The sequence below is a fragment of the Mesoplodon densirostris genome, chromosome 1, assembly GCF_025265405.1.
Source record: "Mesoplodon densirostris isolate mMesDen1 chromosome 1, mMesDen1 primary haplotype, whole genome shotgun sequence".
NCBI classification, from domain to species: domain Eukaryota; kingdom Metazoa; phylum Chordata; class Mammalia; order Artiodactyla; family Ziphiidae; genus Mesoplodon; species Mesoplodon densirostris.
Window position 1 is genome coordinate 105,173,731 of NC_082661.1, and position 227,972 is coordinate 105,401,702.

Below are 227,972 nucleotides of genomic sequence, written 5' to 3' on the forward strand. Positions count from 1 at the left end.
GGTCAGGGAACTAGGTCCCACACGCCACGGGGCAACTAAGAGCTTGCATGCCACAACTAAGGAGCCCGCCTGCTGCAACTAAGACCTGGTGCAACCAAATAAATAAATAATTAAAAAATAATAATAATAAAAATAACAAAAATTTTTTAATGATACAAATGAACTTATTTACAAAACAGAAATAGACTCACAGACATGGAAAATGAACTTATGGTTACCAATGGGGAAAGAGGGGGGAGGGATAAACTGGGAGTATGGGATTAACAGTTATACACTACTATATATAAAATACATAAACAACAAAGACCTACTGTATAGCACAGGGAACTATAGTCAATATCTTGTAATAACCTATAATGGAAAAGAATCTGAAAAAGAATATATATATATATGTATATAAAACTAAAGCACTTTGCTGTACACTTGAAACTAACACAACGTTATAAATCAACTATACTTCAATTTTTAAAAAAGTAACTAAATATCAATTCCTGGGACTCCCTGGCTGTCCAAGGGTTAAGACTCCACACTTCCACTGTAGGGGGCACAGGTTCAATCCTGGGTCAGGAAACTAAGATCTAAGATCCCGCAAGCTGGCGCCCTCATCGACCCTCCACTTGGAATGCTCTCCTGTTACCTAAAAACTGGGTTTGGCTCTTAATGGGTGTCAAGCCAAAACACACAATCAAGTCAAGAAGTGGGAGAAGGATTTATTACTTGCAGTAAGTAAGGAGAACATCGAGGCTACTTCCCAAAGCAGTGTCGCCCTGAACAGCAAAATTGGGGAAGCTTTAAGCTAAGGGAACATGCATTTTCATGAGGGGGCTTGTGCAGGAGGAATTTAGCATAGAACTGGGGCAAGAGTCATCCTAGGTTGACAGTCCAGGTCTTAGTTGATTGAAGCCGGCAAAGATCAGTATCGTCCATTCTCTGGCTCCAGTTAGTCTGGTGGCCAATTGTCCGAGGAGGTTCGGACCCTGTAAAACAGCTCGAGAATATGTATCAGAATAATCTTTACCTTTGAAACAGAACTGGGAGTCTTTATGACTGATTTAGTATCTCCGATATGGTTAAATTATTTTCCTGGCCTGGTAATAGCTGTTTGCTCTTACATTCTTTTGTTTCCTTAAAATCATTAACTCCTGAGACCTGTTCTTCCGCAAAGGCAAGCATTGTGGCCAGGCTTAGATTACAACATGGCCTACACCTAAAGTGGCTTCTCTTATGTCAAGAAGCTATGCCTGGGGACTTCCCTGGTGGCGCAGTGGTTGAGAGTCCGCCTGCCGATGCAGGGGACATGGGTTCGTGCCCCGGTTCGGGAGGATCCCACATGCTTCGGAGCGGCTGGGCCCGTGAGCCATGGCCGCTGAGCCTGCGCGTCCGGAGCCTGTGCTCCGCAACGGGAGAGGCCACAACAGTGAGAGGCCCGCGTACCGCAAAAAAAAAAAAAAAAAAGAAGCTATGCCTGGTTCTCTTTCTTTGGGGTCTCCCTTGTCCCCCATCTGCCTGCACTCCCTCCCAGGCACAGTCCAGCGTCCTTACCAGATGGATTCACCCTCTCCCTTCTCAAACCATCAAAGTACCTAGGGGGTGCCTCTACCCGACCCTATAAGCTACTTGAGGGCCGCAATCTGCTTCTCACTTTTTCCCTGTTTCCTGCTCTTCCCCCAGGGCACTGACCGGCTCAGTCCCCATCAAATTTGCTGCGTTCAATTTTGCTCGATTTACAAAACAACAGCAGGTGGGAAGAAAGGAAACAGGTACACAAGTATCTCTAATATAGAACAAGTGCATAGAAGATAAGCGGGATGCAGTTCAAAGACAAGTGTTGGGGTGCCAGCGCTTCCTGGGTCATGGGGAAAGCTTCGGGGAGACGGGAGCCAGAAGGCCCAGGACCCCTGGGGCTCCCTGGGCTTCCGCTGTTTTCCTCTGACAAGTGAAGGAGTGCGCTGGGTGGGTCTAGGTTCCTGACAGAGACACTGACGCTGGAGTGCCGAGCAGAGGCCACCTTCCAGAGACCATAATGACAAGGAAGGCTCAAGACCAAGGCAGATGACACAGAAACAATCTAAGGTGCAGCAGACACTCTGCCGATTTCTGAACTGTTTACTCTTTCTACGGAGTCGAAGGGAAAGGGCGCTCCGATCAATCTGAGCTGCGGGGTCGAGGCTCCGTCATGAGGCCGCGGCGTGGTTGCCTAAGAAACGCCTCCGTGCCTCCGCAGGGCTCCCCGGGCCTTGTAGTCCGCCGGCCGCCTCTCTTGGACCAGCCACGCGGGGGAGAGACTACAACTCCCAGGAGGCGGTGCGGCGGGTCCTGGGGGCGGGTCATGGTGGGCGGGTCCGGGCTAGGGCCTTTTCCCTCCCGCAGCTCCCAGGGTCTCCGCGTCTGGAGGAGGAAGATGGCGTCTCGGAGGGCTCGAACCTGGCTGCGTGAGCTCCGGCCGCCGCCGCTGCTACTGCTGCTGCTGCTCCTCGGGCCGTGGCCGGCGGCAGGCCACGGCGGCAAGTACTCGCGGGAGAAGAATGAGCCCGAGCCTTCTTCGAAGCGCGAGCCCTGGGGGGAGTTCCGCATGGAGAAGCTGAACCAGCTGTGGGAGAAGGCCCAGCGGGTGAGCGGCGACCGGGTCCCTCTACCTCGGGGGTCCGCGGGGCCGGGGCTTCCTCTACCTCGGGGGTCCGCGGGGCCGGGGCTTCCTCTACCTCGGGGGTCCGCAGGGCCGGGGCTTTCTCTAGTTTCGGGGGTCCGTGGGGCAGGGGCTTCCTTTAATCCTGGGATCGGCGGAGCCCAGGCCGGGGTCTCTTCTAATCCTGGGGTCCCCGGTGCCTGGTTCTCCTCTAACTTTGGGGGTCTACGGGGCCGGGGCCTTCAGCCTTTGACAGCCTCACACCCGCCCGCAGATGTAGGTGTGGGTACCCCTTGCCTTTCGCCTACGGGAAGAGGGACCCTGGCCTGGTGATGACAGGCGAAGACTTGGGAGGCCTTGGTGCCTGGGCAGAAGGGCTGCCCCGCCAGTTTGAACTGGCAGCTTTGCAGCTGAGGCCGAGATCCCTCCCTGTAGGCAGACCCAGGTCTCCTGCCTTGCACGTTTTTGCCTTTTCTCCTACGTTGTATTTCTCTGTATGGAGAAACAAGAAAAACAGGTGATGCTGAGCCTGAAGACAAGCCCAAGGACAGCAGAAGTCCTAGAAGCAAGCCAGTTCTTGTTAAATCGGGTGAGGGGATATGGTGAGGTGAGCGGAGAACACCTGAAACTTAAGACGCTAGTGAACTAAATCTAAATCCTACCGTACTCATTTTAGAGGAGAAAGCAACAAAGCCCAGAGGGCAAAGGGCGCCTCCAAGGCCACTCCGCCTGGGGGTAGAATTGGGACTACAGCTTGCTGCTTGGGGTGTGACCTGGACCAGCGGCCTCCTCATTAACATAACGGCCCCTCCTTTGTTAGGTGGGGTTTGTTTTTAGTGAAATGGGTATTTACGAACTTCCCCCAACCCTCTGGGCCTCAGCGTCTTCATTAGATCCAGTCTTCCAGTTTTAAGCATTCCTGAGTCCTTGAGAAGGAGAGTAAAACAAAGTAAGGACTACGTTTTGGAAGAGAGGAGAAACCGATGGGAAAGAAAGGCGGGGGGAGGGGTAAAGGCTGGGGAAGGGATGTGGCAGGGAGACTGCAGGGCAGGCAGGGGCGGGTGGATGCCCCCAGGCCCAGCACTGTTCCCAGACCAGTGGCCCTGAGGATTCTGCTGGGGGCCCAGCTGTCAGGGCCCAATGTGTGTGCAGCCTGCCCGGGTGAGAGAGAGCACTCTGGGCTGGAGAAGCAGGGGGGCTTCCTGGAGGAAGGGGATCTTGTGTCCAGGAACCTGCCCTGAGCCCTTCTGCTTGCAGGGCTGTCCTGGTCAGCCCCACCTTGTCCGTCCAGATGCCGCTTTGCATCTGCCAGCCTCGGCAGCCTCTTCACACCCCCTGGCCGTCACCTGCCCTCGAGCTGCACCTGCCTGAACCCGGCACCCCCCCATGCTCAGTCCACTGATGACCTGGGCAGCCTCAGGTCACATCTGTCCGAGAGAGTCTGACTTGGTTCTCCAGGAACCCCAACCCTGCCCCAGCCTTGGACGGACGGGCCTTGGACTAGATGACCTTTCCGGGCCCCTTGGCCCTGAATTCTACAATTGCACGTACAAGTCTTTTCTGCTGAACGAAATGTGCAGACCTTCCAGGGTGGGGTCCATGCCTGATGGCATTTTCCGGGTCCCTCCTCACATCTGGACGCCTCGTGCGGGTAGGCAGACCCACGGAATACAAGCTGGCCTGTCCCGGGTCTAGGCTGAGAAGCTTCAAGGGCGGCGGCGGAGCTGGTCCCGGGTGGCGAGCTGTGCAGTCCTCAAGCGGTGCCGGGCCAGGGTGGGCACTGCCGGTGCCCAGGGTGGTGTGGGGTGCCTGGCACACCTGTGCCAGTGTTCTCAGCTTTGGATAATTTGCTCTCTGAAAACATCAAGTGTGTTTCTTTGTTTTCTAAACATGAAACGATCTCATAGCATGTCATGCCTAGCGTGTACCCAGGGTGAGGGAGAGGAGTCTGATGAAGGCACCCACCTCGCCCTCTCTTTCCAGCCCACCTTCTACGGGGGTGGGGGGCAAATCCCGCCTTGGTCCACAGATGCCATGGTAGGGGGCCTCCACACCGTGAGACCAGACCAGGGAACTACTGGTGTTGCTTCATCACAGCCCAGCATCTCCAGTCTTGACTTGCTGTGAAATTGTGCAGTTCCTTTGGATCCAAGCGCTTTAGAAGAGCTGTGGGCCAGACGGCAGGCACAGGGTTACTTCCAGAGCCTCGTGAGTCTTGTGACCTCTCCTGGGGTGTTGCAAGTCTCCTGAGCAAGGGTGGGCCGGAGCTGTCCTTGGAGCTTTGGGGGTGGGTGAAGCCATGGGAAGTCGTCCCGAGGGGTGCCCCTGTGGAGATGTCTGGTTGGCGTCTCCCTCCCGGGGTTGCTGCATGCGTGCGTGCGTGCGTGCGTGTGTGTGTGTATTATGTCTTAACCCCTCTGTCCCTGTGTGCCGCCTTGTTCTCTGCACCCAGGCACCACATCCTCTGCTCCAGGGAGGACTCAGGGAGGGCAGGCCGAGCGACCAGGAGTCACCTGTACACCAGGCACTCCTGTCCCTACAGCAGCTCAGAGGCAGGCAGGGCTGTGTTCTGTCCTCGGGGCTCCTTTGCGGACTTTGGGGACACTGTGAGCAAGAGGGCTCTCAGGTCAGAGTGCAGAGCTGTGGCTGGAGGCTGAGGCTTGCATGGACGCTGGTTCCCAGAGACTTGTTTTGGTTTTTCTGTTTTGGTTTGGTTTGGGTTTTACCGGTTTTTGAGGTGTGGTTGACCTCCAAAAAGCTGTGTGTATTTAATGAGTTTGGAGGTAAGTGTACATCCCTGAAACCATCACCACCATCTGTGCTATAAACACCCATCCCCACCCAGAGTATCCTCCCGCCCTCTAGTTACTGTGTGTGTGTGTGTGTGTGTGTGAATGATAAGGACTTAAGGTAGATCTACCCTCTTAGCGAATTTTTAAAGAATAAGTATGCAGTGTAAATAGTGGAGGCTGTTGGGCTGTGCACTGAGCCTCGGGACTTGCATAACTGACTTTGTGCCCTTTGACCCGCACCTTACATCCCCTCTTGGCTGTTGTGAATAGTGCTGCAGTGAGCATGGGACCACAGATCTTTCTTCAAGGTCCTGATGTCAGTTCCTTCAGATAAATACCCAGAAGTGGGCTTGCTGGATCACAGTGTATTGATAGTTCTCGCCTTCATTTTTGAGGAACCTCCGTACTGTTCTCCACAGTGACTGCACCAATTTGCATTCCTACCAGCAGTGCCTGAGGGTTCCCTTTTCTTATCCTCACCAACAGTTGTTTTCTGTTTGTTTCCCATAGTAACCATCCTAATGGGTGTGAGGCGGTACCTCATTGGGGTTGGATTTGCATTTCCCTGATGATTCGTGATGTGGAGCATCTTTCCATGTACCTGTTGGCCATTTGTATGTTGTGTTTGGAGCAATATTTATTCAAGGTCTTCACCTATTTTTTTAAAAAATCAGGTCATTACTTCTATTCAATGTAGTAGTGGAAGTTCTAGTCAGAACAGCTAGGGAAGAAAAAAGAAGTAAAAGTCATCCAAATCAGAAAGGAAGAGGTAAAAGTATCTGTTTGCAGATGATGTGATCTTATATGCAGAAAACCCTAAAGACTTCACGAAATAACTTAGATCTAGTTAACAAAATCACCGTGGTTACAGGATACGGAATCAACATACAAGCCTCGGTTGCATTTCTGTGCACCAACATCAAACTCTCTGAAAAGGAAATTAACGAAACAATCCCATTTACGGTAGCCGCAGAAAGGATAAAGTACCCAGTGACATTTCACCACGTGTCCTGGGCCAGTTCTTAACCTCCCTGGGCCTCAGTTTACCCGAGCAGCCTGCAGGGTGACTGTGAAAGTTGCAGAGCAGAGGAGAAGGTGCCGGGCTTGTGAGGCCCCTGGCTGAGAGCAGCTCCACGGAGAGCGCTGTGCTCACCCTGAGCCTTGGGCCGAGGGTGTCCAGGATGCAGGCCCAGCGGCGACCACCGCTGATGAGCGGCTTCCTCCTGCCCAGCTGCTTGTCTCATGGTTGTAGGTGATTTACTCTGCTTTAATATTTGACAGAGCCTGCTTTGCATTTGGTGTCTATTAACTGGTTCTTTTCATGTGAGCCATTAACATTTAACTTCAAGTTAAGGAGGTTAGAAGGGTCCGGAGAGTGGCCTTTTTTGCCTGGGCTCCGTGCCTGCCGTTGGGGGCACCACTGTCGCCCAGGGCATCTCCAGCCCTGAGCCCGCGGGCCTCCACGTTTCAAAGGAAGGCTGGCACCAGATCATGACTCACCCTTGTGAGATGCAGAGCCTCGGACGCTGCTGGGCACCAGTCTGCAGCTCAGGACTCCGGCCCGGACATTGGCGCCTGGGGAGGTGGACAGCCAGGAAGGTGTGCAAGGGTCAGGTCCCAGCGCCCCCACCCACTGTCCTGTCATCTGCGGGGAGCACCTGCCTGGGGTGGCACAGCTATCCGGGGAGCCGATGCGCCCAAGGGCTACCTGGGGGGAGCCCCGCACTCGCAGCCTCCCCAGGGCCCCGTCTGGGAAGGTGAGGCGTCATGCAACAGGAGCCCCTGGGCCACCAGCACATGCACACTCAGGCCACTGGTGGCGGGCGGCTCCCTGGGGACCAGGGATCTGACGAGGCTGGAGAGCGGCCTCGGGGTGTAAGGGCTGGTGGTCTTCGCACTGCGGTCAGAGGCCCCTTTGAGGTTCTCGTGCGGGAGCACATGCAGGATTTTGGCCACCTGGGACCCTGGCCCATCTCTGGCGTCTGCTCTCCGAGGTCAGTGTCTCCCGGGCTGTCGCTGGTCATCGTTCAGCTGGGGGTCACGTGTCCTCTTTTCTCCTCCCGCAGCTTGATCTTCCTCCTTTGAAGTTGTCCGAGCTCCATGCTGATCTGAAGATACAAGAACGGGACGAGTTCAAGTGGAAGAAGTTGAAGGCTGAAGGCCTGGTTGAAGACGGAGAGACAGAGGCAAAGCTTGCCCGCAGTCTCAACGGTATGTTTCTTCTCAGTCCAAGGGCAGCGGTCGCCCAGGCTCGGGCCCCAGCTTCTTACTCTGACTTGGTTTGTGGGCAAGACGAGAGCCGGGGCTGTCCTCGTGAGCCTGGCCCTGGCAAGGTGACCCTCAGCTGTGGGCAGGCACAGCTGCCAGACTGGCCTGTGCGGGCCCTTGGCACGTGGGAGGGAGGGCCAGGGCGAGGACGTCTGGCCGCATTAGTGCACAAGCAACCAGGGCTGCTTGGTCCAGGGAGGCGGCTGGGATGGCCAGATGTCCACGGTCACCTGGACGAGGAAGCGGGGATGTTCCCAGGGTCTGGCCGTGTGAAGAGCATGGCCCCCGCTGGTCCGAGCCTTGTGGCCCCTGTGGCCCACCCTGCATCTAGGGCTCCCGGTGCATCCAGGTGGCCCGGGGCTGGGAGATGGAGGAGGGTGGGGGGCAGGGAGAGGTGGCCGGTGGTCAGCCCCCTGCCCATGATACCTGCACCACAGGCTGGACACCAGGAACACACACTCTTCACAGCTCACTCTCAAGGCTTCCAGTGGGCTGAGCTTCAGTGTAGACAGGGAAGTGAAGCCCCAGGAGGCGAGGTCAGGCTGAGCGGGGCGCTCCCTGGGCTGGCTCAGCTGAGGGTGGGCCCCAGGGCCCCTGTGGGGACCACTTGTGCCCAATGCTTGTCAGAGGAGGTGCTGGGGGTCAGGGGTCAGGTGGGCCACTGCTCAGATGAGGACCTCAGGGATGGAGCACAGGGGAAAGGGAAGCCCGGATCCAGAGAGGCCCGGGTGAGGCCTGGAGGGGACAGTGGGGACTGTCTGCAGATGGGAGGAAGGACGCCCAGTCCTTCAGAGCAGGGCGGGTGGGGCAGGCCCACTCCCAACTCAGGAGGTAGGTGTGGGGCGGAGGAGATGCTGTGAGGGGCGTCCTCCAGGGCAGACCTGGCAGACCCAGCAGCCCGGCCCCGCTGAGGAGCGCTGCTTCCGGGTCCACTAGGCACCCCCGGCATCGTGTTGGTGACGATGGTGCTGAGACACAGGCCCCTGTCTGGCACAGAGGCTATGGGCGGTGCTGTGTCCTGGGCGCTACAGACAGACGACACCTGGTCGCTGTCCCACAGTGACCGGCCAGCAGCAGGCTGGAGTCAGTGTCCCCTCCTGGCTACCGCTGTTAACTTTTCACTGGAAGCTGCCGAAGCTGAGGTTTCTCCTTGTAGAAAATCTTTCCTGCAAATAAAAATATGACTTGGCCCGTGGAAGAGCCTCCCCTGGCCACCGCCCCATCCATTCGGTGGACTGTCGTCCTCTCCCGCCCTCGCTGGAGTTCACCCCATGACACAAACGGGCTGCGGGTTTTGGTTTTGCAAACCCTTGAAGCTGGTCCTAAAGGCAGTCCCGGGGATGCTGAGCCCGTCCTGCCGCACCGCGCTCTCCCCTGCGGGTCAGGGGACGGAGGCATCGGCCGGAAGCGCACGGCGGGAGCCCCGAGGCCGCCAGTGTGTGCGGGGGGGCGTTGCTGGAGCGGGATCCCCGGGTTTGTTCACGCTCCTTCCGCTGGGTCCCGAGTGGGCAGGAGAGCTGGGCGGGCGGTGGAGGGGCGGCCCCCAGACCGCGGCCTTGACCCCCTCCTATGCCCTCCTAGTCATCCTGGCCAAGTACGGTCTGGACGGGAGGAAGGACGCCCGGGCAGTGAGCAGCAACTTCATCAGCCACGGCCCTGACGACCACAGCCTGGAGGACCCCCGGCTGGAAAAGCTGTGGCACAAGGTACCCTCGGCGCTGCCGGCCGCCTTGGAGGCGTCGGGCCTTGACTTTTGGTTTCCTGCCCCTGCGTCCCCTAGTGAAGGGGGGTAAAGGCCGAGACCTGAGCCTGAGTACTCCACCCGGGAGCAAGGGTCCTGCCTGACGTGCGGGAGTGATCCACAGGGTCACCCGTGTAACTAACCCCAGGTGGGCATGGCGGGCAGGGTGCACCCCGAGGTGTGGACAGGTGGGCTCAGCCTACAGGGGGACCCCGAGGTGTGGACAGGTGGGCGCGGCCTGTTGGGAGCCCCGAGGTGTGGACAGGTGAGGACAGCCCACGGGGGTGTTCACTGGAGGTGGTTTTCCTTCCAGGCGAAGACCTCTGGGAAGTTCTCCAGTGAAGAACTGGACAAGCTGTGGCGGGAGCTCCAGCATCACAAAGAGAAGGTCCAGGAGTACAACGTCCTGCTGGAGACCCTGAGCAGGACCGAAGGTGCCCCCGCAGGCGGCCCTGGCTCCAGAGCATTCCAGACAGAGCTGCTGGGGGGTTGGGGGCAGTGCCGTGCTGTCAGGCCTCCCTGCTATCTCAGCGTTTAGAGCCCGTCGGGGTGCCCACGCTCGTCTGTGAGCGTGGGTTCAGATGAACCCGTTCTGCGGTGACACGGGCCACCTCTCCTGTCACCGCCGGCGTGACTTCAGGGGGACTTGTGGGGGGCTCGGGACCCACCCTGAGAGGGTCAGCGGGGGTGGGCCTGCGGCTGCGGCGGCTCCACGACATCTAGACGGAGCTCCGCAGGCGGCTCAGGGCCGGGTCCTCACGGCCTCCTGCCTCTGGCTCCCGCAGAAATCCACGAAAACCTCATCAGCCCCGTGGACGTGAGCCGCGTCAAGGAGGACGCGCTACAGGTGGGCCACGCCGAGCTGAAGGACAAGCTGCGGGACATCAGCCAGGGCTTCGACCGCCTGCGGAGAGTCAGCCATCAGGGCTACGGCGACCAGGCCGGTGAGCCCTGCACCCCACTGCCTGGCGGCCCGGGTGACGGCAGCAGAGCCCCTCCAGCCCCTCCGCTCCCAGGGCCACACCTGGGCTGCTTTCTCTCTCCTGGAAGGTGCACGCACCTTTATTTCTAGCCTCACAGCGTCCTTTGACCCTCACGGTGGCCCGCTGCCCCGCGCATTGGGATGGCTGTTCTGCTCCCACGCAGACGGCTCGCTGCTCAGGGGCCGAGGCCGGAGCTCCTCGCTGGGTGCCGCCCCCTGGAGGATGGCCTGGGCCTCTGTGCGCCTCTCCCGCGGGAGTCCACAGCTCAAGCCTGGTGCGGGCTTGCAGGAAGTCGGCCAGGCGCTCTTTGCACCGTCTTCTGTCACCCGTCAGTTCCTTCTCCGGCCTGTTCCCTGAGCACTGGCCACATGGCGGGTGCTGCTGTCGACGCAGGGGTGCAACAGGGACGCGAGGTGGGCTCCCTGCTCCTCCGCATGGCCCGGGTGCCCCAGGGCACGACTCTGCCCTGCTGGGCTCGCCCACCTGCCATGGTGAGGGGACCAGACCACCGTGTGGACCCGCCGTGCTGATCTGCTGAACTGCCATGGAACAGGGACCCCAAGGGCCTGGCCATGCAGAGGAGCAGGGCAACTGGTGCTGTGCCTCGGCCCCTCTCTTCCCAGGGCTGCATCTAGCCGGCCCCCGTTGCTGGCCTGCCGAGTCCTTCCAGCAGCGCCCCAGGGCCCCAGGCAGCAGGGACGGTCCGCCGGTGGGGAGGTGGGACAGCTGGTGAGATGACTGCTGGGCAGGCCACCGTGGCCCCTTGCTCCCACCCGCCTCCAGCCGTGGGAGGGAGGTGGGTGACAAGCCCACACCCTTGGCGCGTGCTCTCGGGAGTGGTGCCTGAAGTCACGGGGTCCCTTCCATTTGGTTTACTTCACTTCAGAGCTACAGGGACAGGCAGCGCCTGAGCCTCGGCCTGGAACTGTGGGTAGGGGGACCCACAGTCTGAACCTCACCCCCTCCCCCGCCCCCTGAGCACTCCTGCTTGCTCGCGCAAGGGCTCCTGCACCCCCGGGCAGCAGCGCTTGACCAGGGGCCGGTGAGGGCATCGCCGAGGCCCCACTCAGCGGGTCCCAGGAACCGCAGACTGAACGAGTGTGGAAGGCGTGCTCGGTCTGCTTCCAGAGGACGGCTGCGCACAGCACCGTGCACTGTGCAGGTGGCCTGTGTGGCCCCGGGCATCCCGGGCTGCCGCCGTGCAGGTCACCGAGCCTGCCTTTGCTCCTTTGCAGGGTTCGAGGAGCCTCGGGTGCTGGACCTGTGGGACATGGCCCAGTCAGCCAACTTCACCGAGAAGGAGCTGGAGGCCTTCCGGGTAGGGACGGCCTCTCAGCCACGGGCTGTGGCGGCATCTCTCCCAGTGAACTTTCTGATGATGTGGGGAAGGTCCTCTTCTTTAGTCCTAGCAGATCAGCGTTTTCACGGGAACATTCTCTCTCCTTGCCCTCTGTGTCCCTCCACTGCCCCGGTTGGCAGGCCGTGTGGGACAAAGCTGGCCTTCAGTGAACAGACAGTGTGGCTTCAGGCCATCTGCTCAGCTTTGGGTGCACTGGGCACGAGCCAGGGCTTGTGGGACGAGCGCATTGACAGGGATTTGGAGGGGGAGCCAGTAGGACCCTACAGGGCCACGGTGCTCGGCCCAGAGGGAGGAAGGGTCTTTGGGTCACCTGGGCATTGCCTCCACGTGGGTTCTGCCGTGGCAAAGCTGTCACAGGGCAGGGGGTCAGGGATCAAGGAAGGGCACAGGCCCGTGGGCGTGAAGCTTCTGTCTCCTTGGACAGGAGTGCAGGGCGAGGGGAACCTGCCTGGGGCCTGGGGACTTAAGATCACCGACACGTTCAGCAGGCATCTTCATGTGGGCCTGGAGGAACCCCTGGGGGGTCTGGGGGAGTCTAGGGGTCGGGCCTGGAGGCCCACCTGCGCTGGGGTTGGGGGAGCCTAGAGGCCTGGGGGATGGAGAGGATGGGGGACAGTGCAGGGCTCAAGCGCCACATGTCAGGCTGGATATGGGGTCAGGGCCAGAGGGGACCAGATGCCTGGCAGGTGCCATTTACCTAGAGGGTGAGGGGTCACTGGGAGTGGGGAGGGAGCGCATAGGGTTGCGACCCTTGTCCCCTGAAGGCCGTCAGGTTCTGGTGGGTCCCTTTAGAGAGGAGGGCTGCTCACCTGATTTCCATGTGTGCTGCTTCATGATCGCACGGCAGCTGGGAGGGCAGAGTCTGCCGTCCTCGGCCCCCGGAGCTGCCCTGGGCGGGCTGCATGGGAATGGGCGCAGGGTGTGCAGCCTTCAGAGCGGGGGAGCCCCGGCCCTGGCCTGCCTCCTTTGTGCCTTTTGCGCAGGGATGTGTTATCTGTTCAAAAATAAACAAAACTTAAGCGTGCAGCCACCTTCCCTGGGTGTTCTCCTGAAGCAGCCGTGAAATTCCTTCAGGAACCCTAGGGTGGTAGTAAGAGCATGTTGGGGTAATTCAGTTGTTTAAACATTATTCTAGGAAGAGCTTAAGCACTTTGAAGCCAAAATTGAAAAGCATAACCACTACCAGAAGCAGCTGGAAATTTCTCATCAAAAACTGAAACATGTGGAAAGCTTTGGGGACCAGGAGCACGTCAGCCGGAACAAGGAACGGTACGCCATGTTGGAGGAGAAGACCAAGGAGCTGGGCTACAAGGTGGGTGTGCGGCTGCCAGCCCGGCCTCCGCGGGAACGGGCACGTGACTGTTCCGTCAGCGCCAGCGTGCCGGCCTCCGGGCCCCCCGGCCTCCCCTCCCTGGGTCTCGGCTTCCCCTCTGCAGAGGGGAGGGGATTGTCTCGCCCTCGCGGAGCTTGGTGGGAGCAGCCATGCAGCTGCTCCTGCTGGGGGGCTGCGTAGCCCTGAAGGGGGTCAGCTGCAGGGGGCGGGGGGACGGGTTGCCCAGGCCTCCCCACCCCCACCTGCCTCTGGGTCTGTTTAGGGCCGGGCTCTGAACCAGGTGAGTAGGGAAGAGGCGCACACGTGCGAGTGGGCAGGCGGGCAGGCAGCCAGGGCTGGAGCTGGGCTCTTCCAGCCTCACCACTGGCATCCTGGCCTCCCAGATATGTGGCCTGTCACTGGTTCTGAAGGTCTTGGGAGCTGCCCATGTGGCTTTGGAGGCTCCTGAGTGGACGCGGGAGCCAGCGGTTTCCCAAGCGTTTGGCCTGGGGTGCGAGGAGACCATACTTGGCTCCAGAGCAGCGGCAGGGGTCCCGTGTGGGGCGCTCCTCACGTGCGGCTCAGTGGGGCTTGCCAATACCCTAAATGGGGGCGCTGGCTCCATTATGGGGTGACGTGTGAACTCCAGACAGTGCTCAGGTGTGCAGGACATCGAGACTGAAGCACCAGCAGGGCTGCTGCCCACCCTCCCCTGGTCATTCATGGTGAACCCACAAATCCAGGCACTTTCCAGGCACTAAGACGTGAGGGCCCGTCTGCAGCAGAGCCTCTGGTCAAGTTAAGTGAGAAAAGGAGGGGCAGGCGGTGTGGACCCTCCATAGAGCCAGCAGCACGAGCATGGTACGTCGCCACAGACGCCCAGGAAATACAAAACAGAGGAGCTGGGCCCTGGAGGGAGCCTCCTTTGTGCCTTTTGCGCAGGGATGTGTTATCTATTCAAAAATAAACGAAACTTAAAAAGTGAAAGAAGACCAAAGTACCGAGAAGGAAGGGAGCGTGTGGATTCTTTCCTGTGTGTGGCAGAGCCGAGCAGGGGGAAGCCAGGCACCCCTCGTGGGGCGTCCACCTGCAGATGACACCGTGACGGACTGCACAGCGGGGATGAAGAGGAAGCCGGTGCTCCTGGCTTCCCCGACCGTGGAGAAGGGACTCTGATGCGCCGTGAGCACCGGAGCTGCCGGAGGAGACCTCCCCAGTTCCCCGCCTGGCCCAGGCTCCTGTGCGGAAGGCCGGCAGCACCAGCCTGTGGGGCTCTGTGTGAACTAGGAACAGAAAGAGCAGAGCCCAGGTCCTCGGGCTGCTGCGGCAGCACCCACCATCGTGTGACAAGGACAAGCTGGCAGGAGCCGTGGACGAGTCAGGGTCTCCATTTGCTGCTTTTGAAATGACGTACCGTAGGCAGCCCGCCACAACACACAGGCCCCCTGCAGCCCATGGGGTCACCCCCCAGATCATGAAGCTCTGGTGACAGGAGGGGACCGTGGTGCTGGGCCCCATAGGACATCTACGTGAGCCCCATACGTGTGCTGCCGGCAGGAGCCTCACCTCAGACCTAGAGGCGTGCAGACTGAAAGTGAGCGGGTGGAAAAAGGTATTCCACACAAATGGAAATCAAAGCCAGGACAGCAGTACTCACACCAGACAAAATAGACTTGAAAACGAAGATTGTAACAGGAGACAAAGGTAGACATTACACAAAGGGATCAATCCAAGAAGACGACGTAACAATTGTTTAAATGTAAATGCACCCAACATAGGAGTAACTAAACACATAAAGCAAATATGAACAGACATAAAGGGAGAAGTTGACAGTAGCAATAATAGTGGGGGACTTTACCACCCCCCCTTACATCAATGGACAGATCATCCAGACAGAAGATCAGGAAGGAAACACAGGCCTTAAGTGACGCATTAGACCAGATGAACGCTATAGATATTTATAGAGCATTCCATCCAAAAGCAGAATGCACATCCTTCTCAAGTGCACACAGAACATTCTCCAGGACAGATCACATGCTGGACCACAGAACAAGCCTCGGTGAATAGAAGAAAATCATATCAAGCATCTTTTCCAACACAAGAGATTGAGACTAGAAATAAACTACAAGAAAAAAAAAAACTCCAAAAAACACAAACACATAGAGGCTAAACAGTACACTACTCAACAATCAGTGAGTCGCTGAAGAAATGAAGAAAGAAATTTAAAAATACCTGAAGGCAAGCAAAAAGACAACTTTCCCAAACCTAGAGGACACAGCAAAAAAAAGAGGGAAGTTTATTGCAATGCAGATCTACCTCAGGAAGTAAGAATCTCGAATAAACAACTTAACCTTACAGTTGAATAAGAAAAAGAACAGACAAAACCCAAAGTTAGTAGAAGGAAAGGAATCAGGAGGATCAGAACAGAAATAAAGACTTAAAAAAAAAAATAGAAAAGATCAATGAAATTAAGAGCTGGTTCTTTGGAAAGACAAACAAAACTGATAAACCTTTATCCAGACTCATCAAGAAGCAAACGAGTGGCTTCCCTGGTGGCTCAGTGGTTGGGAGTCCGCCTGCCTATGCAGGGGACACGGGTTCATGCCCCGGTCCGGGAAGATCCCACATGCCGCGGAGCGGCTGGGCCCATGAGCTATGGCCGCTGAGCCTGCGCGTCCAGAGCCTGTGCTCCGCAACGGGAGAAGCCACAGCAGTGAGAGGCCCATGTACCGCAAAAAACAAACAAACAAAAGAAGCAAATGAAAATGGGCCCAAATCAATGAAAGCAGAAATGAGGATGAGGGGGTGGAGAGCAGAAGCAGCGCTATTCCTCGCTCTTCTGCTTCTAGCTGTTCTTGATGTTCCTTGGGGGCAGTTTGTGGTTAACGGGCTGCCTTTATGATTTACTTATGATCAGCTCTCGATGGGTAGGTACTTGGACAGCAGGATCACCGAGCTGAGAGTTCTCAGCAACAGGCTGCGTGTCTCGGGTCATGAGCAGATCTGCTAACTTGTTCACCGTGCTGTCCCCGCAGGTAAAGAAGCATCTGCAGGACCTGTCCAGCCGCATCTCCAGGGCTCGCCACAACGAGCTCTGAGGCCCCAGAGCCTGGCCGGCGGCACGGAGGAGGCGCCAGCTGCCTGAGGCTCCTGAAGACGGGCCTGGGTGCTCAGGGGTGGCTTGTCACCAGCAGAACCTCAGGGAGGGCGCGAGGGGGACTGGCCACGAGGGGCCTGAGCAGGAAGGATAATGCCGCGGGCCGGGAGGAGGAGCCCCATGATCCCGCCCCGCCCACCCCCTGCTGGCGGCCCCGTGCCCTCGGCACAGCCAGCCGTCACCTCTGTTGAGAATGCAGTTCCCCGCTGCCCGTGGAGTGGTTGTCCCCTATGCTACAAGGTCACAGTTTGCATCAAAATCTTAAAAATCTGCCACTGGAAATGCTATGTACAGAAGTCCTTACAAATACATTGCAGTATTTAATTAAACCTTGAGGTCATTGAGGCGTCACTGGGTCCCATCTCACTGTGTCTGCTGGGCCAGGGGACTTCAGTCTCAGGTGAGGTGAGCGGCTCCAGGCTGCTGTGCCAGCTCCAAGGCCCTTCTTCCACCCCCTACCCCCCACAACCTCTGTGGCGTGAGATGGAGGAGGGGCTGGTGGGCTTGGCTGGGCCCTCTCTGGTGCTGTAGTTACGGGGTAGAGATGGCAGGGCAGAGGGGACGGTGCCCTGGCCTCTGACCTGAGCTCCTGGCCATGCAGGTCAGGGTTGGCAAGAGGCCGACAGCCCACGGGGCTCCATGTCTAGCGAGAGGGACCAGCTCACGGTTGGGTCCACAGCATGCGTGGTTCCAAGAGGATCCACCTGGAGCTGTGTTCCCATCTTGGCAATGTCTGATCTCAGCTTCAGCACTGGGACCTGCCAAGTGCAGATACCCGTTAGCTGTTCTTACAAGAAAAGCCAAGGGTAACATGCCAGGCCTATGGCAGGGCACCATGAACACGAGTGGGGAGGTGGCCCCATGACAGGCAGCTTGGGTGCAGCCTCGTTCCTCTGTGGGTCGCTTGGCCCGGCGCCAGGCCTGTCCAGCACAGGAGGTAACCCTAACCTGGGCCTTCATGTTATGTCTGCTACCAGCCTGACTGGCTGTTGTGTGCCTCACAGCCCTGGCCAGGCTTCAGGCAGGGCTGGGGCAACTGCACTGAGACACCTGTCGGGCCCAAGGGAGGACTCAGTGCCTGGCTTCCAGGCTGCTCCTGCGAGCTCAGAGCTCTCAGCCACATGCTCAGGCACTGGGTCCCCCATGTGCACGCACGGCCCAGCCAGGCTCACACTGTGGGGCAGTGCAAAGTTGGCCCAGGACGTGGAGTCGAAAGGGGTGACCATCGACTCGGTTTACCCTCGGAGGAGCCGACTGCCTAGAGGCAACTCCTGGCTTCAGACGTGTGCAAGGGAAACGGAGGGGCCTTTACTGTGGATTGTCATTGCTCTGGCCCTGGAGGAGATGGGTGAGGCGGAAGCCACTTGATTCAGGGGCAGTGGCTGCACTGTTCGATTGTAGCTTCTAAACAATCACTTCGAAGTAAAGGGGTGTTCGTGTGAGCGCACAGACATACGCCTGTGGCTCAGTGAGCTCTCCCACAAGTGCTGGGGCCCCACCCCTGCTCAAGAAGCGCAGGGCCCCAGACTCCCCAGGACCCCCTTCCCCAGCACTCTTTCCTAGAGCTAACCACTTGCGCATGTTCCCAAATCTGTATATTGGAACCTAATCCCCAAGGTGATGGTACCAGGAGGTGGGATCTTTGGGAGGTGATTAGGTCATGCGATTGGGGTCCTCGTGAACAGGGTCAGTGCCCTTATAAGAGAGACCCCAGAACTCCCTCACCACCTTCCACTGTGAGGACACAGAACCAGGAAGCTGGCCCTACCAGACACCAAGCCTCCACAGCATGATCCTGGACTTCGGAGCTCCAGAACTGAAAGTAAACGTATGCTGTTTAAGCCCCCAGTCTATGGTTTTCTGTTACAGTGGTCCAGGTGGACTAAGAAACCACTCTCTTTTAGTAAGGTTGGATTTCCCTGTTCAAACTTCATAAATATGCAGTTATAGTGGGGAGATGTGTCTGTGTTGGTGTGTCTTTTGAGTGTGTGTGTGTGTGTGTGTGTGTATGTTTGGCTTCCAGTAGATGTGCTGGTGAGATCCAACAATGTCTAGCGGGAATTTGTTCCTTTTCATTGCTACGTAGTATTCCGTTATGGGGGTGTATCACACTTTGTTTTTACTCCATTCTGTTGATGGACACTTGAGTTTTCAGTTTTGTATGTAACATCAGTTAGAAATGACTGTGGTGAACATTCGTTGTGGGGGTGGAGCTGCTGCCTCCCAAGCACCTCACTTTCCTCCCCTGGGTTTCTCTCAGGTGCTTTAACGAGGTCCCTGTTGATGGGCAGTTATTTCTAATGTGTTTTTTCAAGATAAGGTGTCCTCAACATAATAAAGCCCACAGCTAACATCATACTCAGCAGTGAAAAGCTGAAAGCTTTTGCTCTAAAATCAGGAACAAGACAAGGATACCCACTCTCACTTCTATTCAACATAGTATTGGCAGTCCTAGCCACAGCAATTCGGCAAGAAAAAGAAAAGGCATCCAAATTGGAAAGGAAGAAGTAAAACTCACTTCTTGCAGATGACATGAAATTATACATAGAAAAAACTAAAGACTACATCCAAACACTTAGAACTGATAAAGGAATTTAGTAAAGTTGTAGGGTACAAAATTAATATACAGAAATCTGTTGTGTTTCTATATACAGTGAAAGTAAACTATCAGAAAGAGAAATGAAGAAAATAGTCCCATTTATAATTGCATCAAAGAGAATAAAATACCTAGGAATAAGTTTAACCAAGGAGGTGAAAGTCCTGTACACTGAAAACTGTAAGACATTGATGAAGGAAACTGAGGAAGACACAAATAAATGGAAAAATATTCCATGCTCATGGATTGGAAGAATTAATATTGTTTAAATGCCCATACTACCCAAAGCAATCTATAGATTCAGTGCAATCCTCTAAAAATTCCAATGACGTTTTTCACAGAAACAGAACAAACAATCCTAAACTCTATGGAAACACAAAAGACCCCAAATTGCCAAGTCACTCTTGAGAAAGAAAGACAAAGCTCGAGGCTTCATGCTCTGTGATTTCAAACTATATTACAAACCTATAGTAATCAAAACAATATGGTATTGGCATAAAACAGACACATAGATCAATGGAACAGAATAGACCAGAAATAAACCCACACTTATGTGGTCAGTTCATTTACAACAGAGAAGCCAAGAATATACAATGGGGAAAGGACAGTCTCTTCAATAAATGGTGTTGGGAAAACTGGACCACTATCTTACACCATGTACAAAATTTAACTCAAAATGGATTAAAAAACGTAAGACTTGAACCCATAAAACTCCTAGAAGAAAACAGTAAGCTCCCTGACATTGGTCTTGGTGATGATTTTTTGGATCTGACACCAAAAGCAAAGGCAACAAAAGCAAAAATAAATAAGTGGAACTACATCAAACTAAAAAGCTTCTGCACAGCAAAGGAAACCATCAACAAAATGAAAAGGGAACCTACGGAATGGGAGAAAATATTGTGAACCACATATCCGATACTGAGTTAATATCCAAAATATATAAAGAACTCATATAACTCAGTAGTAAAAAAACAAACAATCCAGTTACAAGTGGGCAGAGGACCTGAATAGACATTTTCCCAAAAAAGACATACAAAGGCCCACAGATACATGAAAAGGTGCTCAACATCACTAATCATTAAGTTTTGTTTTTTGATTTTTGTTGGTTTTCCTATTTTTGGTCACGCCTCGAGGCATGCGGGATCTTAGTTCCCTGACCAGGGATTGAACCCATGCCCCCTGCAGTGGAAGCGCAGAGTCCTAACCACTGGACCACCAGGGAATTCCATCATGACTAATCATTAGGGAAATGCAAATCTAGACCACAGAGAGACATCACCTCACACATATTAGAATGACTATTATCAAAAAGACAACAGATAACGAATGTTGACTAGGCAGTTCCACTTCTGGGTATTTATCTGAAGGAAATGAAAACACTAACTCAAAAAGATATCTGCACCCCTGTGTTCGTCCCAGCATTATTTACGATTGCCAAGATACAGAAGCAACTGAAGCGCCCATCGATGGATGAATGGATAGAAGATGTGGTACATACATACAATGGAATGTTACTCAGCCATTAAAAAAATGGAACCCTGCCATTTGTGACAACATAGATGTACCTAGAGGGCATTGTGCTAAGTGAAATAAGACAGACAGAAAGACGAATATATGATCTCACATGTATGTGGAATCTTAAAAAAAAAAAAAAACAACTGATACAGAGAACAGATGTGTGGTTGCCAGAGGCAGAAGGTAGGGAGTGGACAATGCGATGAAGGGGGTCAAAAGGCACAAACTTCCAATTATAAACTAAGTCACAGGATGTAATGTACAACATGGCAACTCTAGTTAACAATACTGTAGTGTGTATTGACAGCTGATGGAAAGTTGGTCTTCAGAGTTCTCATCACAGTCCGTAACTCTGTGAGGTGGTGGGTGTTAACTAGACTTACTGTGGTGGTCATTTCACAATATATACGAATATAGAATCGTTACGCTGTACACCAAAAACTGATATAATTTGTCAATTAAACCTCAATAAAACAATAATAAGGTGTTCTGTCTGACACTGATATTCCAGAATTAAGACGCTAAGCCCAGCACAGCACTGGAGGCCCCCCAGCCTCCAGGGCACCTCTCTGCCGGATCTGTGTCCAGTGCCCTGCACAGTCTCCCTTAGGCCAGCTCTGGCCTGAGGAGGGTCCAGCCTGGGGATCTGAGGGCACAGGGCATGACAGGACATGAGGGGAGTGGGAAGGGCAGTGATGGGGGTGTCACTGCAGGGGTGCTGGGCCAGGGATGCCCCTTCCCTCTCAGCAAAGGTGGGGAGCCCTTCCCAGACTTGAGTTGGGGTCCAGGGTCCCTGAGACCTCCTTCCACGACCACACAGTGGCCCATGGGCCTCACCCCTGGTGGATGCAACAGCTTTGCCGAGGTGACCCCCGTGGACTTGGCCACCAAGTGCTGGCTAGCCGCCCCTCACAGCTCTGGATGAAGGGCAGGCAGTTGTCTGGTCCCCACTTGGCCCTGTGTGGCCGCCCTAGCTGGCTTAGCCCTAGTACCCCTGAACCTCGCTGGCCAGAGGGCAGCCATTATATGTCAGGACAAACCCCTGCCCTTGGCATTTGTGCTCCATAGCCCCTCCACAGACTCCCGGCTCCCCGACTGCCCCTCTTGTGGTGCCCTTGGCCAGGCCTGGCTGACCCCGCTGGGAACTGCTCTGCTTCCCATGACCATGTTGCTGCAGGTGGATGCTGCCCAGGAGACCCCTCGGCCACCCACAGGGCCGGAGCAGGGCATGGAGACCCTTCCTGGATGCCCCACACATCCATGGCCCTGTGTTAGCTTCATGAAAACTCAGCAGGCTCATCTTATTTGGAAAATAGGAGACCCCAGATGCCAGCCACTCAAGGTCACTGGTAAGGCCCGGGACCCCTAGTTGCCTGTCCCCAAGCAGGTGCATGCAGCCTGCCCAGGGCATGGAGGTCGGCCCCCCTCCCACCCGAGGGAACCCTGACACAGCTGAAGCCCCAAACTGGGGTGCACTGGCCACGCTTTGCCCCCACTTGTGCCTTAAAAGGGAAGCCTGCTACCCTGGAGTCCCATCCAGGGCGTGTGAAAACTGGACTTGTTTGTTGAGCAGGCCCGGGGCCTTTGCATCCCACTAGGCACTTTGCCGCCACAGGCGTGGCAGGGGAGGGGGACTGAAGTTCTAGCCCCACCAGCCTGAGGGACCCACCGCCAGGAGGAGGAGGTGTGGGGTGCAGCCACTTGGGCTCCCCACGGGCAGGCTAACCACGGCTCGCTGGGTCCGGGCTGGGATCACGGCAGGAGGCAGGGAGGGATGGGTCTGCGTGAGCCCTGGTCGGGATCCCCACCAGGCAGAGCAGGGCCCCATCTCATCTCTGAGACCCGGGTGGGACAGCCCAGCTTGGCGAGGACAGGAAGCCCACCGCCAACTCCAGGAACTTCCCAGCATCCAGACTCCCATTGGCCAGTGGAGCGGGAACCAGCCCACCGGCCCGCTGAGCCTTGGAAATGCCTTACGACTCACCAAGGCCACAGGGAGAGCCCCACCCAGCCACCAGGAGTCCCTCCGTGTGTCCAGAGGCACGTGGCACGAGCCCTCACCCTCAGGAAATAACTGGCCAGGTCGACAGTGGAACACGAGTGATTTTAAACCATTTACATAACTAACTAAATGGGTCCCAAGAAGCGGGCAGTCAGCTGAGCACGCGAGGGCCACGCCATCCAGGCGCAGGGCAGCAGTGACCCAGAGGGGACAGCAAGGGCCCTGCAGAGGGCGCCACGTGGTGGGGCCTGGCCGGGTCCCCCGTGGTTGGGGACATGCGTTTGGTTGGGACACATCGTCGTCACCGGGCCGCCGCCTCCAGGGAAGGTGCGGGCAGGTCGCATCCCAGGACCAGAGACTGCTCGCCAGACGCCGCCTCAGGGCCACCTGGAGCCGCCCGACACCTGTCCAGGCGGCATCTCCCGCCGGCCTGGGGACCAGAGCAGGTGTCAGAGGAGCGTCCCGGAGCCGTCCACCCTCCCCCACCCCCGCCCCGGGCCCGGGCAGCGCGCCCACCCTCGGCTCGGAGCCTGACCGCCGGGACGCAGCAGAGGTGCTGCGGGGCCGCTCCCTCGAGCCGACGGGTCGCGTCGTAGTCCGGCCGCCTCACCGCGGGGTCCCCTTCCGCCTCTGCTCCAGCGCCGGCAGCCGCTCCTCCCGGGCCTGCGCGTGCCGGGCCCCCGCCCTGTGTGCCGCCTCTGTGGCCAGGATGTCGATCTGCGCATAGCGGGAAGCACCGGCCCCTGCGAGCAGCCCCAGGTGAGTCGGCGGGGGCGCACCCACCCCGCCTGAGCGGGCTTCGGGGCTGTGAGGGGGTGCCCGCGAGCCCCTGGTCCAGGGCCGATGCGCCCAGTGCTCAAGGCCCCTGCGGACCCACCTCGGATGCCTGCGCCGGCCTCCTGGAGCTGCAGGCCCAAGTAGTGCAGCTGCCTTGTGGGGGAAGGGCTGGCGGGGACGTTCACATATGTGGGCGCCTCACTGCACGACCTCTCGGGTCCTGCGGGGAGAGGGGCTGTGAGTCCCCAGGCAGTGGCCGAGGCTGAGCTGACCCCCTAGACAGTTTGGGAAAGAGCTCCCCACTGCCCACCCCTCACGCGTCCCGCCCTCCTCCTCTCCAGGGCCTGGGGAGCCTCCCCAACTCCCCCGTTTTCCTGGCCATCTTTTCCCACCCCACCCACGTCCCTCCCTGACCGGGGTGCCCCTGCCCCCCACAGCGGGCTAACCAGGGATGCCCCCTATGGCCCGCTGGACACATGTCTATCTTCAGCCCCTGGCCGCCCACCCTCAAACATCCCTCCCGGCCACTTCCTCCTTGTCTCCCGGGTGCCCTGCCCCTCCCAGGCAGGATGCCCCTGCCCTGTCCACGCCCCGTCCCTCCCCGTCAGCTGTCCTCCCGGCTCACCCCATCTGCTTCAAGGACCCTCTTTGGACCGGTGAGTCCCCACAGGGCATCGTTCCCTGAGCGCAGGCCCACACTTCCATCCGCTGTGACACCTCCTCAAGAGTGGCCCCAGGCACTTCAAGTCCCCTCCCCCATCCAAGAAACTGCCCCCTGCCTCCCCCATTTCCTAGAAGTCGATGGTTTCACTCAGCAAACACCAACGGGGCTCCGGGCAGGTGTGACAGGAGCAGGGGTGGGGACCCAGAGTGCCTGGATGCACACCCGATCCGCCTTTCCCCACCTGCCCAAGAGCTCTGCCTGTTGGGCCCTGGTGTCCCACAGGGAAGGACCTCGGCTGCAGGAGACCGGGGTCAAGACCCTGCCTGGCCATTCGCCGGTAGCCGAACCACATGGGATGGGGAGCCAGAGCCACAACAGAGGGCAAGAGGCCAGTTCCTCCCTCCTCCCTGAGGGCCCATCTCGCGACACAGCCAGGCCTAAGGACTCACACAAATCCACCTGGCCAGCTCCCGGCCCCAAGGGATTCAGGGGCTGGGATTCTGGTGGGGGTGGGATTTGGGGGGAGTGGGATTTCGGGAGGGAGGATTCAGGAGGGGGGGTGGGATCAGGTGGGGGGTTGAAGCTCCCACAGGACAGCCTGTCTCTGGCCACCTGCCCACAGGTCCGGGGGAGCTGAGCCCGGGAGGGTCCTGGCTCTGCCGGCACCGGGCACTAGAGAGCCAACCAGCCCGAGGGTCCTCAGTGGGCAGACCCTACCCCACTCGCTGCCATGTCCTGGCACAGGGCACCACTGCGGGCACCACCTTCTGGAGGCCCGCACCTGCACAGAAGCCTGTCACCTCATCCCTTTACCGCCCCAGCAAGGCCAGAGGGGGTCCTCCTTGCTCAGTGGGGAGACTGAGGCCAGAGAGACCCTGTGTTCCCAAGTCAGCCAGCCTGGTGGGAATGGCCAAAGCTGGGGGTGGGGACAGCAGCCAGAGCGGGCTGTACCCGGGGCTGACCTGCGGCGACAGGGATGGAAGGAGGAAGGCTTCTGCTGGACACAGACCCGCTCCCATGTAACCCGAGATGACAGGCAGAGGTGCTCGGGGAGGCACCTAGACCGGGGGTCCAGGGGAAATCTGGGCAGGCTGCCTGGAGAAGGGGGCACACGCTGAGGGGTGAAGCTGGGGAGCGGGGGGCAGGAAGGCCTGGTTGAAGCTGGGAGAGCCCAACTGAGGGCTGAGACGGGGTCTGAGGGGAGTCTAGGAAGGAGGCCCGGCCTCCTGAAAGCTGAAAGGAGGGCTGTGGCTTGACCTGAGGTCACGTGGACAAGCTCCCCGTGGCTCAACAGCTAGTGTTAGGGCTGGATCCGCATTTTCCACAGTGGAAGCAGGAGAGGGGGTGGAGGGTTCTGGGCAGCCCAGCATCTCCAGGGTCACACCAGGCAGCACAGGAAGGCTGCTCCGTCCCGCCTTGGCCTCTAGCAGCATCTGCGGGGGCAGGGGCTCCCCTCTGGTGGCTGCTCCCCAGCCCTGGCTCCCCCAGGCTCTCCTTTACCTCCCATCTCCCTCCCTGATCCTTCAGACTGAGCCTCCTGCCAGCATCTCGGGAGCTGTCTCGAATACCCTCTGGGCCAAGCAGAGATCGGGTGGGTCTGTCCTGACCTCTCCCTGGCCACACGGCAGACCCGGCCCGACCACACTGGCTGTCTCACCCATCACCTCTCTCTGGCCACGCTGTCCTGGGTCTGATTCATCTCTGCTCCCACCGGACCCAGGACCCCTCCTCCCCCAGGGCCCCCACCCCAGAGGAAAGGTTCCTCATCCTCCAGTAGATCCTGACGCCTGTCCCCTGCCTGTTCCCTGGAACATGCACCCTGCCTGGGTAAAAGGGGGAGGGGTGGGTGGACAGCAGGCAGGAGGCATCCAGGACCATCTGGGCAGGCTGCCCGCTGCCCAGTGTCATCAGGGAGTGGTCCTCAGGGCCCCATCCTGACCAAGGGAACCCTAGGCTGGCCGGCATGGGGCTTTCCTGTGGCCCCTGTCTGACCCTGCATGCCCATGGCCTTGCCCTTTCCTTCCTGCGCCCTCCACTCTGAACGGGCCTGGGCTTTGCTTGGCCCACGGGGTCTAGCCCCAAACAGGCACCATGCGCCTCTGAAGAGGAAATAAAAAGATCCCGCCCCAGGCTGGAGGAGGCCTGTACTCCGCCGAGAAAATGAGGCCCAGAGCACACCCCCGACCTCCAGCCACGCCACCCGAGGCCAACCTCCCCCGACTTGCAGCCTCTCCCAGATTCCCAGGCCTTCCCCTGGGTCAGAGCCAGCATCTGCCAGCCGTCACCTCTTAACGGGGCTTCTCCAAGGGGACCCCGCGTCTCCCCCTGGCTCCCTGCCTGGGCTTCCTCCCACCAAGGTCACCGATGCCCCTGCCCACTCCTGGGTCCCCAGAGCATCATCACCTCTGTTCTCTGTCACCTGCAGGACGAGCCTCCCTCTTAAAGGCTGCAGCTCCAGGCCAGTGCTGACCCTGCCCGCTCTGACCACGCACTGTCCCTGGCAGGCTGGCCACACTTGGCCACCTTGTCCTCAACTCGCTGCCTGGCCCCATCGCACCCCAGCCAGGGCTCAGCCCGGCTGCACACTGCCGCCCTGCTGTCCACTGTCACCCCTCCCCGCTGCACCCTCCTCCCACTGATCCCCTGCTGTCTTATCTGGCACAGACTTTCTGGCTGGGCTGTGACTGCAGCCACTGTGACCCCACGTCCCTTGTCCCGAGGCTGTGCCAAAGCCAAGGCCTACCTGAGTGCATCGCCGGGGGCCCAGGTGCTGAGGCAGCAGCTCCCTAGACCAAGGAGAACACACGTCAGTCTGTCCACCCAGCTCCCGCTCACCCTGCACCCAGCCCAAGAGCCAGGGTGCTACCCAAGAGTCACAAAGGGCCACCTGCCAGGGAGACCAGCCAGGGGCCCAACTCCTCTCCAGGGGTCCCTGCCCACCCTGACACCCACAAACGCATTTGGGATGAGGCGTCAGCAGCTCGGGCCTCCAGGCCACATCTGGCCTGGCTGCTCTTGTCAGTGTTGGTGGCCGTGTGTCACACGCTGCCAGCTGTGCGGCAGGGTTTGTAGCCATGAGATGCACGAGGGCTGTCATGTCACCCCGGGCTCCGGGCACTGCCGGCCTGCTCTAAGCAGGGCACCCTGGTTGAGCCACTCCTGGGGGCCCCGTGAGATGGGTCAAGGCCCCCAGACCGCAGGGTGGCCACTTCGAGGTGCCTGATTGGAGGTGCAGAAAGACTCCGAGAAGGAAGGGGGCTCGGGGGCTTCAGAGCTGGGGGCAGTGTCTGCCGGCGGACTGGGAGGGAGGGACGGTGGCCCACTGCCAGCACATTCACTGCTGCCTGAGCCTCCATCTCCCAAACCCAGTAGGAGATGGGCCAGCCAGGGCCAGGGCACCAGACGGGAAAGGGTCCGGCATCCCCGGCGCTTCTGAGGAGGGCAGCCTGGCAGTGGGGTCTCGTGGGGGGCTGCGGGCTGGCATAGGGGTGCAGAAGCCTGACCCGCTCTCTGGGAGGTCAAAAGGGCTGCCCAAACTCAGGACACAGCACCTCGACCCTGGTCCCGGCCAGGCTGCTGGGCACCTGGGCTGGCCTAACCCATCACCTTGTGTAAAGGTGCCCGGGCAGGCTTGGGGACTTGGGGAGGGCGTGTCTGACCTCCAACACCTGGGACAAGAGCCGGCTGCCCTCAGAAGCCCCTATCACTAACTGTTCAGAGCCCCACCCACAGACGGCACCTGCTTTGCCGGCGGCGAGTCCTGCAGGCACAGCGTCAGACCCAAAGGACGAAACCGCATGCCGTGGGAGATGAGCAAACGCGGCGCCTCCTGTCCCCTCCCCCTGGGCGCCAGGGCCAGGTGGGGGCAGGTGGGTGCACGGGGCCTGGAGAGGCGATGACAACTCTCTGGTTGCCCCCAGCCCTGCCATTCCTGGCACCTGAGAAGCCCACCCCACCCCAGGGAGGGGGAGTGAAGCTGGTGGCCCCAGGAGTGCAGAAGCAGGTGTTCCCAGCCAGGGGTGCAAGGCCCACCCCGTGAGCTCCGGAAAGATAGGGGATGAGACCAAAAGCTTCCTGCGGGGCTACCCTGGCGGCCCACCTGGCCTCACCCGGTGAGAGGCTCCGTGCCCCTGGGCTGCCCTGGGCTGCAGGGGAAACTGAGGCACACCCTCCTGGGGGCTAGGTCCTCCTCCTGAGCCACCCCATCGCCTCCCCAAAGGGCCGTGGTGGTCAGTGGCCACTCTCATGGAGGGCCCCTCCCTCCTCTGGGCCCAGGCCCTGGCCACGCCCCTCCAGCCCAGGACCTGTCCCCTCCACAAACTTGCTCCGACCGCTCCCGAGCCCTCACCTGGGCGGCCCACGGTCCACCCCTCCCGCCTCGCCCCTCCGATGGCTCTTCCCTGAAGTCCTGGCCATCGACCTCGGTCCAGGAGACCAGAGTTCACAGGGCGCCCGCACGGGCCAGGGGCAGGCCAAACGCCCAGCTCCAGCCCTCCCTGGCTTCACATGGAGGGCAAGTCCCTCGGCCACCGGGGCCACCACCTGCTCTGGTGGAGGGAGGGCCATCTGCGGGCAGGGCCCGTGGGAGCGCAGCGGGGCTGGGCCTGGAAGATGAGGGCTCTGGCCGGAGCGGGCCGCCCAGGCCTCCAGGGCCGCTCCCCACAGCCCGCAACACCAGCACCTCCCGGCCTCTTTCTTTTGCAACAAGGCTGGTGGGTCCCTCTGGGGAGGCGACAGTAGCAGTGCGTCGAGCCCCACTGACAGGCAGCCACCGAACACGTACATACAACATCTCACCAGGCCCCTCGGGGCCCAGGCAGGCAGGACTGTTGTCCTATCTAAGGAGGAGGCTCAGACGGGTAATGAGTTGCCTGGGGCCACCCAGCCGGCGGGCAGGGCCCCAGCTTGCCTTTCCCTCCACTGCAGTGTTGCAGGAACCTGGCCAGAACCCTGATCCTCAGCGTCCGCAGGGACCTGGGCCCCCCTGCTCTCTAACACGGTGGTGAACAGGGTGAAATGGGTGTGACAGGGTGGGATGTGGCTTCCCGGGATGTGCAGGGGGACCCTGATGGGGTCCCTGGAGCTCTGCTGCCCACGTAGGGGAGACTAGGGGTGGGGAGGGTGCTCTAGGCTCAGAGCCAGGACCCTTACTGGCCCAGGAGGTAGGGTGTCCACCCTCACTGGACACAGGGAGCCACCTGCCTGAGCCTAAGGGACCACTGAGGACCGCATTGTGGTCTCCAGTGAACGTGTGCACACACATCACACAGGCTACACACGTGCGTGGGCACACGCATACACCTGGCACCCAAGCACAGATCAAACCACACATGTAACACACGTGCACACAGGATGTGCACACGCCACACACGTGCATGCAAATGCACACACGCACATGCACACCATGGCACACATGCACATTGCATGTCACATGTGTGCACGTCTCACACACAGTACACATGCATGCAAGTGAAAGCGCTCACATGCACACATCACACGCTGGCACACACACCACACACACATGCACACGTGCACGAGGCCTGTGTGCTGAGGCTGCTCTCCTTGTTCATGCCTCCGGCGTGTTCAGGCTTAAGGCTGAACAGACAGGCGAGGCCTCTCCCTGCTCTGTGACCCATGGGCCAAAGGAGGCCGAGCCCCTGGATTTCAGAGACAGTTAAAGGCCCCACTGGGAGGGCCAGGGTGGGAGGTGGACAGAGCTGGCCACATGGAAAAGGACAAGACGATAAGAAAAAACAATTTTATTTCCAGGCTAAGAATGTATTACAAACAGTGTCAGGTTTTAAAAATGTGAAGAGCAACAAACGGCTTCAGCCAACAGTGAAGGTACAAAGCGAAACAGTTACAGGTGAGCTGTGTGCGGGACGCAGCCGGCCGGAGCCCAGATTGGACGGACACGGGCCTCGCCTTCCACGGGGGCGTCTGGAATCGTAGCGCAAATGGACAAACCAGGCCACGCAGCCAAAATCCATGCAGGCGAGCAGGCTGAGCCGACCACGGAGGGCGTGGAAGAAGCACGATGCCCGGAGGCAACCCACCGGCAGCGCCTGGGGCCCCTGAATGCCAACGGACAGCCCGAGCCCTGCATCCTCTGGTCCTGACCACCAGCCCTTGGCTCAGCCAGGAGGGCGGAGGGGGGCGCCCGCTGCCCGCACTGTCCCGGGGGCTCCTGGCAAGTGACCCCGACCCTGCCCTTCCCTGCCCGCCCCTCCCCCTGGAGCGCGCAGGTTCAGGAAGCGGCGGCTGTGAGTGAGCCGTCGGGGTCCTGGGGTCTGGACAGCCAGACCCCCAGCAGTCCCCGGGGCCTCCTGAGCCTCAGCGTTCCCCCCAAAGGACAGACCACCTGTGCACGCAAGCAGGTGAAGCCCCTCGGACACACAACGCAACGCGTAGGGAGGTTAGTCTCAGGCTCCTGTTTGACTTAGGCACCTGGTCCTTGGGTTCTGCTGCCCCCGACCCGGCCCCCCACCAGCCTCCCACCTTCCAGAACGCACTTCCAGCTGCGTCCGCAGCCCTCCCTGCAGGCTGGATCCCCAGGCCCCCAGGCCGCCCCACCGAGCCCAGCCCCACGAGGGCACCACCCACCACGCAGCCACCGCCCTCAGGGAGGGGCATTTACCTTCAGTCCTCCGCAGACGGGACACGCGGAAAAGAGAGCCGGAGGGGGCCCTGCGTGGGGGGCGCCCGCTTCCCAGGGCTCGCCTGGCCCCGACGGGGCCTCTGTCGCCTGTCCCCGCCGTCGCTCGCCCAGCCAGCCGGAGGGAAACCCCGCCGACGGACGGCCGCCAGAGTCCCCGGCGGCTCCGTCGCTGGCACTGCCCTGTGTGGCAGGGGGCTGGTCCCGGGCCACCTGGCGCAGGCTGCGGGGCGTGTCGTAGTGGGGCCGAGGCGCAGTGGGCACCTGGTACTCGGCCGCCCCGGGGGCACAGGCGCACAGGCTGGGCTCGGGCACCCCGCCTCCCGGCAGGCTGAGCAGGGAGCCCAGCTCGTCAGCCCCGCGCCACACGTCCAGGCTGCTGCCTGCGAAGGACGAGAAGCTGCCCGAGTAGGAGGAGTGGCTGCCCGTGGCGATGCCGCTGTCCGAGGAGCTCTGGCGGCCGACCTCCTGCAGCTGCCGTGGCCGCAGCGGCCTGGGGGGTGGCCTCGAGGCACCCGCTACGGCCTCCCCGGGGGCCTGGGCAGCCACCAGCCCAAGACCCTCCGGCGACACGCCCGCCGAGGACAGGGACGGCTCTGGCCACGGTGCGAGCCGGCTGCTGGCGCTGACGTCTGAGTGGCTGGCCTCTGACGATGAGCTGGACAGGCTGCGGTCGTCCCCTGAGCGGAGAGTCGGGGGCTGAGACTCCTGTGGGGCTCGGGCTGCCCGGGGTGGGCTGGGGAGCCTCGGTGGGAGCTGATGTCTAGCCCCACCACGCCTCTGCCCTGCTGAGGGCCTGCGCTCTCTGGTCTCCAGTCGCCACCCTGGGATGGCTGACCCACACCCTGCCTGGACCTCCACACCCAGCGTCACCCAAGATGGCCCCTTCGCCCACACCAGTCCCCTCCTTGCCGTCCCCCTGGGAACCAGACGTGAGCCCCTTCTCCAGGAAGGTGGCAGCCCGTGCACACCTGAGCCCCCAGCTCTAGGGGCCTGCACGGAGGCCACCATCCCCACTCTGCACCCGTGGGACTGGCGACAATCACACAGGACAGAGGGCCCGCAGAGCTCCCCCGCCTCTGGCCCAGGAGACCCCAGTGTAGCCCCCCATCCACCACCCCCGGGAGCTGCAGCGTCCCCTCGAGGGCTGCCGGCCCTTTCTGTCCATCTCCCCGCGGAGCGCAGCAGCTGAGGGGCCTCGCTCCTGGCAGCCAGCACCCCTGAGCCTTCTGTGTGGGCACAGACGGTGAAGCCACAGCCTCACCAGGCCACACCCCGGTGGCTGGGAAGGAATTCAAACCCAACCCACCAGCCAGCACCCATGGCGGCACCATGCTTACGATCAGCATCCAGGCTGGAGCTTAGTGAGTGTGGCATCATGAGTGAGAGAACGAATGGACGAACAGAGGGAGGGGCATGAATGAACGAACAGGAGCTGGGAGGTTGCCTTAAAGGGGCAGCCCCAGCCCCAGGGCCACTGGCCCTCCCTCACGGCCCAGGCCATGGCCCTACCTGCACTGCCCGGCCAGCCGGAGTGGGAGAGGAGGCTGAGCCGCTTCTCCAGCTGCAGGGCTTCCAGGGCCTCCTGGGCCACTCGCTCCTCCACGGCAGGGCCCCCGGGGCTCAGGTCTGCAGCAGAGAGGACAGTCAGCGAAGAGGTGGCCCCAGCCCTGTCCCCGCAGCCCGCCCACTGCTCAGGACATCACAGTTACCCCAGCCAGGGCCGTGTGGACCTCGGTCCAGTCGCAACACCACGACAGAGCCCCTGGGAGCCCCAGCTCCTCCCCACGCCAGCACCCCAGCTGCCAGACACCAAGCTCAGGGTACTCAAACCACCCCCGTCCAGGTCCCCGGTAATCCTGTGTCCTGGGCCCAAGGACAGCCCCCCCTCGCCACCAGCAGATGTTCCCCGAAGCGGACAGTCCTGCAGTGGGTCAGGACACTGGCACACCCTCCTGCTGCTGGTGAGGCAGCAGGACGCTGGCGCTGGACAAACTCACAGCCCCACCACTTGCCCTCCCTGAACCTCACAGCCAAGGCTGCAAAACGTGGGAGCAGAGACAGTGCACGCCACGCGCAATGGGACCAAGATGGGAATGCACGGGACATGCCTGGGGCAGGGTGGACCCCGGAACTCTATCTTCTCCCCTTCCCCCTCCCCACTGTATGTGAGGCAGGTCCTGCCTCTGGGCCTTGGTGCCCAAGTGGGTCTGACCGAGCAGTGGTCAGCTTGAGAAGACACCCCCAAATCTCAGAGTGTTAAGGCTGCTGACCCAGTGGAGGCCACATCTCAAGGGTCCTCAAAGATCACAGTCTTTCAACACGACACCGGCCAGGCTCAGCGAGCAGGGACCCACCAGCCCCATCCACACCTCAGCTGTCCACACCTGCCCCATCCACGCCAGCCCCCGGTCTGATCCCGGCCACCCACACCACTACCTGCGGCTGCAATGCGGGAAGCCGCCAGCAGAGGGCGATGCCGCACCACCCAGCAGAGCCCGGGCGGCGAGGCTCTGGTCACATGAACTGCCTCCTTCCTCCCCAGCCCGCCCCCCACCCCGCCCCCCGGGCCCGCCTGGGGGATTGCGGGGCTGAGGGGCCCACGCTGGGAGAAAGGGGACCTGGCACGTCGCCAGCCACTGTCTCCCTAGGAGGTCCACCTGCCCCCGACCTGGCTATGGTGCCCATGCAAGGAGGCCACGGATGTGAGCTCACTGACCACCTGCTGCCCGGCCACAGGCCTTGGTCTCCCACCTGGACAAGGGGACAAGCACTGCCTCACTGGGGCGAGGGGAGTATCGGTGACCCTGGGAACCACCCACCCAGAGGGCCTCGTCAAAGGAAGCTGCGATGACAAGGACCAGCCTTTGTCCCTCCCATGGGCTTGGGCCTCCTCGCCCTCCCCGAGGGGAGGGCAGACCTCACCCTGTGGGAGGAAGTGCCTAGGTAGCGTGGCCCTCCGCGGTCCAGCGCATCCCTGGTCCAGGACTCCTGAAGAGCAGTGTCCCAGCCACAGCCAGGGAAGTGGGAGAGAAGACCAGGCCAGCTCACGCAGCCCTGGCACCTACCAACCCGATGCGCTGAGACCCCAGCTCACAAGGTGACTTCCAGCCCGAACTCTGGCTCCCATGGAGCCAGTCCTGACCCCAGCGACCTCAGGTGAGGACCCAGCCCAGGTCTGGGAGACGGGCCGGCTTGGAAGGTCTTCGGGGTCTCGGGCTCGGGCCTCTTGCTGGCCCACCTGGTGCAGCTGCAGTAATTGTCCCAACCGGAAGCCTCGGCCTCTGAGCGTCCCAGCAGCTCAGACCCCATGGAGGAGGGGCTGTGCCGGTGTGAATGCCCCCGGGAGCCCTAGATCAAGCAGCCCACCTGACCCTCCCGCCAGGCCAGGCTCCCCAACTCCGGCACCCACCTGGGAGAACAGGCCGCAGCCCAAAGGAGCCCTTGGTCGGGGAGATGCCGCGGACAATGCAGTCGAACAGGAAACTGATCTGCTCTCCCTCAGCCGAGGACAGGAAGAAGACCCCAGCCCCTGCAGAGGGAGGACAGACCCCGGTGTCAGCCTGGCCAGAGCTCGGGTTGGTGGGGCCCCTGCAGGGTGGGCTCAGGGCCGCTGGGCGGGGACTGCCCACAAAAGCCTGAGCCAACCCGTGAGACCTCCCCCCGAGCACCACAGCGATGTCCCCACGGCACTGTGGTGACGTGAGCCATGCAGGCGGCTCAGGCCACAGGCTGGCTCTCCCAGGCCTGAGGGCACCATCCCAGCCCGAGTCCGGGCTGCACAGCATCAGCAAGGTGGGAGAGGGCGTCCTGCCCGCTGGCCCTGAGCCGTCAGCCATCTCTCGTCTCCCGGGCCGGTGAGAGGAGCTGGGGCGACTTCTGGAGGTTGGGGGTCACGGAGGAGGCCGGGGAGGGCGCCCTGGCTGCATGGAGAGCCCAGCAGCCCCTCCCTCTGGCCCACGTTCCTTTGAGGGGTGGGCAGGGGGTGCACGTCCAGGAGGGCGGCTGCGAGAGCTGGTTTCCTCACCCGGGCTGTGGCGAGGGGAAGCTGGCAAAACACAGGCGGTGGCACCTGCCCTGCAGACGAAGAAGCCTGGCCCACCTCAAAGCCCCTCCCCTCTTCCCGGGCTCGTTTTCTGGGTGGGGGGCACTGGAGCCCCTGGTACGCAGTTGCAGGGCTGAGATCCAGCCTCGGGGCTCGCACCCACAGAGGTGATAAAAGACACGTTTACATACTGAGATACGGGAAAGTCATCGTGGCTTATACACGAGTTCACTTGAATTTGATGCTAACTAAAATAGCCTATTTGTGGTCTATCAAATTGTACATCTGCTTTAATTATTAGAGAAAAGGGCACATCGACCAGCAGTAAAGACTGTCCATGTTAAACATAAAGATTAAATAAATGTCCCTCCTCCTGGGGCACCAGCGCCCTCCTCCTTCAATGGTAAGCCTCCCTCCCAGGTGCCAAGGCCACGCTGACTCTCTGTGTACGCGCTGGTCTGTTTTTTTATTTTTATTATTTTTTGAAACCTTGAAGAAATGTCACCCTGCCTTCTTTGATGTTCTTTGTTCTAACAAGATATAAAACTGTGCTGAAAACCCTGCTTTTCCAGAGTCATCTGGGAAGCAGGTTTCCAGGCTAGTCCTCAGTTTGGCTCAAATAAAACTCTTTTCTATTCTTATTATTGATGGTTTATTGATTATTTCCATTGACAGAGGGGAGGCCCGGCTGGGATCCCAGCCCAGGGGGCTCGGGTGGAGGGGGCACGTGGGCCTGCAAGATGCCAGGGCGGAGCGGCCGCAGGGCCCTGCGCTGGGCCGGAGCCCCGCCAGCGTGAATGAAGTCCCATGGCGGAGTGAATGGGGACACCGGGTCATGGGGGCTGGACGCCCGGCGTGGTGTCACCACACAGGAACCCCTCGGTGCCTCGCCCTCCTCCCTCTGCCCAAAGAAAGGCCTGCTCCCTCTGGAAGGAGGGTGCCCGGGGGAGACGGGGAAGCGGCACACTAAAACTGTCCCGGTTACGCTCGCCGGCACTGAATCCCAGGGACCCGGGGCAGTCTCACACGTGGTGAGGCCGCCGTGCCCCTCGGCAGCCACCAGGGCCCAAACCAGTGACGCGCCTGCTCGAGAGGTGAGGAAATGGACGCCCAGAGAGGGGCCACGTCCTGGCACCACGGAGAGTCTGACCAGACGCAGAGCCAGGCCCACCCTGGGGGCCCCCAGGGGCACCCACAAGGCTCGCTGCCCAGAGGGGCTGGGTTGGGGGATGGTCCCTCCCAACCTAGAACTCGAGCCCGGGACCTTGGCCGATGGCGGGCGGGTAGGGCGGAGGCCCCGTCCCGGCCACCCCCGCTCCCCGGGGCCAGGCCTCTAATCCGGAGCTTACGGTCAGCTGGCAGAGGCCTCGGCACAGTCAGTCCCCCGACTATAAAAAACCACATTACGGGGGGAGCGGAGCCGGTGGCATTCCACGGGCGTCTGTGAGCTCCCGAGCCTGAGCCGGCCGCCACCCGGCCTCCGCGGCGGCTCCAGGGGCTCCTGTGGGGGGCCGTGCGTCTCTGAGGGCCCGCCTGAGCCTCACAACCAAGGGACAAGGCCTCCGGACCCAGCGGCGACCTCTTGCTGCCCCATGGCTCCCCTCCCCACCCCAGGCTTTGGGGGCAACAAGCTCCCTAGGTGTGCCCAGCCTGCCTGACACACCTCCCCCGGGGCGGCCGTCCCCCTCCACGACTCCCCTCAGCCACCCGTAACACCCCTTCGCCTGTTGAGATTCTTCTCGGGTAACATGGCCTTTCCTGACGGTTCACCCGGTGATGCTTTCAGGGGACACCTCCTCTGGGGCAGACCCCCCGACCCTTTACCTCCCGGGTCTGATGCCGTCCCGGCCGCCAGGCCCAGCACCTTGAGGCAGGACCACTACTGAGTCGTTCGCAGTCCCCTGTGTCTAACCCAGGGCCAGGCGCCCAGGAGACCCCCACGCTCAGTGTGGATGGAAAGCAGGGCGTGGAGGCAGCCAGGCCCCCTCCCATCCCCAGGGAAGGGCTCTCCTCATTTCTTGTTTGCTCGTCTGTTTTGGGGGAGGGGAGGCAAGCTAGGGCCTGGACCCATTTTGCCACGTTGTACCGGTGTGGTCACTGCCACGACGCCCCCCGTGCCTCCTCTCATCCACGTCCGTGAATCCTCCACCCCGAGGCGGGGCCACTCCCCTCTCCCGGGGTCTGCGCCACAGGAAGTAACCGAGGGACGCTCCTTAGGGTTTGGGGCCGAGGCCTTAGGGGCTGGAGACCCCCACGTTTGCTCTCTTGGAACCAGCTACCCTGTGAGAAACCTGGCTGTCCTGCTGGAGGGCAAGGGCCCGGAGGAGAACTGAGGTGTCCCGGCCAACAGCCAGCACCAGGGCCCCAGGCCGTGCCTGAGGCCACCCACCAAACGCCACTGCCCGAGTGACCCCAGTGCACCATGCGGAGCAGAGAGAGCCCCGAGAGCCCTGCCCAGACCACTGACCCACGGAATCGCAAGACAGGAAACAGCACTAAGTTTGGGGTGTCTGTCCCGCAGCAATAAATAACACGGGAAATTAAAGACGGAGGAGACAGTCCTGCGGAGCAGGAAACAGCCGCCTGCGGGTTCACGGACACAGACGCTGTGGATCCTCAGGGGTGCAGCAAAACTCGCCCGCGTTATAAATATCTCCAGTGGAAAAGCATCGTGTTCAACTCAAAGATTCACCAGCCGTGAGAAAGAAAGGCCTTCCTTCAAACGTTCAATGAGCCCAGTTAGATCCCGGCCGATTCCCATCTGAAGTTAGTCTTTAATCTCCAGTGTCCAGACCTTTGTCACTGGACCCTATTAAGAGCTCAGTCCCCAGCTCCTCAGAGAACAAGCATTCCACCCTTTGCTGACAAAGACCCCACGGTGAAGTCCAGTCAAGGACAGAGTCTGAAGGCATTGGAGGACTTTCCTGCCAAGAAGGTTCTAGAGAGCTCAAGTCCAGACAGCACTGATTATCAGTCAGAAAGTTGGCACAGCTAACTGAGCCCCTTGGGATATTATTTTGCACAGGGTTTCCTAATAGAGTAAAACATCTAGTAATTAACGTTTCATTTGTCTCTGCCCTTATTTGGGGAGAAAGAAGCAAAGTTCAATGAAATCAGTTCTTTCGAAATGAAGTTTTAAATTTCACCTGATCATTTCATACCCACTCGGAGGACTACTATTTAAACAGCAAAGAAAAAGAAAAATAAAACGAAACCGAAAACAAGTGCTAGTGAGGATGTCAAGAAACTGGGCCCTTCGTACACTGTTGGTGGGAATGTAAAATGGGGCAGTCGTGGGGAAAACAGTGTGGCAGATCCTCAAAAAATTAAACAGAGAACCACCATCTGATCCAGCAATTCTACTTCTGGGCACACACCCAAAAGAATTAAAAGTAAGGTCTTGATGAGATATATGCATACCCACGTTCATAGCAGCATCATTCACAATAGCTAAAATGCGGAAGCAATCCAAGTGTCCATCGACAGATGGATGGAGAAACAAAATGTGGTCCATCCATACGGTGGAACCTGATCCAGCCTTAAAAAGGAAGGGAATTCTGACACCTGCTACAACGTGGATGAACCCTGAGGACACTACACTGAGTGAAACAAGCCGGTCACAAAAGGACAAATCCTGCATGATGCCATTTATATGAGGTCCCTAGAGTCATCAAACTCAGAGACAGAAAGTAGAATAAAGGGTGCAGGGTTGGGCCGGGAGAGGGGATGGGGAGAGAGTGTTTAATGGGGACAGGGTTCGGGAAGATGAAAAGATTCTGGGGATGGTGGTGGTGATGGGGGCAGAATCATGTGCATGAATGTGCTCACTGCCACTGAACTACATGCTACAAGTGGTTTAAATAGTACATTTTGTGTTATGTGTATTTTGCCACAGTAAAACTAAAACAAGCAAGACAAAAAAACAAACAACTCCTCCAGGAAGCAGGCTCTGTCCCATCCTCAAGCAAGCCATCTCCCCACCCTCTTCAGCCCATCCCATCCCCATCCGGGCAGGAGGCAGCCACACAGTGCAGGCACCTCACATCCTCACGGCCGCTGCTAAATGCCAGCCGCCTGCCCTGACAACACCGCCTGCCCACAGTGGGCATCTCCCATTTGGAGATGTGGGATGAGGCTCGCACGCCATCACATCCAGATGGTCCCAAGAGGCCACCCTGCAGGTCCCCAAGGACAGGAGGACACAGGGCCTGCTTTTCTGCCTAGGAGGAAACAGACTGAAGCAAAACACCCCAAAAAGGAATCCCCGAGTCTGCTGAGAGCTGAAAAGTGTCTGGTCCCGCCCCACTTAACCCCAGTGCCAGGCAGGCGCTGGGCTGGATAACAGCAAAGCAGGGCACACAGTGTGGGGTCAGGTCCCCCCAGGGCCAGACCTCGTCTCCACCACGCGCAGAGGGACAGGCCAGGGCAACTCATGGACAGCTCTGTGCCTCAGTTTCCCTGTCTGTAAAATGGGGATGTGCACACACCACATAGGGTTGGTGTGAGGACCTAGAACCCCATGAAGTATGGGGCCCTGCAGGGGGGTCTCTTGGGGTGACTATCACCCCAGCCCCATCTCTCCCTGGCCCTGTGCAATTGAGGCCTCCCTGGACACCCAGACTGTCACCTCCCTGGACATGCAGAGCGCCCAGAACCATCCCTGTGTGCAAATGCCATAGTGGACTACAAAAGGGTGACAGATTCTGGGCCCAACTTCCACCCCCAGAGCAGAGACTTCAGGGCAGAGGGCTGAAATCAACCACAAGCCTGTCAGAAATGTGACAGGGGCCCTAGATCCCAAGGGGAGACTCAACCTCCAAGTATAAACCTGAACAGGTTCTTGACGGGGCCTCTGCACGGGCTGCAACCCAGCCTGGGATGCCTGCCCTACCCCCATGGGCAAAGCAATGGACCGCTCAGCCCAGGCCCACCCTGCTGGGACCCTCGCCTCGCCTTGCCCTCCTCCCCGCCCACCCCAGGCTGGCCCACCCTCCCTCCCCCTCTCACTCACCGCCTTAACATTCCTGAACCCACAGGCCCTGCCCACCCACCCAGCTGCTGCCCACAGCAGGACCCTGCCTCAGCGGATCCACATCTCGTGCCCACTCACAGCCCCTGCCTCCATCCCGTCTGCACCCTGGGGCCACAGTTGTCGCCCTCAACACAGATCTGTGGGTGGCACTGTCCTGCTCTAGCACCTTTGATGGCTCCCTGCTACCCTGGGAACACAGTGCAAACTCTGGTCCAGATTCCTCCTCTTACCTCACTTCTGCCACCCCGCACACACTGTTCCCGTCACTCAGCAGAGCTTAATGTATGGCTGGAGCACCTTTTCTCTTCCCCCCAGCCCTCCCTACCTTCGGCGGCTGGGCCAACTCCTATTCACCCTTCAGAGGCCCCAGTCAGGTTCACCTCCAGAGGGCCTCCCCAATGCTCCCGGGCTGGGGTCTGTGGCCCTCCCCAGCTCCCCTTGTGCCCCCGAGGATTCTAAACGCCTTGTGTCCTCCCACATAGGCTGAGTCTTCCCAGCCGTGTGCTCCCAGCTCCAACCCCTCACCCAGTGCAGGCCACAGAGAAGCCCCTGAATGCATTCCCTCCTCCCCAAGATTCCTGGGTTTCAAGACCAGGGCTCCAGCAGTTCCAGCGAGACCAGCATTTGGACCACGAAGGCCCAAAAGAGGCACTTAAGGGCTTCTCAGAGCTGGGCAGGCGTAGCAAGACGGTCTCTCCCTAGTTCAGAGCTTCATCTTTTACGCACATATAAAAATCATTTAAAAATGCTCACTGCACCCCAAGGGACTGGCAGGATGGCCTGGACCCCGAGGAGCTAGGGAGAAGGAGAGGGGGAGCAGCCTGCACAGACTCAGGGGCCAGCCTTGGACCCCCGCCCACCACCACCTGCTGAATTCCTCAGCATCCGAGGACCCCGATCCTGTCCGCAGCCGGCTCATATGGATGTGGAAATGCCCTTGAAGTGCCCTTGACAGGAACTGCCAATGTAAAGGACGGGGACTTCCTCTGGGGCCCCTCATCCTAGAAACTTCCATTCATGCTTAGGCCCTGTTCAAATGCCCCCTGGCCCTCTCCAAAGCCCTCCCTGGGCTCCAGACCCCAGACAGACCCTACTCTCCCGGGCCCACCATTCTCCCTGCCTGCTGAGCCTGTTGGTGGGGAAGGGCCCCCAAATCTCTGTGCCACCCTCACCAGCATGCCCTGCCCCTGCCCTGCAGCCCTAAACACACACAGCGGGCCATGACCACCCCAGAGAGAGAGAATCGGGCCACGCTGGGGGACCTCAAGCTCCCGGCCACCAAGCCCAACCCCCATCCGAATAATCTGAACAGGCTGTCGTCCATGTGGAGGCCACAGAGAGGACACGTCCACCCACGCGGTACCCAGAGCCACACAGAGCCCCCCGCACACCTGCCAGGTCCTGGTCACACCTGCCCAACCCCTCCTCCACACTCTACAGGGCCCTCTCCTGACATCCAGTCACTGATGCCTCAGGATGGGTGAAGGGGGCCAGGGTCGAGTTACTGCTCTCTGGAGTGGTCTGAGGCTGAGGGCCCAGGGGGTGTGGGCTGGGGGGCCCAGAGTCCAGGCTGGGACCTGCCCCAGGGGAGAAGATGTTGATTCCTTACATCCAAAACCCTCCAGGGCCTTCTGGGGACTTTAACCCACTCTCTGTCCCGGTGCCCAGAGTCATCGAGATCTGGATGCTGGCACCTTCACAGTTCAGGTGACCCCTGTCGAGGGCTGAACAGTGGCCCCAAAGGACAGGTTCACATCCTGGAGCCTATGGCTGTGGCCTTATTTGGAAAAGGGTCTCTGCAGGTGTGCTCAAGTGAAGGCTCTCAGACAGACCATCCCGGAGTGTGGGGTGGCCTTAAATCCAACGACTGGTGTCCTACAGAGACGCCCCATGATGCCGGAGCAGAGACGGGAGTGATGCGGCCACAAGCCCGGGCACACCTGGCCCCCCCGGGAGCTGGAATAGGCAGGGAAGACCCTCCCCTGGAGCCCCCAAGGGAGCCCGGCCCTCCCCCAACTTTGACTTTGAACGAAACGGTGAAGGAACAGATTTGTGTTGTTCTAAGGCCCCGGTTTGTGGTCATTTGCTACGTGGCCCCAGGACCCTAACTCACACCCCTTCCTGGACCTGAACTAGCTGCCCTCCTCCCAGGACGGCCCGGGTCCTGAGTGGCCTGGTGCTCTGACCACACGCACAGGGGTGCACCGCCCCTTCCCACCCAGCCCTGCATCGAGTCCGGTAACAGCCTAAAAACTGGCTTAAACCAGCAGAGCAGCGGCAAGCTTGTCCCTGGAAGAGAACGGAGCCCGGTGGGACCTGCCGGGGGCAGAGGGTCGGGACAGGCTGGCCTAGCCACCCACCACCGTGTTCGGCCACTGTTGACTGGGTGGGTTTGGCCAGGGGCCTCCAGACAGCCTGGAGGGGAGATGAGGATGCCCAAGGGGGACTCTCGCGGTCCAGGGTCCCTCAGCGGGAGGGAGAATGTCCGGCCTGCAGCCTGCGGTCAAGGCAGATCCGCTGGGCCAGCCCGCGTTGGTGGACAGAGTTAACTCAAGGCCTCGGGCAGAAGCACCAGGGCAGCCCTGTCACAGTTCACGCTGGGGACCCAGGGAAGGCACAGCGGCTCGTGGTTCAGCTTCTGCCCTCGCAGGAAGCGCTGCTCCGACGCCTGGAATTGTTGACGATCGCAGAAGGAGCCCACCCACACCAAGAGTCAGAATTTTCAACCCTGAGGCCTCAGGGGAAAAATATCCAGAGGGCTCTATTACATTATGTTGGGGCAAATAAAACGGTCTCCAAGGAACCGGTCCTCCTGGCCTGCCCCTGCTCGAGGGCACACACCAGCACCAACCCCAGGTCTGAACCCCAGTCCTCAAAGCAGCCACAAGCCATCCTGTCTGAGCCTCAGCGCGCAGGGATTCCACAGTTCCAGCCAGGACGCTGGTCTCTCCCTCCGACCCTGCCCGGCGTGCCCCCAGCAGCTCCAGGGCTCCACATGGAGGAGATCTCGGAAGGGAAGGGCCTCCATGTGCCAAGTATGCTGTGACCTGCGACTCCCGGCCAGCCACGCAAGGGAGGGAAACAAAGCTGGGCCAGGGTCCCCTGCACCACCCGCTGCTGTCACCTCTGATGTACCAAAGATGAGGTGGCCCAGGGCTTGCCCAGCAGAAAGGACTCTGGCCAGTGTCCCGTGCGTCCTTCCACAACAGCCCAGGCAGGCAGGCCAACAGCTGTGCTCACCCCTCGCTCATGCTCAAAAACTCCAGGTGGGAAATGCACAGGCCCAGCCACGGTCAAGGCCCTTCGGGCGCTGTCTGCAGCTGCCCCACCCACTCCAGGGCCACTGCACCAAACTGCCCGCCCCAGAGGTCCACCCACGCCTCTGCTACATCACCCCTCCCTGCCTCTCTTTGCCTCTCCAAGCTTTTAACCTCCCCCAAGCCCAGGACCAGGGAGCATCATACAATTCAGTGGCTATAGACATCTTGCTGCCTTGAGCAGGAACTTGGCCCTCACCTGCTTGTTCACCTGTTTGCTAAGCGCCTTTGAAGCTTACATCTTGTCCCCTCAAAGGCAGGGCCCTTCGGGCTGCCCGGCTGGGCCAGATCAGCCTGTCCCACCTCACACACCCCTTGCGGAATGAGGGAGCCAGATGCCCAGCACACAGCACAACCGTGTCCTCTGTCCAGAGAAATCCAGGCATGACCGAGGCCCCAGAGCCAGGTGGACCCCCATCCTGGCCATACCGAGAGTGTGCCAGACCCTGCAGTAGGCCCTTGCCATCTTCGTCCTCTCATGAGGCTGCGGGTGGTAGAGAGGGGGGCGGTTAATGCCCCTTTACGGGGGTGGGGAGGTGGAGAGAGGTCGCCCCTGGCTTAGAGCCTCCATCCACCCTGCACACGAAGGAGGGGCCTATGATCCCCCTGACCAGGGTCCCAGGCTGAACGGAGGTGGGGATGCACAGCCCACAGCCCAGCACACTGACCGTGGCCCTCGAGGCCGCCCAGCTGGTCAGCAGGAGGCACTCAGCTGGCCGCAAGCCCGGGGAGGCCACGCAGATAGGCTCGGCCCCTCTGGGGAGGAGGGAAGGGACTTCTCGCTCCCTGCAGTGACAGCAGGTCCACAGTGGCCCCCAACTCAGAGACCAGCAGGCTGGGGGCACTGGAACATCCCCCACTCCCACCATGCCCTTCCCGGCCTGGAGGACAGCTTGCTGGAGCTCGGACACCACCTCGGCCCTCGGGACCCCTGCCTCACTGCTGGGCCCTCGCATTCGGCCCCCACTTGTGACGTCCAGCCTGGGAGGGCCAAGGGAGCTGGCGGGTCCACTACGGAGTTTCTCAGCACATCCTCAATAAATGCATCTATTCTTCTTCCCCCCCCCCCCCTTTTTTTTAAAGCCAACCTGAGCTGCTCTGATGCTCTGTGACCTGGGACGTAGGCCCATGAGCTGCCTCCGGGTGGCCCATGCACGGGCTTCCTGCGGGAGGGGCCCTCCTCTCAGCCTCCAAGCACCCACCCTCCAACAGCAAGAACAGAGACAGCTGAGGGTCTGGGTTCGACGTTAAAAGACATAACCCTGCCGTGTCCCTGAGAGGCCAGCTGCAAGCAGGAGGGTCGGCTCTGAACCACGGTCGGGCCGGGAAGCCGGGAGGTCTGGGGCTGCCCATGGCCCAGGGTCCCCACGGCCCACATACTTACAGTACCCACACCTGGTCCCTCCTTCAAAGATGAACCCGCTGGGCACGGCCCCATAGCGCCGGAGGTCCGACAGCTTCCACTGCCCCGTGACGGCCGGAGGGACGTCCCTGGCCACGACGAGGATGTCATTGCAGAGGTGCAGGGTGGCGGGTCCGCTCTCCAGCTTGGTGCCTGGAGCCACGGTCACGTGGAACCTGTGCACTGAGGGCGGGGCAGGGGCGAGAGGGCTTCGCTGGGGCAGAGGCGGGGGAGGGGGGCGCAGCATCCCAGGGTCAGCTCAGAGGGCAGGTCTGCCCCGCCCCGCCTCCCAGCACAGCGTCCAGCCCCGAGGTGGCTACACTCACCTCTCCCATCCTCAGGGGGCCCCCTCCCCATCCTAACTCGGCCCCGGCGAGCTCCAGTAAAAGCTCACATGCGACTCCTGGTAGGTCCGCGGCCTCAGGACTCCTGTTCACAGCACGTCCTCTGAGAACCCCCGCTAAGGGTAGCTGCTGTGGTCCCATTTCAAAGATGGGGAAACGGAGGCCCAGGAGGCCCAGCCTCCCGTTGGTCCATGTAGAGTCTAAGGTCTGCCTCACAGCCCAGCCTGACCGCAGGGACGCTCGGGAAACCGTGGACCCCCTTCCCTCTCCAGTTAGGGGCTCTCCCTGGCGCCGAGCAGGACAACTTGCTCCCCGAGATCTCATCCGCTACCTCGGCTCGGCGCTTTGCCCCTGAAGCCCCTCAGCAGGATGGTCTTCTCTCCCCAGATGCCTCCCACCTCGGAAAGGGTGCACCCCGGAGCAGCCGGGCCCAGGAGTGGACAGTGGCCTACCCGCCCATGCCCACCAGCCTCATCTCCAACCCAGAAGGGCCCAGTCCCAGCCCCACCTCCTCCTCCCTGAGCCCCACCCAAGCCCCTGCAGTGGGGCGCCGAGGGGCTCCTAGGCAAGGAAGCCCTGAGGGCCTGCCATGCCCGGCCCAAGGAGGCCAGCGACCCCATCAGTGTCCTGGTGATTTCTGTCAAGGTGCCAAGACAGGGTGCCAGCTGCCTCTGTGCAAGGGCCCTGCCTGCCCCGTAGCAGAAAAGGAGCCGTGCCCTGAGCCAGGCTGAACTGGCGGGAACCCCCAACCGCAGAACTTTCTGGAAAGGTGCGGCTCTTCCCTTCTGCCACTGCATCCCCTCACTGAGCCGTCCACACATCCCCAGACTAGGGGACTGCTCTGGGGGTGCCCGGAGGTTGGAGGGGCCGCAGCCCCCTAGCGGGGCTGGGCTGGCTTGAGGTGAGCAAGGCTCTTACCTGGGCACAAAACAGTGGCCAAGATCACTGACATTTTAATGATTATTTAAACAACAAAAATTAATGCAAAAAGCCCACGGTGAGCGAAACAGCAAATGTGTGAATCGAGACCAGGCTGGCTGTGGTGCTGGGGCAGCTGAGGACGGGAATGGCTGAGGGTGGCTCGGAGCCCAGCTTCACTCTAAATTCTGACACTTTATTCGTCACGGGCTTTTGGCTTTAATTTTGAATTTTTTAAATATGGTGTTAAAATATCACAGGTTTCGAGATAAATTAGGACGTGGGGGTTAAAATATACACACTACTATATATAGAATGGGTAAACAACAAGAACCTACTGTATAGCACAGAGAACTATACTCATTATCTGTAATAAATTATAATGGAAAAGAACATGAAAAAGAATATACGTATATGTGTGTAACTGAACCACTTTGATGGACACCTGAAACTAACACATTGTAAATTAACTCTACTTCAATTTAAAAAAAATTTTTTTTTAAATATCATGGGTTCTGATGGCTCAGCTGGGGGCCCGCCCGCCTCTGCTCACACAGCCGGGTGGGCAGCGGGGCTGAGAGGTGGGCTGGGTCCCCACATCTCCCGAGAGCACTCCCTGCACCCCACTACTCCCCTTGAGGGACACCGCTCCTCCTGCTCCGGCTCTGGGCTCAGGCGGCCCGGTGAGAAGCAAAGGGCAGCACTTGCAGATCACTCTGCTTAGCCAGCCGCCCGCTGGGGCTAAAAGCTCTAGTTCAGATGAATGGGGTCAAGTTAGGGAGCTCAAGAGGGGCCAGCCCCCAGCCCCCCGCCCCAATTGCGGCCGAGCAGAGGGCGCTCAGCAAGCACTGGGCTCCGTGGCCTGGAGTCGCGTCCTGGCCTCTGCAGCCCATCAGTGAGGCCTGCGGGACACTGCAGGACAGAGGCTGGGCCCCCGGAGCCCTGCACCGGTGTCACTCACCCTCACCCAGCGCGTGGCGGATCCGGGCGTCCCAGGCGCACATGGCCTCCCGGCTGTCGAAGCCCAGCATGACGGCCTGCGACAGGCAGACGATGGCCAGTGTGTGGGCCAGGCCCTCGTAGGGCAGGCCGGGCTCCAGGCCGCAGATGTCCTCCAGCGCGAGGCTGCTGCGTTCCCGCATCCCTCTGGCTCGCTCTGACCTGTCCTTGTAGGCCAGCATCAGCAGGCAGTCTGCGGAGGGCGCGGGAGGATGGCGTCAGGCACGTAGGCCCAGTGCAGCTACCGCCCCGTCCCCAGCATCCCCTCGCCCGAGAGTCTGGGCCCCAGGCACACCCCGGGCAATTCCCCGGCCACCCTGCGCCTCCACCTCCTCGTGTGCAAGAGGGTGACCCCACCCACACGGCCCCGGGCCACACAGCGGAAGTGGGCTCAGAACCCCCCCTGGCTGGCCCGCCCACCTGACTCTGGCCCCCAGCCAGGGCCTCCAGCCTGCCCCAGACCCTGGGGCCACGGGGGCCACACTCAGGCTGCTGGCAGGACAGCACAGAGCCTGCCCAGGGACTCAGGCCTCCCGCCTCGGCCCTGCAAGGGTGGCTTCCTGCCACACCCAGACCCACTTCACCTCCTGGATTTCTCCGTTTCCAGGGTGTGACCCGGACTCCAGAGCCGGGGAGGGGCAGGAGGACCACTGGGCTTGGGTCCCTCTGCCAGACCCGATACGAGCCGCCCCCGAGAGCCTGCAGGGGACGCGCCAGAGTCTGTCTCAAGTTCCCATTTCCCTCAACACCCTAATCGCTGTGCTGGTATCCCCGGCGCTCCTGGCCGCCTGTGTGGCCCTGGCGAACCGCCCTAGATCAGAGCACGAGCGACCCTCCTAAGCGCACCCACCACGGCCGCCGCCCCGTCTCTGATGAAGGTGAGGAGTCCAGGGCCTAATGTGAACACTGAAGTGTCAGACAGCCCTGAGCCCCGCACGGACGCTCGACGATCAAGCCCCCTCGTCCGGGCAGGAGAGGACAGAGGAGCGGGCGCAGGAGGACGGCAGGGGATGGAGTGATGAACTGCCTCCTCCGACCCAACCCCCGCACCCTGGAAAAGCAGCCCCACAGACCCAAGTGACAACCAGATCACAACGAGCTTGACTCAAGACTCATCTTTGCCACCAGATGGAGAACAAGGGTGGTGCTTCCTGCCTGTTTGCCATCAAACCACAGTCACAGCCCCTTCCTTATGAAGGCAGAGGGTGGACAGTCTGTCCCGGCCACCCACCTCTGCCGTCGTCGGGCGTGAAAGCAGCCCCAGGCAGTACATAGATCAGCCTGGGTGACTGGGCTCCAACACGCCTGTATTTACAAAATCTGGGGATTGTGATGGGGGAGCTCCACTTCCTATCTGAGACCCTGTTTGTAGTGTTTGCAATGCTTATGTCAGAGGAAAGCAAAGATGTTCTCATTTTGAGGGAAACAAACAAAATCCCAGAACCCACAAAAACCCATCTGCCCACCCAAGGGTTCCAGCGTGTTCTCTCCCGAGCATGGCTCCCTTAGGAAACTCGTGGCCCGGCCCGGAGAGAAATTAGTCACACACGTGGCACGCAGGGCATGTGTTGTTATGGAAGTGTTCCCTGATGTGTCACCAGAGGCCCAAGAGGTAAAAGCTTGGGGAGGCGGTGAGCACAGAAAGACTCCCAGTAAAAATGTGTGTGGACAAAGGGAAGCCACCGAGGCAGCTAGGGAAGGGACCACGGGCCTGAGGACAGCCCTGCCAGCCACACGGGCTGCCCCACCCCCAGACACGCCGACCCCTCCTGCCACTCCTCTCCCCAGGGAAGGCCGGCATCTCTCGGTGGCTTTTCTAGGTAGCTGTCTGTCCCCTGTCTATTTCCAGTCTCCCCACTCCCCACCCTGGAAGGTGAGCTCTTGAAGGCAGGCCCTCTTCTGCTGGAGCAGTGACAGCCCCATCCCCTGGCACAGATGAGGGTGAGGGCCTTCTGTCACAGGAAAGACCATTCGCTTTAGTTGTGGCCTTAACAGCAAGGCAGGGCCAGACTGTCACCCCTTTGTTCTAGGAGTTATGCTCCCAGTGATATAGCCAAGAGCAAGGTCCATAACCCTTTCTGTGAAGAGTCAGACAGTAACTGTTTTTGGCTACGTGGACCACGCAGTCTCTGTCACAACTACTGAACTGCGAAAGTAGCCACAGACCACACATAAGTGAATGGCTGTGTTCCAATAAAACTTTATAACAGAAACAAGCAGCGGGCCGGATTTGGCTCAGGGCCCTGGTTTGCCGACTCGTAGTCTAGAGCCTAGTTTGCTACAAGCCCCTGTGTCGCCCCATACGTCACGCTCCTCAGATGCCTCCTGCTGCCAAGCAGGTCTTGCCACCCTGGACGCCTGCACTTGCAAGGCTGGCTTGGGGACCTACATGGAAGAGCCAACATGTGTCCCCAAGACCCTTTTCCCTGGGCTGGTGCAATCTTTCTGGATCCTGGCTCTGTCTGAAATGCAGCTCACATCCTACTCCTTACAGAGATCTGAGAATCAATGCGTACCCTCGCCCGCTTGCAGTGGGGTGAATGGGGGCTCCCCAAAAGACATGTCCATGTCCTGACCCCCCAAATCTGCAAACATGACCTTTTTTGGAGAAAGGGTCTTTGCAGATGTGAACAAGGTAAGGATCTCAAAATGAGTCACCCAGGATTATCCGCGTGGCCCTAAATCTAAAAACGAGTGTCTTGGTACTTCCTTGGTGGTGCAGTGGTTAAGAATCCGCCTGCCAATGCAGGGGACACAGGTTCGAGCCCTGGTTCAGGAGGATCCCACATGCCACGGAGCAACTAAGCCCGTGCGCCACAACTACTGAGCCTGCGCTCTAGAACCCGCGAGCCACAACTACTGAAGCCCACGCACCTAGAGCCCGTGCTCCGCAACAAGAGAAGCCACCGCAATGAGAAGCCCGCGCACCGCAACGAAGAGTAGCCCCCGCTCACCACCATTAGAGAGAAGCCCGCGCGCAGCAACGAAGACCCAATGCAGCCAAAAATAAATAAATAAATTTATTTTAAAAAAAGACGAGTGTCTTTATAAGAGACAAAAAAGGAAACATGGATGCACAGAGGAGAGGCCACGAGAAGACAAGTCACAGGGTGATGTGCCCACAAGCCCAGGAGGCCTGGAGTTGCCCGAGCCGGAGGAGGTGGGAAGGGTGCTCCCCAGCGCCTTCAGCGGGAGAATGCTGCTGGATTTTGGACTTCCAGCCTCCAGGACTGTGATACAGCACATTTCTGTTGTTTCAAGCCCCCCAGTTTGTGGCAATTCATTACTGCAGCCCCAGGAAGCCAACACACCCTCAGCGTCACTGATTTCATTTTACATATGAACAGAACAGGGTGAGGGTCGAGGCTGTGTGACAGCCCCATCTTCTGCCTGGTGGAAGCTGCCCAGAGTCACAGTCGGGCTACAGCTGGCGCAGCTACTGTCCAGCCACTCAGCCGGCACCCTCCAGCCCCCCCAGCACCCTCCAGCCCCCCGGCACCCTCCAGCACCCCCGCAGTGGGCACCTTTAGCTGAGGCAGAACTCCGCTCCTGGGAGGGGCGTGGGTGGGGCCCTTTGATGGGCAGCTGCTCCACCCCCTCTCCCTCCTGATCACTTCGGGCCATGAATTGATCCTATTTTGAAAACCTATTCTGTGAGGAGCGCTGTTTAGTGGAAAGCTGTTCAGTACCAGGCACCGGAGGAACAGAAATTCTCAGGTCTAGGCCTGAGACAAAGCAGCAGGGAGCAGTGACATCACCAGCCCTTCCTGCAGACGCGCCAAAGGGACCCGGGAGCCTGCACCGACTGGCCAGCTCCACAGGGGACCCTCGCTGGGAGCACCCAGGGCTGCGCCCCTCGCAAGAAGCCCAGCGAGGCTGGTCACTCGGTGAGGTCTCCCGGTCAGCTGCCAAGGGAACATCACTGGCCTCCCCACCCCGCGCTCCGGGCCACCCACTCACGTGGCCACTTTCTCTCCACGCGGGCCGCGAGGGCCTGAGGACCCCGCTCACGGCAGCACCCATCCAGCTGAAGTGTGGAGCTGCAGGGGCACAGCCAGGCTGCAACCTGGCCCTGGGCGTCCGGACTCCAGGGGCAAGAGATGAAGCCGCCTCAGGGCCTGGGTGGCTCGCTGCCGGGGTAGCTCTCGGCCAGGGGTGGAGGGGACTGGGGTCATCGTAGTGAAAGGAGGCACGGATGGGGCAATGACAAAAGTGCCAAAGATTAAACCAAGGGTGTGCACGCAGAGGCACAAACACACACTCCTGTGCATGTGCACAAACAGCCACACACTTGATCACGCGTGCGTGCGTGCTCACACACGTGTGCTTACACATGCATACCTGCACGCTTGCACATACACACGCACACACTCCACCACTGTGCACAGGCGCCGCCGTGGGGACCAGCTGACTCGGTTCACGTCCCACATCCGTGTCTGGGAACCCGTCCCTCAGCTCTTAGAGCCTCTATTTTCCATCTGAGAAACGGACCCTGCGGAGTCAAGGCAACAGCACAGCCCCAGCCTGGCACACAGAGGCCCTCAGTGACTGCCACGCACCAGCAAGCACAGCGTGGGATGAGCAGGGACCTCGGCCTGGGGCCGGGGACATTCCCCGTCACCATGAAACCCAGGGGAGCGTACCCGCCTCTGGGGTCAGCCCACCCCTGCCCTCTTCTGCCCGTAGTGGGCCACTGAAAGACCCCCAATGGGGCTCCTCGGAACCCACCCCACCTCCTTTTCCGTCCCTCAGCGGGGCGGCCTCCCCCATAGCCCTCAGCCCAGTTCATTCCACTCACAAACAATCCGGGGACCCAGGGGACACAGCCCAGCTTCTGCGGAGCTGAAACCCAAGAGGAGAAACGCTGAAAAAGGTCGATAAAGAAGAAAACTCTGAGGAAGAGCTGTTCAGGGGACCGGCATTTGATGGCAGGGGTAGACGGCATTTGGGGGTGGATGGCATTTGATGACAGCGGCTGTCATGGGGCCTGAGCACAGGGGTCAGAGTCTCTTCCAAAGGGACAACGGACTCCCAAGGGATATAAGGCGCCAGCCCGGCAGCACCTCAGGGAACAGTATTGTGCTAGAGGGAACAGCCAGTGCAGAAGCCCAGAGGCAGGGACCCAATGGGCAGGGCTGGCATGAAGGGAGGGGAAGAGTGGTCCGAGGTGTAGGCGGGCTCCAGCCAGGTGGGCCTGCTGAGCCAGGCCAAGGCTGCATCCCAGCACACCAGGGGCCCCGAGAGCTGTGAGCAAAGAGGGCCCAGCCTGGCTGCGTGTGTCAAAGGGACACAGGGTGACAGCAAAGCTCCAGGCCCCTGCAGCTGTCCAGGCCAGAGGAGCTGCTGGCCTAGGCCGAGCAGAAGAAAGGGGGCCCAAAGCTAGGCTCTGCGGTAACCATGGTGACAGCGGGAGGGGCCTTCCCTCTGCGGAGGCAGCGCTAACTCATGGGACCTCTTGGTGGGTGGATGATGGGGTGAGGGAAAGGAAGAGGAGGGTGATGCTGGATTGGGGAGGGGGGCACCGGGGGAGGGGGTGCGGGGCCGGGGGCAGGGGGCAGGGTTGGGGTTCTGTCCCGGACACGTGAGCCTGAGAGGCCCATCAGACACCAGGCGGCGTGCACACAGGCAGCTGGACACACGCGTCTGAAGATGTAAAAATAACCATGGAGTCAGTCATGGGCACTCAGAGCGTTTACAGCCCAGGGCCGAGAGCCTGGGGAGGGTGGGTGGCCGGGAAGACGCAAACCTCCGGGCCTTGTTGGGGGCAGGGGGAGCTGGGAGAGGAGACGGAGGTTGACGCCCACCCACGGGACACAGCCGGAGGAGCGGCTGTTGGATTTAGCCCTCGGAGGTCACAGTGACCTTGGGCAGTGCCTTCAGCAGAGCAGCTGGGCAGCGGCCTGCGGGCAGCCGAGCACTGGGGATGGGGGCTGCTGACTGGGCCTGCCAGCCGGTGCCTCAGGCTGAAGCCCAGAGGGACCCCCCTCTGACCCACCGGTCCAGGCCTGTTCCCGATCCAATTCAGGGGGAAGCGCGTGCACTATGTATGCAGGGCACAAGGGGGCTTCACGGGCACCCACAGGCAGGCTACCCCAACCTCACCGGCAGCAGCGGGAGTGCACGGTGCCCCAAGCCCAATGCACACCCACCACCCATCCACCCTCCGCAGGGACCAGCTAGGACTCGTCCAGGGCACACAGTTGGTCCGAGCAGAGGCAAGACCTGAGCTCAGGTGCTCCGATTCCCAGTCCGGAACCAGGGGCTGCAGGAAGCCCTGGCCCCCTTGTCGAGGTCTCCATGGGGATGGAATGGCTAGCCACCACCCACACCGTCCTTGAGTGCCTGCCCAGCCCAGGACTGAGAAGTCACGCCCATTCTGGGGGACACGGCTGATCCAAGGCCAGAAGGTGGGACCGGAGAAGGCACCCTCCCCACCATCACCACCTGGGACCCCCAACCTCTCGGAATGCACCCACCTCAGTTAGCAGAGCTGCCACTGCACAGGAGAGGCACGGGCACAGGCCAGTGGGACAGCTCAGGCGGCTTAAAGGGCAGGTGTCCCGAGGCCCCGGTTCCCGGGCAAGTTTGCAGGGCCAGATGTTGCCGAGAGTGGCTGGGCTCACAGCACCTCACCTGGCAGGTCCCAGCCCCTGCCAGCCTGCCTGTGAGGGGTGATGCTAAGTCAGGGACCTGCCCTCCAGGAATTCAGCACCTGTCTGAGGACAGGGATAGGAAGAGGATACTGAACTAATACCTCACCTTCAGTGAAAGGAGCAGGTGCTGAGCCCCCAGCCGGCCAAGGGGCTGTGGGCAGGAGGCAGCACCCAATCATTTGTGGGCCAGACCCCTTGGGTCAGCAAGTCTCAGCCCCTGTGCCTATAATGACCCCCCAAAGGCCCTGCCAGCTTCAGGAGTCAGGGTCCCTCCAGGTGGCTTTTCTGGGCTGAATAAAGCCCCAGCAGCTTGCACAGGAATTGGTGAAGCAGGGCCCTCGGAGCGGAGGGCCGGGGAGTCGCCCTGGCTGCTCAGGACCCCTCTGGGTGCCTCACCCGTGGGTGGGCCGCCCCTGCCACAGGGCAGCCACGCGAGAGACACCCCTCCCACCATCCTAAGCCTCAACCCGGGGAGGAAGAGAGAGGCTGCCCAGGGTCACCAGGGGTGGGCCCAGACCACCCTCCTCTCAAGGGAAAGGATCCAGGCATGAATTCTCTGGCCAGGACAGAGGTCGAGACCCCAAGGAGCACAATCCCACCGAAGTATTACTGCCTTTTATAAAGATTGTTACTTTTTTCAATAAGAGGTTTTCCCTTTCATCACTTTAAGTGAGGACATGGGGGCGGGGGGAGGGGGAAGCTGGGGCGAAGTGAGAGTGGCATGGACATATATACACTACCGAATGTAAAATACATAGCTAGTGGGACGCAGCCCCACAGCACAGGGAGACCAGCTCGGTGCTCTGTGACCACCTAGAGGTGTGGGATAGGGAGGGTGCGAGGGAAACGCAAGAGGGAGGGGATATGGGAATATACGTATAGGTATAGCTGATTCACTTTGCTATACAACGGAAACTAACCCAGTATTGTGAGGCAATTATATTCCAAAAAAGATCTATTAAAAAAAAAAATCAGGGCTTCCCTGGTGGCGCAGTGGTTGAGAGTCCGCCTGCCGATGTAGGGGACACGGGTTCGTGCCCCGGTCTGGGAAGATCCCACATGCCGCGGAGCAGCTGGGCCTGTGAGCCATGGCCGCTGAGCCTGCGCGTCCGGAGGCTGTGCTCCGCAACGGGAGACGCCACAGCAGTGAGAGGCCCGCGTACCGCCAAAAAAAAAAAAAAAAAAAAAAAAATCAGAGCTTTTCCTTCCTTCCACTAACTAAACTTTATTGTAAGAAGAATAAGTGGTCCTGGTTAAGAAAAGCAAAAACAGGAGAAAAGACCCAAAGCGGAGAGGGGCCCTCCTACCCCCCACCCGCCTGCAGCCCCTGATTCCCTCCCAACCTCTCCTTGTGGGCCCTCCTGGGAAGGAAACGCTTTTCAAAAACAAGAGTCCTGGGTTTTCATGATGAGAAGGCAGGGCGGCCCCTCCTCTCTCCTTCCCAGGCTCCCCCTTGGCTGCAGCCAGGATCTGGGGAGTCTTAGCTGTGGGGACCCCAAGTACGAGGACCTCCCCCCAAGGCCACCTGAGGGATCTGGTCTTCAGGATAAGGGGGGCCAGGCGGCTGCAACCCTCCCAGCCAGGCCCCCCAACACACTAGAGAGGGGCCAGCTCATCAGCCAAGGGCCAGGGAGGGGAGAGCAAGGAGGGTCCAGAGCCTCTGACCCATCGGGGAATCACGGCCACTGGCACCGGCCGGGAGGGAGAAAGAGGGAGGGCTGGCGAGAGCCGGGCAGTGGCCCGGCGGGGTCAGCTTGCCAACTCCGCCTCAGGCCAAGCACCCATAAGAGGATGACCGCGGCCCTCGTGCAGTGTGAAGATAAAGGGGGCGCTGCTAAGATAACCGGGAGTGACAGCAGGGGTTCTGAGACCCTGGGGACCAGGACGTGAGATGCAGGGCTCAGAGGACAGCAGCCCAGAGGGGCCGCGTGTACTTTCCACTACCCCTAATCCCCTCCCCGCCCCAGTCCCCGGCCGAGTCCTGCCCGAGTGCCTTCCCCCTCTTCTCCGCGACTTCCCCTCCAGTCCAGCCCTGGCGCCCGCCAGGGCAGAGGAGGCTCTTCCCCGACGCCCCCGGCTCTCTACCGCTGGGCTGCACGTGGTAAGACCCAGGAAAGGCCCAATGACCACAAGGCCACTTACAGACTCAGAGTCTACGGTGTTGAGGACCCACTGCAAACTCCCCTGCAGTGCATGAGGGCCCCCTTCACAGGTGACCTCCAGGGCCGGCCAGAGTTCACCTCTCAACTAGCGCTCTCGGATACTGGCATAAAATCCACCACCAGGGGCTGCAAATCACTACCCCCCTACCAAGAGAGACAAGGCCTACCCCGGGACTGCTCTTCAGGTGGGCCACCTGTCCCAGAGGCCCGCACAGGCCCTGGCTCACCACTGTCCCGGCAAGCAACCCCCAACCAACAGCCAGCCCCCTGCCTCGGGCCATAGCCTCTTGGATCAGCACGGCCTTCACCCCCGCCTCTGCCACCCTCAGCTGGCCGGTGTCTCCATTCCCTGCCGGCTGGGGCCCCCCTCTCTCCAGCTCTGACCCTCCCACCCCCACCAGGCGCCCCTGAGCTCCCCAGGACTAGGACCCCACAGCTCCTGACGCAGGGGCTGCGCATGAAAGACTGATCGGCTGAACAAAGGGTGCACGGAGCCCAGGCCCCCTTGGAGGGGAAGCTGAGGCCCAGGCAGGAGGTGAAGTGTGTCCGCGGCCAAAAGCAGACCCTTCTATCGCAACCACGAGGCTCCCAGAGCCGGCTCAGCAGAAGGGATGGAGGAGGGGAGCCGGGAGGGGCACAGGGAGGGCGCCTCCACACCCTGCCTGGGAAATGGCAGACACCCCAGGCGTCCCGGAAGACTCTCGGGCAGCCGGGCACGTGTGAGGGAGCGTGCGCTCACACCCCCAGCATCCCACACAGACCCCCGGGGGCCTGGGCCGGCTCCAAGGCACCTGTCTCCGGAAACAGCTGCAGCTGCACAGCTCAGAGCCTCCGGCCGCTGAGCTGGAGATGCCCGGCTTCGGGGCTCCCAGCTGGCTCCTCCGGGCTGGGGGGCCGGCTCCGCTCAGGGGGCTGGGAGGGGGCCGTCCTCTCCTCCCGGGACGGAGCCCACACACAAGGTAGATTTCACTCTTCTCGTTCCTACCTGGCGGCCCAGCCTCGGCTAGACCTGGGGAGGGTGGAAGGGCCGCCTGGGGTCAGCGCTGCCCGGAACACCCATCGGCGTTTGGATTCAAAGACACGACTCAATCCCCAACTGGGGCAGAACTTTCTGGGATGCTCCCTGCTGCGTGATGGGGGAGGGGGCCAGAACAGGCTCCTGCCCTTTCGCCCCTCGGGACTCCACCGGCTCCCGCAGGCCCCTCCGAGCCTCAATCCGCCCTTCTGCCAAGGTGGTCCCCGCCCCGGGCCTGGAGTCTGAGATGACGGCTCCCGGGCCCGGTGCGGTCGCGAGAGGGTCCCGCGTCCCGACGTCCGCGGCAGGCGCAGGCCGAGGTGAGGCCGGAGCGCTCTCCGGTTACAGCCCTCGGCCCCGGCGCCGCCGGCTATTTCGGGCGAGCTGGCCGCGCTCCGGGCCGGCCAGGCGCAGGAGGCCGCCGCCGGCCGCCCCGCGCCCCGCGTCCCGTGCCCGCGCCCCGCGCCCGCTCACCTGCCACCGGCGACGGCTTGCGCAGCACCAGCCACCTACTCTTCCACTGCGGGGACAGAGGGAGCGTGAGCGGCCGCCCGCGCCCCACGCCCGCCCCGCGCCCGCCGCGCGCCCCGACCTTCTTGCCGTCCCGCAGCTTGACCTGGCCCTCCACCAGCGCCGCCTCGGTCATCTTCTGTCATGGTTCCCGCGCGCCCGCCGCGCCTCTCCCCGCCGCCCCGCGGCCGCCCAGCCCAGGGTCACTTTCAAAATAGCTCCGGGAGGGCCCTGCGCCGGCCGGCGGGGCGGGCGGGGCGGCGCGCGGGCGGGGCGAGGTGCGCGCCCAGCCGGCCCTGCCCTACCCGCGCCCCGCCCCGGCGCTGTGCCCCGCGGCACCTGAGGCCACCTGAGCGCCCTCCGGAGCCAGGCACACTGCGGGGCTCGGCCGCTGGCGCTCCGGCACTGCTCACCCCGGTGCGGGGCTGGGGGGGAGCGGGCTCCCCTCCAAAAGCAAAGGAAACGCCCGACGGGAAGGGGGCGTCTGCGCGTCCAAGCGCTTGGCCCAATTTTAAAGTGAGCCTCAACCGAGCTGGCTTCGCCCTCTGGCACCTGTCCCTCCCACCACCCCGAGCTGTCACCAGACACCGCTGACCACATAATGACCGTGGGTCGACCCTGGCCGAGACATTGCCCCGCCCCCCAGCCCTCCAAGCCCCCTCTCTGCTACCCCCAGACCACCCCCACTCCCCAGGCAGGGTGATGGAGGGGGGTTCATTCACGTTCCCTGGCAGCAGGAATCCCAGGGCAGGTTGCTGCCCAGTAGTGAGTGGGACCACAATGCCGCGGTCTCCATGTCTGGTTCCCCCTTCCCCCCAGGGCTGAGAGCTATCCCTCCGGGCAAGGATGGCACAGAGGTTCTCTGCTGCTCTATAAAGGCCCCCTGAGAGTCCCCTTTGCAGCGGGGGAGCTCTGACCTTCTGGATTTCCCCTCCTCCACCCTGTAGCTCCAGTCCATCTGCCCGGGTTCTTTGGGAACCCAGGTGGTTGGGGGACCCGTCAGGTCTACATCTCAGACTTCAGCCTCCATCTCTAAGACAACCTCTGACATTCATGCCTTCAGGAACATCCAACAAGACGAGGGGCCAGTGGCAGAGATGGGGCAGCACCCTAGAAAAGCGAGGAGAAGCAATGTACCCTACTCGAGGTCCCACCCTAAGGGAGCTGATGCCCCGCCGGGAGGAGAGGGGAGGGGAGGGCTCAGTGGTGTCCTGTTACCCTGAAATCCGCATGGGCAGGAACAAGTGTGTGCATCTTCATCCCATCCAGGTCTTGCCTCTCACGGAGGAGGAACTAACGCTCAGAGCTGCGGGCGCCTCCAGGACTGACCCACGTTGGCTGAGCCCCAAGCAGGGCACAGGATCCGTGGGGGCAGGCAGAGCCCTGGGCTGGAATCCCAGCTCAGCAGCCACCATGCTGGGCACAGAGAGGGCCAGGTCCATCCTCTCTGGGCACCCACTCCCCCTCCTCACTGTCCCTGGGGAGCTGAGAAGGCAGGTCCCTGGTGGGCACCAGCCTGATTCAGATGCCCTGGGGATGTGTTGCCAAGGCGTAATGCAGAGCAGCGTCACACCAGGCCCAGGAAGTAGCTCTGTGTCTCCTGTGTCCCCTCCTCCAGCACCACCTCCAGCGGCACCTGTGCAGCCACCAGCCACCTTCTGCAGAGCAGTTGCCCGACTACAGAGCCTCATTCATGCTTCCCACACATCTCAGGCCCCCAGGGGCTGGCCCAGGACAGCCGGCGTGGAGCCGGGTGGCGCTGGGGGCTGTGGCCACCAACACATCCGCCGCCCCAGGCGCCTGGCACTTGGTCATCCCTGCAGGGAGGGTCAGTGCCCTGCTGCATTCCCGAGCGCTGGACCCAACCCAGGCTCCTGCCACGCCTGGCAGCTGCACCTGCTCTGACACTGGCCCGAGAGAATGCGGGCCGCCATGGGGACAGACAGCTCCCCCCGCCCCACGCCGGCTACTTAGAGGTGGGATGATCTTCCTGCCTGGCTCCTACTCCCAGACCCTGGGTGGGCTCCTGGCCTCTCTCTCCTAAGTTCCTGCTGTGGACCGAATGTTTGTGTCCCCACCCCCCAAATTCACATTGAAGCCCAACCCCCAAGGGGATGGTATGAAGAGGTGAGGCCTTTGGGAGGTGATGAAGTCACAAGGGTGGGGTCCCCAGGACTGGATTACTGTCCTTATAAGAGGAGGCATGAGGGACAAGTTCTTTCTCCTCACCCACCACTGAGGACACAGCCAGAAAGCAGACATCTGAACGCCTGGAAGAGGGCTCTCACCCGACCCCAGCCTGGCATCCTGATCTCTGACTTCCGGCCTCCAGTGGCATCCTGATCTCTGACTTCTGGCCTCCAGCCCTCCAGTGTTTTTGTTACAGCAGCCTGAGCAGACTAAGACACTTTCCCCAGCTGTTGCAGCCAGAGTTGCTGGTTGCAAGTGGCAGAAATTGACTCTGGCCACTGAAGCAGGAAGGAATTTGCTGGAAGAATGTCAGGCGTTGAGTAGAGCCCAGGCGAGGTGGGGATCCAGCAGGAGCCGCATGAGATAGGGTGCCAGGGGGGCACAGCCACGCTCCTGAGACCGGACGCCACGCCCGCCCTGCGCCACTGCCCTGCCGGACTCCACAGCCGCCTTCTAAGAAGCCCCCGACGATGGGTCAGAGCTGTACCACCGGCTGGCCACACAGCCACGGGCACTGCTGCTGGACATCACTGCCAAGGACACTGCCACCACTGCCAGGCTCCACAACCCCAGGGCAGTGTCACCCCATCAGTGGCTCTGCAGCCCAGGGACCTGCCATCAGACACTGCACCTGCCACTCACCACCCAAATGAACTTTAACCATCACACAACTTTTCTGGCCTGTTTCCTCTTCCAGCCTGACGTTATTATGAGAGTCCCTCAATGAGATGATGTATGTGAGGTTCTTTCAAAATGATCACGGGTTTTACAAACACAAGGGAATGATGGGGACCAGGGACAGGCCGCCTTGTCTTGTATCTCCAGGTGCTCAGTGAGGCTGGAGAAGAACACACACCAGCTGATCGTGGCAAACACTATGCCTGTGTCCACCCGAGCGATACCCTGTGTCACTCCTTTCACAATTCCCAGCTCCCCTCAGTTAGGTGGGGCCATATGAAGGGGCTCTGGCCAGCAGAGTGGGAGGAGGTGATGACTGCCACCTCCCAGCCCTGCACGTCTGCCACCCTCCTCATCCACTGCATGGCGAGATGGAGTGTTATGGACCCAACTGTGTCCCTGCTAATCCATCTGTCGAAGCCCTAACCCCCAATATGACTGTATTTGGAGATGAGATCTTTTTTTTGTAATATTTAAATATCTACTTATTTATTTACTTGGCTGCACCAGGTCTTAGTTGTGGCACGCAGGATCTTTTAATTGTGACATGCGGCATCTAGTTGCCTGACCAGGGGTCGAAGTGCAGAGTCTTAACCACTGGACCACCAGGGAAGTCCCTGGAGATGGGATCTTTAAGGAGGTAATTAAGGTTAAATGAGGTCATAAGGGTGGGCCCCTAATCCCATAGGACTGTGGCCTTAAAATACAGGGAGAAACACCAGAGCTCTCTCTCTCTCTCAGCGCACACACAGGGCAAGGCCACGTGAGGACACAGCAGGACAGCGGCCGTCTGCAAGCCTGGAGGAGAGGTCTCCCCAGAAATCAACTTACTGGATCTTGATCTTGAACTTCAGCCTCCAGAACCATGAGAAATTTCTGTTGTGTGAGCCCAGCAGTCTGTGGCCTTCTGTTAAGGCAGCCCGTGCAGACTGGTACAGAGAGTGTGGAAGATTGAATAAATGGCTGCAAATGCCCCTCACCTGCACCCACACCCCTTGAAATGTAGCCTCCTCCCACTGAGAGGTGGAGCCTGCCTCTCTACCCCGGAATCCGGCTCTACCCCGGAATCCACTTTGAGCAGCTCATGTCCACTCTTTCTTTGGAACCCAGCCACCACCATGTGAACGGGCCCAGGCTAGCCTGTCGGATGACAGAAGACGTGTGGCCCGGTCACCCCACGGCCCCAGCCAAGAGCCAGTCAGCCTGCGGGGGCAGAACCGCCTAGACCCACTGATGACCCAGGTACGTGGCGGAGCCAGCCCAGGCAGCGAGAAGCACGCCGCCAAGCAAGGCCACATTACCAACCCACCCAGCGTCGTGAGCTCAGTACGTGGCTGCTCGTACGTCACTGCGTTCGGATGTCATCTGTGTCATCGCAGCAGCATTCTGATACACAATGTCTGGAAGCTGTGCAGAGAAGGAGCCTGGACCCCGCCGAGTCGCCACGGCCAAGGGCACCAGCAAACGTCCAAGCTGAACAGGAGTTCGCACACAGCAGGCAGGATGAGCCGGGGAGAGGCCCCCGCCCGCACGTGTTGTGGTGAGGCCGCAGCACAGCAAAGACAAAGGCACGAAGGCTGCCGGGCGGGCTGGGGGGAGGCAGAGTTATGTCACGAGAACACCAGTTGGACTTCAAGCAGATTTCTCAGCAGGAGTGACAGCAGACAGCGGAACACCACCCAAGTGCTGACAGAGAGTAACTACTGACGCGTGAGGTGCAATGCCAAGCGAACAGCACAAACAGCTTTACGGCAATAGATGTGGAAATGGAGACAGATACACTCACGAAAGTGTGACTTCCTAAAACTAGCTCAAGGAGAAACAGCGTTCTCAACAAGTCCCAAAGTATTAAAAAATGACTCAGTAGTTAAAGTACATCCTGTAAAGAAAACACTGGGCCCAGGAAATTTTATAGGAGATTCTACCAAACTTTCAAAACACAGATCATTCCAGCTTGCTGCAGTCCTCCAGTGGATCAGGAAAGAAGGGACATTCTTGAACTCATTCTAGGAGATCAGTGTAGCCATTCAAAGAGTATAAGACAGTCATTCCAAGAGTATACGAGAGGAAAATTACAGGCCAATGTCACTCAGAAACGTAAATGTAAAATCCTAAACAAAATTTAAGTCGATCCAAAAAAAGCTTGTAACAAGTATGACAGAGTGTGTCAGCCAGGGTCCCAGCAGCTGACACTACATTAGGACAATCCAAGGAGAGATTATTCACAAAGGTGTGCTCATGGAAGGAACCACACTTTTGTACATAAGGGGCACAGTACGTGACTGTGTGGCCCCGGGCCAGTTAGAGAGCCGTGGAACCACCTCTAGACCTGAGGTGGGGGGTTCCCTGAACCATGAAGGGGGCGTCATTTACATCTTGGGAGGATCATGGCCTTCAGTTAAGGGATCTGGGTGTATCCCTTGCTGGGGTACCGTCACAAAGCACCACAGACTGGGTGGGGGCTTAACCAACAGAAATTGTCTCACCATTCTGGAGGACAGAAGTCCAAGATCAAGAGGTCAGCAGGGCTGGGTCCTTCTGACAGTTGTGAGAACCTGCTCCAGGCTCTGTCCTTGATGGCCATCTCCCCTCTGTGTCTCTTCACATCATCTTCCTTCTATGCATGTCTCTGTGTCCAAATTTCCCCTTCTTAGGGGAACGCGGTCATATTGGATCAGGCCCCACGCTAATGATCCCCTCTCTAAAGATCCTCTTTCCACATCAGGTCACATTCTGAGGTCCTAGGGGTTAGGACTCCAATATATGAACTTGGGGAGGACACAATCCAACCTATAACACTGAGGTGACCCCAAAAGAGGGAGGCAGGGAAATCAACACCCCAATCTCACACTCCTCCCTCCTCTGACCTCCCACTGGGGCTCCCCAAAGGGCACAGGAGCCCATTGACACAGCCCATCAAGATCAGCCTATGGGGCACAGGGCAAGGTGGGGAATAAATCTGGAGGAGCCGACGGAAGGTAGCTGGCTCCCACCCTGACTCAGCACGGCTCACTGCAGGAATGCAAGGTTGGCTTGACGTTAGTCCATCTATAAATGCACGTCACCTCTTTAACAGATCCACACTCAACACTCACAGGGGAGGAGGTCAGGGAGAGCTCACATCAGGCAAAGGTGTGGTGGGACCGAAGCAACACGCTTCCTGGAGGCCGAGAACAGGCGGTCGGAGGTCCCAGATTCACGAATGGGAGCTGCTCCACCCTCCATGCTCCTGGGGCACCAGCACCAGCCTCTGCTGCCCTGTCTGCGGTCCACGTGGTGGGGCTTCAGCAGCAAGTCCCGGTCCACCTAAGGGCTCTGAGCCCCACCCCTGGCCTTTGGGGTGATGGGCACACATACTGCTGTCCTCCCACTGCCCATCTCTCTTCCTCCGGCTTTGCTGGGGGCAGTGCATGTCCCTGGTGATTTGTCTGGTCCCGTCATGACAATCCTGTTCCCTGCCCTCCCGGCTTCCTCTGCAGCTGGGTGTGGCCATGGGACCCCATTCAGGCAACGGTCAGGCCTCTCAGGGGTCCAAAGGCTGAGTGAGGGGGAAGGGGCGGTACAGGAAGGAATGTTCTAGGCAGCAGTGGAAGCAGCGTCAGCAAGGGCCCTGGTCAGTTTCACGAACACAAGGCGGCCCGAGTGGTCAGAGTGCAGCTGGGGGGGCAGAAGAGGGGCTGGAGGCAGGTGGAATCAGACCACACAGAGACTGGGGGTAGGCTCCCAGATTGGGGGGGTGACATGGAGGAAGCCCTGGCGTGTCACCCGGGACAGGCGGTGAGACCCGGTCCAGGTGGGGCTGTGGAGATGACAGCAGAGGGGAGTAGGGACTGTGGGGAGAAGGACCCCACCCTCTGGGCTGCTCTGGGCAGGGGCCCCATGCCCAGAGCAGGATGGGTGGGGCTGGGGCTGGATGCGCTGAATGCCACCCTCTTCCTGACTCTCCCTGAGACCAGGGGTCCCAGCGCCGGGCACCGCTCTGACCCACCCCCATACACCCAGGCCTCTTCTCCTGACCACAGATGTCATCACATCCCCACCCTGCTGTCCCATCAGGGACACTTGGGACACCCCCAGCACCTTACTACAGCCCCCCCCACACACACAATCCCACCCTCTTTGGCCTCAGCCATACTTCCTTACTTTGATTCAAATAAGCCACTTCCAGGTGCTTCCCTGGTGGCGCAGTGGTTAAGAGTCCACCTGCCAATGGAGGGGACATGCATTCGAGCCCTGGTCTGGGAAGATCCCACATGCTGCGGAGCAACTAAGCCCGTGCACCACAACTACTGAGCCTGCACTCTAGAGCCCGTGCGCCGCAACTACTGAAGCCTGCACACCTAGAGCCCGTGCTCCCCAACGAAGAGCAGCCCCCACTCGCTGCAACCAGAGGAAGCCCACGCACAGCAACAGAGACCCAACACAGCCAATAAATACATAAATAAACAAATTTATAAAAAATGAATAAATAAGCCACTATCAGCCTCCTGTCTCAGGACCTTTGCATGTGCTGCTTCCTCTGGCCCAGGATTCTGGGCCCTTCGGGCATCTCAGATTCCGTGCCCACAGTGTCTTGCCTGGCTGGCGCAACCCACTACCCTCCACTCACCCTGGCATTTGGGCTCCTCCCTTTCCCTGGTTTCCTTCAGAGGAAGTCTCCAGTTTTCCCCGCCTAGAAGACACGGCTGAGGGAGAGCTGTAGTCAGGCAGGCTGCCTTCTTGAAGCAAAATGACAGCCAGGGGTTTTCCCAAATAACCTCTTAAGTTCTAGCATCCCCTGCCATGGGACAGCCCAAGGTGCCCGGACCCAAGCCCCACTTGCCTGGGGGAGGGTCTGAGAGGGGTCTGGCTGGGGACAGCTCTTGCTCTGGAGAAAGTCTAGTCTGGATCCCCTGTCCTGACCGCCCAGGCCATGGGGCCAGACCCTCCCTGTGGGGTCACAGGCTCCCTTCTCCTCTGAGCAGCTGGGGTGCTGGCTTGGGGCCCCCAGCCCTGAAGCCACAGCATCCACAAAGCTGGTTCGGGGGTCATAGCCTGGGGGCAGGGAAGGCTGAGCTGGTGGCAGCGGGACAGGCAGTGTGGGCCGGGGTCTTTTTGGAAACGTGTTTATTGCCAATGAGGAGGGAACGGCAGGAGGCACGATGTCCCCAGGGGTGGTCTCAGGAGGGATTCACAGGCCGCTTGGGGGGCCGAATCCGGTCGCTGATCCAGTCCACGTAACTGGCCACGCGGGTGTAGACGCCGGGCTTGTTGAGCTGCCCGCAGCCGTCACCCCAGCTGATGAGGCCGTACAGGTAGGCCACGCCATTCTTCTCGCAGGCCAGGGGCCCGCCTGAGTCACCCTGTGCAGAGTGGCCGGTCAGAGCCTGGGGCCCGGCTCAGGAGACTCATGGCTCAGCTCCTCGACACCCATGAAACAGTCCACCACCCCCTCACCCCAAGCTCCCTCGCCCCAACCCGGAACATGACTCCAGAGGGGTCAGCCCTCGAGGTGGGCTTCCTGAGACCTTGAGCACAGATGACATGGGTGTTCCAAGTAAGGGAGCTGCCCCCCTTCCCCCAACCGCACAGGCAGGGCGCCCTCCCAGTAGGGGGCTGCTGCGGCCCCCTCTCGTCTCCACAACCAGCAGAGTCCTCCTCCATCTGGGTCCCCCCTCCGCCCACCAGCACGCACCCCACGTGCACCAGGCGGCCCCACGCTCCAGCAGAGGATATTCCCCCCTGGAAACACCCTCTTTGCCACCTGGCAAACCCCTAATCACCCCCTGGGACAAGTGCCAGTGCCCCTTCCTCCATGAAGCCACCCTTGACTTCCCCCAGGGCGCTTGCTGTACCACGTGATTGAGTGCCAAGCCCCCACCCTTTGCCACCTTTGAGTTGTGTGACCTGGGAAGAGTGAGCAGACCTCTCTGGGCCTCAGTCTCCCCACCTATAAAAATGGGGAGTAGGGCTTCCCTGGTGGCGCAGTGGTTGAGAGTCCGCCTGCCAATGCAGGGGACACGGGTTCGTGCCCCGGTCCAGGAAGATCCCACATGCCGCGGAGCGGCTGGGCCCGTGAGCCATGGCTGCTGAGCCTGCGCGTCCGGAGCCTGTGCTCCACAACGGGAGAGGCCACAACAGTGAGAGGCCTGCGTACCGCAAAAAAAAAAAAAAAAAAAAAAAATGGGGAGTAAAGCAGCTTCTCCAACTCTGCACTGATGTGCAGCCCCTAGGAGCCCTTGATAAACGGGACACTGGGTTCTGCCAATCGCTTGAGCCCATTTGGGAGAACTCTGGGTGAAAAGGGGTTTGGCCTTTGACGTCACGTGGACAACCCTGCCCTTGGCTGGAGAGCTGGCACGAGCCTGGGCTTTGGGACCCGGCCCCTCCCGGGCCTCAATCCCCACCCGCTGTGAGCAGGGACCCCACTCCTGGCCCCTGGGCCTCCAGCAATAGTGAGCGCCTATCCTGGGGGTGCCACCGACCGGGAGGTGGGCCTTCTGTCCGGGCTACTGGCTGGCCCTGCGGGTCGGCCCCTCTCGGCTCTGAGCTCCCGGGGCGGCCGTCCCAGCTCACCTGGCAGGCGTCAGACCTGCAGTCAAAGTAGCCGGCGCACAGCATGTTGGGGCTGATGTCTGCCCCGTACACCTCCGGGCTGCTGCACTTGCGGTCGGCAACCAAGGGGACCAGGGCCTCCCGCAGCAAGCTGGAGTAGCCACTCACATCTGACAGCAGACAGGGGGCACTCAGCCTGGGCGAGGCTTGCAGGGCCGGGCCACTGCTCCCGGGGGCACGACGCTAGCCCCTTGCGCCCACCCCACTCACTCTCATCCTGGTGGCCCCAGCCCGCAATCTGGCACTTGTGCCCAGCAGGGAAGGTGCTGCCGGGCTCAGGCAGGCAGATGGGCTGGACGAACTGGGAGCGGACAGCACAGCGCTCCCCCTTCTTCTCCAGCCGGATCAGGACTGGATGGGAGAGAGGCCGGGGGTCAGCCTGCGGCGTGGGGGCCCACAATGGGCCAAAGGTGGCTGCTGAGTCACACGGGGTACAGCCCCGCCGGGCAGAGGGGCTGTGGCCTGGGAGGCCCAGGAGGCCACAGGAGGGCCAGCAAGGCTGGCCAGCCAGGGTTTCCTCCAGCCAGGCCAAGGCCACTCAGCCACACCAGGTGCTCTTGCTGCCCTCCCCCTGCCCTTCCCCGCTCTGTCTCTCCTTCCCCTCCCCCTCCCTCCCACCCATCCCCTGAGCGTCTGAGGACCCTCCCCTGCCTGGCACCCACTCCCAGCCTCTCCCCTGGTTCTGGCCCTGGGTGTGCACAGAGCACACAGCACCGTCCCGGGCCTCACCGAGGTCATGGTCAGTGGGGTTGAACACTGAGTACAGGGGGTACGGGATGTACTTCTCTATGCGGAACGTCTGCGTCACGGCCGTCGTGCGGTTGAAGAAGTGTTGGCCGAGGACCACAGAGACACTTTCCCTGGGGGGGCTGTGCAGTGGGAGCTGGTGGCAGCATGACTCTCGGGCCCCTGAGGTCAGCTCGCCCTCTACCCACGGGGACAGAGCATCCGGTAGACGACCCCAGGAGGGTGACGCTGTGCAGGGCCCCCCCCCACCAGGCCCTGGGAGAGACCTGAGCAGGAGCTGGGGTGTGGGCCGTAGTGCGGTAGGGAGTGGGGAGCTAGGGCCACAGCACCCGTCCTGGCAGCACCGCCTCTAAGGCAGCGGCACGAGTGACCCTAGGGGGCCTTGTGCAGGTCCAGGTGGGGTCTGCGCGAAATGCGCCCGCGTTGGTGCGGATCCCAGCTCTGGGCACCGGTTCTGCCCCACGCCCCTGCTACAGGGGCAGGCCTCCTGTGAAGTCACCCGTGGGGCCAGGAGCCTGAGCACTCCCCTCACCGCCCGCACCTGCACACGAATGCCCTGTCCCACCCACCTCCACCAGCCCTGCTTGGCCCAGGCCAGGGACCAGGGTGCTGGGGTCCAGCCCACAGGGGACAGGCACCTCCATCCAGCTTGGCCCTCCCCAGCCCCTCCCTGGACGTGAGCAGAGGATGCCTGCTCCCCTTCTCCAGCCTCTTAACCACCCCCATCCCATCCATACTGGGGAGGCCTCAGGGGTCCTGTTTCACAGGCCACACAGCGGTCAGCACAGGGCAGGACTTATGCCCACTGCCCCCCACCCCTACACTGTAGTCCCTGGGGTGACTGATAGGGACTCACCGTCGGAGTCTCACGCTGCCAAGCCCCCAGCCCCCGCTCACGTCCCACTCCCTGGGATGCCACTGTCAGGCCCGTTCCCTCCCACTGAACCCGCCCCAGAGACAGCCCCACACTCCCCACGGCAGAGCCCTGTTCCCATCACAGCCATGAGGAGCGGGGGATGGGCTGGCCTTTCTTGCTCTGAGCTCGCTGCCCCCTACCCAAGGGTGTGGTAGTGGGCCCCGCACCCCTGACCCTTCCCCCGGCCGCCAGCCCCAGCCGGCCCTCCGCTCCGAGAGCCCGCCGAGTGGGCGGGGCCTAGGCTCCCTGTGCCCCACGGTGCCGCCAGCTCGGTCTGGGCCAGGGGGCGGGGCCGGAAGGGGCGGGCCCTGCGAGGCACGGGTCACACCCACCACCCTGCTGCGCACGCGCTGGCCGCCCCGCCCCGCCCCTCCCTGAGCGGGGAGACCTGGAGCTCCCGGGGCGAGGAGCAGGGGTGCGCGGCCACAGGGGCAGGGACAGGGACAGCACCCCGGGGCAGGAGTGGGGCGGGTCTCGGCAGTCTCCATGCCCAGCACTGGGCTGAGCGCTGAGTCCCACCTGAGTCAGAGGGGCAACGGGGAACGGAGGGACCAAAGGACGGGGTTTACACGGGTAGGTGGCGGAACGTGGGGACACATGGGTGATGGTTAGGACAGGCGGGTGGGTGCGTAGATGGGTGGCGGGTGGAGAGTGGATGATGGGTGTATGGCCGGGTGGGGGGGCGGAGGCTTAGATAGCGGTGGGTGGAGAGGTGGATGGCTTGAGGGACGGCGCAGGGGTCGTGAACACTGGGGCCAGAGCCGCTTACCTGTTGGAGAAGCAGTGGGCGGCAGACACCACCCAGCAGGTATGGACAAGGCTCCCGGCACAGAAGCTGTTCCCGATGTAGATGGCGGCCAGCCAGGGGTGAGAGCCGGGCAGCGAGGACGAGCCGCCGATGATGCGTGGCCGTAGAAAGCTCCTCTTCTTGTGCCTCTTGCCACAGGTCTGGCGTCCGGCTGGTCCAGCTGCCGCGGGCCCAGGCAGGCTCAGCAGGGCCTCGATGGGCGGGGGCTGAATTCTGGCAAGGGATTCTGAGAACACAGGTCACACACCCCGGGTCCCTTCTGCACACCCCAGGCCAGAGAGGATCCTGGCTGCGTCCACCATCCTCAGGCCCCCCACGGTTCACCTGCCTCCTGACCCAGGCTAGGCAGCTCATCTGAAAGAGGGTCCCCAGCTCTGCCCCTGTGGGCACATGACTTACTCTGAGCCTCAGTTTCCTCATCTGCAGGATGGGGAGAACCGTACCCAGTCACAAGGCTTTGTGGGAACCAGGGTGGCCTGGCACACCTGGCAGGTATTCATGTCCTTCCCAGCAGCCTGGGACCCCAGAGCCAACTCGGGATGGTCAGAGAGGCCTGGAGCACGGGGCCGGGGGCGGGCTGGCCTCATGGAGCAGCCCACTCCCAGGGTCTGACTCCAGGGTACTCACATTATCCACATGCACCCACACTTCCCTGTCTCTGGGGACCGTCCTGGCACAGTGCAGCCCGGCTGGACCACCCAGAGGACCCGGTGACCAACTCGCCTGCTCTGACCTCTGGTGTCAACCCACTGCGTGGCCTTGGACCAGCCCTGCTGTGGTGAGCCTCAGTTTCCCCATCTCTCCGATGGGGCCGTGGTCCTCCGGAGAGAGGAGGCCTGGCATGCGGCTGGAGTGGGTTGGGCCACGGGGAAACCGCGGAGATCTCATAGGGGGCGGGGCCCGCGCTGCCCCCACCCTGCTGCTTCCGACCCCGCCACTAGCTGCGCGCACCACAGGCGGCCAGGCGGCAGTACTCCCAGGAGAGCGCGCTGTCCTTCACTACGTAGCACCAGGGCCTCTCGTCCTTGTCCGGGTTCCTGGGATGCAGGGAGAAGCGGGTGGGCAGGGGAGTCAGTCACGGCTCCTCAGTGACGGGTGGGAGGAGGGAGCCGGGGACCCCTAGCTGGGTGCGGCTCCTGGCATTCCACCCACCCCCACCCCACAGCCCCTGGGCTCCTCTCGCCACGCAGCCTCCCAAGCCGAGGGGTCAGGACCCAGGGACAGGCCCTGCCCGCCCAGTGCTGACCGGCAGTAGGCGTGGGGCCCCAAGCCGAGGAGGGCCGCGGCGCCCACGGAGTCCACGTGCAGCTCCTGGTAGAGCAGGTCGGAGTTCCAGGCCAGGCAGCTGAGGCCCGAGGCCGCCGTGCTGGCCACGCCTCGGTACTCGGTGCCGCTCCCCACAAAGCAAGGCTGGGCCGGCACTGCGGGCGGCACGGTGCGCTGTGAGCCTGGGCCCCAGCACGCAGGGCCACGCAGCTCCGAAGCCAAGCGACTCACCAATGTTGCAGAGCCGCCCAGCGTGGTCTGGGGGGCAGGCGCATACGGTGGTCCCGGTGGCCACGATCAGGTGACAGGTACCCCCGTTCAAGCAGGGGCTGCTCAGACAAACTGGGGGGAGGGCTCAGAAGCTGGGCCTCGAGGGGCAGGGGCAGGGCCTGGTTCCCACCCGGTGCCCGTCTCTGGGTGGCCCTGGATGAGCCCCTTCCCAGGGTGGGAGGCCCAACGATACGGCCCGCCCCCCCGTACCTGTGTGGCGAGTGCCCTGGCACCGGACCTGGCCCCCCGCACACTCGCACTGTTCCACTCGGCCCTGGTGCACGCGGGCCCAGCGATCGCCCACCTCCAGGTACTCGTAGCGGCTCTCGTCAAAGCATTTCTCTGGGGGCGGCACAGTGAGCTGCTGCTCCCCGCGCGTGCGGCAGGCGCCCCCCTGCCCTGCAGCCCCCTACCCTGCTCCCCCCCACCCTGCTCACCCGTGCCGCAGTCCTTGCCAGTGAAGGCCACGGGGCAGGTGCAGTGGTATGATTCGGGGTCCTGGGTGCTGGAGCACGAGCCCCCATTGAGGCAGGGGCCGGAGGCACAGGGATCCAGGGTAGCTGGGCACACGCAGCAGAGAGGGGTGTGTCTGAGAGCCCGGCCAGGCCTCGTGACCCCCTCCCCACGCCGTGACTCTCCCTGATTGCCGAGGGCCCGCCACCTTAAAGATGCCCCTCCCGAGTTCCGTGGTGTGTACGTGCCCTGGGAGCGAGCGCAGGCCTTTCCCCTCCTCACCACATCCTCTGCCCAGCTCTCAGACCCTGGGAAAATGGGCCTCTGGCTCTGCATCCAGCACCCTGAAAGCCCGACCCCCATCAGGCAGCGCAGTCTTCTTCCGTGTGCCCTGGGACCCTTGTAAGTGGGGCTGCCAGCACCACACCCTGCGGACCCCTTGGGCCCTCTCCATGTCCAGGGCTGTTCCTGTGCAGCCGCAGGGCCCAGCCTGACCACCAGGGGGCGCTTTGACCCCCCCACCCCCACCCCCGGCAATGGCCAAAGCAGTTATGTGGCCCCCTGAGAGGGCAGGACCCGCGGGGCAGGGTGTTCCCCACTCCCCACTCCTGCAGGCCCCGAGGTCTGCAGTGGGATGAACCCCGACGCCTCCTGCACACCAGGCAGGACCCCAGCCCCAGCTCAGCTCTGACGCCCCTCAAGCTCACCGCCACCCCTGGCCCAGCCCCCTCCTAGCTTGTGCTCAGGCCCAGACCCCCGGCACCCACCTGGGCCCTCCCGGGGAGTGGAAGCCTGCACACAGTAGCCCCAGGCCCTGTCCCGGTCATAGTTGTGAGTCGTGGCACACCTGGGGGTGATGCATACGGTGACATGGGGGTCCCAGGCCAGAGACCCGCCCACCCTAATCCCGACTCACGCAGGGACCCACGCTGACCACTCTGGGGCTCTCTCCCATTCACTCCCTCATTCATTCATTCACTACATCTGCTGTGTGCCAGGCTCAGTGTGGAGTACGGAGGGCAGGGAGCAGAAGCATCTCCAGGGCGGGCACGGGGCACGGGGACTGGGACCCACCACTTCCTGTGGGCACTTCCCTCTGTAGTGCAGGAGTGGACCATGCGGCCGCCATAGCGGAAGGGGAACCTGCAGGGCTGCCCGGCCTCGGTGAGCACTGCTAGAGGAGACACAGGGGTCAAGGGTTCCCGCGCTGGTCACCTCCCAACCCCCATCACATACCGCACTCCGTAAGTGCTGCTGTGTTCCTCCAGACCCCCCATCTAGGTGTAGCCTGCCACCTCCAAGAAGCCTTCCTGACCCACCTGTGCCCCCAGGGCTGCTATTGGAGGGGGCTGCCCTGGGCAGGTGGGTAGGCCCTCCACCATGGGGTCCCTCTGCCTTGGGTGCTGTCGCTGTGGCTGGGGTCCTGGGGGTCACCGAGGTTACAGGGATCGCGGGAGTCCCAGGGGTCACTGTGGCGTTACATTCTGGGGGTTCCGTTGGGTTCTAGGAAGAGCCGAGAGGCCTGTGATGGGGTCGGTGTGGGATGGACCCCGCTCACACTCAGGCCCTGACTCTGTTTCCATATTGGGGCCCTGAGGTCTTGGAGTAGGGACCAGGGGACACTGGCTCTCCCACAGCCTCAGCTGGACCCTGTCCCCTCCCCTCCCACCGAGTCCAAGGAGTCAGGCTGAGCTGGCTCAGGGTCTGCCAGGCTGGAACCACGGCCCTCCAGGCTCGAACCCTGGGGGTCCGTTCTGGGGGACAGACGAGAGCAGCTGCGAGGCCTTCAGAGGCACCCCCCCCCCCGCCCCCACCTCAAACACGTGGACCCAGCAGAGGCCCAGAGTGGCGAACAGTCTCCATGCCCCTGGGTGGGGGCCAGCAGGTTGGATCCCCAGGCCCCCCGTCCCCCAGGCCAGCCCAGCACGCCCACCTCACCCCCGGAAGGCTGACTGTCGCCACGCTGGGCCCTTCACCCACCCCACACCCTGCTCTGGCCTCAGCCCCAGGACCCAGAGTGGGCACGGAGAGCCCATGATCACAGTGCAGTGGGGTCAGTGCTCACCCTGCCAGCCTGGGGCTGAGCTCCTCGAGGCACCAGCAGCAGCAGCAGCAGCAGGGGCAGACCAAGTGGGGGGCAGGGGCTGGGGACCCAGGCCCAGCGCCCCATGGCTCCTCCTGGGCTGGCGTGAGGAGGAGCAGGAGGCGGGAGCAGAGTGGCCAGGGCAGGTGGGGGTCAAGGCCGCCTGGAAATGATTAACCCCTGGCTGCCTCCCATGCCAGGCCTACACGTCCCCCGTGTCTGCTGCCCAGCTCACCCTGCCTGAGCCAGCCGTCCCCTCTGGCCTCAGCCATGCTGGTCCTGGGCCTGACAATGTCCTCGAGTCTCAGCTACGACGCCTCCTCCAGGAAGTCTTCCAGGATGACACGGCAGGAAGGGACCTGGACCCCCACAGCCCCAGCTTCCGGTCCCTACCTGGCCACAGGGCTGGCCATTGTCTATTTGTGAGCTATACTAACCAGAGCACCTACACATGCTGAGCCCTTTGCAGGGCCCAGGCCTGGAGCATGGGATGTGGCCCCTGGCCAGCAAGAGGCCAGGCACAGAGAGGAGGGTGTGTGCACCGTTGCACACTGTGCCCCCCGGGACAGGGACCTCTGCCGCCCTTCTCTGCAGCACTTCTGCCTGTGCCTCCCAGGACGAGCCTGAGGTGGGACCTCCGGGAGGAGGGGGAGTGGAGCGGAGGAGGTGGGCAATACCAGAGCCCTGCCTGCTGTCCTAGCTCCCCTCCCCCACTGCAGCACCCCCTCAGGAAGCCCTCTGGCCCCTGGGCTTCCCCTCGTAGCCGGGACCACCCGTGCCATCCCGCCTCTGTCCTGGGCTGCCCTCCTTCCCATCCCAAGCACCGGCCAGGCACCAGGGCCACAGAGACCTGGCCTGGGGTCCTGCCCAGGTCTGTGGACGGACACTGGGGTGTCACCCCCCAGATGCGGCCACAGTTGTCGCCCCAGCTGGCCCCTGGTTCGTGACTGCAGCTGCAGGCAGAGCTGCCACGGGCAACTCTTCTGCAATTTGAGGGGCCGCGGAGGCGGCGGGGGGGCTGGGGGTGGGTGGCCCAGTCCCCATGAGTCATCTCAGCTGCCTGCACAGGGCGGAGCGAAGGGCTGGCCTGGGGATGGGCCTGGCACTGCAGCCGTCTCACTGTGCGCCCCCAAATCGCACTCTCTCTGGGTCCCCGTTTTCCCCTCTGTGCAGACGGAGTGCGAGCAGAAACTGAGTGGGCACCCAGCTTGGCACGCGGTGAGTGCTGGCCCCTCTCTTCCACGTGGGCATCCCCAGCTCAGAGCACAGCTCCCCAGGAGCATCCAGAGCAGCCCCAGCGGCCCAGGGCGCGCTCAGGCCTAGGGCCCTTCTGACAAACCTGACATGCATCTCGGAGGAGGGAGGGGTGCCGGGGGCCCCTCAGCTGCTCAGCGCCGGGGTTCTGCCGAGGCACCTGGGCTGATGGCACCGTCTCTATCTGCCCTGCCCACCCAGCGTCACACGGCAGCCCTGCCCACTGGCCTGGCCTGCTACCCCGTCCCCTCCCGGCTCGCTCAAGCCTCAGGACCTCTGCACAGGCTGACACTCTTTCCCAGGCCTTCTGGGCAGGGCAGTCAGGCTTCCCCTGAGGTGGTCCCTCCACAGACACGCCCTGCCAGACCACCTCCCTAAATGAGGCTAAGGGCGGGGGGGTTGGGTCAGAATGGCCTGAAGGGTCCCCAGGCCAAGCTCTGCCCCCACCGGCGGCCACCCCAAGAGGAGACCCTGCACCGAGCTGCAGGAGACACTGTGACGTGGACAAGACCAGGGCCCTGGACGGGGCAGGACCACATCCCACTGCCCACAGGCTAGGCCTCGTGCCCCGCGAGGCCAGCCTTATTTCCCTGCTCACCTCTGACCTCACCCTCGAGAGCTGGTTCTCCCCAGCCCCCTGCCGATACACGCACAGGGCCACGGGAACAACGGCTCCCTGAGGGCAGGGTCTGGGCCCCAAGACCAGGCACGAGGCCGACGATCCGCTCCTCAAAGACGCTTTATTGCGGGAAGGCTGGACGCCGAGCGGGAGCTGGGGCGGGGGCCGGGGAGCCCTGAGCCAATACTGGCGAGTGTCCGGGGCCAGGACCCTCCCCGCCCTCTGCTGGTTCGGCCCCCCGGGGTGGCTGAGGAGGCCCATCCAAGGCCCTCAAGATAGGCTCAGCTGCCCCCTCGGGATCTCTGCTCTCCACGTGTGTGTCCAGGCAGGCGGTTGGGGCGCCGGGTCGGGAGGGAGGGTCGGGTGCACGGGCGGCAGCCTCAGACGAAGGTGGCATGGTGTGGGCCGGCCTTGGGCTTGGCGGGTCCCCCCAGGATGGGGCTCAGGCCGGGGCGGTCTGATGTCGGGGTCCCGCCGGCCCGTGACCTCCGGGGGCCCGTCCACACCCCCGAGACGCTGCTGCCCGGCCCAGGTGCCGAGCCAGCCACACGGTCCACATCGACGATCGTGCTGACTGGGAGGCCCCGGCTGCCTCGGGCCCCACCTCCTGCCGCGGGGAGAAGAGAGAGGCTGTCACCCGTCTGCCCACCCTGGGCTGGAGACCCCACCCTACCCTCCTGGCACAGACGGTGGCAAGGGGCTCCTGAGACCCCCACATGCATCCCAGGGGCAGGCGACTTCCGACCTGGGGCCCCCGGGCCTGGCACAGGGAGCCCTCTGCAGCGGGGAGGGTCCCAGACCGAGGGAGCTGCAGGCTGCAGGGGACCAAGCTGGGGGAGGGGGTCTGGGGGCGCAGGGCCCAGGTTCCATGTGGTGGGACCGGCGTGGCCCCTCACCTGTCACGGGGACACCCTGCACCGTGCCCTCGCCCGGCGCAGCCAGGACAGCAGGGACAGCCCACCCACTAGGGTGCTGTCCGCCCAGCTGGGGCCCCCTCTGGGGAGGAGCTCACAGGCCAGGCGGCACCCGAGCCCCTGCAGCTCCCCACCGAAGCCCTGGGGCCATCAGGGGCACCCACCCCCATACGACACCGCGCTGCCCCTCGCCAGGGCGGGAAGGGGGAGGGGTGCATGGCTGTGTGTGGGTTTGCGTTGTGGGGAGCACGTGGTGCCCCTCGGTGGGCGCTGAGGTGGCGGAGGAGCTGGGGCAGGGGGGCGGGGGTCCCAGGGCCCCTCAGCGGGATGCAGCCACCCCTGGGGTGGGGGGTGGCTGAGGAGGGCCACGTGGGGGACGGTCTCGTGAGAAACCTCCCAGCCACCTCCGCTGCACCTCTCAGACACCCCCACGGTCCGGCCCGCACCCCACTGCGGCTCAGGTTCAGGGCCAGCCCTCCACTCCTCCTTGGGGGGCTGTCTGCAGCCGAGGGGCCGTCAGGGAAGGGCTCCAGGGGGAGGCATGCTGCTGGGCTGAGGGAGGACCAAGCACTGGGTGTGCGTTGCCCCAGACGGGCCTGGACCCTCAGGGCACTCTGGGTCTCCATCCACAGAGCTCGCTGCCCGGCGTCTCTGAGGGCTGCGGCTCCCAGTGGGGCAGGGGCCTGAGCCCCGCCGCCAATGCCCCCCAGGGCCCTCGCGACCTGGCCACGCAGTTGTCCACCTGCCCGTCGACCCGGGCCTACCTCTTCAGCCACACAAACTCTGAGTGCTTCACGCTCTCCTACCCCATCAGCAACACCCCAGGCCGAGTGCCCCTTCCTCCAACCTACCCTGCCGCCTGCCCCCTTCCAGGCTGCTCAGTGGTCAGCCAGGCCTCTGCCTTCAAGTCCCCACCTAGGCCCCAGGAGTTCCAGGCTGCCTGAAACTGCCTTGGAAGTTTTTAGATCCCGGGCTGGGCAGCCACACCTCCCTGCCAACCACCCCAGCAGGCTGTCACTGTGCTGTCACCCTGGCTGGTCCTGGGGGGGGGCCCTGGGGGACAGAGGTGCAGTTCCCAGGAACCAGGTCGCTGTGGGCAGGGCACAGGGCGCTCAGCAGGCGCCCTCAGCCTCGGCTCCCTCCACCGAGCCCCCCCAGGGCTCACCCTGGGGCCAGGGGCCAGGCAGAGCCCCAGGCCCTGGTGTGGCCAGGTGTAGTGGGAGGCTAGCATGCCTGTGGGGTGCTCTCAGTGAGCCTGGGAGCCAGGGACCCTCAGGTGCCTGGGGGAGGGTCAGGAAGAGACCCGAGGAGGGGGGAGCCCCAGCCCCAGGCTCCCAGTGGACAGTCTGCAGGAGTCCAGGCGCAGGGACACAGGGTCCCGCTCTGCTGACCGCCCCTTCCGGGTCTTGCCGGTGGAGGTGAAGACTCTGCTCCCTGCGTGGGTCCGATGCCTACGTGCGGGAGTGGGGACGGCCGTGGGGGTCAGGAGCCTCGCCTCCCCTTGCAGAAGCTGCTCTGTGGCCCCCAGAACCCCCGGGGCAGGTCTGAGCCTGCGAGAGGGCCTTGCGTCCTCTCTGATCTATCTAACGGAGGCGGCAGAAGGAGCCTTTGCCGGGCCTCCACGGGCATGGGCCTGACTCAGGGCCTCACAGGGGCTGCTCAGCCGCGGCACCCTATTTGGGTAGAGCAGCGGGAAGTGCGGGTGGGGAAAGCTGTCTCTTGGGGGTTCCGAGGGCCCACGTGCAGCAGCCGTGACTAGGAGCTGCTCTGGACAGCCAGTCTGTTAGTCATTTAACAAACCTTCAGCTTGGGCCTGCGGGACCCAGCCTTCCCCTGCTTGTCGGTGGCTTCCCAGGGCCAGCAGATGATGGGGTGGGGCTGGTCTGCGCTTGGACGGGGGCCGTGCAGAGGCAGGGCTTTGCTCCCCAACCGTTTGTCCCCATCTGGGGCATTTGTCTGGAGCATCAAGAGGCCCGTGACCCCACGCAGGTTGAGGGGCACTGCCTTTCCTGTCCAGCCCCGTTTGGACCCCCCAGGAGGACAGAGGCCGGCGAGGGGGAGGGGCCTCAGCCACGGGCCCCTCTGATGCCTGGGCAGCTCGGGTGCTGCCTCTGTGGACAGGAAGCTCGTCCCCGGGCCAGGGACGGGCTTGTCACAGGGAGGGTGGCTGCGGTCCAGGCCCTTCCTGCCTGCCCGCCCAGACTTGCCCTCCTGAGGAAGTGGCAGCCCCAGGCCTGTGACTCAGTGTCAGGGGCCCAGCCCCATGCGGGCGTCACGGCCTCCGTGCCAGGGCCTGCCCGGGGCGGCTGCCCTCCCTGCTTCCTGAGGCTCCCCTTGGCTCTCCTGGCGGGAGCAGCAGCGCGGGGGACCCTGCAGGGCTCGGGGGCCGCCGCTTCCGAAGGGAGCCGGGTCTGCCCTGTTCATGAGGGTCGCTCCCCGGGCCTCTGTCCCACGTCCCTCGGACACGCGCACGCGGGGCCGGAGCCAGCGCCGCATCCGCCGCCCCTCAGGCTGCCCTGCTGACCCCTCGTCTCCCCAGGGACCATGGGCCCTGCCCCCCGGCTGATTCCGACTCTGCACAGTCAGGCCCTCCGCAGGGCGCCCTGCTGGAGCCTCGTGGCGATCGGGACCCCAAGAGTCCCTCCCGAGAGCCCACCTATCAGCCCCTCGCCCGCGGCCAGGTCTGCTCTGGCCCTCAAGGCTCCACATCGGGAGAAGGTGCAGGCCAAGTCAGGACCCTCCTCCTGGGGCCAGTGGGTGCAGGGCTGCGTGGGTGGAGCCAGGGTGGTGGGTGCAGCCTGACCCCTTGGCCATCTCCAGCTCTCCCTGGGTGCTGAATCAAAGCTCTTCATTCAGCAGATCTGTACTAAGCATCTACTGGGTGCCAGGACTCCCGCTCACGGCAGCACAGGGTAAAAGGGGGGGACAGTGACCGGGCAGTCACAGGGCCATACCGAGTGCAGGCGTGCAGACGGGCGGAGCCTGGGGAGGGGACGCGGGCAGCGGCTGCAGCAGTGGGGCTGGGCCTAGGTCGGGGTGCGGGAGGTCACGCTGCCAGCCACTGGCGGCCCGTGGCTTCCACTCTGAGAGACCCAGGGGCCGGGTGGAGCAGACCAGCCGCAGGGCACATGGGGGAGACGCACGGAGAAGGGGACACGAGGAGGATGGACGCGCGAGGGGAGACCCAGGGCCGTCGGCCTGAGCAGCCAGGAGGATGGAGCTGTCACAGCCCATGCTGGGGTTTGGGGAGGGGTGCTGGGTCAGCCCTGGGAAGCCCGTGGAGGCCTGTGGAGTGGGCCGGGTGTGGGCAGAAGCCCCCAGACATCTAGCAGAAGGACTCAGGTCCATTCTAGCCAGGGCAAGGCCGGAGCTCCAGAACATGCTCCGCTGGAAGGGGGGTTCTGGAGAGAGTCCTGGCAGGGGGCTGCCTTCACCGGGACCCCCGGCACCAACGTGACCCCGAGAAGGCCAGGCAGCCCCCCACATGCACATCACGGTTTGTGCTGGGGAGGCTGGGCTGTCCTCCTGGAAGGCAGGTGTGCGCGGTGGAGGTGTCCCCCGGCCGCCCAGACAGAAGGGCCAAGGCTCTGCTGTAGAGAGGGGACATCTGAAGGGACAAGTACAAACTTGGCAGTGGCAGGTCGGCGGTGCAGGTTCAAGAGGCTGGGGCCCGGGCTGGGGAGATCCGCACGGCTGTCCCGGGAGGCCCTGACGCCCCAGGGGATGGACAGCTGGATCCCCCCTGTGGCTGCTGTCCCGTACACAGCTGCGCTTCCCCCGCTGTCCCCAGCCCAGGGCTTCCGCCTCACCTGGGACTGAGCAGGTGTGACACACCGAGACTGGCTGGGGGTCCAGGCTGGGGCCAGGGCTTGGCTGACCACTGAGCAGCCAGGTGCAGAGGGGCTCCTGGGACTCACGGCCAAAGCAAGGTCACGTGGTCTGGCTGCCTTCACTGCCAAGGTGAACGGTGTGGCCCTTATGTGGGCTTGTGGCCTCTGGTTAATGCTCCAGCCCCGTTCCCATGGAAACCAAGTTACTAGGCTACAGCGACCCCTGGCAAGCGGGAGCGCTCCACGCACCTGCTAGGAAGTGCGCTGAGGGCTCCTGACCCCACTCTGGTAACTGGACGTTTCTCTGGGGACCCTGGACACTGTGGCACAAGGTCCCCAAGTCGGGCGACTTCTGCCCCATCCAGTGAGCAGCATCTCTTTGTGCTGAGGCCCCGGGACCCCGGGCCAGGACTGGTGGCGAGGGCTCCTAGGGAGGGGTGGGTGGCCCTACTGGCAGCCGCATTCCTGCAGGAGGGGACGGGAGAGGCCCGGCCAGGACCCTGACCCAGGCGTCCAACACCAGCACGGCCGAGCAGCAGTGAGGGGAAAGCCTGCCCAGTGCCTGGCTGAGGGGCTGCAGTCGGGGTGGTGCTCAACCACTGGACAGAAGGCGGGGTGGCTAGGGAGGGAGTTCTCTGAGCCCAGGGCCCGGGAAGGGCACCAGACACCTCCTGGGACAGCAGGTCCCACAAGGTCAAGCCCTGCACCTGGGGTTCCCGTGTCCAGTTGAGTGTTCAGCCCGGGGCCAAGGTGAGGACCTGCCCAGCCCAAGGACACCTGGGGGCTGGGGGAGGGGGATTGCTGGGCCGGGGCCACCCACCCGCCCGCTCGCCAGTCAGCCCTGAAGACAGCTCCTCTCTCTCCCTGGGAAGAAGGTGCCCTTTGGGGGCGACTCCCACGCCCTCTCCACGTCTGCCTATGTAGACACGGGGTCTTCGCCTGCTGGGTGAGCGAGCCCTGAGGCCGGCTCCGCCTTCTGCAGGGCCGTGGACGCTGACCTCGGGACCTGACGCTCGCGCTGCTGGGACCGAGGACTCACACCGCCACCCAGCCAGTCCTCCCCGGGACGGGAAATGCCCACCAACGCCCAGCAATGCCCAGAGTTTTGCTGGAAACCAAACAGGTTAACAGTGGGGAAGGTGGCCAGGATTAGGACCAAATGCACGGCAGGCTACACTGGAAGGCTGCGTCCCGCGGCGGAGGCTCTGTGCCTGGGCCCCGCAGCCATTCAAAGACCTCCATCCCTCGGACGCATCGGGCACTCACAGGTCTCTCCGTACGAGGGTGCTGGGGACCGAGGGCCAGGGTGCAGGCGCAGCACGGCTCTGAGGGGACCCTCCGCACATGGGGACGCATTGCGGGCAGCCCCCCACCTGCCCCGGGCTGCATGGCCCAGATGCGGCCCCGGTTCCCCACCCCAGGGTCCGGCGGCATCAGCACGCTGTGTCTCTTGCCCTGCTCGGAGGGGCCACGGTGGCCACCACCTAGGAAACAGCTCACAGCAGCTAGAATCAGCAGGAGGTCTGGATGAAACCAGCCCTCTGGACCCCGAGGATATAGAGTTCAGCGCCGGGTCCAGACGCGCGCTGGCCCAAGGGTGTCTGCAGCGCCCTACGCTGGCTGCGGAACCTTGGGTCCGGTTCTGCGTCACAAAGGTGGACTCAAGGTTCACAGGACGAGCACAGGATCCGTCCGGCGAGCCCAACGTGGAGGCCGTCCCACCGAGGGCCTCGCACGGCAAGCGGGCACCGCACAGGAGGAGCGGAGGCCCTTCCCAGCTCCAGGAGGACGCGGCCAATCACAGACCCTCACGGTCCCCCCCGTCCTCCCTGTTTAGGACACCCACGGAGCCAAGCTTCCAGGGTCCCCACCTGGGCTCCTACTCACCGGGGACAACCAGTGCACGGGGGGGCACCAACGGCGACGCACCCCGGAAATGCAAGAACTCGCTGATCACGCTGCCCACGCTGCCAGGCCACAGGTGGGAAGGCCGAGCCCCGCACTGGGTAAGCCACGTGGGCCCAATGCCCCAAGCCCGGAATGTGGAGCTGGAGAAGCCCGGCGGGAGCTTGGAGGAAAAGGCTGGACAGAGGGCAGCCAGTGAGCCGGGGCTCTGGGTTTACAGGGAGCGAGTCAGAGGGATCCGGCCCAGCCAGCTCACCCACCACCGCCTGGCACCCCATCCTTCTTCCACCCGGCCCCCGACCCCGGCACTCTCAGGGAGGGGAGAGCCGTGGCCCCGAGCGCTCCATCCCAGCCCCTCACGGTGTCCCCACTGTCACACCCAGCCTCCCGGTGGAGCTTGATACTGCCGCCCTTACACAGCTGTGTCTGCGGGTGTGCATGAGGCGCTCAAGAACGTCTGCTGAGTGAATGGTCTGCTTTCGAAAGCCAGTGTAAAGTAAACCCAATGAATTCCATTAAAATGTGCAATGTTTTCCCTGGTTAAAATACACCTGTAGTTTTCTAAAGAGGAAACAGATGTTCAAGTGAGAAAGGAAAGCGCTTTAAACCAGTCCAATGAAGAGATGCAGAGTTTATTTCTCCTGGAAGAGCAGAGAGTCAAAACACAGGTGAAACTACACACAGGTGTCTACGGGGAGAGCAGAGGGGAAGTCGGGTCGAAGTGCAGGAGACATGCAAGGAAGGCCGCGGCTTCTCCCGGCTTCACGTCTGTGGGCTGTCTCCGTGGGGAGGGTGCCAGGAGCCCGGCCCGCAGAGCCAGTCCCCAAAGCGCCAGTACCCCACAGGTACAGAGCCAGAGGTACAGAGCTGCCCTGGGTCCCCACGGAGATGCGGCTGCAGGTCCAACGGGACCCAGTCCTGGGGCAGGACTCAGACCAGAGGAGGCCTCCCGCCACCCCCAACAGCAGCCACAGCTAGTGTCTGCCCACCACGGAGCCCACCGGCGAGGACGGCGGCACCAGGGGCTCCACGGGCACATGCCTGTGCGGACAGGCTCCTCCCCTACACCTCGGGGCCGGGGACACAGGCCGTGGCCCTAGTGTGGGGCGGGAGCCCCTTTCCCAGGAGGCCGGGGGCCTCGCTTCACCTGCTCACACTCACGCAGCTAAGGAACAGCTCCACCGCCAGCCCTTCTGCTCACCTTGACAAGTTCGTGCCTCCGTCTGGAGGATTGCCTGTGACCACCCAGGGTCAGGGAACCTCAGGGGAATCCCGGCACCCAGCACGCAGGGCCCCCACCTGCTGTCTGACCGATGGGCGGAGGGTGAACACCCCTCCCTGCAGGGTCAGCGCAGCCCTCCTGCTCTAAATCACACAGGCTTCACCCACTTGCTCAAGACAAACACTGTTTTTTTCAGCCTTGAGATTAAAATACTAAAACCGTTAGCTATCCAGATTGTAATAAAAGTAACACATACATTTTGCAGAAATTCCCAGGGCCTTGATTGGTGGCATTACTGCCGGGGACCCAGGGAAAGATGGCGGGAGGGCACCGCCGGGCCCAGTGCGGGCACCGCTCACGAGCGTCACGCCACAGGGGGCCACCCCCTCCAAGCCCCCCGCCGCCCATCCTGGCCACACTCTGACCTCAGCGGCCACTGGGTCCTTTTAGAGAAGGCAGAGGCCGCCAAGACCAACACAGTACCTGAGGGGGCCGGCACGCTGAAACCTCCTTAGAGGGATTAAGGGGTGGAGGGGGTAACTTTCCACCGCTGACGCTTTCTAAGTGGGTGGACAGCACCGGGCAGGTGACCCCGGGCTGGCAGGCGACCCTGGGCGGGCAGGCAGGGAGGAGAGGGGTCAGAGAGGAGCAGGGGCGTCGCGCCCAGAGGTACCTGGTCTCGGAGGTGCGGCCGAGCCCGGCGGGGTGGGGGGTGGCGGCAGGAACGTGCTGTTAGGGCTGCTGATGTGCCCCTCCCCCATGAGCGTCAGGTCGGCCACGTGCTCGCCCTCCACGGTCTGGACACTCCCAGCCTCCGCCGCCTGCGCCGGGGGGCTGGGGGTCCCGGAGGCACAGAGAGGCGGGCTGTCGGCCGAGCCAGGGCTGGTGGCGGGGCTCTCGCGGGGCCGAGGAGCGCTCTCCTCGCCATGGCCTGTTGTGGGTCTCGTGCAGAAGGCCTTGGGGGCAGCCGAGGGGGAGAGGGCGAGCCCCGGGGGGCCAGGTGGCAGACGCAGGAACTCAGGCAGCACCAGGTCCTCCTTCCTCAGCAGCCCGCGCTGGTCGTCTGCTCTGTTGCTCTGAGCTTTGGAAATGAGCTCAAAAAACTCTGTTGGAAGAAAACCCACGTTGACCAAGTGTTATCGCGTTTATCTTCCGGCAGGCACAGCAAGCGCTTCTGGCAAGGCCTTATCCCGCCGCCCCAGGCCCTCCCCCTTCCTCCTGTTCCCACCCTCACAGTCACAGGGAGGCCGCGGGCCACGCGAACAGCTGCGCTCCTCCCTGGACTGGCTCCGGTCCACCGCAGCCCGCGGCCCATGTCTGCACTCCGCCCGCATTTGATGCCATCTTCTGAGCAGGAGGGAGGCCACTGACCAGGCGCCACGGCCTGACACAGCCAGGAGCCCCTGGTGCCCGGAGCTGGTGAACCAGCCTAGACCCGTGTGTGGGAGGCCTCTCGGGGGCACCACGCCGGGGCAGAGGGCGGTCCCGAGGGGGCCTGTGAGCAGCGCCCGGCCCTCGAGCCCTCTCCCCACCACGCACCCTGCCCCGGGAGCTCCACAGCCCCCCAGGCCGCCCCTTCCCGGCACCTCCGCCCTGCCGGGGACGTCCAGCTTCTTCGCTGGCTCCCCAGAGCTCTTCTTTTTCTTACCTGGGTGGATTCTCAGTTGTAACTCGAGTTCACCATCCAAAATAGATGGTGTCTACACTGAGCCTTCTCGAGGCTTAAGTTACGCTCTGAGCTTCTGACCAGCAAGGAGCTTAAAAGCTCAAATCTTAACGGCTCTCAGAAACGCGAGAACTTCAGGGCAGGCGTGTGTTTTACTCTGGCACGTGGCCGGACGCCACGGGGAGCTGTGACTAGCCCAGCTGACCTGCCCAGGAAGGGTTCCCTGGGTTACAGCTCAGGGCGCAGAACAGCTCCTAGAGCTTCTCTCTGTCACGAGCTTTCGGAAGAAAAGGAAGGAAGTCCCCCACACCTCCTCTCCGTCTCTCATGCCATCCTTCTTCTGTCCTGCAGGCCCGGGGGCGGCTCGGGCGTCCGGCCCCCATGGCCGAATGCACACAGCCTTTCCTCAGGGCCCCGACAGCAGAGGCCAGCGAGGCCCAGGCCCTCCCACCGGCCTCCTCCTGCCGAGGACCCTCAGGGACGTGGACCCTGGTCCTGAGCCCTCCTCTGAGCCGGGACCCGGCTGTGAGGGAGGACAGAGACCTCCTGCTGCAGCCCACGTGGGGGCTCCCTGACTCCTAGGGCCCGGCTCTCGGTCTGAAAACTGGGGCTTTAGTAGAGTTACACCGACAGCTGCAGACAGACACAGGGGCGAGTGTTCAGTGTGACGGGTCACGGCCACCCCAATGTCAGTAACTCAGAGAAGCTTCTAGTGACTGGACTGGAAAACTGACACTGCATTCACGAAAAACGTGGAAGTTTTAAAAAGTACACATACCCTCTGCTTCGTCCAAATTAATTTTCTGATTTTTTTTTTTCCCAATCTTTGCAATAGATTCTTCTCTCTTTGAAAGCCGGGGATCCCTAGCATTCTTTCCATTTTCTCCTTTAATTTTAATAGAATTAGACTTGCCTAGTGTTCTTTCCTCTCCCTGCGTCAGAAGGAAAGTCAAAGTTCCACTCACATTTCAGACACATGACAACACAGTTCATCAGTTATATAAAAAGGGTCTTTGAAACATAGATTGCATTGATTTGGACTTTACATGCGTTGCAGAAACATCCATCGCAATGGTAAGGATTGCAAAAGGAACAGCACGTAAGGCACACCCACCCACCCAGCGATTCCCAGGCTAGTGGGAGCAGGCACCGCAGAGGGACCCTGAGAAGACCCCCCAACCCAGGGTGCAGGCCCACCAGGGCAGAGAGCCGCTGGGGCCGCCTGCCCCTGAGCTTTGCAGGCAAGGAGCGAGGCGGGGGGAGGAGGGGAATTACCATAGCCGAGTGATTTCTGGAGCCGGCATTTACAGCTGCGCTCTGTTTGATGGGCACACTTTTCTGTTTATCTGTGGACGCTGAACATAGTGAGATAAGCTTTATAAAACTGCAGTGAATTGCAAATCCATCTCAACGTTTAACATAATCACGTTTATACGTCTTTGAGATCAATGCTGTACAGAAGCCAAAGGTATCAGAGGTCCCTTATGTACATGCGCATTCAGGCCTGAGCACCCATGCGGGGTCGAGGGACAGAGGACCAGCCTCCTCCGCCCGCCACGTCTGGGCGAGCTGTGCATGACGGCGACGGGGAGAAGGCTCGCAGCTGACTGTGTCTACTGGGACTCTGTGGTCCCGTGGTGAGTGAAAGCACCTTCCGGGTACTATTTGGCACGAATGTCTTTAGAAAGTAGGAGAGTCTCACATTTATTACGTATCTTCAAATACGGCCATCGCCCCAAGTCAGGGCTGCAGGCTGGCCCCCTCTGGCCCTCGTGGTCCACAGACCGCTTCCCTGGCCCAGGATGGGCTGGCAGAGTCCCAGCCTTCCCATCTGTGAGCAGCGTCCCAAACACACCGCACGCACCTGCCCGCAGCGGTGCCGTCCGACTCACCTGCGCACGAGCGGGCCGGGAGGTCCAACCTTATCAGACCCCGGAGGGAGGTGTTGAGCACCCGTGCCCCACTCAGGCCGCTCGGCCCCTGAGGCCGGTAACCATGCAGGAGAAGCGCACACAGCACTCTCCAGAACCCAGATGGACCCACAGGGGGACAAGAAGCAGGCACTGGAGGCCGAGGGCAGAGGGGCGACCGCAGCCCGGGGCACCCCTGGGGAGGGAGACGACTGATCGGTAGCCCATTTCAGAGCCGAGCCGGCGCCGGGAGGGGAAGGGCGGCTCCTGACACGGCCGCCTCCTTGCCCTGTTCAGGAGGCTCCAGAAGGCTCTCTCCAGGAGGCGCGCCTCCGCTGCCCCCACCTGGGAGTGCAGGTCCCCGTCCCCAAGGCAGGGCTGCGGGGCTGAGGCAGCGTATGGGAAAGGGCCCTGTAAACCACTGATTCCTTGTGCACTGGGCACAGGGGGCCCCAGCCCCCCACCTCAGCCGCTGCTGGGCCGACACGGGGTAGCGATGCCCCAGAGCCCCGGGTCCCTTGTGCAGAGGGATGGGGAGGCCTCCCAGGAAGAGAGCACTTTCCAGGGCATGATGGACCCTCGGAGCGACCGCAGGGCGTTCGCAGGGCCTGCCGCCCCTTCTTACGGCAGAGAAGACACGCGGGGGTCCCAGCGAGAGGCCCTCGCACTCCTGGTCCCGGGGCCTCCTGCCCACAGACAGACGCCCAGCCACGGCTGGACTCGGCCATGGCAGGGGGTCGCCGAGCCCCGTGAGACCCTAAACCCAAGTGAGGCCATCCGCAGTGTCACTCTGAGACCACGGGGCAGCAGGGCCGGGAGCTTTCGGGGGGCCGAGCCCAGGGACCCAGGAGGCCAGAAGGGCCAGGGCAGCGTCACCCTGCTCACCTTTCCCTCGGGAGGGGTCCTTCTCCTCCAAGATGACCCGCTGTCCGTCCAGACTCGAGATGGGGGCTCCAAGGTCCAGGGGCTCCTTCTCTCCACTCTAGAGGCAGAGATGGTGCAATGAGCGGCTCACCCAGGCTGGAGCTTTCCGGAACAACTGCATGTGGTCCATCAGCCAGCAGGACCATCCCAGGCTTGATGGAGTCATGCGCCAGGTGACCCCAGGTCCTGTCACCTCGGCAGGGCCAGCCGCAGACGCCTGACATGCAATAACCAGGATCCCAAGCGCCAGCGGGCCTGCCCCCAACGCAGACGCCGGGAGGAGCCCGCGTGACAGGGCTGTCACCCAAGTGATGGCTGCTGGCAACACTGGGCCGAGGCGAAGCCCCGGGGGTGGAGGAGCACTTGGTGGGCGCCGGTACCACCTGCATCCACAAGTTGGGTGCTTTTAGGCGTTAAGTCAAGCTGGCCTAAGTCACAGCATTACCTCCAACCTGGAAGAGGGGGCCTCAAGCCCACCTCCCTGGCCCTCAATGCACTAGGAGCTGTGGGAGTAGCGGGGAGATGCCTCCCTGTGGGCAGGAAGCAGGCGCATCTGAGGCCCGGGATCCTGCCCTTCTCTCCTGGGGAGACTATCTTGCTGTTCAAGTCCCACATCCTCTGTCGAAGAAAGAATCTGAACTGTCGTCTGGCTCTTAAATTGCTAAGCGACCAAACGCCCAGACAGAGCTCCGGCCGAGTGGGGAACGGACCAAGGCTAGCAGGATCCTGCCTGGCTCATGACTTCGCGGCCCACAGTTCACTAAGGAGGGTCAGCAGGAGGGTCCAAGGAAAGCCACATCTTCACAGCCCATCCACAGAACGCCCCGTACCACCCTCCACGACTCTCCTGGCCCCAAGCCCTGAGGCAGCTGGACCACTCTTCCCAGTCAGGCCTCAGCAGCCCAGTGGGGAAGGAGCCCCGACCACTGGCCAGCCCTTTGGGACTGAAGCCCCCCAGCAATCCCACAAGCACGCTTCCATGACTCACCCCACTTTACAGATGGGGAAACAGGCACGGGGACTAAGGACCGCTTAGGATCTCAGCAGAGTACAGGGAGGCCACATGGAACCCAGGCCACGTCCCTCTCCATTTGGCATATTCTAGACTCCAGGACGGCACCCCCATCCCCCAGTGAGCTGGGCAGAGGGCTTCGGGTTACCCTCAGGAAGTCTGAAAACAATTTAACTGGTCCTCTTGTTCACATCAAAGTCTTGAACAATTCTGGACCCCATTTCAGAGAAAATAAAAATCCTAAAAATACTTGAAATCATAGCTCTGATAAAGTATAATTTCTAAAGAAAGGAGAACACAGGCCAATAGGTCATAAGTCATCACATTTCAAAGCAAATGTGTGGAGGTGCGGGACCGCCCTCCGGCTATAGGGACGGGGACTCTGCTCTCATCCCTGCTTCACCCATGCACGGAGGAACCCAACGGCCCAGCTCTGAAACACCAGAGAGAGGTGTCAGACCCACAGCCTATGGGAAGCTGGACAGTGAAGCAGCGGATGCCCGACAGGCTGTTGCAGATCGGGTCATGCACGCCACCGCGTGCCGTCATCTGATCAGATTTGCAAACGGCGGGAGGCTGCAAGGTTTTCATTTGTTTCTCTTCTTGGTTTCCCTAGGCCCAAACCCCCAAATCTCAAATACCAACCCAAATCCCAGAGGGCACGACCAAGGTACGAATAAGCAGCAAGCATTTCCACCAAAGGGTGGGAAACAGGAGGGCAGCGGCAACGTCCTCCCTAGGGCCTGCTGGGTGGAGAAGCTGCGCACAGGCGCTGGGTCGGCCCCATGGCATCCTCCCGTTATGCCAGCCACAGCTCGCTTCGCAGACAACGGGGGCAAGCTGGGCCCCAGCAGGCAGCGCTGAGCTTGTGGGCGGCTCGGGGGCCCAGGGGCCCCGTGTCACTCACCAGCCTGGTCACTCACCAGCCGGGCCACCAGCTCGCTCAGGCGCAGGCCATACTTGGCCGCCACAGGCCGCAGTACCTCCGTGACTGGCTTGCTGGGCTTGGCCTTGAGTCCCACAGACCGGTTAATCGGCACCAGATCCAGCCTGGTTGGAGGGGGAGAAACAGGAGCACGTTTGCCACAAACACGTGGCAACTGTCACGTGGACGTTCCGTCTCAAAAGCAGAGCAGCGTGGCACCCATGGGCATCACCAAGGCAGCCCCGGGTTCTGCACGAGAAGGGAGCCCACAGGGGGCTTCTTTAGGGCCTCGTGGGGCTGAGCCAGGACTGTCACACCCGACAAGGAGCAGCCCCTCCCCAAGGGTCAACCCTGCCCCGGGTGCAGCCTTGCCGTGGTCGCCAGCAGGCGGGGAGCTTGACCCTTTGGCCCCTGGGGTGCCTGGGGCCACGTGCGGCTGTCTCTCTGAGCTCACAGTGCGGGGGAGCCGGCACCCCCAGTAGAGCGGAGGCCAGCGGGGCAAGTGGTCAGAAACAGCCTGTGGCTCTGGAAACCTCATGAAAATGGCAATTGCTTTTCTCTTACCGAAATAAAGTGCGTTTTTCTAGGCGCAGGTCCCTAGACTCCAAGATGCTACTGTCCTGGTGCAGCACCAGAGGCTACGGAACACATGAAAGGAAGAGAGACGGGCGTCAGTGGGAGCCGGGGCGCACAGCCGCACGGAGCCAAGTGCAGCTTCAAGAGCAGCCCGCCAGAGCCGGAGAGAAGGCCTCAGCTCCCTGACCAGCTGCTGTGAGCCCACAAAGGGTTCTGCGCGGCGAGGCGGTGCTCTCGGGACCCACCTTGGCCACACGCGCGGTTCAGACGAGGAGCACAGAGCAGAGTCGGCCGCGAGGCCCAACACAGGCCGAGGCGGCAGGGAACCCGCACGCTCAGGTAAACACACACAGGTTAGCCGGCTCCCCCCTCGGCAGGATCTCCCACAGGGCAGACGCCCCCAAAGGAAAGGCCCTCGGTCTCTGCAGCCCTGTACCTTATCCCCGCCCACCAGGAAGAGGTCCACAGCAGCCCCGTTGATGCCGTGTCGCTCGCAGAGCCCGGCCAGGATTTCCTTGATGGAGAGCCCCTCCCTGACGAGCACCACGCAGGCCGTCCCGTCGGGGAGCTGGATGCTGCAGTGCTTGGCGGCCTTGTCCTTCTCGGGCGCCAGGGTCCTGCAGGCCTCTGGCTGGGGGGCAGGGAGATGGGGGCAGGCGCAGGGTCAGGGAAAGTGCGGGAGGCCCCAGGGAAGGGCCATCGTAGCTTGCACATGTGTGAGGGGCCCAGCAGCGCGGCTCCCTGTGCACACCCAGCCCCACAGCGCAGACACATTCCAATAAAGGTACAGTGCGCTGTGCGCACACGGCCGCTAAGTTGTGGGGCTGCTAGTTGACAGAGAGCCACCCCCTCTCAACTACAGGCACCGTCCTCGCAGTCCCAGCCTCCAACCTCTGAGTGTAAACTTTTACAAGGGCCATGCTAACTAGCTTTCCTACTAGAATAGGATGGGCCTTCCCACTTTTGTTTTCGGGGATCCGGTCTTGGCCTCCCTGACCCGGAAGCACATGGAGTCACTCTGCAGAGCCCACTGAGGCCATCTGGGGACCAGGAGCTGCCTCGCCTGTCTCTCAGCCTAGGAGCCGGGGACGGACAAGGCAGGCAACCTCTGCTGCTTCTGGTCACATTTCTGGCTCTTTCTGCCCGACCTCGCAGGCCCAAGGCCTTTCCGAGAGGAATGGACGGACAGACAGCAGGTGGGCTGCAGGGAAGAGGCTAGGAGAGGGGGCGGGACGGCCAGGCCAAGGCTCAGAGGCAGCGGCACACACCTGAGGGTATGAGGCCCCTCAGACCCTGGCCCCCAGGTCACGAGGAGCAGGCGCAGGGAGGCCGGGTGTGAGGGGCACGGGGGAGTCTCAGCTCCTTCCTCCGCGGGGCTGCCGGGGGTGCGCCCTGCAGGCAGCCTTCAGCCTGGGGTGCCTTCTGCCCAGAGAACGCCCACCACCTCTGCCCGGCGCGGGGGATGTGGCCCAGCCCACCTGTCCCACTGCCAGGCTCTGCGGTGGGGGACACGCCTGCAGGATGGGGAAGCGAGCCTTCCAGAGCAGCAGCACCTGCGACGTGATGTCTGCACTGTGGGTGGACTAGGCAAGAGCGGGGGCGGGGGGTGGCCCCTCCCCACTGCTCAGAGCAGGGCTCCGACGTGCTCGGGGCAGGAGCCAGACCGGGGACCAGCCCGCGGCCGCGCTCCCTATGGCAGACCTCTGGGTCCCTGAGTTACAGCTCCGCTTCCTGGCTACAGACGGCTCCCCGCATGCTTCTCTAATGCCTGACTTGCCCTGGTTGTCACTTCCTTACCACTCTGTCCTCCGAGGGTCTGAAAATCTCTTTCTCCCAAATATTACTTCAGAAAACTAGTTTTCAGGTGGTAGACTGATTGCAAAATGGCTCCAAACATGCCCTTCCCACAGACGCACGGGCAATAATAAATGTTCTTTGTCTTAAGCCACTGGGTTTTGGGATGGTTTGTCAGGCAGCAATGGCTGACTAGTGCATGGTCCACCCTCACGGCTCTAACTGGTATTGTTATAACTGAAGAAGAAATGACATTCTACACTCACTACTGCCTGACCATCTCAAGTGACTAGGAGGCCAGCAACAATAGGGTTTTCCAAAATTGCCATCAGATGACAGCTAACCAGCTAGCAGGTCAGCCCAATGCCTCCTCTCCACCTAACTAGAAACTGGCCCAGACAAGCAACTCAGTGGGGCATGAGGAGAGAGCGCAGGGCCAGGCAGGACCCGGGCCCCCGGCCCGCAGCAGGGGCCGGAGGGGAAGAGCTCCGTCGGCACAGCCCCCAGCGCACAGGCAGAGACACGGGGGTGTCTGAGCTCACGGGACATGCAGGTGCCGAGACGAAGAGGAGTACCTGCCTGCTCCCATGGGCGTCCAGAGAAACGTGCCTGAACGGGAACTAAAGGTCTCAGAAATAAACCCAGAGATATTCTTAGTGCTCAAGGGGCGCCCTCCCCATCCATCCAACAGCTCCTTTACGAGGGACATGGCTTTGCGGGGACTCACCAGGTCCAGGCTCCCGGCCGAGGACATGGAGCCCTGTGACTCCCGGCGGCCCAGGCCTCCATTGGTGTGCAGGGGGTCTGGAGGGGATACAGGGACTCAGAACACCCAATGGCACCAGCTTCAGGCTTGCTCGCTTAATGCAGAAGTGCAGAAACCCCCCGAGTGTGGTCATGTCCCCCACAGCCCCACACCTCCTTCAGGCTGAAGAGACACGCTCGAAGGACAGGAGCCAGGCTCGGAGGCCCTTTGGTGGCGCAGCCTCGCCCCTGGCACACAGCCGGGGCCGAGAGCCACAGCCCAGGCCCGCGCTCTGCTGGCGGCCACGCGGCTCCCCTGGCTCCTGCTGCCTTGTCTTAGGTCAAAACGCAAGCAAGTGCAAGGCCTCCCTGCCCTTCATTTAATCTGGAATTGTTATCTCAACATGTGGCTTCACGTGCCAGCCGGTTACGGCATCTTTTACCGACGGCTCACTTCCCGTCTTCCTGTAAAGCCCTGAATGAGCGGACAATCGCGCCATCCGATGTCACTGACTGAGCTAACTGTAATCTAAAACTCGCGAGAACTCTGACGTAGAAAGGACCTTTAAAAACACAGGGCCTAGGGCCCCCGATCATGCCGCTGTGCCGGGGCCTGGGGGTGGAGCAGGGGGCCTGATTACACGGAGGCCCCCAGGTCCCACTGACCCACCTGCCAAAAGCAACGGACTGCCAGGTGAGAGAGTCAGGATGCCTGGGGAGCGTCCTGGGGTCAGGACTTAGGGCCTTTACGGGTGGTTCTCTAAAGATGTGCCGGGTATGGGGACCCCGGTCTCCTGGGGTCCCGCTCGGGGACACAGACCTAGAGAGGCAGGCACTCCCCCATCTCCGGTCCTCGGGGGTCCCTGGCCACACTGACGACACCGCTCCCACCCCCAGCTCCGGCTGCCCTTCCTCGTGGAAGAATAGCTGTACCGGCCGCCCCAGGCAGGGCCCCAGAGCCTCAGGGCACCGGCAGAGGCCCACAGCCTCCCTACACTGCCCTCTGCAAAGTGGGCATAAGACCTGCCTGCGGCCAGCTCTGAGCAGGAGATGAACCCTCTAAAGCGCCTGGCACAGCACAGGCACCACCCCCCTCAGGTGCTCCCTGTCCAAGCTCCCTCGATAAGCCGCCCAACCTAATCGTGGGGCCCGGGTCTGGAACCTGCAGGTTAGTTCCCGGAAAATAATCCCTTTCCTGACAGTGGAGAAGAAAAGGCCGCCAAACCCTCCCACGCATGCTTCCTGCGCCCAGTGTGCGCCCCACCCTTCTCTGCCCTGTCCCCCCTGCCCAGGCTGCTACCCGTCCACCCACCTCCCTCCCGGAGCATCCCAGCCCCATCCCTGTCCCTCTCACACTGTCTTCTCAGCCACATCCAAGAAAGAAACCAAGGGAGAGAAGATCTAGGATGGCAACCTTTAAAATTTACAATAAAATTACAATTTTGAAAATGCTTGGTACCCAAACTATGGTGTCACATTTTCTTAAAGAAATTACAAAAGCTCGTGTACCTCTCTGCACACAGCAGAAAAGCAAGAGGCTGTCTGGGTGGACAGAGGGCAGGACATCTGTATTTTCTCCTTTTCACTTGGTTGTATTTTCCAAATTTTCTACCAAGAGCACCCATTACTGCTCAAGCAAGAAGAGGGTGGTACCCGTGAGGTGCCCTAGGCTGGTGGGTTAGAATGCACCATGCCCCCTCTCAGAGGGCCCTAGAACCCCCGGCTTCCCCAGCCAGGCCGCCCCAAAGGGCCACGTCACAAGCACAGCCCACACTTCCTCATTCGTCCCCGAGAGAGCCTCGCCCCCCTCCCTCCCCGACCTGCACACGACAAACCACGAACCGCTTGGACGGTCGCCTTGGTCCTTCTTCTTCTGGGACCGCCCAGTGCTCCTGGTCCTTGACCAAGAGAAAAACGCTCCTTTTCGTTTCTTCTCGCTGTCCTCATCCCCCAACTCTTCATTCAGGGACCGTCCTGATTTCGATTTTCCATTCAACTGCCATCAGATGGAAAACGTTGTTAAAACAGTGTGAAGTTAATTTAATATCACATGAAATGCATGGGAAAGGGAGCTGGAGCAGGCTGCCAAGACAGGTGCTCCGCGGGAGGGTCCAGGTCCCTCAAGGCCAGAGGCGCAGCCCCGCCAGCCTCTCCAAAAATGGCAGCTGGAGCCCCCCGCCCTGACCAGAACCTCAGACAAGACGCATGGGAGGTGTGAGTGCTAAGAGGGCCTTGCATTCCCTGCGGGTGAGGGGATAAGCCAACAGGGGCGTCTACTGTCATCTTTGCAGAACAGCTTTCACTGGGGGGGCCAGCGTGGCTGGGACGGGCACCTTCTTTGGCGTGGACGCGTTTGAGTGGTCGGAGCTGACGCTGTGCTTGGAGGTGGGGCTGCTGGGAACCTGCTGCGCATCGGGCAGCGGGCGGCCCTCCACCTCCGCCAGGATGCACTCTTGGTACAGCGGGGATTTCAGAAAGCGAGTGTAGCTGTCAAACTTCATCAGGTTGAAGATCTGCCAAGGAAACACAGCGCTGTCCAGTGACACACGGAACCGGACACTTGGCCCTGAAGGTGTGGGGCGGCGCCAGGCCACACGTGCAGCAGGGCCTGTTCCCAAAGCCCCTCATCGCCCCCGGAGTCGTTGCCCAGGCTCCTTTATGTCTGATCACACTTCTCATAACACGCCAGCCCTCGGTGGCCACGCTTACGATCAGCCAATTCCAATAACCCACATAAAGCGCCAGCGTCTGAGTGGCCTCAGGACAGCCAAGGTGCAATCTTGGAGAATCTTTACTTTGTTAAATAAGAATGAAACCAGGGCTTCCTTGGTGGCACAGTGGTTGAGAGTCCGCCTGCCGATGCAGGGGACACAGGTTCGTGCCCGGTCCGGGAAGATCCCACATGTCGCGGAGCGGCTGGGCCCGTGAGCCATGGCTGCTAAGCCCGTGCGTCCAGAGCCTGTGCTCCGCAATGGGAGAGGCCGCAACAGTGAGAGGCCCGTGTACCGCCAAAAAAAAGAAAAAAGAATGAAACCAAAGGCAACTGGAAACCTAAAGGAAGTGAGACCTGCCTTGAAAATACCTTCCTCCATTTTTTTTAAACCTCATTCATATGACTCAGCTACAGAAGTAACCTCTGCTAAGGCCAGTGGACATGTGCTCTAAAACACATTAAGTCCAATGCACACTTTTCATCACAGTGATGTCCTAAAACTGAAAAAAATCCAAACATCTATCGACCTCTATGTATATCACCGCCCATGAACCTGTGATGACACACAGATGCATAAGGGAGAGTGTCAACAGTCAGGTATGCCGTGGTGGGGACGTCCTGCTCTAGGGCTCTGCTGAACCCTGGCTCTGAGATGGAGCCCAGGGGCTGGGGTGGGGTGGGGTAGGGGTGGGGGTCCCACCGGCACTCTCCTCGCAGTCTGGTGCCTGCAGGGGCTGCTCTCTGGGACCCGAGTCCTCTGCCCGCGCCCCGGGCAGTCACCTGGAGCTGCTGCTCCTTGAACATGTCAGGGTGGGGGGCGCTGAGGATGTCGTCCGCCAGCTGGGCCTGGCTGTCAATGTTGACCGGCGTGGTGGCTTTGCTGCTCAGGAACTTACTGAAGATCTCGCGGGCCCTGTAGGAGAGCTGAAGGGACAGTGCGTGTGTGGGACATGCAGACCACACACATGTTTTCTGACACGGGTCCAGGCAATGGAGACACATTTTCTTAGGGCCTAATAAATATTTCTTGCTTGGATAATAACTAAAAGTACCAGCCAGTATGAAACTTTTCAATAAATCAGCTCCTCTCCAAATTTTGTCAAAGCGCATCTGAATGTTCCAAAGACCGGGGGCATCCGGGTACGGGCAGCGCAGGTGCTGTCGCATGGTGTGGTCTCGCCAAAGTGGGAGGGAGGTCCGGGCAGCACGGAGCATGAGAAGCAGAGAAGAGGCCTCCTCTGAGGGAGGGGCACAGGCTGCCTCAGAGCGGGTCACGCCGCGGATCAGCACCCACACCAGCGGGGGCTCAGCTGCCCCCACGCAGCCTGCAAGGGGGGGCGTACGGACGGGCATCCTAGGATGCTCTTCTGCCCAGGATTTTCTCTTAAATCCCCTTCCACACACGGAGTGGCAGCACATGTGCTCAAAGTTTTAGGGCCATTTATGCAAAAGCTATGTTTAGGCAAAACTAAATATCATATATATTAAGAAACATTCTGAAAACGAATTTTTTTTAATCGTGTGAAAATATTTTTACACGGACTTTTCAAACTGCACTACGTGTGAACCTACGCTAACATCACCCTGCCCTTTAACCACTCCCACTTCCCAGCCTGAAGAAACGTACCTCTTTTTTGTCGTGTGCGGGAACATGATGAAAATATTCACAGGCCTGCCAGAATAAAATGTTTTCTTCACTGAATTCCTTCCTTAGAAAATCCTAAGAAAAACACCATAGATTAACCTTCACACAATCCTCGGAAAAGGCAGGTACGTCAGTAGTGGCAGTGGGACCTCCCTCCTCTTGCGCTCTGTTCCATTATTCCCACTTTATTCTTATTTTCATCTTTCACAGAAACCACGGGTGCCAAGCGCCTCTGCAGAATTTACCTGGGAGCAAACTTAAAAGCTGCCCTCACTGGGACCACTTGGGCCTTCCCAGCTGTTTCCTTAGGAGCTGAGCATGCCTTCCTAGTAGCCGGCCTGGCTAGCAGGCAGCTGCTTCCAAGGGTTCACAAGAAGCTCTGATGCCCCTCACAGCAGAGAGAGGCGCCCTCCAGCCCCTGGGCCTGAGCGCCCGGGGTAGAAGCAGGAGGACGAGACGCCTGCCCTGCCCAACCCTGCCCTGGGGTCCGGCTGCAAGAGGTGCCCGCTGCCCGTCAGACTCACGGAAAAGTAGCGAACTCCAAGTGGGTCCTGCAGAAGCCGCTCGAAGGACACAGCCCAGCTGGCAACCCTCCGCTCACGCAGGCGCCGGCAGCTCTGCACGCTGGGGAGGCTGGCATTGCTGCTCAGGCTGTGGTTGCTCACGCAGTCCTTCAGGTCGGCGCCGTTCAGCTCTGCGGGGCCAGCACAGACCTCACTCACCTGCGGGCCTGTCCCCCTCCTGCCCACAGGGCCCTCACCATCTGTCTTGTACAGGAGGTGCGTTCAGCCGACACAGTGTGGTGAGTGCCCACACTGTGGCTGCATCGTTCTGGGCACCCTGGGTACCGGGCCGAGTGGGAACGAGACCGAACCCACCTCCTGAGGCCACGCACGCACACACCCAACAAGGATGCTCGTCACAGGTCGCGGCCGCCCTGGCCGCGGGCACGGCAGGGGCTCCGAGTGAGTCCACCTGAGGTCGGGACGGGCCAGGAGCCAGGGCTGGGTGACGGGCGGGCTGAGCAGAGAGAAAGGGGCACCGGTGGGGTTCCCAGGACCCGGAGAAACACGCACTGTTGCTAAGTGCACCGCAGTGCCCAGGCAGGGAACTGAGGACCAGGGCACACGGAACCACCTGGAAATGCTCTGCTTAGACCCCGACACACAAAACTTCCCCACAAGAACTGCTCTCGGTTTTGTGGGTATGTGACCGGAAACCCACTCCTCAACGCACGCTGACACACTCAGAGGCAGGCACATGCTCATACACGCTCACAGGCAGGCACACGCTCACACACACACACCCCAACACACTCAGAGGCAGGCACATGCTCACACACGCTCACGCACGCATCCTGACACGCTCACAGGCAGGCACACACTCACACCCTCCTCCCCTCTCTCCTTGGGGCTGGGGTCCTGGAAGACCCCACGTCTTCACATGTGATTTGTATCCAGTAACAGGGGCAACAAAGGACTAAACACCACAGACGCTCAACCCCCCAAATTAACCTCTCCTCCCAACACACTTCCCAGTACACGTTCTATTAGAACCAGACAAACTGAGTGTAAAGGTTCACGTGGAAACCCAAACATGAAATGCTGGAAAACTACACAAAACAAAGCACAGAGGCAGGGCCAGCCCCACCGAACGTTACACACGTCGCACACCCACACCCTGAACGATGCCGCTGCAGAAGCAGATGCGCCACTGGGACAGGACACAGCCGGATCACTCAATACACGCTACAGGGTCAACTGTGACCAGCTGGACAGTGACCAAGTTGGGGGGCTTGCAATACGCACTAGAATAAATGCCACACAGACCAAAGATTTAAACATGAACAGTGAAGTCAGAGAAACACTAGAAGAAAGCACGGGACAGTTCTCTGAGATACCTGAGTGAGGACATCCAGCAGGCTCCCGCCCAGAGCCGTCAGAGACAGACTTGAAGTCTCTGTGTGTGAGAGCAGACGGGTGGTGCCAGAGGCAGTGGGCAGGGTGGGGGACAATGTGGGTGGAGGGGTTAGAGGGTACAAACGTCCAGACGTAAGAGAAACAGGTCCTGGGGATGGATGGCACGGCACGGCGAGTGTAAGCAACAACACTGCATCGCGCACGCGAAAGGAGCTAAGAGACTAGATCTTGTAAGTTCTCATCACAAGAAAGAATTCTGCATCTGTGCCTGGTGAGGGAAGTTAGCTAGGCTCACTGTGGCAATCATTCCACAATATATACAAATTTTGAAACATTATGTTGTACACCTGAAACTAACATAATGTTGTATGTCAACTACACCTCAAAAAAGTAAAATCAAATCTCTGTATGTAAAAAATACTGTAAGCTAAGGCAAAAGACAAATAAGAAACTACGGGAAATACATGTAACACATTACACAGCTGAAGGACTAATTTTCTTTATATTTAAGAACACCTACACATCAATAAAAAAAAAAGATCAATAAACCAAAGGAAAGTGGAGGAAGAGTATGATCTGTCACTAAGTAGGGGCTTAAAATGCCCCCAGCCCCGGGGACCCCCACACGGAGCCAAAGAGAATGTGAACTGTGAACCAGCGTCAGGGGCAGTGTCAGGGGCCAAGCAGAGAAGCTTTCCTGCTACATTTCATGCTGATAAACAGGGTCATCCTCAAAAGATGAAACAGTCTATTTTAAAAACACTCAGTAAAGTATGAGCACCAAGACATTTTCCTCCAGCTTTTTTCCCTTAAGGCAATGATGGTTGAGCTGAGAGTTGAGGGATGAACAGAACTTAACCGACCTCAGAAAAGCGGAAAAAGCCTTCCACGAGGGGGACAAGCATGTGCAAAGGCCCTGTGGCAGAAGAAACACGGCTCACAGCCAGTGTGGCTGGGCGGCCGAGGAGCAGGAGAGCTGGCAGGCAAGGCCAGCAGGGCCGGGAGGTGGGCACCCAAGCTGTGTGTATTTCACCCTGGAGGACAGTGATAAACAAGGGAATGTCAAGATGGGAGAAAATATTTGCAAACAATGCAACCGACAAGGGCTTAATTTCCAAAATATATAAGCAGCTCATACAACTCAACAACAGAAAAACAAACAACCCAATCAAAAAACGGGCAGAAGACCTAAATAGACATTTCTCCAAAGAAGAAATACAGATGGCTAAAAGGCACATGAAAGGATGCTCAACATCACTAATTATTAGAGAGATGCACTTCAAAACTACAATTAGGTACCATCTCACACTGGTCAGACTAGAAAGTCTACAAACAATAAATGCTGGAGAGGGTGTGGAGAAAAGGAAACCCTCCTACACGGTTGGTGTGAATGTAAGTTGGTGCAGCCGTTGTGGAAAACAGTATGGAGGTTCCTCAAAAAACTAAAAATAGAATTACCATATGATCCAGCAATCCCACTCCTGGGCATATATCCAGACAAAACTATAATTCGAAAAGATGCATGCACCCCTATGTTCACAGCAGCACTATTCACACTAGCCAGGACATGGAAACAACCTAAATGTCCACTGACAGATGAATGGATAAAGATGTGGTACATATATACACACTGGAACACTGCTCAGCCATAAGAAAGCGTGAAATCATGCCATGTGTGGTAACATCAATGGACCTAGAGACGATCATACTGAGTGAAGTAAGCCATACAGAGAGACAAATATCATATGATATCACTTACATGTGGAATCTAAAGTATGACACAAATGAACTTATCTATAAAACAGAAACAGACTCACAGACATAAAGAACAGACTTGTGGTTGCCAAGGGGGAGGGGGTTGGGGGAGGGATGGAGTGGGAATTTGGGATGAGCAGATGTAAGCTATTATATAAAGAATGGATAAACAACAAGGTCCTACTGTACAGCACAGGGAACTGTATTCAGTATTCTAGGATAAGCCATAATGGGAAAGAATATTTTTAAAAAAGGATGTATATATATATATGTATAACTGAATTGCTTTGCTGTACAGCAGAAATTAACATGACATTGTAAATCAACTATACTTCAATAAAAAATATTGAAAAAAAAGTCATCACATCTATGCTAAAAATAAAACATTCCGTTAATAATAATAATAATAAAGAAGGGACTTTTTGTCCTTCTGGCTGCACGTGGAGAGTGGCCAGCGGAGGTCCGGCTGAGGCTGGATGGTGAGGGCAGGGTGGGGGGCAAACTGCAGACAGAGCAGCTGAACCCATCAAGGATGTCGCAGCTTTTACTTGTCAAACAAAAGGTGTGTGGATTACAACACGCAACAGGCAGAGCGATGTAGACCAGTGCACACAGGACACGAGGGAGGCGGGGGGTGGTCAGGCTTCCCAGGCGCCCAACCCCACCCTGCCCAGTGCTGCAAGTTTGTGGAAGGACTGAGTGAAGGACAAATGAACGCTGACCGAATACACGTGTTAAGGGAAAGATGACCCGTATACCAATTCATTTTTATAAGATTTAGCCAATGTGAATTACTTTTGAAGACTCATAGATCAATAACTGACACTTGAAAAGTCTAATCGATAAAGAAACATTACAATTAAAAGAAAGGACCCCCCTGGCCGCTCGTTGTGGGCTGCGCGGCTCAGCCGGCCAGCGGCAGGCACACCCTGAGGCCTGCCTTTTCTGATGCCTTGGCGGGAGCAGGGCGGTTCCTGCCGTGGAGTCTCAGGGGCACTGGTGTCCTGCACAGAAAGATGCGCTGGGCCTAGAAGGGGAGCGGGGGTGGCAGCGGGGTGGAGGGCTGGGGCTGGGCTCTGCCTGCAGACAGAGCCTCTCCTGGGAAGAGTCATTTCAGCTGGGGACGCAGGCCCTGGACCCCAGCTCCCATCTGACCCACGAAGTCAGAAAGTTATCCTGCGCTGGCTCCCCGGGCCTCCCCGCAGGCTCCTTTTGCTTCTTCTGGCAGACACACCCACACTGTTGCTTCTGGGACCTGAATGCCTGCTCCCTGGGCCTCAACTCAGGCACCAGGAGCTTCGAGAGGGGACAGCAGTGACCCTGCAGGAGCAGCTCCAGGGCCAGGCCACGCTGCCTGAGGCCGCGGCCCCGGCTGTTTCCCTCCACCTCGGCCAGATCTCTGGGAATGTGCACACACTTCAGAGTGGGAAAACTAGAGACAATGCCTGGCTGCGTAAAGCACGTCGGTACACAGTTCTTGTCATCATGAGATCTCCTGGTGAATCTTTAGGTGGCCGATTCTTGCAGAAGAACGTGAAGAGCCATGCGGTGGGTGCAGAGCCCTTCGGGGATGACAAGATCCTAGCACTTCCGTGTGTCCATGACACACGGAGAGTCACCTGGGCCTTGACAGCCATTGTCAAGTTCTGAATTTCATAATTCATGCCACCTTTAAACTCACTCTGGAGTTGCTCTCGACACACAGAAAACAGTGCACATGTGTGGAAGGACTGCCCTTGAACACAAATGAAATTCCTTCCAACGCCAGGATTCCTACCCCAACTCCAAGGCCAGAACAGGTGATGGAAGAAACCCCACTATGTCTAAGCCACTGCCTGAGTCTCTCTGGGGTGTCAGGTGCTTGGAAAACAACACACTCATCCTCCAGCCAAAGAAGAAGACGTCCATGGAAGACACCCCACATCCCACCTTACAGCTTCACTTTAGAGAATGTTTCCTGGTTTCTGTTGTCGCTGTTGGGTTTTTTTTTTTTCCTTTCAATTTACCAGTTTAAGTCAGAGTAATGCTTTCCTGGTGAGAAAGTTTCTGAAGTCTGTTTCAGATCTGCTGAAAACTAGGAAAGCCACCACCTTTACATTGGCTGGACAAACATGCAGATTACCGTGTTGCAAATAACTTGAAGAATGCCTTACTATTAACATTTTATAGATAATTCTGTAACTCAGGGCTTTCATCCATCATTATCTCACCAGAATATCTCATCCAAACCATAACCTCCAGCACTTTAAATATTTAAATCACAACTCAAGGTCAGGTAGTAGGGCTAACTGCCACCGGCCTCCAAGCAGACGGGCCCCCTCGGCACACATACCTGGAGACCGCGCAGTCTGCCTGCCCCCGCCAACCACGACAAGGCACAGACCAGAGGGACTTTACCTGGGCAGAGCCGATAAGAGCCACTGTGATGCCACTTAACCAAATACTTCCAACCATTCACCGCAAACCACCCCTCTGAATCCATACCAGGGTCAGCCAGCACAGCCCCTGGGGCCCCAGGCTCGGGCCACACACAGAGACATTGTTGCTTAGCTCACGCTCCCCAAAGAGGTAAATTAGTGCACTTTCTCCAGAGATCCCAGTCCACAGGCTGACAAAGGCGAGTCTCTCCCTTCGAGCTCACGGAGAAGGAACCACCAGGATACTTAACACAAAGCATCACAGAAGACGCATCCATAATTTAGAGCAGACCTTTAGCCTGCTGCTACCTCTGACGAACGTGAATTATTTAGCAGGCAGAACACAGCTCCAGAAGCTGTTCTCAGAGGCACAAAGGCTGAGGCTGAAGCCCTGGGGGCCTCTGGGCATTTGTTTTCTGTTAAACTAGCAGTGGCAAAGGGAAAAAAAAAATACTTTTTATAATAAAACTCTTAATTCCCCTATTTAAAAAAATTTAATCTCATAAACATAAAACTTATCTTTTTAATGAGAAGGTGATCACCAAAATTGCATAGTATCAGGAATAAGTATTCACTAAGTAATAAGCAACTACCCCAAACTGAACCACTTTTAAACCGTAAGGAGCATTTTGAGGTCAAAGCAAAGCATGCACATGACTGTTCCCTGAAAGCTTTGTTTATAAAAACTGGCAGCGGCTGGATCTGGCTCTCAGGCTGACCCGGCTATAGATTCTTGGATGGACACTGCTGCATAAACAGCTACAACTAGGTGACAGTTCTGTTAAAAAGGTGTTAAATCAATCTCAACATTTTCCAAGCAAACAATTCAGGAAAAGGGTTTAACGATGCAGCAGAGCCCCAGTGGGTCCCACTTTCCTATCAATGTCCTTTCTGACCTCACGTTTCTGAAGTGCAGCCATCTGCCGACGAGGCAGCAGAGATCAGAGGGCGCAGAGGCAGAGTCAGGCCGGGACGTGGGGTCCTGGCCCCTCTGCGTCGGGCCCCTCACCTGCCCAGGGACTCATGCAGTGCTCAGAACGGCAGAGGTACTAGCACAGCTGCTACACTGGGGGGACAGGACCGTGAACGAGGCCCAAAAACACCGCCACTGGACCCAAAGCTCCCCCTTCCTTAGAGCCACACGTGCCATCCTTTAGGGGCAGCTTTTAAGTTTGATATAAATCAACCTTGCAGAAAATTACAAAAACAGTAAAAGGAACGCCCATACACCCTTTCCCAGATTCACTGGTCGTCTACATCTTGCTCTACTGGCCGTGTCACCCTCTCTCCTCTCCCCCTCACTCCCTTCCTCCCAGTCTCCTTCTCTAAACACACAGGCCGGTAACTCTTCCCCAACTATTTGAGATTAAGGTGGAGACAGCACACCTCTTCACCCCTGAATACTTCAGTGTGAATTTCTGAAGTACAGGGACATTTTCTTTCACGACCACAGCACAGCCATCAAAACTGGAGAAAGTGACACAGTCCGAGTTCCAGTTTCACCAACGATGTCCTTTCTAGCTATTTCCCCGTCCAGGGTCCAATTCAGGATCGCTTAGTGGTCGTGTCTCTTTAAAAGCTCCCGGCCTGGGGCTTCCCTTAGTGGTGCAGTGGTTACGAATCCGCCTGCCAATGCAGGGAACATGGGTTCGAGCCCTGGTCCAGGAAGATCCCACATGCCACAGAGTAACGAAGGCCGTGCGCCACAACTACTGAGCCTGCGCTCTAGAGCCCGCGAGCCACAACTACGGAGCCCACGTGACACAACTACTGAAGCCTGCGTGCCTAGAGCCCGTGCTCCGCAACAAGAGAAGCCACCGCAGTGAGAAGCCCATGCACCGCAATGAAGAGTAGCCCCCGCTCGCTGCAACTAGAGAAAGCTGCTCACAGCAATGAAGACCCAATGCAGCCATAAATAAATAAATAAATAGATAGATAAATAAAGTTATTTTTAAAAAAAGAACTGATGATGCATACACTGCCAAAAACAAAACCACTAACTAGACTTTAATCTTTGTTTACAGTTCTTTTTGAGATAAAATCCACATACAGTGAAATATATAGTCTTAGGTGCAGGATCCTGTGAGTTTTAGCATCACGTCATTTACTTTTACGCGCAGGCCCAGCAGCCATGGCTCACGGGCCCAGCCGCTCCGCGGCATGTGGGATCCTCCCGGACTGGGGCACGAACCCATGTCCCCTGCATCGGCAGGCAGATTCTCAACCACTGCGCCACCAGGGAAGCCCACGTCATTTACTTTTTAAAGCCTGTACTTGTTCATCAAGTGAACTGGTCCACCCTTCAAACCAGGCCTTGAGAATATCTGCCATATGGCCATTTCAACAATAAAATTCAGTTCTGGGGGAAAACCCAGGTGGAGACTCAGGCCCATGATGGTCATTCTGGCTCTGGGTGGCATAATGCAATAGACTGCATGGGCCTGAATATCTTTATGTCTTGGTTTTCTCATTAGGGGAGAAATTGACAATTGCAGGGCTTGGGGCAAGAGTACAAGTTAAGATCTTTACACCATGCATCTAAATACTGAAAAAATATCAAAGAAGCTAACATGCTGTTAAGTAAGATATATTCTATTCTCCTCTCTTCAAACGCCCTGGAAGGCTAGGCTTGAACTTAGAATTCTGGAACTTGCCCGAGTTCTGCACTGAAAGGTGCACAGGGAGGGCTGCCCGGCCCTCCCCCCACCCCGCCCTACCCGCCTCAGCTGCACGTCCAAGTCTGCCACGTCCTGCCCACGCCGCACAGTAGGCTCCCTAAGAGTATTCACTCCATTCCCCAGCTGCAGCCCTGGCACGTCTTACAAATTTAAAGCAGCAGGCCTTTTCTTTTTCTCAAAGCTATCACATATGGAATCCCTGTGTGTTGGCTGGGCCACTGGGAAGGAAGAAGATACAGACAAGAACAGGTGGGACAGACCTCGGCCGCGCTCTGCTTGACCTGGTGCAGCCTCGGGCAGGCAGCCTAGCACCTCCTTCATGAAAGATCTGCCACTATTTACAGAGCCCTTCTGACGAGGAGAATGAAATGTCTATGGAGCCTGGCAGCACCTCCTCAGCACAGAGTCTGCAAACTATTGATCCATCAGCCCATTTTACAAAGGAAGTTGCTGAAGTGTGAAGCCCTCCTATGACCAGCCTGAGATTAGCTGGTGAAGGTGCTGAGACAGCGTCCATGTGCTCCAAGGGACGCTCCCAGTGTCACCATTCATGAGCTCCTGGCCAGATGTCACAGCCCTGGCGAGCAGGCAAATGCCTCACAGGTCTATAGGGCAGCGCTCAGTGTACGGTATCCTTCCATATACTTCCCAGGGCCATGGGAAATGTGGGCCCAAACACCAGAAACCTAAATGCTGAGTCTTTCCTGGAGTCATTACCAGAGAGTCGATTTATAACTGTTCTGGCAGAGCAGAGCAGAACAAACTTTCCGTGTCTGAAATGACACAAGTCCTTCTGGAGACTGAAATGCCAAGCAGATGGGGGTGAGATGCTGGGAGAGCTTGCGAGGCCGTGTGAGTGGGCAGAACCGTAGCCAAAAAGGGTCAGCGTGGGAAGTAACGCGACACGCAAAGGGGACGTGTCACTTGTCACATGAGTGCTCAGGATTCAAGGCGCAGCGCTAGCAACCGTGACCACACGTGGGCTGCCCACTAGCCGGCATCTGACCACAGGGGGCCTCCAGGACTCACCAGAAAGGGACGTGGGACACTTTTCAAAGATTAGCCCTAATCAAATTCATTTATTATGCTGATTTGAATGAAAAAAGTTCACATTATTCACTTACTAATTCCTTAGTGAAATCAGTGTATTTCATCTCAGTGAATAAAATACATACACTCTGTGAAGACCTCGTTTTATTTTGGGGCCAAGAGCCACACGTGAAGTGTAAACCCTCCAGCTGTGGCCTGACCCTGTCTGGAGGCCACTGCTCAGTGCAGAAGCCCAAGGACCCCAAATGGGGGACTCCACAAGGAAGACTCAAAACTGGTGCTCACCCCTGCCTGCAGCCGAGGCACAGGAGACTAAAGGCAGAGCTGCAGGCGCCAGGCCTGCACTGAGACCGTGTAGGTGGGGGGCCAGGCAACGGGCACCCTCCCCAACAGGACAGGGGGCTAGTGGGCTGACCATCAGAGAAGGAAAAGGATCAAGGGGATAAAATCATCAAGGACGTGTGGGGCAGGCACCACCTTCATCAGGGATGGCACTGAGAGGCCACTCCTGTCAGTGGAAAAGAGGTAATACCGAGACACAGGTATTTTACTTTTATGTCAGGTATAAACTGTACTTTTTGGCTATGGCATCCGTAGCCTGGGATTCTGGAACAGTTATGATTTCACATAATTTTAATAATGAAGATAATATGTCAGGTGCAAAACTAAACAAATGTAATACCTGTGTCTTTTACGTGACTTCCAAATAAAGCAATCAAATTCAGAAAGTCATTTGTCCCAGACTGGGCTCCAAAAATCTGGTCACCAGGCTGGCTCCTGTTCCAGGAGGGGTCCTCACCCCGCCCCCACCTCACCCCCAAAGAAGGCAGGCAGCTCTCCTGCCCCTTCTCCTGCAGGAGGCGGTGCTGAGTGGTGGGGCTCCCAAAGCCCCACCCCTGGTCTGGATGTCTCCAGTGGGTGGCGCTCAAGGCAGAGGTGACCCAAATTGAGGTAGCATCGACAAACTAAGGGGTCTGCAATCTTCACAAGCGGCATGAATGTCAAAAACAAGCGGAGAAGGAGGAACCGCTCCACTGAAGGAGATAAAAGAACCACGACAACGAAATGCCAAATGTAATTCTGAACTGGATCCTTTTACCATAAAGATGACATTTACTATGAATTGGCAAAATGAACAGAGTGTGAGGATAAGATGGTAGCAGTGTATCGGTGTTAATTTCCTAATTTTGATGGTTGTATTTTGGTTATGCAGGAAAATGTATTCATTTGTAAGAAATTTACTCTAAAGTATTCAAGATGGTAAGGGTATCATATCAGCAACTTACTTTCAAATGGTACAGGAAAAGTTCTTTGTCCTACAGCTGCAATTTTTGAAAGTCTGATATAGTTTCAGACTGAAAACAAATTACATGGTGCAAAAAATAAATAAAAATAAAGGTGTGCCCTCTCTCCCCGCCGCCTGCCCTGAGGATCTGCCAAGCCTGACTCTTCTATGGAATAAGCAGAAGATCAGGGCTCCACTACACGGGGGAACCCAACCATCCTCCACGTTCTCTTCCTCAAACTGGATGGGCCGTTAAAATGAGTAAGAAGTAAATGGGGCCACCCCCTCCTCCTCATTTCTCAACATACATCTGTTGAAGGTCTACTTTGTGGCAAGCTCTGTCCTGGGAGCCAGAGTCTCCAGCCCAGCTCTACCTGGCACAGCTGTGGTGGTTCACGGTGTGGGTTCTGGAGTCACACTGTCCTCCCCCTTCTGTAATGCTACAGTAACAATCGTGTACAGGGATGCTGTGAGAACTCCACTCCTCACCAAGTCACTTCACCTTTCTATAAAGCCACAGTAGTAACTGTATACTGGCATCATAAGAGTATTGTGACAAGTAGTACCAGGCACATAGTAGGCATTCAATAATATTGGTTGGATAAATAGATCACGTGTTCCAAATACAAGCTAATGAGATGGCACAGGCTGAAAGGCATATAACTTCAAATTATAAACATCTTGCAGTTTTAACGCACAATTCATAAAATATTTTCTACTTAAAATTTTTAAACATAAAAAATAAAATCCCTTATTGATCATTACCTAAAATTCTAGTCCTATCTCCCCTCCCTAGAGGAAACCCATCTTATTAATTTGGTGTTGATCCAAATTTTTGTTATGCTTTTATGAACATATATGTGTTCCTATCAAAACAATGTATATTGTTTAGGAGAGCTACTACTTTTCATCTTCCTGAACTCCATTAGCTCTAAAAGTCAGGCCTGGCCATGTGACTGATATGCTGTGGGTTTTCTAGTTAGATGAGAATGTTATTTGTAAATAATGATTATTTCGTTTCTTCCTTTACAAGTTTTAAATTTTATTTTTCTTGCCTTATAGTGTTGGCCAGAATCTCCAATATAATGTTAAATAGTTGCTAAGATATGAAACATCTTTGCCTTATTCCTGGGTCTAATGTTTAACTATTAAGTATAACTTTTAAAAAATGAAATGGGTATTAGCAGACTCACAGGTATAGAAAACAAACTAGTGGTTACCAGTGAGGAGAGGGAAGGGGGGTGCAATATAGGGGTAGGGGATTAAGAAGTACAAACTACTGTGTATAAAATAAGCTACAGGATATAATGTACAACACAGGTAATATAGCCAATGTTTTATAACAACTATAAATGGCGTATGACCTTTAAAAACTGTGAACTACTATATTGCACACCTGTAACCTATATAATATTGTACATCAACTATACTTCAATTTTGAAAAAAAGGAATGGGGACTTAATTTTATTAGATACTCCTTTGCCTCTACTGTGATAATCATACAGTTTTACCCCTTTAATCTATTAATATAACACAATCTGCTTATGTGACCGTGATATTCCTTTATTGAAGTGTAAGCGCCATGAAGGCAGGGACTTTGTTTTGTTCACCAATGTATCCCCAGTGCCTGGAACAGTTTTTAGAAGAAAGTAGGAGTTCTAAAAATAACTGTCAAATGAATAAATGGTGACTTGAGTGGAAAATTCTCTAATGTTAAACTATCCTTGCACTCCTTGAATAAACCTCACTTCATAAGGATGCATTTAAAAAATGAAAACACTGCTGGATTCAATTTGCTAAAATTTTATTTAGGAAGTTTCCATATTTGTTCACTAAGTTAAATTGGCCAATAATTCAATTTTGTGCCATCCTTGCCCAGTTTTGGTATCAAGGTTATGCTGGCTTGATATGAGCAGGGTAGGGTAGCTTCCCATCTTCTATACCCTGTGTGGTAGACCATGTTAAGTCCAAAATATTTGCTGCCCCTGCTTGTGAGAGGGTTACCCATGCCCCCCACCTCAGCATCAGTCTTGGCCTTGTGATGTGAGAGAGCGTAGCATGTAGTGCTTGGGAAGGAAGCACTGCCCGGCTCTGCCACAAGACTCACAGTGTCCCATAGAGGAACTGCTGCAACAGCGAAAACACACAAAGCAAAACAAGGCCAAACTGCAGTGGGCGTATAATGTAAGTAAAAAAGAAATTTTGCTTTCTTAGGGCCACTGTGATTTTGGAGTTATTTGTTATTTGCAACATCATTTATCCCAAGCTGATTGATATACTCACCTATAAATTGGTTTGGGCATGTTGCCTTTTGCGGTGTAGATCTTTGACTTCCAAATCATTTTTGCTTATGTTGATTTATCTAACCAAAGTTTCCTTTTCTTCTTAGGCCAACCATATTTTCCTAAACGTTGTCCAATTGACCTGGTAATCAGATGCATTAGTATAAAGTTATTCATAGAATTTTCTTATAACTTTAGCTCTCTGTTATCTTTGAAGTTATCTTTGTCTTCTTTCTTCCTCATTCTTAATGTTTTTCCCTCTTTTTCTTGATCATACTTACTGAAGACTCATTTTTTTGTTTTATTAATCAGTTATATACTGTTTGTTTTGTTTTCCATTTTGTTAATTTCTACTTTATGTTTTTCCCTACCTTATTTTGAAAGCTTATTTCCTATATTTCCCAACTTTTCTTTTTTATAATATATACATTTAATACTACAAAATTTTCTCTGAAAACCACTTTGACTATATCCCACTGGTGTTAATATGTAGCACTATAATTACTGAACAGTTCTAAACTGTATTATAATTTCCATCTTAATTTTCTCCTTGACCCATGGATTATTTAGAAATATAGTTTTAAACTTTCAAATGTACAGTTTATTTTGTATTGTCTTTTTGTAATTGACTTCTATTTAATTACACTGCAGACAGTAGATGTGATCTGTATGCTATAAATATATTTTTAATTTGTAGCAACTGCATTTCTGGAGTAGAATACTGTCAACATTGGTAAATACTTCATGTATCTTTGGGAAAAAAGTGTACTCTCTATTGGATGTAAAATTTTATATATATAAAATTTAAGTTGTCTGTTTTATAATTCAAACATTCTGTGATCTTACTCTATTTCTTATCAGCTTGATTTCTTAGTTTCTGAAAAAGGTATATTATAGTCTTCCCCTAAGAATACTTGTCCACTTTTACTGTAGTTCATCTAACTTTTTTTACAAGTGAGAGACTCTATTTTTGGTGCACATTGCCTGCTTTCTTCTTTTTTTATTGTTTTTTCACTTGAATTATTTTGTCTGGTGTTAATATTGCCATACCAATTTTCTTTTTCCTTAGTATCTACCTAAGAAAATAATTAATTTCATTTAATTTTTTCAATCTTCCTGTGTCCTTTTGTTTTAAAATTGAATTTTAAACAATCTAAATGGAGAGTTTTCTCCTTTGATGCCCTTTCTCTTACACTGATCTTATAATCTTCTTCAGGGCCTCTCCTAGGCTCTTTTCTCTATGTAGTTCTTCTACGCAATTTCATCCACTCCTAGTACCATTTATATTGGAAATGCAATTAAAACAGCAACAGTGATATTGACAATAATAATGGCAGCTATCATTTGCGTAGCTTTTCATTATGTGCCACGTACTGTTCTAAATGCATCACAGATATCAGTTCCTGTCATTCTCACAGTAATGCTGTAAGATGGGTCCTGGTACCCATCTTACCGACAGAGAACTGAGGTGGCCAGCTGGTGGCAGGGTCAGGGTTTAACCCAGTCCATGCTCTGACTCATTGGGTGTCTTATCACCTCTCACGTCTCCAGCCATCTTCCAGTTCCCACTTGTCTCATAGGTTTGAGACTCCTCTTTTCTGCATGATCTCTAATTACTCAAGCTTACCAAGGCACTAAATTCAACTGGTGGATTGATGACCCTTAAGCTCATGCTTTCCAGGCCCAACCGTTTTTGGCATCCATACTCAGTTACCCAACTGTCTACACCACATCTCCACCTGGAAATTGCGAAGTATCTCAAAAGTCACAGGTCCAAAGCAGAGCTCTTGTTATTGCCGTTGTCTGTTTCTCCCGACCCTGCTCCTTCCCACCCCTGCTGACGCCGTGACCGTCCCCCAGTGGAGGTCTCCTCACCCTGTGCTCTCCTCACAGACACAGAATCACCCTCTCTCAGGTTTCCACTACCCCAGCTGCTCCTTCTCGGCTTTTTCCTGGCTCTTCCCATCTCCCCAAACTCACATGAGGGAGAGCCTCTGCTCTCATCTCAGGGCTCGGCTCCGCTGGACTCGCGGGCCTCTGGCTGGACCAGGCCCTGCCGCCCGGCTCCATCTCTCCCACCACCAGCAGCAGCACATCCCGCGACAATCCACCATCTCCCAGAGGCAAGCACGGCCTGTCCAGCAGCCTCTCTCGGAGGCTCGGGTCACCTTACACGCAAGTCCCTGCAAAGTCTTGTACGTTACAAGGCTTTCCCTCCCTTCTCTGAACAACAGCATCTGTTTGAGGGTGACACGTTGGCCTGAAGTAATCTCGATTAATGCTGGTTGTAGATACTGATGGAGGTCACTCATCTAAAAGAAACAGTTTTTTAAAAGGCAAACAAAGCCAGATTTAGTATTTATTCCTGGGGGAATGACCTAAAGATTTTTAAAGAGCAAGACAGTAAGTGGCTACATAGTGAAGATCACAAATGTACAGTCACAAAACAATGAAAAAACCCAACTGCCCTAATATCAATGGCTGTTTGTGGCTTGTGCTACACTTCCAGTGAAAGCATCATACAGAGATTCCAAAAATGCTGTATCTCCACCAGCTCAGACAGAAAGAAGCAAAGGTGACTCTGGAAAACTGGCAGTGACTCACAAATTAGCTCCAAAATGTATATAAAATGCAAAAGGCCTGGAATAAGCAAAACCATCCTGAGGCCACACAACTAGATCTCTGAACACACGACAGAACAACAGTAATGACGACACAAAGTGCTGATCCAGTGACAAAGAGACCAATGGAACAGAAGCTGGAAGCCAGAAACAGACCCACAAATATATGATTACCTGATAAAGGTTCCGCTTCCTTTCAGTGGGGAGAGGATCGCCTTTTCAATAAATGGAGCTGGATCAACTGGGTCCCAGAGGGGGAGAATGAATCTTGTCCCCTAACTCACATCATACACAAATATCAGCTCCAGATAATCAGAACTTTCAACGCAAAAGATAAAACAATGATGGCTTTACCTTCATGATCTTCGGAAGGGCAATGCCTGCTCTAAAAGGATATAAAAAGCATCACAGAAAGGGAAAATGATAAATTGGATGATACAAAGATTAAAAATTTTTGGTCATCAAAAGAGACCACGGGGCTTCCCTGGTGGCGCAGTGGTTGAGAGTCCGCCTGCCGATGCAGGGGACACGGGTTCGTGCCCCGGTCCGGGAAGATCCCACATGCCGCGGAGCGGCTGGGCCCGTGAGCCATGGCCGCTGAGCCTGCGCGTCCGGAGCTTGTGCTCCGCAACGGGAGAGGCCGCAACAGTGAGAGGCCCGCGTACCGCAAAAAAAAAAAAAAAAAGAGAGACCACGAAGAGGGCTTCCCTGGTGGCGCGGTGGTTAAGAATCCACCTGCCAATGCAGGGGACATGGGTTCGAACCCTGGTCCAGGAAGATCCCACATGCCGCGGAGCAACTAAGCCCATGCTCCACAACTACTGAGCCTGCGCTCTAGAGCTCGTGAGCCACAACTACTGAGCCCACGTGCCACAACTACTGAGCCCACGTGCCACAACTACTGAAGCCCGCGCACCTAGAGCCCATGCTCCACAACAAGAGAAGCCACCACAATGAGAAGCCTGAGCGCCTCAATGAAGAGTAGCCCCTGCTCGCCGCAACTAGAGAAAGCCTGCACACAGCAACGAAGACCCAATGCAGCCAAAAATAAATAAAATAAATAAATTTAAAAAAAAAAGAGACCACAAAGAGAATGAACAGGTAAGCTGTGGGGGAGCTCACCTGAATACATAAATCCAATGTAAGAATCATTTCCAGGATCTATTTTTCAAATTTCCTACATACCAATAAGGAAAGGTAGATGATCTAGCAGGAAAATGGGCAGAAGTCTTGCATAAGCACTGAGTTGAAGAGACAGAGATTAGAATTAGGCCAGGCCAGGCTGGAATTTGCAGGTGCCAAGAGGAAAGCTAGTGAAGAAAGAGCTCCAGAAATCTCAAAAGAGACCCCTGGAGTCTGTTGCTGAATTCTAAGGTGTGTGCACACAGGGTGAAACCCATGAGATCAGGCAAAGAATAGCTGGGAGCTGCAGGATGAACGTTCCCAGAACTCACACAGGGTTGTGAGATTTCTGAGTCCCCACTAGCTCTGATTGAACGCCTGGCCTTCAAAGGAGACCCCACATGTGTCAGGCTTAAGTAGTGGGGCTAAACTAGCTTACAGTGAAAGCTACTTTAGATTTGCCCTAGGAAAAAAAAGCCTAAAAACAAGCCTCAAAAGGGGCCAAGCCAAGCCCCAAGTAGCTTAACTGCCAATTAAAACAAACCCCTATACTCTTCAAGGGAAGACAACAAAATCCTGCACCCAGTCGAAAATCACTAGACATGAGAAGATGCAGAAATGTGACCCTCGACTAGGAGAAAAATTAGGCAATTGAACAGACCCAGGAGTGACAGCAAGGATAAGTCATCAGACAGAGACTTGAAGACACTTAAAGATGTTGTAAACACGCTCTAGAATTTAAAGGAAAGCGTGAATATATGAGGAGAGAAGTGAAGGGTTCTAAAAGATCCGAAAGGAACTTCTAGAGATGAAAAATAAATCTCTGAAATGAAGAGTCCACAGGATGGAATTAACAGCATATTAAACACTGCAGAAGAATAGATCAGTGAACTTAAACACAGAACAAAAGAAACTATGAAACATGAAGCATATGGAGAAAAAAAAAAAAAAAAGACTGAAAATGAACAAGTCTCAGTGGCCTATAGGAAAAACCCAAGTCCCCAGAGTGGGAGAGGGGTAAACAATATCTGACACTCAACACGGCCCAAATGGCAGATACACAACAAAACCAACCCAAGACTCATCATAATTAAGTTGCTGAAAACCAGAGAGAGAGAAAATCTTACAAGCTGAGAAGGCAGGCCCAAAGGCATCTACTTTCTCTTCTTAGTTTTCCTAATCTGAATAAAAGCTGCTTAGGTAGAGCTCTTGCAAAAAGCCACTGAGCCCTCCCCAATCTCAAGGTCGACTTCTAGACCTTTCCCCTAAATTATTTTGGCCAATCAGATTTTCAACCCAATCTATGTAATACTTTCTCTGGGCAACTTTATACCTATTCTCCTGAGAGTGAATCTAATAAAATTTCAAACCATTTGGCAAGTCCTTAGGTAAAAAGCTTCAAGCATTTAAAACAATATTAACTATTTTAGTAAACTCTTCATTGAAGTGTAATACATACCAAAAAAGGGCACAAATCATGAGTGAACACTTGTGTAAGAGGCAGAACACAGGCTCTGGCGGGAGCTGCCTCAGGGTGACTGCTCCCCTGACAGGACACACGGCTTACTAGACCAGTCCTTACACTGCTCTTCATGCTACGGTTTCCTAAGAGACGCTTTCCCCCCAGGAATCAAACTAATCAATCCCCTTGGAGTGGAAGGATACACACCTGCTTCCAGGTAGGGCCTCTGCGGGGAGGATGAGGAACGGGCACAGGAGGGTCACAAAGGGGACCTCCACAGTGACTGCAGTGCTTTGGAAGAAAGGTCTCAGGCAAATATGCCCAAATGTTAGCCAGCGTGACTTCTAGGAGGAAGGTATGTGGTCACTGGTTTATTACTTTTGAACTTCTGTTTGCTTGAAAAAAATTTCACAGTATAAATAATTACTAATAAAAACTCTCTCCAAATATCTTGTAGAACTGGAAAGAAATCAGCACACTGGAAAGAATCTTGGCAGAAATCAAGTCTCTATCCTTCCAAAAACTAAAATCCAAGTCTGACTAGTGTTTACAAAATACTTAGTACTTCGTACCCTATAAATACACCATGTAACTCTGGGTATAATTTTTAGGTTCAAAGCAAACCATAAGGTATGTTACAATATATTAAACCAAAACAAAGACTTCTGGTTAAAACAACCCCTCTCATGCAGCAAATAACAAATTAACATTCCATCTCTACTAGTTAGCAAACATTTTTGAAAATGTGCAATTAGGCTGCACTGTTCTTCTGATGAGGAAAATATGGCTTCACCAGAATTCTGTACAAATACCCATGACACCACTCTGAAACCTGTACATTTCTCCTTCTCTTTCGTAATTTTACAGGATGCAAATTCATTGCCAAAAATACTAGAGATTATAGTACCTAATATTTTATTTTTAAAGATTTTTTTTGATGTGGACCAATTTTAAAGTCTTTATTGAATTTGTTACAATATTGCTTCTGTTTTCTGTTTTGGTTTTTTGGCTGCGAGGCATATGGGATCTTAGCTCCGTGACCAGGGATCAAACCCACACCCTTGCACTGGAAGGCGAAGTCTTAACCACTGGACCACCAGGGAAGACCCAATACCTAGTATTTTAAAGAAGGGTGCAGTTTAACTCCCTCAATTAACAGGCACGTAACCCTCACCGCCAGGCAGCTGCTGTAAGAGCCCCGGAAGCGGCCTGACGCGCAGGGCCCACTCCCGCACCGTGACCCCACCAGGCGGGCAGAGAAGGTGCCATCAGGCCTCGAGAAAAGACAAGGCACAGACAGAGAGAGGACGGTGGCCTGTGAGCTTCCCTCCGTGGCCGCGGAGCGCACGGTGTGAGTGGATTGGGGCGGGCAGCTAGCCAAGGAGTTGCCCGGGGGAGTCAGCTCTTTCCAGAGAATGACCAAAGCAACAGGAGTTTTTCTGTGCCTTGATGTATTCTCTCACACAGAAAGGCGTTCAAGGAGAGACCCTCTAAACCCCAAATATCTGAAGCAGTAAGAGTCACTTCTGGAAACCAAAGTTTACTGTGAACGTAAAGCGCGAGGGAAACAGAGCTGAGAGGCAGACCTGGATGGAGGGCTGAGGGTTGGACTTAGGCGAGAGGCAGGAGGGGTCCCAAGGCTGGAGGTGGGGAATGAGGACCCTCGGCTGGAGCTGACCCAGACTGTGCTCACCATGGCTCCCCGGGTGTCCAGCAGGGTCACGGAGCGGGCAGAACCGGGAGATGTGGCCCCGCAGCCATGCCCACTGAGCTACGCTCAGCCCTGGCCTGGTGTGTACAAACTTTTGGGAGAAGAGTCCTGGTGGGCCCTGGGAAGCGATCTGCTGGGCCTGAGACTACTCACCACCCAGCACCTGGAGGAACGGGTGGAGAGGACTGGAAGCTCTAGTCTGTGATGACCTACTTTCCTCTCTCGTTTCCTACTGAAAGCTATTTCAAAACAAGACAAGACAAACCGGCACATGGCAGCTCCCCAGGTAAGTATGGGCCAAGTGAAGAAGAGCCACCGACTCTCCTTTCCCCACGTCCAGCACAGGCGGGGGCGGAGCAGGGGGATTAAAAATCAGCCACAAACTTAGCAAAAGCAACCAAAAAATATGGCACAGTCTGATGCCATAAGCTTCAAACAAGAAAAAGAGAAAAGAGAAAGAAAAAAAGCCAAGAAAAGAGAAAAAATAAAAACGTTTTGACAGGTTCTGAGTCTAACCCATCCCTGAGTCCCCAGCAGGTGTCCTGGGGAAGGAACGTGCACTGACAAAATAGGGAAAGTCAAGGATACACCCTTGTGGGTAGAGCCCAACTAGTACTGAGGGTGTCAGCTCAGGCAGGAAGGACACGGGAGCTCAGCACTGTGGTCTCTCTGGGCTCAAGAATGTCAGTGCCAGAAAGCACAGTGATAAGGGCCATGGGGACTGCTGACATCCACAGATGGGAGGATGACGTGATAGATGGGTAAATGTGTGGGTGGGTGGATGGACAGAGGGACGGATGGATGGGTGGGTGGATGGATGGATGGATGGGTAGGTAGATGGATGTGTAGATGAGTGGGTGGACAGAGGAAAGAAGGTATAGACTATGCAAAAAGCAAACACAGAGTCTGGTCTGGAAGAAAATATAGCCTAAAAAACTTTAGAAATTCTTCATGTTCTATGAGAGAAAGGGGAAAAAGCACAGTTGATGAAACAAATTGAGGACAAAATCAATACTATTACAAAATGAATAAAAAGTAAAATAAGAGGCAAGATATGTCTGAAAAATCAAATTAATAACATAGAAAAAAACCTTTTACAACTAAATTGCCTTTGAGTATAACTGACTGGCTTTCTCAAAGAAGCAGAAGAGAACACTCTTGGCCTCTTAGAAACCTCCCTGGTGAGTGAGAGTAAAGAGGCTGATGGTCTGAACTGCTTAATGGTGGCCATGTGGTCAGAATTCCTTCCGAAGATTTGCAAACCTATCTGATAAAGGATTAATAAACATAATATACAAGGAGCTCATACAACTCAATAACAAAAACCCAAATAACCAGGTTAAAAAATGGACAAAAGACCTGAGGTGAATGTATACTTTGACACAGAAGACATACAAATGGCCAACAGGTACATGAAAAGATGCTCAACATCACTGATCTCAAGGAAACGCAAACCAAAACCACAATGAGGTATCACCTCACACCCATTAGTCGGCAGTCTTGTCTATTATCAAAGAGACAAGAGATAAGTGCTGGAGAGGGTGTGAAGAAAAGGAAACCCTCCTACACTGTTGGTGGGAATGTAATTTGCTGTAGCTGCTGTGGAAAACAGTACGGAGGGTCCTGAAAAAAATTAAAACTAGAACTACCATATGATCCAGAAACTCCATTCCTGGTTATTCATCCAGATGAAACAGGATCTCAAAAGATATATGTGTCACCATGTTCACTGCAGCATTATTCACAATAGTCAAGATATGGAAACAAGTTAAGTGCCCATGGAGGAACGGATAAGGAAATTATGGTGTATATATATATATATATATATATATATATATATATATATATATATATATATATTACATATAATGGAATATTATTCAGTCTTAAAAAAAAAGAAGGAAATCCTGCCTTTGCAACACCATAGATGAATCTGGAGGACATGCTAAATGAAATAAGCCAGACACAGAAAGACAAAAGCTGTATGACCTCACTTCTATGTGGGAACTAAAATAGTCAAATTCACAGAAGCAGGGAGTAGAATGGTGGTTGCCAGGGACTGGGGGGAGGGGACACGGGGAGACGTAGGTCAGGGTATGAAAAGTCTCAGCTGTGAGATGAGTAAGTACAGCGTGGTGACTCTAATTGTAGTGTTTTGTACACTTGACATTTGAGAAGAGAGTCGATCTCAGTGTTCTCACCACACACACAAAAGGTGCCTACGTGAGGTGACAGATGTGTTAATTAGCTTGATTGTAGTGATCATGCCACAATGTGTATGTATATCAAAATATCACATCATATACCTTAAACACATACATTTTTTTTATCAATTATACCTCAATAAAGCTGGAAAAAGTAAAATAAAATAATTTTTAAAAGGGAAAAAGAAAAACAGCCTTGTGTAGGAAGCAGTTACTGATATCAGAAGTGAGTCCAAACGACACGCACGGGTGGGTACCGAGCACGACCTAGGGCGCTGACCTCACCTATAACCGGTTTCTCTTTGGCTGCATCTCACAGCCCAGGTTTATGACGTAGTCCTGGTCACTAAAGGACCATTGGCTCGACACCACACACTCAGCTGCTCTCCATGTTGACTGTAACTACCGATGATCCTAACCTGCCGGCACAACTCTCAGCTACCAGTTACAAAGGAACTAACCAGCAAGCGCAGAGCCTCCACCAGACCCCCGTCCCCCTCTGCCAGTACTGAGCCGGCAGGACTGAGGCGGCTCAGGCAAGGCCCAGAGTTTATGGAGCCAACGTCAGTGCCCCAGGCTGGTGACACCCAGGCTCGGTGGTCAGGGCTCCTCAGCTGCCAGGTGACAAGGAGCCCCACCACTCGGCCTTCCCTCTCACTTCCTAACCTGCCAGCCCCCTTCCTGATGCCCTATCGCTTGGCTGAAGTTGTACTTTGTTGGAAAGGGGCAGACGGAGAAAAGCAGGGCAGACAGTAGATATAAAATCAAAGGCCGTCTCCATTCAGAAAACAAACAACAATTAAAGAATGCATGTCTTTCATCTCAGATATTATTTCTGATTTCAAAAGGTCCTGGTTTTTACGTTAGAACAATAATCAGAAATATTGCAAAGTACTGCTTATTAGTTTACGGCAACAGAGTTTAAAATCTACTTCAAAACGATTTGTCTTTGTTAATCAGAGGTAATAAACGGCAGCTTCTGGAGAAAGACAAAAGAAACTGCACACGTGTCCCCGTGGACACTGGCCCCCACCGGGTCCTTGGGCCTCGGATGCAGAAGCATCCTCAGAGGGCCTGGCCACACCCCACGAGTCCAGCAGACAGTTCTGCTGCTGTATTTTACAGAATGGGATTCTACTAAGCTTGCTTACTTGTTTTTTGAGAGGGTTTCACTAAGAAGGAAAAACTGTGAAAGCCACCGCCCTAATGGCTTAACGCAGGTCTTAGCCCCGAGGCTCTGGCCGCTGTCTGCCATACTGTAAATGCCCGAATTCAATTTTCACTTGACAAACACCTCCTGTGCCATCGCTGTGCTGAAGCCACCGCGCGAAGGTCACTGTCAAGTGGTTGGAGGGAGCAGACAAGCCAGTGACACCGATAAATAATTAAAATGACGGGACCTCGTCAGCGGTGTCGGAAGGAGATGAAGCCTAGGCTGACACTCAAGTGAAGGCCGGGGTGGTCAGAGCACGGCTCCGGGGGGCGCTGCCTCAGGCCAGGGAGACCACGCTGGCAGCGGACAGTACTATGCGAGCCCACCGAGACTCCACGCGTCTGAGGGGCCACGGGAGACCGGGGAGGAAGCCTGCCAGCCCGTGGGGCGAAGCGAACCGCGAGGGGCGGAGTATAGACGGAGGAAGTGGGAGGGGCCGGGATGCAGGGGGCGGAGACGGAGGAAGGTCACCGGGAGACCCTGGGGCCACAGCATGCTTGCGGAGAAAGAGCGAGGTTGGAAAGGCTAGGCTGGTATGTGTATGAAGCAGCCGGAGAGGACGTGCCCCGTGCCCCAGACCCCAGACCCCAGACCCCAGACCCCAGACCCCAGGAGTTGGAGCCGCGTCCCCCACGGACACAGTCCGACACCTGCCTGCAGATGCAGGCGTTTATTCGAAAGCTCCCTAACGCCCCAACTTCCCAACCTCAAAGGGCGGGTCCAGTATCAGCAGAGACAGCCTGGCCCTTCCAGGGTGTGGGAGCTGGGTGGGAGGGGAAGTCCTGGCGAAGCTGCCTGGTACTACAAAGTAAAAAAGAAAGAAAAGAAGAGAGTAAACTTTAATTACAATAAAGCTGCCTTGTGCCAAACCCCAGGTTCAGGGACTGGAAGGCTCTCTCCCCTCCGCACGGGAAGGCCTTACGACGCCACCAAGCTATGGCCACCAGCTCCCCAGGGTTCCGTTCCCACGCTGGGGGATTCGGTGTGAATAAGCGTTTGGATAATTTGCCACAAGGCAGATCATTGCATTTTTAAGCCTCTCTCACGTGCTAGGATGTTCTTCCTTCTCTTGAGGTAGAATCTGCCTCCCTGGACTCACTCCTGGTCCTGGTTTGCCCTCCACAGAGACTGACCTCTAATCCTTCCTTCACAGGGTTGTCTCTGGCTTTGGGCCACTCTCCTGAGAAATCGAAAAGACATACTTCTGGTTGACAAAGATTGTGAAAGTAGCATTGTCCAACTTCCTTAAAATAAAGCCACAAAACTATGTGGTGAGAACACACATAATAAAAGTATAAAGTGTGAAATGAGTCCAACAGTTAAATGAGTCCAAATGATCTCACCGACAAGGTTAACTGAACACAAAATATTTCTGAGTGATGACTTATTAGTCACCCAAACTAGGCCGACGACTAGGTGGGGGCCACACAGCTTGTGAAAAGGCTGCTCCCCAAAGCCGGCCCTGAGTCACTGCAGGACTTGTTTCCCATAGAAACAGTTTGTTCCTGGAGCCCCCAGGCCCCCAGGAGCCGGAATCTCCTGCTCAGCACAAACATGAAACATCTCTGTGGACACACGTTCTGAGTTTGTGCCTGGATCCTCTCACCAGCCCCGACCGCGGATGGGGTAAGGTGACCCCAGGAAGCAGGTGTCAGGAACTGGAGTGTCCAGGGCTGAGATGGGGAGCAGGGCACCGTGAGCCTGGCTCTGCAGTGAGGCAGACCTCAGAGCCTGGGTCCCAGCCTCTTAACTTGGCGTCTATGTGACCCTCTTTCTGCCTGGGCGCTTTTACTTGTAAAGATGGCAGAATATAATACATACCTCCTGGAACTAACATGCAAAATAAATGAGATCACTTTTTCTTCTTATTTGTAATCAGAAAAGAAATTGAAGATGGAAAATAATAAAAGCATGGAAAAACTCAATAGGACACATATAACTGTCTGGTGCAGTCCCTGAAATTGAAGGCGTGCTCAAGAAATAGCGACCTTGGCCCCTCCCTGCTCTGCCGCAGAGGACTCATGAGGGAGGGGCCCATCCTGAGTGGCCCAGGGCCTGAGGCAGGCAGAGGAGGAGGGACCAGGGGGTGGGGAGCAGGGCAGGGGAACCACTGCCACCAGCCAGGGCACCACTTCCTTAGAAAGGACACAGGGCTGTGAGTCTGGGGCTTCCCACACTTGGGAAGTTTAGCTTTCCAACAATTGTAAAATGAAGTATATAATAAAACTCCCCGGGGTTCCTGCATCTACCGCTGACAGAAGAAAACTTTAGAGATGAATAAAGCTTAATAATTATGATTAAATTGAACATATTAAATAAACTTCTCAAATGTATAAATTTCCTGCAGAAATGAATGCCTTCTACCAGAAAAGATAAATGAGCACACAGGAGAAAGGTTAACATAAACAGAATACTGTAAAAACCACTCACTTTTATCCTGGATTTGGTTACAGGTCCTATTTCCTCTCATTAAGGAAGTTTTTCCCACTCCTAGCTTAAGGTGATTAAATGACATGATTATTGTTGAACATAAGACAGGTAACATAATTCCTTTTATTAAAAAAATAAATCCCCAGACACAAACTTTAGGATCTGTCTGGTCTCAGCTTCAGGTATCTGCACATTTCTTGTACTTCCCACGGCTGGACTGACCTCAGCCGGCGGAGGGTGACCGGCGTCACCTTCCAGGCCGAGCCCCGCCACATACCTGCCACCCTGTCTAAGGCTCATGACTGAAGTCTGTAGTTGTTGGACAATAGAAACCCTTGGTTTCTCTTTAACTTACAATTAAGAGGGTAACCTTGAACCCCGTGACTCCCCAGCTCTGGCAGTACTTGGGACCCACAGCCAGCAAATAAATGAAAATAAAGTGCTGATACATTTTGACAAATTATAAAATTCAACTCTCAATAGACAGAACAGAGTAATTAAAAACAAGTAAAAAAAACAAAACTGTGAGCAGAGGACTTTTATGAGTATTATAAGAAATAAGAACATTTGGAAGAAACTCTCCAAATCATTTTGAAGAGTTTTTAAAACTCACGGAACTAAAATGATAAGGGTTACATCGAGAAATATCTTAAGTGAAGCAGGACATCTCTGGCCATCTGCTTTTCGGGCAAGTCCCATTAAAAGAATCCCCTGAACAAAATCATTTAAAGGCAGAAAGAAAGCTTCCTCTTCATCCCACACCTCTCCAATTATCTACTAAACTTTTCCTAAGAAAGGGAAATTTAGCAACTGAGCGTCTCACCCGAATTTCCAGAATTGCTCAAATTCAGCAAGAGCTCTAAAACCTTCACTTGCTGGTTTACAAGCTAGTTCTACAAGGCGGGCAGCAGGTCTTTACTTGCTGGCACAGGAATGCCAGGGGACGGGCGAGGGTGCTGTCACACTGAGCACGTCCCTGCAATAAACTTCCAAAACCCAGGTAGCAGCCACTGGGACGAATGGAGAGCTGCCCCCACACTGGCCCCGACTAAACCCTCTCCCCACCCAGGGATGCAGAAAGGCCAAGGAAACATCGTTAGGAGTGAGCCCACAGCAAATACACTCCACATTTGAAAACTTTGTTAAAAATAGTAAAAATATACATCAGAAATTGTGACTTACCACCATCAGACACAGTTGCAGACTGAAAGAAAAGAGAGAGAGACATGAGTTAATTGGGCCTCATGACAGGTCAGGAGATAGTACGTCCACGTGAGGAGCAAAAGCAGACTCTGGCCGCCCCCGTTCTGGGAGCGGGTGTCCAGGAGACTAGCCACCTCACTGGGGCGCGTCCCTGCGCTTCCTGGGCGAGCCAGGGAGCGGGCTGGGCGGAAGCAGCCCGTCTCCACTTGGGGACAAATCCCAGCACGTTTGACATCGCCGTCTTAGTAACAACCTCAGTGAGAGCAGCGTTACAAACTTCAGTCTGATCAGCCCGGGCTGGAGTCCGTGAGGCACACCCACGTCCAGGAGGCAGGCACCCTGCCCACTGTCCGTCCAGGGCCAGCCGCTGCCCTGGGCACATCACAGCCCTGCTCAGCGCTCTCACGCCGAGGCCCGGCCTGCGCAGGGGTGAAACCACCCCGGTGGTAGCAGAGTAGGGGCCGGCCCACAGCCAACCCCGACCGCCAGGCCCAGCCACCCTGAGCAGACAGATAGGGACAGGCCAGGACTGGAGGGAGGAGGCCATCGAGAGAGGTCCCAGAACGACAGGCGGGCTGGGCTCCCAAAGAGCTCTGAGCAATCCTCCGATGGGGACAGCTGAGCAAGACCCCCTGGGGACCCACCTGCGGGTCAACAGTTCTGAGGCTGCAACCCAGGGAAGGTCACCTGGGACATGCAGGGAGAGGGCTCCGGAGAAGGAGTTGGGAAAGGGAAAAGCTGGGCGGAGGCAGGAGAGGGTGTCGGTGGCACAGACACCAGGGAGCCTTCACCAGGGGAAGGGGAGCGGGCTTCAGTGCAGGGCAACCTGCTGCCTTGTTGACATGTCCTGGTCACAGCACAGGCACAGCTCCGAGAGCAGCAGGCAGGCAGGGCCCCAAGGCAGGGACGGGGGCCGGCGGGCTGTTGGTGTGGTGCCGGGCACCGGAGCGGGTGTGCTGCCCTCTGCGTCTTTGCCCAGCACGGGGCTGGGCGCAAGGAAACCTCCCAGCCACGCCCTAAGAATAAACCCACTGCAGAACCCCCAGGCCTTGCACGCCTTCCTCTCTGCAGAGGGAAGGGAGACCAGAGTGCATGGCGTGGGGAGTGAACGGGGAGCCCCTTCCCAAGTCCTGGGCCCCCCCAACAAGCAGAGGTCATATTTTTTTTAAGACCCCTAAGGCCAAAGCCAAACAAGTGCGGACAGAGGTGCCCCAGATTAGCTGCTTCCAGTGGAAGCCCCATCCCCCTGGGGGAGAGGAAGCATGTATTTGTGGCCGAATTTTGAAAAGAGCCACCATGTCAACTGCATCCCCTACTCACTGTTTGGCCCTCCCGTCGCCAGCGCCAGGGCCCCCCAGACCTTGCCTCCTGGACTTCACGGAAGACAGGGGACCCTCTTGGTCGCAGCCCCTCACCTTGTGGGACTTACACCTACCCTCCTGCCCCCAAGGGTCTGTCCTCTGACAGCGAGAGGAAGAGGCTTCCTGACGGTTTTAGGATGGGGCTCGTCAGCGTTTCACACCATCGTGAGTCCTCGGTCAGAAATACTCTGGAACTATAACCTGGTACCTTATCTGTATATTTTTCAATAGTAAAAACACAGGCTATTGTGGATCCAGCTTTTAAACCTTCATCTTGCCAGACAGGCAGGCAATGAGCAGGCCCCAGCGAGCTACCAGCCCTCACATGCCAAGGGTCTGGTTTTCACCGGAGAAGCGTGGGGTAAGTCTCCTTCCCAGGGCTGACGAGTGCACTGTGGGAAGCTATCCTTCTGCCCATGCTCACAATAAATCACCTACAATGTGTTGTAAATTAAATAATATCAAAGGCAAATTACTCCCATGAGATTATGAGACGAAAATCTGCAAGGCCATACACAAAAGAAATACTATCAATAATAATTTTGAAAAATTAGTCATAAAATGCAAAATCCACGAATGCGAAGGACGTGGCTCACTTCATGTTACAATCATGACTAAAACTAAAGTCTCAGGCTTTAGCAGACTGAACAAAATGCGCTAAAAGATCTCACACGTATCCCCAAAATGAACTGAACTCAAGATCCAGGACACAGGAGTGTGCCTGAAGCCAAGAAGGCAGTGGCAGCTGAGTGCGGGCAGCCCACGGGGAGGCGGGGTGGGCTGGGGAGCATGGACATGGCGAGCAGGGCGGGCTCAGCACATCTGAAAAGGCTCCAGCTGGGGGGCCGCCAGACTCCAGCGTGGGGGGCCCTCTTGTGCAGTGTGAACAGATCCAGGTAAAGTTCCCCAAATGTGCTTTTAGAGCAGTTTTAGATTTATAGACACATTGTGAAGCTAGCACAGAAACAAACATGCTTTCTAACATACTGCTGCTCCACAGAAGCAAGGGGAACCCCTGAGGGTGGAGAGAGGGGGAGGGAACGGAGAGCAGCCAGCAGACGCCAAGGCCACCAGGTGGGACGCAGGGCTGAGCGGTGCGTGTCCACTCACTCGGACGCTCCTGGGGCAAAGAGCCCCAACTCCGGCAGCCACAAACACAAATCCTCCGCGAAGGCCCACAGGAGCTCCAAGAGTGTGAGGCTGCCCAGACGTGAGCTCACAATTCAAAAATCCCCCCAAACCCAAGGAAACCCCACCACGAGAAAGAATCAGCAGAAACAGCAATTAACAGAATCTCAGACACTGAAGGTTCTAATACAGATGTCAAATAACCATGAAATTGTGAAGAAATAAAAGTTGCAATAAAGAAAAGAGGAAGTAAGGTGGTAGATATGAAAAATAACCCAACAGAATGATTGACAATGAAAACTACAACTGTTGAAATCAAACACTCAGTAGAGAGGTTAACAGAGAATAGAGGTTGAAGAGAAAATTTGGGGATTGGAAGACAGACCTGAAAGAAATCACACTGATGGCAGCACGGAGAGGAGGCACAGGAAACAAGCAGCAGAGACTAGGCTGCACTGGGAGGGTGCACAGAGAGGGTGGAGGATGCACAGGAAATCCTGGCCAGCCTGCAGCAGAGCCAGCGAAACCCCCTTCAGGAATGAGAGCTGCTCTGCAGATGGTCACCCACTGCCCACAGGCCGTCCCTCCGGGAACTTCTCCAGGATGCCCACTGGGAAGAGGCATCCTGGGTGCAAGTCTCAGTTGTTCCGCATTTTCCAGGAGGGGCTCAAAGTCTACAAGCCGCAGCCTCAGAGGAGGTACTTCCTTCCCTTTCCCCACTTTGGATAGCTGTGCCAAGAGTGCCTTCCAAGTACTAGGCGTCTGTGGAGCCACAGGCTGGTGGCCCCCATGTGCTGAGGGTTCTCCCGGAGCAGCCGGATATCCCCACCCACCCAAGGCCCTAAGCTCTGCACAGAAATCCTTGACGAGAGGCAAGTTCGCGCTGGGATGGCTCCTGACATGAATCAATGCAGAAGGATCGCCGGAACTAGGTACGCAGCCCTGCCTCGCCGTCTCCCACCTTCTCTGTTCACGACTTGTTATCCTGGCAACTGTTTCCATCCCAACCAGACGTTAATCTGAAAGTAAAGCTCTATGGAGATGCACTTTAATATCACCTGGACATAAAACTACTGTCCCCCTCCAAGTTTCCATACTTTTGGAGAAGTCGATGATGACTTCCTGACCAGATTATTTAATCTGCAAATAATGTATAATTATCATTAACCTAATTCTCCCATTTACTATCTAATATTTATTCTATTTATAAGCACACACCTGGGAGTGACAGAGCTGGGCCATCACATGGACCGACATGAGATATCCCCCAAAAGGGCCCGCTGGATCCCTAGTCAGAGTCTGATTCCTCGGCCATTTTGAGAAGGATATGGAAGCAGGCTACGGGGCACATCGCAGGGGCTTCATTATCAGAGGAGGTGAGGCTAAAAGAGTTGACACAGTGCAGCACGGGTGACAGGTGCTGTCATGGGAGGGGCAGGGGAGGGGGGCCAGTGCCTGGCGTAGGGGCCGATGAGATGGTGCAGGCAAGCAACATGCCGATAACAGCCTTGGAGGAAAGGCAGGCAACCCCCAAATCGTTTCTATTGACCTTGGGATTGACATGTCCAATTCTGACCAAATTACCCTTGTTAAGCCTGGCTTGCATTTTTCAAGCACATCTTGGTTGACGGCGGAAGCATCCAAAACGGCAAAAATTCAGAAACTCCCATAGATAATTCCCAAAGAAAATCCCCCACAAAGGGTAAGAAGGACTAATTGCAGCTCAACATGACTTTTGTTTGTTTATTTGTTTGTTTGTTTTTTGCGGTATGCGGTCCTCTCAGTGTTGTGGCCTCTCCCGTTGCGGAGCACAGGCTCCGGACACGCAGGTTCAGCGGCCATGGCTCACGGGCCCAGCCGCTCCGCGGCATGTGGGATCTTCCCGGACCGGGGCACGAACCCGTGTCCCCTGCATTGGCAGGCGGACTCTCAACCACTGAGCCACCAGGGAAGCCCCAACATGACTTTTAAAGTTAGGCATCCTCAAATTTCCTGGCATGCTTAGACCACTATAAACATTTTCACAAATTAAAACTGAACTCGCCTAATGTTTGTTCTGATACTCAGTATAATTTGTATCAACGTGTTTTCATTAGCCTGTACTTCTTGGGTTCTTCTCACATTCCCATATCACACGCTATTCTTATAAAAAGTACAGCTGCAGAAAACAAGCTGCCAGTTAAAAGGTGCCAGAAAGTGAGCATTTTTCTGTGCTTACAGTTTAAACACATACCATAACTAAACAGCTCTAAAAAGGTCTATCATATGTCTCCAAGACTGGAGTTTACACTAACGTAAATACATTTGTTTTTAAAAACTTACAAAGTATTTTAGATATGTAATTTAAATTCAAACAATCTCCATACCTCAGGTCAGCCTCTTAAACCTGATAGTTCAGTGTTAACTGATTTGGATCTATTCCCAGCAGGAAATGTGTCTGGACCACACATGTGAATGGATATTTTATTTTTAATTAATGTTTTGAATGTTTTAGATAATTTCTATGAAGAGTGCTATATGATTCTGGTTTATCAAGGCCGATTCTGTCAGTAACATTTGACAATAGCAGTTATGAGAATATATCATTTCCTAATTACACGATACATGGTAATATACAGATATATATTTTCAGTTTTGAGCTACTGGCAAAATTTCCTACTTTGAACATAAATATTAAATAACCCTCTCTGGTTCTTAAAATAAGAGACCAAAGGCTTGTAACCTGCCCAAACATTTTGAAAAAAGAGATAATCCCAATGATGAAAAGCCTTAAGAATCTAACAATTCAATTTGCATCTAATTTATATTTATTTGGCCTTTTAAAAGCTTGATCCTCTAAGTTTTTTTTTTTAATATTTATTTATTTGATTTTTATTTGGCTGCACCGGGTCTTAGTTGCGGCACGTGAGATCTTTAGTTGCGGCATGAGAACCCTTAGTTGCGGCATGTGGGATCTAGTTCCCTGACCAGGGATCGAACCCAGACCCCCTTCATTGGGAGTGCAGAGTCTTAGCCAATGGACCACCAGGGAAGTCCCAATCGTCTAAGTTTTAAAGCGACTGCTCGCTGGATGAAGCACAGAAGAGAGCGGGTGGTATGGGGCAGGAAGACCCCAAGGGGCAGGATGAAGGGCCATCAGACAAGGGATGGAGGGCCACTCTGCTAGTCCCACCCACACGCCAGCCCACCCTCTGCTCCGAGAGCTCAGGGGTCTTCACACCAGGCCACGACCCTCTAAGGAGCTATCAAATCAATTCAGTGGATCGTTAGCAGCATTTGTGAAGAAATGAGATAAGATGGGATAGAATAATGTGAAGGAAAAACACCACGAATGCCCCGGGGTCTCCGCTGTTTTAGAGCCTGGCCTCAGAGCTGCACGTCTGCGTGCACGTGAGCACACACACCCCATGTGTCCTGATGTGACACGCATCCCCCGCGCAGGCTATAGTCCTGGGGTGGTGCGTGGAGAGCACCTGTGCAAACGTGGGGAAGCCGTGTGTGAACAGCTCTGAGAGCAGAGAGGCAACCTCTCCCTCCCCTCGGCCTGGAGCACCCCGCCCGTTCCCTAACGCTCACCTGCAGCCTCACCTGGAGAGCCCGCTACCTGGGCTGCAGCTTCACCCACGCCTTCTCCAGAGAAGCCTTCCACAGCCACGACGCCCAGTGCTCCGGTTACATACAGGAGACAGGGGTGACCTCCCATAGACCTCGAGGGGCCCGAACCAAAGGGGCAGTGCCTGCGCCCCAGCCCACCCAGGATCCACAGCATTGCACATACACTGTGCACTCACACACACCCCGCACTGTTCCTTCCCAGCAGTTTCAGCCAGAGATACCTGGACACAAGGCTCACGTGCAGCAAGGAAGAGGCAAGTAGTTCTAGGTTCAAACCACGACTTCACAGCAGAGGGTCTCTGCGATCCAGAGACTGTGGTGACAGCAGGACGACAGCACCACAGGTGTGTTCAGTGCTGCCCAGCGACCAGCGGGGTGGCTGGACACAAGGCAGGCTGGGGCTCACCAGGCAGCTCATGGCACTTCCTGTGAGGGGTGGGGACAGGCAGTGGGGGCCTGCAGTTGGAGGGCGCAGGGGCCCCGGCTCAGAATGCAATCTGTGCGTCTCCTGTGTGTGTGTGTGTGTGTGTGTGTGTGTGTGTGTCCCAAAGAGCTCTTCAATCTCCAGTAAAATCAGAAAAAAATGAAAACCCACAATCACAGCATTTTCCTAAGAATTTAACAGCTAGTATTTCCACGTGCCCTTGGAGAAGCCTCCGATCATTCATTACAAACACTTAGAAGCCCAAAGGAACACGGACGAGGTGGCACACGGGCGCCACACTAACGCTAGGGGTTTGGGGTAAGCATCCAAATTTACACGAGAACCCTCTGGCCTCACTGCTGAAATGAAGACAAAGACCCCTTCCACACTGGCCAGCCCAGCAGAAGAAAGACCCGCATCCCCACTGTGTAGACAGGGAGGGAAGTCTCAGAGGGTCTGGGACAACTTTCACGTCTGCATCCCCACAGGACAGCCGGACTCCTGCAAGTCAAGTTAACGTAAACACTGGCGTCCTGGGATGTCCTGGGTAGGAAGTGGCACTGAGTATAGCCTCAGACAGGCTCGCTCACCAGGAGCTCCTTCTGGATAAAGAGTCCACCGAATCCGAAGCCCCCTCTCTTCTGAACTTGGAACCCAGGAAACGTTTGAAACGTTTTCTCATGGAGGCTGAGATGTAGCCACCACTTGAAAACCTCCGTTCGGCGGAGCTGGAGCCCCTGTTCCCCAGGCGGGCCAGGGGCAGTGGGGGTGGGGAGGCGCCGGCCCTGGGGGTCAGGGAGCGTGGGAAGTGGGGAACGTGCTGGGACGGCTTCCACTCACTCAACAAAACGCACGCTCCTCCAGATGCCGGGTGCCTGCCACAAACCTGCAACCCAGGCGCTTATGCGAGGGTCCCCGCCGTCCCGGGGAGGCAGGTGTCCAGGAGCGCATGGCACAGAAGGGGGTGACGTGGGGCAGAGCGAGCAGGGCCCCCAGGGCCCCAGGCAGGAGAGTCAGCGGGTGAGGAAGTATAAGGTCAGACAGACTTGGAGGGTCTCGGAGGGTCGAGCCCAGGGGCCTGCTGACCGCAGGGCTCCGGGGTCGGGGACCCCGGCAGGAGCAGGGCTGGGCCCTTCCCCCAGGCCTCCCGCACGTCCTAAGGGATGTGTCTCCAGATCTGCAGAGGTGGGGCGGGGAGGGCAGCCTCGAGTAGCAGCGGGATGCTGGGACACAGACAGGTCCTGCTGTTTCAGGAGGAGGTGGGCCCAGCTTCCACGCCTGCCAGATGAGAACCGTGTGCTCAGAGTCGAGGGGAGAAGCGCTCACTGAGAGGACCCAGGAGAAAGGAGCCGACTGCGGCCACGCAAACAAACAAGAGAAAGGAGGGACAGGATGCAGGGGAAGAAGCCCAGTTCCAAGTGACCAGCCTCTTACAGAAGAAAGGGAAGATGTGAACAAAAGGGAAGATGATCGTTTCCTTCAAGTATACTAGGAGGCCTTCTACAGATAACAAGAATCAGAGTGTTAAAAAAGGAGAAAAGAATTTGTGTAGCCCACAGATCAAGTGGGGAACAGTGGACGGTCCTGGACAGACTGAAGCCACTGCCCCATGCAGTTTTCAGACGAAGAGGCCTGGGGCAGAGCAGGCCTGAGCGACTGGGGTGCACCCAGCACGACGGGATGCCCGCTGGCAAAGACTGCTGGACACGCAGCCCGGTGCCACCCCGGCCAGCTCTGGTCAGGACCACCCAGGGCGGCAGAAGCAGGAGAAGCTGACGTAGGGGGAGAGGCCAATGAGCACAAGTCAGCTCATCTGAGCTAAAAAGAAACTCGGTCAACTGAAGGGCTCGCTGACAGCCCATCAAGCTTCTCCCGAAGAGGTTCAGAGAGAGCGGGCCCAGCGCCTCAGACACGCCAGCCCACAGAAGGGCACGAGCTCAGATCTGCCCCCTGCCCACGCCGCCCCCAACCAGGAGAGGGCCAGTGGGGTCCTAGTGTGCGCTCTGCAGGGAAGGAAGCAGGGGCCCACGCCTGGCCACCCCTGCGCCTCCCGCTTTAGGCTCTCACTTCCCCAGCACACGGAGCTGCCTTCCTCAAGGGCTCCTCCCCGGGACACGCTGCTCAGCATCCGCATTCCCTCAGCTGTGCTTGGACCACGCCATCCCCTCAGCGGGCGCCCGCAGCCTTGACCGCTGCCGCCGCCTTGACCACCATGCAGCCCGCCCACTGAGGCTGGTCCTGACACCTCCCTGCTCAGCACCGCCCAGAAAAGACTATTTTCCAGTTTTTCACAGGGCAGACTTTATTTTCAAATCCCACCCAGAGCCCAGCACACGCAGGGGTAAAGCCCTTGGTGTCAGGCAAGCTCTCTCCCTGGGACTCCAGAGCCCAGAGGCACCTGCCTGGGCAGAGGGAAGGCCACACGGAGCTGCCACACCAGACTCTCCCAAAGACCGCCCGAGTGCGATGCGGCAGAACCTGTATGCACGTCCGGGACCCACAGGGCTGAGCGCCCTGCCGGAGCAGCTGGGCCACCGGAGCGGACGCCCAAGCAGGCCGGACATCTCCGCCCGGCGGCACTGGGTGCTGCGGACAGGGACTGTGGGTCTGGCTCAGTGAGAGCAGAGCGGGGACGCAGGGTCAGGTCGGCCGAGGTGGTGCCCACGGCGGTGCCCGGGGCCCCCGACCTCACGGGGGGGCTGCTCCCACAGCCCAGAAGGCGGTGTGGAGCCTGCCGCTGGCTGCGGTGGCGCGGGGTCACCAAACTCTCCGGCCCGGCGCTCTGCCTGGCAGGGCTGCGTCACCGGACGGCACATGGCCAATTCTGTCGCAGCCCTCCTGGGCCGCGGCCCGGCCACAGCGTGGAGCACCGCCGCAGCCCCCCACCCCAGTGAGCCAGTCAGACACGGCAGGGGTGCTTGGGCGCCGCTCCAAGGTCCGCAAGGGGGTCCAGAGAGGGAGCCCACTAAGCTTTCCTTCTTCCCGCAACAATTTCTTGTGCCTCCTCAATATGCAATCTTCCTAGCCCCTGAGGCTGTAACAGCCGATCGTGGTGTGGTTTAAATATGATGGATAGCGTTGTTTTGGCAAAGGGGCAGATACATTTCAAAGTCTACTTATGTTGGACCTCATTCCTAAAAGATGGGGAAACCGACAGGTTCATCTGGCCAGTGAGGGCCTTGCGTTCCTGCCGGGTCCGCATCTGTCAGCTTCCCTGTGCGCTTCTTAGATGGCTACGGGAGATGTCTCCTCTCAAGGCTCACAGGTTCTCCTCTCCAAGATGAAAGGCGCTACGAGAGACACAGCGCCCTTCACAAGTCACGGCTTTCCTTGAGGACATGCACAGTGGACGGGGCCCGTGACACACCCATGGTAGAAATGGACAATCTGAGGCTCGGGGGAGGCACAGAGCTGGCAAGGGGAGGGCGGCCTTCCCACACGGACCCCCCAGCCCTACTGCCCTTCACCCCGAGACGTCTCTCGCTAGGACTGACCTGGAGGCCACGGTGCTTTCTGCCCCCTTTCCCACCGGCCCGCAGGCAGAGCCGGCCAGACCCGGAGGACTGCACACTGCCCTACCACCTTCCAGCCCATTTCCTATTGCTTAAAATATGACCTTACCAACCAGATTGTTATTTGCTGGGTTGAGCATTTGCAAAATTTCAAAACGAATCCAAATCGCTTATGTAGGCAAGTAAAAGGCAGATTTCTAGTGTTGTTTTTTTTTTCACTCAAAAAACATTTTCTAAAACTTGCTTCTATATACCATGGGAACGAAAATGCAGCCTACATATATGTACAAGTTAGTAACTGGTCAATTGGTGCATATATTGGACACAGTGTATCCAAAGTTTCCTTTTCCACCAGGACATGAAATGGAATGGACAGGAAACGTTAGTACTACTCCTGCAGAGAGGGCCAGAGGCGGGCCGTCAGCAAGCACTCCCGTAAACATCAAAGCCGCCAGCCCACCCCCTCAAGTGAGCTTTATCAGTACAAGGAGTTTTCAAAATACATAGTAAATATTTTTAAAATCCATTAAAATCTGCACTTCCTTCACAGGCATGACTCTTGGCCTGTCCAGCAGACCTACTTCTATTTTCTATTTAAAGGGAACGATGCAGTCATTTTCCTAAACCCAACGCCCAAACCAGTCACTTCTGAGTGAGTAGTTCCTCCTGCTGTTCTCTACAGAAGGCTCTAACTGATTTCAAGAGAACATTTTAAGACGAAACAACTCTCAGAAAAGAATGAATTTAAACTGGTACCCAGTAACTAGGAACAATCTTTTGTAAATAATTTAAATTTATTTTTGCCTTTACATCAACACAGCACAGCCACGAGAGGAAAGTAAAAATTATTCTTTTTATTTAATCTCAAATCTTTTAAAAAACAGTTTATAGTAAGTTCAACTCTATAAGCTTAGATACTAATCAATCATTCCATACGATTGCCAGTAAGTAGTTCCCCAAGTATGTATATGAAGCAGAACCAGCTCATTACATTTAAAAATGCTAGATATATGCAACCAAATCACTTTGCTGTACACCCGAAACTAACACATCGTAAATCCATTTAAAAAACTAAAACTATACTTCAATTTTAAACAAGAGAAAATGTTAGTTATAAAACAGTAATTTAAAGAGTAAGAAAAATTGTAATACAGGTATCTGGTCGAAATTGAATATCTCAACAAAATTAATTCACTCATCTTCAAAATCTATTAGAATCACTATGGTAAGGACAAGGAAACATGGATGCTCTCTGTAAGCCTGACTTAGAACGCGTGCAGTGTCCCCCGAAAGGTTGGGGGGGACCCGGTGTGACTGACCCCCAGCACAGCCTCGCTCTGGGTGTTGGTCTGTGGTCCCAGAGCCGGGCTTTTACCTCCACGGGACTCACTTCAGGCTCCATGATGTAGACACAAGAAAGACATTTTCAAAGTTTACACTTAAAAGCTACCATTCTCTAAACACGCTGAAAATAAAGCAGTAACCAAGATGCCAAGTTTCCTTAAAACAATTCCGTTTAAGTGACGAGAAACATCTGGAGTAGCTTACCTGCTGACTGTTTAAAACGTGAGTCTCCTTTGGCAACCCTTTTTCCAAATTCATCTTAAGACAGGAGAACTTCTGACCCGCACCAGGCACGCAGCTCTAAAACACACCATGCAGCCCCGCCGCACGCCTGTGCACGTCAGAAAGTTTAAAGACATTTCAGATGAAGTTCCATCCCGCTCCCTCCGTAACCCATGGCAACAGGACACTGCAGGAAGCTGTGGTTTGCCAGGGATTCAGACTCTATCTCAATTGTCTCGTAGAAAGAAAAAAAAAATTCCGTTTACATAAATCATGCTGTGAGATCATTTTAAAAGTATTTCCTCTACCAAATCAGAAGAATAAACCTTCAGCTGATAGGGGTAATTGCTCAGTCAGTACAGCAGCTGCAGAGAATTTGTTTTTTAGCAGCGTGGTGCAGTGCGCCGCCTAATTACAGAGGCTGACGAGTCTATTATGAGCTCCACGTGCACATGTGTGCAGGGCCAGCCCTGGGAACCTGCCGTGTTCCTAAGACCTGTCTCGGGGCCTCGGCCCCTGCTCCACGATCTGCCGTCTGCCTCCCAACACCTGACACAACCTGAACGCGAGGGGGCCATGCAGGTCCTGGTCTTAAAAGCAAGAAGGAAAGAAAAAGAAAATTGTTTCCAGAACCTAGGTATCACTGCAGAGCTACCTGCTGGCTTTCTGGACATTCGGGATAAACTGCTCTCCCCAAGGTGCTTCCCTGTCAAAACCTCTCCGCAGCAGGTGCCCGGGGTCTCGTCTGAGGGGCTCCAGGAACGGCCCTCGCTCCTGGCGTGTTAGACCGGGAGGACCTCGGCACGCATCCTGTCCAGGGCTGCGGGCACAGTGGTGCCCACGGGCCAGCGGGCGGGGATGATGGCCTGGGGCTGGGGGTCAGGCCGCCAGCCGGAACACGCCGAGCCCACCCTACTCTGTTTCCGTGGGAGAAACTCGCACACGGCCAGCGTGAGTGTCCTGTGCACGGGCAGAACTCTCAGAGATAACGAGCGGGCACTGGCTCGCGCTGCCTCAGACAGGCTTTCTCACGCAATAAATGTACGGAGGCAGGAGAAGGGAAGGAGCAGAGGCTGCCACGGTCACCCTCTCCGCCACCACGGGGCACAGGAACAGGCCGATGGGAGGCTGGGGGCTGTGGTGAGCCAGCGAGAGGGATGGGGGAGACCTCGGCGGCTGGCGGACAGGGAGGGAGGGCTGTGTGGAGGGGCAGGGAGGGGACCCGCAGCCCCGCCTCTCCCTCTGTGCAGCCGCCCCCGCCCTGCCCCGCCCCGGGAAGGGGGCTCCGGGACATAAGAAGCCACTCCTTCCAGCTCCCGGGGTCCCCGGTGCCCGCCTGGCCTGGAGGGGCTTCAAACCCTTTCCTTGGCAGGGCCTCATCTCTAAGGAAAGGGGGGGTGCCCTTACAAACGAGGCCCTCTGGGCACACAGACGTCACGGCGGGAGGAGCTGTGAGGTACGCACTGCAGGCCTGCAGGGCTGAGACGTGGGATCAGACACAGCGACATCCTTTCCACTGCCCAGCCACCCCTTCCAGCACGCACACACGCATACACGCACCCATCCACGTGCACACACGCACACACACCCATCCACCTGCACACACGCACACACCCATCCATGTGCACACCTGCACACACCCATCCACATGCACACCTGCACACACACCCATCCACATGCACATGTGCACACCTGCACACACACACCATCCACACGCACACGTGCACACAAGCACATGTCCAGAGAAAACCTGCCGGAGGGTTCTGGAAAGATAACCATGGGGTTTTCACAGCGATCAGCTGAGCCCGTGACTCTGTGACCTGATCCCCCTCCTCGCTGATTTCCGAGGGGCCTGTACTAATTCACAGGGTTTTGGAGGAGGTGCTGGCCTCCTAGCCAGAGCGGGAGACAGCAGCATCCTAGCCCCAAAGGCCCACCAGACAGACCCTGGAGATGACCACCAGGGACCAAGAAGGGCAACAGACTGCACGATAGGCCACGCCCACAGGGAAAGCAAAGAACCTCCTGGGACCTTGGGAAAACCCAGCACCCAGGTGCTGGGCCGCCCATGGTTACCACTTCGGTGTCAAACTTGTCTTTATTTTAATCATTTCAGACAGAAATACATGTGTCCCTGCAGAAGCAGAACAATTTCACTTTGCGTGTTTTATCATGTTCAGCCCAAAAAGGAGCCCAGGACCATCAGGGTCCACGTGCAGCTGTGCCCTCTGGGTTCTTCTGTCCCTTCAGGCTTTCTCTGTCTCCTCCTTTGCTGTCCGTAAGGCAAGGAGAGGAAGGGGTGGGGCGAGAATCTGGCCACAGACTCCCCGGTACTAGATGGTGTCCTGGGCAGCCCAGAGCCCGGCTCACTTCCTGGGGAAAGAGAGGTGCCCGGAGCTCCTGGAACAAGTGACCAGGACATCCTGAGCACCAACCACACCCACCATTGCATCCTCCTTATTCTGGTGGGAGTGTTGACCCGGGGCCAGGGGGTGGCGGCTTCAGACCCAGGGCCACAAAGCCCAGCACAGCCCCTGACAAACCCAGCAAGTGCTGGTTCGGGCAGGAGAAGAAAAGGCTGGTGGCAGCGGACGGCGTGGAGCTGCCCAGCTCGGCCTTGACAGGACAGCCCCCTCTGTGAGCTGAGGCCAGCCACCCTGTTGGCACCTCCACAAGAGAGCAAACGGCCGGAAAGCAGGGGGGTCTGGGGGGCACCCCGGCCCGGAAGCCCAACGACAGCACCCACGGGCGAGTCCTGCAGCTGGAGGAACCCAGAGGCCTCTATTCCCTGGGGCCGCACCTGCCCAGGGGTCCGTCCTGAGCTAAAAACGGCATGAGAGTCCCTGTGGGGTGCGCGGACCGGGGTCAGGGCAGCTCAGGGAGTATGCTGGGGAGGGATTCCGGCCAGAAGGGACAGATGAGAGGGAGGGGAGGGCGTCCAGTGGGAACTGGGGACCCTGGCGAGCTGCATCCCAGGGCCAAAGAGCTCCTTCTTCGTTCTGGGTTCCTTGCAGACTCACCTGTCTCCCCAGGAGCCTCTGACCAGTCACCATACCCCGCCCCACGCCAGTCCTGGAAAAGGGAGGGTATATTCTCCTTAATACCCTGGACCCACCAGGGCTTCCAGAGGCTTCCGCCCAGCCCTGGGCACAGTTGGGCCTGGAGGGGACAGACACGCACTTTACTCAAGGTTCAAAGTAACCAAAGGAGATGAGCGCAGACAAGCTCAGAGACAGGCTTGCGTCAGCCTGCCTGGCCCCTCGCCCCTTCACGAGGGCAAGGAGGCCGGCGAGGGCCAGACCACCCTCGCTCGGGGATGCCCAGACTTCCCGAGGAAGAGGCTAAGTGGGTAAAGGCACAACCAGAGGAGGGTGCACAGTGACCATGGTGACCGCCGTGGGGAGATGCTCAGGAAACGCGGCCTCACCTGCCCTCCCAGCTCCTCACCCCAGGCCTCCCGTGGCCGCCTCAGGGTCTCGGCTGTGACCCTTGTGGGCGGGGACCCTCGAGTCTCCCCACAGTGCTGCCCTCCATCCCTGATCCGAGGTGAGAAGTCTGACCATTCGCCATCTACCTGGCCCCAGCCCCCCACTCCCCAACCCCTCCCCTCACCCGGACCACCACACGGCCCAAAGGGTAATCCTAACTGTCCCCTTTCCCGCCCCAACACCCCTACTGTTTATTCTCAGCTTAGCAGCCAGAGGGACCCTTTCTAAACCCTGAAGCTACTCTGCCCACCTCCTGCCCATCCACAGCACCTCTGCCCCACCTCCCGCCCCTCATGTCCATCCATCCCTGCTGGGAGGCCAGCTACTCCGGGGCAGGGGTTGGTGTCAGTTTTGTCCAGTGCTGTCCACAGAGCCAGAATAACGTCGGCACACAGTAGGCGTTCAAAAAACAGTCACTGAATGAGGAGACACTCAAGGTACTGAGAAAACCTAGTATATGCCCCTGAGTTAATAGGATCTTAAAGAGAATTAAGATAATTTCCTATGTAAATAGTTTAAAGAGTAGACTAGCATGTGAAAAACCAAAATAAGCAAAAACTGGGACTTCACTGGCGGTCCAGTGGTTAAGACTCCGCACTTCCAAAGCAGGGGGAGCAGGTTCAATCCCTGGTTGGGGAACTAAGATCCCACACGCTGCACAGTGTAGCCAAAAAAAAACAAAAACAAAAAACTAAATAAAATTTTTAAAAAAATAAGCAAAAACTTCAAAGTTAAATTCCCCTAGAAATAGCAAAACAGCAAAAGTAAGAAATGGGTAAAAAGAGCTTGTTTTGAAATGTCTGAGTAGATTTCACCCTGGATAATGGGACTTCTGTAAATCGCCCAGAGTGTCCCAGAGGTGAGCCAGAGGTGGGAAGGAGTGAACCAAATCAGACAAGTGGCCACAGCCGGCAACTGGGCTCTCAGTCTCCAGTCTGAGGCCCAGCTCGGGGTCCTGCTGCCTTTGCTGTAGGGGGTCAGTCTCAGGGGCCAGCCCAGCATAGCTCAGGGAGCCGGTGTAAAGCAGCTCACTCGACCTCAGCCTCAGCATCAGAGGGACCAGGCGAAGCCCCCTACCCCCCAAAGCCCCCCTCCCTCCAGAGCAGAGAAGTCTGGACAAGTGGCCAAGGAGGGAACCGCGTGGCCTCAGCGCCCCCTGCTGTCCAGGCCGGGCACTGCCAGTCCTGCCAACAACCCCTGGGCCCGCTCAGGTGAGAGCAACCAGCACAGGCTGTCCTTGATGGAGGGAGCAGCCAGGCGCGGAGAAACTCCTGCCAATGGTCAGCAGTGGCTCAGCCAGCTCCACGCACAACACGGGTCAACAGCCTCCAGTGGGTGATGGGGAGCGGCAGCTCCCGGAAACTGGGCTGGGGCACTGTTCCCTTTTAGGCCTGCACTGCTCAGCTTGGGACCCCTGCACCCGGGCCCCGCTTCGAGGCCCTGGGCACCTTGAAGATGTCCCAAAATGCAAGGCCCTCTTTCTGAGACTGTCTCTACACACTGCAGGCAGAGGCGGGCCTGCAGTGCAGACTCCACTCTTCCTGCCCTGCCTCTCGGGTCCCGCGCTCCTTGGTGACCGTCTGCCGTGAGCATGACCAAAACTCACAGAAACCCACCCGATGCTTCCACACCTCCCGTCTCGAGAGCCCTCCAGGGGGGATGCCCCCCACGCCCCCCGCCTCCCCCCACCTGTCACCAGCTCCCCTCCCCTCCCTCCCCCGTCGCCCCCTGCGACGCAGCCCCACCAAGTCACAGGGAAAGCATAGCCACGTCCCCGCTTCTCTCCATGGTTCTGCACTGGACATGCCACCACGAGCCACGGCCACACAGATGGAACTGTGCAGACGCGTTCTCTGGTGTCCACCTGCTCCCATGACACACCATGCGGCAGCCACAGGGCGTTCCAGCACGAGCCGGTCACACTGTGGGTGGGAGAGGCGGCCTCGTCTGGGAGCCTCACGACAACGCTGCCTCGAATTGCTGCCTGTCCCATGGTCCACACGATGCCATCTCAGACACGAGGGATGCTGAGTCTCAGGACACCTGTGTCTTCAGCGTCCCTAGTGATGGCGAACACTCCCCCGTGCTTGGCAAGAGTCCGGCTGCTTCACGTCTGCACCAACATTCACGCCATCCGCCAGTCTTTTCCACTCCAGACCTCCTGGGATGTGGACCCCACTGGCTGCAATTTGCCCCCCCGGTGACTAATGTGGTTGGAAGCCTTTCTAAGGCTGCATTTGCCACTGTGGGTCATCTCTCATCAGAGTCCTGTTTGAATCTCTTGCCCGCTTTGCTTTGGTAGGTGTTGTGAGGAGCCTCCGTGGGTCACCACACTCGTGTCCCCCCCATCCTTGCCCTCGAGGGAAGGTGCGCTTGCATGAACATAGGTTCCGAGTATTCGCTGAGTCAGAGTCAGCCTTGGTCTTTATGGTTAGTGCGTTTTGTGTTCAGCTAAAAAAGTCTTTCCCTCCCCAACACCACGGACATGCGCATCTACTTTATCCCCTACTAACTCGCGTTTTGCCCTTCCCAGGGAGATCTGCGACACAGCTAGATTAACTGCGTTTGCACGGCGTGAGGGAGAATCGGGTTCTCTTTCACTCTCTTTTTCCATGTAGACCCCTACTTACCCCAGCACCACTGAAAAGACCACACTCACCCCTGCTCTGCACACACGGCCTGACGTCCACAGGTGCCGGATCTGTTTCTTGCTCTCTCCTACTCCACTGTCTGTCTATCCATCTATCTGCGTGCCGCCACTTCCATAGTTTTACGTTTCTCTAACTTTATAAGTTTCAGCAGCTCATAGAGGAAGTCTTCCTACCTTATTCTTCTTCAACAATATCTTGGCTACACTTGGCCCTTTGCATTTCCCCAAAGTTTTTAGAATCATCTTAAGTTCCACAAAACAGCTGTTGGGATTTTGGTTAAAATTACATTGAATCTACATGTCATTTTCCAACTGTCCACAACTGATTTTTGTATAGTGACCATATATCCAGCAACCTTGCTAAACTTACTCATTAATTTTAAGAATCCATAGATTCTTTTGGATTTTTCCATGTTACGATCACATCATGGGAGAATAATCACACTGTCATTTTCCTCTGCAAGTTTTTTTAACCTCCATTGTTCTACTTTCTTAGTACACTGACTAGGACTTGCAGTAAACATTTAAATGGAAATGGTAACAGCAGACATCTTTCCTCGCTCGATCTCAGAGGGAAAGCTTAAGTCTGACACATGCTATAGGCTTTTTTATATCCTTATCAGGTTAAGGACGTTCCCCTTAATCCCTATTTTGTTAAGGTTTTTTTTTTAACCATGAACAGATACTGAATTTTACCAAATGCCTTTCCTGCTTCTGTTAAGATGATATATGATTTTTCTACTTTGTTAATGTGGTGAATTACACTGACTGATTTTCAAATGTTAAAAAAAACCACTGTCCTTGGAACAAACATGAACAGCTGGATCCAGGAGACATGATATAGTTTAGGACCTTCCACCTCTCTCACCAGTGAGCTGCCCCATAACCCTCCTTTCCTCTAAGGTGTCTCTCAGGTTTTGGTGCCAAGGTTTTGGAGGCCTCATAAAATGAGTTAGGAAGTAATGCCTCTTTACTGATTGTTTTGATAGTTTTCTGTTTCATTAATTTCTGCTTTGACCTTCATCACTGTCCAGCTTCTACTTCCTTTGTGTCTGTTTTACAGCTCTTTTTCTAACCTCTTGAGGTGACTTCCTACTTTCCTTCATGTCTAACATTCACTCATAAAGCTACAAATATTCCTCTAAGCTCAGTTTTAGCTACATCCCACAGGCTTAGATGTATTTTCTTTATCATTCAGAATATATTCTAATTTCCACAGTGATTCTTCTTTGAACTCTAGATCACTCAGCCTCTCACTCTGGACGTGAGTGCGGTATCTCCTCTTTGCCACTGGTTTCTGCTACACCTGCCTGTGGCCAAGGACAGACTCTGGATGAAGAGACGTCCATACCTGTTGAGACTTGCTTTATGGCCCAGCACATGGTCAGCTTTCCTACATGTTCCACGGGGAGGAAAGGATGAATTTACTGGGTGCCGCACACATAAGTCCAGCAGGTCAAGCTGGTCAGATCCTTTACCTCTTACTGAACTTTTCCTGCTCAGTCTGCCAGTTACTGAGCAAGGAGTTAAAAACTCTCCTACTGTGAGTACAGATTAGTCCAGTTCTGTTCCTACTTCCGTCAGTTTTTGCTGTAGACGTGTTGAGACTGTGTAACTGAATGCAGACAAAAGTTATAACTGCAGCTCCCTGCTGCCTCACTATGACGGAGGCTCCCTGTCTATCTGTGGGGCGCTCCGCCTGGGAGACCACTTTGAGATCAGTGCGGCCCTGCTACCAGCCTTCTGATTAGTACTGCACAGTGTCTCCTCTTCCGTTCTTCCATTCAAGTTTAATGTGTCCTTAGCAAACAGCATAACCAGACTTTTAATGCTGCCCTGACAGTCTCTCCTTTCTAACTGGGATATTTGACCCCTTTACCGTTATTGTAACTACCAGCACAGTTGGACTGAACCCCCTCACGGAGGCTGCCTACGTGTCCTTCCTGCTCTTCACCCTTTGTCTCTCCTTTCCTCCTGTCTCACCTTCTTTCAAATTCAGTATTTTTTATTATTCCATTTTTTTCCTTCCATTAATTTAAAATTTACTTATTATTTTATTGTCTTAAGTTACCCTGGAGATTACAACATGCATCCTTACCTTATAAAAATCAAATTTTAATCACACCTTTATCCTCTTCCTAGCGGAGATGAGCACCCAGAAACACCTGACCTCCATTCCCCTCTGCCAGTGCTCATCCTGCTGTGCTGTAATTTAATTCCATGTACTTTCAAACCAAACAAAACACAATTCTTCTTGTTTTACACAGTCACCACTCATTTGGATTGATTGATACATTCACCATTTTATCGCCCCATTCTGTGCGGTCCTTCCTGGGTCCTCCTCCTTGCCCAGCGTTTAGAGGGCCCTCCATCTGAGTCTGCTCCAGGAGGCCCAAACTAAGACACAGTGTCCCAAGGGCCCAGGAAATGGATTCGGAACTGGCCTCGTGCAGAAGAGCCGGGCTGGTGGCAGCCGCATGCAGAGGCCCCGTCAGGGACAATTAAAGGCAAGATGTGAAAGCTGGTGCCTCTGGGGAGGGGGCCAACCAAGGGTGTGAGGCCCAGGAACAGGGATGGCCCAGAGGCTGCCTAGCACACCTGCCGAAGAGTGTGGGACAGAGGGAAGAACAGACAGACAGGGCGTTCAACAGGCTTCCCAAAGGTGAGTGTTAAAGTTATTTGTGCTTCTACATTTTGAAATCTTCAGGCAAAAAGGTAGCAAAGATTGAATCCCATGTCTCTAACATACTATTTTGACAAAAGAGGTTCACAGGTGATAGAAAGATCGTGTGCTCTGCAGTCCGTGATCTAAAGGACACTGTGCCTGCACGCAGCTTCTCATCTGTGAAATGGGGACACTCAGAGGGAAAGGGTAGGGGAGGTCCAGCCTGCTCTCAATCAGCCATGCAGATAACAGCAGACCCCTGGGTGTCTGTCGTGATGAGAAGTAAGCGGTGACTGCAGGGCCTGGAGCACTTGTCTGGAAGCAGACCTCGAGCCACCACCAAGCCACATGCGCTGGCTCCTGGTCCCCTGGGGCTCAGGCCGCTGCAGAGACCCTTCTCCCAGGACGATGCAGAGATGACACCTGACCAAACTCCCAGAGGGAGAATGCAGGTTTGGCGGGGACCCCTCTTCTTGGGACCCCGGAGCCCCGAGGCCCTGAGCAGGGGCCTGTTCCGGCCTCAGGGCCCCCCGGGGCTGCCACATGGCCGCTCCTGCTCCCACCTCCCAGAACCATGTGCCCCGCCACCCCAAAACCCACCCAGGGGGCTTCCCTGGTGGCGCAGTGGTTGGGAGTCCGCCTGCCAATGCAGGGGACACAGATTCGTGCCCCGGTCCGGGAAGATCCCACATGCCGTGGAGTGGCTAGGCCCGTGAGCCATGGCCGCTGAGCCTGCGCGTCCGGAGCCTGTGCTCCGCAACAGGAGAGGCCACAACAGTGAGAGGCCCGCGTACCGCAAAAAAAAAAAAAACAAGCAAACAAACAAAAAAAACCCACCCAGGACTCTCTGAAAATCCTCTGGCATCAGTCCCCCTTCTCATCTGGATAATGAGGTGATTTCAAGGCCCTTTCTAACAGCCAAGGATTCCAGCTTAGCATCAGAACACAAATTAACTTACTGTTTTAAGCAAAAAAAAAAAAAAAAACCCAAAGTCAAGTTATTCCAGATAATTGTTATTGAGTTTGTAAGAAATTATGGTTAATTTTTAAAACATTACTGAACTCGAACAGATATTTGCATACTCATACTCACAGCAGCATTAGCCACATTAGCCAAGAGGTGGGAGCTACCCAAGTGTCCATCATCAGACAGATGGATAAACACAATGTGTGGTCCATCCATACAGTGGAATATTATTCAGCCTTAAAAAGGAAAAAATTCTGACACCTGCTACAACATGGGTGAACCACAAAGATACTCTACTAAGTGAAAAAAGCCAGACACAAAAGTCAAATTCCTGAAGGCAGAAAGTAGGACAGTGGGTGCCAAGGGCTGAGGGAGGGGAGGGGGAGTGAGTCAGTGAGTGATGGGCACCGAGTTTCAGCTGTAGGAGGTAGGAGCCTTCCGGAGTTGATGGGTGATTTTTGCAAAATGATGTGAATGTACTTATTGCCCCAAACTGGACACTTAAAAATGGTAAATTTTATGCTCTATTTTACTACAATTAAAATATATATCTATTGACACCCTAGACAAAGGCAGAAAAAAGCCAAAAAGAAGATATTTTCAAAACCTTTATCTGACAAAGGATTTGTATCCCCAAAATGTAAAGAACTACTACAAAATCTATTTTTAAAATAATAAATAAAATAAAAATTTAAAAACTACAAGAAGGACATGAATAGGCTACTAATTCAAAAAAGAGAAAACCTGATCAGCCAAAGAGCCCGTGATGGAATGCTCAGTCTCACTCACAATCAGTGAAATGCAAATTAAAATGAGTTGGCATTTTATTGAAACAGGGAAAATTTCAGTTTGACAGTACCAAGTGTCGGTGAGCTGGGTAGCAAGGCCCCTGGCCCTGCTGGCAGCCAGAGCCTGGGTGAGGATCGGCCGAGACTGTCACAGCAACTGACTCCCCAGAACACGCTCTCACAGCCCCGGCTGTGCACACGGGCACCTGCATGACACTGTCCGCTGCAGCTCCTCTCAGAGAGGTCTGTTCCCAACCTTCTATCATGTGGCCGGCAATAGCAGAATGGATAAAAATTTGTGACATATTCATAATGGAATGCTACATAACAAGTAAAATAAACTAAAACTACAAGGTAAAGCTTGAAAGCATAATACAATGTTATAAAAGTGGCAGGATAAGACATGCAGTATGATTACAACTGTGTAAAATTTTAAAACACACAAAATGAACCAGTGAAAGGACCACAGCTGCAAGGTCCAGGGTGAGCAGGGAGGGACGACCAGGCGGGGCACCTAGGATTTTAGGGCAGTGAGACTGCTCTGTGTGACACAATGATGGTGGCTGTGTGACCTCAATCCATCTGTCCAAACCTTTAGAATGTACAGCACAAGGAGTGGCTTCCATGCACGCTATGCAACCTAAATTAATAATCATGTACCCAGCAGAGCGGCACATGGGAACTCTCTGTACTTCCTGCTTAACTTTTCAGTAAACCCCAAACTGCTCTGAGAGTAAAGTCTATTAATTTTTTAAGGATTACATATCAAAGAAGAGAACCACACAAGAGGATACTCTCAATACGTGTGGATCAATATCATATCTTTAAAGGGGGTATGGGGCTTCCCTGGTGGCGCAGTGGTTAAGAATCCACCTGCCAATGCAGGGGACACAGATCTGAGCCCTGGTCCGGGAAGATCCCACATGCTGTGGAGCAACTAAGCCCGTGCGCCGCAACTACTGAGCCTGTGCTCTAGAGCTCATAAGCCACAGCTACTGAGCCCACACGCCACAACTACTGAAGCCCATATGCACCTAGAGCCCATGCTCCACAAGAAGAGAAGCCACTGCAAGGAGAAGCCCGTGCACCATAACGAAGAGCAGCCCCCCGCTCGCCGCAACTAGAGAAAGCCCACGTGCAGCAACGAAGCCCCAATGCAGTCAAAAATAAATAAATAAATAAATAAATAAATATTTTTTAAATAATGAAAAAAAATAAAGTGGGTATGAAACAGAGCAGGACCCTGGGGGGACCCCCTGGGGACGCATCCCCAGTGCCTCCCCCCACCTCTTTTCTGTAGAAAAGCTTTAGCCTCCTAGGCCCTCCCCAAATTCCAAACAGCAAATTTAACCAGAGAAGTGAAAAAATTCAGAATCAAAAGAAAACAGTCAAGCAAGACAAAACAACAATAGTTTAGCCACTGAACAGTGTCAAGGACCTCTAGTTCCTCCTCAAGGGCTCCAGATAACATCCTGAGCTGTGTCCTTGAGCTGTTTTGCAGATACTAAAACCCCCACCAGGTGGAAGAAGTTATGCAGGCTGCCCACCAGCACGTAGACCCCCAACCGGCTGGAAGGTTGATGGTTGAGATTCCTGAAACATCACCCAGTTACCTCACCACCAACCAATCAGAGAATTGTGCACAAGCTGATCACATACCCCATGACCCCCTACCTCACACTGTCTTTAAAAGCCCTTCCCTGAAATCCATTGGGTAGTTTGGGTCTTTTGAGCATGAGCTACCCATTCTCCTTGTCTGGTGCCTGTACTTTCCTTCCCCACAACCCAGTGTCAGTAGATTAGCTTTTCTGTGTATTGGGCAAACGGACCCAAGTTTGATTTGGTAACAGGCAATGATAGGCCCCCAGAGGGTTCTTGTGTCTATTACGGCATCTGGCACGTAAGAGAGGACGGGACACACCCTGATGCTTTGTAGACCAAGGAGCAAAGGAAGAGGGTCCGGACAGGGCAGGAGCGGGTGGGGCAGGGGAGGGGCTGGGTGTGCATAGAAGCCCCACTTGAAGATTGAGTTTACAGGAGAGGGAGAGGTGGTAGAAAATGGGTGGTATTCAAAGGCGATTCAGATGTATCAGTTTTTAAAACCTGGAGAATGAAAGAAGAAACCCTAAAATGAAGTTACCTCAAGATCATCGAGGGAGCGGGTGATGCTCAGCCTCCTGGACCTCCCGAAAGATCTCCGGGCAGAGGTACGCTGAGCCGGTGGCAGGAGTCCAATGCCCCGCCCAAACTTTGAGCCCTAAAACAAGAAAAAGATGTCGTTACCCTCTTGGGAGGAGACACTAGTTCTGCCTGACACACCGCCTGGAGAGACCGGAGGAGAGGAGGCCTCAAGGTCGTCCAGGTCAACCTCACATTACGAACGAGTCACCACAACCCAAAACGCAAAGTTGAAAAAAAGAGTCATCCCAGGGCCCCCGAGCGTTTGCTGTGCCACTTCCAACTATGTGTCCAGAGGACAACCCCAGCCTCAAACTCCTCGTCCAAGGGCAACGGAAAAACATGTGCGCATGTCTAGGAAAGCACAGTGGGCGGAGGAAATCATTAGTAATATAAAGGCTGGTTTTCAACAAGCTCGTGCTTTCACATAATTTTAGAAGCATTTTAGGAAATTAAAGAATCTCTAGACATTCAGCTGGTGTCTGAAGACCAAACCAACCCAAATGCATGAAATAACCAGCCATTAAAACATCTTATTCTTTCTCTGGGAAACGACCAGAATTAATTCACTGTCATTATGCCAGACATCTCCCCAAATGTGGTTCCAGCAAATGTCATCACATTTTAAAAATAAAAAGCATCACAGCTGAAAATCTCTGACTTCCTGGGTACTCAAAAGCCTAAGTGACCGGCTTCAGGCATAAAGGAAGCTACGGGTTTCTAAAGATTGCGAGGCCTCAGGCTCTCTCTGCTCCCCACCTGCGTAGGGACGCCGGCATCTTGCAGAAAGACAAAACCTTGCAGCACTCCCTTATAAAGCTCTCTGGGCTAAGTTTCTGCACAGCCAACCTCGCAGACACCACCCCCTGCAGAGCAAGCGGAGGGAGAGAAAGATCCAGAACGAACTAACAGGGAAAGAGAGGGAGGGAGGGAGACACAGAGACACAGAGAGCGGCGGAGACAGAGGGAGAAAGGAGCTGACTCAGGGAGAGAAGACGCAGAGACAAGCCAAGGCTCCATCTCAGATGCGTCATCACCACCAGCAAAGGGCTCCCAGGGCGTAGTATCGCGTCACCACATGTGTTCAGCAAACCCTAGCATCCCAGCAAGAGCCCAAGAGAGAAGCCGTGTGCACACTGTCCCAGCAAACGCATCCTCCGTCTCCGTATGTCCACACCAGGCGGTGATGTGCCGCCAGCCTGCCCACCCGCAGTCCCCAGGCCAGTGGCGGAAAACAAGGGTGACACAGAGGGTGCTGGGAGCACAGAGGGCAACACAGACGCCCCACGGGGCTGCCGTGGAGCTGGGGCTAAGGGCAGGCGGGGGCCACTGGAGGGAAGAAGGCAGTGAGGGTGCCCGGCCACAGCCAGACCCCCATGGGCTCGAGAGCGTCACTCTGAAAGGGACAATGGCCATGGAGCCATGCAGAGGTGAAGCTGCATCTGGGCTGGGGCTTGGCCAGGATGCCTCTAAAGAAATCAAGTTGCACAGAAGTCCTGCCTGTCCCCAAATGGGCCCGGGGGACTGGTCACACTGCCTCTCAAAAGCTGAGGAAAAGTCTGTTTACAGGAGCCTGGCCTCCAAGAACCCCACCCCTGCCCCGAGCTGGGTGAGCCTGTGGTTCCAGTTGTGCTTCGCTCCCGGGGACAGGGACAGGCGCCCAGGCCCCGCCCCACAGGGCTGCGCTGTGACCACTGATAAGCCCACTCAGGCCTTGTCAAGACCCACACCCTTCCCCGCATCTGTGTCCAGGTCCCCCCTTCTCCGCCCCCACCCCACCCCCAGGAGCAGCACCCTCTGCTCACTGTGGGGCCTTGTTAGCAACTTACTAAATTTGACATATTTTCGAGAAAGATTTGTCTAAGAAGTGCCTTTTTCAAAAAATATGCCCAAAGCTGAGTCCATGTGTAAAATGTACCTGGAGCCCAGCGATCTCTCTAGAGACCCTCACCCCTGCCCCAGGGACCCTCCTCGCCGCACGGTGTGCCCCTTCAAGAGCCCCCTTCAGCCCCTTGCTGGGGGGCGGGGTGTCCCAAGGCTTCCACTCTCAGCAGGAACTGGAACCACAGGTCCCCAGCACCACCCCCCTGCACCATCTCCCCAGCTGCCTGGAGGCCGCGGGCAGCAGGGGCCTTTGCTCTGTGTGTGCTCCCTTCTGGGACTACCTGCCTGGCCGGGTGGCACTTGCTCAGAGAACGCACAAGAGCAAAACTGCGTGAGGACCCGGGTGCCCAGTAACAGGGAGCCCATCACTGGGGACAGGGGGTCCACGCGGCCGGAAGGAAAGCAGCCGTCTACACGTGGCCGTGCACGGGCGCATTGCGGGACTGGGGCCTCAGAGAAGGAATAACGCCTACAGAGGTGTGAATCGACCCCGTGGTGACATTTCACCAACAGGGAGAATTTTCAGCTCTTATCGGCTGCTCCTCAGCGAGAGTCCCTGGCCCCCACCCCAGTGTATGAAGACGGCTGTGCATCAATAAACTGCTGGAAAATCCCCGCTGATCTGGCGCCCCCTGCTGGCACTACATCACTCACTCTCCCCAGACAGAACTAAACAGTAGCGATTAGGCAAAAATGGCTACAAATACGCTTTCTTCAAAGTCAGCTCCACTTCTTAAATCGCAAACTCATCTCAACTGCTTGCGAAGGTGAGGGGCTGAGGGCTGTCCCAGCTCCACCTCTCTGCCCGCAAGCGCCCTGTACGAGGGCCAGCCGCCGGCTTGGACCTCAGCGTGAGCCCTTCGTGCTCCTGGACCCTGCTCTGGATGGTCAACTCAGAACAGGAAGGCAGAGGGCCCCTGAGGGAAGCCTTCGAGAGGAGAAACAGCCAGCAGATGGAGTGAGGGCAGAACCGGGCCGCTGACGCCTGCCCGCCTGCCCACTGCCCAAGGAGAGGTCTCATTTTAGCACAAGCAGTGACCTGGACCAGCCAGTCCAGCCTCCTCAACCTACAGATGAGAACCCGGCAGCCTGTGAAGGGCCTGCTCGGGCCCACACAGCCAGCAGGGCCCAGACCCAGATCTCGTTGCACCACAGTCAGAACCAGAAACTCCTAACTTAAGGGTATAAACACTAGACCAGAAGCCCCATGGCTGTGTCCCCCCTCAACAGTGCGGGGCACACAGCAGGTGCTCAGTAAGCACTTACTGAACAAATTAATCAAGGATGCCATTTAGCTTAAAACAGAGACCAGATCATCTGAAGACCTGCCCAAGAGAAGCCGAGGAGTAGGATTTCCAGCTGACATACTTACTTCTCCCGTCATATCAGTCAGAAAGCAAAACCATAGCAACTGCTCAACAGAGAATTTCCCACAAAGAACTGCTAACCAGGAATCAGAGAACTGAAAGGGCAGAAAGAGACTCCAAGATGCCAGGACGGGAAGCGGCTGCACCCACGGGGCTGGGACAGTATGCGACGAGGAGGATTTATTTAAACTCTGCAGCCAGATGAGGGGCAGGTGGGACCCGGACCTCGGACCTCAGAGGGGGCACAAGCAATGGCTGGTGTCTGGGGGGTGACAAGACCCCAGACAAGGCGGGGAAACCGCAAACTGGACTCAGCGGCAGCGGCAGGAGGACCCTCCTCCTCTCGCCTGGCCGCTGGGAGCAGAGCCAGGTAGGGACCCAGCTGGCAAGGGGAAGAGGGCACAGACCCCCGTCCTAGAGCCCATCACAGAAGGCAGGCTTGGGGCTGAGGGACAACAGCTGAGTAACAAGCACAACTTGTGAGATCTGGTTCCTACAAAACTCTCCATATCAGGAAGAATTCTAAGCCCAAAATCAAATCAATTTTAAAATCAACAAAATTCCATTTCCAACACAACACTGGACAAACACAGAGCGGTGACTCTGGAATAACATGTGGGAGCTGAAGAGGGCTCCTGGTCACAGTGAATCACCTTCTCGAGAAAGAAGCCAAGACTAGGTGTCCTGCTCAAGGAAGAAAAGGGTGAATATGTAGGAAAGGACATCCAACTCAAGAAAGAAAATTAAGGAATATGTTTGTTTATTCAATAAATATCTAAGAGCCAGGCAGTCATCAAGAGTGAAAACCTTAAAAAGACAGAAACAAGGTATGTGGCAAAACTTCCAAGCCAATAAAGGAGGTGATGAAGAAAGCAGGAAAACCAACAACAGCCTTGAAAACAAAACACACAAACAAAGGCAGGAAAGGAGGAGAGAGCCTAGGAAAATACAGACTTACAGAAAGTATACAGTGATATCATGGAACCAAAACTACACATGCCAGTAATCCCAATAAATATAAATGGACTAAATTTGCCAATTTATTACAGTCTTACTCTTGAATCTCAGAATGTCAAAATGGATCAGGAAAAACATCCAACTACCTGCCACTCATAGTAACAATCCTAGAACATAGAGAAATGGAAAAGTTTAAATAAAAGGACAGAAAATGCTGACTCAGAGAAAGCTTGTGTAGCTATGTTAATAACAGACAAAACAGATTTCATCTCTAATAGGGTTTTTAAATAAGAGATTCTATACACCAAAAAGGAAGAAAGTGAGGAAGAGAGGAGGAAAAGGGGGAGGAAAATGCCACCATTGTTTTTATAACTTTATGAGGTTAGAATAAACTTGATACCAAAACCAGACAAAAACAATGAGAAAAGGGAACACTACAAGATAGTCTTACTCATAAACACAGATTCAAAAATTCTACAAAAATACTAGCAAACCAAACCCATTAGTGTATAAAAAGATAAGCACAAGTTAGGCTTATTTCAGGAATGCAAGCATGGTTCAATATTCAAAACTCTATCAGTGTAATATACCATGTTAGCATTTTAAAGGAGGAAGCCCATTTGATTGTCTCAATGAACACAAAAAGAACCAAAAAAGAAAGGCCAAAATTCAACACCCATTCATGATGACAAGTATTAACAAATACGAACAGAAGTAATCCTGGCAAGGCAGCTGCACAAAGAAAGCAATGAATCAATTGTACTTTTATATATCACAAAAGTTGACATTTACAATTTTTAAGTAGGTACCCATTTACAATAGTAATAAAATGTATAAGGTACTTAGGAATAAATCTGGCCAAATAATCTAAGAAAAAAATCTAATTAACAACATTTATGAAGGTAGCTATAAAACTTTACTGAAAGAAAATAAAGAAAACCTAAATAAATGAAGAGAGGTACCATTTTCATGGATAGGAAGACTCAATATCCTACATATGTCAGTTCTCCCAATAAAAAAGTCAACAGGGCGTCCCTGGTGGCGCAGTGGTTGAGAGTCTGCCTGCCAATGCAGGGGACACGGGTTCGTGCCCCGGTCCGGGAAGATCCCACATGCCGCGGAGCGGCTAGGCCCGTGAGCCATGGCCGCTGAGCCTGCGCATCCAGAGACTGTGCTCCGCAACGGGAGAGGCCACAACAGTGAGAGGCCCGCAAACAGCAAAAAAAAAAAAAAAGTCAATAGCATTTTTTTTTGGAGAATTTATTAGCTGATTGTAAAATCTATATGAAAGAGCAAGGCTCAAAAAAAAAAAAAAAAAAAGGAGCAAGGCTCAAGAAAAGCCAAGATCAGAAAAGGTGATTCGGCCTATCAGATATGAAGACTTACTACAAAGGTACAATTTTGAAGGTAAAGTGCAGTTGGGGTATTGACAGTGGAGGACAGAGAACTGAGACCCATGTATGTGAACACACAGCACACAGCAGAGGGCACCACTGGGCCTCGTGAGAGCCTGAATTTAGTGCTCCAACAACTGGTCTTCCACATAGAGGAAGAAATGAACTTGCCACCCACATTATTTCATTCACAAAAATCAACTCCAAAAAATTTTAGGGGAAAAAAAAGGAGAAAATCTTTCTGTCCTCAGGGTAGTAGTGAATGTGTTATGTCAAAAGTGCAAGATAAAGGCTGACAAGCTGGACGACATTAAAGTCAAGAACTTCTGTTCATCAAAATGCCACAGCACACGGAACATGGAGAGGGCATTTGTGGAACGCTTGTAATCGGCAAAGGTTAATAGCCAAAATCTGTAACTCCTACCAATTAGAGAGAAAGACAACCCAACAGAAAAATGGGCAGTTTTCAGTAGGTGCCTCACAAAGAGGAAATCAAATCTTTGTGCTCGAGGGAATGCAAACTAAAGCCACAAGAAGATACCATTTTACAACTAATAGATTGGCAAAAACTGGAGGAGTCTGGCGAAGGCAAGCTTCAGCAAGGATGTGGAGCGATCTGAGTTCTTACAGTACCTGGTACGGGACTGCCAGGAAAACAGCATGTTTCTGCACGGTTACAGCATTCTGAGCAAATTTTACTGAGACTTGGGACCTGTACTAAAAGTTTCCACGTCCTGGGACTCAGCAGTTAAATTATGACCAAACAGATGGTGAGAACTCCAGGTGAGACTGACATTTCAAAGGAATGAGGCCTGGAACACCTCCCAGAGAGGCTGATCTTATGTCCCTCCTGAAGACACCCACCTGCACTGCAAAGGGTGAGAGGAGAGACCCAGGATTTTTCCCCTGTCTACAAAGAGGATTTGCTTAGAGTAACGGTTTCTCTCCCCCTTAAGGAGGGGAAGGGGGCAGCACGTGTATAATCTCCTGGATCCCTGTTTTGGGAGTTGAGGGGTGATACCCGATGTGGTTCTCGTTGCTCCAGTCCAGGGCAAGGACTGGGCATGAGGGAACCACTGTCGTATTGCACATCAGTAATTAAAGCTGAGTCTGCTCCAGAGACCTGTCTACTGTCAATACAAACGGATACAGAGACCAAAAGCTTAACACCCGGCCCTGATACAAACCGGCCATTCCATTCTTTGGATAGACCCTGAGAAATGTCTTCATATACATGCCTGGAGACGTGTGCGAGAATGTTCACCAACGCATCATCAGTCATTTTGTTAATGGCTCTGTGTGTGTGTGTGTGCGTGCACACGTGCGTGTGTGTGGTGGTGGTATACTCACACGATGGAATGTTACATAGTTAGAATGATGAACTGCAGCTGCAGATGGTATCATGGATAAATCTTTGAAATGATATTCAGTGATTTCAAAACAGGTTGCATGAGACTGTGTTATAAAGCCATTTTTATAAAGCTGAAGAAACAGCAAAACTAACCAATAAGGGATTCAAGCACTTCAAACACTTGTTTCTGGCAGTGGCCACTTAGCTCTGAATATTCTCACTTTTCCTGGAAACTATACAAAACCAAAGAACAGTAAGGGGTGGCATTGCTTTCTGTCTCTGCTCCTTTGCTCCCGTTTCCTTCACCTCAGTGTTCCCCACTCTCCATCCTACAGACTGCATTCAGCTCTGGGAAGCCCTGCCGTGCCTATTCCAGGAGGGCCCAAGCGCTTCTCCCCTGCTCCCCCTAGCACCTCCACCGGCCTGGGTCTCAAGGTCCACATGCAGCACCGAGCCCCCCAGAGAGCGCTCAGTGCACGTGGTCAGAAGGAAGGCCTTGTGGAGAGCGAGCCCGTAGGGAGCTAAGGAGCCCAGAGTGCCCTTCCCAGCCCACCCCCGGCCCCGGCCCCTCTGCCCGGTTGTGTTATCTCCCCAGACCGGCTGGCTCTCTCCATTGTTCGCTTCCTTTCCTCTTGCTTGGGCAGAGAGTGATGCAATGTTGCCCAAGGGCATTGTTTACAAGGCGTGAAGATCAAAGCTGCTGTTTTTAGAGGGAATTATATCATGGGGCCCTAACCTGGCCTTTTTAGTATTCTCCAGAATTTTTTAGAATCTATTTTAAAACTTCCTCTCATTGTACTAGAAAAACTGCACAAGATCTGTCTGTTGAATCCAATACTCTCCTGGCTGGATAGCTGATGAGCCTGTCATTAGCAATGCCATAAAAATACCACTACAGCTTCCAGTACCAATCCTCACTTTGATCTCATTAAAAGAATTAAGAAAGTAATTTTCATTTTTTTCTCCTAAGGCATTATTTTTAGTAAGTAAAATATGTTCAGATTCCCATAATAAAACAATCAAAACAATACAAAATAAAATTATAGTGTCCTGGACCCTTCCCAGTTTTCACTTACTAACCTGAGGTAACTACTACTATCTGTTTGGAGTGTTTCCTTTTAATTTTTTCTATGTACTTACATATAAACATATGTATGCTTTAAAATGTCATAGGTTTATTTGGAGGGTATTGAAATACGTTACACAAAAGCAGGATCATATTAAATATGCACATGTGACCTGCTTTTTCACTTCGGGCGCCTTGGGGGGCTGTCCACGTGGGTAATAACCCGCCCCACCCCCCCACGGCAGAGCCCAGAGCCACAGTCCCCTCGGACCAGTGATGGACATCTGGGCTGCACACCTGCCTGTGCAGCCACACTTCCCAGCCCCCCTTGCAGCAGGGTGCGGTCACGTGAGGAGGCCTGGACAATGAGGAGCAGCAAAAGAGCTCCTGCAGCTTCTGCTGGGACTCCACCGCTCCCTCCCCCCCTCCTGCAGACTCCCCCTCCTCCTGCAGGCTCCCCCCTCCTGCAGGCTGCCCCCTCCTCCTGCAGGCTCCTCCCCCGCCTCCTGCAGGCTCCCCCCTCCTCCTGCAGGCTCCCCCCCTTTTGCAGGCTCCCCTCTCCTGCAGGCTCCCCTCTCCTGCAGGCTCCTCCCCCTCCTGCAGGCTCCCCCCTCCTCCTGCAGGCTCCTCCCCCTCCTCCTGCAGGCTCCCCCTTCCTCCTGCAGGCTCCCCACCATTGCAGGCTCCTCCTCCTGCAGACTCCCCCTTCCTCCTGCAGGCTCAGCCCTCCTCCTGCAGGCTCCCCCAACCTCCTGCAGGCTCCCTCCCCCTCCTGCAGGCTCCACCCCCCTGCAGGCTCCCCCCTCCTCCTGCAGGCCCCCCTCCTGCAGGCTCCCCCCTCCTGCAGGCTCCTCCCTCCTGCAGGCTCCCCACTCCTGCAGGTTGGAATGTAGACGGAAGCCATCTCTGTCTGCACCTTCAAGTGGAGGCACAGCCGGGTGGACTATGGCAACAAACAACAGCAGGAACCTGGCTCCTGATGAACAAGGAGGCTCCACACCAGCCCTGGGCAGCCCCACCCAAACTCTTAACAAACTCTTAATAAAATGGAAAAGCATCCATTTATAAACATTATGTAACTCTCGTCAACAATGTCATACACTCGGCTAAGTCTACGAGTGATGCCCTCCCAGCCCCCAGCCCAATATCTCACGGCTCCCCACGAGGAAACAGTTCAGGAGCATCACCTGAGTCAGCGCACTAGGAGTCAGAGCCCTGGATGTGACTGGGAGGAGGTCAAAATGCCGAGCATTCCCTCTGCAAACCTCCCACTTGACCAGTGTAATGAAAGAGCCTGAGAGGCGGAGAGGTGTCCACCTGAACAAGCAAGCGTAGGAAAAGTGGGCCTCTTCTCTTTGGCCGGTTTCCTTCCAGGCTTCCACAAGAGTAAGGGGTCCCAGAAAGCCAAGGGGTCCCAGAAAGCCGAGATCTGGACTGAGCTAGGGTATAAAAGACCAAGAAGACAGTGACAAAGCCCTGGTAAAGGAGCATCCTGAAAAGATGACTGTCTGGACAGAGAACTAATAGGACTTAGAGACCAACTGGTGACTGAAGGCAGTGGTATAGTCCCTCTAAGAGTTGGCTTTCTTTGTGCATACAGAATAGAAAGGCTGCGTGCCAGAGTTTCAAGGGGAACATTTAATACAAAAGTTGTCAAGTATAACATGGAAGCAATCATAAACACAGAGACCACTAAAGACCATCCTAGGGCTGCGAGAGAGAGACAGAGAGACAGAGAGAAAGAGAGAGAGAAAGAGAGAGAGAGAGAGAGAGAGAGAGAGAGAGAGGGCGCTATGGGGAGGGCATCAGTGGCCGTTCCCCAGGCCCGGGATCAGGTGTGCTTGCCCCTCACTGGTCGCAAGCAACACCCCTCAGGGGCACAGGCAGCCAAGGCTGGCTTAAAAGGAGAAGCTGGGGGGGTTAGAAGTCCACTAGGGGTGTGAAAAGCTCCAAGGTTTCCCCAGAATCCACAAGGCCATGGAGGGCTGTGCCCATGAGCAGGGCTGCGGCTGCACCGGCAGGAGTGGAGGCCCAAGCGGGGCCACATCAGCTGCCTGGCTGAGCCCTGAAGGCTCCACACACACAGGCCCCTCGGCAAAGACCGAGACTGACCGGCTCCAGCCATCTAAGGAAATCTCTGCCCCGTCACTAACTGACCTCTAAGCGAACCAAGCCGAGGCCTCGTGGTCACATACAACAAAGAATGCACCGGACAGAATGTGCTCAGAAAAGCCCCTAAACAAACAACAACAAACAGCAAGAGGGGAGAGCGCATCTCCGCTCCCAGGATAGCTGCGCGCTGCGCGGGGCTCCCTGCTGTTTATGGGTTGCGCGAAGATCAGATGGAGTGTGCAGAGGGCGCCAGATGCTGGGCTGAGCCAGGCGGCCGAGTCTTTCGCCTCTTAGGGCCCAGCCCACACCTCTTTGCCAGCGTTGGACACTGGAGCTGGGCCTCGCAGACGGTGCTCTGCCGGCGTGGGCTCGATGGCCGGCTCTGTCAGCGGGGACTGCGCTGGTTCCCGCCGGGCTGTTTTCCAGACGGCGAGAGCAGACTGTGCCCGCCTCCTCTTCAGGGCCATCGTCCTCCGGCAGCCTGTCCCTGGGCAGCCCTGGCTGCAGCCCCGTGGCCTCCTCGCCTTGGTGCTAAGTCTCCGCCTGGTTGCCGCCCTTGCCCCTCTGCTGCTTCCTCCCTGGGTTCCGTTAGTGCCCGCTTGGCAGTGGGCCACCTCTGGTCTGGCTACCGATTCTTCATGCTAACGTCTCCCTGTTCAAATCGCTGGTGTGTTTTCTGTCTCCTGGCCAGATCCTGACGGACACAGCCTGATTTTGCACAGAGTAGGACACTGAAGCCACTGTCACCACAGAGAGGAACTGACAGTAACTCCGGACACCAACTGCTCGACCTTCCACGACCTCTGGCCCCTCCCCCTCCTGCTCCTAACCCCTCTTCCTCTTCCCATTTCCAGCACTTCCTTCCTCCATCCCTTCCTGGTCTGTCCTCTGCTCATCCTGACAAGCCGCCAGCCTGCTCGAACCAGGCCAGGAGGGACACCAGGAGGCCCACCTTAGGACCCTGGAAGCTTCTGCCGCTCCAGCAGGGGCTGTGGGATTAGACTGCACTAATAATGCAGGGGAACCCAGTTAGCAAAGAGCAATGGATACACTTCCAGAGATTAGAGCTGGAATGCAATACAATACAATTTATTACTACTTATTTTTAGATAAATCATGTGTCCCATCACATCACAAAAGGAACGCCACCTGACTGTGGGCAAGTCGCTCAATGTGTATAAACCCTGCTCTCCTCGTCAGTAAGATAATGAGCTCAGAGGGCAAATAAGGAAATAAAGCACACTGCAAACAGTGAATGCTACACTGCTATTTTCCAGCACTGGAAACATCAATCCCATGTCAAGTACTTCATTCTTTTGTTACAGTATAAGCAATAACAGCCAATACGTTCGTTTTCACTACATTTTTGTTGAAGGTTAAAGAACATTAAAAAGAAGCCCAAGACCCTCCTAAGTATAGTCCATTGCTCTCTGACAAAGGCGCAAAAACAATACAAGGGAGCAATGATTGTCTTTTCTACAAACGGTGCTGGAACAAGAGATAGCCGCATGCAAAAAAAAGTGAATCTAGATACAGACCTTACACCCTTCAGAAATTAACTCAAAACGGATCACAGACCTGGATGTAAAATAAAAAACCATAAAACTCCAAGATAGCACAGGAGGAAACCCAGATGATCATGGGTTTAGTGATGCCTTTTTGGTACAACACCAAAGGCACGATCCACCAAAGAAAGAATTGATAAGCTGGACTTCATTAAAATTTAAAACTTCTACTCTGTGAAAAACAACATCAAGAGAATGAAAAGACAAGCCACAGAATGGGAGAAAACATTTGCAAAAGACACATCTGATGAAGGACTGTTACTCAAAATAAACAAAGAACTTAGGTGGCGCAGTGGTTAAGAATCCGCCTGCCAATGCAGGGGACACGGGTTCAATCCCTGGCCCAAGAAGATCCCACATGCTGTGGAGCAACTAAGCCCGTGTGTCACAACTACTGAGCCTGCACTCTAGAACCCACAAACCACAACTACTGAGCCCGTGTGCCACAACTACTGAAGCCCACACACCTAGAGCCCGTGCTCCGCAATAAGAGAGCCACCGCAATGAGAAGCCTGCGCACCACAACAAAGAGTAGCCCCCGCTCGCTGCAACTAGAGAAAGCCTGCGCACAGCAACGAAGACCCAACGCAGCCAAAAATAAAAACAAATAAATAAATAAATTTATATTTTAAAAAAAGGAACTAAAGGCCTATTAAAAAAAAAAAACTCAACAGTAAGAAAACAAACAATCCGATAAAAATAGGTCAAAGATCTTAACAGACACCTCAACAAAGAAAATATACAGATGACAAGTAAGCATATGAAAAGATGCTCAACCTCACATGTCATCAGGGGAGATGCAAAGTGAAACAACAGTGAGATGCCACTACCTACGTGTCAGGATGGCAAAAACGCTGAACACTGACAGCACCAAACTGCGGCCAAAATGTGAAGCAACAGAAACTTTCATCATTGCTGGTGGGAATGCAAAATGGTGCAGCCACTTTGGAAGACAGTTTCTTACAAAGCTAAACATTCTCTCACCACACGAGCCAGCAATCCCACTCCTTGGTACTTACCCAGAGGAGTTGAAAACTTATGTCCACACCAAAACCTGCATGCACACAGATGTTTATAACAGTTTTACTCATAGTTGCCGGAACTTGGAAGCCACCAAGGTGTCCTTCAGAAGGTGAATGGATACATAAACTGTGGTACCTCCAGATAACAGAATAGTACTCAGTGCTAAAGAGAAATGAGCTATCAAGCCATGAAAAGACATGGAGGAAACTTCAATGCATATCACTAAGTGAAAGAAGCCAATCTGAAAAGGCTACAGACTGTATGATTCCAACTATACGACAGCTGGAAAAGGCACAACTACGGAGACAGGGAAAAATATCAGTGGTTGCTGGGGGAGGGCAGGGGAGGGCTGAACAGGCAGAGCACAGAGGACTTTTAGGGCAGTGAAACCACCCTGTCTGATTCTACAATGGTGAATACACGTCACTATAATCTGTTCAAGCCCACAGAATGCGCACCACCGAAAGCGACCCTAATATAAACTATGGACTCCGGGGTTACTGACTGTGACAAAGGTACCCTCCGGTGAGGGATGCTGATGGTGGCAAGGCTGCGCGCCTTTGAGGGTAGAGAGAACTCTCTGTGCCTTCCTCTCAATTTCATTATAAACCTAAAACTGCTCTTAAAAATAAAGTCTTTAAAACAAAAGAGACGACTAAGCCCAAGGTTTGACTCATGAACCTGCTTCGTCCTGACTGCTGAGCCTTAGACAAGTCACTTAGCCCTCGAGGACCGGTCACCTCACCTGCAGAGTGGGTAGCACGGCACCCTGTCTCTGGGTCTCCTGAGGTCAGAGGCCCTGTGGGGAGTCTGAGACTTGCCACCAAGTGAACGGGCATGAGGGTGCTCCGCAGTACGCCAGACAAACACCATTTATTCCTGCCAGTGTAACAATTCACATGCGCAGTGGCAATGGAGAAAACCCATTTGTGGGATATGTATTAAAAGAGGTGGTGAATTCCCCAATTTCTGATAACATTTTAGCCACCTTCCAGGGCCTTCCCTCCCCAAGCCCTCCCCCAACCAACAGGGAAGCCCAGGCCGAAGCTGCCGCCCACGCCACCCACACTGCCCACCCCACAGGTGGAAGGAGACCCCAGCCCATGCAGTTCCACCGAGGGAACGGGAGGGAAGGTGCGCACAAGGGCAGAAGTCCTGCTGGCCCGGCCACTTAGGAATTCAGTCAAAACTTGCGTGACTACAACTGTGTTTACAAAAGCACCAATCTATGCTTAGATACATCACAGTGTTACATGGTCGTTTAGGGGAGCTAAAACTATGGGAGGCCTGTCTTTTCCTTCGTCTTTAAGTTTTCTCTGATGTGTTCTACGATGAAAAGTAGTAAGACTTGGGAAGGGGACGGATCCTGAACGGAACGTTCAACAAACTCCACAGCCCAGGCCACAGCCTCCTCCAGTCTTTGGAGGGTTTTCGTGTGGGATTTTCAGCTGCTGGGAACAAAAATGTGAACAAACCCAGAAAAGGTGTTTTAAATCACAAAGGTCCTCAGAGGACGGTTCCTTCCAAGCCAGCCAAGCTGAGAGGCAGATCTCCTCTCAGCCACGGCTGCATCTCAGCCCACCCGGCCAGCACAGATGCCAGCACCGCCCAGCCTGCAGGGCCAGCCCTCCTGCTGTGCTGAGCCCCTCCCCCCACTCCGAACCGAGCTCCCGGCCCCGCCCCCAGCTGTCTGATGCTCAAGCCACGAGCCACTGCCGACTTCAGCTGGCGTTTTTCTCTCACAGCAGGACTTTCTCAATGAAGGAAACACCAAGGTGAAGCTCCCCGTCCTGAAGCGACCAGTCTCTGTGCTTCCAGAATTTTCTTGCTTCAAAAGGGCGTGAGGCCTCAGCCACTGGGGCCAGAGACGAAGTGGGCTTCAAAGGGGCTGCCGGGACAGGCCCCTCCGGCACCCACGGCAGCAGGAAAGGGTGGGAAGCAGGGAGGAGGGCCTCACCCTGGCCAGGAGGTCACCATCTCTTCCACCACTGCCTGTCCCACCTGACGTCCCGCCCCGCCCCGCCCCGCCCCGCCCAGAGCCAGGGCAAATCCAGGCAGACATGCCCTGAAGCCGACACAGGCCACTGGGGCAGCCAGAGGAAGGCGGAACTGGGCAATGAAGGTGCCGTCGCCGTCAGTAACTGACCGAGTTATGAAACCACGCTCACCTTTCCTGACCCTCCCCAAACAGGCTTACCTTTTTGTCTTCCTTAGTCTTTCTAACATTTCGATGGGGGCCGAAAATGTTCTGCATCCCGAGAGCCTTCCTGGCCCAGTCCCTTTTCTGGGTGCTGGGCGGGGGCTGCGCGGGGCTGCCCTCCACCCGGTAGCGGTCAGCGGGAATCTTGCTCATGGGAGGGGGCAGCGTGCCACAGTTGATGCTGGACCAGCCGTCGGTGGAGTCCGTGTAAGACTCCTGGTCGCTGGTGTGCCCACACTGCCACTCCTGCAGGACGTGGACCGGGAGCCACCGCTGGCCAAAGCCACCACCGGGGCCCGCAGCGCCCCTCTTGGAAGGAGGGACCAAGCACCGCAAGGAGGCCGGGGGGCCTTCCGCGTGAGGAGTGGGCCCCAGGTGCTTACCGAGGTCCCGGCACCTGTCGGCCTGCGGAGCGGCCTCAAACGGGGCTCCCTCGGGGTCGTGGCCGAAGGCCCCGTTCCAGGGGCCCCCCCAGGGCTGGGAGCCCCTCCCGACCACACCCTCCCAGGCGCTGCCGCTGGGGCCGTGCCTGCTCGAGCTGGCGCCCAGGTCCAGCACGAGCACTCGGCTGCTTCTGTCCTCGTGGGTGAAGTTCCCGATGCCGCTGTCGCTGTTGCTGCTGGTGCTGGTGTTCTGGTGAGCATCTGCGTCCCCGTCCGCAAAGGCCCGGGCCCGCACGCCCTCAATCAGCTCGCCCATGTCGCGGTACAGCACGGAGATGAACTGCAGGACCGGGAGCGAGGACGCAGGGAACTCCAGGCAGCCATTGGTGTCAGGGTCGGCCGTGCACTCAAACCCGAAGCGCCGGGCGATGCCCTGATGGATCTTGTGACTGAACAGGTCCGGGTCCACCATGAACACGTGGCAGGACGTCCGCAAAGCGCCCTCCTCCTCTTGCGCCAGGCTCCCATCATCGGCCGCCTGCATGGTCACCAGCCCGAAAAACCTCCTGTCGTCTGGGCACACAGCGCTGAATGCCAGCCTCTCGGCCGGGTATCGCGCCAGGACGGCAGCCTTGTCCGTGCACAGCTGCACGCAGTCGTGCATGATCTGCATGGTCACCAGCGAGTGGATCTTCTGTTCGGCCCGCAGGCGCCGCAGGCAGCCCCGGATGGCCTGCACGCTGTCCGATTCCAGGCTGCAGCTGGTGGACGGCAGCTCGATGGAGCCCAAGTAGCCCACAACCATGGCCACGTTCAAAATGCTTGCGTCCACCCCAAAGTCTTCATGAGTCTCCAGCCCAATGCTGAAAACAGAATCATCGTTCACAACTCTAGGTATCTCCTCCTTGGAAAGCAGGCTGGTATTTGGATTATTTACACTTTCATGGCCAAGGTCAAATCGCCCAGTGGCTGATTCTGAAAGGGATCTTTGTTTCAACTTCAAGGGCTCTGAACTGCTTGCTCGAAGACCAGGGTTTTCAAAGATCATGTTGAAAATCCCTCCGGACTGCATTTCCTCAACGACTCTCTCTGCTCTGTTTATACCTAATGCCTTAGAGTCGAGTTTGGGCTTCAGCCAGCCTTTTCCTTCATAAAATCCAACCTCTTCGTCACTAGAGCAGGACTCCAGGTGGCCGATGCCTTCACCAATCACCATGTGCAGGACACCAGAACATTTCCCGATTAACTTCACCACATCTTCATGGGACGCTTTCTTCACGTTGATCTCGTTGACAGCAAGTATCTGGTCGCCAGCACGGAGGCCCACAAAATCCGCAGGGCTGCCTCTCATGACACAGCTGAGCACACAGGGCGCCTGCCCGGAAAGCGCGAATCCGTACCCCGCCCTTCCTCTGGCCACCTCCACGCTCCGCATCCGGGGGGGCGCCGTCCCGAGCAGCGGCCGCTCCCCCAGGTCCCCTGCTCTGTACATCTCAAAGTGCTTCCGAGACCAGGAGCATAGCTCACTATGCCAGCGGATCCATGGTTCAGGGAATGCTGGAAGCTACCGTAGTTCTCCTTGAAATAATGCCCTAAGGAAGAAGAATAAAGAGCTCGTTGTTAAAGATCTCATATTTATACTGCTTACTGCTACTACCCAAACATAAAAAGATAATTCACAACAAAACCGTCACAGGAAGAGTCTCTCATTGCCACACAAATGTCAGCGTGAAGGAGACACACTATGTCTGTGCAGCAAATCTTAAAGTCAGCCTAAGAAGTCTTGCAAAGCAGAAGGCATTTCCCAGGGCTGGTATCCTCCCCAACTCCGATCTCGCCAAGGCTAATCCCACCCGGGTTTGAGGCACACAGGACTCCCGCAGAAATCTGCTTCCTCCCTGTCTGGATGGAAAGAGGAGAGCCCTTGGACCCTAATCACTCAAGGCTGTGGTCCAAGGACCAGTGCCCAGCTCCCCGGAGCTCCCTGCCATGCACTGAGGCAGGGGCGGGGCCGAGGGTGGAAAGGCAGCTGCACGACCCCTAGTCCAGCCTCGTCTTTGATCACAAGCTCCCTCCACGCGAAGTTCTCCCCCAGGGAGTGTTGTCAGCTTGTTTTCCCTCATATCCACCACCCTCGCTCAAGTAACTTATTTTAAACAAAGCACCGTGTGAAGAAAACACATTAGTCTGAAATATTGGGTTGGCCAAAAAAGTTCGTTTGGGTTTTCCCATAAGATGCTACAGAAAAACCCAAAGGAACTTTTTGGCCAACCTGATACTATAGAGGCTGCCTGACAGCACAGAGGAAACAACCAAAAAGAGCAAAGGAATTTAAACTTAACTGTTCCAGGGGGATGACTTCACAATGGAAAGTATTGGTTGTCATTGAAAACAAACCCATGTCGGGATCCTCAAGACCACCCCTGGGTTTCCAGCAGGAGGACACGCAGGGCTCAGGTATACTCGGGGCTCTGAACCATCACAGTGAAGGGCTGTGAAGCACAACCACCGAAGGGAGAGGGCCCGGGGGCGAGGTCCAGAGAAAATAGGCGCCAGCTTCCAGAACCCCGTCCCATGGAGTCACGTGGGCTGCACTCCACCCCCCAGTGACATGCTGTCCCCAGGGAAGCTCGTCAGAGACTCAGAACCAGGGCTCTCATTGTGGGCCCGCAGGCTCCGCAGGCCCCTCTGCCGAGCACACACCGAACTCCAGCCCCGGGGAGGGGGGAAGGGTGTCAGCACAGACACAACAGGGGAGGCCCAAGGAGCCCCCCATCCCGACACCCCAGCTCCCGGACGCCAGCCCAGGGCCAGCCCCGCGCACAGGCCTCACAGAGGGCGGCAGCCAGGCCCGCTGGGAGGACTCCTCTCCCCACAAAACCCTTTAGAGATCACTTTGAAAAGCAATACAGTGAGTGACTGATTGTATTGTGAAGATCCAAAACATAATAGAACATGTTTTTTAAAGAGTATATGTTTTTTAAATAATTGTTTTAAAGTTGTCAGGAGAAATTCTCACGTCTTGGGATAAAGTTTCCAGTAACAGAAGCGTAACTCAGAGTAACTGATGTATACACACCAAAAAGTGAAAGACTGGACAAAATGGAAAGTATATTATTCGATGACTCCAGGAGCAGCTGCAAGTGACAAAACACTGACATGCAGGACGCATGCTTGAGTAGAATTATTTTATGACAATAAGAGTGAAAAAAGCAATTTATTTATAAACTACCATGTTATTCAATATCTAAGTGATGTTAAATTAATCATTTAAATATTAGGACTGGAATTTAACTATTTAATATTCATCATTAAAAATGTGTATATTAAAGTCTGCCATGAACTGTGCTTCAGGGTCTTCTCACTGGATCTTCTAAAGGGGTGTGGGCTACACAACACCCCAGAGACGCCACATCCTGATCCCTGGAACCTGTCACCTCACGTGGCCGAGGGGACCTTACAGATGTGATTGAGTGAAGGGTCCCGAGATGGGAGGTCACCCTGGATTCGCCAGGGGTGGCGGGGAGGCCGTGATCACAGGGTCCTGGAAGAGGGAGGTGGGAGGGGGTCAGGAGGGGGGAGTCAGAGAGCAGAGCGACGGACCTAGAAGGCGAGGGAAGGGGCCTCCCCGGGGGCCCCCAGGAGGAACCAGCCCTGCCCGCACCTGGCCTCCTCCCGCGACACTGATTCTGGACTTCTGGCCCCAGACTATAAGGGCGTAAATCTGAGTTGTTTCAAGCCACTGAGTTTGTGGTCACTTGTTTCAGCAGCCACTGGAAAACTCGCAAAAGGGGAATCGCCCTACTGGTGGGGAGAGGGGATGCAGTGCACGCATGACACATCCCACCTGAAAAATGCTCACAACAGCGTCTGGCTCCCGGCAGTGTAGGCTGTCACCATGAACTCACTGGGACAGGGTTAGCGAGGCCCTCCCGGTTCCTGCAGGAACAGAAAACCCCCGGCTTTCTCTTCCAAACAGTAACAGATGTTGCCTGTATGAAAAAAATAATTTCTCAGTTTTATATGCAGAATTACTCCATGATTCATCCGACCACCATGGAGTCACAACACTGTGTGACACAATTTTCAATGACAGTCTTGTAGGTGGTTTACCCAAACATTTCTATTAGACTCACTGTCATATTCTTCTATCGATTAAAAATAGTTTCTAATTCATACTAATAATATCTGATACCTAATAATCACATTTTGTAATCCAACCTACAGGTTAATTTTTCCTTAAACTGTACCAATTAATAGTAAAACTGGTGGAGCAGACAGTGGAATTCAGAAGAAACCACAGGGCACTAGTTTCCAACCTCACCGGGCGCGTCTGCCACCCAGGCTCCCGCTCTCGCTCCCGCACTCCAAGGCCCCGGCTTCCGAGCTCTGGGCAGAGGCCAGCCCCGACCCACCGCGCACGGCCCAGGTGATCCGCACATGGGTGACAGCATTTGCAACACCCCAACTTGAGACCGTCTGCTACGGGCTGAATGTTTGTGTCCCCAGATTCATACGTGGAGATGCTAACCCAGTGGGATGATCTGGAGGCGGGGCCTTTGGCAGCGATCAGGTTGGATGAGGTCATGAGGGTGGAGCCCCCATGATGGGACTAGTGTCCTTGTGGCTCCAGAGGAGACACGGGAGCCCCTGCGCTCTGCGCTCCACCATGTGAGGAACCAGGAAGCGGGTCTCAGCAGACTCCGATCTGCCAGCGCCTTGACTTCGGACTTCCAGCCCCAGAACTAGGAGAAATAAACGCCTGTGGTTTAAGCCCCTCGGCGTAGGGAATTCTGTTACAGCAGCGGAGCGGATGAAGACATCATCTAATCAGCCAGCATCTTTGTTTCGCAGAAAAGGTAACCAGGTCGGAAAGAAGTGCTTCTTCCAAGGGCCACCTCCTAATGGCTCAGTCAGCTAGAACACCAGGGCCTCCCCTCTCTGCACACCCCGCTACCACCGTCAGCCACTCATTCTTCAAACCAATGAGATCTAGAAATAAACACCAGGTGCCTACCCATTTCCCCGGTTTAGATCTGGCACAAAATGAGTCCTGTCCTGATGAATTTCTCCATTCACAGGCACTGAGTGAGTGCCTACCTGGGCCAGGCAGCGCCCCAGACCAAAAAGCTACAGAGAGGGTCCCAGCCCTGTCCAGCAGCCCGCCGACCCCAGAGAGGGAGGGGCAAGAGGAGGCAAACAGCCATCACTCCGGAGCAGGGCGAGTGCCAGCCCCGGCCCTATGCTCGGGTGCCCAGGAGTCTGCGGCAGACAGGCCGGGAAAGCCATCCCAGGAGGGGGCGACTGGCACAGCCGCAGTTCGGCCTCCACCTCTGCCCATGCAGACGGGCGATCTGTGGGGACAGCGCTGCGGGTCTCATGGCTGTGCCGCAAAGGCGACAGATGTTCACGGGGCAACAGGCCGAGCTGAGCATGGGGTCAAAAGACCAAAGCAACAAAGAACAACCACAACAGGGCACGGAAACGAGCGGGAGGGAGAGAAACTGAGGACCAGGAGGCAGAAAGCACCCAGCACACGGAGGAGAAGCGGGAAGTCCAGGAATAAGGGCAAGACAGCCCCGGAACGGCGGCAGTGGGGACGCTGCACGGTCCACGGCGTGCACCGCGCCGCTCTGGGGCTTTACACTTACTAACTCGTGTGTGGGAAACGTCGCTATGATGTAGGTACGATTATTATTCTCATTTTGCAGATGAGGAAATGGAGGCACAGAGAAGTTAAGTAACTCGTCTTCAGCTGCACAGCTAATCAGTGTCAGAGGTGGACTTGAACGCGGCTGTTCTGGGCTTTCTCTCTCCCCATGCGGAGGGGCTCAGAGAGGAAGCGGAGCAGTGGTGGGCCGTGCCCTGCAGCAGACCCCTGCTCCTCAAACCCATCCCCAAAGCTACTGTGTCCCAGCAGCTACCTACAACCACCACCCCAGCAGTGCCCACAGCGCCAGCACCCGCCACACACCACCTCCCCCGACACCCCTTGTGGACACACACACGTGCGGAGGACCCAGCACACCCCCAGCAGACCCACGCCAGGATGCACGCTGCTGGTCCCCATGTCCCGGCCGCCTCATCCCCGCCGGTCCATTCCAGCGCCCGTTCCCGACCCCTGCGAAGCCCTCCCGAGCCCACGGCCACTCGGCCTGCAGCAGTGCCGAATCACCCGGGAGGATGCGCGGGTGGACTCCGCTCATCAGGGCCACTTCCGGGCCCCTTACTGCCACCAACAACCAACACCCTCGCCAAGCTTTCATCCTGAAAGGGCCCCTTTTCCACTGCCTGCCACCGGACAGCCCCCACCGACGTCGGGGAGACCCTTCACCTGTTCATCGGTGTCACCGGGTGCCCACTGTGTGTGGGACTGGGCCAGACACGGGGCTGCCTCAGGAGGGAACGGTCCCTTCCTGTGAAGACCTCTCCGCAGGGGACCGGAAACCGGAGGCTCCGACAGCAGCAGCTTCCCGAGGGCGTCTGCACAGCTGCTGCTCGGGCCACGCGGCCTGGTGAGCGGCTCCCAAGGGACCCTCCAGGGAGGCAGCCCAGCTGCTGCGCTCCGCGCATGGGGCAACATTGTCAGCTCCGTTGTCCCTGTCCCCTCTCCCTGAGGACCCACTTCCTCTCTGAACACAAAGGCCCCACGTGGGTGACCCCAAGGCCTGACCCCGGAACTCTCTCCTGAGCGCCAAACCCGTTTCCTGCGCTCTCAGCCGCCCGTCACCTCTCTCTGCGTGTTGACACCCAAACACACCCTTGCTGGAAGCACGCTTCTCCTCTTCCTCGGCCCCGACGTCCACCTAAGCCCACCCACCCTTCTAGGCGCCAGGCAGTGCCTCGGTCATCCCCACTTCCCCCTCCACGCCGTCCCTCCCACCCGGCTTCACCGTCCCCCTGTCCCCGACACCTTCCACTCACATGGACATCACACCCCCAGCCTTCTCCGTCCCTACTCCTCCTCCTCACTTCAGCGGCCACTCTCGCGGTCACCCCGTCCAGCCTGCTCGTCTCCGGCCACACGCTGCCCCTGCGCCCCGGAGCCCCCCGTCGCAACAGCCCCCTCAGCCGTCCTGCTACTCCGGCCCGCCTCCGCTCCCTCCACCCTGCCCGCCAGGCATCAGCCCAGGGACGCTCCTGTCCCCCCACTCATGTCCTCTGCCCCCATCTGGGGACCCCCTCCCCCGCAGGAATGGCCTGGGCTTTCTCCACAGCATGTGCTGCGGGGCCGCCATGACACAGGGCGCCCGGGCCCCTGTCCAAAGCCACGTTCCCAGCCCCGGGGCTCTCAGCACTCCCGTCAACCTCGCAACTCTCCTCTGGTCACTCACACGAACACCCAAACCCACCCGGCCTTCGCCTCCCTGCCCTTGGCTCGTGTCCTGTCCCCTCCTTTCCAGAGAAGAAAGACACCCCGCAGGCCCTCCCTCCGCAGTGCACACCCTCCCCCTCCGTCAGGCCAGCTTCTCCCCCAGGCCCTCGACGCCATCCCCACCACCTCGGGGGGCTGACACAGCCCGCCTGGGTCTGAAAACACCCAAGCCTCTCTAGCCCTAAAAGGAGTAAAATCCCTCAGTTGACTCCTGAAAGCACTGAGAGCATTTCCTCTAAGATCAGGAACAAGACAAGGATGTCCACTCTCGCCACTTTTATTCAACATAGTTTTAGAAGTCCCAGACACAGCAGTCAGAGAAAAAAAAAAAAGAAATAAAAGGAATCCAAATTGGAAAGGAAGAAGTAAAACTGTCACTGTTTGCAGATGATATGCTACTATACACAGAAAATCCTAAAGACACCATCAGAAAACTACAAGAGCTCATCAATGAATTCAGTAAAGTTGCAGGATACAAAATTAATATATAGAAACCTGTTGCATTTCTATACACTAACAATGAACTACCAGAAACAGAAACTAAGGAAACACTCCCATTTACCACTGCATCAAAAGGAATAAAAAACCTAGGAATAAACCTACCTAAGGAGGTAAAAGACCTGTACTTAGAAAATTATAAGACACCAATGAAAGAAATTGAAGACAACACAAACAGATAGAAAGATATACCATATTCATAGATTGGAAGAATTCATATTGTTAAAATGTCCATACTACACAAAGCAATCTACAGATTCAAAGCAATCCTTATTAAAATGCCAAAGGTATTTTTCACAGAAATAAAACAATTTTAAATTTTGTATTGAAACACAAAGACCCCAAATAGCCAAAATAATCTTGAGAAAGAAGAACAGAGCTGGAGGAATCCCACTCCCTGACTTCAGACTACACTACAAAACTACATTAATCAAAACAGTATGGTACTGTCACAAAAATAGACACATAGATCAATGGAACAGAATAGAAAGCCCAGAAATAAACCTACACACTTATGGTCAATTAATCTATGACAAAGGAGGCAAGAATATATTGGGTTGGTCAAAAAGTTCATTTGGATTTTTCCGTAAGATGTTATGGAAAAATCCAAACTAACTTTTTAGCCAACCAAATATGATGGAGAAAACACAATCTCTTCAATAAGTGGTGCTGGGAAAACTGGACAGCTACATGTAAAAGAATGAAATTAGAACATTCTCTGACACCACATAAAAAAATTAACTCAAAAAGGATTAAAGACCTAAATGTAAGACCAGAAACCATAAAACTCCTATATGAAAACACAGCAGAACACTCTTTGACATAAATCGTAGCAATATTTTTTGGATCTGTCTCCTAAAGCAAAGGAAATAAAAGCAAAAATAAACAAACGGGACCTAACTAAACTTAAAAGCTTCTGCACAGCAAAGCAAACCATCAATAAAATGAAAAGATAACCTACTGAATGGGAGAAAATATCTGCAAATGATATGACCAGTCAGGGGTTACAGCTCATACAACTCAACATAAAAAAATCTGATTAAAAAAATAAGCAGAAGACCTGAATAGACATTTTTCCAAAGAAGACGTGCAGATGGCCAACAGGCACATGAAAAGATGTTCAATATTTCTAATCATCAGGGAAATGCAAATCAAAATCACAATGAGATACCACCTCACACCTGTCAGAATGGCTATTATAAAAGCAACTATACTCCAATAAAAAAATGTTTTTAATTCTAAAAAAAGAATGTCTATCATAAAAAAGAACACAAATAACAAATGTTGGGGGCTTCCCTGGTGGCACAGTGGTTAAGAATCCACCTGCCGGGGCTTCCCTGGTGGCGCAGTGGTTGAGAGTCCGCCTGCCGAGGCAGGGGACACAGGTTCATGCCCCGGTCCAGGAATATCCCACATGCCGCGGAGCAGCTAGGCCCGTGAGCCATGGCCACTGAGCGTGCGCGTCCGGAGCCTGTGCTCTGCAACGGGAGAGGCCACAACAGTGAGAGGCCCGCATACCGCAAAAAAAAAAAAGAATCCGCCTGCCAATGCAGGGGACATGGGTTCGATCCCTGGCTCAGGAAGATCCCACATGCCACGCAGCAACTAAGCGCGTGCACCACAACTACTGAGCCTGTGCTCTAGAGCCCGCAAGCCACAACTACTGAGCCTGCGTGCCACAACTGCTGAAGCCTGCATGCCTAGAGCCCGTGCTCTGCAACAAGAGAAGCCACGACAATGAGAAGCCCACCACTGCAAGGAAAAGTAGCCCCTGCTCACACACCTAGAAAAGCCCATGCACAGCAACAAAGACCCAACACAGCCAAAAATAAAAAAATTTTTTTTAAAAACAAATGTTGGCGAAGATGTGGAGAAAAGGGAAACCTTGTACACTGTTGATGGGAATGTAAATTCATGCAGTCACCATGGAAAACAGTATGGAGGTTGCTCAAAACACTAAAAATAGAACTATCATATGATCCCGCAATCCCACTCCTGGGTATATACCCCCAAAAAAACAAAAACTCTAATTCAAAAAGATACATGCACCCCAATGTTCACAGCAGCATCATTTACAATTGCCAAGATACAGAAGCAACCTAAGTGTCCATCAATAAATGAAGAGATAAGGAAGATGTGTATATACATACATTGGAATACTACTCAGCCATAAAAAAGAATGAAATTTTGCCATTTGCAACAACATGGATGGACTTGGAGGGTATTATGCTAAGTGAAATAAGTCAGACAGAGAAAGACAAATACTTATCACTTACATGCAGAATATCATTTATATTACAATAAATATCACTTATATGTGGAATCTAAAAAATACAACAAAGTGAATATAACAAAAAAGAAACAGACTCACAGATACAGAGAACAAAACAGTGGTTACTAGTGAGGAGAGGGAAGGGGGGAGGGGCAATATAGGGGGAGGGGAGTAAGAGGTACAAACTATTATGTATAAAATAAACTACAAGGATATATTGTACAGCACAAGGAATAGAGCCAATATTTTATACTAACTATAAATGGAGTATAATGTTTAAAAATTGTGACTCACTAAACTATACCCCTGTAACATATAATATTGTACACCAATAACATATAATATTGTACATCAACTATACTTCAATTAATTAAATAAATAAATACTTGCCCTGCAAAAAACAAAATAAAGCAAAACAAAAAGATGCAGCCTCAAGCAAAAGTTATCACAAACAGGGAACAACCATGGAAACAGAGTCTGAAAAAATCCACAATAACCCAGGGCTGGAGGACAGTCCAGGGCAGTTTCCACAGAAGGACCAGGAGATGGAGCACCACAGGAAAGCTAAGAGACCAAGAGGATGGATCCAGGAGCTACCGGGGGAAGGAAAGCACGTGGATAAATTCAGTGAGAAGCCTCTCTGTTCATCTGTCACTGCATCACCCACAGGGCAGCCAGAAAGGGTTTTCCCAAATGAGCAGGGTGTATCTGGGGTTGGATGACTTAAATTGTAGCTTATGTGGAAAACACAAAATTCTCTTTGGAGAACTTTGGAGGCAGCTGAAATTGAAGCCAGATTTTAGCATTTGGTGGGATATTTGACCTCATTTGACTTTAAAAAAAAAAAAAGAAGTGGGAAAGGAGAGAAAGAAACTGGAAGAAATAGCAGAGGGATCCAATAGCAGCTAAAACAAAGGTAAGATCCCCCCCAGTCCCACGCCCACAACTCAGGGGATGCAGGCCACCGTGCTCAGGTCCCCAGACAGAGAAAAGCACTGCGGTTTCACTGCCAAGTCTCAAGCCACAAGTTATGCCAAATTTCAGGGAATGGTTTGCAGCCAGGCTGCTTCTGCGCAAGAAACTGGTTACCACAGTGCCAGGGGACACAGCTCTGGTGATGGGTGGATGGGTGAAGGGACAGACAGATGGACAGATGGGGAATGGGGAGATGGATGGGAGAAGGTAGGGATGGATGGATGGGGAGAATGGGGAGATGGATGGGGGATGGGACGATGGATGGGGGAATAAATGGATGGATGCATGGATGGGGGATGGATAAGTGGGTGTGGGATGGGGATGAATGAATATATAAATGGATGGAGGGATGGACAGGTGGGGACTGGGGGATGGATGAATGGTGGGTGGATGGACTGACTGAATTCATTCGTGGTGGTCAGCATTTGCCCAGTGACACCTCTCTGCCTTGTTGGCCCAAAAATTAATGGACCACTTCCCAGAGCTACAGAAAGACAAGAACCTTTCAATCCAAAGGGCCCACCAAGTGCTAAGCAGGGTAAGTGAAGAAGTCCCACCAAACCTTCAGAGAGAAAGGTCTCACATGAAGGAAGAAAACCTGCCAGCAGGTGTCTGAGGACAGCAGAGCCCAGCCCTCAAGGTGCTATGGCTCCCGCACCCTTGCTGAGTAGGCACCAGGCAGGTGGAGGCCAAGGCTGGGTGCAGGTGCGGGTACACCGGCCACGCTCACCAGGCACTTACGTGAGTGAGCTGTACTATTAACCTACCCCCGGCCAGGTCTTCAGCCTGTGGCAGCTCTAAAAGGTGAAGGTACCCAGAAAAAGCAGCACGTCCAATCCGGCCATTTGGATGTGATGGTCACGCACACACAGGGAGGCGCTGAAGCAAGGCACTGCGGGTCTACAGCCACCCCTGCGCCCGCCGGCAGGAGGGGCCGGACACCCCTCAGCTGGAAGCAGAGTCCCCATCTGCCTGACTCGGGGGGTTCTTTTTATTCACCCATGACACAGCCTCCCACCCAGTGCGGGGTGGCCCCAGGAGGGCTGGGCCCCGGCCCCCATGCACACAGCAGCAGAGGCACAGACTGAATTCAACAACCAGACAGACAGACAGGTGCGCTGCGGGCGGTGCTCCAGAACCACCCTCCACCGCCTGCTGGTCGGTGGCTGGAGTCCGATACACCAGGCCAAGAGCACGTGCCACGCTCCCCCCAAATGACTTCTTGGCCTCTGGAAAAAGAAGGGAGGGCTCTTTTTAAGAGGACCTCTGGTCGGGCAGTACCTTCTGCGTGTAGAATTTTACACCCCTCTCCTGAATACCAGAGGCACTAAACTAGCTCTACTGATAGCTGCCTGTCCATGTCCGCCCCACAAACACGTAGGAAGCCTTTGCTGTGCAGGCAGTGCTGTTCTGGGAAGAGGAACAGAGACAATGGGGCTCGTCCGGGGGGAGCCTGTCCTGAAGGAGCCGTCCTGGGAAGGCCCATCCTGGGGGAGCCAACCTGGGGAGCCCATCTTGGGAGAGCCCATCCTGGGGGGCCCATCCTGGGGGAGCCCATCTTGGGGGAGTCCATCCTGGGGGCAGCCCGTCCTGGGGAGTCCACACTGGGGGGCCCACCTTCTGCCTGTGCAAAATAGCTGAGACAGAGCACAGCAGACCATTCCAGTCAAGGCCCTTGGACTGCGGAGCTGGATGCTGGGGGCCCAGCCATATCTCTCGTGTGACACTGGTCAGATGATGACCTTGCTCTTGTACAATGGAGACCACAGAGCACCTTTCCTGGGGGGCAGGCAGAAGCCAGGCTCACCCTAACTCTTCCACGGTCTGAGGAGTCACAGGGCCCGGTGGACAACATAGGACCCCACGCAGTTCCCCGAGGGCTTGAGCCCCTCACCCCTACATCAGCCTCGCCTTCACCCTCCCCTTTGGAACGTCCCTCCCAGACCACTCACTAGCCCAGATGACACGTGGTGTGCATGTGCAGCTGTGCAGGTGCGAGTTCAGGTATGCAGGTGCAGGTGTGCAGGGGGGTGCAGGTGCAGTGGGAGGTCTCCGCACTCACATCCTGTACCCACTGGAGCGGGAAGAAGGCTCAGTGAGCACCTGCTGAGCCAATAACTGTCCAGGACTTGGCCTCGCTGTCTCTAAGTGTTAGAATTTAATTACTTTAGTCCACAATGTCTAAACTTTCTAAAAAGAATAGATATGACTTTTGTAAGGAGAAAAAAAAAGTTAAATGAAGAGGGCAATGGGTTTTTCTACACGGGCCACCATCATCAGGAACACCTAATTCCCAGCTGTACAAAAATGAAGGCTGCCTTCTCTCTCCAGACCCACATCAATCCTGCCCCACGGCGGGGACAAAACAGAGGAGACCTGTGCCCTGCGGCAGGCCCCCACCACTGCTGTGGGGTCTCAGGAGACTCTGCCAGAGCTGCGATGGGGATCAGCAAGGGGGTGAGACCTCAGCAAGACCCCCTGCCCTGGTCGCACAAAAGCAAGTCCAACTGCAAGTCCAGGGCAGAAGGTGAGGCTCGCCCCATCACCACATCCATCAACAGAGGTCTGGATCAGTGCCAACTCAGAAGAGGGAAAGGGATCCGAGGAAGCCAGACATCAGAAAACTGGCGAAATCCACTCTGTTACGTTTCTTCCCTGAAATGAAGCTAGAATCCCACCCTCATCCCCTATTCCCAAAGCTCATCAGCCCTGAGCCCCTGAACCCAGCCCAACACCTCCAAGGACAGCTGGCAGCCGAACCGCCCATCAGGTGAGACACGCAGAGTTCCCAGGCACCCAAGTCCCTGCAAGCATCCAACCCAAGAGAAGCAGGGAGCCACGGTGGGCTGGATCAGGTGGCCAGCACCACGGGTCACTCTCCGCTCGGGTCACCTGCCTCTTCCAAGTACACGACCTATACCCTGAGGGTCAAGTGCCAGAGCGGACTGACACATTTCTACTTAAGGAGGGGAACAACGGGCAGGCGTTTTTCAGACCACAGGGCCAGGAACTTGTTGAGTATATGGTGTCATATGTTCATAAGCAATGCATACAGAAAGCCCCCAAACTAAAATCCAATTAGCCTAACTGCATCTAGGTGACACAAGAGAGGGGAGACATGGACCTGCCATGAGTATGACCTCCAGAGTGGCCCTGTCTTCACCCCACTTGCATTCCTCCTGCACGGCTGAGCTGTCCCCCTGGGCAAGCTCGCCTGCATCCACCTCCTCCTCTCCACACCTGCTCTAAACTCGTCATCACTGTCACCTCCTGCCACCTAACTCTCTTCCGAGCAACCCACCCACAAGAACCCGAATGTCCCCAAACGCCAACTCCTCACCTCACCTTCCGCTCCTGTTCAGGGCAGAGTCCTAGTGCATGTGATGCCACGTGAAAGCTGCTGCGTGTGAGGAAAGGTGGAAGAGATGGACAGCGCCCCGTAAAGAGACCTGCTCATTGAACATCTGGGCCTCTAGGATGTCCACGGGCACCGTCCCTCACCCTGCAGGAGCCCAAAGCAGAGAAGGGCTTATCTCAGAGAGATTTGAGGGATGGCTCTTGTTTGACGGCGTGAACACCAGTGAGATTCACAGGAGGCCCACAAAGTTTTCAAGAAAACGGCATCAGTGGAAACACTGCCAGCTTGAACTGAAAGAGTCACAGGTAGTACAAAATGAAAATTGGGCACTGGATCCCAGAAAGTCTACTGGCGGGAAGAAGGCTGAGAGAATGACTCAACTTCAAATGTGTGCTGCCTTCACGAAAAGGGAAAGAGAAGAATGAGGAGCACAGCAGGCAGAGCGAGAGCCACTATCCCCAAATCTTCAGACCCAATGAAGCGATTTCCACCATTTTCCAGGCTGGATTAAAGAGTTGCTGTGCACCTGTGACTCCTTTACGCCTTCCCTTTTCCCTCCTTTTTGAGGAGCGTCTACAGTGGTTACCCTATGTCTGTCCCAACACTGCATTACTATTCTGGGGAGGGGCTGATAGTTGGTCTTCAGTTCCGGTCTACAGATGGAGACGAAGGGCACCCCGGGAGCTGTACTCAAGCAACTACAGCCGGGGACCCTCACCCACACCTGGAGCCCGTCCGGATGACGGCCTTCTGGACTCTGAGCTGATGCCATTGTGGAGGGATCTTGGGAGCAGTGTGTTTTGTATGTGCGAGGGACATGAACCACTGGGGCCGTGGGCTGGACACAGAGAGGCAGCCTCTGAGATGGCCCCAACGATCCTGCCCCCCAGTTGTCCCACCCTCGGCAGCCCCCTCCCCCGAGTGCAGGCTCCACCTGGGGCCTCGCTTCAAATAAACCGAATATGGCAAAAGTGATGAGACGTCGCTGCCAAGACAGGCTACCCAAAGACTGCCTCCCCGCCCCCCTCGCTCAGGGAAGTCAGTGGCCAGGCTGTGAGCTGCCCTGAGAAGCAGCCCACATGGCAAACAACAACGTCTCTGGCCACCAGCCAGCAAGGTCCTGCGGCCTGCCAACAGTCACAGTGTGACCTTGGAAGTGGATCTTCTGAGGCCACCAACTGCTATGAGAGTGAGCTTAGGAGTGGCTCCTCCCCCACTGCACCCTGATCACAACCTTGTGTGAGACCTGGAACCAAGGACCCAGCTAAGCCACACCCGGGGTTCCTGACCTCAGGAGCTGGGAGGCAGAAAACACTTGCCGTTTCGGGATTTGTTGCCTGCCAGCACTAACTCATGTACCACGTGATCCAAAACACGAATGTTATCCCTTGATTTGTTACCATTCCTGCTGTAAATATACACAATACAGCGCCATATTTATTTCTAAGCAGCAATGCATGATTAAGTATTTTTCCCTCAAATCTAATCTGTGATGAGGTGATTAAGGAAATCATGCTGCATAAATCAGAGATAAACTGACCAGGAATGGGAAAAACTAGCTAATAAAAATGACTACTTTTGGATGACCACCTAATCAATCAGTCTCACAAGCTAAATATAACAGAACCATTTTACAAATGAAGAAACCGAGGCTCAGGCATCTCGCCTACAACCATGTCCGAAGACAGAGTAAGGATTCAAACTCAGGCTGACCAGTTTCAGTTTGGGCCCTTAACCACACTTTTTACTATTAGCACACGAGCAAATGCCTGTGTAGAAACTGGCCTCCCCTGAAGTATTTCTGCTAACAAAAATTATCCACCTGGTTCTCGAACAGTCTATCTCAATTCCTTGGTAGCTTCATCTCCCAAATTTGTACATTAATCTAAGTTTAGGAGGCAGGTCAGCAGCCCCTAAAATTATTAGGATGCATGGTTGTTGAATAATTTATGATAGACTGAACAGAAGAGTACCACATATAAAATGTTCCAGCTCAGCATTTTGTTATTACGCAGAGTTTTTTGCGTGGGTTTTTTTCAAAATGTCAATTCTTAGGGTCTTAACACTTTAAGCCCAGAGAAACCAAGAGGCCAGGCTGCAGGGACATGGAGCAGATGCCTGGGTTCTGGCCTCCGGGGGCACATGCCTTCCTGCTCCCAAGTCAGCCTCAGCAAGACTCAGGGCATCACGAGGCAGCCACCCATCGACTAGCGATGGAGACGAGAACTTACTAAACAGCAAAGCAGCTCTTAGAATTAGGAAATACGACAAATACAAGTAATATGGAAAGAGGAGAAAAAATAAGAAAGAGGGGAAATGAAAGACTGGCAACCTTAAGAACTTTTAAACAAATCAGGAAAATGTATACAGAATTATTACTCACAGTCTAATAACGTTAAAAGGAAATGGAATTCTGAAAATAATGTGAACTTGAAGACATACAGCTCTGTTGATGTCATACTTACCATGCAAAGAAAGTTTAAACACTAGCTTTAAACTCATCTAGTTCCAGGGATGGGACTTCCCTGGTGGTCCAGTAGCTAAGACTCCGCATTCCCAATGCAAGGGGCCCAGGTTCAATCCCTGGTCAGGGATCTAGATCCCACATGCTGCAACTAAGAGTTCACATGCCACAACTAAAGGTCCCACATGCTGCAACTAAGACCTGGCACAGCCGAATTTTAAAAAAATATGGAGAAAGGAAAAAAAAATTTTTTTAATAAATAAGAAAAACTCATCTAGCTCCATCTTCTTTCAAGAGAACACATCACGGGTGTTCTTTTTACATCACTGAACCCTCTCTAGGGGACGGGCCAAGTACACCTCAGCTGCGGAGGAAGGAGAGGGCTGCCCCCAAGGAAGGGAGACCCACAGACCCCTGCGAGCACCCGAAGCGCTCAGAACAGAAGGGCCTGTGGGAACAGGATACCTGCAGGGCAGCTTGAATATTTTATCTCTGTCCCCGGTGCCCCTGCCTACGCCAGACCTCAACCAAGCAGCCCCCTCACCAGCAGTTCTCCTTTTCTCAAAGTGTGGAGAAGAAAGTCTAGATTTAGCAGAAAAGATACTATTTTAAATTACAAAGGTCCATTTTACTGGTGCAAAAATATTACTCTATTACACCTTTCTGAGTGATTCTAATCCTTTGTAAAGTTTACATCATGAAAAATCCAAATGATAACCAGTTAAGAGCAACAAATGTGTGAGGTCTCTCTCATCTAAAAGAAATAAATAAAAGTGTAAAACACAACATTGTAAATCAACTATACTTCAATAAAACAATTAATTTTAAAAAATAAAAAAAAAATTTTTTTCAAAGGCGTAAGACCTCCGACAAGCAGAAGGCAGCATCATTTCACACCAGCTAGGCTCACACAGGCACTGAGGGGCACAGACCCTGCAGCCTGAGAGGACACAAAAGACACCTATGTTGTAACCAGGAACCCGTGTCCATAAAAGCCGTCTCCCAAGCACACGGCGGGCCCGATTGCTGGCTGACCAGGGACCCGCTGCTGCCACTTCGCCTCACTCTCCAGTGTGACGGGCGTAACAAAGATGCTGAGGTCAGTGCCTTGGGAAGTAACTTTTAAACTCCCATCACAATAAGAACACTTTCTACACAGGAAGGAATTTAAGAAAGGTCTCAACTAAGGAAAGGAGGAGCTCAGCAGAAGGCAGGCAGCCGGACATCCAGGTGGGAGATGGCAGCGTGATGGCGGCAGAGACGGGGCAGGAGACAAGCAGGGGAGAGGCTGGCTGGGCTGCCAGCACCTGCAGCGGCCGCTGCTCATACCTGCCGGCCGCACCTCCACAGCCCACCCTGCTCCAGCCCGGGATCTTCCCCAGATGCCGCCCAGGGTCCCAGTCCAAACCTCAAGGCTCACCCCGGGCAGGTCCACCTTCACCACCCATGACCTCCCTGCTCGCCCATTCATTCATTCATTCATTCAATAACTGTCCAGTGGCCTCTACAGCAGCACGGGGTAGACAACTACGATCAGGTGACCAGTGACGGTCCCGCCCAACCAGGGCCAGCCACCCTGGGGGACAAAACAGCTCAACGGGCCAGTACCATCACACACGGAAGTTGGAGGGACCCACAGGAGGGCAACCGTAGCCCTGACTCCATTTGAAAAATTGCTCTTCCCTGAACCTACCCTCTCCCCCTCCTTGGCTCAGGTGGCCCCCCGGACCCCCGAACTCCCCCAAGCCTCATCACCCCCCAGCTACCCGGCAGCCCCAGCGGAGGACACCCACACCTGGGCCACGCCTGCCATTTGCTCAGCAGCCCCTCCCCTCCCAGCCCTGGGCAGTGGTCCACATGCTACTGTGGGTGCACAGTCGGGTATGGGGGAGAAGGGGACAGGAGGCAGGTTTGAGGCGGCAGGGGAAGTGGAACAAGACAGCCATAAGGAGTGGCAGGAACGTCAGCCCAGGGTCCACCTGCCACAAGGTTAGAACACACAGAGGCCGGAAGCCCCAGAAATCCCGATTGCCCAGAAGCACCACACCAAGCAGAAGCTCGGGCGGGCCGGGCGCCCTCCCACGCTCCCACCCAGCCCCCCGCAGCCAGGGCTGAGCGGAGGGGTCCAAGAGCGGTGACACCCTACGCCTGCCATCGACAGGCAGACCCTGCCCTCGAGCTCCCGGCTTGCTCTGGGCACCAGCCTGGCCATACAGATTCCAGAAAGTAGACAGGACAAGCTGGGGCTACAACGTTTCAGGCTCTATAGCTGATGGAACTGCGGGGCTAGTTTTGATTCCAGAAACAAATTCTACAAATTGAAATACTGAAGGTTAAACCATCTCAATTTTCCATTCCTGTTGCTATTTGACTTTCCCTCTTCAGCTCTGCTTGGTATTTATTTCTGTTTGTGGTTTTTAAACCTGGGCGGGGGGGGGACTATAAATAAAGTTGCTGGATGTAGCAAATGAAAAGGAAGGCCACTCAGTTAAACCTGAATTTCAGATAAAAGACGAATAACTTTTTAGTATAACTGTGTCCCAAATATCGCACAGTTTTTATCCAGCGAATCTAACTATGAAGGGACAGCCCCCCAGTCCTGAGGCAGAAGCCGCCCCCAGAACCTGGCTGTCCCGCCACCCTCCCGGCGGCCCAGGACAGGAGGCACAGCCAGACCCTCCTCCCACCTGGCTGCCTGGTCCCCGCCTCCTCGCTCACCCCAAGGCCGGCACCGGCGGAGAACCATTCTCCTCTCCAAGAAATGGGTCTTTTCTCAGGCCTCCTACAGAACATCCCGCCACGTCCAAATCTGGTCATTCGCTACAGGAGTCAAGAGGAGGAAGCCGCAGGGTGTTGCACTGCCCTTACTGTCTTTTTCAGTGGGGCAGACGGGAACCTTTCTGTGCTCGGCATCTCTCTCAGTTACTCTCAGGGAGACAGAAATCTGCAAGCGCACAGAGTCCCAGTACCCGCCTCAGCCTACACACGGGCTCAGCCTGCACACGGGAGGGCGGCAGGCAGAGCCCTCGGAAATCAAGGCAGGACGCGTGGCCAGGCCACGTGGCAGGAGGCGCATCCCCTGCCCACGATCCCACAGGGCTCCTCAACTTCCAGGTCCAGGCAGGGTGTGGTGGGCCGCATGGTGGCCCCAAGGACATCAGGTCCTAATCCCCAGAACCTGGAAATGTGACCTTATTGGGAAAAAGGGTCTCTGCAGATGGGCTTGTGTGAAGGATTCTCAGATGAGGAGACAGTGCTGGGTTACCCAGGGGGCCCTAAATGCCATCACAAGTGTCCTATAAGAGGGAGGCAGAGGGAAGCTGAGACACAGGGGAGGCCACGTGGAGACGGAGGCAGAGACAGGAGCATAGGGGCCACGAGCAGCCACCGGGAGCCGGAAGAGGTGGGCAGGATCTCCCGACAACAGGGGCCCCCAGGGGGAGCCCAGCTGGGCCCTGCCCACACCTTGATGTGGACATCCGCCTCCAGAACAGCGAGAATAAGTCCCTGCTGGTGTAAGCCCCCCAGCTGGCAGTGCTTTGTTCCACGGCCCCAGGAAACTCACACAAGGTGGGCCCAGGAGCCCCCCATCCCGGGCCCAGCCGCCCCACCCTTGTGGTGAGGAGTGGACTGGCTGTGAAACGCTAGGTGCACACTCCGGGCAGGGCTCCAGGCCACTAGGGATGGGGCTCTGGGGAGCGCGCGGTCTGGACACCTCACGCTGCCCAAATGCCTCCAGGTAAAGTGTGTCCCAGGCCGGGCTCCTCAGGACTGCACTCAAGAGCCACGGAGTCACAGGCTGGCCCGCAGTAGGGGCTGGACACGGATGTGCCCACAGGCGCACGTCCACTCACAGCAGCCACGCTAACGGCACCAGGAACTTCCTACGGGCCACATGGTCCCCAGCACTTCATACTCGTTATTCTAGCTCATCCTCACGACAGCCTTATCATTAACCCTATTTTACAGACAGAAACTGGCACAGAAAAGCAGTCTGCCGAGGTCGAGCTAGACACCGGGGTGGGGTGAAGAGCAGGTACCGAACAGAGCCCTGCATCGAGGGAACCCACACCAGCAGGACCGCCCCCCGACCAGAGGTCAGCGGACAAAACCCTCGTCCTCACCCCTCGGTGGCTCACGTCGGACGGATGCAGCGAGGGGTGCACACCGGCCAACACGCTCCCCACACTGCTTTATGTGTCTAAGAAGACATCCTAGAAGAGCCGCCCTGGACTTCATCTCATCCAAGACTTGGTAAGGAAGAGCTTTCTCCTAGGCTGGAGTGGCTCACTCCCCAATTACTTGATTCTCTAGATGAGAAACAAGTAAACCCCAAAGGTCAACGCCTGGCTACTAACCAAAGTGCCAGGAGGTCCGTCAGTGAAGTGAAAGCCTCATGCATCCACCTGTGCTGCTGTATCAAGTTCCGACCAGGTACAAAATATACAAACCAACTCTTTGAAGAGCTATGAAAGCAGGCAGAAACCGGAGGGGAGTTATCCTCTACAAGAAGAGGGGTGCACTGGGTAAGGTGTGTGTTTGTACACATCTGGAGCTCAGGTAGAAGCTGCAATCCTCCAGTTTCTAGTCACAGGATGGAGTCTGGGCATGGCAGGTGGCTGGAAAGTGAGCGGAACATCTCAGTGTCTCAGACAGGAGGTAGCTGGGGAGAGAGGAAGCCCTGAAATCTGCTGGTAAACTCTGCCCAGGCCCTCGGCCAGCCCCTGAGCAGCCTGCGCACAGAGAGCCTCCGAGGAGGAAGCCAGAGTCCAAGCACAGCAGCAGACGTGATACAGAGAGGTCAGTGTGAGTCCCAACAAATCAACACTCTTCAGAAAAAAGCACCACTAGTGGATCATCCACAATGTCCAGTACACAATCAAATATTACTAGATGTTCACAGAAACAAGAAGGTGTGACCCACAGTCAAGAGACAAAGAAGCCAGTGGGAACTGATCCTGGGATAACCTAGGAGTTGAAATTAGCAGATCAGAACTTTAAGGCCACTAATACAGTGTGTTCAAGGACTTAACGGAAGATACAGTCAAATAAACAGGTGGCCTATCTCAGTAGAGAAATGGAAACTATAGTAAAGAAGCCAGTGGAAACCCTAGAAATAAAAACTACAGTAACTGGGCTTCCCCTGGTGGCGCAGTGGTTGAGAGTCCGCCTGCCGATGCCGGGGATACGGGTTCGTGCCCCGGTCTGGGAGGATCCCACATGCCGCGGAGTGGCTTGGCCCATGAGCCATGGCCGTTGAGCCTGCGTGTCCGGAGGCTGTGCTCCGCAACGGGAGAGGCCACAACAGTGAGAGGCCCACATACCGCAAAAAAAAAAAAAAAAAAAAAACTACAGTAACTGAAATTTTAAAACTCATTGAATGAAATGGACTTAATTTAGACTGGAGATGGAAGAAAAGGAGATGAGAAAGAGAAAAAAATTTTAAATTAGAACAGGGCCTAAATGCCCTGTGGGACAATAACAAACATCAACCATACATGTAATAGGAGTACCAGAAGGAGAGGAGAACAAATGGGGCAGAAAAAATATCTGAATGAACAATGACCACATTTTCCCCAAATTTGGTAAAAAATTATAAACTTATTTATCCAAGAAGCTCCACAAACCCTGAGCAGGACAAATACAAAGAAAACCCTCATAAGCACATCACAGTCCAAATGCTGGAAGTCAAAGGCAAAGACGCCACGTGACACATGGGGACAAGGCGGCGATGGCGAGGCTGACACCTACACAACAGCAGCCGGAAGACAAAGCGAACCAGAGGGCTGGGAAGGAGAAACCGGAATTCTACAGCCGGATCTTTAAAATTCTAAAGATCCTTTAAAACTGAAGGAAAATGAAGGCAGTTCAGATAAACCAAAATTGGGAGAATCTGTCACCAACAGGCAAGAAATGCTAAAGGAGGTGTTTCAAGCTGAAGAGAAAGCATACCAGATGGAAACTCAAATCTACGAGAGGGAATGAAGCACAACAGAAATGGTGAATGTGCGGGTAAATGTTTTGACATATTATTTTCCTTCTCTTAATTTCTTTAAAATACATATGACTTTTTAAAGCAAAAATTATAACAGTGTGTTGTATGGTTTATAACATATGTAGATACAAGACGAATGACAACAAATAGCTCAAAGGGAGGATAAATGGAATTACTATTATAAAATTCTTAACATTTTTTCTAAAGTGTTACACAATTAACTCTAAACAGACTGCAGTAAGTTAGTATACATATTTTAGACTACTAAAAATTAATGCAAAGAGGTACAGCCAAAAAGCCAAGACAGGAATTAAGATGGAATACTAGAAAATATGTGTGTATATTTACTATAGATAAATACACATCTGGTACATGCAATACATAGATACAAACATGTACATACCTTTGTGTATGTACACACATATATGCATGCATTCAATTAACCCAAAACAAGACAGGAGAGGAAAAACAGCAACAACACCAAAAAATAGGGCAAACAGAAAACAAGTGGAGACACAAATCAGCCCTATTAATAGTCACATGGAACGGAAATGAAAAGCTACGACAAAGGAGTGAGGAGCGGGTGGAGTCAAGGTGAGACAAGAAGGCCCAGACGTGGACAGTCGTCACAGGCCGTCCCAGGTGAGTGACAGTACCTGGGCGTTCACTATATTCTTCTGTTTACTCTGTATCTATTCAAATAATTTCTATAATGAACACTTTCTAAAAATTGGTATTAAGAGTGTTCCAAATATTATTTATGCCCCTTCCCCCCCAAAACTGCTTTGGAAAAGTTTGTGTTTGTTATTTGTTTATTTATTAGCTAATAAAAATCTTCAATTTGGGGGAAATTAAAACACTAAAAATGGAAATGGAAAAAACACTCACATTCAAAAGCAGAAAGTATGAAATGGGCTTTATGAGAAGCTAACTTTGAATGTCAGCATACAAACAGGCTGAGAGTAAAAGGATGGAAAAGCCATAAGGTGCAGACAGTAAACATGGACAGCTGGGGGAGCGTATCAGTGTCACATAAATGGGCTTCAAAACAAAAGCTCTGTTCATCAGGAAGACAAATCATCCCAAAAGTGTACAAGCCTAATAACAGGGCTTCAGATATATAAAGCAAAACCTGAAAGAACCCAAGGCAGAAATAAACAATCCACAGTCAACGATGGAGATTTTAACACTTTTCTCAACAATTATTAGAATGACCAGAATCCCTACCCCCCAAAAAATCAGTAATATAGGAGATCTGAACACCAGTTTCTTCTTTGTGCCAGCCACAATTTTAGGTGTTTGAATTTGGCCATGAATAATACTGAGGACAAAAAAAATCCTTGTTCTCAAGGGACTTCCCTGGTGGTGCAATGGTTAAGAATCCACCTGCCAATGCAGGGGACATGGGTTCGAGCCCTGGTCTGGGAAGATCCCACATGCCGCAGAGCAACTAAGCCCGTGCACCACGACTAACAAGCCTGCGCTCTAGAGCCCGTGAACCACAGCTACTGATCCCGTGTGCTGCAACTACTGAAGCCCGCACACCTAGAGCCCGTGCTCTGCAACAAGAGAAGCCACCGCAATGAAAAGCCCATGCACCACAACGAAGAGTAGCCCCCGCTCACCACAGCTAGAGAAAGCCAGCACGCAGCAACAAAGACCCAACGTGGCCCAAAATAAATAAATTTATTTAAAAAAAGAAAATCTTTGTTCTCATGAAGGATATAGTCTAGTAAAAAATAGGGGGGAAAAAAGAAAGATAAGAAGACAGAATAAAAACTCAAAGTATCATTAATTATTACCTTCTAAGAGATAAATAGGAAAGGAAAATTGAAATAAAAAAGAACTATTGAACAATAAAAGGCATAACAGAAATAAAACAATTAACAGAAGAGTCAGAAGACAATGCAAAGCAATCTCCCAAGAGCAGAACAAACATCAAAGAGATCAACAAGAGGAGAAGGAAGATCAGGGATTAGAAGGTCAGCCCAGGAGTTCCAGCCTCCAAATAAAAGGAGTTCCAGAGAGACACAAAACCGAAGGAAAGAAAACTAAGAATAACACAAAACGTCAGGCCTGGGGCTTCCCTGGTGGCTCAGTGGTTGAGAGTCCACCTGCCAATGCAGAGGACACGGGTTCATGTCCCAGTCCGGGAAGATCCCACATGCCGCGGAGTGGCTGGGCCCGTGAGCCATGGCCACTGAGCCTGCGCGTCCGGAGCCTGTGCTCCGCAGCGGGAGAGGCCACAACAGTGAGAGGACCACGTACCTCAAAAACAAAACAAACAAACAAACAAACAAAAAAGTCAGGTCTGGGGTGAGGGGGGCCACCTGGCCCAGGACAGTGATGAGAACGTACATCATCAACTGATAGTTCAGAACATGGGGAACAAGAGAAGCTCCTGTGGGGCCAGATCACACACAGAGACCTGAAATCACCATGGCATCGGCTTCCACCAGTGCCGGAAACTACAAACAGTGAAGCAACATCTTCAAAATTCTGAGAAAATAATTTTCAGTAGAATTCTATACCCAGCTAAACTAAAAGTTAACTGAAGAGTGAAACAAAGATACTTTCAGAATCAAGGGCAAAAGAAAAATCTAGCTAATGTTTCTTAGTTATCATGAATATGCACTCAACAGAATAAGCAGTGAGCCAGACAGAGAATAGACGTCCCGAGCGTGGGGACACGGGAGCGCAGGCGTGCAGGTCCCATGGGGACCAGGACAGAGTGGGGCAGGAAGCGGGATGCCAGGAGCGAAGTCCCCAACAACAAGGGCCACCACAAGAGAGGTGTGGCAGGGCACGTGCTGGGGTGAGAAGAGAGAGGTTGACAGGGGAGCAACAGGGTTGGGTGAGAAAGGAGTTGTGCTCAGGTACCGTGTGGTTCAGTAACCAACACGTGAGCAGTGGACACCAGTCTAACCAAAAGAAGGTGATGTGACGAAGCTGGGAAATGGAGGAAGAGGAAGCAGTGATGCAGCAGAGGGGAGAAACAGCCCTCCCTCACACCTTCGAAAGAAATCAAATACACACATTTTAAGACTAGCAGCTTAAATGGGCAGTAAATGCCTGAGAAAATAGGATGCCTGAGATGACTGCCCCTTGGAGATGGGGACAAGCAGGACAGGAGAGTACCTGCTGTTTGATTCTTTAATCAGTAGCCTTAGCTCTTCATCTGGTGTCCTAGAAGGATGGCCACTGTCAAGGGACAAAAATGGTGCAGCATGGTGTGTGTAAAAAACAAAAACCAAGGAAGGAGACACATCGGGATATCACCTGATTACAGGGTTGGGGACAGTAAGGCCACAGGATAAGAGAGGAAAGAAAGCAGAAAGGACAAACTAGGCATTTTACTTGCCTGGAGTACATGATCTCGGGGATGAATCTGGTGAATCCCCAAAAACCGCAGGTAAACTTGTGTCTGTATTAAAATTGCACGTGCACGTGGGTTAAGTGTACTTCTGAGGACTGACTACAGCTCTTGTCAGATGGCTAAAGGAGCTGGTAACCACCACCCCCAAAAGTAAGAATGAGTGATCTGCCAGACTGGAACGCCAAGCAAAGCTCATCTTCTCTCCCGGGACAGCTGCGGCCTCTCCTCCGGCGCACAGCAGGGGACACCGCGAGGCCCTTCTGGACGCAGGAGCGGCAGCGCCCAGTCGGGGAAGGTGTACGAGATGGCTGCTCCCCAGCCCAGGACAGGAGAGACCACAGCCCTTCCAAAAGTAGTCAGGGTGGTCCGCAACGACATCGGGTCCGAGGCCCTGGAACTGTGAATGTCACCTTATAAGCAACAGGGACTTGGCAGGTGGGATTACATTAAAGAGCCCTTGCTGGGAGAGGACCCTGGGTTCCACACGCAGGTGCGACCACAGGTGTCCTCAGGGGAGGGAGGCAGAGGGAGGTGTGAAGACAGGACACAAGGACGGAAGCAGGGGCGCCAGGGCAGTGTGACATGGGGCCCAGGGCCGAGGTGTGTGGGACAGCCTCCAGAACTGCGAGGGGTACATTTCTGCTCTTTAAGCCACTAAACTGGTGGTAATTTGTTACAGCGGTCACGGGAAACGCATACACGTGCTAACCAGAAAGTAAAAGGTTTATGGGAATTCCACCAAATTCAAAGAAAATGTAAGACTCCCTGGCTTCGCTGTGTTTTGTGTACTTGCTACACAGCATGTGTTAAGTCTTCACTAACACTGTTTTCTCCTTCATCCTGATCCTTTTGCTTGGCCCGTTTCAGACAAAGACAAGTGTCAAGAGACAATATAATCAGAACGCAAACATGCTCTCACCTCTGCTGTGGGAGATGCAGGCGGGCGGCATGGGCCACTCCTTCCACTGGGCAGGCAGCCTTGACCGCCCTCACCTCCCCCGCCTCCGGGCCAGCTGGCCCCTCCGCCAGGGCCACACTGGTCCTGGCCTCCCAGCCCGCAGCTGTCCTCTGCCTGGCCACTGGCCCCTTCCTCTCAGATGCCCTCCTTCTAGAATGAGGGGGAAGGAGGCCTGCCCTTGACCCCGGGGCGCAGCAGTGTCCAGGCCCGCTCCTCTCGGCTGCACAGGCCCACTCAGTGCCTGCCTCTCACCTCCTGACCCTGCACAGGACACTGCCACCCAGCACCCGCCCACAGGTCAGCTCCACACGTCCGTCCAGCCCAGGTCCTCCTCTGCCCATCCCGGCCCACAGGCGGTCATGCAGCGCCTCGGCTGTGGGCGCCTCAGCGATGGGCTGTCCCCATCTGAGGAGCATCCCTGAAGCCCAGGTCCTGTGCCGGCCACCTCTCGCCCATTATCTCCAGGCCTCAAGGCCACTGGGTCGGAAGGCATTCTGAGGAAACCTCACGCTGTGGCCATTATGTTTCCAAAGTAAAACTTCAGATATATTCTCTCCACTCACCGCCCTCTCCCCACTGCCTGCTTGGGCTCCTGCATCAGACCTGGGTGCGGGGGGGGCGCTCTGGGAAAGCGGCGCCTTGCCCGCAGGCCTCACTGTCCCGCCTGCAGGTCCCCCGGCCTCACAACGGCCCATCCCATCACAGCATGTGAAAGTAACGGACACTGACCACACGGATCCACTCACAACCCTGAGCAGCCTCACAGGCAGGTCCCGTTACACACCCAACCCAGCAATGGAGAAACTGAGGCACAGAGAGGGTGGTCACCTGCCCAAGGGCTCTGTCTACACTCACAACTCTGGGCTGCTCTCTGTCTACACCCACAACTCTGGGCCACTCTGTCTACACTCACAACTCTGGGCCACTCTGTCTACACCCAAAACTCTGGGCTGCTCTCTGTCTACACCCACAACTCTGGGCCGCTCTGTCTACACCCACAACTCTGGGCCACTCTGTCTACACTCACAACTCTGGGCCACTCTGTCTACACCCAAAACTCTGGGCTGCTCTCTGTCTACACCCACAACTCTGGGCCGCTCTGTCTACACCCACAACTCTGGGCCACTCTGTCTACACTCACAACTCTGGGCCACTATGTCTACACCCAAAACTCTGGGCTGCTCTCTGTCTACACCCACAACTCTGGGCCACTCTGTCTACACTCACAACTCTGGGCCACTCTGTCTACACCCACAACTCTGGGCCGCTCTGTCTACACCCACAACTCTGGGCCACTCTGTCTACACTCACAACTCTGGGCCACTATGTCTACACCCAAAACTCTGGGCTGCTCTCTGTCTACACCCACAACTCTGGACCACTCTGTCTACACCCACAACTCTGGGCCGCTCTGTCTACACCCACAACTCTGGGCCTCCCAGTCTCACCCCTCCACCCCTGAGCTGCAGCATGGAGTCTGCACCGGGAAGCCGGCACGGCACTGCACTGCGTTGCTGCAGTGGATTTCCAGAGTTGGGGTCTCTGGAGGCGGCCTCTGGCCAAACAATGCGGCCGCCCGTGAGATCGGACAGGAAACTCGGGAGCCGTGCGGACTCGGCCCGGGGCGCGCGGGCTCGGCCGCCGTCCGAGCGAACGCGGTGGGCACTGCAGGCCCGCGGCTCGGCCCGGCCCCGACCCCCGGCCCTCCTGTCCCGCCAAGGGCCGGCCCCGCGGCGGCCCCACAACCCGGCCGGAGTCGGGCCTGGGAACAAAAGGAGGGCGGCGGCGGCGGCCGGGCGGCCCCGACCCTGAGGAGCCGGCCGCCCCCAGCACCCTCCGCTCCGCTGGGCGGGGCGGACCGCGGAGGGCGCGAGCGCGCGCCCAGAGAAGAAAGAAAGCGGAGGCGGGGCGGCCAGCGCCCGGCCCGCAACCTACCGGCCGCTCGCTCTCCGGCCGCGATCCGCTCCGCCCGCGCGCCCAACGGTCGCCTCCGCTGTCTCCCAGGGCCGAGGGGCGGGGCCGGGAGAGGGCGGGGCCGCAGAGAGGGGCGGGGTCGATGGGGGGCGAAACCAGCGCGTGGGCGGGGCCTAAGGGGCTCTTTGGGGGCGGGGCCCATGCGGGAGGGACCGGTGAGGGGGCGGGGCCGGGTAGGGGAGGGGCTGATGGGGCGGGGTCGAGGGAGGGATGGGACCCCCCTGGGGGCGGGGCCTTGGGAGGAGCGGGACCTCCAGGAGGGAGGTGGGGCGGGGTCGTGGCCTCCAAGGGCGTGGGAGGCTCTCAGCATGGGGCCGGAGTGCTTGGTCTATGGAGCTGGGACGAGGAGTCCAGTGGACGGGATGGGGGGCGGCGCTTCCACGGGACAAGGGAAGAAGGAGACGAGGAACGGATCTTGAGGGGGCGGATCTTGAGGGGCGGGGACCCCCGGACAGGGGCGGGACTTCCGCTACCCGCGAGACGTGGCGGGTCCTTCTCTGGCCGTGGGTTCCCTGCGCCGTCGTCCCGTGTCCCCTCCCGCACAGGGTTCTCTCCCGCGCCCTCCCCGCCCCCCGGTCCCGGGAGGTGCGTTGAGACTTCCTCCGCGCCCCGCGTCTCGAGGACCCCGCCCCCTCCTCTAGACTGCCTTCCGCGACCTTGGATGATCATCAGACCGTATTCCACCAGGAAATCGCTTTATTTTTGCGGAAGGGAGTGTGGTGTCCCCCGCGGATCACAGCTGCCCCCTAGTCCCCCAACAAGGGGCAGAGGCCAGTCAGGCCAGGCAGGTGCCCAGCACGACCCAGGCTGCCCTGGTGGTCCCCAGGGCGCCTGCTCCCCTCCCACCTGTCCAGACACTGGGCCTTGTGCCCGGGAAGACCGTCCAGGGTTGGCTCTCCTCCCCTCCGGTTGTCTTCTTCCTCAGCGGTCACTACTCTGGAAATCCCATTCCCGTTAGTCATAGTGACCGGCCAGAGTATTTTCAGGAAACAGTCTGCTGGGCATTTATTGTACAAGCTAAGTGTGGGAAAAAATCAAGCCCAGGACTCCTGACTAGTCAGGCCTTGACTTTCAGTTATGCAGCCAGCACCCAAACCTGGCTGGAGCCTACTGGGTTGTATATTAAATCATCGTGACAAATACACCAACCATCACACTTCAAGCCCCTCGGCTGACTGTGAAAAATCAGAAAATCTTAAGTTATGCTTCATATTCCCTTCAGTGCTCCCAAAAGGGCAGCGAAAGACAAATTTCTCACTACCTGACATGTTGTCAAGATGCATCTTCCCCTTATGTTTGCAAATGAAATAGCTCGATAGCATCTGGGGATGTGGACCTGTGTTGGCAGAAGTGTGCTGGCCATCAGAAGGGCTGCCGTGCTCTGCTGAGAGCAGGTAGTGGTGAGATCTCGGGCACTGGGGCCAACGGTCTCTACAACAGCACAGCTACAGACTGTGTCCCCCCCAAAACTTCACATGTTGAAGCCTATTCTCCAATGTGATGGTATTTGGAGGTGATGAGGTCATAAGAGTGGAGACCCCTGAACGTGATTAGTACCTTTGTAAGAGAGACCCCAGAGAGCTCCCTCACCCGATGGGCCATGTGAGAACACAGACCAAAGACACTGTGAACCAGGAAGCAAGTCCTCACCAGACACTGAATTTGCCCACACCTGGATCTTGGACTGCTAGCCTCCAACGTGCAAGAAATAAATTTCTGTTGTTTCTGAGCCACCAGTCTGTAGTATTATTGGGGTAGCAGTTAACAGGGCGAATGTAGGGTCTTCCACGTGGTGTCTAGATTTGCTCGGCCCTACCTGTGCTCTGAGCCAGCAGAGAGCACTGGACGCCTCTTATCTTGTCAGTTCAGGTTGCTATGACAGATACCATGGACTGGGGGTCTTAGACGGCAAATGTTTATTTCTCACAGTTCTGGAGCCTGGCGTTCCAAGATCAAGGTGGGGACAGATCCCTGGTCTGGTGAGCGCCCTCTTCCTAGTTTGCAGATGGCTGTCTTCTTAGCACAGAGAGAAGACAAAAGCTCACTCATGTCTCTTCCTATAAGGGCACTAATCCCATCACAGGCACTCATCACAGGCAAGGCCACTGTGAGTCTAGCCCCCTGGCAGGCCCTGCACAGGTCACCACTAAGTGGGGGGAGGGTGCTGGGAGCTGACGCAGTGCCACGCAGCCCCTCCCCGCACCCTGAGCCATTGCCAGAAGTCCGGCGGGCACACACTGCCAGGCTGCTCTCCCCAGCCTGCGTCTGCTGTACCATCCCTGCTCAGAATCTCCCGGGGACCCCACCGTCTGCAGGAAGAAATCCACTGTCTGAGTCCAAGGCTGGCATTCCAGGCTCCCCTCCACAAGACCCCTTCCTGCCTTGCAAGAAGTCAAGAGGACGGGACCTTGGGCCTTTCAGCCAGGCGCCCTTGGTGTAGCCAGACACAAGGCCAGATCAGAGCTCCAGTGGTCAAGCAACTAGCGTGGTCCAAGGTCCTCTCCACCCTCCTGAGCTGGTGCTCCTCCCGCCTGCCTGTCCTTGGCCGGCCTGCTGGGAAGCAGCTCCCACACGCATCACCTGTCACACCCCGCCTCCACCCCACACACCCCTCCCATGCACCCACCAGACCCATACACCCACCTGCCACTGTCCCAACATTCTGTAAAGGGGCCAAGTTCAGGTCTGTCCCACACCCCGCAAACCACCCCCCTCTACCCTGGAGCTCCTGGACAGGAAGGAGCATCAGAAGGGTGGGAGTGCCCACGCATACCAGGCACGTGCTAGGCTTGGGGACACAATATCCAGGACAGGAGAGGCTCCAGGAACTCCAGGTGGACCAGCCCAGCGGGTGCCATGGCCCATGGGGGCCGTCCAGCAGAGAGGCCTGCAGGGCCACTTCAGGAGGAGTTGGGGAACTACGTCCAGGATACTGGGCAGCTGTGTTTCCAGAAGAGCCCTTGGCTGGGTGGAGGGACAATGGAAAGGGGCAGTGGTGGTGATGCTGGGGAGTGGGGACAGTGCCCCGGCCTTGGGGAGGGACAGGGCCCTGGGGAAGGAGCAGCAGTGGGTGTGAGAGACTGGAGGCTGTGGTGTGGGCAGGGGAGGGGCAGGGGCCCTGGGCCAAGACCCAAGGGGCAAGGCTGGTGTGGAGCCCAGCGGGTTAGGGCAGCTGGGGGACCCCAGCAAGTTAGACGTGGGGCTGAGCACCCCCAGCTCGGGCCCTGCTCACACGCTGTCCCCACCTGAAGTCCCCAAGTGGCCCCTCGTGAGCCCCTCCCTTGCAGGCAGGCAAGCCGACCAGCCCCGAAGGTCTGCAGAACCCACCCTCCACGCCCTGTGTTTTGGAATTCATCAGGATCAGTGAACAGATGAAATAAATCAAGTGAAGCACTATGTTGTTTTTAACCAGAACACATGAAATTAATTAAATAGAGCATATTGTCACTAAATAGAACTTGTATTAATTAGAAACATTGTTACCAAATAGAGTGTGCACTAATGAAACAGACCATTTTGTTACAGAAACAGAACATATAATCAACCTGAACACACTGGGGGCCCCCGAGAAGGATCGCGGGGCTGCTGGTGGTCTGGGGACTGGAGGCCTGGCCTCGGCCAAGTTCACGGAGCAGGAAAGGGAGGCCCCTGCACAGCGTGAATGTCCCCTCCTGGGCAGTCCCCACTTTGAAATGTCTCTTCTCCACCGACCGCCTAAACACACTGGAACAGAACCCTTCCTGCTGGAAAAATACCTACGGGGGGACAATGTATGTCAGGAGATTGTGTTTTCCTCCACGGGAAATCGACAAGAAATAAATCAGAAACACCTCCTCAAAACAGTTAAACGACTGGGGAGTAATTTCTGAACGTTGCACTTTGAGTCCCACAGCGATTCCGAGACGGCTCAGCGGTGGCCTCGGTGAGCAGTCAGTGTCCGGAACTCACCTTTAGGACCAGGACTTGGAAAGGACGAGGATCCCTTTTCGAATGGCGAAGTCCCCGTTCTGATCCCTCTCTGTGGTGTGCACGAGCCCATGCTCCTGGCGCAGCGAGGCCGCATCCTGGGGGGCCTCAGGGCCTGTGCAGAATTCCCCTGGGCAGGATGAGCACCGGGTCAGGGCGCCTCTGGGCGCGGGCACCCCGGGTGCTTCCCCGGCCTGGCCTCTCTACTCCGCCGGCCCCGCTTCTGCCCCTTCACAGCCATGGGTGAGGACCCGGGCTCCCGGAGACGGTGCCAAGCCTTCTCCAGGGTGCGGCACCGGGCTGGGCCTCCAGCCTTGGGGCGCGCTGCCCTTTGTGCCTCCTGAGCTGCTCTGAGCTTCGGGAGTGCTCGGTACGCGCCCGCCGTGGCCCCGCAGGGCGCCCAGAGGAGCCGGAGCGCGGCCACGGGGCGCGCGCTGCTGTTCCCGCTGTTCCCCGGGAGGAATGTCGTGAGGCCGGCAGGGTCGCCCTGTCCGTCATGCGCGCTCCTCTATCTGGGACCCAGACACCCTCGGACCCACGCCACCGAGCTCAGCTCCAGGGCAGGTGGGGGACAGGCGCGCTTCTCAGGACAGCTTCCTTCTCAGGCCGCACGAGCCCCGCGTGGGATCAGGGCGCCAGGACGCTCACACTAGCCGAGGAACAAGGCCCAGCGGGCCGCACGCCTGCCTGTAAGGCCGCCCACGTCCACCTCCAGGGACGACAAAGCCCCAGGGTAACCTCTCAGTAAGGACCCGGAGCCTCCCACCCCGCTCCCCACCCCGTGCTGGCGCCCCTCGGACGGGTGCTTCCTGCGTTTTCTAGGGAGACAACAGGGGTTCTGCATGGGGAATTTTTTGGCATCACCTAGTCAGCCGGCCTCATGGAGTGGGTATTATTAGTATTATCCCAACTGTCAGGTGATGAGACCGAGCAGGAAGGAAAGACCCCAGCCCCACCAGGGGCAGGCCAGAGCCAGGGTCCATCGGCATTCAGGCGACAGTGTGACAGCTGTGATGGATGAGTAAGGGGACGGGGAAGTGCAGAGGGGGAGCTTACAAAGGCAAGACAGCCGGACCGCTTGCCCACCGGAGGGAGTGGAGAAGGGTTTGAGGAGAGATTCTTTGGGGTGTCCTGCTGCGGGTCCCACGCAGCATGGGGGAGACTTGATGCCTCCTCCACATCCAGGAGTCACTCTGTGTCCTGCGGCCCCTGCAGATGAGGCACTGGAGACCCGGGAGGCATCCTGGGCCACCAAGCCCATCCCACACCCTGACAAGGATGCCCAGGAATCCCGTGGACCATGCGTGGTGCCAGCATCACTGTCCTGTCTGCCTGCCACCCCAAGAGGCAGAGGGCCCACAGCAAGGACAGGAGTGAACCCTGATTCCTGAGGGCTGAGGAAGGAGGGGGTGCCTGGGGAGGTCCCCACCCGTCCACCTGTGGACTCACCCAAGGACCCATGAAAGTACCTGCAGAGAGAGGAATGTTGTACCGGCAGGCCCAGACCCCAGAAGTTCCCTCAGTCCTCTCCCTCTCCCCCACCCCCTCCATTCCACCTGCAGGGACAGAAATGGGGGCAACTAGGGACTTCCCTGGTGGTCCAGTGGGTAAGACTCCATACTCCCAATGCAGAGGGCCCAGGTTCAATCCCTGGTAGAGGAACTAAATCCCACATGCATGCTGCAACTAAGAGTTTGCATGCCGCAACTAAGACCTGGCACAGCCTAAATAAATAAATAAATATTAAAAAATTTTTTTCTTTAAAAAAAAAAGAAAAGAAATGTGGCAACTAGGTGGGACACAGTGGGAGGAGGAGACTGGGGAAGGGGAAACGCTCACCTCTCCCCTTCCCAGGATTCCAGCCCCCAGCTGGCCCAGGGCAGGAGAGTTTGATTTGATTTCAAGTGTGGAATTTTGATTAGTATCTCAGACTTGATATCACTGATTTGGACTGATTCTGAATTGAGCCTATATTTGCCACTTAAGTGATGGAAAGCTAGCTGCCTTTTTTGTAAGAGTGAGCGGAAAACCCTAATGCCACCATAAAGTTTTAGGGACCTAGGAATTTGCCCCCCTGCACGGGCTGCGATGAAAAAGAAGGAGAAAGTAAAGAGAGTTGCATTTTGGTTCTATGGTGAGAAATGCTTTTCCCACCCACCAACTGCATAGGAAATAAACGTTTCAGACTGCGGGCTGAAGGTCTGACCTTTCCCTTTTATGAGGACCAGCTCTCCCAGTTCATCTGGGCCTTTCCAGGCTTTAGCATCGGAAGTCCTGTGTCCCTGGATCCCCCGCAGCCCTCAGTCCCCCCACCTCTGACGGATGTCACAAATAACCAGGGAGACACCCAGGCTGGACAAAGGCACTGCCTCTCACATCTAAAGGAATCTGAACTCTGCACGTTTCCCAGTTGGTCCTGTGATGGGATTTCCTGGCTCGCTGGAGAGGCAGTCCCTGGCCTGGGGCTGCAGGATGTCTCTGCTAATATGGCAGCGATAGGGCAAGAACTGAGAAGGAATAGACGATTCCACAAAGCCCTGTCTGCACCCTGAGCACCCCAAGAGCAGGAAGTCTCGGAGTTTTCACACGCTTTTCAATCTCACTCCTTTCAGATCCAAGGTGACAGGGTGCACTTCTGGGCCTTCCCTCCCTGAGGAGCAGGGGGCTTGCTGGGGCGCCAGGACAGGCTGTGTCCGCCCAGGAGAGACATGGCCTCCTGGGAAGGCTGCTATGTTTCCCTTGCTTTAGAAAGGAGAGGAACCCACCCAACCACCGCCCATCAGACGACCACCTGCCCACCCAGGTTCAGATCCCGGGCCTGCGTGCCTGTCTCAGGAGGCCTGTGCTCCCCTCTGCGTGAGACCAAGGGGACTGTCTCACCTGAGGGCAAAGGGTCCCCAGGCCTCGTCCTCTTGCACCCTGGTTCCTCCAGGGCCCTCTCGGAGCCCTGCTGGTCAGTGCTGCCTTGGACATTCATGTCAGGGTCCTGAGACAGGTGGGACCTTCCAGGTGGGTGATTTGAGTGTCTGCAGCTGTGGCTCATACATAGGCAGGAACCCTAAGGGCTGGTGCTGTGGTCTGAACGTTTGTGTCCTGGAGGTGAATGGTCCTGAGGGTGGGGCCCCCATGAATAGGATTAGTGCCCTTTGAAAAGAGACCCCCAGGGAGCTCCCTCACCCCGGTGCCACGTGAGCACACAGCAAGAAGACAGCCACAGTCTATGAGCCATGAAGCGTCACCAGACACCAGATCTGCCAGCACCTTGATCTTAGACGTCCAGCCTCCAGAAATGTGAGGAATAAATGATTGTTGTCTAAGCCCCCAGTCTATAGGAGTTTATTAAAGCCGCCCAGGACACCGGGACCCAGGGGCAGGGTCCCTGCCAGCCTTCAGCTCTTCCACAGCATCCCTAATACTCAGGGCCCCCGAGTCACAGTGCAGATGGGAACCACACACCACATCTGCCTGAATACTAATAAATACTAAATAAATATAACTGAAGCCAGTAAAGTGTTCAATAAAATGTCTTCCTTCTGTCCTTCCACCTTGACAAAATTCCTATAAAACAACAAAATTGAAAAAAAAGAGCTAAAGCTATGGGCTTTTCTCCAATTTTTTTTTTTTTTGATTTTGGTAAGATAGACAAGCATAGGGAATTCCCTGGCAGTCCAGTGGTTAGGACTCCGCGCTTCCACTGCCAGGTCCCAGGTTCAATCCCTGGTCAGGGAAATAAGACCCCACAAGCCACAAGCCATGCAGTACAGCCAAAAAACCACAAAAAAACAAATATAATATTCACCATCTTAACCATTTTTAGGTGTACAGTTCAGTGGTACTAAGTACATTCACATTGTTGTGCAGCCATCCCCACCATCCGTCCACAGAACTTTTTCATCTTCCCAAACTGAAACCTGTCCCCATTAGACACTCACTCCCCATCCCCCTGCCCCGGCCCCACCATTTTACTTTCTGTCTCTGTGAATTTGATTCCTCTAGGGACCTCATATTAGTGGAATCATACAGTATTTGTCTTTTTGTGACTGGTTTATTTCACTGAGCATAATGTCTCAAGGTTCATCCATGTTTAGCATGTGTCAGAATTTCCTTCCTCTTCAAGGCTGGATAATATCCTATTGTATGATGGACCACATTTTGTTTATCCATCCATCCATCCACCCATTCACGGACACTTGGGCTGCTCCCACCTTTTAGCTGTTGTAAATGATGCTGCTATGGACATGGGGGTACAAGTATCTATTCCAGTCCCTGCTTTCAATTCTTTTGGGTTTATACTCAGAAGTAGAACTGCCGGGTCAGATGATAATTCTGTTTTTAATTTTTTGAAGAACTGCCACGCTGTTTTCCACAGCTGTATTTCACAACCCACAAACACTGCACAAGTATTCCAATTTCTCCACATCCTTACCAACACATATTATTTTCTGTTTTTTGTTTTTTATTTTCTGATGGCCATTCTGATGGGTGTGAGGTAATATCTCATTGTGGGTTTGATTTGCATTTCTCTGATGGTTACTGACATTAAGCATCTTTTCATGTGCATGTTGGCCATTTGTATATCTTCTAAAGCTATGGTTTTTATATGACCACGCAATATCAAATTATCAAAACTATGTATTGTTGCTTATGTCTAGGGACTTGGATGGGTCAACTGTGAATGGATGAGTAATTACAGAAAAAATACACTGTTCATGAATGATTAATTAAATGTTATTTATGATAAATATCATAAATGATAGTTACTACAAAAGTAACTTTTCCTGCCTTCATTTCAGCAAAATCTGTAATTATGTTGTTATAATTCAGATTTCCACATAATTTGTGTTGTATTTTCAATCTGAAGAAACTTTTCACTGCTGAGGCAGAAGCAAACATAACTGTGACTAAAATTCTTAGAGCAAATATTTATAGTCGGAAAAGAACCACAGATTTTATGTATCATGTTCAAATATTATGGGGTGGCATACAATACGTTATTGTTATCACAGAAATTATTACAAACTACTTTAATCTCATCATAGAAATCACTATAACATAGGAAGATTTTCACCATCTCTTTTTTTTTTTTTTTTTTTTTTGCGGTACATGGGCCTCTCACTGTTGTGGCCTCTCCCGCTGAGGAGCACAGGCTCCAGACACGCAGGCTCAGCAGCCATGGCTCACAGGCCCAGCCGCTCCACGGCATGTGGGATCTTCCCGGACCAGGGCACAAACCCATGTCCCCTGCATCGGCAGGCGGACTCTCAACAACTGCACCACCAGGGAAGCCCTTCACCATCTCTTAAAACTACATCTAGCTTCACGGAGTATTTCTAAGGTTCTTATTTCAACTTTTCCATGTTGAGATATTATTTTTAAAATACCAAAATATTACTCAATTTATTTAAATCTCTCTTCAGTTGAGATCATTTCTTAGTCTAAAATGACAGAAGCTAGGGCTTCCCTGGTGGCACAGTGGTTAAGAATCTGCCTGCCAATGCAGAAGACATGGGTGTGAGCCCTGGTCTGGGAAGATCCCACATGCCGCAGAGCAACTAAGCCCGTGTGCCACAACTACTGAGCCTGCACTCTAGAGCCCACAAGCCACAACTACTGAAGCCTGCTCACCACAACTTCTGAAGCCCGCCTGCCTAGAGCCCATGCTCTGCAACAAGAGAAAGCCCGCACACAGCAACAAAGACCCAACGCAGCCAAAAATAAATAAATAAAATTTAAAAATAAATAAATAAAAATAATAAAATAAGTTCACTTAAAAAAATAAACCGAAGATAATCTCTATGGAATTATTTAAGATTATTTTTATGTGAATCATCTCCTTCACTGTCATGCAAATGTTTTCATTTCCTTCTTCTGGTTTCCTTACATTTTACTAGAATACTATTTTTGTTGCTTAGGTCATGTGCAGTTTTTCTCGATGGAGAAAACTATTTTCTCTCTAATCAAAAAAAGTTTTTTATTTTTTAAACATGAAATAGTCAACCTTATTTACTTACTTTTTTGGTAAGCATTTGCTAGTGTTATCAATAGCCATCAGTGTACCAAATGACTGAATAGAGCAAACCTGAAATCAGTTTCATTTTCCTCTGAAGACCACGATTCATCTTTATCTGAGGATATTCTACTATTTCATTGAACTCTTCTAATGCAGCTTGAATCTTATATAAATTAAATTTAATTGCCTTAATAGCATTTAATTGACATTCTTTTTGTGTTGCTGAGGGTGATTTTAAGGTCAAATACGATACACATTTCATCAAGATGCTCTATCTTTGGGCAGACGCAAAAACCATCAAATATAATCGTTGCCTGATTCCCGAGCGCGATGTCACTGTTGGCACCCTCAGAGCCACGTCTCCCAATAAGGAATTCAGACTCTGTGCCACAGGTGGCACAAAGAGGGCTTCTGGGTTTCTGGCCATGGTTTTGGTTTGTTTACTTTTTCCTTTATACATCATCCTAGCACCATTTTCACAATCTTCCCCCAGCAATCTTTTAAAGTATTTAAATGAGGGTAAAATTGCTGCATTTGATAGTTGAAAATTTAATGGAATCTTCTTAAATAAACGATTCACAGCTTTGATGTCCAGTGTGCACCCTGCTGGGGGTCTGCAATGAGGGTCCCTTGTCGCGGTCAGGTCCCGTGCCACATGCACTTACATGCACGGGGCTATGGACACTCCGTGTTGCAAATGCTCCTCAGCTCTCAGGGAAACTGCAGCAAATGCTCTGCTAACTTCTGGGAACCTCTGGAAACAAGCGAGAATAGAAATAGGAAGGAAAGCAAGGCAAATGGACATCAGCACTGTTGGGAAACAGCATTTATTATGTGAGAATCTATGGCATTCACTCCACCTACGAGGAAGGATTTGACAAATGTGTTAATTTGTCTTCTATCTTAACTTAAGCACTTTAAATGCGGAGCATAACGAGGAAAGAAAATGGCGCTTCCTCCACCTCGGATGTAGAAGGTGGCAAAGGCTTCCACGCCCATGGTAACAACAAGAAAAATCCAGGGAAAAAAATAATTATACTTTTCTATGGGGTTAGTAGACCAGTAGGTACAAGGAAACTTTTATGAACTGAATTCCGGAGAAAGACAGCTCTTCATCAAGAACAGACTACAGTAACAGATACACACGACTGTATATAAAATAGATAAATAACAAGGACCTACTGTATAGAACAGAGAACTATATTCAGTATCTTGTAACAACTTATAATGGAAAAGAATCTTAAAAAAAATAAATCTGAATCACTTTGCTGTAGAACTGAAACACTGTAATTCGATGATACTTCAATTAAAAAACAAAAATGAAAACAAAACTAACATACGGTGATGGTTGCATCACTCAGTGAAGTTACTTTAAAAAATCATTAGTGAATTCCCTGGCAGTCGAGTAGTTAGGACTCTGCGCTTTCACTGCCGTGGTCCCAGGTTAAATCCCTGGTCGGGGAGCTAAGATCCCACAAACCTCGTGGCACAGCCGAAAAAGAAATCATTAAACTGTATAACTTGAAATGGATGAATATTAGGACAAGTAAAAATACCTCAATAAAAAATATTTTATAGAATGGATAAACAACAAGGTCCTACTGTATAGTAGCATAGGGAACTATATTCAATATCCTATGATAAACCATAATGGAAAAGAATATGAAAAAGAATATATATATATACATATTTTACATACACATATATAAAACTGAATCACTTTGCTGTACACCAGAAACTAACACAACATTGTAAATCAACTGTACTTCAATAAAATAAGCTAAAAATGTAAAAAAGAAAACAAAAAAAAAGAACAGACTATGGCAGCAACGTCCACACCTGGTACAGGAGTCTGGTCAACATAGCAGCCGATGGAGGAGCCGGGATGGAGAGAAACCAGCCGTCTTAGATGACAAATCACCAAGTCCCACCCAGACTCATATGTTGTAAAGCAAGTGAAAGGAGAGGCTTGACAGCAGGTGTGTCCCAGCTCCAGAGCCACCTTGACTCTTGGAAGAATCTGAATGATAGGCTCCCCACCCAAACTGAGGAAACAGCTTGCATTCTGTGGGAAATAAACAGAACAAAATCAAAACAAAACATTACAAATCAGTCACCACTGTTCATTTACACACAATGTCTCCAATGGAATAAAAATTTATAAGAAAAGTGAAAAAGCAGAAAAACTTGACTTACAATCAAAAGAAAACACAGTCAAAAGATGTAGACCCTAGATGATCCAGGAATTGAAATTAACAGACACATAATGTTAAAAAAAATTATGAATATGTAGGAGAATTTACAGAGAAAGAAATAATAGATAAAGAGATGGGGTATTTTGGAAGACAAATGGAAACTCTAAAATCTCAAAAGAAATTTAATAACTGAAAACTACAGTATCACAGTATCTGAAATAAAAAATGATTGGCTAGGCTTCTAGACACTGAAAAAGAAAATTTCAGTAAACTTGAGGACAGATAAGTATGAATAATCTAAACTAAATCACAAAGAGAGAAAAAAGACTGAGTAAAAGGAAAAGAGTGCTATCGCCTATGGGATAATATAAAGTGGTGTGACATATGTGTAACTGGAGTCCCAGAAAGATAAAATGGGGGAAATACATTAGAAGAAATAGCAGCCAAGGTTTTCTCAAATGTGATTTTTTAAAAAATCAATCCATAGATCTCCAAATTCAACAAACTCCAAACAGGATAAATACTAAGAAAACATACCTAGACACAAATTGTTGAAAACAAAAACTAAAATCTTAGAAACACTTAGAGAAAAAAATATTACATACATTACCAAAATAATAAAAATGAGTGAGTTCTTATCAGAAACAATGGAAGCCCCAAGACAAAAGAGCAATATTTTTAAAAGACTGGGAGGAAAAATTGTCAACTGAGAAGTCTATATCCAGTGAAAATAGCCTTGAGAAATAAAGGCACAATAAAGGCATTTTCAGGTAAACAAAAGTGAATCTGTTGCTAGTAAACACATGCTGCAAGAAATGCCAAATGAAGTTCTTTGGCTGAAGGGAAATGATGCCAGATGGAAACTTGGATCCACACGAAGGAATGGTAAATATGTGTGTAAATAGAAAGACCCATTTCCCTGTTTTTCCTTTCTTTAAAGGACAATCGAACATTTAAAGCAAATATAATAACAATGTTTTATGAGGTTTATAATAAAAGTACATGTAAGTTATATGCAACAGTAGCACAAAAGATGGGAAGGAAATGGAATTGTATGTTGAAAGGTCTTTACATGATACATGAAGTAGTATAATATGATTTCAAAGTAGATTAAGGGGGACTTCCCTGGTGGCGTAGTGGTTAAGAATCCGCCTGCCAGTGCAAGGGAGACAGGTTCAATCCCTGGTCCGGGAAGATCCCACATGCCGTGGAGCACCTAAGCCCGTGCACCACAACTACCGAGCCTGCACTCTAGAGCCCGTGAGCCACAACTACTGAGCCCACATGCCACAACTACTGAAGCCCGCGCTCCTAGAGCCTGTGCTCCACAGCAAGAGAAACCATCGCAGTGAGAAGCCCGCACATGGCAATGAAGAGTAGCCCCCACTTGCCGCAACTAGAGAAAGCCCATGCACAGCAATGAAGACCCAATGCAGCCAAAAATAAATAAATTTAAAAAATAAATTAATTTATAAAAAAGATTTATAAAAAAAAGTAGATTAAGGATACATATTGGAATCCCTAGAGCAACCTCTAAAAAAATAATTTAAAGAGCATTGTAGCTAAAAAGCCAATGGAGAAGATAAAATTTTTTAAATTTTAAATCAATTAATCCAAAAGAAGATAGGAAAGGGAGAAACAAAAGAGCAAAGAACCAATAGGACAAATAGAAAACAATTAGGAAGATTACAAGTAGACTTAAACCTACAATATCACTAATTACATTAAATATAAATGGGCTAAACACTCCAATTAAAAGGCAGGACATGTCAGACTGGATTTAAAAAAAAAACTGCTACATTCTAGTTTAACAGAGACACGCTTTAAATAGAAAAACACATTTAGATTGAAAGTGAAAGGATAGAAAAAGAAATACCATGGGAAAATAGCCATAAGAAAGCTGGAGTGGCTATATCTTCAAATATTTGAAGCAAAATTGTGAGAACTAAGAGGAGACAATAATAATAGACAAATAATTTAATAGATTTATAGCAATATTTTAACATTTTCTATCATAAATTGATGAAAAATCAAAATAATCAGGAAATGTATAGAAGACTACACCCATCAGCTATGGAATACAGATTGTTTTCAAGTGTACATTAAACATTTTCCGAGAAAGAACATATGCTGGGCCATAATATAAATCTTGTTAATTTTAAAGGACTGAAGTCATACAGCATATATTCTCTGACAACAGAAATCAATAATGATACCTAGAAAATCACTCAACTTTTGACAATTAGGTAACACACTTCTAAATAATCCAAAGGTCAAAGAAGAAATCACAAGGGAAATTTAAAAAATACATTAAACTGAATTGTAAAAAACTCAGTATATCAAAAATTGTGGGGCTTCCCTGGTGGCGCAGTGGTTGAGAGTCCACCTGCCGATGCAGGGGACACGGGTTCATGCCCTGGTCCGGGAAGGTCCCACATGCCGTGGAGCGGCTGGGCCCGTGAGCCACGGCCGCTGAGCCTGCGCATCTGGAGCCTGTGCTCCACAACGGGAGAGGCCACATCAGTGAGAGGCCCGCATATGGCAAAAAAAAAAAAAAAAATTGTGGTTTCAATTTCAAGTGTTTAAACAGACAAAAAGTGGTTTGAAATTAAGCCTTACATTAAGAGGCAAGAAAATAAAGAGCAAATTAAACCTAAAGTAAATGAAGGAAATGAAGTAAAGGAAGGAAATAATAATAATAATAAAAGAGCAGAAATTAGTGAAATACAGAAGAGCCAAACCTCAGGGAAAACAAACAAACAAATAAACAAGAGAGCCAAAAGTTGGTGTTTCAAAAAGATTAATACAATTTATTAAACGTTAGTAAGACAAATGAAAGTTAAAGGGAAACACAAACTACTAATATCAGGAATATCATTACAGGGCCCACAGATATCTAATGAATAGTAAGAGAATTGTATGAACAACTTGATAACAATAAACTTGCCAATAAATTTTTATATAAAAATAGAAAAATTCCTTTAAAAACACAACAAAAATTACACAAGAGGAAGTAGAAAGTCTGACTATCCCTATATCAGTTAAATAAATTGAACAAATAATTAAGAATCTTTAAGGGAAAATGTGCTGAGTTCTGTGATTTAGGAATGCATCAAAAAATAAGATGGTGTGATGGATAGATATCTGCTAAGGAAAGTACAGCAAAATGTTAACCTAGGAAATAGATATGACTGTTCATTATACAATTCTGTCCACTTTTCTGAGTGGTTGAAATTTTCATAATACATTTTTAGGGAAAAAGCCAGCATTTTCCATATAGAAAGTTAGCAACAAATAAAATCTCAGAACTATATGTTGCTGGAGTGAATCAAATATTTAAGGAAGAAATAACACCATTCCTACACAAACTTTTTTGGAAAACAGAGAAAGATGGAATACTTTTGAACTCATTTTGTGAGGCCTGCATAACTCTGACACCAAAACTTGACTAGGACATAATGAGAAGAGGAAAAGTACAGACCCATGTCCTCATGAACATAGATATAAAAATCCTCAGCAAAATATTACTATAAATAAAACCATGAACAAGTATGGCTTATCCCAGGAATGCAAGGTTGATTTAACATTTGAAATGCAACCCTTATAATTCACCACATTATCAAAATAAAGGAAAAAAATCTTGCAATTATCTCAATAAATGTAGAAAAAGCACTTGTCAAAATTCAATACACATTTGTGATTAAAAACTCTAAACAAACTAAAAATAGAAGGGAATTTCCTCAATTTAATAAAGGGCATCTATGAAAAACCTATAACTAACATCATACTCATTGGTAAAAGACTATTTTCCTCCTTAGCTCAGGAATGAGGCAATGATGCCACTCTCATAACTTCTTTTCAACATTGTCCTAGAGGTCCCAGCCAGAGGAATAAAGCAAGAAACAAAAATAAAAGGCATACCCGTTACAGGACAAGAAGCAAACTGCCTTTATTCACAGAAAACCTGGTTATAAACCTGGAAAGTCCTAAGGAACTTATTTTAAAAGCTATTAGAGGGCCTCCCTGGTGGCGCAGTGGTTGAGAGTCCGCCTGCTGATGCAGGGGATGCGGGTTCGTGCCCCGGTCTGGGAGGATCCCATATGCCGCGGAGCGGCTGGGCCCATGAGCCATGGCCGCTGAGCCTGCGCGTCCGGAGCCTGTGCTCCGCAACGGGAGAGGCCACAACAGTGAGAGGCCCGCATACCGCAAAAAAAAAAAAGAAAAAAAAAAAAAAAAAAAAGCTATTAGACTAATAAGCAAGTTTGGCAGGGTTGCAAGCTACAGATACAAACGACAATTGTATTTCTATATACTACCAACAAATAATTGGAGAATTTACATACTTAGGAATAGATTTAATAAAGTATGCATTAGATTTCTCCAAAGGGAGAGATATATCACGTTCAAAAATTGCAAGATTCGGGCTTCCCTGGTGGCGCAGTGGTTGAGAGTCTGCCTGCTGATACAGGGGATGCGGGTTCGTGCCCCGGTCTGGGAAGATCCCACATGCCGCGGAGCGGCTGGGCCCGTGAGCCATGGCTGCTGAGCCTGCGCATCCGGAGCCTGTGCTCCGCAACGGGAGAGGCCACAACAGTGAGAGGCCCACGTACCGCAAAAAAAAAAAAAAAAAGTATAAGGAAACGCAGAAGATCTGTAGTAAACAAAACAATTTCAGAAAAGAAGTAAAGTTGGAAGATTCACACTATCTGACCTCAAGACTTTCTATAAGCTACAGTCAGTAATCATGATGATGTGGGCATTTGACCAGCGGAACTGAACAGAGTCTAGAAATTAGACCCACTCGTGTTCAGTGAATTGATTTTTGACAAAGGCACCAGAAAAATTCCATGGGGGAACGTGTTGGAGTAACTGGATAACCATGGAGAAAAATGAACATTGATATCTAACTCACATCATACACAATAATTAATCTCAGTTGGATCAAAGATCCAAACATCATCACAGCTGCTAGAATAGGAGATGGGAAAATAAATTCATGACCTTGGTGAAGATTTCTTAGGCCACAAAAACTCTAGCCATAAAAGAAAAACGTTAGGTAATTTTGATTTTATCAAAAGCAAAACCTCTGCCCACCTAAAGGCACCATTAACTTATACTTTCCACCCCGGTGGTGTCACAGGTCTGGATGAAATCACTCCCCCACCCGCGCCCACCCACTTCAAACAACTGAAAACTGGACCAAACACGTGAAACGATTGTTTTCGGACACTGGACTGCAATCCTGAGAGGAGAGACACGAGTGGGTGAGCATCACGACTCTCAGATCCCTCAGAGGAAGCTCCTCGCGGCCCACCCTGTGGGCGCCAGGGTGGGGTGGGCTCTGGCCCGGGTGGGGGTGGAAGGAGCTCGGATCCAAGCGCGTCGGGGGCTGCCAGTGGGAGGACCTGGGCCCGGGATGCATCTTCAGGAGGGAAATACACAGCTTGGGGCCCAAAGTCCAGGGTGCAGGCTCTACTCCACAGGAGCCACAGGACTGGGTGCTCCCATCACCTCCCAGCTTCCGGGGCGGCCCCAGAGCATCAGCCAGCCTGCCCTGCACCTCCTCCCCACCCCCCGGCACAGATGCCTGCAGCGGCCCCCTCCGCCCAGTGGTGGAGCGTTACTGTCCTTGGCTGTAACCTGAGCAGCTGCCCATTAAAATTCCATTAGTTTCGAAGGCTTGAGCTGTAGTTGATATTTCTAATTATTGTGAAATTAAAATTGTCCCTATAATTTAAGGATAATTGCAGGAGATGCCAGCTGCCACCCTGGGGAGCCGCACTGTTCCCGGAGAACTTGGAAGGTCTCTTGAAAGTTCTCTGAACAGGAAAAGACGAAGGCGTTTTGAAAAATGAGGGAGGTGGGGGTCAGGCATGAAGCCGGAATCTAAATTTCAACAGTAATGGGCTCCTGTGAGCTGAGCTCGTGGCCTTCGGGGCAAGCAGCTGGGGAGAGGCGGGCCCCCAGACACCCGGCAGCCTGAGCTGTGGGCTTGAAAGGAGGAGGGTGGGTGCAACGGATTAACAAGGAATCAGCGGTGGAGGAGTAGTAACACACCGGTGTAATAAGATGGGAAAGTTCCAGAAGCTGGTGGAAAGCTTGGGGGGCGAGGCCTGCGTTGAGGGCACTTTGTGGATGTGAAATGAGATGGCAGCTGGAGCCGGAGGGAGGGCAGGGTCTGTGTGCCGGGCCCTCCCCGGGGAGCGAGGCCCCGTGCTGACTGTGGCCTCTGAGCTGAGAGCAGCCCAGGTCCCCGGGGCCCTGCCCACACCTGCGGCCCTCCCAGCCTCCCTTATCCCGACTCGGGGACCCTGTACGCGCATGGTGTGAGGAGCCTTGGTCCTAGGATGCTGCACGCCCCAAGGGCTCCCCTTCTGCTGTCGGGGCCTTGCTCAAGGTGCCAAGAAGGGCCCAGCTCTCACCAGGGCTCTGCACGTATTCCTCCCCATCCCCCCAGCGCTGCCATCCTGCCTGTGTGTGTCTGCCTGCTAAGGTGGGCCAGGTGGCAGTCTGGCCACACGATCCCCGTGACATGGCACATGTCACCTGCTTTCCAGCTGCAATAGGTAGGCCCTCGTGACCCCTCTGCCCCCTATTCAGCTGTCTCCACTTGGCTGGCACATTGTTCTAGGAGCTGCTGTTGCCAATACCCTTTCCCCTTTCTGGTACTAAATTCTCTGTTAAAAATTGAGTTTGGCTGCAAAAAACAGAGGCTGGAAATAACACTGACATGGGATGGAATTTTATTTCTCTCTCACATAAGAGAAGCCAGACCCACACAGCAGCTTCACGGTGCAGGCAGATGCCAGGGCCCTCAGTCTTTCTGATCTGTTGGGCTTGTGGCTTTCATCCTCAAGAGGGCCTCATAGTCCTGGAAGGCTGCTGGAGAGCCAGACATCTCCTCCATCTCCCCTGTTGCTGGGCAGGAAGCAGGAGAAAGTGGGGAAAGGGCAAGAAAAACACACATATCTGCCTATTACTTTCTTAAGGAGGTTTCCTAGAATTTGCACCTAACTTCCTCAGATGCCTTACTTGTCACCCTAAATTGCAAGGGACTTTGGTCAGATTTAGTTGGAACATTGTTGCCCAGAATAATATAAGCATTTTGTCATTGAGGAAGGAAAGCATGGATACTGACGGGCCTTTAGCAGGCTCTGCCATGAGGGAGGGGAGGGGGGGTCTTCGGTGCATTGTCTGTTACAGGGGAAAACCTGAATCAACCTCGACACCAAACAGCAGAGATTTGAATGAAGGAATTGAGGTCTGTCCTCAGCTCCTCGAGGGCAGAGACACAGTATCACAGCACCTGAACCTGAGCAGGTGCCCCCAAAATGCCGTGGAACTAGTTCCCTGAAATGGCTCATGTGGCCAGTTACACTGCACCAGACAAACCGGATCAGCTGAGACAGCTGTGTGTCTCCCCTGCTGCGTCGATGCCCCTAACCCCCCATGACCGCAAGCCACCGCGGCCTTCAGAGCATCCTGGCCTCCCCTTCACTTCCGCCTTCCCAGCCTCACACAACCTCACCCTTGACCCTGGGACCCTGGGACCACATGGGGTGAGGAGTTCTGGTCAGCACGGTTCCAATGGAACACTCCAGAAGACAGTGTCAGAAAGCTGCCTGGGGCCCTCAGAGGCAGCACCTGCTGGAGAAGGGTTAATTCTATCAAATCTTGGCCCTTGAGTCCATGGCTTAATCTGCCGTGTGACCAAATGGCAGATGCACACAAAGCAGTTCAGTTCCAGGCCTGAGGGGAGGTTGGGGAAAAGCACGTGTGCAGGTGTTTGAGTTGCTGGCTGAAAAATACACACACATTTTAATGCAACAACTTTCTACTTAAAAGAAGGACTGATAGAAGCTCTGATTATTCAGACCTGGCAGACATTTTCTTGAAAACGACAAAGTGAGCCCGTCCCTTCAAGGAAAACGGAGTGTTTGTGACCAATAATAAAATTCAAGCTTTCATGCAGACTGGGATTTTGAAAAACCTGCATCCGCCACCATAAGCTTGCCAACTTACCAAACTAAAGACTTTTCTGCTGAGACTGATGGTGCTATTCACGAAAGTGACACTTTGATACATGACTGTCACCTCCATTGCTTGGTGATCCGTTATCTTCCAAATGCCCAGTGTGTGATGTCACAGGAACAAATGTGGATAAGGACTGGTGCAGGCGCAGGACGGACAGATGGATTCCAATAAGACAGAAGTGAAAGTTCATCGATACGATTTCAGATTCCACGTTGCAACCAGCCCGAGAGGGACCACCGCTTGTTGAGTTTGGGTGTTGTCACGAGGAAGAACGTCCGTGACCTGCAGATGTTATTAAACCTTACTTTCTTTCCCAAACGTGTAACCGTGTGAGTCTGGATTTCCCAGATTCTCTCATATTTTCCAACCAAGCCATGTGCCACAGTGGACGCCGACCTCTCTGAAGCCAGAGATTTGAGGACATGATGCCACTCTTCTCGCTAAAACTTCTTGTTTTGGAAAACATATTTTCCATATAATTGTTACTTAGGTTACCATTGTAGTGAGTTTATTGTTATTTTGAAGTGAATATTTCTTAAAACTTAGGTTTAATTTCTAATAAGGTCATCTATCAGGTATTAATATTGGCAGTTAGAACCCACATAAATGAAAAGCTCTTTGGCATCTTCAATAATTTTGAAGAGTGTTACTTATGGGGGTCCTGAGGCCCCGGTTTGAGAACTCAGCCCTGGGCTGGCACGTGTGGGAACGGCCCGGCTGATGAGTTTTACTAGGAAATGCCAGATGGCTCCTCGGAATAGTAGCATCAGTTTATATGGCCACCGGCCGTGTCCGAGTCTTCGTTTCTTGACGTTCTCCCCATCTCACGAGTGTGAAATGCATGTTCGCATTTAATTTCATATTTTCCCAATGCCTCCTGGAGCTGAGCACCTCTTCCCACTTTTATCGGCCTCGGAGCTTTTGCCCTATTCTTTTTTCATGTGAATTTTAAAATAATTCCATCCATTTCAAAACAAAGAAGTGCAGGGTTATTGAGAGCAGAGTTGGGATTACATTAATAAAATTATATTATATTTTGGAGTTTCTGGGAGAATGCTAAGTCTCTCCACATGCTCAGATATTGTTTTAAATTTTCTTTTTTTTTAATAGGTAAGAGTGGATTTATTTAGAGAGATACACATTCCATAGACATAATGCAGTCTGTCTCAAAAGGTGAGAACAGCCTTGGGAGAAACACACTTCACAGACAGAGTGTGGGCCATCTCAGAAGGCAGGAGGCCTGTTTTGCATTTTTCAATGAGACTGAATAGTTTTCTTCATATAATCCTATACCTTTCTGCTTAAATTCACTTGTAGATATTCTATAGCTTTGAATCATAACTGTGAATTTTTCCATCCTCATATTTAACGGGTCTAAGGTAGTTTAAAGTGCTCTTGATCTTTTCTGTACTTTGGTTTTCTGGGTATATAAAAATATTATCTGAAAATAAAGGTATTTTTAATTTCTTCATTTCGTCTCTTATCCTGCTTATTCTGTTTGTCTTAATGCATTAGCGATAAATGTCAAGGCAACAAAATAATAATGGTGAAAGTGAGCACAGTTGTCTGGTTCTTGATTTTACTTGTCAGTGTTAACATGTTGTTTTGCTGAATCTTATCAAATATTTTAGCATTTACTGATTGCCACTTTTCCTTCCTTAACGGACCAATAACTGTAGAAGACATTGGAAAGTGGCTAAAGACACACTGTTTATGAAGGGCGCGACCTGGGCGGTTCTCAGCTGAGTTCCGCTGGACCCTAAATGGCTCTGTCCAGACCAAGGACAGGGATAAGCTGATTCCACCAAGGACGCAGAAGGGGCACTAATTACAAACTCTGATGGAGAGAGCAGGGAAAAGAAAACAGACCAAATTACCTCTAAAGACAAATGCAAAAAAGCAAAATTACATGTTGTAACTGAGGCCTCACAGTTTCTGAAATACTAATACTTCATGACCCTGATTCTAGGAACGCAAAGATGTTTAAGGTGAAGACTCTGCTACATGACTCGATCCACCCCTCCTGGAGGGCTTCTGGGCATGACCACCCTGATGGGGTTGGTTGCCTGTCGGGGTTCAGTCCAGACCCTCTTAGGCCCAGCCTGGCCGGGGCCCAGTGTCGGTTGAGGGAGCTCTCGTGCTGGTGCCTTGTCTAAGAGCTAGAAATTCGCCAGGGCAGCCCCCAAACACAGGCCTTCAGCATGAGGCGCCTCCAGGCTCTGGGCCTCTGTGGTGGATGCGGGAGCCACCGTGAACACCCCGCAGTGCACACCCGGCAGCACACTCCCAGCAGCGCACACCCGGCAGGGCACTCCCAGCAGCTGGGGCTCGTGGGAATACTTGCAAGTTGACACAGCAGGGCTCCACCCCTGCTGCAGAGCCGGGTAAACATTCCCCAGACACACCACCTCTTCAGTCCCAAAGTGCAATGGTTTGAGTCCACAGCACGTGCTCTCCGAGGGGGTCCCAGTGGGCCGTCCTGCCCACCTGGCCCCGCCCTCCACGCTGCACAGGACACCCAGCCCCTCCCTCCAGCAGACAGGCGTCTACACCACCTGGCTCACCAGGGGTGCTCTGACACCAGCAGAGCCCTGGTTACTGCCTGGCTGCCCTCAAGGGTCACTGGAGGTTCAGATGAGCTGGTGGCTGTCACACAGGGAGACTGAGGCAGCCTCCTGCAGGGCCCCGGCTTCCACTCCCCACCCCGCAGCCCCACAAAAAATCCCAACAGTCTGCTGAGCAATGGTCAGAAGGAACTTTTCCACCCTGTAGGTCACCTGTCACTAACCCGCCCACTGTGTCTCCTCAGAACCCTGTGTGTGGCAGCAACTTGCTAGTTCAGGGGTGAACCAGACATTCCTTGTAAAACAGAGCAATGGAGGGTTTTTGCTCATCACCCAGCGGCACGGGGGTGGAGCCACAGTGCACCCTGCGAGGGGATCAAGGCGACAGGATGGGGACTCCCTCGGCGGTCCAGTGGTTAGGACTCTGCGCTTCCACCGCAGGGGGCCCGGCGTTGATCCCTGGTCGGGGAATTAAGAGCCCGTACGCCTCACGGCATGGCCCCCACCCCCCAAAAAAGGTGACAGGACGAAGCCCTCCACACTCCAGACAGAGGACGTGAAGACCGTGACGGGGTACTCTGTGCTTTGGACAAACAATCAGGCCCTCGGACAGGTAGACATGTATCTCAGCAAGAGTTTTAATGAATCAGTTCTTCCCATACAGAGAAAAGCGCTACAGCCATTAACTGAGACATCTGTTCTTTGTGACTAGCTGTGAGCTTTTACTGGGACCTGACTGCCATATCTCCTACCAAAAGTCACATATCAAGAGGCTTCTTTCTCCTCACTTTTTTGGAAGAGCGTCCTCAGAGCTACGGAGTGGCGGCGTCCCAGGCTATGTCCCCAAGGAGGCCCTGAACAAAGCGTAACCCCCATCTCTCCTGTGGTGCCTTCTTTCAGCCACCTGGGCCCGGATGAGACTCAGGAGGAACTGGGGAGTGGCGGGGGGCTCTGGAAGGGTTTTCCTGCCGGCAGATCTTGCAGTGCTGAGGCTTCCACCCCCAGCCCCTCTCCCTCCCGGGGAGGCAGCTCCTGGATGGCTGCCGGCTATGTGTGCCGTGTCCAGCCCGGCCCTGCCCTGCCAGCACTTTCACAACCTGCTGTTACCTGGCTTCTCCACTCACTCGCCTGCCTGTCCCCCGAGTGTCAGCTCCCCGAGGCTGGGCCTTGTCTCATCCCCGCCGCATCCCTGGGCAGAGACGGTGGAACAGGGCAGGGTGTCCCCAGAGGGCAGGGTCACCGCTGTTATTAGTGCCGTCGGGACGCCCGACGTCCCGGGGGGACAGATGAAAAGGCCGCTGAAGGCGGTGCGGGCCTCTGGGGTTGGCCCGAGTGTTCGAGGCTCTCGGGGCCGACGCAGCAGACCCAGGGAGGGGGACACACCTGCCCCCGCGCTGCGTCCACCTGCTTCGTCTTGGGAGGGACCGCCTGCCGCCTCCCTCCAAGGCTGCACCGTGACCTCCGCTTCCAGGCAGTGATGAAAATGACACATTTAACATCAAAAGCCATTCCGAGTACCGTCGACAGTGACGATACCAGAGAGCAGATTCCGGGATGCTCTTCCCGGCAGCTGCCCTGCAGTGAGCCTGGGGCCCCGGCCGCGTGTCCGGGGGGCTTTAATGCTGGAGACCGAGGCTTTGGGGGCTCCCGGGCCCCTGGGAGGGAAGGCCCGACCGGGAGCGGCGGCGGGGGGCCGGTGGGCGGCCTAGACCCCAGACTTGGCGATGATCTTCTCGAGCAGGCTCATCATGCGCTCCTGCAGCTGCAGGCCCTGCGCCTGCAGGAGGCTGTGCTGGTCCAGCCCGCGGCGCACCTCGCGGCACGTCTCCTCCAGGGCGCGGCTCAGCCGGCGCTGCTCCTCCAGCATCGTCTCCAGCAGCCGCAGCTTCTTCCTCTGCAAGTGGCCGCCCTGTCCCTTGCGTTTCTTCACGGGCCGCTCGTCCGACCTGGAAGGACAGCGCCGGCGTGTGGACGGCTGGCCATGGAGCCCAGGCCTGCCCGACCCTCCCGGCTGCCGCTGGGCACACAGGGAGCTGGGCCACCGTCCACGCACGTGAGGGCCGGGCCCTCCCACCACAAAGTTGGGGGCAGGCTTAGGAGGCGGGGTGTCCCTGCCACGAGGGCACCCCCAAACCCGCTGAGCTGGGTGGGCATGCCCTGGGATCTCTGCTCGGGGGTGGGGCATCCCGGGTCTAACCAGCCCCCACAGGTGGGCAGGGAGCTGCCAAACCCCACCAGGCCCCAAGATCCTGCCCGTCCCTGAGCCCAGGCCCTCTGCTTCTGTGCAGAAGAATCGTGACCCCGCCAACCTCAGGGGCAGAGAGCAGGGCTTGGCCCCAAGAGGGAGAATAGCCCCATGTCCCGGTCCTGGTGTAACGCCCGGGGCAGCTGTCTGTTTGGGAACTGGGCTCAATCCATGGAAACAACTGTCTGTAAATCTCAGACTTCCCTGCAACTTGGCCTGGCCACCAGCAAAGGCATTTCTGTCTGGGGTCTTTGCTGAGAACAAACCGAGCAGCAGCCCCCAAGACTGGGGGTGTCAGACTGGAAGGGCCCCCAGAGATGCCTTCCTCATCCCACCCTACTCCCATCTGACAGACTTGAGACCAGGCTCAGGGGAGGCAGGGCCACGGCTCAAATCCACACTCTTCCTGTTCTCTCCCCCATGGCCAACTCCTATTCATCCGTGAAAGCCCAGCCCAAACGTCACCTCCTCTGGCTCCCCGGCCCCCACACCACAGGGGTGTGTCTCCCACACACCTGACTGAGGGCATCTTGAGGCGGGGTCAGCACATGCCTGGCAGGACGCTGTGGACGGCAGAGGGGCTGCATCCCCCCAGTGCAGCCAGGCTCCAAGCACACCCTGGAGGCTTAGCCTGACACCCCCTCCCCGGTGCTGAGAGACCATCCGGCCTGGCCAGGCCAGGCAGAAGGGGACCCCAGGGCACGGTCTGCTTGGGGTAGGGGGAGCGCAAGAGCCAGAAGCCGAGGGAAGGCGGGAGTGCTCGCCTCTAATCCCAGCCCTCCTTGGAGAAGGTCCTGATTTATCCCCATTTCACAGAGGGAGGCTGAGGCCCAGAGAGATCAAGGACTTTCCACACAGCTAAGCGGTGATGGAGCAGGAGATGCACCCAGTCTGTGGACACGACAGCCCAAGCTTCGGGAACCACCTGCCTTCCTGTCTCTGGCCTCCCTGTCCCTGGGGGCTGGTGCATACTGCCTAGGCTTCCGCGGCCGGCCCGGGCCGACAGAGGATGCCGCCGCCAGGACAGCCCCCTCGCGGCCCTCAGCCCCCTCTCCGGAGGGCGGGCGCCCGGCCCCGCTGGTGTGGAGGCAAGAGAGGGAAGCACACACACTACCTGAACTTAAGGGACAGTAAGCTGGAGGAGCTGGCGGAGCCATCGTCCTGGAAGCGGCCTTCGTAGGAGCACTGGTTATACGGTAAGTACAGAGGGGTGGACTTAGCAGACGGCGACAGGGACGCCTCGGTCTGGGACGTGGAGGGCCCCGGCTGCTGGCCGTCCGGCAGTTTGCCATCACAGGACTCGGGGACCTTGGCCAGAATCCTATCAATGGCTAGGTAATAGGGCCAGTCGGGCGGGACGGACTCGCTATCTGTCATGCATTTTAATTTCCTGAAACGAGAGACACAAGAGCCAAGGGTGAGAAACAGCTGCTCCCGGCCCTGCCTTGCCCAGCCCTTGGCGGAGGGGCACTTGGGGGCTCCGGACCTGGCGGAGCCACGTGGCAGCCAGGCCTCCCCAGAAAAATTGGCCAGGCCCCAGGGCCAAGGTGACGTGGGACTCAGCAAGAAGTCAGGCTCGGGACCTACACCGCCTTCGATGTTGGAAAGGATGCACGTGCCCCAGTGTGAATGCCGGGACCTTGGGCTCATTCATCCTCTCTTTGCTTTTCTGGAATTTCTAAACTCTCTGCAATGAACAAATACTGCTTTTTAATAAGTTAACCGGCAATAATCAAATATATGGTATAATACCAACATGGGAATAAAATGTAATATGATGTGTAATGCAAACGTAAAATACGGTCATATAATAAACGTGCTTTTCTAAAGAGGACGCCCTGGGGAGCAAGAAGCTCAGAAGGTAAGAGCACAGGCCTCAGTGTCCAGCACATCTGAGTCTGTCTCTCATCTCCATTGCTTTGCTGTGTGACCATCAGCAGGTCCATTAACCTCTCTGAGCCTCCATTTTCACATCAGTAAAATGGGGATGATCAAACTAAGCTCCTCACATGTTCGTCACTCTCGGGAAGATTTAAGAAAACACCCGGGGACTGGCAAACAGCAAGCTGTCAGACATCATTCTTGGCTGAAGGTACCAGGAGGACCGGGGCTGGGCCGGACGGGGTCCCTTCTGCCTGACATCCCCCATCCCCACTCGGGCCCCAGGCCCAGGGTCTGCACTGTACAGCTCTGCCCACTGTGGGCCTGAGCCCATCCGAGGCCCTGCATCCTGCCCCCCACCCCTGCAGACAGAACCTGAAGGTCCCTGGGCCTTGGCTGTCCCCTGGGAGGTGAGGGATGGGGAGAGGCGGCCGCAAGACAGCCGGGCAGCACCAGCCAGGCCAGGAAAGAAGCCACAGGGTTTCCTGGGCCCCCAGCCTCAGCTTCCAGGCCCCATGTTCCTGCCCCTCGCTCTTCCCGCTGTGGGGAGGCCTCTGAGCAACAGAGCTCCCCATGGCCAGATGGCCTCTGTCTCTGACAAGGGGCTCCCTGCCAGGGTGTGGCCGCCGGTCACACTGGTCACTGGAGATAATGAGCTGACCACCTGAAAGAGTCGTCCCCCATGGAGGTGTGTGGCTCAGGGCAGCAGGCAGAGGGGAGCCAGGCAGGACGTGCCCTCGAGCAGCGCCCAGCAAGCAGAGTGTCCTCAGCAGGAAGCCAGGGACAGGCCACGTGGGGACGAGCAGACCGCTCCGTTTTCCTGACCACGGACCACTGTCCATCCCGCAGAGGGCAACACGGACATGGGCACAGGGGGTGGTCGATGGTGCCCGGGGCCCAGCCCCCACGTGGGCTCCCCCCAGGCCCTCCGCAGGTGCCCCCCAGCTCTTGGTCTGTCAACTCAAGCCAGCCCACTACTCGGAGAAATGAGGAAAGGCCAGCCCCGGCACAGGGAGCCCCTGAACGGTGTGCCAACAAAACACACCCCATGGAACCGGGCCACCCCCAGGCTTCCTTAACCAGCATTTTTTTTTTCCGGTTGCACTGAGCGACTTGCGGCATCCTAGTGCCCCAACCAGGGATTGAACCTGGGCCGCGACAATGAGAGTGCCATGTCCTAACCACTGGACCGCCAGGGAATTCCCTTAACAATCTTAATATCTAAAAAGCTGTCTCAGGACTTCCCTGGAGGTCCAGCGGTTAGGACTCCGCGCTTTCACTGCCGAGGGCCCAGGTTCAATCCCCGGTCAGGGAACTGAGATCCCGCAAGCCCTGCAGTGCGGCCAAAAAATAAATAAATAAAAATAAATAAACAAGGATTGTTTTAAAAAAAAAAAAAGCTGTCGTGAAAAAATATCTAAAGTCTCTGCTGTGGGAGGCTCTGGGTGGCGGCGGGGAGAGAGAAAGAACCAGTCATGCAGCCAAAGCGTTGGCCTGCGAGGGGCTGTGTGGCCTTGGGCAAGACCCTCTCCTGCTCTGGTCCTCCGTTTCCCCATGGGTGAATGGGAGCTGACAGGTACCACGGTGTGCAAGTGCTTCCTAAACTGTGAAGTGCTGTCCGCGAGGGGGCCCTGGGCCCTCTCAGCCACACCCTCATCTTCTGTGGCCTCTGGGGCCCACATCTCTCTTCCAGGAATGGAACAGAATCCCTCCCCTGGGACTCTGAAGAAGCTTTCAGGATAAATAATGAATGACCCGGCTAGACACCAGTCAGGGCCCTGGAGCTATGGAGTCAGACAGGAGCCCCGTAAGACAGCCTGCGTCACCTCCGCAGCTCCCTCCTTACGGTGCGGGGGGGTGGCCGGGGGCAGGTGCACCTACACGCAACTCAACCCTCCCGTCAGGAGCCAGCAGCTGGAATCTGACAGACTTTACCTAAGCAACTGGGATGCCTTTGGACCCCAGTAGCCGCCTGTTTTCCGCCCCGAGGCCTGGCTGGGGGTCAAGCTGGGGGTCAGAAATGGGCCTTCGGACAGGCCAGGCTCAGGACGTCCAAGGGCCAGGAAGAGTTAAATGGATGCAACTGAAACAGCCTCTGGTTGCCCAGGGCCCTGGGGAGCCCCTGCACGTCCCCAGGCTCCAGACGGGCCGGGGGCGACAGGCCAGGAGGGGGGAGGTCTCTCCTTGCTTGTTCAAGGTGGGCATGGGAGTCGGGGTGAGGGTCCTCTCACCCGCGGTGTGGCTCAAGGTGCCCGAGGCCAACCTGCAGGGCCCTGTCCACACCCTGCTCTGTGCCCCTGCCCACGGTGGCCACTAGGAGGGCCAGAGGTAGCCTGGGCTGGGACCAGCTGGGTCCCTGCACGGCCCCTTAGATGGCACCTTCCCCCCCCGCCACCCGCACACTGACAGGCTCTCGGGGGCTGCCTGAGCCCCCAGGGCCCGTGCTCTCGGTGCCACTCTCCCCCTAGAGCCCAGCTCCTCCTTGACCTTTACCTGCCCTGACCTACTCCACACCTCTGACCTTTGCCCTCCCTGTGTCCCTCTCCTCATCTTGAGCCCCTGCAGATAGGCCTGGCCTCACACTCCAAGGTGCTGAGCACGTGGGGCCACAGGGCTCCGTCCCGGACGCCAGAGCTGCCCCTGCCGGAGCTGCATGCTTGGCCCTGACCGGGCCCTCCCACGGCAGCCAGGGCAGGGGGCCTCCTCCTGGGAGCGGACCCTCCTGGGCACTCGGGGCTTCCGCGTGAGCCCTCCACGCCCCCGCCCAGGCCCTGAGGCCAGCGCTGTGCCGTGCTCACAGCAGGCTCAGAGGATGCTGAAGATGACAGAGCGGCAGGACAGGCCGGCTCGCGGGCCTGGTGGCTGAGCCTCCACCGGCCTCGGTTTCCCGCCCACACAGCAGCACCCTCCACCCTGTGGAGCAGAGCCAAGCCTGGGGGGTCAAGTGGGAGTGGCCCGCGGGCCTGGTGGGTGGTGCCCTGGCCGAGGCCCGGGGAGCCGGGGTCAGCCCCAGCCCGGCCCTCCTGTGCCTCGGTTTCCCTCCTCCCCTCCCCCATGGCTTCTGCAGGTCCCCTCTCGCTTACACAAAGCCAGGACCACCCCCCACTTCCTGACTCAGCTCCGGGGATGTGCCGGCCGGGGCGGGGGGTGGGGGTGTCCCTGTGTGGACCGCCTGCCCGGCGAGCCTGGGGCACCCTGGGGCTCCGTGGCGGTGAGAGCGGTGCCCGTGGGCCTACCTGTACTGGAAGGTCATGTTGGTGATCTTGATCTTGATCTCCTCGCCCAGCCGGCGCTCGCCGGTCATCTCCAGCAGCTTGCTGGCCATCTTCTCGTACACCTTGGCATTGCGCTTGGTCTGCTTCAGCTCGTCGAAGAACTCCTCCCAGACGAGCATGAGGCCGCGCATCTCCGCGTCCGTCCAGTTGCGGGCCCGCCGGTGCTTCTCCGTCTGCGAGGACACGAGGTAGCCGGGCACCTCGGCCGCTGCCATGCCGGGGGCACCTGCGGGGTTAAAGAGCGCACTCGGGCCGGGCCGCGTGGGGCCTGAGCACCACGGCGGCGGGAGCCCCGCTCCTGGAAGGCAGCTCCTCGCTCAAAATGGGGCCTACATCTGACAGGCAGGAATTTAGTTAAAAGCTTTTAAACGGGAAACGTCATTTTGATGTCACGTTTCCATAGCAACAGAGCAACTGCATAAGCTACAACAACAGAAACCTTTTAACTGAAAGCGCAGGAATCAGGGCTGCCCTGACGGGCCATCAATATTGCAGTGAGCGAGCCAGACCCAAAACTGGCGGCCCAGGCTCCCGGCCCTGCCCCGCGCCCCAACCCTGTCGCCAGGCTGGCCGGCCCAGGCCACCAAACGAGGCACCTCCGCTGGGCAGACCAGGCTCTTGAGAGGTGGGGTCCAGGCCGCAGCCCCCGCCTCTGCCCCGCCCCAGCTCACACAGGCAGGGGCCCAGGGTAAGGGATTGGGGTGCAACCAAATGAGGAGACGCGGGCAAACCAAGAGGGAGACCCAGAGGAGGAGAGACTGCAGACAGAGGGGTGGGAGGGGCAGAGACAGACAGACGGGGAGACTGACACAGGAACACACTCTCAGGGACACGCGTGTGCACCAACACCCACCCACCTGCATGCCCTGCACACAGCCATCCTCCGGCCAACACACTCACACTTACGGTACAAATGCCACCACCAGCAGGCTGGGCAGGGGCAGGGCTCCAGCCCCGAGCAGACCCCTGGCTCGGCCACTGTCTGCCTGCTCCCCTCCTTGCAGGCGGGATGCTTGCTGGCCTGGGTGACACGTGGGTGGGCTGAGGAGCCGGCACAGTGCTTGAGGCCAGAGAGTAGCTGGGAGCAGGTGGTGTGGATCCCTCCCACCACGGGCAGCCCCACTGCAGCCCTGACCGCCCTGCATCAATCAGCACTATCCACACCCAGACATGCCTGGTCCACCTGGATGGGTGGGCTGCTCCTGTACCCCAGGACTCCACAGGAAACAGCTTGGGTAAGCCTTGCTGAATAAAGGCATGAACAAACGAAGGACCGACCTCAAGTAAATCCCCTCCCTTCCCAGCAGGTTGCCTAGACTTCCTTTGGACTTACTGGCAAACTCTTATTCATTCTTCAAAACCCTGTTCTGGCATCAGCTCCTCCCTGAAGTCTTCCTATTCAATACACTTTGGTCCTTCTTCCCTTTTTCCCTCCTGCACATTGGACCTGCCTTGAGCCAGCCATTTATTTTCTGCCTTCCAGCTTTGTGACGCTTGCTAAGGCGACAGTGGTAAGAATTCGAGCACTCTCTGACCGCTGGGCACTGTTCTAAGTGCAGTATGTCTGGTACATCTGTGTCTTCTACTTTGATCCTCACGGCAGTCTTGTGAGGGAGGCTGGCACTGCTGTTATTCCCATTTTCCAGATGAATAGCCTGAGGGACAGAGGTGAGGCCACACTGTGGCCAAGGAACCAAGCTGGGCTCTGAACCAGGCAGGCTGGCTCGGGGCTGGGTTTGATCTGTGTTGTGCAGTAGCCGCCAGGCTCCCCGTGAAGGACACTGTCACGCCTCCTCTGCCCCTGGTCCTGGGCAAATGCCCCTGCTGCTTCCTAGCTCTCCTGGAGGCCCCCCAATGCTGACCTTGGACAAAGCGACCACCGGCACTGGCTGGCCGGCCACCCACCCTCAGCAGGCCTCCGCCAGTGTTTGCCTGAGGCTCAGGGGACAGGGACACTGACCTCCAGCACCAGCCAGGTGGTGCAGCGGAGGATGAAGGAGAGCTCTGCAGGAGGACCGGCCAAGAGAGGCAGCAAGGCCACCCGGCCCAGAGCACGTGCGGGACGGGCAGTGAGAGGTGGTGGGGCTGTAACGGGGAGGGCAGGACGGCAGGGCCTGAGAGCCAGGCTGGGGATGGGCTGCCACCTCGGCAGGGCCTGGAGACTGAGTGCCCACCGGGACTGGCCAGGGGACCAAGACTTAGCCGGGCAGAAGACCAGAGCAGTGGAGCCTGTGGGGGCTTCAGAGAGAAGGGCCACCTAAGGCATCAGGACTGAACATTTTGAACCTAAAACTCAAGCAGGTGGCTTGCCAGCAACAGCCCTCACACCTGCTGGACAGACCGCGATGGCCATGTGGTGCCCCCGCCCCACCCGCAGGCCCATGGGCCAGCGTGCCCATCCGTGAGCCTGCCTGGCTTCCTCGGGGTTCTGGGGTGGCCTGAACTCGGGGGGAAGGGTGCACAAAGTCCAGGCCGAAAACCTCCACCTTCAACAGAGGGCCCTCCTCGGGCCTGACTACGACAGAAGCTTCTTGGTCTGAGCCGTCCCAGGACAGGGAAGCTGAGCCTGGGATGCGAGGCGTCCGAGTCTCCGCCCAGGTGCCCCACCCGCCGGCCGTACCCATGTGCCCAGAGCTTGCCCTCTGACACCCTGCGAGGCGGGCTGAAGCCCTAGGCAGAAGGAGGGGAGGTGCTCAGGATGGGGTGGGCTGGCTGGGGCTCCCTCCCCTCCCCGCAGTCAGAACTTGGGGTGCAGAGCGGGAGGGGAGCAGGGGTCCCTGGGTCAGGGCCCCGGGCCTGCCAACAGCTCCTGGTGGAGGACCCTCCCTCTCTGGGGACACAGGGACACCACACAGCACCGCCCAGGAAGGCTGACAACTGCTGCACTCCTCCGGCCTGGGGTACCTGGCAGAGAGCACTCAGTAGTACTTGCCAAGTGAACAAGTGACCGGAAGTCCCACCTCCTCCAGGAAACCTGCCCCCCGCCCTGCCCTAGACGAAGGATTCAACCTCCCAAGTGGCCCTAGCGCTGGCTCTCTGTCCCCCAGAGCCTGTGCCAACCCTGACCATCCTCCAGGTGGACCTTTCTTCAACCACGACTCCAAGAGCAGAGCAGGGCTGTCTCAGTGCATCCCAGCACCAGGGGCAGGGGGGCCAAGGGAGAGGCAGGCAAAGCCGGCTCAGGGTCTCAGACCCAGCTCCATTGACTTGGGTTGTGACTTCGTCGGCCCCCACCCCCCAGTGTCCTCACCTACAGTGGGGCTAAGAGCACAGGAGTCATCCTCTCTGGACAAGTATCCGCCGCCAGACATGCGGCTGGAGGCTGCACCTCCAAGGCCCTGGGGCCCCTACCTGCTGCCCCCTCCCTCCCCCCACCCAAACCCTCCTTGGAGCTTTGGGAGAGGGCAGAGGCCCGTGTGCTGGCCTGGCTGGGGCTGGTGAATCGTCATCAGGAAAAGCTGCTGCCCCAGGGCACCTGGCCTTGTCAACCCCAGGACAGCGGGTCCCAATGCCTCGGCAGAGCAGCTGTGGCCCAGAGGCATCGCTGCCCGTGCTCAGGGTCCTGGCAGCCAGATGGCTCGGAGGAGGCATCTACACCCCCTGCTAGGCCCCCAGCCAAATGTCCAGGAGAGTCAGGGTAAAAGGCTGGGCTCCAACCGTCTCTTCTCAGGTTTCAGGGGCACCGGAAGCCCTGGAGAGGGGGGCCCGGGGGACGCTCCTGGAAGCAGAGCCCTCACTTTCGGCGTCCAAGGACGAGGAGGAGCCAGGCAGGAGGGGAAGGCAGGCCCAGCTCCCAGCAGCCCCATGGGTGGGCCTGCATGCCCTCGGCTAGGCAGGGCTGCGAACCTCGGCACAGGCCTCCGTCTCCCCCCGCGGGGGCTCAGGGCAGGAAGGGACATCCTTCAGGGGCCCCCAGCACCTCCTGGGAGCAGGCAGAGGTGAGCTGAGCCCGTCTCTGAAGGCAGGGGTTTGGCCGAGGGAGACCCCCCAGCTGGGCAGAGGCAGGGAAGCACAGGGAGTGTGGGAGATGGGTCCAGGCCCGGGCGTGGGCAGGGCAGAGCTTAAGGAGGGCAGGTCGGGAGGATGGACTCCCTGGTGCCAGGGGGCAACGACCGTGCCGGCACCACCATCCTTTCCCCACGTGCACGGGAGCCCAGACCTCCGCCTCAGCAGGCAGAACTCAACCCTGACCCAACGGCTCCACTGGGCCAGCCAGCCTCCGAGCACGCCCTGGGCCAGGGGAGTGGAGGCCTGGCCAGTGGTCCGTCCCATCCACAGCGTGGAGTGAAGGCCTGGGAGTGTCAGGCCCCTAGAGGACGTGACCGTGATGGGCCCCGGGTTTCCTGCTTGGAAGGCCAGTGCGGATGAGCCATCCAGATGGAGAAGCCAGGCTGTTAAGGTCCCCAAGCTCGTGGAAACTGCAGGACACCCTCATGGTTTCCCAAGAGCCCTGGTGACCCCACAAAGCAGGCCCACCCTGTGCCCACAGGCCCCGGGCCCTGGCAGAATGCCCCATCCAGCGGTGCCTGGGTCCATGGCCAGGCTACCCTGAGGGGTGAGGCTGGGCCAGGCACCCCCAGACCCAGAAGGGCTCTCAGGTGTCAGGTCAGGAAGCAAGGGCTTCCTCTGAAGACAAGAGGGGTCTTGCCCTTTACCGAGGGCACCTGTGCACGGTGGCTGGAGGGTGAGCGGGGAACATGCCGTCGCTTCTTTCCAGGAGATCTGGGGACATTTCCTTTCTGGAAACAACAGGTGGACCAGGTGTGCCGGCCAGGGTCTGGCTGCCTCGCCTGGACCAGGGAGGGGCGGGTAGAGCTTAGGCAGCTCTGAAGGGTGAGCTGAAGGGGCCCTGGAGGTGTGTCGCAGAGGAGACACACCTGTGGAGGCGACATGACCTTCCCAAACGCGTAGAGCAACTCAGGTGGAAACGAACCTGTGCGGCCCATCCACGAGGCCCAGCAGCCAAACGCTCTCCAAGCAGCTTCCTGCCAACACTGCCCGCACCTGCGGCGCCTGCACACATCCAGACACCGTCTGCAGGCGTGTGCGGTCACACGG

General features: G+C 55.6%; 6 protein-coding genes across 21 annotated transcripts; 2 read left to right on the forward strand and 4 right to left on the reverse strand.

Moving 5' to 3' along the window:
* Positions 1 to 2,352: 2,352 nt before the first annotated feature.
* Positions 2,353 to 16,590, forward strand: LRPAP1 (LDL receptor related protein associated protein 1). Its single transcript, XM_060106517.1, has 8 exons — positions 2,353 to 2,611; positions 7,485 to 7,629; positions 9,268 to 9,392; positions 9,741 to 9,861; positions 10,213 to 10,371; positions 11,646 to 11,728; positions 12,906 to 13,082; positions 16,118 to 16,590. Exons 1-8 carry the CDS (start codon positions 2,402 to 2,404, stop codon positions 16,178 to 16,180), a joined length of 1,083 nt encoding a protein of 360 aa, XP_059962500.1. The 5' UTR covers positions 2,353 to 2,401; the 3' UTR covers positions 16,181 to 16,590.
* Positions 16,591 to 22,958: 6,368 nt separating this feature from the next.
* Positions 22,959 to 57,050, reverse strand: DOK7 (docking protein 7). Of its 3 annotated transcripts, XM_060089397.1 has the most exons (9): positions 56,928 to 57,050; positions 56,810 to 56,855; positions 33,861 to 33,980; positions 31,961 to 32,077; positions 30,431 to 31,128; positions 26,533 to 26,579; positions 25,823 to 25,845; positions 23,230 to 23,364; positions 22,959 to 23,095 (listed from the first exon to the last, which is right to left on the reverse strand). In XM_060089397.1, the coding sequence occupies exons 1-9, from the start codon at positions 56,979 to 56,981 to the stop codon at positions 22,959 to 22,961; spliced, it is 1,377 nt and encodes a 458-aa protein (XP_059945380.1). In that variant the 5' UTR covers positions 56,982 to 57,050. The 3 variants fall into 3 exon arrangements, with proteins under 3 accessions (XP_059945380.1, XP_059945370.1, XP_059945388.1); XM_060089387.1 differs by lacking the exons at positions 22,959 to 23,095; positions 23,230 to 23,364; positions 25,823 to 25,845; positions 26,533 to 26,579 and adding exons at positions 44,227 to 44,427; positions 46,468 to 46,698 and having other exon boundaries at positions 30,413 to 31,128; XM_060089405.1 differs by lacking the exons at positions 22,959 to 23,095; positions 23,230 to 23,364; positions 25,823 to 25,845; ... (1 more) ...; positions 56,810 to 56,855; positions 56,928 to 57,050 and adding an exon at positions 44,238 to 44,355 and having other exon boundaries at positions 30,413 to 31,128.
* A 7,797-nt stretch (positions 57,051 to 64,847) lies between these two features.
* On the reverse strand, positions 64,848 to 72,937 carry HGFAC (HGF activator). 2 transcript variants are annotated; one of them, XM_060106613.1, is made up of 15 exons: positions 72,833 to 72,937; positions 72,087 to 72,270; positions 71,842 to 71,938; positions 71,535 to 71,614; positions 70,752 to 70,874; positions 70,525 to 70,656; positions 70,276 to 70,386; positions 70,025 to 70,199; positions 69,730 to 69,815; positions 69,178 to 69,198; positions 68,740 to 69,004; positions 67,037 to 67,176; positions 66,518 to 66,658; positions 66,269 to 66,417; positions 64,848 to 65,055 (listed from the first exon to the last, which is right to left on the reverse strand). In XM_060106613.1, the coding sequence occupies exons 1-15, from the start codon at positions 72,935 to 72,937 to the stop codon at positions 64,873 to 64,875; spliced, it is 1,992 nt and encodes a 663-aa protein (XP_059962596.1). In that variant the 3' UTR covers positions 64,848 to 64,872. The 2 variants fall into 2 exon arrangements, with proteins under 2 accessions (XP_059962596.1, XP_059962587.1); XM_060106604.1 differs by lacking the exon at positions 69,178 to 69,198.
* On the forward strand, positions 68,381 to 81,992 carry LOC132495056 (collagen alpha-1(XXVII) chain-like). 6 transcript variants are annotated; one of them, XM_060106636.1, is made up of 7 exons: positions 68,381 to 68,543; positions 68,917 to 69,270; positions 69,463 to 69,556; positions 71,870 to 72,011; positions 73,051 to 73,272; positions 74,024 to 74,068; positions 80,450 to 81,992. In XM_060106636.1, exon 7 carries the CDS (start codon positions 80,541 to 80,543, stop codon positions 81,771 to 81,773), a length of 1,233 nt encoding a protein of 410 aa, XP_059962619.1. In that variant the 5' UTR covers positions 68,381 to 68,543; positions 68,917 to 69,270; positions 69,463 to 69,556; positions 71,870 to 72,011; positions 73,051 to 73,272; positions 74,024 to 74,068; positions 80,450 to 80,540; the 3' UTR covers positions 81,774 to 81,992. The 6 variants fall into 6 exon arrangements, with proteins under 6 accessions (XP_059962619.1, XP_059962652.1, XP_059962609.1 ...); XM_060106669.1 differs by lacking the exon at positions 68,381 to 68,543 and having other exon boundaries at positions 68,768 to 69,270; positions 80,450 to 81,473; positions 81,593 to 81,992; XM_060106626.1 differs by lacking the exon at positions 68,381 to 68,543 and having other exon boundaries at positions 68,768 to 69,270.
* Positions 74,832 to 192,772, reverse strand: RGS12 (regulator of G protein signaling 12). Of its 8 annotated transcripts, XM_060106592.1 has the most exons (19): positions 192,706 to 192,772; positions 167,347 to 167,491; positions 163,114 to 165,091; positions 148,160 to 148,276; positions 123,835 to 123,856; positions 97,028 to 97,197; positions 96,486 to 96,578; positions 95,639 to 95,782; positions 94,479 to 94,658; positions 93,988 to 94,141; positions 92,129 to 92,205; positions 90,044 to 90,238; positions 89,596 to 89,669; positions 89,030 to 89,156; positions 87,056 to 87,152; positions 85,536 to 85,615; positions 85,039 to 85,192; positions 83,268 to 83,699; positions 74,832 to 75,330 (listed from the first exon to the last, which is right to left on the reverse strand). In XM_060106592.1, exons 3-19 carry the CDS (start codon positions 164,989 to 164,991, stop codon positions 75,104 to 75,106), a joined length of 4,221 nt encoding a protein of 1,406 aa, XP_059962575.1. In that variant the 5' UTR covers positions 164,992 to 165,091; positions 167,347 to 167,491; positions 192,706 to 192,772; the 3' UTR covers positions 74,832 to 75,103. The 8 variants fall into 8 exon arrangements, with proteins under 8 accessions (XP_059962575.1, XP_059962514.1, XP_059962525.1 ...); XM_060106531.1 differs by lacking the exon at positions 74,832 to 75,330 and having other exon boundaries at positions 81,989 to 83,699; XM_060106542.1 differs by lacking the exons at positions 74,832 to 75,330; positions 192,706 to 192,772 and adding an exon at positions 190,732 to 190,792 and having other exon boundaries at positions 81,989 to 83,699.
* Positions 192,773 to 217,218: 24,446 nt separating this feature from the next.
* MSANTD1 (Myb/SANT DNA binding domain containing 1) lies at positions 217,219 to 224,265 on the reverse strand. Its single transcript, XM_060089419.1, is given in 6 exon segments — positions 217,219 to 217,459; positions 218,873 to 219,148; positions 222,876 to 223,140; positions 223,821 to 223,952; positions 223,955 to 224,235; positions 224,237 to 224,265. Coding segments are annotated over 6 exon segments (1,224 nt in total).
* Positions 224,266 to 227,972: the final 3,707 nt, after the last annotated feature.

What these genes read in the sequence shown, in the direction of transcription:
- LRPAP1 (XM_060106517.1), top strand. Translation starts at nt 2,402, where the DNA reads ATGGCGTCTCGGAGGGCTCGAACCTGGCTGCGTGAGCTCCGGCCGCCG. An exon ending in TGTGGGAGAAGGCCCAGCGG is followed by an intron (nt 2,612 to 7,484) that starts GTGAGCGGCGAC and finishes CTCCTCCCGCAG; the next exon opens with CTTGATCTTCCTCCTTTGAA. An exon ending in GGGCTACGGCGACCAGGCCG is followed by an intron (nt 10,372 to 11,645) that starts GTGAGCCCTGCA and finishes GCTCCTTTGCAG; the next exon opens with GGTTCGAGGAGCCTCGGGTG.
- DOK7 (XM_060089387.1), bottom strand. Translation starts at nt 56,981, where the DNA reads ATGACCGAGGCGGCGCTGGTGGAGGGCCAGGTCAAGCTGCGGGACGGC. An exon ending in CCGCCACGCGCTGGGTGAGG is followed by an intron (nt 44,428 to 46,467) that starts GTGAGTGACACC and finishes CCCCGCCCTCAG; the next exon opens with TGCACAGGTTCCACGTGACC. An exon ending in CGGCTGGCCGGGCAGTGCAG is followed by an intron (nt 31,129 to 31,960) that starts GTAGGGCCATGG and finishes CTCTCCGCTCAG; the next exon opens with GGGACGACCGCAGCCTGTCC.
- HGFAC (XM_060106613.1), bottom strand. Translation starts at nt 72,937, where the DNA reads ATGGGGCGCTGGGCCTGGGTCCCCAGCCCCTGCCCCCCACTTGGTCTG. An exon ending in TGGGCGGCTCTGCAACATTG is followed by an intron (nt 70,200 to 70,275) that starts GTGAGTCGCTTG and finishes TGCCGCCCGCAG; the next exon opens with TGCCGGCCCAGCCTTGCTTT. An exon ending in GCAGGTCTGACGCCTGCCAG is followed by an intron (nt 65,056 to 66,268) that starts GTGAGCTGGGAC and finishes CACTCTGCACAG; the next exon opens with GGTGACTCAGGCGGGCCCCT.
- LOC132495056 (XM_060106636.1), top strand. Translation starts at nt 80,541, where the DNA reads ATGCCCACCAACGCCCAGCAATGCCCAGAGTTTTGCTGGAAACCAAAC.
- RGS12 (XM_060106592.1), bottom strand. Translation starts at nt 164,991, where the DNA reads ATGTACAGAGCAGGGGACCTGGGGGAGCGGCCGCTGCTCGGGACGGCG. An exon ending in AGACTAAGGAAGACAAAAAG is followed by an intron (nt 148,277 to 163,113) that starts GTAAGCCTGTTT and finishes TTCTTGTTTTAG; the next exon opens with GGCTCAAAGTTTGGGCGGGG. An exon ending in GAAAAACGCACTTTATTTCG is followed by an intron (nt 89,157 to 89,595) that starts GTAAGAGAAAAG and finishes CCCTCCAACCAG; the next exon opens with GCTGGATCTGGTGCCGATTA.